We start from the raw sequence: 288,358 nt of genomic DNA on the forward strand, positions 1-288,358 counted from the left end.
GATTTCTTGTGAAATGCTAGGAATGATTGATTAATGTTTTCAGTATATGTGAAGTGGTGATTTTAGGAATAACACTAAGAACAAGGTGGGCAATTTCTTTTTTGGGATAGAATTTCTTAACTGATAAACCAAGAAAGTTTTGCCTTCAGTGTCTTTGTTTTCCCACCAGCTACTTGCAAAGTGCTTTCATTGTATGTCTGTTGACAAACTGGTTTTAACTGGTGTATAGAGAGAAGCTCATTGCTAGAACTGAGAGGTCAATGAATCAGCATCAGAATGGAAAATGTTCCTAGTATGTTCCTAGTTCCTAGTATGTTCCTAGTTCCTAGTATGTTCCTAGTGGCATGTCACAGGGCTTCAGCACAAACCTGAAGGACAATAAAAACTCAAAAATAACTTTGGCAGTTTCCTGGGTGGGGGTTGGGGGAATAAGATGAGGGTGGTCAAAAGGTACAAACTTCTAGTTATAAGATAAAAATGTTCTAGAGAAGTAAAATACAATATGATGACTATAATTAACACTGCTGTATGGTATATTTGAAAGTTGCTAAGAGAGATTATAAAAGTTCTCAGCACAAGGAAAAAGAAATTTTTTGTTATTCACATGAGATGGTGGTTGTTAACTAAACCTATTGCGGTTATCATTAGCAGTATATATAAGTCAAATTGTTATGTGTACACCTTAAACTTATACAGTGCTGTCTGTCAATTATATCTGAGGGGGGAAAAAAAAAGACTTTAGCTGTTGGACAACTAGGTGGAAATCACCAAGATGAATTTGATAAATTTTAGAAGAATCATGCTATAAAAATACAGGATGAGAGAAATGTGTTTCAAAAGCAACACTTGTGAAAAAGGCTTTGGAGTTCTAGTTGGTGTCTTAATAGGAAGGACAAGTGGGGAAAACAGCAATTTTAAGACATTATATGTCTCACATAAGAGATGACAGAGTCATACTACACTTTACACTGTCAAAACCTACCTAGAATGCTGTGATCAGGTGTAGGTCCCGATTTTAAGAGGGACGTTGACAAGTAACTGCTGAGTCAGAGGAAGATGAAGGATCTGAGGGATGCTCATTTTGAGAAGAGAGATGGAAGCAGCTGGGTGTGTCATAGATGTCTTTACATATGGGAAGAGGCATCACATAGAAGAAGGATTAAATTAATTCCCTGTGACATAAGGTATAGAAACAATGCCAAGATATGGATGATGCAGTAAATAACTAAATTAATACTAGAAAAATCCTTTACTAACCAAAGACAGGAGTCAAATACCATATTGTAGAAGGTCAAGCAGTTTGAGTGTCTGACGCATAAAGGCGAGATCGTGAAGGAAGATAAGTTTGCCTGTCCTTTGAATGCAATAAGTAGGAACTGGGTCAGAGCAGGCATTCATTTCCTGGGCTCCATCTCATCACAGAGTATTTTCTGACTTCATAGAAGCCAAATTTTGTGTGTAAGTGCACTTCTCAGGTGAGGTGGTCTGTAATCGTTCACGGATTCCCCAAAACCCCACTATCTTAAAGTTCACGTTTTCTTTGTATATGATCAGAAAATAATGTTGACTAATACGAGGACACTCAAGATGCATGAGTTTTTAGGGTGCATGAGGGATGAAAAGAAACAGACACGGAGTTCTAAGGACAGTCGGGCAGTCCACAGCAACAGAATTCGGTGGAAGGCAATTTGAAATGGTGGGAGCCAGCAGCAGCTCAAATGTTTTGGAAAGGTTTCATATAGCAAAAATTATAACATGCCTAGAAGACATGGAACATACTAACGAACACAGTAAATGATGTGCAGAGCAACAAAACAAGAGCTGTCAGAAAGCCAAGTGGCAGACCACTTTAAAATAAATGGTGCAGAAAAGGGCTATGAGGTCAAATGAACTAAAACACAAATGGAGACAGCTAGAGGTTTAAGGAAACCCTTATGGAAGCGACAGGACGTCTGAGGGTCAAGATACTCTTTCTTTTATCCCAACCAAAGGCAATTCTTATGGTTATTTAAGCATTCTTCTTATTATGTCCTCTGAGCAAAAACACATCCTTCACATACGAAGTGCCCAAATGTTTGAGGATGACTATTCAGACACTCCTTGACCTCCTTGCCTCAAACTTTAAGAGTTCCCAGTCCTTAGGGAGGAGGCTATTTCTAGTGAAGAGCCTCAGAGAACTGGATTAGGAGTTAGGATTTGACATGAGGGGAAATAAAGAGCCTCTGTCAGTTTCTGAATAAGCACTGTATCATGATCCAAACCAAAAATCTAAAGATTTTGAGTCACAAGGCTGTACGTGAAAAAACTGGGAAAAAGCCAAGTACAAGTCTCTTATGACCAGTCTAGGGCAGAACAGTGGAAATGAGAAGGAGAGGGTGAGCCAGAGAATTGCTGGACAGGAAGGATTGCAGAGCTTGGGAAAGTGCTTGGTGATGGATGAGATATCAGGGATTGAACTCTCCTTGACTTCCTAATGCACTTAGCAGCCCCAGTCCACAGGCAGGTGCAACTTGGAGGGAAAAACAAAAACAAACCAGCATTCAATTGCTACATCTTCTTATTACACGAGAAGCACAGATGTGTGATGGCCATGGAAGGGAATATGAAAACCAAGGATGCACTCTTGATGGAGCACAGAGCAAATAAGACCAAAAGTACATCTCAAGTAGATGTTGTCTCCTGGTTACTGAAAGGAAAGAGGAAAATGTCCAAACAGACTGGAGTGACTATCACAGAGTTTGATTCTGGAAGTCCTCTAAGGATGACCTTATACTCTGAGCAGAGGGAGTCCAAGGTATAGTATGGAATTCTGTCCATGCTCTGTATGGGGAGGGGAGTATACGGAAGAGGAACAAGAGGCCATTCCTCTTGGTACAGAAGGAACTAATTAACCTGGCGGAGGTAACTTACATGAAACTGACATTTGTTGAGCTTCTGCTGGGTGTCAGGCACTTTAGACACACTGTCTTATTTAAACCTTACAAAAATCCAACAAGGAAGAGTGAGACTTGAGATAAGTACAATAAGTATCCCCATTGACTGTTTTGATTGCTAAGAGTTCTTGGAAGGTCTTTCAGGAGAGAAATAAGCATTCTCTTTATGAAGGAAGTGTGTGTTTTCTCTGAGACACAGAGAACACTCAAGATAAAGAGTAATGAACTTTTAGGGGATGTGCTAGTCTCAGAATATAACCTGTACAAAGAGAGTGTTAAGGAACACATTATGATTGAAGAATATTTGATCACAGAGACAATAGGTCCAAGAGCTCCTGTGGTCTTCTTTTATGAAGATGAAGGATTATTGTCATTAGACCTCCTGATACAAGGCCCCCAGGCCCAGGTAGAAGAGCCGGAACTGAAGTAGTGACTTTTTTCAGATCCCTTGATCCTATGGGTCTTCACCAGAGTTTGTAAACCAGGAAGACCAGTGGGCACAGTTCTTCCTCTGATTTTTACATCTGTGGAAACGTTGGATCAATTTCTCTGTAAATGTACAAATCATCAACTTGCATGCGCCAATTTATCTATTCCTCTTTTATTTGATCTTCCTTATACCAGGTCAGGAGATAGGATATCTATAGCCCACACTCCCTCAAGACTCAGGCAGAGGATTCAGATAAAGGCAGCGATCAGGTAAGCTACCTGTAGCACTTGCAAAGAAAGAGGTTGCTTCCAGAATTTGCTAGAAAATAAATGTGGCTCAATTCTTTTATGCTGGGTGGATTTAGCTGCATTCCCCCAGGGGACTAATGTTTCTTCTCAGCGTTCTTTTCTTGAAATCCTTGTGAATGTTTGAGGAGAGGTCCCTCTAGAGATAACTATCTCAGTCACAGGCACAATGGCTTCTGAATTATGTTGCCATTTCTAGTGTGAATACTATGCTAATGCAGTATCATGGGTGACAATGAAAATACACCCTGGTCAGGACATTCAAATTTACGGCTTCAGCAACAGCCTTAACTTCACCCACGCTGGTAAGCTCAGGGTTTTATGTTATTGTACTTCCTGGGAAATTTATGCCTCGATGTGCAATGCGGGTGAGTTGTGGTTACTCTGGGAACCTTCATTTTGCATTTCCTGACTTCTGTGTGTTCAAAGGGACAAGCTCTCAAAACTAGCCCACAGAAAAGCACATCAGGTTGGCTAATGTTGCGTAATTCCCTGTGCCTGGGAAATGGAGCCAGGAACCTCCATGGCTGGGCATATTTCAGTCTGCTCCTGGGTTCACAGATCACAGAAGCAGAGGGAGATGATCAAGGTGGGTCTGCGGATGATGGAGACCCTGATCCAGGTGCCAAGCGCCAAGTAATGAACAAGAAAAGGAACGCTGATTAATTGGTGCTGTTATAATAACCATCACTGATTGAATACTTAGTCCATGCCAAGAGCTATTCTATGTACTTTCCTTGAATTTTTCATGTTAGCTTTATCTTCAGTCTTTGAAGTAGGTTTTATCATCCCAACTATGCCTACCTATCAGGATGCTGAGTGAAGGAGAAAATGCATACATTGTCCAAGGTCATGTGAGCAGCAGAGCCAGAACACAGATCTAGTTCTGTTGACCCCAGAGTTCATGTCCTACTCTGGGCTGCCTCTCCATCCAGTAAGACCTGATAGGTAACTCCAGCTCTGCTCGCTATGTAATCTCATGAGAAATTTAACCTTGGTTTCCTCTTTGGTGAAACAGGGGTGATACATAACTAACAGACCACTGGCAGCTTAAAGGGGATCAAGTTTATACATCATTTTGTTATTATCAGTGGTGTTCTCTGTTAAGGACTCTGAGATCACGGAGTTGGTTTAGTCAAGTGGAAAGGGCCAAGTAAGAAAGGTCTATCATATTTATCCTTGGTTATAAACTATTTGGGGCTTCCTGATGGCTTAGTGGTAAAGAATACGCCTGCCAATGCAAGAATCGTAGCTTCAGTCCCCGGGTTGGAAAGATCCCCTGGAGAAGGAAATGGTAACCTACTCCTGTATTCTGCCTGGGAAATCCCATGGACAGAGGAGCCTGGTGTGCTGCAGTCCACGAGGTCACAAATAGCCAGACACAACTTAGTGATTAACCAACCAACCAACCAACAATAAGCTATATGAGGGCAAGAATTTTTGCCTATTTTGTCCATTACATATGTCCAGTGCTATGAGAGTTCTTGGCACAGAGACAGTCATATCTGTTGCCTGAATAATTTGCATTAAGCTACCTCCCACTCCACGCTCTCTCCTGGCTCCTGCTGTCTTTGACATGGCTGTGTGCTGGGTACTTTGGGTACTTTCTGGCTTCTTTCAGAAACCACCTGTCTTGCCCAATCGCATCAGCAACTTACTTTCTGCTTGGAAACGGCCATATTACTTGGCAAATAATTTAGTGTGTTTTTACTCTTGGGAATTTGCAAAGCAACGCAAGTTTTTTGCATCCTATACTTTAAACCCACAATGATTCCCGATACGGACTTCTTAATGCTGTAACAAGATTTGGTGGGCGGGAGGGAGGGGGGAGATGAGTTTGGAAACTGACATTTGCCATCCTTAAAATTATACTAGATTGAAACCCACCTGTGTCTGTGTCCAAGATCAACTGGGCCAAACCTACGAAATCAGACAGTGCCACCCGCAGGAGACCCAGTTACCCCCCACAAGCTGTGGTCTCTAAGAAGTGCTGAAGTCTGTATATCTTAGCACCTATGTAATTGTTTTAGTTATTTATTCTGCCTCCCGAAGGATTTTTCTTATGTGCCTTATGCTTCTAAAGGAGCTTTTCAGGTTTTTGACATGAGTCTTATGTTTCTAAGCCCTCCAGCCAACACACAGCTTCAGTGCCCTACTATTTGTGCTTGAATTACCATTCAGTAAGTTTGGGGCTCAATGCTGTTTGATGTCATCATCTCTCCTGTGCCCTCCTGGAGCAAATGATTCCAGTATTTTTTTATCCTTATGGCCAGGTTTAAAATTCATTCATTCTAAAGTGACTCCTTGGCAGTTTCAGAAATGACCCATGGCCTCTGGCTCCTGAGGTCTTCCTGTCTGCTCTGCTTCCTACTAAGGTGATCTTCCTCCAAGACAGTGTTCTTGTTTCTGATTACTCCTCTCCTCTCTCACCTCACCCCTTCCTGATTCCCTCTCATTTCTTCTCTGAGATTAAAAAAGGGCAAGTTTATGAAATTGACAAAGACATATCTTGCAATGATGAAACCAAGACCTTGGAGTTTGAAACTCACAGACTCAGAGAATGAACTTATGGTAACAAGGGGGGAAGAGATAATTAAGAAGTTTGGGATTGACAGGTACACGGTGCTGTATTTAAAATAGATAGCCAACAAGGACCTCCGGTAGAGCACAAGGAACTCTGTTCAATGTAATGCGGTGGCCTGGATGGGAGGGGAGATTGGTGGAGAACGGATACACGTATATGCATGGCTGAGTCCCTTCACTATCCACCTGAAAGTATCACAACTTTGTTAATTGGCTATTCTCCAATATAAAACAAAAAGTTAAAAAAAAAAAGGCGTTGGAGTTTGCATCACAGGTTTGCCACTTCACGTCTGTGTGACCAAGAGGAAGTTGTCTTAGTCTCTTAGACCCACTTTCTCAGTCACCAAATGACATAGCTGAGCCTTCTGTACGAGAACTGACCTGTCCTTGGCACCCACTGAAAGTCTCCTATCCCTGAGGAAGAAGAGTCGTACTGTGGACTTCTTAGAAGTATTCTATTAACAATAAAAGTTAATTTTTAAAGCTATCAGCCAGATTTTTTTTTTTTGAGGGGATAAATGAGGAAGATAAGCCAGAAAGAAATGTTGTCATAACTGTGGGAATTTCTGTGTTTACTAATTTGACTTTCTTTACAATTCATGAAGTAAAAGATTTATTTTGGTTTTGTACCTTGTGTATGCGTGTGTGTGTGTGTGTGTGTATGTGCGCACACGTGTGTATGTTTCACTTGAGCTTAAAATCCTGTTTCATGTCAGAACCAGTGAATGCATTCATCCCTTTGAATAAAAAATTCAGGGAGTACCTCTTCTGTGCCTGCTCCCCTGCGAAATGCAGGTTAGTACAGAGGCCCAGGCAGGAGAAACAGAAAACCACATAAATGATGATAATACATTGTGACAAACACCACCATGGCGCCTCATCGGGGAGCTCATTTTTGTGGCCTCCTGTCCCTGTTTCAGGAAATGGAAGCATTTATGGGAGACGTTCTGAAGGGAATTTCCCCTGGCGCTTCTCCATGTCAGAGGGGACGTTTCTTTTGAAGTGTCTCTTATTATCGGAAGACAAAGCTCTCCAGAACGCTGCTGGCGGAAGCCGCAGGCAGTTGCAGGGGGAGAGAGGTCAGTCAGGATTATTGTTCTGTCGTAATTAATTAAAGAATCTTCCTAAGGTTCCCGAAAGCCCTAGAGACGTGTGCCATGAATACGAGGCAAGTGCTTTGGCTTCTGGGTTTTGTTTTCGCTGCACGTTTGTAGAGATTCAGCAGTGAGGATGGTGTGTATGAGTCAAACAGCCTATGAGAGCAAATGACAGACGTGTGTCACAGCCCACAGTTGGCAAACTGCGTGAAACGGCTAGTCGTGTCCGACTCTTGCAACCCCATGGACTGTAGCCCACCAGGCTTCTCTGTCCATGGGATGCCCCAGACAAGAAGACTGGAGTGGGTTGCCCTTTCCTTCTCCAGGGGAATCTTCCCAACCCAGGGATCAAACCCGTGTCTCCTGCATTGCAGGCAGACTCTTTACCATCTGAGCTACCAGGGAAGCCCCAAGTTCTCAAGAGTGTTGTTTATTGGTTGGTTGGTTGGTTTGGTGGCTGGCTGAGCCCTTTGGAACCTCCTATGCCTCCACGCGTACATACACACCTTTACCAGGCATCCTTGGTTCCTCGGCTGAAGGCAGCCAGCCATTCAGGAGGTGACTTGAAGACAGGACAGTGGTGGTGAGAGGTTTCAGCTCCTCTCCTCCCTTGGGGAAGCTGGGCTTAGGCCTGGCCACTGTGGTGTCCCTAACTCCGGCTACCATTATCCTGCTTCTCACTGGGAGGTGTCAGGCTGCTTCTCAACCTGTGTATCCTGTGTCTGCTTCTTGATAAAAGAATAAAGTGGGAAAAAAAAAAAAAAAACTGAGGACACTGGAGGGACAGTCTCAATTCTAAATATCCTGCTTCATTCATTTTTAGATGTTGTTTCAAACCGTGTGTCCTGTTTCGGATCTGTTCGTGACGCTGTGTCCTGTTTGTGATCTCCTTGTGAACAGCAGACTTCAGTATTCTTCTCTCAGCACATAAAATCCATTCTCTGTGGTGTTTCTTTGCCATCCAAGAGCCCTGCTTTTCCGTTCATCCTTAGTGGCCCCCACGTGCCTGTCTGCTCTCCTGTTCCGTCCACCCTTAAGGGCTCTCTCTCCAGGCCTGGCATTTTCCATCTCACGTTGCCAATGGACCCTGGAGATGATGGTGGTGTCGGGGGTGCGAGGGCAGGGGTATGACAAGACAGAGCTCTGAGGTCCTCACAGACATCAGCTTGGCTTCATGCTCCGCAGCCCCCCCGCCCCACTCCAGCCATGAATGGCAACTGAGTGAACGGTGTAGAAGGCAGAGGCTAGACATTCCCAGCTAGCATCCCACTTCCCCCTCAGTGGTGAATCTTGCTGTGTTCCCTTGAGTAAGTCACTTAACACTTCTGGGCTCATGTTTCCTTATCTGAAAAGTGGGGACAAAAATTGTACTAATCTCACGGAGCTATTAGCTCCATTAATATATGTATTTAGAACAGTGAATAAAAAACAGTGGGTACAATATGAGTATTTGCTGTTAATATCACTGACTGCTATTACTGCTACAATCCATCAGTGTTAGTGTAAGTGTTTAGGAGTTTTTGGTGTAACACACGTAGTGATACAGGCCGCTGGGGAAGCTCATGAGCACAGGGAAGGAAAGAAAAAGAAGTGAATGTTAGCCAAGGCCAAAGCCCTGGAGCTCCCCTGGTGACTCAGTGGTAAAGAATCTGCCCGCCAGCGCAGGAGACACAGATTCAATCCCTGCTCCGGAAAGATCCCACGTGCCTCAGAGCAACTAAGTCCGTGCGCAACTACTAAGCCTGTGCCCTACAGCCTGGGAGTTGCAACTACTGAGCCCACGTGCCACAATTATTGGAGCCTGCAGGCCCTAGAGCCTGTGCTTGACGGCAAGAGAAGCCAGTGCAATGAGAGGCCCAGACACTGCAACTGGGGAGTGGTCTCCGCTCTCCACAACTAGAGAGCAACCCAGGCAGCAACAAAGACCCAGCACTGCCAAATCATAAAACTACACAGATAAATAAAATTTAAGAAAAAAAGAATGGTTCTTTAAAAAAAAAAAAAAAAAAAGACCAAAACCCTCCTTTCCCCCCTAGCACATCCTACAAGTTGATGCCCAGGGCAGTCAGGACCGTCCTGGATGGTGTAGGGCTGCTCTAGGGTCTGGTCCCGTCATTCCTTTAGGTTTGCCTGGACTTTCCTGTCCACTCCCCACCCCATCGAGTGGCTAGCTGTCACTCTCCCCTCTGACTCAGCCAGCAGGCATCTTCAAAAATCAACACAGGGAAACCCACAGCCAAGCATCACAACTTTATCTATTGCCTGCTCCTCACTCCATGACATAAGGTTCCTCCCAGTGAAGTTGTGGGTCTTTATGAGCACCACCCCCCCTTTCTTATCCCTCCATCAACTCCATAACAAATCATGACATGTGCAGCACAATTTGGCTTGGAATTTGAGCTTTGACTTTTACCCAAAAAATTATGTGTTTCTAAATATTGGCCGTCACTTCTACTATTTGAGTCTAGATGATACGTGCATATATTTCCTGTCTATTCAGATGACTGGTAACTTGGATGACAATGTGTTTTTCTGGTTGTTTTATTTTACATAAACTCTAACCTCTTTCTCTAACCCTTGAATTATTTTTTTCAAGGGATCAGCCAATTTGTGTTTGGTTGTCTAGAAAAAAAAAAAAAGGTGTCTTATGGTGATTAGATAGAGGCAAACTTGCTTTCAGAGAATGTAATTTTCTTAAGATATGGGAGCTTGCTGACTTCCTTTCTTTGACACAAATATTACACCTTATCTAGACCTACTAATGAGATTAACCTAGAAAACGGATCTGCAAAATGGAAGCTTTGTTTTAAACTTTGACAATTTCCCCATTAGAAAAAAAAGAATGCTGTGAAATCATTCATTAGAAAAAAAAAAAGCAAGCGGTGAAAAAGAACAATTGAATCATGTTCATTAAATTTAGAATTTCAGGCCAAAAATACAGAAAGGGAAAAAAAGAGAGAGAGAGAGATGCTAGCCAAGGGCAAATAAAGGCAGTTTGCAATCAATGGTGGCTGCCAAGGGCCAAGCAAAGTTCCCCGTTGGCCTTTGACGAATATTTTTCTAGAACAGGCGAACAACAGACAACTGTCTGATCACTCGGACCTTCGCCAGGATTTCTGGCCGCAGCAGTTCATAGGAAGTGTGTATGGTGAAAGTGTGCCTGTTATGAAGGAGCAGAGGCCAGCAGCTATAATGGAAGGTAGACAGAAAGGGAAGTTTTACTCTTATTCTGTCCCAAGGTGCTTAATTTTTCCTTAATCCTTTGCTCACCATTTATCACAGAAGCTTCTTCAATTCAGATGTGCTGAGTTGCTTCAGTTGTGTCCGACTCCTTGCAGTGCCATGGACTATAACCTGTCAAGCTCTCCTGTGCATGGGATTTTCCAGGCAAGAATACTGGAGTAGGTTGCCGTTTCCTCTTGCAGGGGATCTTCCTGACCCAGGATTGAGCCAGCATCTCTTATGTCTCCTGCACCGGCAGGCGGGTTCTTTGCCGCTAGTGCCACCCTTTTTTCAGCCTGTGAGTCTTCAAACACACGTAGCCCACCCATTCCATGTAGTTTTTCCCCCTGAATCTGGCCCATATGATGTCACATTTCTCTACTTTGTGGAGATAAACCTCAAATTCCTATAAAGGCCAGTGAAGTAACATACATGAGGGAAACTGCCCAGAATTTCCAGATCTTCCTATTTTTTATTTAAATATTTATTTATTCATTTGGTTGCACTGGGTCTTAGATGTAGCATGCGGGATTTTCATTTTTCATTGCTGTTGTGTGGGGTATTTAGTTGTGGGCATGTGGGATCTAGTTCCCTGACTGGAGATCAAACCTGGGCCCCCTGCATTGTGAGGGAGGAGTCTTAGCCACTGGACCACGAGGGAAGTCCTTAGGTCTTCCTCCTTTCAAAGAAGCTTGGCGAGGGTGGGATGATTTGGGGGAATGGCACTGAAACATGTATATTATCATATGTGAAATGAATTGCCAGTCCAGGTTCGATGCATGATAGAGGATGCTCGGGGCTGGTGCACTGGGATGACCCAGAGGGATGGTATGGGGAGGGAGGTGGGAGGGGGTTCAGGATGGGGAACACGTGTACACCCGTGGCGGATTCATGTCAATGTATGGCAAAACCAATACAATATTGTAAAGTACTTAGCTTCCAATTAAAATAAATAAATTTATAATAAAAAATAATAAAGAAGCTCAAGTTTCAGCTGGTTTCCCGAGTTAGGTTTTCCATTGTCACCGGTCCCTTTAACTCATCACTCCTGCCTTTCAGGAAGTAACAGGAAGAGTGATCTCCAGACAGAGCCTGTGCATTCTCAGTGTTAGGGACCGTCTCTCCTCCTCTGGATACCTTCCCCACTGTAGCTCATCATGTAAATGGTCCCTATAGACAGGGATCCCATCAGAGTGCTTGAGAAGAGAGCACAAGCAAAGCCTCCCTTTGAGATGAGTAGACAGAGGCTTCTCTTATTTCTGACTGTTCCTATTTCTGAATCCCAGCTCCAGGAAGTTAAGACATACTACTGATACCAGGAGTAAATGCATATCTTGAAGAAGCTTCTAACCTTCCAGATTTCTCTCTTTGCTTTGTCCACATTATTGCCTCTATTTGAATGTCTACACCGGTATTTCACATGTCCAAGCTCAACCTGTGACTTAAGGATCAGCTCAACTAATGTCTATCTGAGATCTTTCCACATTTTAAAGTTTTCTCTCTGAACTTTGACAACTGCAGCAGTTTATCTATTAGTATTGAGCCAGAACTTAACACTTATAACCCTATATTTTAGTTATTTGCATACATTTACCATATTCTTGTACATCACAATAAACTAATTTCTTGGAGGATTCAAGCTCAGCATTACATCTCCTTGCAAAGCACATTGTTGACTTGGTAAATGTTAACAGAATGAATGTTTTACTTCTTCCAGCTCCACGATGCAATTGTTTAACACTGTAATTTTCATTTCAAATGACTATATTGCTTACTAACACATTCATTTACATCTAGTATTTTGTCCTCAGTTTACTTTTGAATATTAGCAGTTATTTATTTAGCATGGTGAGGTTGTAATCTGACACTGATCTCAATGTGATCTTGTGTATTTCAAGACGTTCAAAATAAAAACAATCAAACGATCTGGAAGCTTACAGGCTCTCTTATTAATCATGTATCTTGGCAGTGAGAGTTGCAATATGTTGCCACCTTTTAATTAAATCTGTATTCTGGTGAATTAGCCAAAAGAGAGAACATTTAAAAAAAAATGAACCAAGAAGGATAAGAAGGATAATAAGTTTAGGAAACCGCTTGGGTAATCAGAACCCTTGGTGTAGAAACACCAGGACTACATCATTTTCCCAGCGGCTATGAGAATGCTGCAGGAAGGAAGGGAGGCCAGGAAAGAACCTTTCCATTTTGACTGGAAAATAACCAATAAAATATTATATTGCCTTATAATATATTAACGGATACCATTGAACCGAAAGGACGAGTCAATTAGGAGCTTGACTAGATTGGGAGTGTTAGACAGCAGATGAAATTTTAGAGGCTATGTAGATTCTAGGATACTACTATCCATGACTGCGTTACAGAGCTCTTTGAAAACTGGCTAACAGCTATAGGTTTTGTTTATTATTTTATTGGAAGATAATTGCTTTGCAATGCTGTATTGGTTTCTGCCATACAACACGAATCAGCCATATATATATATATCTCCCCTTCCTCTTGAGCCTTTCTCCCACCCCTGCATTCCACCTTCTGGTTGTCACAGGGTGTCACAGAGTGCCCCTGAGTTACACAGCAGCTCCCCACTGGCTCTCTGCTTTGCACACAGCACTGCGTATATGTCAGTGCTCCTGTGTCATTTCATCCCACTGTCCCCTTCCCCTGCTGTGTCTACAACACCGTCCTCTACGTTTGCGTTGATCTTATCTTCAAAAGCACATATATACAAAGAGATGGGAATACCAGACCACCTGACCTGCCTCTCGAGAAATCTGTATGCAGGTCAGGAAGCAACAGTTAGAACTGGACATGGAACAACAGACTGGTTCCAAATAGGAAAAGGAGTACGTCAAGGCTGTATACTGTCACCCTGCTTATTTAACTTCTATGCAGAGTACATCATGAGAAACACTGGGCTGGAAGAAACACAAGCTGGAATCAACACTGCCAGGAGAAATATCAATCACCTCAGATATGCAGATGACACCACCCTTATGGCAGAAAGGGAAGAGGAAGTAAAAAGCCTCTTGATGAAAGTGAAAGAGGAGAGTGAAAAAGTTGGCTTAAAGCTCAACATTCAGAAAACGAAGATCATGGCATCTGGTCCCATCACTTCATGGGAAATAGATGGGGCAACAGTGGAAACAGTGTCAGACTTTATTTTTTTGGGCTCCAAAATCACTACAGATGGTGACTGCAGCCATGAAATTAAAAGACGCTTACTCCTTGGAAGAAAAGGTATGACCAACCTAGATAGCATATTCAAAAGCAGAGACATTACTTTGCCGACTAAGGTCTGTCTAGTCAAGCCTACGGTTTTTCCAATAGTCATGTATGGATGTGAAAGTTGGACTGGGAAGAAGGCTGAGCGCCGAAGAATTGATGCTTTTGAACTGTGGTGTTGGAGAAGACTCTTGAGCGTCCCTTGGACTGCAAGGAGATCCAACCAGTCCATTCTGAAGGAGATCAGCCCTGGGATTTCTTTGGAAGGAATGATGCTAAAGCTGAAGCTCCAGTACTTTGGCCACCTCGTGTGAAGAGTCGACTCATTGGAAAAGACTCTGATGCTGGGAGGGATTGGAGGCAGGAGGAGAAGGGGATGACAGAGGATGAGATGGCTGGATGACATCACTGACTTGATGGACGTGAGTCTGAGTGAACTCTGGGAGTTGGTGATGGACAGGGAGGCCTGGTGTGCTGCGATTCATGGGGTCACAAAGAGTCGGACACGAGTGAGCGACTGAACTGAACTGATATCTTAAAAAGCACATAGATACAAAACTAGCCGTAGGTTGAGACTTGTTGCTTTAGAACACATTACCTTCTTAGGGGCAAGGAAAATGCACCTTGGGAAGCGCTGGCAATTTTCTCACGATCGTATAAGAAATTAGTGACAGAGAGGTAGGGTCACTGGACAGGGCCTCCAGGACTCAAGCCTCGGTGTTGGTGTTTTCTCTGATGGTTGGTATCCAACAAATTAAGTAATTAATTTTGATTGAATAAAACTCACTTATAATTTTGCTCGCTAGGAGGGAAATAGAAATTAAAGTCTAAGATCCTCGGTGTCAGGCACCATACCAAGTCCTTTCACATATACGACTCTACTACCACAACAACCATAGGCAATATTATTATTATTTTACATTGAGGAAATGAAGACTAAGAGAGACTGACTTTCTGGGACTTCCATGGACTTTACTTTCCATGAAGGGGGCACAGGTTCCACCCCTAGTTGGGGAGCTATGATCTCCTATGCCTTGGGGCCAATAAAATCAAAGCATAAAACAGAAGTAATACTGTAACAACTTCAAAAAAGCCTTTAAAAATAGTCCACATTAAAAAATCTTCAATGGAAAAAAAAAGAGAGTGGCTTTCTCAAATTTATACAGATGTAAAATAAGACTCAGATATGAATCCACAGCTTTTCATAGCCATTTAGAGATCACTTAGGGCAGCAAATATCATCTTCTTCAATAACCTGAACTAGTTCAGGCTTGAGCATATTGCAGCTTGGGGACCCTCCCCTCCCCATTCCCCTCCACAGCTATTCCTCCCTTACTGGGCTGCAAGTAGTCTCGGAATTGCCAAATCAGCAACCACATGGCCACTTAAGCAATTTCCTTGGTCAATATGGTGTTCTCTTCCATCACCACGCTTTCATCAGGCTGATAGTGATGCCTGCCAGGGAGGATGGGAGGCAGGTTTTCCCTTCTCTCCTGTTTTTATCATAAAGCACTTTGGTCCGTTTGAGGGCTTCCCAGGTGGCACAGTGGTAAAGAATTCTCCTGCAATGCAGGAGACACAGGAGACGCAGGTTTGATCCCTGGATCAGGAAGATCCCCTGGAGGAGGAAAGGGCAACCCACTCCACTCTTCTGACCTGGGAAATCGCATGGACAGAGGAGCCTGACAGGTTACAGTCCATGGGGTCACAAAGAGACGGACACTACTTAGCACCATAGTCTCTGTTCATGCTTCATGTTTAAGCACCTGCCTCTGAAATCTAGCAAACTGGTCTTGATCAAGTGATTAGGCTGTTGAAGTTTCTCACGATGGTTCCAGAAAAAGTCTCCACTCAAGGTCATTAGCCTCACCTAGATAGCTTAATGGTTAAGAACACAGAATCTGGAATAGATTACGAGTCCATAATGTAATCCTGTTGACTTAGCAAAGTTCATCTTTCTTAGATCCCTTTCCTAACCTGCAAAATTGAGGGGGGAAATAGCTTTGTTTATTCATTAAATTGGACAGAACAGCTTGCGGGGTCTTAGTTTTCCAACCAGGCATCAAACCTGCACCCTCGGCAGTGAAAGCGCAGAGTCCTAACCCCTGGACTCCCAGGGAATTTCCCAAATAGCTTTACATTGTTGGGAATAGTAAGTAAGAAGATGAATATAGAGCTTTTAGGTGAGTGTCTGGCTTGTGGAAATTTCTCGGTAATGCTGTCTATTGTCATGTCTTCAAGTGTATCTGGGGCAATATGCAGAAGCAGGGCTCCTGGCCAGGGGGTACCCTCTCATTTCTTTCACTGTCCAAACACATTCTCCTTGGCCGCTGAGGAATCCCACGCCTGGTCCATGGAGCCACTGTTCTCTTCTCCACAGCAGCTCCTGGTTTTAGCAGCTGCGAGGATGGCACAGACAAGGCACCCTAATCTCATCTCCTTTTTTTCCACTCATGCTGTGTTATCTATGCTCAGGACCGCACTCCAGCTTTCATTACCTCTGAAATTGTTCACGGACGCTCACTCCCTAATACATTGTGCGTCCTTCTTCCTACCTTCCCAATGCACCTTTCACTTCAACAGTACTTTGTTGATGTTGTTTAGTTGTTAATTTGTGCCCAACTCTTTGAGACCCTACGGACTGTAGTCTGCCAGGCTCCTCTGTCCATGGATTTTCCAGGCAAGAATACTGGAGTGAGTTGCCATTTCCTTCCCCAGGGGGTCTTCCAGACCAAGGGATCGAACCCACATCTCTTGCATTGGCAGACAGATTCTTAACCACTGAACCACCAGGGAAGCCACCAACAGTACTTGGACCTCGTCAGACCCTCTGCAATCCATTCCCCCTGTCGTTTCCCATCGCTGAGCTCCTCCCTTTCTTCTCCCGTGTCTGTATTCAGCAGATGTTTTGTGAGCCTTCATTACCATTCATCCCTTGTCCACCTCTTCACTGCACTGACTTCTAAAACTGCCCACTGCTAATAAATGCACCCACTAGTCCTCAGCGCTCAGAAAACCTTTACAGAAGTAAAGAAAGCTGAGATAACTAGACCGAACAAGAGAAAACAAAAATCTCTGCCTATGAGGAATGGAATTACAGATGACCTTGCTATAGGCTTTTCAGGGATAAACATGTACCCCATAAACAACCCAAGTCCTTATTTCTTGTTGAAACTCGAACATAAGGGCTGATGTATGCTTGCTTGTCTATTTGTTTATTTATGCTCTGATTTATTTTATTAAATGTGACCATGAAAAGTAAGCTACACAGCATGGACTTCATTTAGAAGGTTGTGCCTATTTGTCTTGTTTGGAATTAATTGTTTTTCACGTTTAGCTCATTATAGCAAGGAACTGGTACTCTAATATTAGAGCAATAGTAACATGAATATACATATTCTAGTAATCTAACGTGACAGATTTAAGGTTGCTGACTCACAGCATTGCTTGGAAAATGAATCTGAATCTCGGAAAACTGCAAAGTTCAGTTTGTAATTTTCTAAACCTCTTGGGCTAAAATTCAAAATGTAAATTTTGTAAAATTAGACTTCAAAAGACATTACTGCAGTATAGTATTTACCGATTCTTAGGGTTGGGATGGAGGTACTTTGTCATGGTGTTCCTAATTACATATTAGGTTCTTATTTCAAGAGCCCTTTGAAAAGTGTATATTAATGTGTGTGTGTGTAGTATTAGGGAAATACTTCTTATGGGAAATAAAAACTAGAACATAAATTCAGAGGAGCAAACAATATTGATCAGCCATTGTGCACCAAGTTGAGGTTTCTCACTAGATTTGACGAAGAATGAGATCTAGCATTGTTTTTTCTAAATAAAGGAGATAAGGTTCAAGTGCTTTTTCTCTCCATGAAAGCTTATTTTCTAAATTCCAGTCACGAGGTTGTTTTTTTTTTTTCTTTTTTAAAGCCACTCTTCTAACTGGATAAATGGCTCCCTCTGGACTGAGTTGTAGAATTAGGGCAGGTCCTCAAGACATCTGTGTTTGGCAGAACCCAAATCAATCCACCTGCCTTTAACTTTTATTATCCATAAAACCTATCTTTGGCACTTTCTTTTCTAAGTAAATTCATCCCTCTGCCAACTTAAGGAATGAAAAGGCTGAACCAAAATTCTTGGCCAGTTTTTTTGTTTGTTTGTTTTTCTTTTCTGAAAATGATCGGTACTTTTCACAAAACAGAATTTCATCAGGGATGTTGCTGTCACTGCAAGTAAAGAGAATGAGAAAGGTGGAGAGGAAGGAAGAGAGCAAAAGGAGAAGAAATGAGGGTGTATGAGGGAACAGTTAGCAGCAACAAGCATCTGCTCTGTGCCTTGGATCCTGTTTAGAATCTTAGGGGATGTGGGAGAAGTAAAGTGACACGCAGCCCACCTAACAGACGGCACGGTCATCCTCTGTGGTCACCGCGCACACGTGAGCAACGAGGCTGTGCCTCTCTCTAACAAGTCTTGTGTTTTCCACCAGTGCCTTCTTTGCCCACAAAGTCTCCTGCGGTTTATCACATTCATCCAAGGAAGGGAATATCACTGCTTTATCCATTGCTGTGTTCCCAGCACCTACCCTAATCGGTATGCAAACATTTACTGAATAATCAACTGATAAATTGAAACAGTCACAAATACCTGAGTGGAGATTTGTAGTGAGGAGACAGATCAATAGCTGGAGAATAGCTGAAAATATATGTTTGGCAGTCTCCCCGGATTTTTCAACTTGAGTTAATTTCTGTCCAGTCATGGTGTTTGTAGACATAGGCAATGCTGGTACATCTGATCTAACCTGAGTCTCCACTGCCCTCTGTGACAGTCTTTGATGTTGTTTGCCAACTATTCAGATTCTTTCCATTCGGGCATAGGCCACGTGACTTTAGTTCTAGCCAATGAGTTTAGGTGGAAGTGACATATATCACCTTGAATCAGAACTGTTAACTGGAAAAGTAAGACTCTCTGTGTTTCTTTTTGCCACAGTGACTGACAATGTTCCCATGAGTGACTATCTATCAACCCTCCCACCCCGCAGCAGACAGTGGCAAGTAAACAGAGCCCCCAGCTGACGTCAGTGACATGTTCTATGAGCTAGAAATAAACCATTGTTGTCTATGAGCTCTGAGATGTTGGTGTTGTATTACCATAAGGTTATGTAGCTTCTCTTGATGGATATGCTTCTTGACCTAACGTATATAAGTAGGTCCATCTCAAGTTTCCAGTGTCTTCAACGTTCTTTGCTTTCTCCTTAACCTGGCTAATCTTTTTCTTCGTCTCCACTCACTGAATTCTTAACCTTTCTGTAAAGACTCAACATGAGCGTCCTACCTTGTCCCAAACCTCTCTTGACCATTTCGGGTGTGGTTTAGCCACTAAGTCATGTCTGACTCTTTGTAGCCCACCAGGCTCCACTGTCCATGGGATTTCCCAGGCAAGAATATTGTAGTGGGCTGCTGTTTCTTTCTCCAGGGGATCTTCCCGATCCAGGGATTCAATGTGCATCTCTTGCGCCTTCTGCATTGGCAGGCAGATTCTTTACCCCTGAGCCACCTGGGAAGCCCATTTCAGTCCTCAGAGCTAGATCCTTCCTCTGAGTTCCTGAAGTCCTGATGAGGAAAGTTCTTAGTTCCTTACCTACTGCTTGGTGTGCTAATTTTTCAAGGGAGCACATGTTCTTTTTCTACTTTAACACAAATTCCTAGAAATAATCTGAAATCATGCTTATTATTGAATCTCTCAAAGCCCCTTTGAATCTTCTGGGATGAACCACCCACAGCCCTGATTCATTCACTTATTCAATCTATCAGGAGACATTTAAAGAAACCCTAGCTTGTCTGTTGAAGACTCTGGTTAGTTGTTAATCCATCCTTTTTGCTTTTCCTCTTGTGCATACAGCTAGCCTTCATCTGTCAGTTTGTATTATAGTTACATTCAATCACGGGACCAAATTCAGGCTGATTATATGTGAGTAGAGTGATGCTGAATGGGTTCTTTCTTGGCACATAAAAATCTTCCCTGATGGTGCAGTGGATGGGCATCTGCCTGCCAATGCAGGGGACACGGGTTCGATCCCTAGTCTAGGAGGATTTCCCATGGCATAGAGCAGCCAAGCCTGTGAGCCGTAGCTACTGAAGCCGTGCACCCCAGGGCCCTCCCACCACAACAAAAAGTAGTCCCTGCTCGCAGTACCTAGAGAAAGCCTGTGCAGAGCAATGAAGACCCAGTGCAGCCAAAAATAAATAAACAAACAAATAAATAAAAGCTGTGATGATCAGTTTCCTTCTTTTCTTTATCGATTTCTAGGGTAATTCACCATTTGGACTTTTGAGTGGATAAAACTTTTATTATGGTAAACCACTGAGAGTTAAGGTTGTATCTGTAATAGCTGCTAACATGATCCTAATTAATAAAGAGATCTGAGAGTAAGGGATTGTCATTTTAAACATCAAGGTCAGGGAGTTCTTATTGAGAAGGTAACATATGAGCAGACAGTTGAGAGTAGAGGGAGGGAGCCCTGTGACCATGTAGATGGAGAAACTTCTGATTCAGCTCAGTTCAGTCGCTCAGTTATGTACAACTCTTTGCAACCCCATGGACTGCAGTACACCAGGCTTCCCTGTCCATCTCCAACTCCAAGAGCTTGCTCAAACTCATGACCATTGAGTTGGTGATGCCATCCAACCATCTCATCCTCTGCCTTTCCCTTTTTCTTCAGCCTTCAACCTTTCCCAGGGTCTTTTCTAATGAGTCAGTTCTTCACATCAGGTAGCCAAAGTATTGAAGTTTTAGCTTCTGCATCAGTCCTTCCAATGAATATTCAGGACTGAATTCCTGTAGGACTGAGTGGCTTTATCCTTGCAGTCCAAAGGATTCATAAGAGTCTTCTCCAATACCACAGTTCAAAAGCATCAAATCTTCGGCACTCAGCTTTCTTTATGGTAAAGCATCTACCTACAATGAGGGAGACCGGGGTTCAATCCCTGGGTCAGGAAGATCTCCTGGAGAAGGAAATGGCAACCCACTCCAGCATTCTTGCCTGGAAAATCCCATGGATGGAGGAGCCTGTTAGGCTACAGTCCATGGGGTCGCAAAGAGTCGGACATGACTGAGCGACTTCACTTTCACTTTTCTTTCTCACATCCATACATGACTACTGGAAAAACCATAGCTTTGGCTAGATGGGCCTTTGTTGGCAAAGTAATGTCTTTGCTTTTTAATATGCTGTCTAGGTTGGTCATAGCTTTTCCTCCAAGGAGCAAGCATCTTTTAATTTAGTAAACTTGAGAGCTGGACTGTGAAGAAAGCTGAGTGCCAAAGAATTGATGCTTTTGAACTGCAGTGTTGGAGAAGACTCTTGAGAGTCCCTTGGACTGCAAGGAGATCCAACCAGTCCATTCTGAAGGAGATCAGCCCCGGGTGTTCTTGGGAAGGAATGATGCTAAAGCTGAAACTCCAATACTTTGGCCACCTGGTGCAAAGAGTTGACTCATTGGAAAAGACTCTGATGCTGGGAGGGATTGGGGGCAGAAGGAGTAGGGGATGACAGAGGATGAGATGGCTGGATGGCAACACGGACTCGATGGATGAGAGTCTGAGTGAACTCTGGGAGTTGGTGATGGACAGGGAGGCCTGGCGTGCTGCGATTCATGGGGTCGCAAAGAGTTGGACGTGACTGAGGGACTGAACTGAACTGATGGTTACCAAAGGGGAAAAGTGGGAGGAAAGGATAAATTGAGAGTTTGGGATTGTCTTAAAAGCCTTAAGACAAATAGACATCAGCCATATAGACACTACTATATATAAAATAGGTAACCAATAAGGATCCACTGCAGAGCATAGGAAACTCTGCTCAATATTCTGTAATAACCTAAACAGGAAAAGAATTTTTAAAAGACTAGATGCATGTTTATGCATAGCTGCATCACTTTCCTGTATAAGTGAAACTAACACAACGTTGTTAATCAACTCTTGTTGTTCATTCACTAAGTCATGTGGGACTCTCTGTGACCCCATGGACTGCGGCACACCAGGCTCCTATGTCTTCACTGTCTCCCAGAGTTTGCTCAAACTCCTGTCCATTGAACCAGTGACGCCATCTAACCATCTTATCCTCTGCTTCTCTCTTTTCCTTCTTCCTTCAACCCATCCCAGCATCACTATCTTTCCCAATGAGTCAGTTCTTCACATCAGGTGGCCAAAGTATTGGACTTCAGCTTCAGCAACAGTCCTTCCAATGAATATTAGGGTTGATTTCCTTTAGGATTGACTGGTTTGCTCTCTTTGCAGTCCAAGGGACTCGCAAGAGTCTTCTCCAGCACCACAACTCAAAAGCACCCATTCTTCAGCACTCAGCCTCCTTTATGGTCCAACTCTCACATCCATACATGCCTTCTGGGAAAACCATAGCTTTGACTATACTTTTTGTTGGACAAGGGGTATCTCTGCTTTTTAATACACTGTCAAGGTTTGTCATAACTTTCCTTCCAAGGAGCAAGTGTCTTTTAATTTCATGGCTACAATCGTCTAACTCTTTGTGGCCCCATGGACTGTAGGCCACAAACCTCCTTTGTCCATGGAATTTTCCAGGCAAGACTATTGGAGTAGGTTGCCATTTCTTACTCCAGGGGATATTCCTGTCGTAGGGATGGAACCCATGTCTCCTGTGTCTCCTGCATTGGCAGGTGGGTTCTTTACCACGAGGGCCATCTGAGAAGCCCCTCAATCAATTCTACTCCAATGTTAATAAAAATTTTAAAATGCATACTTTAAATGGGGGAAATCAAAGATAATGATCCAGACAGAGAAAATAGTATGTGTAAAAGCCTTAAGGCAGAAGCATGCCTGGCATTGTCCCAGGACTACAGTTAGCTCTAGGCCATTCAGGTATGACCTAAATCAACTATTTGATGATTATACAGTGGAAGTGATGAATAGAGTCAAGGGATTAGATCTTGCAGACAGAGTGTCTAAAGAACTATGGACAGAGGTTCGTAACATTGTACAGGAGGCAAAAACATCCCAAGAGAAAAAGAAATGCAAGATGGAAAAGTGGTTGTTTCAGGAGGCTTTACAAATAGCTGAGGAAAGAAGAGAAGTGAAAGACAAGGGAAAAAGAGACAGATACACCCAACTGAAAGCAGAGTTCCAGAGAACAGCAAGGAGAACTAAGAAGGCCTTCTTAAGTGAACAATGCAAAGAAGTAGAGGAAAACAATAGAATGGGAAAGACTAGTGATCTCCTCAAGAAAATAAGAAATATCAAGGGAACATTTCATGCAAGGATGGGCAGATAAAGGACAGAAAAGGTAAAGACCTAACAGAAGCAGAAGAGATTAAGAAAAAGAGGCAAGAATACAGAAGAACTATACAAAAAAAGGTCTTAATGACTAGGATACCCACGATAGTGTGATCAGTCACCTAGAGCCAGACATCCTGGAGTATGAAGTCAAGTGGGCCTTAGGAAGGAAGCATCACTACGAACAAAGCTAGTGGAGGTGATGGAATTCCAGCTGATGCTAAAAGATGATGCTGTTAAAGTGCTGCACTCAATATGCCAGCAAATTTGGAAAACTCAGCAGTGGCCACAAGATTGGAAAAGGTCAGTTTTCATTCCAATTCCAAGGAAGGGCAATGCCAAAGAATGTTCAAACTACTGGACAATTGCGCTTATTTCACCTACTAGTAAGGTTATGCTTAAAATCCTTCAAGCTAGGCTTCAGCAGTAGGTGAACCAAGAAATTCCAGATGTTCAAGATGGGTTTAGAAAAGGCAGAAGAACCAGAGGTCAAATTGCCAATATTTGTTGATCACAGAGAAGGCAAAGGAATTCCAGAAAAACATCTACTTCTGCTTCATTGACTACATCGAAGTCTTTAACTGTATGGATCACAACAAACTGTGGGAAATTCTTAGACAGGAATACCAGACCACCTTACCTGTTTTCTGAGAAACCTGTATGTGGGTCAAGAAGCAACAGTTAGAACCTTACATGAAACAATGAACTGGTTCAAATTGGGAAAGGAGTATAACAAAGCTGTTTATTATCACCTTACTTATTTAACATATATGCAGAGTATATCATGTGAAATGCCAAAGTTGATGCTTTCAAATTGTGGGGCTGGATGAGACTCTTGAGAGTCCTTTGGACAGCAAGGAGATCAAATCCATCAATCCTAAAAGAAATCAACCCTGAATATTTATTGGAAGGACTGATGCTGAAGCTCCAATACTTTGGCCACCTGATGTGAAGAGTTGATTCATTGGAAAAGGCTCTGATGCTGGGAAAGATTGAGGGCAGGAGGAGAAGGGGGCAACAGAGGATAAGATGGTTAGACAGCATCACCAACTCAATGGACATGAATTTGAGGAAACTCCGGGAGACAGTGAAGGACAGGGAAGCCTGGTGTGCTGCAGTCCATGGGGCTGCAAAGAGTTGGACATGACTTAGTGACGGAGCAACAACAAATAGGATCAAAGAACAGGGGATGAATTAAGTGAAAGAAGGTACTGCCTGATTTTTCAGGACTAGAGAAACTTCTAGGCTCTGGACCTGTTCTTGTACCTTATACATCCATTATCTTCATATTTAAAGCCCATGCTAAATTTTATTATTACCTTTGAGTATGTTATACCAAAGTCACTATAATAAAAATGATATGAAGATCTGGTTATGATCTTCTGTACTGCACTTTTATGCTTCAGATTCCAACTTAACTTTCTTTGGCAGGTATAGCAAAATTCATGTGCCCCATGTAGGTTCAGAAGAAGTGTGTACAGACTGCCAATCCTTATAAATGAGGCCATCGGCTAAATCATGACTTTTCTCCAAGAGGAGAGAAGAACTTCAAATCACCCCATACTTCATACAAACTCAGAAGATGTTAGTGGTTGCTGTCAGCGGCCAGTGCAGCGGAAGGTCAACCAGAGATGCCGCAGTATTTCATTCTACTCTGGAGTCTGTTCTAACAATTGTCTTTCCAGGTGAGCTTCAGGTCAGACAGATAACTGAATGGCTGTTCGTTCATTCCCTAAATATGTTAAGCCCTGAGGTCTCTTAGACATGGATATTAGTATGTTCATTTTCTGTCATCTTAACATCTGAAGAGCATACATTTAAATATTTTCTTTTACAGTAGTTAGAAAATAACCAGTAGTAGAAAAATGAATAAGAAAATGCCATAAAGGAAGCTTTTATATATAGGATGATAAACAAAGTCTTACTGTATATAGCACAGAGAACTATACTCAATATCCTATGATAAACCATAATGGAAAAGAATATTAAAAAATATATATATATATATATATAACTGAATCACTTTGCTGTATAGCAGCAATTAACACAACACTGTAAGTTAACTATGAAAGTGAAAGTGTTAGCTGTTCAGTCATGTCTGACTTTTTGTAACACCATGGACTGTAGTCTGCCAGGTTCCTCTGTCCATGGAATTCTCCAGGCAAGAATACTGGAGTGGGTTGCCATTCCCTTCTGCAGGGAATCATCCTGATTCAGGGATCAAACCCAGGTCTTCTGCATTTCAGGTAGATGCTTTACCATCTGAGCCAGGAGGGAAATTAACTATACTTCAATTAAAATACATATACATATATTAAGAAAATGCCACAAAGAGAAAATTTATGAAAGGAGAAAATAAAATATCCAGTTAAGCATATGCTGCTAAGTTGCTTCAGTCATGTCCGACTCTGTGCGACCCCATAGACGGCAGCCCACCAGGCTCCCCCGTCCCTTGGATTCTCCAGGCAAGAACACTGGAGTGGGTTGCCATTTCCTTCTCCAATGCATGAAAGTGAAAAGTGAAAGTGAAGTCACTCAGTCGTGTCTGACTCTTGGTGACCCAAGAGTCACCAAGAGTCTTGGACTGCAGCCTACGAGGCTCCTCCGTCCATGGGATTTTCCAGGCAAGAGTACTGGAGTGGGGTGCCATTGCCTTATGGATAGTATTTAATTGGCACAGAAATATAAACTGCATGGTTACACCATTTTAAAAAATGCACCTTATTGATAAAGTTAAAATAAATCATAGTAATTTTTTTACAAAGATATATGTAATTCCTTTGATAGGAATTTTGATAGGAAAATCTTCTCTATCATATATTAGTGGTATAATGTAAACTCGAAAAAACTAGAGGGCAATTTGGCAAAATATTGGAATCCTTAAAAGTATCTGTCTCTTAGCTCTGGCCACTCAGAATATCTAGGATGAGTAACATCCTAATAGCAACAAACACACCCAGTGCCCAGATCTCTGTCACTAAACACAATTTTCCAGTTAAAAGGAATCAAGGCTCCATGGGGAGATGATTGATTGTAGGGCTGAAAAAATTGGAATTCTTGGAAGTTTGGAGCATCTTATGACATCAAAAAGAAAGAATTAACAAAAGTCAAAGAAGTCAGACAGAAAAAGACAAATACCTCATGGTATCACTTATGTGTGGAATCTAGGGGGAAAATGCTGAACTCATAGAAACAGACAGTAGATTGGTGGTTGTCATGGGGAAGGAAAGAAATGGAAATGGGCAGGTTGGTAATATGGTACAAACAGTCAGCTATATGATGGGTAAGTTCTGAGGATCTAATGTACAGCATGGTGACTATAGCCGAAAATGTTGTATCATAAAATTGAAATTTGCATGGAGAGTTGCTCTTAAGCATTCTCATTGAAAAAAAAAAATAGGTAACTATGTGAAGTGATGGATGTGTTGATTAACTTGATCTTGGGAGTCCCTTCACAATATATATGCATGTTATGAAATGTCATTGTAACATCTTAAATTAAATATATTAAAATTTAGCTTGTCCATTATATCTCAACAAAACTGGAAAAAAAATGATGGGAACCAATCTGAAAGAGTTGGCCAAAACTAGAACAGAATGAGAACAAATAAAGATTGTACTGGATTATAACCCAAAGAATAAAATAACTATGAATCCATACTGATAGACATTAACTAACCAGTCAATCAATAGGGGAGAGGAACTTTTTCTTAGGAGAACAATTCCAAACAACAGATGCAGGTACTACCACCTTTTAGGAGGTGGCGCTTAATGTTCCTTCACTTGAGTGTTGACTGGATTTGGTGACTTGCTTTCAAAGAAAAAGAAAAATAGTAACTTTTTTAACCATTTGGTTAAAGTAGCATCACCAGGGATAAATTGGGATGATATCACATACCCTTTGATATGATGCAATGAAACGGGTACCTTACCTTTTTGGTATTCTTCCCTTACACTCATAGCTTTAATCTGATCATGACAAAACATGAGACAAACCCTAAATAAAGGACATTCACCAAACATCTCAAAAATACCCTTCAAAAATATTGAGGTCTTGTGGAAAAAAAAAAAAACAAGGAAAGCCTGAGAAATTTCCATAATCCAGAGTAGACAGAAAAGACACGATGACTGAAGGTAATATAGGATCCTGGATTAGATCACAGGAGAGAAGAGACGTTAGTGGGAAAATTGGTGCAATCTAAATAAAATGTTTGGTTTAGTTTAAAAAAAAAAAATATTCCACTGACCAAACAATATGTCTCCTATGTACTTATCCTGTAAGTATACAATTCTGACATGTATGGGCGGTTCTCAAACTTCAGCGTACAGCTGAAGCACCTGGAAGCACTATGATAACCAGATCGCTGGGCTCCACTCCCAGAATCTTTTCAGTACAGCTGGGATGTCAGGGAGAGACAAAGAGTTTACTGGTCCCCAGTGCCGCCACTGCCCTGACCTGGAAACCACAGACTGCGCAGGCTGACACAGGCAGACACTATTATTTCAAGGATGTTTACTGTCGTAATTGTCTCCTGGATGATAACAATTTTTTTAATGAATGTTTTCAAATCTTTGAAAAGAATTTCCAAAGGTTTCTATAATAGGGATGTGTTGCTTTTGTAATAAGAGAAGATTATAATTTTAAATGAAAGAGGCAACTCTTTTTTTACATGATATTCTTAATATTAATAGGAGATTTTTGTGTTCTAGAGGGCAGACTGATGCACAGAAAATACTATTGGTGGCTGCTTTTTAAAAATGAAATATTCAACTTAATAAAGTGAGAAATTGAAAAATGTAGTTTTTGCTTAAGCTTTTAAGTTCAACCTAGAAAACTGTTATTATGGCTATAAGGTTAATATCATTCAATGATCAGTTCCACAGGAACTTTGATTAATGTCTTTACATTCTCTTAAATATTCTGTACCATTTACAAACTTGGATACACTGTCTTAAAATGTTTTAAACTTCATTTATAACTGTAACCTAATAGATCCTATTTTTACATATTTTAAAATAAATGTTCAACAAGCAAAACTTTCCCAGATACTTTGATATTCCATATACATCTATTAAGTTATACTTTAAAATGTAGGGACTCTCAAGCTCGTTAAAACATTCTAATATTATTTACAAACTTAGCCAAAGACTTATATTTTTTAACTTAAAATTCCAAATACAAAATCAATGACTCTGTTACATGGTTTACACTTGACTTGTAACATTAATCTTTCAGAATTTCAAAATGCCAAATCCTTTGAAACACTATAATCATTTGAAATACCGAAAAATGAAGATTATTCCTAAATTTAACATAAATGATCGTTCCATGGGTCTAAATTACTTCAGGTATGTACTGTTATGGCTTGAGTTGTATCAGCCCCAGAGTCAAATGTTCATCTCCTGCCCTCCATGACTCAGAATGTGACCTTTTTTGGAGTAAAGATCTTTACAGAGGTGATGAGTTAAAATGGGTGGGATACTACAGAGGGTAGAGAAAGTGCACTCTGAAGACTGTTGAGTGTCCCATAAGCTGGGGAGAGCTGATGAGCTGAGCTCTGACAATGGAAAGGAAAGCAGAATGAGGAGATGGAAACAACTCACCAGGGGGAGTAAATGTGCTCACAAGGAAACACCATGAGAAGTTAATACATGTATGCTTTTCCACCACTGAAAATACATTTTTGGGGGGACTTCCTTAGTGGTCCAGTGGTTAAGACTCTGAGCTTCCACTGCAAGGGTCACAGGTTCAATTCCTGGTTGGGGAACTAGGCACAGCAAGGCCAAAAAATAAAATCAAACACACACACACACACACACACACACACACACACACACATTTTGGGGCGTAAGTAACAGTGTCTATCAGGGTTTACATATTCATAATCCCCGAATAACCGGGTGAGACGCTTAGTTTCTCTGTTCCTCAGTTGCCTTGTGTATGAAATGAGAATAAAAATTGCAGCGAACCTCGTGCATCTTTGCCCACCCCCTTTTCATTTTGGAACTCGTCATTCCACAGGACTTCAGAACGCAAGCACCTTCAGCTCTTTGCCTGAGGGCTTTCTGTGGCCATTCAAGCCAGGGAGTTAAGGCTCCCAGGAACGACCTTCAACTAGTAACTAACGGAAGTTAGTGGCAGACACCCCCGCTAGCTCACTCCAGCTTTGACAAGTGCCCTCTGTAAGTTTCCCAGAAATGCCCGCGGACGGAGCCCCGGTTACTCTGAGAGATAATCTGCTCATCAACGTGGGCACTGTTGGCTTTCTTCCCTTCTTCATATCACTTCCCCATTTCCCTAAGGAGCCTGCCTAGAATCACCTCCCAAAGAAAAGACATGCATGCAAATCCTTCATTAAAGGTTTACATCTGGGAGAACCTAATTTAAGAGAGGAATATACAACCTACTAGTGAAACTGACTGATGGCACTTTTTATATCCAGTGTCTAAAATTAGCCATATATCAGCTTGAGGAAGCGTCTCCAACTTTATGGCCCATGTATAGCCATTCCAAGGGTCAACCCTTGGGTGTTTGTTGTTTTGGGTTTCTTTTTTCACACTTAAAATATTTTTATTTTCGGCTACCCTGGGTCTTACTGGCTTTGTGCAGGCTTTCTCTGGTTGCAGCGAGTGGGGGGCTACTCTTTGCTGTGGTATACTGGCTTCTCATTTTGGTGGCATCTCTCATTGCAAAGTACAGGCTCTAGGCATGCAGGCTCAGTAGTTGCAGCTCCTGAATCTAGAGCCCGTGATGAGTTGATGGGGTGCACAGGCTTCCTGCTCCACGACATGGAATCTACACAGACCAGGGACTGAACCTGTGTCCCCTGCATTGGCAAGTAGATTCTTATCCACTGCACCACCAGAGAAGTCCCAACATGTTTGTGCAGCAGTCTAATGATGCATGGTCTTCACACTTTCCAGAATTAGATTTGATGTTGGGCATGAGAAGATGCGGATTTTCCTTGTAATTTTCCTCAGGTCTGCCATCTTAATATATGTGCCCTGCAGGTTTTGTTTCCACAAATCCATACTGTAACCAAAAATGGGGTCTGGCTGCTTGCCGATCAAAAGCCATTAAAGAGGCCAGGTTAGTGGAAAGGAAAGTTCACTTCATTTTGGATGCTAGCCACCCAGAGGGGTGGTGGAGGGTAGGCAGACACATGTCCAAAGGCCAACTCCCCCCACCACTGACAATCAGTGGGCTGGAGCTTTTATAGACTGAGGGAGGGGGCTACATACCGAAAAAGTACAGTTAGCTCTGACAGTCATCTTGAAATTGGTCATCCGTAGTCTGATCAACATCATCTTGATTGTTTGAAGTACACTTAATCTTCAGTTCCAGGGCTAGTTTGTTTCCATTCCTTGAACCAGTTCTCAGAATTGTGGAAGCTTCATGGGTAAAGTCTGGTCATCAGTTAGCTAACTTTTTCAAATGGGGGTGGGGTTTTCAGTATATACAAGAGAGCTCACAGGATATGGCTCAGAATACTATCTATAGCCCTTGAGAAAGTCGTTCACTCATGTCCGATTTTTGTGACCCCATGGACTATCAGTTTAGTTAGTTCAGTCAGTTCAGTCGCTCAGTCGTGTCTGACTCTTTGTGACCCTATGAATTGCAGCACGCCAGGCCTCCCTGTCCATCACCAATTCAAGGAGTTCACTCAGACTCACGTCCATCGAGTCCGTGATGGCATCCAGCCATCTCATCCTCTGTCGTCCCCTTCTTCTCCTGCCCCCAATCCCTCCCAGCATCAGAGACTTTTCCAATGAGTCAGCTCTTCACATGAGGTGGCCAAAGTACTGGAGCTTCAGCTTTAGCATCATTCCTTCCAAAGAACACCCAGGGCTGATCTCCTTCAGAATGGACTGGTTGGATCTCCTTGCAGTCCAAGGGACTCTCAAGAGTCTTCTCCAACACCACAGTTCAAAAGCATCAATTCTTCGGTGCTCAGCCTTCTTCACAGTCCAACTCTCACATCCATACATGACCACAGGAAAAACCATAGCCTTGACTAGATAGACCTTAGTCGGCAAAGTAATGTCTCTGCTTTTGAATATACTATCGAGGTTGGTCATAACTTTTCTTCCTAGGAGTAAGCGTCTTTTAATTTCATGGCTGCAGTCACCATCTGCAGTGATTTTGGAGCCCAAAAATATGAAGTCTGACACTGTTTCTACTGTTTCCCCATCTATTTCCCATGAAGTGACGGATGCCATGATCTTCGTTTTCTGAATGTTGAGCTTTAAGCCAACTTTTTCACTCTCCTCTTTCACTTTCATCAAGAGGCTTTTTAGCTCCTCTTCACTTTCTGCCATAAGGGTGGTGTCATCTGCATATCTGAGGTTATTGATATTTCTCCTGACAATCTTGATTCCAGCTTGTGTTCCTTCCAGCCCAGTGTTTCTCATTATGTACTCTGCATATAAGTTAAATAAGCAGGGTGACAATATACAGCCTTGACGTACTCCTTTTCCTGTTTGGAACCAGTCTGTTGTTCCATGTCCAGTTCTAACTGTTGCTTCCTGACCTGCATACAGATTTCTCGAGAGGCAGGTTAGATGGTCTGGTATTCCCATCTCTTGAAGAATTTTCCACAGCTTATTGTGATCCACACAGTCAAAGGCTTTGGCATAGTCAATAAAGCAGAAATAGATGTTTTTCTGGAACTCTCTTGCTTTTCCCATGATCCAGCAGATGTTGGCAATTTGATCTCTGGTTCCTCTGCCTTTTCTAAAACCAGCTTGAACATCAGGAAGTTCACGGTTCACGTATTGCTGAAGCCTGGCTTGGAGAATTTTGAGCATTACTTTACTAGCATGTGAGATGAGTGCAATTGTGTGGTAGTTTGAGCATTCTTTGGCATTGCCTTTCTTTGGGATTGGAATCAAAACTGACCTTTCCCAGTCCTGTGGCCACTGCTGAGTTTTCCAAATTTGCTGGCATATTGAGTGCAGCACTTTCACAGCATCATCTTTCAGGATTTGAAATAGCTCAACTGGAATTCCATCACCTCCACTAGCTTTGTTCATAGTGATGCTTTCTAAGGTCCACTTGACTTCACATTCCAAGATGTCTGGCTCTAGATTAGTGATCACATCATCATGATTATCTGGGTCATGAAGATCTTTTTTGTACAGTTCTTCTGTGTATTCTTGCCACCTCTTCTTAATATCTTCTGCTTCTGTTAGGTCCATACCATTTCTGTCCTTTATCGAGCCCATCTTTGCATGAAATATTCCCTTGGTATCTCTAATCTTCTTGAAGAGACCTCTAGTCTTTCCCATTCTGTTGTTTTCCTCTATTTCTTTGCACTGGTCGCTGAAGAAGGCTTTCTTATCATCTCTTCTTGCTATTCTTTGGAACTGCATTCAGATGCTTATATCTTTCCTTTTCTCCTTTGCTTTTCGCTTCTCTTCTTTTCACAGCTATTTGTAAGGCCTCCCCAGACAGCCATTTTGCTTTTTTGCATTTCTTTTCCATGGGGATTGTCTTGATCCCTGTCTCCTGAACAGTGTCACGAACCTCATTCCATAGTTCATCAGGCACTCTGTCTATCAGATCTAGCCCCTTAAATCTATTTCTCACTTCCACTGTATAATCATAAGGGATTTGATTTAGGTCATACCTGAATGGTCTAGCGGTTTTCCCTACTTTCTTCAATTTGAGTCTGAATTTGGTAATAAGGAGTTCATGATCTGAGCCACAGTCAGCTCCTGGTCTTGTTTTTGTTGACTGTATAGAGCTTCTCCATCTTTGGCTGCAAAGAATATAATCAATCTGATTTCGGTGTTGACCATCTGGTGATGTCCATGTGTAGAGTCTTCTCTTGTGTTGTTGGAAGAGGGTGTTTGCTATAACTGTGCATTTTCTTGGCAAAACTCTAGTAGTCTTTGCCCTGCTTCATTCCGCATTTCAAGGCCAAATTTGCCTGTTACTCCAGGTGTTTCTTGACTTCCTACTTTTGCATTCCAGTCCCCTATAATGAAAAGGACATCTTTTGGGGGTGTTAGTTCTAAAAGGTCTTGTAGGTCTTCATAAAACCATTCAACTTCAGTTTCTTCAGCGTTACTGGTTGGGGCATAGATTTGAATAACTGTGATACTGAATGGTTTGTCTTGGAGATGAACAGAGATCATTCTTTCGTTTTTGAGATTGCATCCAAGTACTGCATTTCGGACTCTTTTGTTGACCATGATGGCTACTCCATTTCTTCTGAGGGATTCCTGCCCGCAGTAGTAGATATAATGGTCATCTGAGTTAAATTCACCCATCCCAATCCATTTTAGTTCGCTGATTCCTAGAATGTCAACGTTCACCCTTGCTGTCTCTTGTCTGACCACTTCCAATTTGCCTTGATTCATGGACCTGACATTCCAGGTTCCTATGCAATATTGCTCTTTACAGCATCGGATCTTGCTTCTATCACCAGTCACATCCACAGCTGGGTATTGTTTTTGCTTTGGCTCCATCCCTTCATTCTTTCTGGAGTGATTTCTCCACTGATCTCCAGTAGCATATTGGGCACCTAATGACCTGGGGAGTTCCTCTTTTAGTATCTTATCATTTTGCCTTTTCATACTGTTCATGGGGTTCTCAAGACAAGAATACTGACGTGGTTTGCCATTCCCTTCTCCAGTGGACCACATTCTGTCAGACCTTTCCACCATGACCCGCCCGTCTTGGGATGCCCTGCAGGCATGGTTTGGTTTCACTGAGTTAGACAAGGCTGTGGTCCTAGTTTGATTAGATTGATTAGTTTTCTGTGAGTATGGTTTCAGTGTATCTGCCCTCTGATGCCCTCTTGCAACACCTACCATCTTATAGAGCCCATTAATTCTCCAGGCCAGAATACTGGAGTGGGTAGCCTTTCCCTTCTCCAGGGGATCTTCCATTTCAGGCAGATTCTTTACCAGCTTAGTCACAAGGGAAGCCCAAGAATACTGGAGTGGGTAGCCTATCCCTTCTCCAGGGGATCTTCCCAACCCAAAGATTGAACCCAGATTTTCCACATTTCAGGTGGATTCTTTACCAGCTGAGCCACAAGGGAAGCTCAAGAATACTGGAGTGGGTAACCTATCCCTTCTCCAGGGGATCTTCCCGACCCAGGAATTGAACTGGGGTCTCCAGCATTGTAGATGGATTCTTTACCAAAAGAGCTACCAGGGAAGATATCTATAGCCCTTGAGAAGGAATTAAATGTCCCTGACTTTGCTTCATGGCTAAATTATTACCATGTGGTCTCTTCTAACTGTTTTCCTTTGTTTCTGCATGTTCTTCCTTCTCATTAAACTTATTCTTTGACTAAAGTTTTTCCACAGACAAAAGGCAGGTGGAGGACATGGGGGGCAAGGACCATAGGCTCCTGGTTTCAATACCAGTCAGAATCTGAAGGCAAATCTTGGCTCACGACCTCATCAGGGAGAAAGCTATAATGACAAATGCCTAAGAGTCCACTGAGCAGCATCTCTGCAGTGGAAATGTGTGGGCCCAGGCAGTTCTGATACATCTCAGTCCTGCTAGGATGCAAACCATTTAATAGTCACAAATGACTTAACTGCAATGCAGTCAGCATTCCCAGAGCAGCACGCTTCCATTCCTGTCAGGAAGGTAGCACAAAGGATAAGTTATTCTCCACAAAGGAAAGGAGAGAAATAGCTCCAAAGGAAAGAAGAGAAATAGCTCCTTAAACACTTCTCTTAAAGCTCTTACCCTGACTGCCTCCTTTTGAGGCAGCTGTGTTATTTGCCGACTTTGATATTGATGGTTTACATGCACGGAGTAAGAACTCAGAATTACTTTGCAAATATTTATTTCCTTTAAAAGGTACTCTATTGCTGTGAAGTAAATACCTGGTTAATTGTATTTTGTTCATTTTTCTAGACAGGATCACGTGTCAGTAAGTTTGATCTCCCTATAAAGCACAGTTGACCCTTGAACAACATGGGTTTGAACTGTGCAGGTTCACTTATATTAAGATTTTTTTCAGTAGTAATTTTAAAAAATCACTTATTTTGGCTGTGCTGGGTCTTCGTTGCTGCACACAGGCTTTATCTAGTTGCGGTGTTATTGTTTAGTCGCTCAGTTGTGAGTAACCCTTTCGGACCCCATGGACTGTAACCCACCAGGTTACATGGGATTTCCTAGGCAAGAATACTGGAGTGGGTTGCCATTTCCTTCTCCAGGGGATCTTCCCGATCCAGGATGCCAACCTGTGTCTCCTCCTTGACAGGCAGATTCTTTACCACTGAGCCACCTGGGAAGCCTCAGCAGCAGTGAGCAGGGGCTGTTCTTCATTGTGCTGCCGGGGCAGCTCACGGCAATGGAGTCTCTTGTTGTGGAGCACCTGCTCCAGGGGCACGGGCTTCAGTCATTTCAGCTCACAGGCTCCAGAGCACGGGCTCAGTAGTTGTCCCACAGCATGTGGGGTCTTCCCAGACCAGGGATCACACAGGTGTCCCCTGCATTGCAGCGCAGATTCTTAACCACTGGACCACTAGGGAAGCTCAGTAAATAGTTCATTCAGTACTACTGGATCCAAGGTTGCTTGAATTCGAGGATGCGGAACCGTGGGTACAGGGGAAAAGCATATACATTGAGGATCAACTCTAAGTTATACTGGAATTTTCAACTATGCACAGAGGATCAGCATCCCCAATCACGGTGTTGTTTCAGGGTCAACTGTAGCCATTTAATGATATCCAAAGCTGCAAAAATGACTGAAGAGTACGCAGTTCATTTTCCTCATGAACATTCAAGAGATTTATACCACAACCTAAAATGCTAATTAAATATTCTTATTCAAATTCTGCTGCCACTTTGAGAACTCAGATTTGGACAGCCTCAGGGCTGGGAGTGCCTCTCCATCCTCTGGCTTTTTAGAAATAACCAAAGGGAATTCAGAGACAAGTCCAGCGAATACAGGGAATAGCCCCAGTGTCTAACAGAGATCAAGGGGAAAAAATAAAATAGTGATCTTTTAATGAACAATTTCCAATTTGGCTTTCTGAAAATGTCCATATTTCCAAAAAAAACCATTCTTAAATATAGCAGTATCACTGAGAGAAGAGTCTAGCCATTAAGAGATGCATATGTTGTCAGTATTTCAATATGTAGGGCTGGGTTTATTTTCTCATAAATAGCCCCTTGAAGACCTTTCACTCTGCTACCACCTGGTTTTCTCCCAATTTTTCCTACATCCTTGAAAGGATTACTGGCTTTGTATAACCATTTTAGTGCCCCATGCTCTAAAAAGAGTGTACTTTCTGCCTTGTTTAATTATTTCTTACATAAGTATTTCTACATGGCAATTTGTTAGGACTCAGAGGCAACCTAAAGGATGGGCCAGTCAAGCAGATGTTTAGGATGCAAATATATATGGACCAACAAAAATTGCCAAACATTTCGAGAAATGAAAGGAGGTTGAGAAAATGGCCATTACCCTAATTCTTCTTCCTAACAATAATAATAACAATGTTGCTAATATTTGCCCTCATAATAGCAAACACCCATATGTAGCTCAGTCTGTGCCAGGCATTAACTATATAACTATATAAATGTCTCTTGTTTTGTTTTATTTCATTTTATTTTTTTATCAAACTGTTTATTTTGTATTGGAGTATTGTCGATTAACAATGTTGTGATAGTTTCAGGCGGACAGCAAAGGGGCTCAGCCATACATATGCTATATTAATGTCTTTAAATCTCACCACAACCCAGTGATGGAGGTACTATTATTATTCCCATTTTACAGATGAGGAAACTGAGGCACAGAGAGGTTAAATAACTGTCCAGAGTTACACAGCTAGGACAGTCAATCTCATACGGAGGAATTGTAGGTGTTAGAACAAGAACTTCAAAAACATCTTAGAAAGGTGCTTGAGACCCTCCCGACCCCCAGGGTTATGCTCCAGAAACTTAAGATATTCATTTAACTCCTTGCTAAGCAGGGATGGCTCAGGAATGGTTAGCGTTTTGTGCCTGGATGACAGCTGTACAAGCCTAGGCTCAGAACTGTGCAGGACAAGGCAGAGAGTCTGACCACAGCTGCAGGGTCCTCCTCTGACCTCTCCCCAGGAAGCTCTCAGCCTCTCCTCCAAAAAGCGTGAACAAATGACCCAAGGATACAAGTGTGAAGGGGTGAGTGTATTAGTGGGCTCAGAGTGTTAAATTATTAGCCTGCACAAGGAGCCTATACATCTTTGTCACAGGCTGCTCGGATGGAGTGTACTTTTAATGGCACTGGGCTCCTGATATAATTCAAAAAGAGAAAAAAAGAAAGATGAGCAGGAGGCTCAGAGCCAAAATGACGCAGCCTCGGGTTCTGATGACGTGATGGGACCTGTCTTATGCCACCAGGGTTATTACTGATACCACGAAATCTTTCTCCTTCAATAAAATCTAAGTTCTCCACATCAAAATGATCACAGAAGTTCGGATACTTGTGGCTAAGTCATCCTTAGGCAAGAGAACACAGACATGGAATTTTCTATTAGGAAGGAAGCCTGCCTTGCCTGCGTGAGGGATATGACTCATGGAGAGTCTATCAACAGAACTGTACAGATGCCCCAATAGAAATGTGCTGTATTAGGTTGTCTGCCATCAAACACTGTTCCTTTTGATGTTTGTTTTTATTTTTAATTTTTTTTGCAGAAAGAACTCTTTCTTAAAGCTCTGTTTCTATTTAGGAAATGATCATGTATACCAGTTGACTCATTAATATATTCTATAGCATACATTTCCAAGCTTCCATCAAATGCACTACATTTTTCTCTTCATAGGAGCACCTGGCGGCTCAGACAGTAGGGTCTGCCTGCAGTGGGGGAGACCCAGGTTCGATTCCTGTGTTGGGAAGATCCCCTGGAAAAGGCAATGGCAACCCACTGCAGTATTCTTGCCTGGAGAATCCCATGGAGGGAGGAGCCTGGCAGGCTACAGTCCATGGGGTCACAAAGAGTTGGACTTGACTGAGCGACTTCACTTTCACTTTCTTTCACTTTTCTCTTCATTCCCAACAAGTTTTACATTGATCCCTAATTAGACAAATGTTTCATGATCCCACCAGGGCCAACTTATTCATGGATGAGCTTACCAAATAGGTAGCATGATTTCAGGCTGGTCCAGGTAAGTCTATAGTCTCCAGATACTTCTCTCACTTACTTGGAGGCAGCCCGCTAATTCATTATTAGCAATTCTTCCTTTAGTTTCACATTTTGTGATTATTAAAGGGTGTTTCCCTTCCTAAGAGATGTGCATTTCAAACGGTTCACAATTTACACTCCAGTGTTTCAATGTGAAGATTTTTATAAGAGTAGGTGTTATAGACCAAAGTCTACAGAATATGATGGACTTGAGGTCAGTGAAGAAGCCACTACAACAGTCAGGGTAGGGTGTGTGTGTGGGTGTGTGTTTCTATGTGTTCTGATATATATTTTTTGAAACATAAACAACCAAAAAACCCAATCTTCTTTCCAATTTACACAAAAGTCCAAGGGAAATAATTTTAGAAACACATGCTTGTAAACCAAGCATCCAAGGGACAGTCTACAAATCAGATTGTTGTTGTTGCTGTTGTTATTTAGCCACTAAGTCATGTCCCACTGTTTGTGACCCTATGGACTGTAGCCCACCAGGCTCCTCTGTCCATGGGATTTCCCAGGCAAGAATACTGGAGTGGGTTGCCATTTCCTTTCTCCAGGGAATCTTCCCAACCTAGGGATCAAATCTGTGTCTCCTGTGTTGGCAGGTATTGATAGCTCTCTTATTTATGGTTATTTGGCCAGAGAAATGTGATCTTTTATCTGCATGGGTCGAATAATCAGACAGCCTGGATTTTCAAGGGTTATATTGAATTTCGAGTTTTAAGTCATGTCCTCTACCTAATGCACTTCTATCTATAGATCTACATGTCTAGATTGTTGGTAGAATGTCCAGAAAATGTCAACCCTATACTTAGCACAATGCTTTCAGTAAGGTTATCTATTCAGGAAGGCACCCCAGCTACAGAGGTTTGTAGCTTTTTCTCTGGAGTCAGAGAAAAAGAAACACCGTCTACTAGAATGTGATCCAAGTGATCCATCTATCATTTGTGTCTTCTATGCTTCCTCTCCTAGAGAAAAGATCGATGAACCTTGCACCATGCCATTTTTAAAAATAGAATTCCTTCGACTTGGACTTTTATCTAGGATCGTGATCCAGAAAGCCCTATGCTATGGATGCTATGATTAACCTTATTTCCATCAAAAAAAAAAAAATCTCTCTCATTCCTGATCATTTGCAGTGGGTATAACATTTCACATTCACATATGCAAGTGTGAAAAGATGTGTTTTGTTTTGTTTTGTTTTGTTTAACTGAATCTAATGTAGCTTGGAAGTACCTGTTTCCACCAGGTAGGCAAAAACTTAATCCTGTGAATTCAGTCATTCATTTTCTTCTGGATAAAAACTGTATGTTTCTGTGCCTACTGAATCAATCCAGAAATTCACTGCTTTTCTTCCTGGAGGTTATGTAAGTTTCAAGCAAGCTGACTTATTGTGAATTACACTTCTGGGAGTAATGAGGGCTGTCTGGTCCACCTGTTGCCCTGTGTTCTCTTGGCCTGTCCCTTGTCTCACCTGATCTGGGCCATCCATTACTAACCCTGCTGCATCTATGGTGGTTATCAATACCCCTGCCTGGACCTCAGACTACATTCTGCCCAACAGGAAAGTGGTCCTTCTTGAGGGCTAGAGGATTCTCACCTGCCTTTTTCAGGCCACACTGTGGGTGTTAACATCCATACTGTGCTTCTCAGATACCTCCCTGAGCTTCTATTAGACTTGACTTGGCACTCTACTTTGATGCCTTCAGTTCCCCAGGCTATACCCTGGTAGCCCAGGCAATGTGCATTTTCCTCTAGAACCTAGGGTTTATATCAATGCTTATGCAAATCCATCCTCAACTGTGGATACATTCTAAAGTGTGTGCTATGCTTAGTCACTCAGTCTTGTCCAACTTTCTGCAGCCCCGTGGACTGTAGCCCACCAGGCTCCTCTGTCCATGAGATTTCTCAGGCAAGAATACTGGAGCAGGTTGCCATTTCCTACTCCAGGGGATCTTCCCGACCCAGGGGTCGAACACTCGTCTCTTACATCTCCTGCATTGGCAGGAGGATTTTTTACCACTAGTGCCACCTGGGAACCCTACCCATTATTCCTGATCCCCTGATTCCTCCTACATTGGATGAACCTTTGTTTTTAGGGCAGGACACTGCTCTTGGATCATTACTTATAATTCCCTACTCTGTGATTCATGACATAAATGCTCTGCTGTGAGTCCTTGGTGGCTAACAACACTTTCAGGCTTAATAAATCTTTTTTCAATCAAAAATTCCAGCTCATACTGTGGAAGAACTTGCAGTAAAGGCTATTATTTTAGATATTTTGAAAATTTCTAATTAGGTGTTGGAATTTCAGTAATAATTTGTTTCTGGCTCTTTTGGGCCTTCCCTAGTGGTGGTCCATATGGAAGATGGTTTTGTTTTTCTCTGGGCCTACGAGTGGGCTAAACTTCCCCTTCCCCACCTCAACGTCACCCTTTTTCTGAAGCTCATTTCTACAGTCGCCACAAAATATGCCATTTTGTCATCTTTTTTCACATGCATTATCTACATGTATTAATTTGTGAGGTCACTTAATTTAAGGTTTGTAACCCTAGATGAGTAAGAAGTGATTTTTGTTGAGATTTTTGTTTTTTGGTGGTGGACCATTTTTAAAGTCTTTATTGAATCTGTTACAATATTGCTTCTGTTTTACGTTTCGATTTTTTGGCTGCATGGCCTGTGAGATCTTAGCTCTGGGACCAGGGATCCAACCCCTACCCCTACATTGGAAGGCGAAGTCTGAACCACTGGACTGCCAGTGAAGTCCCTAAAGATATGATTTTATGATTTTTTTCAAAGGGGGACTATTCATTAATAAAGATTCTCGAAGAAGAGGGAGAAAACCTGGGATTTACAAAGGCAGGTAAAGTAAACAAGAGTCATAAGGAAGGGTTGACGGTGAGTCTTACAGGACTGGAGAAGAGGGTGGAGGCCTTTCTTTTTTTGGAATATGAGTGAGCAGAGTGGTCATTTTACTTTGTCATTCCCTAGAACATAAAGGGGTTGAGGATTAAAGTTCAATATTATCAGCCTCTCTTTGTGTTCAGGAAGAATATCATTGTTCATTTTATCAGATTACTCAGAAGGATACAGAAAAAAAATATTTTATATCTCTTGGCTAAAACAAATGTAAACACAAGCTCTTTGATATAAATGAACCATCATACATCAGCTCTATTAACCATGGTAAATAAAATTCCTTTTCTATGAACTCTCTATAGCCACTCAAATTTTGGCTTGAAAGACTGAGGGCTTCCCTGGTGGCTCAGATGGCAAAGAATCCACCTACAATACAGGAGACCCTAGTTTGATCCCTGGGTCAGGAAAACTCCCCTGGAGAAGGGAATGGCTACCCACTCCAGTACTCTTGCCTGGAGAATTCCACAGACAGAGGAGCCAGGAAGGTTACCTTAGGAAGTGAAAGTGAAAGCCACTCAGTCATGTCCAACTCTGCATGACCCGATGGACTATACAGTCCATGGAATTCCCCAGAATATTGGAGTGGGTAGCCTTTTCCTTCTCCAGGGGATCTTCCCAACCCAGGGAGCAAACCCAGGTCTCCTGTATTGCAGGCAGATTCTTTACCAACTGAGCTATCAGGGGAGCCCTACCTTAGGACAAAACCTACTTTAGGACAAAACTACAATCTTTTTCTTTAACAGAAACATATCCTACACATTTTCAACACAAAGTTGTGCCTCCTGCCACAGTTACTCTTGGTACAGTTTCACACACATGTATTATTTAACCACAGTGGCTTCTGTTTCACAAAGAAAACTGGGAGGCAAATAGCTATGAACTGTCTGTCACACACCAATACTTTCCAGCAAACTGAGCTCATGAATACACACACATCTATAAGCTTACATACACCCATAGTACAACTTCTCAAAGTGGTAAAAATGAACACATTCACAGACAGACTCAAATATATAGTTTCTCTGTACCATATAACATGAGAAGATAAAAGTATATAAACTTAAAATGATGCTTATAAATTAATGCTTCAGTATTGCATCTTACTTTGAAGTGATCTGTGTATTTAATCAATAACTATCAACTCAATTGAGCATAAATCTAAGGTTTTAAGTTCCCCAAATATCTTGGAAATTACCTTCCTGTCCACATATTATAAAATACCATTACTGTTGAAATGCACCTTGTCATTATAATGCCTTTATTTGGTTAAACACAAATTTATGTTTTTCAGAATTATAAACATTCACAATCTTAAACACTAGTAACGCTAGCTTAATCAACCCGTAAACCTATATGTCTGCACAGAACATTCCTACGTAGAATAAAAATCTATGTATATATTATGCTTAATCCTAATAAATGAGAGAAGAGCTGTTTTTATTAAATCTGAAGTATTAAACTGTTCTTATTTGCCAAAACTGTATCCAAATTACATACACTTGAATTCCTAAAACACATTCAAGTTGGTTCTTATAAAGATATTTTTAAATCAAGTATATTGAAAGTATTTGAGATTCAATTTCTTTAACTTTTGGGAATTTTAGGAATATTCAATCTATACAATGATAATTTAGCATTAAGCCATCAGATAACCCTCCTTCAAGAAATCTTATAACCTAATTTAGAAATACCATCTTGAGGTAGAGAAATATTATACAAACAATGAGAGGTAAAAACCTTTCTGAATTACAGATACATAATCGTGCAGGCATAGAGATACCTAATAGCTTCAATTCTAAAATTCCAGCCATGAGTCAAGCATAAACACGTAATTACAAAACTCATTGATCCATATCAAAGAGTCATTCTCCTCACAGTGGGTATGAAATTTAAATTTATCTGAGCTAATACGGACAGGTAGGCAAACAGAAAAGACTAACAAGATTATCTGCTGTTTCTCACCCAAGTGAAAGTTCTTTATAAACCATTCATCCATTTACAGAAATCACTGAATGGTCAGACCATGAAACCTGAAGAAGCCAAAAGCAGGAATCAAGTGACTACTCAGAAGGAATCAAAGTAAAATCCCTGCCAATGGATAAGCGCACAAAGCACAGAACTGCTGGGCACCCCAGGTGGGAACGGAGCCCAGAGGCCTCCATGAGACCTCTCGGCTTGGGTGGAATAAACGGGGATTTGAAAGCAAGGTACAAGGCTGTTCAAGATATTACACCAGAACTGTGAAAGGCAAATGTACTACAAAATGAAGTGGGTGATTTTACTCAGCCTATTGCATTGGGGAGAATATTCATGAATGAGGAACATTGCAAAGGAGATGGAGGAAATCTGAAATCTTTAGAGGCAATACTTGAGGGAGGGAGTCAGGAAGAAGGATACACAGTAAGTCTCATCGGATTCCTGAGGGAAGACAGACCTATCTCGCATATGTGAGGGCACTGGGGTCCTCCATGGTGAGCCATTTCCCAAAACATAAACGACCAGGCAGGCTTCTTCTTCTTTTTTTTCCCACAATTTGACTTAGTTTTATTTATTTATTTTATTTTTAATTAATTTTTATTGGAGTATAGTTGCTTTACAGTGTTAAGTTGGGTTCTACTGTACAGCAAAGTGAACGGGCAGACTGATTGACTGTCAAACCCAGGGGTTCAGCTAAAGGTAAGCAAAGTCATCTCCCACCTTCTAGTAGATCTTACCTGGTGTCGGGGCTTAGAGCCTGAGTTACATATGAAAAGGTGGAGCTGTTAATTTGGAAAAGTGCCTCTCAAATTAAAATCTCTTATCCTGTAAGTTCCTTGAAGTCAGCAATTTATATAGTCATGTCCCTTTTTGACCTATGACATTTGATATTTCATTTCTCTCAGCATCTCTCTCCTAGCCAGCAAAATGTGAAGGTTGCAGATGGGCACAATGACATTCATTGTATGTTTGTCCATAAAAGGCAAAAAACTGGAAACAACGTAAACACATGTCATTGGGGTATTAATATGTCAAATTTGTTATATTCACACAATGAGACACAATATGGCAGGTTAAATATATTAATTTCACTTACACACAGGATCACAAATAGGTCTTAAACTGACAATGTTAAGTAAAGAAAAGTAGAAAGTGATACCAACAATGTATCACTACTTATGAACATTTAACTCACAATACAGAAACAACACTAATGTCTATATATGTGTATATATATATATATGGTTCACCATGGAGGACCATGATGCCCTCACATATGTGAGATGAGACTATTCTCCCTTGGGAATCCTATGAGACTTATTGTGCATCCTTCTTCCTGACTCTCTCCTTTACTTGCCCCTATAATAGTTCAGATTCCCTTCATCTTTATACATATATATATATATATATATAAGGCCACTTTAAAAATGGATGAGAGCTGGGCTAGTCAATTCCTAGCCACTAGTCATATGTGGCTATTGAGCAGATAATCCTAAGTGGGATGTGTGGTAAGTGAAACTACACACCGATTTTCAAGTCTTAGTACAAAAAAATGAAGTCAAAATAGTTGATTAATACTCAGAAAATAGCAAAATTCTGTAAAGCAATTATCCTTCAAGAAAAAATAAATTAATTTTAAAATAGCTTATTAATACTTTTTTGATCTTGATTACCTGCTGAATGATAGCTTAAGCATATTGGGTAATTTAAAATATATTTCTAAAATTAATTCCACTGTTCCTTTTTATTTTAAAAAATATGGCTACTAAACATTTAAATTTACATATATGGCTCCTATTATATTTATTATGGACAGTGCTGGGCTACAGGTTTACATCTCAAATCCAGCCCACTGGTTACCCTTAGAAGGGGGAGGAAGTAGTACTTAGAATGATATTTAACAAATTGTTTATTTTAGTCAGGTTTAATTGTATTAAAGAAAAATAGGAGCAAATACAAGGGAAAAGGTTGACCGTTGCCAATTCTGAAGTATGAGAGAAGACAGGATTGTTATATTATGTCATATCTCTTTAAATTCTCAAAAAGAAATAAATTATTGGACTAAACCATCTGAAAACTCTTATATAGCTCTCACTCCCATATTTGAACAGATAAAATGAACAGTGCTCTGGACTTTGTTATAAAAAAAACTAGCTACATAGCCTGGGAAGAGTTGCCTAATTTTTCTGGACTTCATTTATTTTCTATTATATGAGTGGTTGAGGAGATTTCTAGCTTTCCAAGAAATCTGATATATTTTTTTCCTTTTGTATCATTTCAGGATCTAGTATGGCAAATGCATAGCACATTATTGTGAAAAAGCTTGTATTTATCAAAACAATTATCTGTAGCAGTGGCCACGACACTGATGTACCAAACTGTATTTAACTAGCCTGATGAGTTTGTTTTAGATACTTGGTATAAATTTCATTCATTCTCCTTTTTTTTTTTTTTTTTTTGACTGCACAGCACACCATGTGGGATCTTAGTTCCCTGCCCAGGGAATGAACCTGAACCCCATGCATTGGAACCTAGGAGTCTTAACCACTGGGCTGCCAGGAAAGTCTCTAGATACTTGGTATAATTTTCATTTAGCAACATGAAAACCATGAGTCCTTTTTCATTTATTCTGATTTTTCTATAAAGCAATTTGCCTTTAACATGCATCAGGGAAACTCAGCACAACAGATTGTTATGTGAATTTGATGATCTACACTGATGCGCTGTTTAATGGTGGTGATAGGACTTGGGAGTAATTATGTGTGCCGTCCTCTAGAACACTGCCAAGGGCCTTCTCGTGGCTTTCCATAAAGTATTATGCCACAGATAGACACCTGAAACAAATGTACCACTACCATCCATATTGACTAAGAAATTAAGGACTAAGTGTTATTGTCTATTACTGTTTATAAATTCTCTTTCAAAATGCAAGTAGGTTTTCTACATGGGTAATAACTATTTTTCTTTACTACAGTTCTTTCCCAAAGCTACTAATTATAGCTTCATATCAAAATGAGACAGAGAAATAAATGACTCCTATTTCTGTTGCCTTTTTAGCCTGTATTTCCTAATTCATCATCTTCTCTCTTTTTTTAAAGTATTTACTGAATCTGTTACAATATTGCTCCTGTTTTGTGTTTTGGTGTTTCAGCCTTGAGACATGTGGGATCTTAACTGCTTGATCAGGGATCAAGCCCACACCCTTTCTATTAGAAGGCAACGACTCAACCACCAAACCACCAGGGAAATCCCATTTCCCTCTTGTTTTTATCTCTTCCTTTCTATTTGATGACTGTTTGGATTTGGCAGTAGTGGGTTACTACAAAGACACAGAAATACAAAAGCTTAACAAGAGCAGAAAACTTACATAAAGCTCATCTTCTAATAATGTTTTTGTCTAAATACATTTAAAGGAAACTATACAATAAGCTATGGAATCTATGCTGTCTGGACAGACCACACAGAAAATAAAGAATAACCTCTTGTTAAGAATTCTATAACTTATTTATCAGCGTGACAGGTAGAAAAATCAAGTTCTAGTTTTCATAAACACAGGATTTGGCAGTAAGGAATACACAGAAAATTTTTCTTATGGATAAACCCATCAAAACTGAGCTAGCTGTGATGAAAATTTCAGTACGTTTTATTGCTTCTTTTCAGACTCAAATATTATAAACTAAGGGAAAGAAAAGTTTCTTTCCTCTTTGCAAACCTTCTATACCCTTCTGTATCTATGTACGGTTTCTCTTCTGCTTCATCGTCTATTTCTTATTCATTTAACTTGCCTTTTATTAGCTGGAACTGGGTCCTTGACCCCTTAAATTTTTTCCGTATTCTGGATTTTATTGATTGCACCACCAGGGTTTAGTTTAACACAGTTCCCTGTCTCTATCTTTTCTTAAAACTGGTAGTTACGTCTAGATATTTGATTAGATTTAGCTTTTATTTACTGACAAGAATTTTCCATAAGTTAAGTGGTATACTTCCATCAGTATGCACTGTTTGTCTCTCTTCTTCTTTTATATTTTATTTATTTATTTATTGGCTGTGTGGGGTCTTCATTGCCGGGCAGGCTTTTCCCTAGTTGCGGTGAGCTGAGACGACTCTCTGGATGTGGTGCGTGGACTTCTGATTGCTGTGCCTTCTCTTGTTGGGGAGCACAGGCTCCAGGATCTATTTTAAAAATATATCCCATCATACTTTCATGATTTACTAGCCAGAATGCTTCTTTTATGGAGAAGGTTTTTTTGCAGAAGGTGACATAATCAAAGTTGTACTTTAGGAGAATAAATCTGATAGTGAGATGAAAAATGGGTAGGTAGGTAGGAAGACTGGGGGCAAAGACAAGTTCAGGATTCCTGTAAGTTATCTCTGTGAGAGAGAATGAGTGACTTGAAAAAAAAAGGATTGTGACAAAAAGGAAGAAACTGATCCCCAAAATGCACTATGGAAACGAGCTGGCAGCTGACGGACCAGAGGAAAGGACATGAAAGTACTCAGTGTCTAGGGAAATGCTGGTGCCACTAAGAGTAACAGAGAGGACCAGTGGTTTAGAAGAGGGGAGAAGTGAAGGGCATCACTGAGTCTGTTTCATCTCTTTATTAATACAGTCATTTCACTCGCTCCCTGCTGGATTTTCTATCGCTTTGGGGAGCCTGATTTTTAAGAGCTTCACAGTGATTTCTGTCCATTCCCTCAGGGACCACCTTCATGATCTAATATTTCTCACCATCTGGAAGTGGAAAGATTTTTCCCGACGTCTAACCAGAATTTTTCTTCTCTACCTCTTTTTTTTTTTCCTTCTCTGAGCTGCAAATACAATCATCTCAAGGGTTTATGGTTAGGTATTTTGATCTTTTTGAGGGATCACTGTGATGACTCAGCTAATTTGGAATTCAGAAGGTTGTCTCTGAGGGTCTTTTAAATACATAAACAAAGGCATTTTATTCCATTCCATTGCCCCTACTTAACCTTTTTTTCTACCCCCTTCAAAGATTATTCTCCCTCCTGCATTCTTCAATTACTGAGCTGTCACTTCCTCGCCTGGCCTCCTGTTTGAGTAACCTACATGGACAGTATTTAGTTCTGTGGGTCTTTGCTCATAAATCACTCTCCCTATTTCTAATCATATATGTTCCTGTTCTTTTAACTCCCTTGAGTAAACCTAATATTTTTCTGGCATCAGTATACCCAGTCTTATATTCAGGATTGCAGATAAAACTTATCAAAGACACATAAAAAGAGATTTTTCTCTTTTTGTTTCATTTGCTCACCATTCTGTTGGCCTCTGATGCATTGTCTGACGATTCATTAATTCCTTAATGTTAATCAATGGTCTTCCCTGATACACTTAACCTAAGAGCATAGAATTCAGAGATGAGGAAATACTTTACTTCTGCTTTATTCTGGTTGTACTATTGCTCGGTTTAGCCATTGAGTTCAAAGAAATATTAATATCATTCTGGTTAGATCACAACGTAAATAATAGACCTCATTTTTAAACACTGAATAGAAACTGAATTTTTAAAGTGGAATTTAAAAAAGTAAACCCAAGTTGCTGGATGAATAAAAAAATCTTATTAAACTTTCCTGAAAAGTAAAGAAACCCTTTTTAACAATGCATAACCACTCCTAAACTAACCTGTTGAATTTTTGCATATTGAACTTTCTTTAAATGGACATCTACGGGACACCCCAACTTTCATGTTTCATGTGATTTTTACAAAAAAGAAAAAGAAAATTCAAATGCAGAGCAGAGTGTCAAATTATGCCAAGAATGACTTTAAGGATACAGGATGGAGCACAGGATGCACGGGTCACTTCTGCTCTGTGGGGCACGCCTGCTTTTTAGAAAAGGAAGGATCCATAGTACGGAAGATGTGGCTTAAGTGTTAACACAATCCACGCAGGCACCTTAGCTTCAGAGAAAGATAGTCACTGAGAAGGCTGTTCTGTGTGTTTCAAGTTTTCAAAATTTATTTTCTGTTTCTTTTTTTTTTTAATTGAAGTGTAGTTGGTTTACAACATTGTATTTCAGATGTACAGCAGAGTGACTCATTATACACATACGTGTGCGTGTGTCAGTCAGTTCAGTCGCTCAGTCGTGTCCGACTCTGCGACCCCATGAATTGCAGCACACCAGGCTTCCCTGTCCATCACCAACTCCCAGAGTTCACTCAGACTCACATCCATCAAGTCGGTGATGCCATCCAGCCATCTCATCCTCTGTCGTCCCCTTCTCCTCCTGCCCCCAATCCCTCCCAGCATCAGAGTCTTTTCCAATGAGTCAACTCTTCGCATGAGGTGGCCAAAGTACTGGAGTTTCAGCTTTAGCATCATTCCTTCCAAAGAAATCCCAGGGCTGATCTCCTTCAGAATGGACTGGTTGGATCTCCTTGCAGTCCAAGGGACTCTCAAGAGTCTTCTCCAACACCACAGTTCAGAAGCATCAATTTTTCGGTGCTCAGCTTTCTTCACAGTCCAACTCTCACATCCGTACATGACCACAGGAAAAATCATAGCCTTGACTAGATGGACCTTTGTTGGCAAAGTAATGTCTCTGCTTTTGAATATGCTATCTAGGTTGGTCATAACTTTTCTTCCAAGGAGTAAATGTCTTTTAATTTCATGGCTGCAGTCACCATCTGCAGTGATTTTGGAGCCCCAAAAAAGAAAGTCTGACACTGTGTGTGTGTGTGTGTGTGTGTGTGTGTGTGTGTGTGTGTGTGTGTGTGTATATATATATATATATATATATATTCTTTTCCACATTGTTTTCTATTATAGGTTATTACAAGATATTTTATGTGCTATACAGTAAATCCATGTTATTTATCTGTTTTATGTACAGTAGTGTGTATCTGTTGATCCCAAACACCTAACTTATTCCTTCCCTGATTTCCCCTTTGGTAACCATGTTTGTTTCCTATGTCTGCAACTTTATTTCTGTTTTGTAAATAAGTTCATCTGTATCATTTTTCAGACCCCACATTTAAGTAATATCAGATGATATTTGTCTTTGTCTGACTTATTTCACTTAGTATGATAATCTCTGGATCTATCCATGTTGCTACAAATTATTTCATTACTTTTTATGTATAGCTGAGTAACATTCCATTGGATATATATATATATTACACCTTGCCTGAAAGAAGGCTTTTATATTTGGTACAGAACTCAAACATGGCTGGAGCTCATGTCACATATTTCCCAATCTTCCAGCTGTGGAGAATCAGTTGGTGTATAAGAAGATTCATCTTTAGGGGAGTCTGTAAAACAGACCAAGTGACTTCTGAAGAACCTTGGTGAACTCCTTCCATCCAGGCTCTCAAAAGAATCTAGAGCATCCACAGAAGTTTGCAGAACATCAAATATGGGTGTCGGCCCCACCTGGCCTCTGGGATAGAAGTGGGACGCTGTGTTCTCTAGGTCCTGTACAGGACAATAAATGTGTTAGAGTGAATCAGCGCATGGAATAAAGACTGAGTCAGGTGCTCTGCAACCCAGGTCTAGGAAGGCCACCACAGAGGAGACAGGGCCGATTCTCAGGCCAACACAATATGCTGCACGCTGGATGTTTAACGCTGGCAGCTTGGCTGATGTTCAGTTGAGTCCAATGTAATCGGTGAATTATTAGAATTTCAGACATCACACCTGAGAAAGGACTCCTTGTCAAACTCAAAAGGGACTGTATTCTTGAAGTTAGAGTAACAACCCCTTAACTGTTCAGTTTCCACTCATTGGAGAAGATAATTGAGTGTTATTAAATTAGATCTCATAACTTCCACCTGAAAATCCCATGGATGGAGGAGCCTGATAGGCTGCAGTCCATGGGGTCGCTGAGTTGGACACGACTTCACTTTCACTTTTCACTTTCATCCCTTGGAGAAGGAAATGGCAACCCACTCCAGTGTTCTTGCCTGGAGATGGGGGAGCCTGCCGGGCTGCTGTCTGTGGGGTCGCACAGAGTTGGACACGACTGAAGCGACTTAGCAGCAGCAGCAGCAGCAGCAGCAGCAACTTCCACCTGATTACATATTTATATAAAATCTCCACTTAGCTAAGCACCCCCCAGAGTTAAGGAGTGACCCAGTTCATGAAAAGCAGTTACTTGCTTGGTGGAGGACTCATTTTTCTGCCTGGTATATGTTAGTGAGTTATGAACATGAAGAACAAGGTCATCTTTCTGAACTGTGTGGTGGGTGGCTCATTTTTTTTCACTGCAACTAAAGTCAAATGGGATCGTATCTGGTATGAGATGCTCCAAGAAAGTGACATTAAGGGATACATCCGTCCCCGTGAAATCTGGTTAAAAGGAAGATCTCAGACAGCTGATACTGGGGAAATACATCTTCTGGGGAATGGATAATGAAGCGGAGGTAGTATGTTGTGAATAGGCAGGAGGGGATAGTTGTAGCTCCACCCTGATGATGGGAATTGGGGAGGTCAGGAAACTAAGTACGTGGCAGGGCTGTTTTCCTCCCCATCTTCTGCCATGCCATGTGAGACCTGTTAGTCCCACAGAATCCAGGTTTATTTCCCTGACGGCCCACTGAAAACCCATACTAACTGAGGAGCCAAACCCAGTACTATGGATGAAAAACATCTAATAGCCCTGAATTTCTCTGTCTGAAAATAAACTTTCCAGCTCAATCACAGTCTGAGAATTCTTGATTTCACCTTTTATCCTACTTGCCTTTTCTGAGATGATAAGTTCTGGGAGGATGAGGATGAAACTCCCCCAGAATTGTTTCTTCCTTCATCCTCAAAAGCCTAAATGAATAAGAGAAATGAGATTGATCAGGTGCAGACTATGATCCTGTGATGAGGCTGGGAATAATGGCATGGAATATATTTCTCAACCCTAAAAAACCAGACTGGATGAGTGACTTTGCTGGTAACTTCGCTTTTCAGAGAGTAGTTGAACAAAATCCCATGATGAGATGGGAGGCCACCTAGGAATTGGCATGACCTGCTTAGCAAAAGAGTTCAAAAATATAGTCTGGTCTCAGCAGGTACCTGTTAAAAAGATGCCCTTGAGTCTGAAAATGCCTGAAAGATGCTATAGTTTGTGACTCATCAGTAATGAACTGCAGAGACAATTAGCTAAATTCATCTAATTTGCTGAAATTCACAGCTAGGATTCAATTTGCAAGTAGAGTGGCTGCAGCTGTTCTGCCTTTCAGCGAATACAAAACCTGTAGCGTGATATGTTCTCTGTAGTAATTTTAATTGCTGGGAAAGATTGAGGGCAGGAAAAGAAGTGGACACCAGAGGATGAGATGGTTGGATGACATCACCAACTTGATGGACATGAGTTTGAGCAAGCTCCGGGCGTTGGTGAAGGACAGGGAAGCCTGGAGTGCTGCAGTCCATGGGGTCACAAAGAGTCAGACATGCGAGTGACTGAACTGAACTGAATAAAAGAATTAAGGTGTTATTTTACCCAGTAAGAACTGGGTTCTTACTAGATTTTGAACTGAACTGAGTAGTTTTAACAGCATTGAATTGAAGCAAAATTCCTGCAATTTCAGTGTGGTTAAGGGTTCTAGGTCCTACACCATACTAGTAAAACAATGAAAGAGCCAGGCAAGCAAGAGGGCCCTCCGGATCACAGGAAATAGCTTCAATCCATCCAGAGTGATCAAGTAAGACCGTGTTGGATTAAATGTGTAAGTGATGCTACATAGTTCCCTGTTGTCTCAGTGGTAAAGAATCTGCCTGCCAATGCAGGAGACATAGGTTCAATCCCTGGTTTGGGAAGATCTCCTGAAAAAGAAAATGGCAACCCACTCTAGTTTTCCTGCCTGGGAAATCCCATGGACAGAGGAGCCTGGCGGGCTACAATCCATGAAGCTGCAAAAGAGTTAGACATGATTTAGTGACTAAACAACAACAACAAAATGATGCTATTACATTAGAACAGAAATTGTCCAGGGTTTAAAGTGACAATTTCACCAGGTTCAGTCAATGAAACCTAAGAAGAAGCATTCATTTTTGAAAATTCACTCACTTCTTTTGGTGCTTGTTTTTGCCTTTCTCTATAATCCCTGTGTTAAGTTACAGAAATCAAACAAATAGTCACACTTTAAGGAAAGCAGCAAAGCAAATTGTACCATTCCATTGTATTAAGTAGATGAGGGAGATCCTTTGTGTTGTGAGAAATCAAGCTGTGATCATCGATATTCATTTTGAGACACTTCGAACAACTTTCAAAACCTCATTGGAAGGGATCTTTGAAGTTTTTCTTCCTCTGCACATTTGTATCATATAAAGAGTTAAAGTTTCGATAGTTATAACCATAAAATCGTAAGATAATTTATGGTCGGCTAAGTGTCTGTGCGTCATCTGCTTATACTCTTTATTTCATCTTTACTTATGGAGGATTTCCTTGCATTTGTCTTTGTTGGTGTTTGGGTTTGAGTGTGTAGGCTTATATTTGTATATTGTATAGGTGCACACACATCCAGGCCAGTAGGACATGAAGAATGTGCTTCTCATTCCTCTCCCAGGGTTGAACAGGGACCTCAAATCAATTTGGCCACAAAACCGTCAGGTTTTTAAAAAGAGATTCTGGTTGCGCCAACAGTTAGGAATAGGTGAGGAACAGGTTTTTCCACAACAAACTTGTTAGCAGAAATCTGTAAAATTAAGACAAGTGTCAAACCAAAGCCTGACACGGAGGTCATAATTTCTTAGCAAGCGCGCACATAACAATTCACAGACCATACAGTAAGTAGGGTGACCAGCTGTCCCAGCTTGCTCAGTGCTGTCCAAATTTTGCACTGAAGTCCCAAGTCCAGGAAACCTCTTTAGTCCTAAGCGAACCAGGACCTTTGGTTACAACAAATATGCTGTCTTCTTAAAAAAAAAAAAAAAAAAAAATTTTTTTTTTGGGGGGGGCAGGTGCTGTGCTGGGTTTTCATTGCTGTTCGTGGGCTTTCTTGAGCAGCAGTGAGCAGCGGCTGCTCTCTAGTCGTGGTGCATGGGGCTTCTCATCGTGGTGGCTTCTTGTTGCAGAGCATGGGCTCCAGGGCGCGTGGGCTCAGCAGTTGTGGCATGTGGGGTTAGTTGCCCTGTGGCATGTGGGATCTTCCTGGACCAGGGATCCAATCCATGTCCCCTGCATTGGCAGGTGGGATCTCAACCACTGGACCACCAGGAGAGTTCTATGCTCTCTTCTTTTAAATGCCTTAGCCACTCTCCGAAGGAAAGACTTCAATGTGGCTGAGGAGAGAATTCTGAAGCCAGATGCCATCAAGCTTCTGGCTGATATATTGTGGGCATAACCCTCTGGACAATCAGATGGACACAGAATGACACAGGAGTGTCGCACCCTTATTAAGTAAACCTGAAGCATCTGCTGCATTCCTATACGCTTTACATGTCTCCAAAACATTTCATTCTGTCCATAAATTGTGAAACCATGGAGAATTTATTTCTGCTATTTATTATGCTAGTTGACTGAGTGTGAGTGTGTTAATCGCTCAGTTGTGCCTGACTCTTCAAGACCCCATGAACTGGGGCCTGCCAGGCTCCTCCATCCCTGGGATTTCCCAGGCAAGAATACTGGAGTGGGTTGCCATTCCCTTCTCCAGGGATCTTCCTGACCCAGGGATCAAATCCAGGTCTCCCTCACTGCAGGCAGACTCTTTACCATCTGAGCCAATAGTTGACTAGCCATTACTTTAAATAAAGAAATCACATTTCTCATACTCAATATTCCTTTTTGAAAAACCTAATGGTTGACTAGCAGACCAGTCATAGCAGCCTCTGGGTTTCTGGTTACATGTATGCTGACCCACAAGAGTATAAATTAGGCTAACACTATGCCTTTATATGACATTGTATATGATCAAATATTTTAGGGTAAATGGCAGTTATCAAAATATCTCATCTCAAGGAAACTGGAAGGAACCCATAAACTAAGAAACTTGAGAAAGAATGCTTTCTAAGAACAGAAAATCTAAAGAACTATTTGCTAACAACTTTTTCAGAACATTGTCTCTATAAGAATATCAAAATTTCAACAGAAAGGAAGTAAAGATGCTTTCCCTGGAAAATTACAAGATAAAAGCAAACCCGGGTCTTCCCCAATGGGTCAGTGGTAAGCCATCCATGTGCAATGCAGGAGACACAGATTTGATCCCTGGGTTGGGAAGACCCCCTGGAGGAGGGCATGGCAACCCATGGTAAATCCCACGGATAGAGGAGCTTGGCAGGTTACAGTCCATGGGGCCACAAAGAGTCGGGCACAACTGGAGCGACAAGTACAAAAGTAAATCCACACCATTCTAGCAAGAAGTCAACCTGCCAGAGTAAAGTCTGGGGCTTGAATTCTAGTCCTTTCCGTACCTCTTGGCAAGCTCTTCAACTTGCTGAGGTCACTTCACGTTGTTTGAATTTTTGTCTCTTTTGTCGTCAAGAGGAGCTGAGCTTTAAGACTCTTCTAGCTTTAAAAGCATCTCAAGTCTAGATTATAATTCTGAGGATTAGAATTTTTTTACTTGGAGTTTCAAGGAGATAATGAGCTTTCCTTGGGTTTTGCCAGTATTAAGTAGAAATCTGGCTGACCTTCTCGCTGCAAGTTCTTCCACTACTGTCTTTGACTCCATTGGAAATGGTAGTTGATTTCTCTGAGGCTGAGTAGATAGAAAAACACAGTGGTGTTTTTTCAGGACCATATTCAGCATCTTCAAGGCGTCTGAGTCCTTGTGACTCCTAGGAATAGGGAGCCCGTGCTGGCCCTTGAAAGAGCATCACACAAACATTCTGACTGTGTGTTTACCTCATAGTTGAAGACAATACCCTAAGCAGTCATTCTCTAGGAATGCAGATCTTACAACTTTGGCATTAAATTTCTCTAAATGGAATTTGCTGTACAGATAAAGCACAAAACCCAGCAAGCCTGGACACTGAGGACATTTCCTTTGATAAAACACACACACACACAAAGTCTATGGGAATAATATTATTTAGCCCCTTGTTTATGTAAGAGCAATGATTTTTACAATGCAAGGTGAAGAGATGCAGACCAATGCTCCAGAATGTTTCAGCTGATTTCTTAAACTGATGGGCTGCCTTATTCTGACATCTAAATCAAGGGAGACCGTACACTTCAGGGACACAAATTAGAGGACTGGCACCAGACTACAGCAGTCAGACTTGTGGAGAATCGATATGGGCCATTAAAGCATCAGGACCGACTATGTTTCATTTTTGACACTGAAGTAGAAGCTTCTGGAGTGGGGGAGCTGTAACTCCACAGCAGCCATAAACTCATTAGGCAGTGTCAGCTGGGAGGATAGTGCGTGTTAAATAAACATCACCAGCGAGGAGACACAGTCGTCATTAACTCTTTTAGCACACTGTCTGGCTGTGAAAGCAATCTAAGCAGCTTCAAGTGTTGCTGAACCTTGAGAACAATTTCTGTCTCCCATAGACTTGTCACAGTGCTTGGATAACTAAAGAAGGAGACATTGACTATGGATCTAGAAGATTCTTCTTTTCCCTGGAAACTTCTAATAAGATGACATGCCAAGGGACTTCCCTGGTGGACCAGTGGTTAAGAATCCATCTGCCAGTGTGGAGGACGTGGGTTCGATCCCACGTCTGGGAAGATTCCACATGCCGTGGGATGATTAAGCCCAAATGCCGTAACTATTGAAACGCCTGAGCCTAGAGCCTATCCATGCTCCACAACAAGCGAAACCACCATGATGAGAAGCCTGGCATCGCAACTAGCAAGTAGCAGCCACTCGCCACAACTAGGGAAAGCCCGTACACAGCAACAAAGACCCAGCACAGCCAGATAAATAAATTTTAAAATGGTTTTAAAAATGATAAGTCAACACACACCCTTAAGAAGATTTTATCAATTTTCTCTGAAGGTTGAGACTTGGAATGAAATTAGAATTAGGCGTCTGGGAAACCCGCATTGGACAAACAGACACCCAAGGAGGGTGTTTTAAGGAAGCAGGATCTGGAAACAGCCTAAATGCCTATTGGCAGATGAATGAATGAAGAAGATGTGGTATATACGCAAAGAATATTACTCAGCCGTAAAAAGAATGAAATGCCATTCGCAGCAACGTAGGAACAACTAGAAAGTATCATACTAAGTGAAGTAAGTCAGAAGACAAATATCATACGATATCACTTAAATGTGGAATCTAAAATATGACACAAACTAGTACAGCCACTATGGAGAACAGTGCGGGGATTCCTTAAAAAATTGCAAATAGAACTGCCTTATGACCCAGCAATCCCACTGCTGGGCATACACACTGAGGAAACCAGAATTGAAAGAGACACGTGTACCCCAATGTTCATCGCAGCACTGTTTATAACAGCCAGGACATGGAAACAACCTAGATGTCCATCAGCAGATGAATGGATAAGAAAGCTGTGGTACATATACACAATGGAGTATTACTCAGCCATTAAAAAGAATACATTTGAATCAGTTCTAATGAGATGGATGAAACTGGAGCCTAATATACAGAGTAAAGTAAGCCAGAAAGAAAAACACCAATACAGTGTACTAACACATATATATGGAATTTAGAAAGATGGTAAGGATAACCCTGTATGCGAGACAGCAAAAGAGACACAGATGTATAGAATGGACTTTTGGACTCTGTGGGAGAGGGAGAGGGTGGGATGATTTGGGAGAATGGCATTGAAACATGTATACTATCATGTAAGAAACGAATTGCCAGTCTATGTTCAATACAGGACACAGGATGCTTGGGGCTGATGCACAGGGAAGATCCAGAGAGATAATACGAGGTGGGAGGTGGGAGGGGGGCTCAGGATTGGGAACTTATGTACACCCGTGGCAGATTCATGTCAATGTATGGCAAAACCAATATAGTATTGTAAAGCAAAATAAAGTAAAAATAAAAATTAAAAAAAAAATGACACAAAAGAACTTATCTATGAAACAGAAACAGACTCACAGCCACAGAGAACAGATTTGTGGATGCCAAGAGGGAGGGGGACTGAGGAAGTTTAGACTGAAAGCTTAGGATTAGCAGATGCAAACTATTATAAATAGGATGGATAAACAACAAGGTCCTATTGTATAGCACAGGTAATTATATTCAATATCCTGAGATAAAGTACAATGGAAAAGAATATAAGAAAATGTATATATGTATACATATATATATGTAAAACGGAATCCCTTTCTTGTACAGCAGAAATTGACACAATATTGTAAATGGACACATGTGTGTGCATTCTAAGCCCCCTCAGTCATGTCCCTTTGTGACCCCATGGACTGTAGCCCACCAGGCTCCTCTGTCCATGGGATTCTCCAGGCAAGGATACTGGAGGGGGTTGCCATGTTCTCCTCCAGGAGATCTTCCAGACCCAGGGATCGAACCCGGGTCTCCTGCATTGGCGGGTGGGTTCTTTACCACTAGTGCCACCTGGGAAGCCCTGTAAATCAGCATACTTCAGTTTTTTTTTAATGCAGAGGAAAGCAGTTGGCGCCAGAGACGAGTCTTACCTGATACCTGCTCTTATGTTGCTTTTCCCTCCATTCATTATGTTCCAGCAGAGTCAAGCCAGAATCCAACAAAGCTTTGATTTCAATTCCTCCTCTCTCTGGGTCTAAATAAGTAGAATCCCCCTGTCTGAATTGAAAATCATTTAAAATGCTATCGGTTAACTTTTACCCATAGCTTTATCTGTTTACTTTTTTTTAGATTTATTTATATGGACCATTTTTAGTCTTTATTGAATCTGTTATACCATTGCTCCTGTTTTATGTTTTGCTTTTTTGGCCTTGAGGTATGTAGGACCTTGGCTCCCAACCAGGGATCAGACCCTCATCCCCTGCATTAGAAGGGGAAGTCTTACCACTGGACTACCCAGGAAGTCTCACCAATACTTTTAATTTAAAAAAATGTTATTGAGGCATAGTTGATTTACAATGTTACATTAGTCTCAGGATAAAGCATAGTGATTCAACATTTTTATAGATTATACTTCATTTGAAGTTATTGCAACCTAATGGCTATATTTCCCTGGGCTGTATAGTATACCCTGTTGCTTATTTGCATTACACATAGTAGTTTGTGTCTCTTAAGCCAATGGCTTTAAAATGTGACCCAGATTATCTTTTATGCTGTCTTTACTGAACGGGACTCTTCATCTGGCCTTCACCGAGTTATCCTCACCTGCCTGTTTTCCCAGACTGTTGTTAATTATATAAAAATCTATCTTTCAGCAGAGAACAAAAGAACTGACAGAGTTGATCTTGTGGACTTCTTCATGTAGCTCATGTAATGGGTCTTGGGATTCTGGCAGGATCTGCACCTGGGGGTGGGGGTGTGAGGGGCACTGTGTCAGTTTCCTAAGACAAATTAGAAAGCCAGGTCATTAGGATGAATGCAAGTTGTTTCATCACCCAGAGATTGATTACTCCCACAACTAATTGATTATCAAGAATCTACTGGGTGAAGTAAGTCAGAAAAACATATATATTAATACACACATGCAGAATATAGAAAAATGGTACAGATGAACCTATCTTCAGGGCAGGGGTAGAGATGCAGACGTGGGAGGATAGAGCTGGGCGATAGTACTAAAGAATCTGACTGCCAATGCGGGACATGCTAGAGACGTGGGTTCGATCCCTAGGTCGGGAAGATCACCTGGAGTAGGAAATGGCAACTCACTCCATGGACGAAGGGGCCTGGTAGACTACAGTCCATGGGACCACAGAGAGTCAGACACAACTGAGCAGACAGCGCACATGTGGAGTATAGAAAAACGGTACAGACGAACCTATTTGCCGGGCAGGAACAGACAGACAGACAAGGAGGACAGATGTGAGGACACAGCAGGGGTGGGGGAGGGTGGGAAAATTAGGAGATTAGGATTGACATATATATATATATACTGTGCTGTGCTTAGTTGCTCAGTCCTGTCCAACTCTTTGTGACACCGTGGACTGCAGCCTGCCAGGCTCCTCTGTCCATGGGGATTCTCCAGACAAGAGTACTGGAGTGAGTTGCCATTTCCTCCTCCAGGGGATCTTCCCGACCCAGGGAGTGAACCCAGATCTCCCATATTAGAGGCGGATTCTTTACCAGCTGAGCCACCAGGGAAGCCCAAGAATACTGGAATGGGTAGCTTATCTCTTCTCCAGGGGATCTTCCCCACCTAAGAATCAAACCAGGGTCTCCTGCATTGCAGGCAGATTCTATATCCAACTGAGCTACCAGGGAAGCCCCAAAGTAACTCTACCCCAATTTTAAAAATAAAAGAATCTACTAGGTGCACCCAGCTGGTCTAGAGAATGTGTGTGCTGTGCTCTGGGCTCTAGAAGCACTTTCTGGGGATGGTGCCTCTGAAGCCTTTGAAATATTTAACTGTCTCCAATAATTAACTGACCTGGAATGTATCCTTGTTCAATAAAAAAGTACTGGGTTTTAATGATAAAGAATAAAGCCATTTCAGTTCAGTTCAGATCAGTCACCCAGTCGCGTCCGACTCTTTGCGACCCCATGAATCTCAGCACGCCAGGCCTCCCTGTTCATCACCATCTCCCGGAGTTCACTCAGACTCATGTCCATCGAGTCTGTGATGCCATCCAGCCATCCCATTCCTGGTTGTCCCCTTCTCCTACTGCCCCCAATCCCTCCCAGCGTCAGAGTCTTTTCCAATGAGTCAACTCTTCGCATGAGGTGGCCAAAGTACTGGAGTTTCAGCTTCAGCATCATTCCCTCCAAAGAAATCCCAAGGTTGATCTCCTTCAGAATGGACTGGTTGGATCTCCTTGCAGTCCAAGGGACTCTCAAGAGTCTTCTCCAACACCACAGTTCAAAAGCATCAATTCTTCGGCGCTCAGCCTTCTTCACAGTCCAACTCTCACGTCCATACATGACCACTGGAAAAACCATAGCCTTGACTAGACGGACCTTAGTCGGCAAAGTAATGTCCCTGCTTTTGAATATGCTATCTAGGTTGGTCATAACTTTTCTTCCAAGGAGTAAGCGTCTTTTAATTTCATGGCTGCAGTCACCATCTGTGGTGATTTTGGAGCCCCAAAAAATAAAGTCTGACACTGTTTCCACTGTTTCCCCATCTATTTCCCATGAAGTGAAAGCCATTTACTGAAATGTTAATACATGTAAAGCACTTGGAAGGGAACCCGGCCCACGGTAAGTGCTTGAGCAGATTATTCTCCATTGGACCCCCAGCAGCCCTCTCTCCTCCCGCTGTTCATTCTCCCATCTTCTCTCTGCTGGCCCGCTCCAGGAAAGGGAAGCTCTGTTAGAGGACTGCAAGCACCCAGGTTCTCTTGCTGCCAGCTTCAGTTTGGGCTCAGCCAATGGGAGGAAGTGTCAGGGAACCCGGGAGGAGGAGCAGAGAGGGCACAGGGAATTTCCTTCTCGGCCCATGCTCACTTGTCTGGCAGGGACCCAGCCCTTCCATTACTGAACCCCGCCAGATGGCCCTTCCTCCACTGCCGCAGCGACATTGTTCGCTCCCTCTGTCCCCGCGGCCCAGCAAGGTTAACGCCTTCCCCTCTTCTTGCTGGTCCCCGAGTGCTTCAGCATCCCATTTTCTGTTTCCTTAACTCTTCCCAAATCTCTGTAAGTAGTCCCTTCATTAAACTCTACTCGCTTAAATAAGTGATTCTCAACTCTTCCGGCAACATTAACATCACCAAGGGAGCTTTTGAAAACCACCAGTGCCTGGGCCCCGAGCCCCAAAGATTGATGCAACAAGCCTAGGGTGAGGCCTAGGTACTGCGTTGTTTAAGAGCTCCGCAGGTTGAGAACCACTTACTGAAAACATCTGAGTGGATTCTGTTTCCTGCCAAGAGGACAACTAATATATTCCTCAGTGAATGTTATCTACTGTGAATACAGTGAGCTCCCTACATCCAAATGAGTTCCATTCTGAGAGCACGTTTCTAAGTCCAATTTGTTCCTTAAGTACAACAAAGTTAGCCTAGGTACCCAACTAACACAGTCAGCTGTACTGTAATAAAGTTTTAACACTTTTCACACAAATAATACAGTTAAAAATTAATAAACTTTCTAAATCCTGCAGTACAGTTCCTTGCAAAGTATAGTAGCACAGTACAACAGCTAGCACTTCTTAGTAGAACCAGCTGTATCCCTGCTGCCTTTACATTCGCTTTGAGACAGACTGGACTTGAAATAAAGATACTAAACTACTGTACTCTATACACTACTGCACGGTAAAGCACACAAGAGCACAACCACTCATAAAGGATGCACGCACATGACAATGTACGCCAGGCATGTAACTAACTTACATGATTGGACACATGAACGCATGTTCGCATCTTTGAAAATTTGCAACTTGAAGGTTGGTATGTAGGGGACTTACTGTACAACTACTACCGCCAAAACCTTTATTTATACCGTTATAAATATTAGTTTAATGTAGAGTAATATACAGTTTGCAAGATGAGAAAGCTTTTGCACAGAAGTTAAGTAATGTCCTGAAAAGCAATGTGAGTTTTCTTGAATCCACACATCAAGGTGCCTTTGTAACATCTCCATTAAGATAACTAATAATTTCAAACATAACATGTTGAAGACTGAAGCTACAATATTCTTCATCAATCTTATTTTATTCACAGTTTTCCCCATCTTAGTTAATGCATCTCCACTCTTCCAGTTGCTTAGACCAAAAATCTTAAGGCCATGCTTGACTCTTTCTTTCACATTTCACATAATATGAAATCCTATGGACTCTTCAAAATATATTCAGAATATATTCAGAGCCTCTCACTTCTCACCACCTCTACTGCTACCATCCTTGTCTGAGCCTCTTGCTTGGACTATTGCAGTAGCCTCCTGAAACAACTCCTTGATTCTATGCTTGCTACCCAACAATCACAGTCCCTTTTAACAAGGTTGATAGAGTGATCTTTTTAAAATGCAAGTCAGATTGTACACTCCATTATTCAATATCCTGGAAAAGGCTTTATTTCACCTCTGAGTACAAGCAAAGTTCTCAATAGAGTCGAAGAATTCTGCATATTCCATCCTCTCTCCCATCCTTCAGTCTGACTCCTTGATATTATTCTGCTAGGCTTCCCTGCTCCATTACTCCTCTCAGGCATACTGGCTTTCTTGCTGCTTGAACTTATCAAGCATACTCTTGCCTTCTAGCCCTTGCACAAGCTTTCCCATCTTTCTAGAAAGTTCTTCTTCTTTCTCATCTCCATCAAACCTTTGCTCAAAAGTTACCTTCTCAATGATCTTCAATTCTGATCACTCTCTAAAAAATTACAAGTATTGTCTATTCACTGCCTCTTTCTATTTTTCCACTACCTCTTTCCTTTTCCCACAATATGGAATCTCTCTATTCACTATATTTATTATTTATTGCATGGAATATAAGTTCCCAGGAGGAGAGGAGTTATGGTCTTCTGTTTCCTAGTCTTTTTTTAGGAAAAAAAAGTGTCTGCTATGTAGAGATACCCAAAATGTTTTGCTGAATACATGAGTGAAAAAAGAATAGTTTTTGTTACAGTTTTAAATGATGTATAATAGAATAAACTTTTGTTAATTAAAAAAACTTTTGTTCCCAAGAGTCCAAGTGTTCTAAGTATGATAAGACGACTAAGACGTAACACACACACACACACACACACACACACACACACACACACAAGTCCCATCTCTTTCTAGACCTACCTGCTTATCAAAGTTCAAAAAAATTACTTCTGGATTTTCAGAAGTGGAACTCACTGATAAGTGAGAAAGACAATCTTCCCTAAATTTTGAGGTCCTCCAACATCTCATTGTTTTTCTCATAAGATAAAGGAAGAAGAATACTTTTTTATGACTCAATAGATGTGAACATTACCAGGTAAATCTATGGCTTTTCTAACTGCTGTCTTAAGGGGCTAACAATATAAGGAATGATGTTTTAAATTAATTTTTTTGGCATATAGTCGCATCGTAACACTGTGTTAGTTCTACTGTATGGCAAAATGAATCAGCCATACTATACATGTATCCCCTCCCTTCTGGACTTCCTTCCCACGTAGGTCACCAGAGTGTATTAAGTAGAGTTCCCTGTACTATATGGTATGTTCTCATTAGCTGTCTATTTTACACACAGTATCAATAGTGTATATGTATCAATCTCAGTCTCCCAGTTCTTCCCACCCTCCTTGCCCTGTGGTATCCATACCTTCTCTACATTTGTGTCTATTTCTGCTTTGCAAATAGGATCATCTATACCATTTTCCTTCCCTCATGGCTCAGTGGTAAAGAACTCACCTGCCAACAGGGATGTCACCGGTTCTGTCCCTGGGTTGGGAAGATTCCTGGAGGAGGAAATAACAACCCACTCCAGTATCCTTGCCTGGGAAATTCCATGGACAGAGGAGCCTGGCAGGCCACAGTCCATGGGGTTGCGAACAGCCAGATATGACGTAGCAACTAAACAACAACATACCATTTTTCTAGATTCCACAAATACGTGTTAATATACGACACGTCTCCCTTTCTGACTTCCTCCACTCTGTATGACACTCTCTAGGTCCATCTACATCTCTGTAAATGAAAGGCCTCCAATATTTCAAAGTGAGCAGCCGTTACCTACTTTCTGTGCTCCACAGACCTGCCAACATTGTCTAGTATGAAAAAGTGCCTCCGGGGCTGGAATTTGGGCTATGGGAGACCGCAGAAAGGAATTGAGAGGGTTTGGGGCAATGTTCAGTGTTTCACTGCACAGAGCCCTTGGGGTAATGTTCTCAAGAAGAATCAATAATTGGAAGCCAACTAAATAGCCTTGTTCCCCTCAAATAGGAACCTGGCTACTTTATCAAGAAAACAGATGTTTATTGCTTTCAGGAAGAAAATAATAAGTCAGGCAGGTTTACAAGCTCCCTTTCCATCTTGACAGCATTTCTTGTCAGCATCTTCATGCTGAAGAAAATTACCCAATCAAGCCCTGAAAGGCAGATGATTAGTGGGAATCCCACTTGTCATCCCATTTCTTTTTCCCAGTCGGGGATACGGAGATGCTGTTGACATCCCACTTGGGGAAAAATATATTTTTGACAGCTAAGTTGTCGCAGAGCTTTTGTTTGGGGCAAAGAAGCCATATGCTAATGTAGCAAACCAAGGGTCCCTGGCATGAAGCTCTCAGGACAGCTCCAATCATAGTTTAGAAACGATGATTCAATAGCTGGCATTTATCATTAGAGAGAAGACTCATGTCTTCCTCTGACAAATTATTTGGAACAGGTTGAAGGAGTTACCTAGAAAACCTCCTCATTCCTTTCAATAATCTGAATGTTAAAGGACCAATTCCTACACCTTTCAGGAAAATTCAGGAAAGAACAATGATGGTTATAAGAAACAGTGTCCCAAACGTCTAGCCCCCAAGTTCAGAGAGCACTCAGTAAAGTTCTCTGAACACAGTGGGGGATTTCTTTTTCTAAATGTTTAAATCTTTATATTTTGAGATAATTTTAGACTTACAGGAGGGTTGCATGAATAGTACAGAGAGTTCTCATACACTCTTCACCATTCACCTTCTAATAACATCTCATATACCAACAGAACAATTATCAAAACTAAGAAATCAACCTTGATGCAATAGTACTGACTAAAATATTGTATTTATTTGAACTTCACCAGTTTTTCCACTAATTTTTTTTCAGCTTTTTATTTTCTGTTAGAGTAGAGCCAATTCACAACGTAGTGATAGTTTCAGGTGAACCACAGAGGGACTCAGCCATACATAGACATGTATCCATTCTCCCCCAAACTCTCCTCCTATCCAGGCTGCCACATAACGTTGAGGAGAGTTCCCTGTGCTACACAGCAGGGCCTTGTTGGTTATTCATTCTGAGGAGTGTTCCTTTGAATACTCTAATTTTCAAGCATTTTAATAATGATTTTTAAAAATACATGAGTTGGCTACATAAGGAAGAGAAGGTTGCATTGTGAGGGTTTTTCATCTTTTGAGGTGGAGGACAGCCAGGATCAAAGGAACCTGAAGAACCATTATCCATCCTGGGGTTAATAATGGGTGCGATGGGAATCTAAGCCCTGCTTGTTGATTAAATCAACATGTGTTTGACAGATGTAGGTAACAGTATTTTTCATATGGGAGTATCAGTATATAAGGTTCATAAGAATTCTTCAAGCTAATCTCAGAGTTGCTTCAGAGTCAGTTACAATGGTCAAACATGCCATCCGGACCCACCAGCTTTGCTTTGACACTGGAATGAGGATATTCACCCCAGTATCCACTTTACGTGCTTTGCTTAATTCCCTGTTATTTCATATGGGTGAGCCATACCGCCCCTACATCAGTAATTGCTGAAGGCAAGGACAGCATGGGATTTGGAGCTTGCCCCCCAGGATTTGGGTCCCAGCTCTGTGCTTAGAAGTGGCAAAGTAAAGGGCTAGTCACTTCAGATTGTGGAGTCTTAATTTGTTAACTGCACTTACAGAGTGTAAAATACTCCAAGTAAAAGTTCCAGCATAAGAAGAATGCAAGGATCCAGTGTTCAAGGTGATCTGTAAATTAAATATTAATACAAATATTAATATGTTTCCCAAGTGACATGTAACTCCGTGTGACTCACAGTGGAGGTCAATAAATCACAGTCGTTTACCTGATGTTCTTGGTCTTTGCTGAACCAGCTTAGCCATTTTATCTTAAGAAATTGGGTTAGCCAAGGGGCAGGGGTGGGGGAAGAAGGAGGACCTAAGAAAATTAGGTTTGCACCTCTGCCACACAGCCATGATTGTGCTTCTGTTGCCTCTGCTTATCTAAATATTTTTCATTCATGAGATGGCCCTCCTTGTCATACACGCTCTCTGAAACAAAGTCATAAAATTCATGCAGTTTTAAACAACCCAATCGAAAATTAAACAGAAGACCTAAACAGAAATGTCTCCAAAGAAGACATAGAGATGGCCAGCAGGCACATGAAAAGATGCTCATCATCACTAATTACTTGAGAAATGCAAATAGAAGCTACAATGAGGTGCCACCTTATACCAGTCAAATGGCCACCATTAAGAGTTCTGCAAAAACCAAATGCTGGAGAAAAGGGAACCCTCTGACACAGCTGATAAGAAATGTAAATTGGTGCAGCCACTATAGAAAACAGAATAGGGTTCCTGAGAAGACAACAACAGAGTTGCCATATGATACAGCAATCCCACTCCTGGGCATATATCCAGACAAAGGTATAATTCATAAAGACACATGCTCCCCTATGTTCATAGCAGTGCTATTTACGATAGCCAAGACGTAGAAATAACTTAAATGTCCATCGACAGATGAATGGATAAAGAAGATGTGGTACGTATACACAATGGAATATTAGCTGATAGAAAGAATGAAATAATGCTATTTGCAGCAATGTGGATGAACTTAGAGATCACCATCCTAAGTTACATAAGTCAGGCAATTGCAATGTGATATCACTTGTATGCGGAATGTAAAATAAGACACAAATGAACATATCTACAAAACAGAAACAGATCCACAGATACAGAGAACAGACTTGTGGTCACCCAGGGGAAATAGAGAGGGAGAGGAAAGGATTGAGAATTTGGGATTAGCAGATGCAAACTAGTATATACAGAATGGACAGACAAGATCCTACTGTATTGCACGGGGAACTATGTACAATATCCTGTGATAAACCACAATGAAGAAGAATATATAGAAATATATAACTGAGACACTTGGGTGTCTAACAGAAATTAATACAATATTGCAAACCAACTATACTTTAGTAAAATTAATTTTTAAATTAATAAAGTTTAAAGTATGTCGCCGTTTGGGGGTATCTGATAAGCAGATTAATTTATCAAATTCTCCAGGACCATCAGCACTTCCCCTTCCATTCTCTTTCCAGTTGTACAAATTGATGCTTACAAATAGCAGAGAATGGACATTTCATTTGGTCATTTCCTTCTAGAGAAATATACGTCTATGGATGCTTTAATGAGCTGCAGAATGACAAGGTAGGCTTAACACCTCGGGCTTCAATTAAGTACCTCACTGGTTCTTCTTCTGGTTCTCAGTTCATGCTGTTAATGACCAAAACACATTTACCACCCACAGAAGTGACTGTATCAGCATGAGGAAGTTAGAGACGTTTGCGGAATAGCTAAAATGATGGCTTTCAGGAAGCACAGACTCTATTTACCAGCAGGACATTGCCCCTGGTCATGAGACAATAGATGAAATGCAAAACAATGGGGAAATGATGTCTAGGAAAGAAATCAAATAACTTCTCCAACCATCGTTACCATAGTATCGGCCACAAATTTCCCACATCACGGGTAGTATATAAGAAAGTACGTGAACAGAGAGGTTAATGAACAGAAGATAAGTAGTTGGGCTACGAGCTAATATCTTTCTCTCTTTTCCATGAACTTCTCATCAAGGTATCACATTTTTAAAAATATCTATTCCTCTTTTCACAGTAAGTACTGATTCTTTTAAGAAGGGCCATCATAGTTACAAAGTTATAATTATTTGCTTAATTTCTCTTAAAAAACTAGTCAAGAAGACTATTCTGGTGGTTACAACCCTTATCAGTAATAATGACTATATTAACTAATCTCACAAGGCCCTTTTTTTCTTGGAAAGTCCTGTCCATGTCAGAATCTGCCCTCAATCAATAATGCACATGTTGATTATCTTCCTCAACATAAAATAGAGGACATAATTTTAAAATGGAAATTTGCTAGAGGAGAATGAGTCAGGATTGAGCATCTGAAATTTACAAAGTAATGCTAATAGCTTACATTTACATAGGATTGTGTTCAGAGAACTATGGGATATTTTACATAACTCTTCATAAGAAAAGCTGGATATAGTTAACATAAATCATTTTTAATAGCTGAAGAAACTGGGTTGACGGTGGCCTCCCTAAACCTTTGAAAGCCCATTCTTTATCCTTTTTCCCCTAGCTTTACCTTTCCCATGTAATAACTCTTCTTTTAAGAAAGGAGGTCTGTATCAAGAAGGAATGAAGCAGGGTTTTCTACTCCCCTCAGTGGGTCTCTTTCAACCCACCTTTGCTCTTAATACTCTTCACTATCTTGCTCTTTTTCTGGTCTTCATATACCCATTTGGTGGATTGGATTGGATCATGGATTTAAATCTGCCGAGTTCAACATTCCACTCTTTATTAAAATCTCTCTCTTTTTTTTCTGGCTGAGTATAGGCACTCCTTAGACTTTTTCAGTTTCATCACCAGCACTCGCAATGGTTTATTTCTCCCAGAAGAGCCATTTTTCACGAGTATACTAAGGTTTTTATCACATAAGAACAACTACTACATCCGAGAGAAGAGAAAGGCAGGGCAAGATGAAGCACAGATGAGGAGAGCCCAGCTCACTTTCCTCTGCTACTGCGGCAGGCTCCACGTCTCAGGCTTGTTTTCGTTGTTTAGTCGTTAAGTCCAGTCTGACACGTTGTGACCCCATGGACTGTGGCCCCCCAGGCTCCTCTGTCCATGGGACTTCCCAGGAAAGAATCTTGGAGGGGGCTGCCATTTCCTTCTCCAGGTTTACTGTGTACAATTCAAATTCACGCCACCACAAAACTGCAAATCACTCTGCGACATGAACCTCTGAAGGTACCTCTGAAGATTACAAAGCGTGATGTTAAACCCCTGAACGCCAAGGGTCTACCAAACTGTAAATAAATGCAGTAATATTCATCATCTACCACGATGGTTAGGTTCATAGTTTTTTATAGATCCCTACACCTCCCTCTGGGTCACCTAGGAGGAACTCACTTGAGCTAAAAATAGCCCATAGCATGCAGCTCATCGCCACCTATTAAACACTGTGTGTAATAATCTGAAATTTGTGAGGGACTGCACACTCTAATAATGTGAGATAAGTGCATTCAGCAATGAATAATGGATGGACATCTTCAAAATAATATTGTGCGGCAGATTATAGATCATCTAACCTTAAATAATTCATCTGCTTAGTACTCTTACATCATCAGGGTTATGAGTCCCATTTAACACATACGGAAATACAGACACTAAGAGGTTAACTGGTCTTTTCAAGGCCTCTTGGGTAGTGATGAACCTATTTGCAGGGCAGGAATAGAGACACAGATGTAGAGGGCAGTCTTGTGGACACAGTTGGGGAAGGAGAGGATGGGATCAATTCAAAAAATAGCATTGACATAATCACTCACATATACACTACCATGTGGAAAAGAGACAGCCAGTGGCAAGCTGCTATACAGCACAGGGGCTCAGCTCGGTGCCCTGTGACAGCCTAAAGGGGTGGGGTGAGGGGTGGGAGGAGATGCAAGAGGGAGGGATAGATATATACATACTTATGGCTGATGCACATTATTGTACGGCAGAAACAACACAACATTGTAAAGCAAGTATCCTCCAATTAAAAAAAAAAAATTCCTGAGATTTAAGCCATTTTCTCTGCTCCCTGGATTTTGTTTTCCACAATTAGAAAAATTTCATATTTTCTAAGGAGACTCTTGACCTACTATAAAATACAGAAATGTATCTGTAAGCAGAAGCATACAGCATAAGTAACATACAGATATATGTGCAAGAAATAAGAATATGGAAAATAATTAGAGCTGGTCTAAGCAACTTGAAGCTCTGTGTAATTTTTATGTATGAGAAGAGGATCCACCTTAACCTTGGAAATCTTAACTGAGACCCAAAATACTAATGTGGGTCTCAAGTTCCACGGTGTTCAAGACCCATTTGCCTGGGAATCTTCAACTATGGTCACCACGTAATCCTAAGGCAGTCATTCCATAGGTTATATTTTAAGAGACTTTTCAGGATAGCATGCATAATGCTTATGAGCCCACTCTTTGATTTCAGGTGCACCTAGGTTAAAAATCTCTTGCTTTATTTTATTTTTAAAGATTTTTTTAAAATGCAGACCATTTTAAAGTCTTTATTGAATTTGTTACAATATTGCTGCAATTCTATGTTTTGGTCTTAGGCCTTGAGGCATGAGGGATCTTAGCTCATCTATCAGGGATGAAACTTTCACCCTCTGCACTGGAAGGCGAAGTCTTAACCACTGGAACACCAGTGACGTCCCCAAAGTCTCTTGTTTTAAATTTGCATTCCATAGAAGCAGACCATGAGCTGGATCTAGTGCTGGTTTATTTGGGAGGCCATTCCAAAGGGAAAGAAGGGAGAGAAGGTAACAGAAGGCAAGAATCAGCCAAGCACCCTGAGCAGTTAGTTTTCAAGCCCAGTGATGACCTGTGGATGGCAATCCATCTCTCAAAGCTGTCCCTTCCTGAATGTCATCTACTGATGACAATGAAGCTGCTCACAGAGCTTCTAGCCCTGCCTCCTTCCAGCCTTTCCTCCATGGGCTTAACAGGTTCTGATGCCTAAAAATAGCTCTCAGTCAGAGTGCTTGCAAATAAGAAGCTGAGCTTGATGTAGAAATCTGCAGGTGATTATGGGAATGCTGAGCACTGAACTGACATGAATCAGGCAGCAGAGACATCAGCTCCGATCCATCCTTTATACTTCTCACATCCACTCATGTCTATGTTGAGTTCACTGTATCGTGTTAGAACTGCCTCTAAGTTGTGGCCAGGAAAAATTTATCCAGGGGAAAAAAAAGATGTAGTGGGACCAGCTACAGTCCTTATTCCCTTAGCTGGTCCCCAGATCATTATTAATTTTTTATGATTTTCCTTTATTATGCTTTCTAGATGCTTTAGATTGCCAGTGAAGTGACTCAGAGTCTCATTTCTTAGAATCCAGATCCCACCATACACATAACACTATCTGATGTATGGTTAAGGTATATCCTTTTTACTTCAAATACAGAAATGTCCTCACATAGCCTTTAACTTGTAAATGGTCATAGGGTTTTCTATAGTAAAAACTATTAGATAAGCTATAAAAACACGCAGCCACCATCCTAATGATGGCCTGGTTGTATTTAACATAAGGTGAAAGTGAAAGTCGCTCAGTCATGTCCCACTCTTTGCAACACCCTGGACTATACAGTCCATGGAATTCTCCAGATCAGAATGCTTCTCAACCCAGGGATCAAACCCAGGTCTCCTGCATTATAGGTGGATTCTTTACCAGCTGAGCCACAAGGGAAGCCTAAGAATACTGGAGTGGGTAGCCTATCCTTTCTCCAGTGGATCTTCCTGATCCAGGAATCGAACTGGGGTCTCCTGCTTTGCAGGTGGATTCTTTACCAACTGAGCTATCAGGGAAGCCCATTTAATGTAAATGTATCTCTAATACCTGTTCTAGGGATTCCCAGGTGGTGCTGGTGGTAAAGAACCTGCCTGCCAATGCAGGCGACACAAGAGATGCAGCTTCAGTCCCTGAGTGGAGAAGATCGTTTGGAGGAGGAAATGGCAACCTGCGCCAGTATTCCTGCCTGGAAAATGCCATGGGCAGAGGAGCCCGGGAGGCCTACAGTACATGGGGCCACAAAGAGTTGGACATGACTGAATGACAAACACACACACAACAATACCTCTCCTGGTGGTCTCTGGAACTCTGCAGAGTGAAACTGGTGAGCAATTGAGCTTTCATTTCATGTGGAGTTTGCTTATATTCCAGGCACCCACTGAATAGAAGTCAAAAGTCCCCTAAAAACAACCCAGTCTGAAAATACCTTGAACTATGGTTTTGAACTATCATTTCTTAAAAGCCGAGTAGAATTTGCTTTGTAATTAGCAAAAGTTTCCACAGAAATTTGAAGATGAAAAATGTCCAGAGTTAAATGTGGTTATTATGCCAAGGAACTGCTTGAATAGGAGTTCTCTGGGGAAGGAAAGAAACTGAGAAATTCAAATATATTTGGAACTCTGGTCTCTAGTTTCTTAATATGTGAGAGGTTTGTGAAAGACCTTACTATCTCCAGCTCCATGGATAATTGCAGAGTTCCGCTTAAAAGAGCATTAATTCAATTTATTATTGAAGTGAATTTACTCTAAAAATTTAACTTATTCAATTGTAGATCCTTAAATCTTGACGTAGGCTAATTTCATTTTTATAGTATTTCCTTTAGATCTTTTTGGAGATGAGGAAAACAAATATTCAGAATTGTTTGATAATTTCTGAAATGTTTTTAAAAGCCAAAAGAGAGTTAGAAATCTGTTTCTGGCAAATGGAGTCCTAAAGATTATTTGACCTGTTAAAACAATGAATGAAATTTCATTCATTCATTCATTCAAAATTTTTAAGAGAAGTTACATAACCATCTGGCACTCCCATGAACCACCTACATTGATCCTCTACAGAATTTTTATTTTTCTTTACTTTTTATTATTTGTTTCCTACTTTTCTACTCATAGATCCTAGGATACAGGACAGTGAAAAACTATTCCATTCATTATTTATTCAAAAATTGGGGGGAGACTGTCTTTGCTCAAAATGAACTCTTGGATCATTGAGACTATATTTTTAATCATACAATCTCTACGTTCAAGAAATATTTATGTTGGAAAAGCATGATGATTAAATGTTAAATCGAAAGCTGAGTGTAGGCAGATTTCAAGCAGAGGCATAGAAAATAAAGTAAGTCTATATTCTTTATGAATTTCAAGGACAGACCAATTTTGAGGGCCAAATGAGTAAAGCAAAACATCAGAGAGGAAGGCAGATTGTTAGCTGGACTTTGGATTCTGAGTCAGATTTGGTTAAAAAGGGAAGAGAGACTATTTCCTGGCAGTGGATCTGACGAATGAGGCATCACCATGGAAGGGGATGTGCTGGAAGGCATTTTATGAAGCGTTTCACGGTTCTGGTAACAACAAAATACATATATGTGTATAAACTACAAAATACAAATTGTGTAAATGGGGCGGGTTCCCATACAAGTTAAATGCTCTTATGATTGCATTCAAAATTGGTATTGTGAAATATAGAGATGAATGGTAACATCCATAGTCGTCATGTACAGTATGCCACACCAAGAGAGAGAACACAGAAGAAAGAGAAAACCACGTAGGGGCTTTCGTAGCAATGTTTTCCTGGTTCTTGAACAAGAGGACTCACATTTTTCATTTTGCACTGGATGCTGCAAGTGATGCAGTTAGTTCTGGATGTGATATGAACAGCAAAAAAAGAAACATAAGTAGACCGTGATGATTGTGTGTGTAATGCCACCCCTGGGTGTTCCCCTCCCCTAGAAAAGAAAAAGAGTGGGGGAAGGGTACAAACCCTGATTTCACAAAATAAATTCAAATTTTTAAATTTCACTCCTTGATCGCCACACTCTCTACCTTTGGTTTACGAATGAGTAAGAAAAGGTGAGGACGATGATCAGGTACCCACCATCACTTACTCAGTGGACATGAACCTGAGCAAACGCTCAGAGAGAGTGGAAGACAGAGGACCTTGGCATGTTGCAGTCCATGGGGCTGCAAAAAGTCAGACACAACTTAGCAACTCAACAGCAACAAGAAAAGGTGAAGGAACTTGACCGTTTCTATCATGTCATCATTTTCAGCCTAAGTTTCCAGATGAGCAGTAACACAAATAAGAAGGGATCTGAGAGGGTTCTTTGGTGGTCAGTGTTTCTTCGATGGATGTGCTTTGTCTCTGAGTCCAGAGCAAATTCTTGTTCTAACGGAAAGTGTTGCTTCTTGGGGCTGTCAGCTTCCTTGCTGACTCTGTCACAGACGTAAGAAGATTACCTTGGACTCCTTTTGAGTATCGCTGACGTCCCGTGTTCTGTGGGTCCCCGGAAATTGTGTGCTCATAGGCGAACAATGCATACAGAGAGGGAGACAAAGAACGGTGCTGTGCTTCTTGTGCCCATGCTTCCCTGTCCCATCAAACACTACTCACAAAACCCAGACTCAGAGAGAAAATTATCAAGAATTTCAAGAAGGCTACCATGGAGCATTCAACCAAGCATGGGGCCCTTCTGCACATGGGGCCCTGTGAGACTGCAGAGGGTGCCTACCCGTGATGCTGTTCCACAACCGTACACAGTGTAGTTGTCAAGGGTGGTTGCAGAACCAAGTTTAATGGGAGGTCATACAAACTTCCTTTAAAACCTAACATGCTAGATTCCTAAACACCATCATGTTTGCTAAAGAACTGCTTTCAGCAAATTAGCAAATTCTTGAGATAGTTTTATGTGACATTTTAAAAGTAACTGCTCTGATTTCAATTCAAATGGCATAAAAGCAATATATTAGTTCATTTTGTTTGTTTATAGATATTTTGTTTCTAGGAGTTTTACCAAACTTTTGGGCTGCAGCCAGATAAGAGCTATACTTGGGCTGACTCCCAGTTCTGAAGATTGTGGACCCAAGCCCAAATTTCAAGGTCAAGGACTAGGGACTGTTTGGCTGCTTGGAACTATTAGAATTGAAGAGGGCCCCAGTGACCTCAACATTGAAGAGAGCAATTTTTAAGTCCATTGATTTGTAGCACCTCATTTCCTACCATTTTGAGTTTTCACAAGGGGAATCCATTAGATTTTTAGGATGAAAAAAAAAAATCCACTGCATGTAGAAGCTGATCTTTTAAAATCTCTGGTTAAATAGGAAAGAGATAAAGCCAGGATGTTAAGGGTCAAAGGAAGATTCAATGATCTAGATGTACTAAAGGAAATCTGGCTGTAGAACTAACAATCTAGAGAAAATAGTGGATCATCATCAGCTTGTATGTTCTGCAAATGACTGTAGAGTTAAGGCCAGTTGCATGATCGTGAGAGCCAGACTGTTTTGTATTTCATTAGTGTTTGTCACAGCAGTTATCCCTCTTGAGTTATTTGGTCATCTTCTCTCATTTGGCTTGAGACTTTAAGGAAAAATGACCATACTATTCCCAGTATCTCTGAAAAATATCACCCAACAGTACAAAGGGTGAGACTAAAAATTCAGGTAGATAAGAATGATCACAGAGAAGGCACAGATGTGGGCAATGACAAAGCCAAAAGTAAATCCTGAGTTTCCTGCCCACTGAACCTACGCTCTGCATTCAAATACATTTTGGTCTCTGTGTTAGATGATTTTCTCTGTGGTCTTAAATGGTTTTTCACAAGGTCTGCAGAGTTTCAGCATGCTGTTACATATGTTTTAGTAATGCTGATGTTAAGTTTTGCATGTGTTTTATTTTATTCCCCTAGTAGTCTTAAAAGTAGGACAAGGATTATTTAAAGGGGAAAAGAGATTATTATTTCAGTTTAAGAGTCCCAGTAGAATGGCGGAAACTTGGAAAGTGCAAAGAGTTCTAGATTCCTATTAAGCGTGACTCAAAAACCACCCTCCGTTTTTACGCTATCTCTATCTATGGTTTTACTTCTTGCTAGTGGTTTGGTTTTTTTTTTTTTTTCAGACTTGCACAGCAGCTAATCCTCATAAAGGAAAAGCCACACATGAAATTTAAACTCTAACACTTTGGCTACAATTCCTATAGGAAAACATCTTCCCCCTTCTCCATGACTCTACTAAATTGATTTACATGGAAGCAAGTCAAAGTTATCCCTTCAATATTCACCTTTGGATAGAATCCAAGCACTATCTAAAAATATATATAGAAAATCATGTGTGATCAGACATAAGATTATCTGGAATATGCTTTTGTGGTTTTTAGAAGCAACACTTCATGGAAGGAAACATACTATGGGTTGGGGGAGGAGAGGAGAAGGTTCTGACAACAACATGTCTAAATGTAGTTACTTACACGACTCTAGTAAATAACAAGGCATGCACAGCGCGTACATTCATACAAAATTCCAAAGAAACCCTATGAACAGAACTAGATTCTATATTTCATTTTATGCAAAAAGGGGTCAGATATTTGAAGACTACTCAAATTTTTCTCCCAAATAGAAATACAAAATCAGAACTATATGTATTTTTATTCTATTTTCTTCCCAAATAAAAATAAACAATAAGAATCTTATTTTCTCTCTGGATAAAAAATAAATGTTGAAATCTTCTCCCCAATTTCTAAGAAGAGAAAGACAAAAGTTTATGGACAAAAGGCCTACACAACTCCTTTTTTGGTGTAAGTCATTAAACCCTAAAATGTTCAAGTCTTAAAAAATCAAGATTGGTGAATTTTACATTTTTTTTTTAACTTAAAGCCCTAGGGTATCTCCAAGGCCATACTGTATTTAGAACAAAGGGAACAAAGGGAAGACCGTGGAATGGGCTGCCAGCTCCCTACTCCCATTTCAACTGCATAAGTGTCCCTTTTCATCAGTATTAACTGCTGCTGCTGCTGCTAAGTCACTTTCAGTCGTGTCCAACTCTGTGTGACCCCATGGACGACAGCCTACCAGGCTCCTCCATCCATGGGATTTTCCAGGCAAGAGTACTGGAGTGGGATGCCATTGCCTTCTCTGCAGCATTATCTGGGAATCTGTAAAAAATTATGTTAGAAGAAAGAATTTTGCTGCTAAGAAAACTGAAAACTATTAATATAATAAATGCCCTCATTTTTTGGTAAATAAATTGAGACCAAGAGAGGTGAAAATGACTGTTTATTTTCATTCTATTCAGTTCAGTCAGTCTTGTCTGACTCTTTGCAACCCCACAGACTGAAGCATATCAGGCTTACCTGTCCATCACCAACTCCTGGAGCTTGCTCAAACTCATGTCCATCTAGTCGGTGATGCCAACCAACCATCTCATCCTCTGCTGTCCCCTTCTCCTCCTGCCGCCAATCCCTCCCAAAATCAGGCTCTTTTCAAATGAGTCAGTTCGCATTATGTGGCCAAAGTACTGGAGCTTCAGCTTCTGCATGAGTCCTTCCAATGAATATTCAGAACTGATTTCTTTTAGGATTGACTGGTTGGATCTCCTTGCAGTCCAAGGGACTCTCAAGAGTCTTCTCCAACACCACAGTTCAAAAGCATCAATTCTTCAGCGCTCAGCTTTTTTTATAGTTCAACTCTCAAATTCACACATGACTACTGGAAAAACCATAGCTATGACTAGACAGACTTTTGTCAACAAAGTAATGTCCCTTATTTTTAATATGTTATCTAGGTTGCTCATAGCATTTCTTCCAAGGAGCAAGCACCTTTTAATTTCATGGCTGCAATCACCACCTGCAATGATTTGGGGGCCCCGAAAGAACTCTCACTGTTTCCATTGTTTCCCCATCTATTTGCCATGAAGTGATGGACCGGATGCCATGATCTTTGTTTCTGGAGTGTTGAGTTTTAAGACAACTTTTTCACTCTCCTCTTTCACTTTCATCAAGAGGCTCTTCAGTTATTCTTTGCTTTCTGCCATAAGGGTGGTGTCATCTGCATATCTGATGTTATTGATATTTCTCCCAACAATCTTGATCCCAGCTTGCACTTCATTCAGTCCAGCATTTCACATGATGTACTTTGCATAAAAGTTAAATAAGCAAGGTGACAGTATACAGCCTTGACATACTCCTTTCCCGATTTGGAACCAGTCTGTTGTTCCATGTCCAATTCTAACTGTTGCTTCTTGACCTGCATACAGATTTCTCAGTTCCATTACTCAACATAGTACTGTAGATAAGTCTAGAAGCTTCAATGACCCACAAGCAACAGTATTTATACACATAAACTTGTGATGTCTGAAAAGCTATTGTCCAATTTCATGTACTACTTCTTCCTTCCTAATGTTCCATCTGCTAATTTCTCTGCTAGTTGTCTGCCCGGTATCAAGTATCCCCTCCTCTTTAATAACCAAACCCTAAGTTTATTCCAAAACATAATATGCCCAGTTCAGGCACTATGTTACACAACCTCTTTTGCTCTTAGGGGTGACTATGCTACTGAACTGAACTGAACTGAACTGATGCTACTGAGGTCTGGCCAGTCAGATGAAAGCAGAATTATCATGTGAAACAGCTAAAAAGTCTCCTTCTAAAGAGATTCAACTCAGCTTAGAGGAGGACCTTATTTCCCTTCCCCTCTCTCTTCCTGTGGGAGGCTGGGATGCAGAGTCGATTGTTGAAGTCTATAGTAGCAGGACACACACAAAAGATGCTTTAATTTCAGATGATTTCTTGAAAGCTCTACACCAGCCCGCTTTTACTTAGGAAAGTAAGCGTTTCTGTGTTGAAGCCACGTAACGATCTCCACACATACCACAAGCCTTATCTCTACTTGTGTTTTCCAGAAAACAACTGGTCTGTTTTTTTACATTCATTATAAATACAAATGACTTCTCTGTTTCATTCCTTCAGAGTCTCAGACCTTGGAAGATAATCAAGTAATATTCTCAACAATGACTGACAATTAATATTTCCCCTTCCCATTTACCAAGGACACTCAGCATTTGGATGTACAGCCATTCCACTTAGTAGGGTTCAGAATTTTGAACAGAATGTAACTAGATGGACGTTTTTACGGTGGGGGTGCTGTTTATTTTCCCCTTGGACTTCACCTTGCACACAGTCACCTGCTAAGAATTCTCAGTTTGAAAAGACAGGCTCCCGGAAAACCCAATTGCTTCTCATTGAAACTGTTAGAAAACTTTGTGCTCAGGGCAGTTAATGAAAGTGAATTCTTTTACTGTTTCTAGGGTCTATTTAAAATTTGAAAAAAAATTATGCTTTCAAAACTTGAAATAGACATACAAAAACTTTTAAAGCCACTGAATTTGTCAATAAATAAATATAATGTGCACCAAACATACCTCTGACTTGAGACTCCTTGAGCTAGAGAACATTAGGGCTCACCATCCTTTGAGGAGGGGATGGGGCCACTTCTTCACTTCTCCTTTGTGTTAGTGGGCAGAACAAAACTAGGACCTCAGCGTTCTGCTGAATTCATTCTTCTTTCCCTCAACACAGAGCACCTGCTTTTAAGAGTAAGGAAGACATATTTATTGTCTGTGTGCCAACAGAAAATAAAGGAAAAGGAAAAACTAAACTAGTATGGGATGTAACTACATCCCACATTAGCTGTTTAAAAAGAAAACTTTTAAGTTGCTATTTTTTACTTTATTTATTTATTTAAGAAATTTTTTTACACGCGGCCTTGCATGTGGGATCTTAGTTTCCCAACCCAGGATGTTACCTGTCCCCCCGACAGTGGAAGTTCAGAGTCTTTACTACTGAACTAGGAGGGAAGCCCCTGACACTGGCTTTTTTGACCTATATGAACCTTCATATTTCAATGACCTTTACTGCTTTACATCATTCTGGTGGCAGATCATTGAAAACAAGAAGTAAAGAAATGTTCCAGCTACCAGCACTTAGTCCTTTCTGACTCTCACGTCAAAGTGAGTCTGTCATCTTATGAAGGAAATAGCTGACCCTTAAAAAGGGAAGAATAGCTTCCAGTTACTCTTTCATTCTCTGGTTATCAGTTGGTGTCTAAGTAGCCCAGCTTAAGTTCTTAGTGAAGAAGAAATAAAGAGCCTCTTGATGAAAGTGAAAGAGGAGGGTGAAAAAGTTGGCTTAAAGCTCAACATTCAGAAAACTAAGATCATGGCATCCTGTCCCATCACTTCATGGCAAGTAGATGGGGAAACAATGGAAACAGTGGCTGACTTTATTTTTCTGGGCTCCAAAATCACTGCAGATGGTGATTGCAGCCATGAAATTAAAAGACGCTTACTCCTTGGAAGAAAAGTTATGACCAACCTAGACAGCATATTCAAAAGCAGAGACATTACTTTGTCAACAAAGGTCCGTCTAGTCAAGGCAATGGTTTTTCCAGTAGTCGTGTGTGAATGTGAGAGTTGGACTATAAAGAAAGCTGAGAGCGGAAGAATTGATGCTTTTGAACTGTGGTGTTGGAGAAGACTCTTGAGAGTCCCTTGGACTGCAAGGAGATCCAACCAGTCTATCCTAAAGGAAATCAGTCCTGGGTGTTCATTGGAAGGACTGATGTTGAAGCTGAAACTCCAATACTTTGGCCACCTGACGTGAAGAGCTGACTCATTGGAAAAGACCCTGATGCTGGGAAAGATTGAGGGTAGGAGGAGAAGGGGACGACCGAGGATGAGATAACTGGATGGCATCACCGACTCAATGGACATGGGTTTGGGTGGACTCCGGGAGTTGGTGATGGACAGGGAGGCCTAGAGTGCTGCAGTTCATGGGGTTGCAAAGAGTCAGACACAACTGAGCGACTCAACTGAACTGAAGTAGCCCAAACAGGGCTTGTAGAACACTTGTTGTAAAAGGAGAGGTAGATAAAGATATTAAAATATTCACATAATTTATCATAATATACATTTGTTATATGTACATATATTCAACCATATATAATTTGTGTGAATGTAAATATAGAAATTATAATATTTAATACTTGTTTTTTCTTTTTTATTCTAAGCTCCTTCAGGACAGAGAACTGATGACAGTTTTCTTTGTTCCCCTTATAGAGCACAGTGCCTGGCACCTACTTACAGCAAGTTGCCATCATAAACTCCATGAGTTTTAATCCCTTAGTAGGGATTGTATCAGTTTTGTACTAAAGCTGAGTTTTCAATTTACGCTGCATGTTACATTTACCTCAGGAAACCAAGAAACACAATCTATTCATCCGAAAGCCAACAATTCCTATTGTGCTCCAGGTGTGAAAGATTATTGACTCTGCCCGTCAATATTCTTGAAAGTGAAAGTGAAAGTCACTTACTAGTGTCTGACTCTTTGCAACCCCATGGACTGTAGCCTGCCAGGTTCTTCAGTCCATGAAATTCTTCAGGCCAGAGTACTGGACTGGATGATTTCTGTGGCCAGGACCTGCAGTGAATTCTGAGTTGAAAAAACACAAATTTACTTCTTGAGATAATATTTATTAAGTACTTTATTTCAATCAAATCTGATGTTAAGAATGAAGAGTATATCTATGTTTCTGCCTTCCAGAACATACAGACCAGTGGAAGGTATTGCAGGATATGAATGTGTGTGTGTGTTGTGTGTATGTGTCTGTGTGTGAGAGAGATACACAGAGAGGGCAATATTTAGAGTAAAAAAAGGAGAAGGAAATTGGGAGGGCAAATTTAGTATTGAAAATACAAATCTTCCCAATAAGATGCTCAGTTTCACTAGAATTCAGAGAAATGAGTATTCAAACCATGAAATAACCGTTAGATTGGCAAACACATTAATGGGTTGACAATAGCAGATATTAGCAAGGATGTGAAGAATAGAAACTTTAATACATTGCCCATCTGAGTACATATTAGTGTAACTATATTCTCCTTTGCTGACAAAGGTCTATATTGTCAAAATTATGGTTTTCCAGTAGTGTGGATGTGAGAGTTGGACCATAAAGAAGGCTGAGAGCCAAAGAATTGATGTTTTCAGACTACAGTGCTAGAGAAGACTCTTGAGAGTCCCTTGGACAGCAAGGAGATCAACCAGTCAATCCTAAAGAAAGTCAACCCTGAATGTTCTTTGGAAGGACTGAAGTTGAAGCCAATACTCTGGCTAACTGATGCAAAGAGCCAACTCTTTGGAAAAGACCCTGACACTGGGAAAGAGTGAGGACAGGAGGAGAATGGGGAGACAGAGAATGAGATGTTTGCATGGCATTGACTCAATGGACGTGAGTTTGAGCAAATGTCAGGAGATAGTGAAGGACAGGGAAGCCTGGCATGCTGCCATTCATGGGGTCACAAAGAGTTGGACACGACTGAGCGACTGAACAAAGAACAACTTTCAAGAACGATTTGACAATATCTAAAAGAATTAAAAGTATACATTCTTTAACCAAAATAAAAACCATTTATCTTTCAACAGGAGACTGAAAATAAATAAAAATACTAATCAGAAATGTAAATGAATGGACTGGGATTATATTTGCCAACATGGATGAATCTTTCAAACATAATGGTTAATGGAAAAAGGCAAATTACAGAAAAAGATGTGCAGAATATGCTTTATATAAAGTTTATAAACATTTGAGTTGATACTATGCACTAATTTTATGAAGAATAAGAAGCATGTGATTTAGGACAGAGACTACTTTTCAAGGTGCTGGGAAGATGATTTGGGGAGGTAATATAGACAGGTTTCAAATTTATGGATCATGTTTTATTTCTTACGCTGCATCATGGATCTTGAGAGTTCTTTGTGTTACTACCATATCTTTCTGTGTATCTTACTAACTTTTTAAACTTTACCCCTAATATGGCATGCACATCAGAGACTTCCTGCAATGATCTAATAGTGACAAACTGGCTGATTTTCAGGAAATTCCCACCCTGCATGACAAACCTCTTTATTATTCAAAAAAAATGGCTTTTTACTGGATATTCTGAAATTTCCAGGGAATTACTAGAAACTTCCAAGAACTGCCACTCTGAGAACTGAGTGAGGCTTTTGGATGTAAGAATATATCTGAGAAGTGTCTAAGAGATGATCCACTTCCTGACCACAGCTGTAATCAGGTGTATCTAGGCAAGGTATTGACTTTGACGATGCACGCTGGTGTTCTGCCTGTAAACTGGCAAAGATATTGTTAAACCTATTTAGGAACTTAACATAGGTGCAATTATTCTATTTCCTGACAAAATAATGATGATGGATGGTTCTGAGGCTTCCCTAGAGTGCCTTGAGGTCTCTAGCGACGCAGCTTTCACTATCACAGAATGCTCCTCACTGCCCCACTCCGAGATCAATACAAACTCCAGCCTTGGATTTCACATTAGGTGGCTCCTGGCAGCCCCTTTCAGGGTCCCAGGCTCCCTTTTATGTACATACACACGGTCATGTGGTTTTCTGAGTGGTGTCTCCCTCTAAGGACAGAGCCAGGCTTCCCATTAGTTTGCAAACTAACCTAACTGTATCCTCAGCTGAAATTCCCATGCCTGGGTGAGTCACACTGAAGATCCTCCTGAAGCCAGTCTGAGCTGCTGTCCTCACGCTTATAGCCACAGAAAAACTAAGGGCTTAGCATTTGGAATCCGATCTGCACTTTAGATGCATCCACTGGACCTATGGGTGGTTGATCAGCTGAGGGTTTATCACAGTGCTCTCTTCTTTTAATTAGAAACTACTGAAACCCACCCAAGAATTATAACTGGAAACAGGAGCTTGGAGTTAAAATAAAAATCAGAATTTCTGTGTTTTTCGGTGAGGGAGGCCAGGCAGGGACATTAGAGCCACTCAGAAAGCACTAAATAAATCATATTGCCTCCTCTGGTGCAGAGGGACCCAGCACTTCCTCTACAAGGCCCAGCTGATGGGCCTCTATAAAAATCTTAGCAGGCATTTAGGTCCCTGCAGGAACTGTGCTAGGATGAAATCATGGAGGCTCTGAGGACAGCACCTCCCTCTCTCTACATTCCCATGGCAACTGTCAATCTCACAGGAACAAAGAGATGTCTAGGGTCTGAGATTTCTCTTCGACTGCCTCCTGGGATGGACATGCCTTATTAAATTTCAAAGATTCAAGTACTGGGACTCAAGGGAGAGAGTCTGCTCTTCTATTGTACCAGAGTACAGAAGTGAGCCATTTTCCCCTTACTGGGCAACAAACCTTGGCCAATTGGTGGAATTTATTGGTTGGCATATTTTGCTCAAAATAATACATAATTCTTCACATGAGTAGGGTTTCTCAGGAATGGAGTGGCCTATCTCCGAAATTCAAGCATTCTCTGATATTGTAGTAATTTAAGCAGAGGACAGGTGTCTAATATGCAACAATGATACAGGCAAACAAAACAAAACAAACAGCCAAAAAGCCAAAACCGACTACACCGAGTGAGGTCTCTGACAACACTGAGATTTTATCTAGATTTTATCTAGATTGCCCACAAAACAGGATTCATGGCTGATAGTGGTATCCATTCATGCAGACCAATTCTAGAAGAAATAAACTGAATATATGAAAAGTCTGCAGAACTAAAAAAGTACTGTAGGTTACATAGAAAAGTAGGGGATACAGAACAGGGGCTGTGGAAACTGGTTTTGTCTCTATTACTTGAATACTCAAGCCTTGGTGGCCTCATGCTGTGTAACATTAGGAGACGGAAGATGCTTTCAAATACTCCTCCTTACTCTTAGAATCTAGGACTCACATCCTTGACAAGACTGATGAGAGAGCTATAGACTGCGTCATGAAGAGAAGTTCAGTCTTTCTAGTTTCTGAAGATAAGCCTCAACTAAAGAAGGTTTGAGGTAGAGGAAAATAATAAATGAAGTGACAAATTTTTCCTTAAAAAGAAGAATATGGTGACAACTCCAAAACTTTGACTTTTTGGATTTGGACTTTCCCGAACGAAAAGAAATGGTCCCATGACAGTCAGTTCTATCTTCTTGTATTTGCTCTTTCTTTTTGTTCTTTAATTGATGCTTTTGAACTGCGGTGTTGGAGAAGACTTCTAAGAGTCCCTTGGACAGCAAGGAGATCAAACAAGTCAATCCTAAAGGAAATCAGTCCTGAATATTCATTGGAAGGACTGATGCTGAAGCTGAAGCTCCAATACTTTGGCCACGTGATGTGAAGAACTGACTCATTGGAAAAGAGGCTGATGCTGAGAAAGACTGAAGACAGGAGAATAAGGGAGGACAGAGGATCAGATGGTTGGATGGCATCACCAACTCGATGGACATAGGTTTGAGCAAGCTCCAGGAGTTAGTGATGGACAGAGAAGCCTGGTGTGCTGCAGTCCATCGGGTCACAAAGAGTCGGACGCGATGGAACAACTGAACTGAACTGAACTGATTTGTGTTCTTGACAGAAACTTAGGATTTTCTGGAGAGGGAGGGCGGTAGACACACAAGTGAGTAACTGTCAGTTAGTGAACTCTTCTCATCCTTATTTTAGCCTGTATAACAGAAGAGATCAAGACCCTGGATCCTGAGGATAAATTGCCCAACCAGAGATTCTGACATTCATTCCTCATGTCTTCATAATCCGTTATCCAACACAAGAGCAGAGAATTGCTGACAGCCGTCAAGTAGGGTCAGGACACCTGGTGTTGCTCCTATGTGGTCAAACCTTCCTTCCAAGGGTAAGTACCTTTCATACTTTTCCCTAAAGACCAAAGAACTATTTCTGAGTCCACAGTTCTAGCAGGGGCATACTGCTGCTGCTGCTGCTGCTGCTGCTAAGTCGCTTCAGTCGTGTCCGACTCTGTGCGACCCCATAGACACCAGCCCGCCAGGCTCCCCTGTCCCTGGGATTCTCCAGGGCATACTGGTTGAATTTAATTACCTCTCTAGAAAGAAGTGGTATTCAAAGAATAAAATGTCTCTGCCAGTGTTACAATGTCACAAAATCCCAGAAGTCGTTAAAGTTCAAGAAGGGTCACTTTCTGGTCACACAGGATACATATGAAATTGGCTTCATTTTGTATCATTAAAACCTAAGATAAGAAATTCAAAGATGAAATATGTGAAGTATGTTTGACAAATGAAAGTTTTATATTTCTAGCACCGTCAATATATTTTGTCATTATTGAACTTAATACCACACGTGATATCTGAAATGGGAAACTGAGCCAGTTCAGTACTGTCATTTTTATTTTATAATTAGGAATGGTGTATAATATATGGACATTTGTGTCTTTTTTTTAAGAGCCTGTAATTTTGAGCCAAACACAACCCCCAATTAGTACAGATTTGAGTTAACCCAGCAGCTTGTGAGTGAAGGAGGAAAAACTCAATGTCAAATGCCATTTCTTAATTTAACAAACATGAAATGTTTCTCCCCTGCGGTGGTGATCTCTGGGATTTCCTGGTACTTACATTTCACCTCAAAGAATTTCCACACTCCACACAAAAACCAGCATTACCTTTAACATTTCCAATATGATAAACCTTCTCTCTGGAAACTCTAGCTAGCTTTAGAAATCTAAATATCTTCCAACATATTCATCTTTGAAGTAACGGGAAAAGACATAAATCACCAAGCAATGAACACATACTATTTTTCATTTGCAGTAAGTTTCTGAGAGCAAATATTGTAGGCAAACTCTTTACAACTCAATTTAACTCACAAAAATGTTTCCTACCATCCATTTTTTAAGTTTAGAAAAGACAATACGACTCAAAATTCTTTCATTTTCCTTTATTTAGCTTTATTTAGAGAAGGAAATGGCAATCCACTCCAGTACTGTTGCCTGGAAAATCCCATGGACAGAGGAGCCTGGTAGGCTAAAGTCCATGGGGTCACAATTAGTCAGACATGACTGAGCGACTTCACTTAGCTACATAGTCTTGCTGTATATATTTAAGATGCCCTTTGCTCTTTTCCCTCTCTTCCTTTCCTCAATGCTCATCCTGGGTAGCAGTGGAGATGCTTATATTTGCATCTTCTCCCACTGAAACGCTTATTCCCCTCAACCTAAGGGAATAAGAGAAATTTCATTCAATGGAGGTTGATCTTCAGCAGGGAGGGAGATTAAACAGAGGGTTATTACTCAATAAGGGAAGATTCCTTTCGTCGGTCATCAGAAAACAAAACAAACCCTAAAACCATGCTGAGTGAGCCAGTCAAAGTTCCATGAACTGAGACAGTTGTTTAGTTTTGTTTTTAATAAGCCTCAGTCTCTTCAAAGGGGGCTGATGTGCCAGAGGACTGAATCTTTCCTCATCTCTCTCTGCCATCCATAAAAACTATCTACGCATGAGGCCAGGCCACAGGTGGACTTCTTTTCTCCCACAGAGACTCCAAGGAGAACGCCAAAGTTCAAGGTCTGATCACTTATTTATTAAAATGTACTGATTTCATCAGAGTAGGAGGGAGGGGGAAGTGGAGAACATGAGCAGACGGGCAAAGCCCCCTTGGCATGACAGGATTCAAAGATCCTTCCAGGTAGTACAGTAAAGAAGGTCTAGTTTAAGTTGCAAACCCTCACTCTATAGAGCATCTTCTGAATTCCGGGAGCATGATCTTGTCATGATCTGTAAAAGCTATCCCACAGTTAACTCTGGAAGAAAGAGGACAGCTTCTCCATCATCTGCTTCTCACATTCCTGTCCCACTTAGAACTGGAAGCTCGTGAGTGATCGATCAGTCTGGAATATGAGGGCTGACATTAGCAATTTCATGGGGCTATTTAGCAATAGTTACTTTCTGCCCCCTTTGCCATTTACAAATCTCCTAACAGTTCTAGTGAGGGGCTTCCCAGGTGGCGCTAGTGGTAGAGAAACCACCTACCAATGAAGGTAGACATAGGTTCCATCCCTGGGTTGGGAAGATCCCCGAGAGGAGGGCACAGCAACCCACCCCAGTATTCTTGCCTGGAGAATCCCATGGACAGGGAGCCTGCCAGGCTGCGGTCCACAGGGCTTCACAGAGTCAGACATGACTGAAGTGACAGAGCGTGCACATACAATGGTTCTAGTGATTGAGTAATATAATATGCATGGCCAATAAATGACAAAGAATGGAGCTTGTTGCATTTTCTAGAAAGGGAGAGCAGATACATCCTTTGATTCTTTGGTGGTTCCTGGAGGAAATTCTTTTCTGTACCTCAACCAGTTGTTAAGTCCAAGCAAATGGAACAATAAGACACTTTAGCCCCATCCTGTTCTCAGCTAATTTGAGGTGCTCTGTCGCTGCTGATGTGTAACTGGTCTGAGGTTTAGAGGTACAGCTCAGTTCAGTTCAGTTCAGTCACTCAGTCCTGTCTGACTGTTTGTGACCCCATGAATCGCAGCACCCCAGGCCTCCCTGTCCATCACCAACTCCCAGAGTTCACTCAGATTCACGCCCATCGAGTCCGTGATGCCATCCAGCCATCTCATCCTCTGTCGTCCCCTTCTCCTCCTCATCCCAATCCCTCCCAGCATCAGAGTCTCTTCCAATGAGTCAACTCTTCGCATGAGGTGGCCAAAGTACTGGAGTTTCAGCTTTAGCATCATTTCTTCCAAAGAAATCCCAGGGCTGATCTCCTTCAGAATGGACTGGTTGGATCTCCTTGCAGTCCAAGGGACTCTCAAGAGTCTTCTACAGTTGCCCCCAAAACCCTGATCTCAGAAGCCAATGATCAAGAGTCTGTCTTTTATGTCTTCATGTCAGGAGGAGACGTGCACGAAAGAGTCAGGTCAAGGAACTTCCCTGGTGGTCCAGTGGCCAAGACTCTACTCTCAGTGCAGGAGACCTGGGTTCAATCCCTCCCTGGTCAGGGAACTAGATCCCACACGCCTCAACCAAAACACTTCAAGCACCACAACTATGACCCAGGGCAGCCACATAAACAATAAAGAAACAAATATTTTTAAAACAGAAGTCAGACCAAGGATGGTTGGTCACTTGGAGGATAAGTAGAAAGAAGGAATGCTTACCATTTTATACCCCATGGAGAAGAGGCCAAGGACACATGCTTACTATAACTAAGAGAATTAGGTCCAGTAAAAGCCCAGGTTGCTCTGGAGTTGTTAATCTCAGGGAGCAAGAAAATTCTTTTAACAGTTCAAGAAAAGAAGATGAAAGCGGTGCCCTGAAGCTTCCTAACAGGACTGGGGCTTCTGTCAATTTCAGCAGCATTCCTAAAATCCCCCAGCACTACTTCCTAATTTGACCTTTCATGATTTGAGGCCTTCAAGTCACAAAACTAAACTAAAATCCCTAGAATACTTCAGAACAGGAGTATTTTTATCCTTCAGTCCATACTTTTCTGCCTTTTGTTGGCTTTAGCCTTATCCATAAAATATCTGGAATGCATTTTTGATCATTCATAATTTACTCTAAAGGTCTAGGGCTAAACCAACAGCAACTGCTCTTTGGGGAATCCTTTCATGCACTGGAGCCTGGAAAATTAAGAATCTCTTTAAATTAAAGTTAGTAAAACAAAGTGTCCCAAAGTAGTGGTTTTTAGGGCCTTCGATGGTCTTATTCATATGCTGGTACAAAATCCAAATTAGTATTACATACATAAAGTACAAGCATGAATTTATGAATAAATTTTACCCCAAATGTACAAAGAATTATCAGATGTCCATTTCTTTTTTCCTCAAGCTGCAACTTGATCATCTAGTCCATAAAACTTTATAATTCTTGTCCTCACTGTTTATTTCCCTCTGCTCACTATAGGATCACTCACTAGTCTACAAGTATTTGGGGGCTGGAAATGCGAAGCATGCCAGCTATTTTAAGTAGAAAGGGGCTTAATACAGAGACTGAGGATGTTCACAGACTTGTAAGGGTTCACAGAATGGGCTTTAGGCTGAGGACCTAGGAGTCCCTCCAACAAAAGTTTCTAACTGGTCCATCAAAGGGAAAATTTACCTCTGCCGCATTCAAAACACAGGACCCCAAGGGAATTGCTAGGCTCCATACCTGTCTGCGGAGCTGGAATTCAGATTCTTGGGAAGCATTACTACCATTTTTTCAATGCCTATTCATACCTCATAGTTAGTGACCAGACACTGCCATGGTGCTTCAGAAAAAAACATTTTTACAACCTTGCTTCAAGCAAAAATAAACAGTAATAGGAAGGCTCCTCTCCCACTTCTGCCTTACAAATTTCATGGAATGCCTCAATCTGGAAGAATCTAACTTGCCTCTAGAACTAGTTTTCAAACAGGCTGGAGGAGGTTGTTTTTAAACTTCTACAGTGTCTAGCACATAAAACACACTAACAGTGTACCAGAGATGAGAGTCAATTTGCCATAACAACCATAAACATGTTACTATTAACTACTGTCTTGTTCTCTACTCTCATATTTGTTTAATTTTTTGCAAATAAGAGTATATGTCAAACTTCTAAATGCCTTGTAATATGTAGAAAAACTCATGCTAAATAAATATGTGTGAATTGATTGCTTCACCAAATAATGTTTTTTTTTTTTTTTTCTTAAAAACATGTCTTTGAATATATTTGTTTAGATACTGGAATGACTTCTTCCCTTAATAAGGGAGGTCTTTTTAGCATAGTTTATTTGACTTTTTTTTTTGATGTCTGAAGATCTTGCAGTAAATTGAAGTCATCATTCTGAACATTTATAATCACTGTGCAAAAAGAATGATAGAGGAGGCAGTTAGAGGAAGGTTAAGACCAAGCTAATGTACACTGAGTTCGAGCTGTGGCTATTTCAGGAAAAGCTCATTGATCCGAAACATCTTGCCATATTTTACCTTTCTACTAAAAGCTGAACAAATCTGGTTATTTTACATAAATATGTGTGTGTGTTTTGTTTTTGTTGACAAGACCAGGAGCTGACTGTGGCTCAGATCATGAACTCCTTATTACCAAATTCAGACTCAAATTGAAGAAAGTAGGGAAAACCGCTAGACCATTCAGGTATGACCTAAATCAAATCCCTTATGATTATACAGTGGAAGTGAGAAATAGATTTAAGGGCCTAGATCTGATAGATAGAGTGCCTGATGAACTAGGGACTGAGGTTCGTGACATTGTACAGAGACAGGGATCAAGACCATCCCCATGGAAAAGAAATGCAAAAAAGCAAAATGGCTGTCTGGAGAGGCCTTACAAATAGCTATGAAAAGAAGAGAAGCGAAAAGCAAAGGAGAAAAGGAAAGACATAAGCATCTGAATGCAGAGTTCCAAAGAATAGCAAGAAGAGATAAGAAAGCCTTCTTCAGCGATCAATGTAAAGAAATAGAGGAAAACAACAGAATGCGAAAGACTAGAGATCTCTTCAAGAAGATTAAAGATACCAAGGGAACATTTCATGCAAAGATGGGCTCGATAAAGGACAGAAATGGTATGGACCTAACAGAAGCCAACTTTTTCACTCTCCTCTTTCACTATCATCAAGAGGCTTTTTAGAAAAAACGATCTTCACAACCCAGATAATCATGATGGTGTGATCACTAATCTAGAGCCAGACATCCTGGAATGTGAAATCAAGTGGGCCTTAGAAAGCATCACTGTGAACAAAGCTAGTGGAGGTGATGGAATTCCAGTTGAGCTATTTCAAATCCTGAAAGATGATGCTGTGAAAGTGCTACACTCAATATGCCAGCAAATTTGGAAAACTCAGCAGTGGCAACAGGACTGGGAAAGGTCAGTTTTGATTCCAATCCCAAAGAAAGGCAATGCCAAAGAATGCTCAAACTACTGCACAATCACACTCATCTCACATGCTAGTAAAGTAATGCTCAAAATTCTCCAAGCCAGGCTTCAGCAATACATGAACCGTGAACTTCCTGATGTTCAAGCTGGTTTTAGAAAAGGCAGAGGAACCAGAGATCAAATTGCCAACATCTGCTGGATCATGGGAAAAGCAAGAGAGTTCCAGAAAAACATCTATTTCTGCTTTATTGACTATGCCAAAGTCTTTGACTGTGTGGATCACAATAAACTGTGGAAAATTCTGAAAGAGATGGGAATACCAGACCACCTAACCTGCCTCTCAAGAAATCTGTATGCAGGCCAGGAAGCAACAGTTAGAACTGGACATGGAACAACAGACTGGTTCCAAACAGGAAAAGGAGTACGTCAAGGCTGTATATTGTCACCCTGGTTATTTAACTTATACGCAGAGTACATCATGAGAAACACTGGATGGAAGAAACACAAGCTGGAATCAAGATTGCCAGGAGAAATACCAACAACCTCAGATATGCAGATGACACCACCCTTATGGCAGAAAGTGAAGAGGAGCTAAAAAGCCTCTTGATGAAAGTGAAAGAGGAGAGTGAAAAAGTTGGCTTAAGGCTCAACATTCAGAAAACGAAGATCATGCATCCGGTCCCATCACTTCATGGGAAATAGATGGGGAAACAGTGGAAACAGTGTCAGACTTTATTTTGGAGGGCTGCAAAATAAAGTGACTGCATGCCATGAAATTACAAGACGTTTACTCCTTGGAAGAAAAGTTATGACTAACCTCGATAGTATATTCAAAAGCAGAAGTATTACCTTGTCGACTAAGGTCCGTCTAGTCAAGGCTATGATTTTTCCAGTGATCATGTATGGATGTGAGAGTTGGACTGGGAAGAAGGCTGAGCACCGAAGAATTGATGCTTTTGAACTGTGGTGTTGGAGAAGACTCTTGAGAGTCCCTTGGACTGCAAGGAGATCCAACCAGTCCGTTCTGAAGGAGATCAACCCTGGGATTTCTTTGGAAGGAATGATGCTAAAGCTGAAACTCCAGTACTTTGGCCACCTCATGTGAAGAGTTGACTCATTGGAAAAGACTCTGATGCTGGGAGGGATTGGGGGCAGGAGGAGAAGGGGACGAAAGAGGATGAGATGGCTGGATGGCATCACGGACTTGATGGACGTGAGTCTGAGTGAACTCCGGGAGATGGTGATGGACAGGGAGGCCTGGTGTGCTGCGATTCATGGGGTCACAAAGAGTCAGACACAACTGAGTGACTGAACTGAACTGAACTGATGTGCGTATGTGTGTGTGTGCGTGTATGTGTGTGTTGAGTTGCTTCAGTTGGGTCCGACTCTTGGTGACCCCATGGACTGTTAGCCACCAGGTTCCTCTGCCCGTGGGGATTCTCCAGAGGAGAATACTGGAGTGGGTTGTCATGCCCTCCTCCAGGGGATCTTCCCCACCCAGAGACTGAACCCATGTCTCCTGCGGCTTCTGCATTGCAGGTGGATTCTTTACCGCTGAGCCACCCGGGAAGACCATAAATAAGTATTATTTTGGCTAATTTAAACTTAGGTTTGACACCTTAATACCAACTTCTAATATAAACCTATTAAACTTCTATTCCAGGGAATTTCCCTGAGGCCCACGTGGTTAAGACTCCATGCTTCTACTGAAGGGGGCATTGTTTCAATACCTGGTCAGAGAACTGAGATCCCACAGGCCATGAAGAGCAGTCAGTGAATAAATAAGCTCAAAGAACTCAAGAGAAGAATGGATGTATACAGTGAGAAACCAAACAAAGATTTTTTAAAAAATATAAAGAACCAAACAGAGGTGAAGAATACAATAACTGAAATAAAAAAATGTATTTAGAAAACCTTTTATTAGAGCATCAATTGTCTTGTCCAGCAAAAAACTGTCCCAAAATTTTATCTTGCATAAGTGAGTAGGTTGTCTACAGTGACATTATAAGAAATCCATGAACTGAAAAAGTCTGGGTCCTACAGAAAACCATACTATCAGAGACTTTTAAATAGGAAAGGATTCTTAGAGATCATTCTAACATGAATTCCAGAGAGTCACTGTGACTTATCTCAGGTCATACACCTGGTAAGTAAAAGAAAAAAAAAAAAACAGATCAAAACCCCATATTTTCCGATTAGCTCAAAGTTCTTTAACAACAAAATGGATTATGCATCTTTTTTTTTTTCTTTTTTATAGAACTGAGTTCTCACTCATGGAAAAAGAAAATTGTTAAAGTCTACATTCATATACTAATCTTTGGAAGATTCAAGAATAGCCCAATCCATTAACATACATATGAAAACGTTTGACTTTTTTTCTTGAGATATTCCACAAAACACACATACACCCCAACACACACACACACACACACACACACACACACTATCAGCTGGCTGAAGTGTTTTCAATGTGGATGTTAACAAAGGTGATAAAGTGGACAGAAGGAAAACTCAAGGTGCCTTCAGTTATGAATTTCTATGAATGATATCATGTGATGCAGTCAACAAACTAGTTCTCATATCGACATACTGGAGTGGATTTCTAACATCCGCAATGACTTAAAAATTGGGATCATTTCGGAGCATTCAGTTCCCTGTTCAGTGTTATGAGCCCTCTAGAAAGGTTATCAACATTGTCCACTATGATGAGGGAATTGAGGAAATGAGTGTCTTAAACATCAGGCATTGGTAGTAAATGTTATGCTGGCAGGGCAAATTGTTTCCAGGAACTGAAATATCATACACTCAGCCCTTCTGGGAAGAAAGACCACACAGCAGCTTTGGGGAGGGGGACAGAAGAAAGAGCCCACTAGTCGGTTCGTGGGAAACGTCACAGGACCAGCAAAATGAGATCTTCCATATCATCTTTCTAGTTCTTGGTGGGGTTTTTAATCTTGTTTTCATTGAATTTAGTAATTGGTCATATCTTCAAAGTAAGAGTTCATACTGATCAATGAAACAGAGAACAATAATCGGATGATCCAATGACCTATAGAAAAGCAATTCCTCCCAAATGCCTTCTCTGCTCTCTCTCAGCATAATGTCTAAAATAATGAATGTTAGCAGCATAATAAGGTCCTCCCTTTTCTCTCAGGAGAAAATCTGAAAACCAGTATGTATCCTAAGGCATTGTGCTTACTAAACAATATAAGGAAAAGACACTAAGAAAATGCCAACTATTCTGCCTCCATCAATTTGAGCTAATTTCCGGGATTCAAAAGACTGGTCCATAATGAAAGAATTCTAAGGATCTCTTCTTCTTTAAAGATCTTGTTGAGTTCAAGGTCTCTGCTGGTCAGTGTTAACTTTTACAACTAAGCTCATACACCCCCTTCATTAAAGAAACAAACAGGAACATATTAGGAGAAAACTGATATTCATGGTATAGTACATTAAGAAAAGAAAACTGGCCAACAAGCATTAACCAGGAAGATTCCTGGGAACAAGACCTTAGCTAAATTCATAAATAGTGTAGATGTGGGGAGCATTATGGGTTTTCATAAAGGAAAGATTATTTTCAAAAGCTATTGTACACTGTAAGTTGAGTGCTAGTTTCAATACCTTATTGGGGAAGAGAAGTGTGTTTTTTAGAAACATAGAAACTGGATCATCAGTTCAGTCATGTCTGACTCTTTGCAACCCCATGGACTGCAGCACGCCAGGCCTTCCTGTCTATTACCAACTGCCGGAGCTTACTCAAACTCATGTCTATTGAGTTGGTGATGCCATCCAACCATCTCATCCTCTGTTGTCCCCTTCTTCTCCCACCTTCATTCTTTCCCAGTATCAGGGTCTTTTCCAAGGAGTCAGTTCTTCATATCAAGTGGCCAAAGTATTGGAGCCTCAGCTTCAACATCAGTCCTTCCAGTGAATATTCAGGACTGATTTCCTTTAAGATGGACTGGTTGGATCTCCTTGTAGTCCAAGGGACTCTCAAGAATCTTCTCTGACACCACAGTTCAAAAGCATCAGTTTTTCGGTGCTCAGCTTTCTTTATGGTCCAGCTCTCACATCTATCATCAGCTAATATCAATTGCACATTTATTAAAAACTTCATACAGATTATTTCATCCAATCCTTATACTAAATCTATGAAATTTATAATACAAATGTACTATTTATTTTAACATGTATTATCTGCTGTGTATTATACTAATTAGTATTAATTAGTAATTAATTGCTATATAAATGTACTCTTTGAGCCCTCAAAACAGCCCCATCAAGTAGACAGTAGTTTATCCCCTATTTTATGGAAGAAAAAATGAAGCACAGACATGTTAAAATAACATCCAAAACATCAGGTAGAAGAGGCAGGATTTGAGCTCTGATATATAGCTCAGTTGGTAAAGAATCTGCCTGCAATGCAGGAGACCCCGCTTCATATTCCTGGTTCAAGAAGATCCACTGGAGAAGGGATAGGCTACCCACTCCAGGATTCTTGGGCTTCTCTATGGCTCAGCTGGTAAAAAAAATGTGCCCGAAACACAGGAGACTTGGGTTCAACCTCTGGGTTGGGAAGATCCCCTGGAGAAGGCTACCCACTCCAGTATTCTGGCCAGGAGAATTCCATGGACTGGATAGTCCATAGGGTTGCAAAGAGTCAGACATGACTGAGCGACTTTCTCCTTCACTTTCACATACCTGTGGTAGCTGTTTTTCTTCCCCTTTTCCAATACACTGATATTCATCGCATCTTTAAGCATTCTTGTTCCAAAATCACTGCAGATGGTGACTGCAGCCATGAAAGTCAAAGACGTTTGCTCCTTGGAAGAAAAGCTATGACAAACCTAGAGAGCATATTAATAAGCAGAAACATCACTTTGCCTACAAATGTCTGCATAGTCAAACCTATGGTTTTTTCAGTTGTCATGTACAGATGTGAGAGATGGACCATGAAGAAGGTTGAGTGCTGAAGAATTGATGCTTTTGAACTGTGGGGTTGGAGAAGACTCTTTGAGAGTCCAACGGACAGCAAAGAAATCAAACCAGTCAGTCCTAAAGGAAATCAGCCCTGAATGTTCATTGGAAGAGCTGATGCTGAAGCTGAAGCTCCAATCCTTTGGCCACCTGATATGAAGAGCTGACTCACTGGAAAAGACTCTGATGCTGGGAAAGATTGAGGGCAGGAGAAGAGGGTGAGATGACTGTATGGGATCACCAAATCAATGGGCATGAGTTTGAGTTTGAGCAAACTCTGGGAGATAGTGAAGGACAGGGAAGCTTGGCATGCTGCAGTTCATGGGGGTCACAAAGAGTGGGACACAACTTAGTAACTGAACAACAACAACATGCATTCATTTATTTAACCTATATTTGTTGAGGGCAAGTTGGGAAGGCCCTGCTCTAAGAGCTAGGAAAACCTCAGTTACCAAGATTCTCTGTGCCTATGAAGGTTTCATTCTAGTTGAGTCATTTTAAATCCCATCTGAGCTAAGACTTGAATGCGCTAGCAGGGTCAGGCACATAGAAATTCAAGGAAAGAGTGGTCAGGTGAAGGCAAAGTTCACCAAAGTTCTAAGCCAGAAACATGGGTTTCAGAAAGAAAATGGCTGGATGGAACAGGTTAAGCTAAAGCTCTGAGATAGGATTGTATTTAAGAAGTGGTTGTGCTAGTGGTAAAGAACCTGTCTGCCAGTGTAGGACATGGAAGAGGTGCAGGTTCGATTCCTGGGTCAGGAAATTCTCCTGCAGGAGGAGGGCATGGCAAACCACTCCAGTATTCTTGTCTGGAGAATCCCATGGACAGAGGAGCCTTGAGGGCTATAATCCATGGGGTCACAAAGAGTTGGACACGACTGAAACAACTCAGTGTGCACATATAAGGCAAGACACGGAGTGCAAACTGCTGGCACAGAGAAGGACAAGGTCAGGGTGGTCATGGGGGCTGGTCATAGGAGCTTGTAAGACCACAGAAAGCACAGTGTTTTTCACTCTGAGTAACATGGGAAGCGACTGCAAGATTTTGAACTGAAAAATGACATTGTTGAAGAGGAGGAAATTTTCCTCTACCTCTCTAGGTCTTTTTGACTGTTAAAAGAGTTAAACTGACAAGAGACAAATCAACAGCAGAAAATCAAGCAAAAGTTGAGGAACATTTATCCATGGGAGAGATGCAGAACTGAGTAACTCACCAAAATGGAGGAAACCCTCAGCTTCAATAGCATCTTCAGCTAAAGACAAATGAGGATGTTGGTTTGAGACATCAAAGGGGATGAAAGTCATTGATGTGAAGAAGAAGAAAGCAAATATTTGATAAACACATGTTTACTGGCTCCTGCAGAGACCACGGGACAACAGAGTGGAATTTTAATAAACAGATTTTGCTGGGTTCCTCTCTGTCTACACAGCCAGTTCATGCTATAGTGATCTTTGGCGATGCTCCCTTCCTGGAACTGCTGTTTACATTCTGTTAGGGAATTAAGGGAAAATCCTGTCTTCTGGGTCTTGTTATTCTCAGTTCAAAAGACAATGTCTGCAATGCAAAAAAGACATTGTGAGGTTGGCAAATTTTGGTCTGCTACAATCTGATGACATTTCTCCCATTGATCTGATCACTGAATTAAGAATAGACTGTATGGGGACAGGATAGAAGGATCAAGTTCCTGATAAACTCATACATGAAAGGCTGTGATGGACCAGGAATGAGAGAGAAGATCAGGAACTCAGGTTTGGATATATTGAGTTTGGGATGCTTGTTAGATTTTTTTTTTTTTAACTGGAGGATAATTGCTTTACGGTGCTGTTTTTGTTGAACAGCAATATGAACCAGTTATATGTACACATAGATCCCCTCTTTCTTGGATCTCCCATTTCAGCCCCTCATCTCACCCCTCTAAGTCATCACAGAGTCCTGAGCTGGGCTTCCCTGTGTCACACAGCAGCTTCCCAGCAGCTACCTATTTTACCCCTGATAGTATATATATGTCAATCCTACTCTTCCAATTCATCCCACCTTCTTCTTCCCCAAGTCCATTTTCTATGTCTGCCTCTCCATTCCTGCCCTGCAAATATGTTCATCTGTACTATTTTTCTAGATTCCATATATATGCATTAATTTATATTTGTTTTCCTCTTGCTGATTTACTTCACTTTGTATGACAGACTCTAGGTTCATCCACATCACTAGAACTGACTCCATTTCATTCTTTTTCATGGCTGAGTAATATTCTGTTGCATATATGTACCGCAACTTCCTTATCCATGCTTGTCAGATTTCCAATAGGAAATGTCAAGTAGACAATTGATAGGACTTTGGGAGAGATATGCAGGCTGAAGATATAAAATGTGGAGGTCAAGCACATAGATGGAATTGAAATACAGGTGGCTGGAGGAAATTGATAAGCTCCTGGATACAATTAAAGAGAAGGGCAAAGGACCAGTTCTGGTCTCTCCAACATTAAGAAGAACCAATAAAGGAAAGTCAAGAAAAAAATAAATGGGAGTTTGAAGTTCTGCAAGGTAAGTAAAGAATATAGCCAAGAGGACTGTTTTTTCCATACTAAACTCGGGGTAAATAGGGCTTACTATTGCTATTCAATTGCTTTTCATTTATATCCAGTAGCTATTGTTACCATTGTGGTCGAGTTCTGGCAGATCAGCTGGGGGCGGTATGGTGTAGGATTACTTAGATGTCAGCTCTGCACCACGTGGTCTGTCATGGCTCCTGGGCCTAGCCATGACTGCTCTCCTAGCCAGAGGCAGTGGTTCAGGAGAGAGCAAGAGTGAAGAAAGGGAGGGAATGCACAGGCATTTTGAAGGTTTGGAACTGGAACACTGTTACAGAGCTACCTTCTACTGTTCAAGGCAAGTCATAAGATTAAGCTATCTTCAAGGTGTACAATATATTTCTTTGTGGGATGGACCACAAATCACATTGCGAAGGGCATGGATATAGAGAGGTGTGAAAATTTGGGGATATTTTTGCAGTCACTCTCTAGTCTCTACCACTCTAAAACCCCAAGGTTCTTTTTTTTTTTTTTTTTAATTTTTGGCTGTGCCTAGTGACATTTGGGATCTTAGTTCCCCCACCAGGAATAGAACCGAAGCTGGCTGCACTGGAAGTACTGAATCTTAACCACTAGACCACTGAGGGAAGCCTCTGAAACTTCCTAGGTTCTATCAGGAAACTCCCCCTCAAATATCCAGGAACTGTACCTGGATTGTGATGCCTCCTTATCTCGGAACTTCTAAGCACTGTGAGATGCAGGGAATTTCTTTCCATCTTTCCAGCTCAGCCCTTAGCCTTCTCTGATTCCCAATATTCATGATAAGTCCTATAGGAGAAAATTGGCATATGGTAACAACTGGCTGTGTTTTTAAGGCTTCTCCAGATTTCAGTCTGTTGTTTCCATTCTGCTTTGCAATTTTATGATGGTTTTTCTTTCCTCTCAAAGAGTCCACCAACATTCAGCTCAGTTCAGTTGCTCAGGCATGTCAGACTCTTTGCTATCTCATGGACTGCAGCATGCCAGGCTTCCCTGTCCATCAGCAACTCCCGGAGCTTGCTCAGACTCATGTCCATCGAGTCCATGATGCCACCCAATCATCTCATCCTCTGTTGTCCCCTTCTCCAACTGCCTTAATATTTCCCAGCATCAGGGTCTTGTCCAATGAGTCAGTTCTTTGCATCAGGTGGCCAAAGTATTGGAGCTTCAGCTTTAGCATCAGTCCTTCCAATGAATATTCATGACTGATTTCCTTTAAGATGGACTGCTTTGATCTCCTTGCAGTACAAGGGACTCTCAAGAGTCTTCTCCAACACCACAGTTCAAAAACATCAATTCTTCCACACTCAACTTTCTTTATGCTCCAGCTCTCACATGCATATATGACTACTGGAAAAACCATATCTTTGACCATACAGACCTTTGTCAGCAAAGTAATGTCTCTGCTTTTTAATATGCTGTCTAGGTTGGTCATAGCTTTTCTTCCAAGGAGCAAGTGTCTTTGAATTTCATGGCTGCAGTCACCATCTGCAGTGATTTTGGAGCCAAAAAAAATAAAGTCTATTGCTGTTTCCATTGTTTCCCCATCTATTTGCCATGAAGCAATGGGACCAGATGCCATGATGTTAATTTTTTGAATGTTGAGTTTTAAGCCAACCTTTTCACTCTCCTCTTTCACTATCATCAAGAGACTCTTTAATTCCTCTTCAACTTCTGTCATGAGGGTGGTTTCATTTGAATATCCGCGGTTATTGATATTTCTCCCGACAATCTTGAGTCCAGCTTGTGCTTCATCCAACCAGGCATTTCACATGATGTATTCTGCAACCAGTCCATTCTGAAGGAGATCAGCCCTGGGATTTCTTTGGAAGGAATGATGTTAAAGCTGAAACTCCAGTACTTTGGCCACCTCATGCGAAGAGTTGACTCATTGGAAAATACTCTGATGCTGGGAGGGATTGGGGGTAGGAGGAGAAGGGAACGACAGAGGATGAGATGGCTGGATGGCATCACGGACTCAATGGACGTGAGTCTGAGTGAACTCCGGGAGTTGGTGATGGACAGGGAGGCCTGGCGTGCTGTGATTCATGGGGTCCCAAAGAGTCAGACATGACTGAGCAACTGAACTGACTGACTGACTCTGCATATAAGTTAAACAAACAGCCTTGATGTACTCCTTTCCCAATCTGGAACCAGTCTGTTGTTCCATGTCCGGTTCTAACTGTTGCTTCTTGACCTGCATACAGATTTTTCAGGAGGCAGGTAAGGTCGTCTGGTATTCCCATCTCTTGAAGAATTTCCCACAGTTCGTTGTGATCCACACAAAGGCTTTGGAATAGTCAATGAAGCAGAAGTAGATGTTTTTCTGGAACTCTCTTGCTTTTTCTAGGATCCAACAGATGTTGGCAACTTGATCTCTGGTTTCTCTGCCTTTTCTAAATCCAGCTTGAACATCTGGAAGTTCTTGGTTCACATACTGTTGAAGCCTTGCTTGGAGAATTTCGAACATTATTTGGCTAGCATGTGAGATGAGTGCAATTGTGAGGTAGTTTGAACATTCTTTGGCATTGTCTTCAGGACTGGAATGAAAAAGGACCTTTTCCAGTCCTGTGGCCACCGTTGAGTTTTCCAAATTTCCTGGCATGTTTAGTGCAGCACTTTCACAGCATCATCTTTCAGGATTTGAATTCTATCACCTCCACTAGCTTTGTTTGTAGTGGATGCTTCCTAAGGCCCACTTGACTTCACACTCCAGGATGTCTGGTTCTAGGTGAGTGATCACACCATTGTGGTCATCTGGTCATTATTATCTTTTTTGTATAGTTCTTCTGTGTATTCTTGCCACCTCTTCTTCATATCTTCTGCTTCTGTTAGGTCCATACTTTCTGTCCTTTATTGTGCCCATCTTTGCATGAAGTGTTCCCTTGGTATCTCTAAGTTTATTGAAGAGATATCTAGTTTTTCCCATTCTATTGTTTTCCTCTATTTCTTTTCATTGATCACTGAGGAAGGCTTTCTCATATCTCCTTGCTATTCTTTGGAACTCTGCATTCAAATGGGTAGATCTTTCCTTTTCTCTTTTGCCTTTACCTTCTCTTCTTGTCTCAGCTATTTGTAAGGCCTCTTCAGACAATCATTTTGTCTTTTTGCATTTCTTTTTTTCTTGGGGATGGTTTTGATCACTGCCTCCTATACAATGTCATAAACCTCTGTCCATAGTTCTTCAGGCACTCTGTCTATCAGATCTCATCCCTTGAATCTATTTGTCACTTTCACTGTATACTCGTAAGGGACTTGATTTGGGTCATACCTGAATGGTCTAGTGGTTTTCCCTACTTTCTTAAATATCAGTCTGAATTTGGCAATAAGGAGTTCATGATCCAAGCCACAGCCAGCTCCCAGTCTTGTTTTTTCTGACTGTACAAAGCTTCTCTATCTTTGGCTGCAAAGAATATAATCAATCTGATTTTGGTGTTGACCATCTGGAGATGTCCATGTGTAGAGTCTTCCAACTCTTGTGTTGTTGGAAGAGGGTGTTTTCTATGACCAGTGAGTTCTATTGGCAAAACTCTGTTAGCCTTTGCCCTCTATTAGCCTTCATTTTGTACTCCAAGGCCAAGCTTGCCTGTTATTCCAGGTATTACTTGACTTCCTACTTTTGCATTCCAGTCCCCTATGATGAAAAGAACAGCTTTTTTTGTGTTAGTTCTAGAAGGTCTTGTAGGTCATCATAGAAGCATTCTACTTCAGCTTCTTTGGCATTAGTGATTGGAGCATAGACTTGGATTGCTGTGATATTGAATGGTTTGCCTTGGAGATGAGCAGAGACCATTCTGTCAATTTTGAGACTGCACCCACTTACTGCATTTCAGACTCTTTTGTTGACTATGAGGGCTACTTCATTTCTTCTAAGGGATCACAATAAACTGTGGAAAATTCTGAAAGAGATGGGAATACCAGACCACCTAACCTGCCTCTTGAGAAATCTGTATGCAGGCCAGTAAGCAACAGTTAAAACTGGACATGGAACAACAGACTGGTTCCAAATAGGAAAAGGAGTATGTCAAGGCTGTATATTGTCACCCTGCTTATTTAACTTCCATGCAGAGTACATCATGAGAAACGCTGGACTGGAAGAAATACAACCTGGAATCAAGATTGCCAGGAGAAATATCAAAAACCTCAGATATGCAGATGACACCACCCTTATGGCAGAAAGTGAAGAGGAACTAAAAAGCCTCTTGATGAAAATGAAAGAGGAGAGTGAAAAAGTTGGCTTAAAGCTCAGCATTCAGAAAACAAAGATCATGGCATCCGGTCCCATCACTTCATGACAAATAGATGGGGAAACAGTGGAAACAGTGTCAGACTTTATTTTGGGGGGCTCCAAAATCACTGTAGATGGTGATTGCAGCCATGAAATTAAAAGACGCTTACTCTTGGAAGAAAAGTTATGAGCAACCTAGATAGCATATTCAAAAGCAGAGACATTACTTTGATGACTAAGGTCCGTCTAGTCAAGGCTATGGTTTTTCTAGTGATCATGTATGGATGTGAGAATTGGACTGGAAAGAAGGCTGAGCACCGAAGAATTGATGCTTTTGAACTGTGGTGTTGGAGAAGACTCTTGAGAGTCCCTTGGACTGCAAGGAGATCCAACCAGTCCATTCTAAAGGAGATCAACCCGGGGATTTCTTTTGAAGGAATGATGCTGAGGCTGAAACTTTTGGCCACCTCATGCGAAGAGTTGACTCATTGGAAAAGACTCTGATGATGGGAGGGATTGAGGGCAGGAGGAGAAGGGGACGACCGAGGATGAGATGGCTGGATGGCATCACGGACTTAATGGACGTGAGTCTGAGTGAACTCCGGGAGATGGTGATGGACAGGGAGGCCTGGCATGCTGTGATTCATGGGGTCACAGAGTCAGACACGACTGAGCGACTGAAATGAACTGAACTGAACTCAAGGGATTCTTGCCCACAGTAGTAGATATAATGGTTATTTGAATTAAATTCGCCCGTTCTGGTCCATTTCAGTTTACTGATTCGTAAAATGTCGATGTTCACTCTTACCGTTTCCTGTTTGACCACTTCCAATTTACTTTGATTCATGGACCTAACATTCCAGGTTCCTAGGCACTACTGCTGTTTACAGCATTGGACTTGACTTCCATCACCAGTCACATCTACGACTGGGTGTTGTTTTGCTCTAGCTCTGTCTCCTCATTCTTTCTGGAATTATTTCTCCAGTCTTCTCCAGTAGCATATTGGGCACCTACCAATCTAGGGAGTTCATCTTTCATATATTTTTCCCTTTTCATACTGTTCCTGGGGTTCTCAAGGCAAGAAATCTGAAGTGGTTTGCCATTCCCTTCTCCAGTGGACCACGTTTTGTCAGAACTCTCCACCATGACCCATCCGTCTTGGGTGGCCTACACAGCATGGCTCATAGTATTATTGAGCTCTACAAGACTGTGGTCCATGTGATCAGTTTGGTTAGTTTTCTGTGACTGTGGTTTTCATTCTGTCTGCCCTCTGATGGAGAAGGATAACAGGCTTATGGAAGCTTCCTGATGGGAGAGACTGACTGTGGGGGAAATTGAATCTTGTTCTGATGGGTGGCCAAGCTCAGCAAATCTTTAATCCAATTTTCTGTTGATGGGCGGGGCTGTGTTCCCTCCCTTTTGTTTGGCCTCAGGCCAAACTATCAGTTCAGTTCAGTTGCTCAGTCATGTCCGACTCTTTGCGACCCGGTGAATCACAGCACGTCAGGCCTCCTTGTCCATCACCAACTCCCGGAGTTCACTCAAACCCATGTCCATTGAGTCGGTGATGCCATCCAGCCATCTCATCCTCTGTCGTCCCCCTCTCCTCCTGCCCTCAATCCCTCCCAGCATGAGGGTCTTTTCAAATGCGTCAGTTCTTCACATCAGGTGGCAAAAGTATTGGAGTTTCAGCTTCAACATCAGTCCTTCCAATGAATATTTAGGGTTGATTTTCTTTAGGATGGACTGGTTGGATCTCCTTGCAGTCCAAGGGACTCTCAAGAGTCTTCTCCAATACCACAATTCAAAAGCATCAATTCTTCGGCACTCAGCTTTCTTTATAGTCCAACTCTCACATCCATTCATGACCACAGGCCAAACTATGGTAGGGGTAATGACTGTAATGGCAACCTTCTTCAAAAGGACTTATGCACACACTATTTTATTCAGTGCCCCTGACCCACAGCAGGGCACTGTTGACCCACACCTCCACCAGAGACTCCTGTCCACTCACAGGTGAATCTGGCTCAGTCTCTTGTGGGGACACTGCTCCTGTCTCCTGGCTCCTGGTGTGCACATGGCTTTGTTTGTTCCCTCCAAGAGTCTGTTTCCCCTGTCCTATGGAAGTTCTGTAATCAAACCCCACTGGCCTCCAAAGTCAAATTTACTGGGTGTTCTCAATCCCTTTACCAGAACCCCAGGTTGAGAAATCTGTTGTGGGTCCTAGAACTTTCTTAATGGTGCGAGAATATCTTTCATATAATTGTTCTGCAGTTTGTGGGTCATCTGCTCGGTGGCTCTATGGTGGGGCTAATAATGACTTCCTCCAAGAGGGCTTATGCTACACACTATGTAACCCAGGTCTGCCTCAGCCAGAGCCCCTGTCCCCGCAGCAGGTCACTGCTGACCCATGTGTCCACAGGAGACACTTAAACACTCAAAGGCAGGTCTGGCTCAGTCTCTGTGAGGTCTCTGGGTCCTGGTGTACACAAGGTTGGGTTTGAGCCCTCCGAGCATCTCTGGCGTGCATGGGGTTTGATTCTAAATGCAATTTCACCCCTCCGACCATCTTGTTGGGGCTTCTCCTTTGTCCTTGTATGTGGGTTATTTTTTTGGTGGGATCCAACGTTCTCCTGTCAATGGTTGTTCAGCAGCGAGTTGCAATTTTGGAGTTCTTGCAGGAGAACATGAGTGCACATCCTTCTACTCTGCCATCATTAGGCATCCTACCTATATATATATATACACTGCCATGTGTAAAGTAGACAGTGGGAAGCTACTGTATAGCACAGGAAGCTCAGCTCCATACTCTCTGATGACCTAGAGAGTGGGATGGGAGAGTGGGAGGGAGGTCCAAGAGGGAGGGTATGCTGCTGCTGCTGCTAAGTCGCGTCAGTCGTGTCCGACTCTGCCCCATAGACGGCAGCCTACCAGGCTCCTCCGTCCCTGGGATTCTCCAGGCAAGAACATTGGAGTGGGTTATGCATACATGTACCTGATTCACTTTATTGTACAGCAGAACCTAACACAACATTGTAAAGCAATTACATTCCAATAAAAACAGTAGGTGCAGCACAGATCATCTTGTATCTTGTAATGGTCTCATATGTCCTTATTTAAGTCTGCATGAACCCAGATGAAGCAATTATTAATATATCCTGGTGGCTCAGAAGGTGAAGAGTCTCCCTGCAATACAGGGGACCTGGGCTCAATCCTGCATTGGGAAGATTCCCCTGGAGAAGAAAATGGCAACACACTCCAGTATTCTCGCCTGGAGAGTCCCCATGGACAGAGGAGCCTGGCATGCTCCAGTCCATGGGGTCACAAAGAGTAGGACGTGACTGAGAGACTAATTACAGCACATTATTCATTTATTGATATCAATTTTTCTAAATAGTTCACTTGAACAATAAAACTTGCAAGACTTTGCTTACTAACAGCTTATAAATCTCCGTGTAACGTGATTCCTAGATATATGCTTTACTCATTCAACTTAAACGTCTTCATTAGGGTAGCACTTCCAAAGAATGCTGCACAGAATGCCAATCCCCCCGATGACCTATGGAAAAAGTTTCCTTAGATAAATGCATCTAAGAAATACTACATAGTGATTTCTCTTTGATATTTTCAATGAACACTTGTCTATTAAGGGATCTAAAGAGTTATGTACAAAATAATCCTTTTACTTTGTTTAATTTGGCATTTCCACACTATTACAAGTCTCTCTCTTTTTTTTCAAGTAACATCTATTAATATTCTTTGGATCTGGTGTTCTATGGAATATACTCTGGAAAATATTTTTCTAAGAGTAATGAAGTTAATAAAGATTATGTCTACAAATTCTTTAACTCATTTAAGGGACAAGCACTTCTGTTTTACTTATAATAAAAATCTCTATAACTTGCAGGGAGCTGATATCAAGGTCCATAGAATTTGGACTCATCTTCTGTAAATACTGTAGTGTTTCTGGATGTTGGGAAATTCATGAACAAGGCATAATTACCAGACTTTATCAGAATAAGAAGTAAGTAAAACAAATATTTAATGTTATAGACTGAGCATTTTAAAAACAAATTTTGAATGGCCAAGTGGTCCATTTAATAAGCCTATCAGTCTGCATGCTCTCCTTCACATCTGAAATCATCTACAGTTATTAATTCTGTATTTCCTGAGATTTTCTGACCCTCTTGGCAAGATCTATATGTCTGACAATATAATCTTAAATAGAAGCTGGGGCTTTAATTCCTGTGAAATTAGGTGGACAAGTCTTACTAGATAGAGTTTACTGTTGGCCATTATAGATGTCAAATTTTATTCAGTCAAGAGAATTACTGGAGTGTTTCATTGTGAGTTCCAGGCACAAGGATGGTCCAACTCTGTGACATTATCCAGGAAATTTCCAATAGTTAGAAACACAGGACAGCAATTCTCTCACTTGATGCCTGTTGGTGAAACTTGAACCTCTGAGCACTACTCAATGGTGTAAATGTTTCCTCTGCCTGCAACTCCTTCCTTGAACATTCCTCTTGGTGAAACCCTACTCATCCTTGAGGTTTCCATTCAAATACTTTTTTCTCAGAAAAAACTTACATGACCTCTCTCTCCAAAGTGATTCAAATCAGAGAACTATATTTGCTCTCTCTCACAGCAACCTATTCTTTTATAATTCTATATTTATTGGGGGTTTTAAATCACTAATACCTTTCTTTTCCATTAGACTTGACAAGGAATCTCTCAGAGGGCAGAGGCTTTTTTTGCTTTCATTTTTTTTTTTTTAAAGGTTAAAAGGATTAAAGTGTGCTTTCAAGAATCCTTCAGTTCCATCATATATTTTAATCCCCAGAGAATATATACCACATTTCGTTCAAGAGCCATCTTTTGCTTCAAGATAAAATGCAAGCTATTGGACTGACCACTTGTGTATCCCATCAAGCATGTTTATTTTCATCAAAATTTCCACAAAGGAGTAGTTTTAAATACAACAATTGACCTTAAGTTCAGGTGGTCACATTCAATTGCCTACCCCAAAGATTTAAGAAATTTTTTATTTCTCTTGTGTAGCTTTCATTTAACAAGATCCTTCCCCTGTCATTGAAAAGCATGTTGGTTAACAAGAAAAAGGTCATGGTGAGAGAGACACTATCTGTATAATCTCTGTGCCCATAATTAGATTGATTGCCACGGGGTGGTCTTTACATATTTAGATAAACTGTGAGAGCTTTTCCCCACAGGAAGGGATTATGCAGATTTTTAATCAGGGTCGTCTTTCCATTTTCCTTCTGAGAGTTTGTAAATGATAGATTGAATGCTGGTGGCTGTTCAGTGTAGCCTGGCTGCAGTGTCACCAAATGCTTAAACTTGCCTGGAGTGGCATAAAAAATAGCACTACTAATCAGAAGAAATGGTAACAGAGTTAATTTGTTCCAGAAAGGTAATGAGGAAAATAAGAGAAAGGGAATGGCTGCTGAAGAAACATTTTCCCTAATGTTTTTCCTCTTAGTTTTTTCAGATTTCCAAGGTGGGTAGTCGTTTTTTGTTTTTGTTTTTGTTTTCATTGATGCTGAAGACTGGGGAAGTGTTCAGGACCAAGCCACGTCTGATATGGCACTGAAGAAATGCTGAAAATGGGGCTAGAATGTTGGAAAAGAGATTGTCTATATAACCTTCTTTCCTCCTTCGCTTAGGACATCTAGATGGAAATGCTCAGAACTGGGAAAATTTTAGCCTGAAGATAAGGTGTGTGTGGACACTATAAAACTCCTAGAGGAAAACACAAGCAGAACACTCTTGAACATAAACCATAGTGACACCTTTTTTGATCCATCTCCAAGAATAATGGAAATAAAAACAGAAATAAACAAATGGAACCTACGTAAGCCCAAAAGCTTTTCACAGCAAAGGAAATGATAAACAAAATGAACAGACAATCCAAAGACTGGGAGAAAATATTTGCAAATGATGTGACCAATGTGGGATTAGTCTCCAAAATCTAAAACAGCTTATGAGGCTGAACAACATCAAAACAAACAGCCGACTCAGAAAATGGGCAAAAGACGTGAAAAGATATTTCTCCAAAGAGGACACACAGATGGCCAACAGGCACATGAAAAGATGTTCAACACTGCTAGTTACTAGCGAAATGCAAATCAAACTACAATGAGATATCACCTCACACAGGTCAGAATGGCTATCAAAAAATCCACAAACAACAAATGCTGGAAGAGGGGTGGAGAGATGAAAACCCTCCTAAACTATTGGTGGGAATGTAAATTGGTGCAGCCACTATGGAGAACAGAATGGAGGTTCCCTAAGAAACTAAAAATAAAGCTACAATTTGACCTTGAAATCCTATTCTGGGCATATATCCAGAGAAAAACATGGTCCAAAAGGATACATGCACCCCAGTATCACTGCATCACTTTACAATAACCAAGACATGAAAGCAACCTAAATGGCTGTCAACAGAGGAATATGCAAGGATGTGGTGCATATATACAATGGAATATTAGCCATTAAAAAGATGAAATAACTCCATTTGCAGCAACGTTGATGGACCTAGAGAGGGTCATACTGAGTGAAGTCAGATGGAGAAAGGTAAATATCATATGACATCACTTATATGTGGAATCTAGAAACAGTCATTTCAGTTCAGTCACTCAATCATGTCCAACTCTTTGCAACCCCAAGAATCACAGCACGCCAGGCCTCCCTGTCCATCACCAACTCCCAGAGTCCACCCAAACTCATGTCCATTGAGTGAGTGATGCCATCCAACCATCTCATCCTTTATTGTCCCCTTCTCCTCCTGCCCTCAATCTTTCCCAGCATCAGGGTCTTTTCAAATGAGTCAGCTCTTCACATCAGGTGGCCAAAGTATTGGAGTTTCAGCCGCAGCATCAGTCCTACCAATGAGCACCCAGGACTGATCTCATTTAGGATGGACTGGTTGGATCTCCTTGTAGTCCAAGGGACTCTCAAGAGTCTTCTCCAACACCATAGTTCAAAAGCATCAATTCTTCAGCACTCAGCTTTCTTTACAGTCCAACTCTCACATCCATACATGACCACTGGAAAAACCATAGCCTTGACTAGCCGGACCTTTGTTGACAAAGTAATGTCTCTGCTTTTCAATATGCTATCTAGGTTGGTCATAACTTTTCTTCCAAGGAGTAAACGTCTTGTAATTTCATGGCTGCAATCACCATCTGCAGTGAGTTTGGAGCCCAAAAACATAAAGTCTGACACTGTTTCCACTGTTTCCCCATCTATTTCCCATGACGTGATGGGACCAGATGCCATGATCTTAGTTTTCTGAATGTTGAGCTTTAAGCCAACTTTTTCACTCTCCTCTTTCACTTTCATCAAGAGGCTCTTTAGTTCTTCTTCACTTTCTGCCAAAAGGGTGGTGTCATCTGCATATCTGAGGTTTTTGATATTTCTCCTGGCAATCTTGATTCCAGCTCGTGTTTCTTCCAGTCCAGAGTTTCTCATGATGTACTCTGCATATAAGTTAAATAACCAGGGTGACAATATACAGCCTTGACGTACTCCTTTCCCTATTTGGAACCAGTCTGTTGTTCCATGTCCAGTTCTAACTGTTGCTTCGTGACCTGCATAGAGATTTCTCAAGAGGCAGGTCAGGTGGTCTGGTATTCCAATCTCTTTCAGAATTTCCCACAGTTTATTATGATCCACACAGTCAAAGGCTTTGGCATAGTCAACAAAGCAGAAATAGACGTTTTTCTGGAATTCTCTTGCTTTATCAACGATCCAGTGGATGTTGGCAGTTTGATCTCTGGTTCCTCTGCCTTTTCTAAAACCAGCTTGAACATCTGGAAGTTCACAGTTCATGTATTGCTGAAGCCTGGCTTGGAGAATTTTGAGCATTACTTTACTAGCGTGTGAGATGAGTTCAATTGTACGGTAGTTTGAGCATTCTTTGGCATTGCCTTTCTTTGGGATTGGAATGAAAACTGAACTTTTCCAGTCCTGTGGCCACTGCTGAGTTTTCCAAATGTGCTGGCATATTGAGTGCAGCACTTTCACAGCATCATCTTTCAGGATTTGAAACAGCTCAACTGGAATTCCATCACCTGCACTAGCTTTGTCCATAGTGATACTTTCTAAGGCCCACTTGACTTCACATTCCAAGATGTTTGGCTCTAGATTAGTGATCACACCATTGTGATTATCTGGGTCATGAAGATCTTTTTTGTACAGTTCTGCGTATTCTTGCCACCTCTTCTTAAAATCTTCTGCTTCTGTTAGGTCCCTACCATTTCTGTCCTTTGAGCTCATCTTTGCATGAACTGTTCCCTTAGTATCCCTTTTTTTTTTTTTTTTAAGAGATTTCTAGTCTTCCCATTCTATTGTTTTTCTCTATTTCTTTGCATTGATCACTGAGGAAGGCTTTCTTATCTCTTCTTGCTATTCTTTGGAACTCTGCATTCAAATGGGTAGATCTTTCCTTTTCTCCTTTGGTTTTTGCTTCTCTTCTTGTCTCAGCTATTTGTAAGGCCTCCTCAACACCCATTTTGCTTTTTTGCATTTCTTTTTCTTGAGGATGGTTTTGATTCCTGTCTCCTATACAATGTCACCAACCTCCATCCATAGTTCATCAGGCCTTCTGTCTATCAGATCTTGTCCCTTAAATCTATTTCTCATTTCCACTGTACAGTCATAATGGATTTGATTTAGGTCATACCTGAATGGTCTAGTGGTTTTCTCTACTTTCTTCAATTTCAGTCTAAATTTGGCAATAAGGAGTTCATGATTGGAGCCACAGTCAGCTCCCAGTCTTGTTTTTGCTGACTGTATAGAGCTTCTCCATCTTTGGCTGCAAAGAATATAATAAATCTGATTTCAGTGTTGACCATCTGGTGATTTCCATGTGTAGAGTCTTGTGTTGTTGGAAGAGGGTGTTTGCTATGACCAGTGTGTTCTCTTGGCAGAACTCTATTAGCCATGCTTCATTCTATACTCCAAGGCCAAATTTGCCTGTTACTCCAGGTGTTTCTTAACTTCCTACTTTTGCATTCCAGTCCCCTATAATGAAAAGGACTTCTTTTGGGGGTGTTAGTTCTAGAAGGTCTTGTAGGTCTTCATAGAACTGTTCAACTTCAGCTTCTTCAGCATTACTGGTCAGGGCATAGACTTGGATTACCATGATATTGAATGGTTTGCCTTGGAAATGGACAGAGACCATTCTGTCGTTTTTGAGATTGCATCCAAGTACTGCATTTCGGACTCATTTGATGACTATGATGGCTACTCCATTTCTTCTAAGGGATTCCTGCCTACAGTAATCCCACAGTACTACTGCCCACAGTAGTGCAACGGCTGCAACAGGCACGGAAGTGTGGCCGAGAGGAGCTACCCCCGTCTGAGGTAAGGAGCAGTGGCTGCGCTTTGCTGGAGCAGCTGTGAAGAGATACCCCACGTTCCAGGTAAGAGAAACCCAAGTAAGACAGTAGGTGTTTCAAGAGGCATCAGATGGCAGACACTCTGAAACCATAATCACAGAAAACTAGTCAGTCTAATCACACAGACCACAGCCTTGTCTAACTCAATGAAACTAAGCCATGCTGTGTGGGGCCACCCAAGATGGGCGGGTCATGGTGGAGAGGTCTGACAGAATGTGGTCCACTGGAGAAGGGAATGGCAAACCACCTCAGTATTCTTGCCTTCAGAACCCCATGAACAGTATGAAAAGGCAAAATGGTAGGATACTGAAAGAGGAACTCCCCAGGTCGGTGTGTGTGTGTTAGCTGCTCAATCGTGCCCGACTCTTTGCGACCCCATGGACTGCAGGCCACCAGGTTCCTCTGTCCATGAGATTTTCCAGGCAAGGATACTGGAGTGGGTTGCCATTTCCTTCTCCAGGGGATCTTCCCAACCCAGGGATCAAACCCGGGTCTCCTGCACTGCAGGCAGATTCTTTACCGATAGCTACAAGGGAAGCCCTAGGTCGGTAGGTGCCCAGTATGCTACTAGAGATCCATGGAAAAATAACTCCAGAAGGAATGAAGGGATGGAGCCAAAGCAAGAACAACACCCAGTTGTGGATAGAACTGGTGATAGAAGCAAGGTCCAATGCTGTAAAGAGCAATATTGCATAGGAACCTGGAATGTTCAGTCCATGAATCAAGGCAAATTGAAGTGGTCAAACAGGAGATGACAAGAGTGAATATCAACATTCTAGGAATCAGCAAACTAAGATGGACTGGAATGAGTGAATTTAACTCAGATGACCATTATAAAAAGAAACAATACCAGTGGATTTACAAAACAGAAAGAGACTCGAAGACTTGGAAAATGAACTTATGGTTGCCAGGGGGAAGGAATAGTAAGGGAGTTTGGGAAGGTCATGTACACACTGCTATATTCAAAATTGATAACAAACAAGGACCTATTGTATAGCATATAAAACTCTGTTCAATGTTATGTGCCAGCCTGGATGGGAGGGGTGTTTGGGGAAGAATGGATACATGTATCTGTGTGCCTGAATCCCTTCCCTGTTCACCTGAAACTACCACAATATTGTTAATTGGCTATTTTGTTGTTCAGTTGCCCAGTCGTGTCCGACTCTTTGTGACCCCATGGACTGCAGCATGTCAGGCCTCCCTGTCCCTCACCATCTTCCGAAGTTTACCCAAGTTCATGTCCATTGCATTGGTGATGCCATCCAGCCATCTCATCCTCTGATGTCCTCTTCTCCTTCTGCCATCAATCTTTCCCAGCATCAGGGACTTTTCCAATGAGTCAACAGTTTGCATCAAATGACCAAAATACTGGAGTTTCAGCTTCAGCACCAGTGCTTCCAATGAGTATTCAGGGTTGATTTCCCTTAAGATTGACTGGTTTGATCTCCTTGCTGTCCAAGGGACTCCAGGAGCCTTCTCCAGCACCACAGTTCCAAAGCATCAATTCTTTGGTGCTCTGCCTTCTTTATGGTCCAGCTCTCATAACTGTATGGGGCCACTGGGAAGACCATAGCCTTGACTATATGGACCTTTGTCGGCAGAGTAATGTCTCTGCTTTCCAACACAAAATAAAAAGTTTAAAGTTTGAAAAAAAAGATAAGAGGTCTGCTCTTGTCTACAAAAAGGGCTATCATGGAGACTTCCCTGGTGGTCCAGCGGTTAAGACTTTGCCTTCCAATGCAGAGGGTGCTGGTTTGATCCCTGATTGGGGAGATAAGATCCCACATGCCTCCCGGCCAAAAAAAGACCAAAACAGAACAGAAGCAATATTGTAACAAATTAAATAGAGACTTTAAAAACTGTCCACATCAAAAATAAGAAGGAGGCTCTCATAAAAGGAAAAAAGCTTTATTCTAGCCATTGCCAACAGAAGGAAGATGGTGCAAAGTGATGGGTAAAGAGGATTCTGAGCCTTCTCCTTTCTTCTTTTTCCATCTCTCCACACTTCATAACCACAGTTCATATTGGGGAAACTATCAATGGCTCTATAAATTTAAAATTTATCTTCAAGATAAGTTATTCTTATTAAAGTGTTATTGTTATTATTTGTAGTGTAATAGGTGTGAAGCCAAGATAAAATGCAAAACCAACTTTTTCCTTTATGGATGAGGCCCACCAGGCTTGAACTGACATAAACTGACATGATTCACGTGAGATAAATTTAAAAGGCTGGACCTCTATAATGAATAATTAGCTAAGTCATAGAATTTTTACAGCTGGAAGTTATCTAATCAAATGTCTTCATTGTTCAGATGAGCGTTAAGTTCTTGGCTCTACTTTGAGAACAGCAATAAAAGTTCTTGGCCGCTTTAGGAGACAATTCAAATGGGCTCTCACTACCTCCTGCATTAAATGTAAGCCAATGTTAGTACTGAATAGAGATTTAATAGAAGCCAGAAGTGATTTCTTGGATGCTGGCATGCTTATCTCGGAGACCACAGTTCTTACTTTCTGAACTGGCATTTTCTAAAGATTATTTTACCTGATATTTGCATTTGAGTGACAATTGCATTTGAGATCAAAATGGATAGTGATAAAATACACTTAGAGCATCCTTATAAATGAAAGCTTACTCTATAGCCCCTTGTAGTCCTAAAATAATCCTCATTAATTTTCCTTCATTTTGAATATTCCATTCTGAAGATTCTCATTGAAAAGCAGAGGGTAAAAGAGAGAAAAAGGAAGGCTGAATTGTAAAGAAGGTAATCCATCAACACTTATTTAACACAAATATTCTTTAAACACTTTAGTGCACACTTTTGTATGCACTAAATTATCTCATTTGGTTCTTTAAACATCTCCATGATGTAGGTGATCTTCCATTTATAAATGAAATAAACTAAGACTAAGTGATGAATAATGGATGAAACTAAGTAATGAAATAATAAGCAGTAACCAAGTAGTTGATAAATTCAGATCTGATTTCAATTTTCCTTTTATTACATCATCTTTGAAGCTTGGACTATACTGAGTAAAAAGATGTGAAAATAGGAGATGTTAAAGACAGGCACAAAAAGAAGCATCCTGAGTAACTGCCTGCAGAAGGGTAAAGACGGAACTTACTGCAAAATAATATGACCATATAGCCTGGATGATGTGGACACTCTCCATCCAGATGGAGAAAAAATTCTGTTTTTAAACTCTGCGCGTGTGTGTAGAGTTTGAGAGTTAACACTGACATCTAAGAACCAGCTCACTAATTAAACCTGTTAACTACTGAAAAGCCCAATCACAGCCCAGTGAGAGGAGCTGATCATTTGTTAATTAGTCCTCAAATAAAATCTTTTTCCTCAGTGGCTAAATATTATGTAACCTACCGCATCTCAAGAAATGCACAATGGACTCTTTTCTCCACCTAGGAAAAATATATTCATCAAATATATTGATCCCTGGATAATTATTTAGAACAACAGATATCCAACTAAAATTTACTGGGATGTTTAGTGAGGATTATGCAACTTCAGTATAATATTAGAATTAAGTATAATGTTAGAATTATGTCAACAGCAGCCATACAATAGAGAAGTGTATTTCTCTCATTTAAATAACTAAATACCCGCCAATATTTATTCAGTGGATAATTGTGATCTAGTTGAAAAGACAAAAATAATACTTCCTGGAAGTCAGAAAGGGTGACTATAAGGAAGGAGTTTATTTAAATGAAGAGAGAGAAGAATGCTACATGTGAAACACCTTTTAAAAGCCATCATATCTTTTCTATACATTGAGATGGGATTGTGGAATTTTAATAAATTAACACTGACATTAAAGAATGATTATTAAAGAATAATAATTTATTCTTGAGGGCCTTGATTTAACTTTCCATGTATATGTTTCTTTCAACCATACTGTTTAAGGATGTTGGAGTTTGACATACAATAATTCTTCTTACGTGGGCTTCCCCGGTGGCTCAGAGGTAAAGAATCTGTCTGCAATGCAGGAGTTGCAAGAGATGCAGGTTCCATCCCTGGGTCAGGAAGATGCCCTGGTGGAGGGCATAGCACCCGCTCTAGTATTCTTGCCTGGATAATCCCACGGACAGAGGAGCCTGGAGGGCTAGTCCATGGGGTCACAGAGAGTTGGACATGACTCAAGTGACTTAGCATACACGCACACACGCACGTTCTCCTTATGTGTCTGTAATCAGTTCTATAATAAATAGGTAATAAACAATAATTTTAAAATAAAAAGAATTAAATAAGGTAACAGGGACCAGATTTACCTTCCTATCTGAAACAACTAAACAATTATACATGTCTTTGAAACAGTGGTTTTCTGACACTGACATCAGACAACACAAGACACTAAGCCCTAAGAGAGGGGAAACAAACAAGATGTCTCAGTTTACTGACTGCAGAGAGTTTCCAGGCTGCAGTGCAGGAGAGAAAATGAGGTAGAGTCCTGTCTGAGTTAAGAAGACAGAGTTAGGCTAAACCAGTGTCAACTACTAACTGGAACTTGCCAATGGCATTTGCGTCTGCCTCTGCAGGGACTGAAGCCTGTGCAGCTGTTGACCTTTGACACACCCTGAAGGGAGTTCAGGATGGGGAATGAGGCCCTTTGTGCTCCAAGAAAACTGGTAGAACAAGTCTCCAGATACATATTTTCATGACCTGATTTTATGAGCCCAATCCTTGTATCTCCCCATATCTAGAAAAGCACTAAATTCTGTCACAATGACATCAGCAGCTCGTGACCAGCAAAAAACCTTTCGTAAGATACGTTTTGATTGCATTAACTCCCCCCTCACCAAAATCACATATATTGATCTTCCCCCTCTTTAGAGCACTTTCTCAGAGCTAACTGAGATGCTGTCTCCCAGCCTATAGTCCTCATTTTGCCTCAAACTTAACTCATAACTTTCACGTTGTACATCGTTTTTAGTCGACACCAGTGAGAATTCATAGGGCCAAATATTCAAGAGGAGAGAGGTACACAGAAGCAGAGTTCTGAAGATCTCAGCGGATCCCCCTTAGATCTTCTGCTGAGCATGAGTGGAAGAGACCATAAGAGGGGAAAGAAAGAACCATCTAAAAAGAGAAGAGCTAACAATCTCTGGAAGTTCCACAGGACCAGGAACAGTGTGTTTCTTTCAGAAAAAAATAAAAAGGAAAAGTTGCAAATTTACAGGACATTGAAGTACTCCAAAGGGTATTATCTCAACTAGACTATAGGCTGTTCTGGTCCCACTTCACAAATATTAAAAGCAAGCCTCAAGAGGATCAAACTATTTCCAAGTAACTTAATTTCAATTAAGGGGGAAAAGTTCAAGAATAGCTATAAGAATACAAAAGTATCTAACACAATGTAAAATTCACAATGTCTGACATCAAATGAAAAATCACAAGGCATATAAAGAGTAGACCAATACAACCCATAATAAGGAGAAACAGCTATAGAAACAGATCTATAATTACATGGGTGATGCAGTTAGCAGATGAGAATGTTAAAATGGTTATTATAACTACATTCTGTATGTTCAAGAAGGCAGTGTAATGCTTGAACATATTAAGGAGAGACATAGAAAATATAAAAAAAAGACCCAAACAAAACTTTTAGAGGCAAACCATGCAAGAGCTAGAATAAAAAAAAAAAAAGTACTCTGGATGGAATTAACAGTGGATTCGATGCTGAAAAAGTAAAGATGAATGGGCAAAAAGACATGCAGTAAAAACCATTAAAAATGGCAGAAAAAGGACTGCAAAAATAGAGCTTCAATGACCTGTGTTACAATTTCAAGCAGCCTACTATATATGTTGCTCTGACTGAGTTTTCTCTGAATTAATTAAATTTTCCTCTGCTGGGAAGAATGTGAATGCTAGACATAAATTAAATTATAGAAAAATAAATAATATGATATCCCTGGGGGGAAAAATTGTAGGCAGTCATCCAGGGCTGATATGCTAGTCCTCAGTGACAGGAACTCAGACTCTCTTTATCTTCTATTTCTGCATGCATGACTTCCGGTCCCCAAAGTCACCTCAAGGTCCCAGATGCTTGCAGGAACTCTAAAAATTACTTTCCACATTCCAGAAATCTGGAAAGAGGATACTTCCCAGAACTTGCACAAGCTTCTGTTTACAACCAATTGGCAAGAACCAAGCCAAATATCAGAATGTAGCTACACGTGATGCTGGGAAATGCAATGCTTATTTTGGTTAGTCACATACATAGTAAAAATCAAGGGTTCTGTTTCTATGGTTCAATTGGACAGTGGACATTGGAGGAATAATAAACGCTCTCTCCCATACAGTAAAATGGAAAGAAAAATATCAGGCAAAAGCTAGCATGTGTCAGGACTGAGATGGAGATGCTGTTGTTGTTCAGCTGCTCAGCCATGTTCCACTCTCTGCAACCCTATGGACTGTAGCCCTCCAGGCCCTTCTGTCCCTGGAATTTTCCAGGCAAGACTACTGAAGCAGGTTGTCATTTCCTCCTCCAGGGATCTTCCTGACCCAGGGATTGAACCCACTTCTCTTACATTACCTGCAATGGTAGGGCGTTCTTTACTACTAGCACCACCTGGAAAGCCCATGGATAATAAATATAAGAGGGAGACTTTAGCAGAGAAATATAGAAGTAATAGATACAATTCATACAGCACAACAACTCATGGATTAAAACTCTTCTCAAAAACAAATGATATTATTTTTATTGCAAATATCAGGAATACTTTACTAGTATCTAAACTGATTCTAGAAAAGACTTCTATGTGCCAAGGAAAAATGAAAATATAAATGATTTCTTCTCATATAGAATTTTTAATTTTGTTTTGTTGCATAGTCGAGGTAAGGCTATTCTCTCCCAGTTAGTCAATCATTTATATCAGCAGGGACTCATGGATATTTATTTTATACTTTGGATTATAACCCAATTTATCTTGTACAAATTGTTCCAGCTCTGGCCATTGGGAGCTCTTTCAATTAGCTCCCTTGTCCTTTAGACATATTTCCATCATTGTGGTTTGTTTCTTCTTAAACACTTTATTAATTTTCCACACTACAGTCAACTACTTTTAAATACCAGATACAGATTTTTGCACACACTCCTGCTCAATTCTGTTCTCTTGGCATTCATCAATAATTCTAATACACTGAAATAATTTGGCTTTTTCATCTTTCAATTTTCATTTTAATTATCTCACCACATTTTGGTTCATCAGCAAATCTGAGTTCATTCAAATACTCAAGACAAGATTCAGGCCAGAGTCCTATGATCTCCTACTAAAGACATCTCTCTCTTTATATACATATATACATATTTTTTTCTTTTTTATCCTTCCAGCTTTCCCCTGTAGCCCTAATTAGAACTCTTTTGGTGCCTTATTCATTCAGATAAAAATGAATTTTATAATATTATCCTCTAGCTCAATTTATCCACAAGAACAAATAAAAGAACAGGAAGTCTAAGGGGAAAGTTTCATGTAAAGAATAATAATTATGGATGGTTCACAGCTCAGAAGGAAAAGGAGAGAGTCGATGGGAGGAGAGACTCTGGAATTTTATCTTTCCCGGGAAGGAAATCATTATCAGGTTTGGAGGACAAAAAGCAAGGAATGAAAGATGAATTGGAGTCACCTCCACTTCTTCACAGGGACTGTGTGACAGCAAACCAAAAGAGAAACAGCACAAAAATGTTTCAAGGTCCCATTTGTTTCTGTTGGTAAGGAGGAGAGAAGAAAAGGGTCGTTCTAGGAACTGGCAGACAATAAGAAAAGCAACCACAGTCGTGATAAGCATGTATGTGGAGTTTGAAAATAAATGAATACTGCAAGCCTTTAGTATCAAATAGATAAACAAAAACCTCTGGTTACTTCAATTTCAGCTTCCATTGCTATACTGTCTGGTTTCTGATGCTTCTTAACTAGTTTCTTCGATACAACAGCATTTCTTCAAAAGGAAAGCTCTATACCTGGCTTACACAATCCAGTGAAAACACTATTAAGAAAGAAAGAAGAAAAAAAAAAGAGCAGAGGAAGGGGGAAGAAAGAAGTAGGTGAAGGAGATTAAAAGGTATAAAATCTCCAGTTACAAAATAAATGAGTCACAGGGATAAAATGTACAGTGTAGGGAATATAATCAATAATTATTATATAACATGTTTGCATGGTGACAGATGGTAACTAGACTTATGGTGGTGATCATTTTGAAATGTATGGAACTCCTGACTCACTGTTCTGTGTATCAGGAACTACCAAATTGTTGAAGGTCAATTATATTTCAAAAATGAACAAGCTCATAGAAAAAGAGATTAGATTTTTGGTTACCAGAGACTGGGGCTAGGGAGAGGGGAAATTGGACAAAAGCAATCAAAAAGTACAAAGTTCCAGTTATAAGTAAATACTAGGGATGATATACAATGTGATAAGTATAATTAACACAAACATAATTAACACTGATGAGTGTTATACATGGACTTCCCTGGTGGCTCAGACAGTAAAGAATCCGCCTGCAATGCAGGAGACCTGGGTTTGATCCCTGGGTTATATATGAAAGTTATTAAGCAAGTAAACCCAGAGTTCTCATCAGAAAGAAAAAAAAAATTTTATTTCTTTAATTTTGTATCTATATGACATGATGGCTGTTCATTAAATTTATTGTGGTAATCATCTTATGATGTATGTAAGTCAGATCATTGTGCTGTACACCTTAAATGTATCCAGTGCTGTGTGTCAATTATGTTTCAATAAAACTAGGGGGGAAAATGCAATTACAAGGACTTCTGAGGTTTTCAAAATGCTTCTCCGAGTGAGGTCAGCAAATCCAATTTAGGACCTGAGACATTCCCCAGAAGAAATGTTTAATCACTTGTCAAGTGTGTTCATTCGGTGTGCTCAGGTGGTGATAAGTACTATCCACAGAATGCCTCCTACTACACGCAAATTCTCATGTTTCCCCTAATTCTCATAACAACCCTCCAGGAGAGGTGTGTTCTTTTCATTTGCAGATTTGGAACTGAGTTTCGGAATGCTTCAGTAGCTTGCACATGCAGCAAGAACAATACCCAGTCATTCTGGAAGCAAAGCCCTCTGTGAATCCCCTATGTTACATGGTTTTATCCCAACCCAGCAACTCTCTGGGGCCTCAAAGATACTGAACAACTGTTAACACAAGATAGGAAACTTTGTGTTGGAAATCGAGATGTTTACCTCTCTGAATGCCATGGGATGTAAAAACGAGATTTTAAGCCTTATAACTCAGTGTCTGACTTCAGATATAGACTTTTTAAAATTTATTTTGAGAGGAAAATTGCTTTACAATATTTTATTAGTTTCTGCTGGACCACAACATGAATCCGCGACATGTATACATATATTCCCTTCCTCTTGAGCCTCTCTCCCTCCCTCCCCCACCTCTCTAGTACCATACAGTAAATTTTGACAATATGGATTTTTGCTCTTCCTGCTCCATGTGAGTTTAACTGCATCATAGCTGGATAAATAAGTTATTGAGAATTTCAATCTTTTACTTGATCTCTCAAAAGAAAGTTTAGATCAAAAGAAATGACTTGAGATTGATGAGAACTCATAGAAGCTGTGACTTAAAATTAACTTTTTTGCCAGTGGCAAGAAACATTTATTGAATCTTATGGTATGTCAGAAAACCCCAAGTTCATTCTCAGGGCAGCACTTATTTTTTTCTTTTCTGCCTCTGCCTCCTCCGTAAGCTATACTTATATCTACATATATCCTCAAAGGTCTAGGTGATATTTCAATTTTTCATCAATCCCAAGCTAATTTATGGTTATTGAAAAAAATTAAGAGCCAGCATATAACATCAGATCTTATTTCTTCTAAGTTTGCTCAAGGGAGCATGTTTGTGTTTCTCTTCCTTCCACCTGCCAGAGAATATTTACCTGACTGGTAGTACTTTGAAGTCCTGGCTGATTAACATTCTGGAAGAAGCTTGACAAAACTGCTGCTCCTGAAATTTTTTTCATGAGCACATTCTTGTTAGAAGATAGCATTCTTCAGTCTGCAGTCTGATTTTTCTCCAGTCTCAGCAGTCTCCTGGCTTGGGGCCACCGTAAACTAGAAGGTCTTTTGTTTTCTCAACCTCAGTTAAAGTTGATGGGTTTAGTTGTTATTGCTTCGCTTAGCACACGACTGTATTTACTGCCATTTAATGCAAGCTGTGCGTCTTGCCACCTAGGTCTCCAAGGCAGTCATCTTAGGAAATTTCTTTGAATCTGTGGTTAGACAGTTCACTTTGTGCTCTCGAATCTTAAGTGATGACATCGCGACCCACCTTGCAAAGCAAGAGCTGGAAGGTGTACAAAAGAGACCCTAGTGAAGCTTGAATATCTCTTAGTTCAAACCAAATTAGATTCTCAAAGTCTGAGAACAGGTCTCCAGAACCATCTCAGTGACATGTATGTCCCAGATTCCGAACTCCACTTAGAAATATATAGAGAGGGAAGAGATCTGATCATTGAAGTGTCTAGACAAAGTAATGCCTGACCTGTGAACTTGACTACTTAGAAATTCTTCCCCTAGTCCTTAGGAAGACAAAACACCTCTTCTCCCTCTGGGAGAGGGTTCAAGTCATTGGTTTTCTATAGCAGAGACACAGGAGGTACCCTTATGACTCATCCACCTTGTCTTCAGAGAACCAACTGGAGGCAACCAACACACACATCAACCAACAATGATGTGTGTGTGTGTGTGCGTGCGCATGCACGCACGTACACACTCAGTGATGTCTGATTCTTTGTGATCTCATGGACTGTAGCCCACCAGGCGACTCTGTCCATGTGATTCTCCAGGCAAGAATACTGGAATGGGTTGCCGTTTCCTTTTTCCAGAGGCTCTTCCCAACCTAGGGATGGAACAAATGTCTCTTGCGTTGGCAGGCAAATTCTCTACCACTAGCGTTACCTGGGAGGCAATGATAGCACAATGGCGATCATCAGCATCTTTTCTGGATCAGTGAGCCTGGCGGTGCTGTTTGGTGCCTGTCCCTTGGCATCATCGTATTGCAACATGACAGCTCAGCTTTTGGCATTTTGGTGCCATGCCTTGGTAATCAGATTCAGTGATACACTGCTCAAAATCAAAAAATTCAAAACTCCCAGAATCCTACATCGAGCCTGATTTATTTTCTCCTGTGATTCATCATGAAAACTGAAAGTGTTAGTTGCTCATTCATGTCCTACTCTTTGTGACCCCATGGGACATAGTTCTCCTTTTAAAATTTGCTCCTCCATCCATAGCCCTAGGAGGCTGATAATCTTCTAGGCTACGGTCTTTTTCAGAACTATCTTCTGCTCATCATCAAAGTTTCACTCCAACTAATATAACTACAGTTATATATATATATATATATACTACTGGCAAGAAATCTAGCATTTTCTCTTTTTTCAGCTATTTGAAAAGTAATTAGGATTCTTGTCCCATTGTGAGGAGCATGGCTGGATGGGAGCCAGAGTGGGACTTCTAATGGGAGGGGCCAAAGGTAGGGCTCCTCTTTTCCCACATTGCAAGAAGGCAGAATGTATCTCATCCAGCGGTTAAAGCAAACACTACTAGCCCTTTGCTGGATTCCTCATTAACTATGATCTATTTAACTGGGATTTATAGAAAACTACTCTGCTATCTCTTCCACTATCCGTGGATCTGTTTGTATTCCAGGCTGGATGATTATCATGAGTATAAATATTTCTGTCTGTTTTGGTGAGCTCTTACAAGTAGATAGGAAAGGTTGAGTCCTACTAATCTGTAAGTCTGGACTTTGCAGTTGCACTGGGTATCAAACATGTGTGAGTAGGTGCCATGGGGAAGTCTGACCCCCAGTGGCTATTATCAACTGCTGCACATCTTCAGAAAGGGGATACGGCCGGAGGTCAAAGTCAACAACAGAAGAGCATCTTGAAGCTGTATAGCAATACATGTTGTTGCTTGGTCTTCTGCAATGCTTTCATTAGGAAAAGCTGACGTGTCACAATTAGGAAAATGTATCAGTAAACACACTGAATCAGATGTTTTAGCAACCAGAAACACGAAAATAGACTAAATCAGTTTATATTTGGGGATTTCTATTTTTATAGCCATCACCTATCCGCAAGTTGTCACTCTGGCTTTCTTATCACCACAAAATAAAGCTGGTCATATTTTTTCAGACAATGTTTCAAAGAGCGGCCCTGATTTCCTGTTATACTGCATTTGTTCCAAATTTTCATTTCAAAGGACTACAGATTCACAGAAAGTTGCAGAAATATTAGAAAAATCCCATGTAACATTTCCCCAATTTCTCCCTATGGTAACATCTTACATGAACTACAGCACAACAGGGAAACTAGGAAATTGATACTGTTACAATTCACATAGCTTATTCAGATTTTACCAGTTTTACCTGTGTGTGTCTATGTGTGTGTTGTTCTATGCAATTTTATCGTATGTGTGGACTCATGTAGCTACCAAAGGTTTGAGAACATTATTTAAATGGAATCATACATTATGTGACCTTTCAATACTGTCATTTTTTCAGTTAGCACGATTCCCTTGAGACCCATCCCAGTTGAAGTGTGTGTTAATCATTTCTTCCTTTTTATTACTAAGTAGTATTCCATGGTATGGATGTGCCACAGTTTCTTTAAACCATTCACTCACTGAAGGATGTCTGGACTGTTTCCAGTTTTTGCCTATTACCAATAAAACTGCTGTGAACACTTGCACACAGGTCTTTGTGTGGGTATAAGTCTTCATTTCTCTGAGATAAATACCCAAGAGTATGATTGTTGAATCATAAGGTTCATGTCTTTTAGTTTTCCAAGCAACTGGCAAACTACTTTCCCAAGTGGCGGTACAGTTTTACGCTCCCACCAGGAAAGGACAGAATCTATTTCCTTCCATCCTTGCCAACATCGTGTACTGTCAGTATTTTTCATTTTAGCTGCTCTCACAGATGTGTGGTTGTCTCCACTTTTAAATAACATAAGGTATCATTAGGTTCTTACCATCAAAACCCAAGAAAAAAGCACGGGTACCTTGATGAATGACACACACTTAGTTGTGTGAATCACTTTGCCCTGTGATTCAATAACTTTGCAAAAGCCTATAATGATAAAAGTTCAGGATGAGATGGCCTTGTGAAACACATCAAATTTTGACTAGATCAGGTGGGTTCATTTTTAACAACTTACTGACCTAAGACAGTAATATATTTCTTGCTACCCAAACATTATTGACTGGAGTGCTCCAATATTCATTTATATAACAAATCACTGGCCACATGCATTAGTTTCTGCAATAATCTGCCAGTCAATAATGTGTCAAAGCCATTTTTGTCAGGCAAAGTCCAAAAAAAAAAAAACCAAACCAAACAAAAAAAACCATGACAATTACTCAATTAATTGTGCTGAGTTAGGAGGTGATTATCCTTAAAAATGTTCCTGGCAGTTATCTAGAAATGAAACACACTACCCTCTTACTTCTGTGTTTGCTTCTTGAGTGTATTAATGTTTCATGAGTCCCACATACCTTTTTTTCCCCCTAGTATGTTACACCGTTAAGTATAGAAGGGGGAGTTCGGTCCACTTCTCTATGGAGACCTTATGCAGATTTCAACTTCTGACTTCCTATCGGCATGTATTACCTCATTATTATTTCACTTCCTGGGTTGCAGGTACAGTGAAGTTTATCAGCCTTGGATCCTAATCTCTGTCTTCCCCCAGACTGGAGCTCAGTGGGTCAGCTCCTCTGGTTGTCTAGCATTGGAAGTAAGCAGAATTACTGCTCTGGAATCTGTTTTTCTATCACAGGATGAGAATATGATCAGCATTGCATTCTGTGCTCAAAAAAATCCCTTCAAATATAGGGGACCCAACTGAAATCCTTTGAGCCATATTTTAGCTTTTTATGTATTTCAATTATGAAGAAGAGTGATCTGGGATAACATGAATGCAACACAACCCAGCCAGTTGGAATGGAGCAGCCCCATAAAATTACTAAAACACAGAGGGAAAAAAAAAAAAGAATACAGACCTCCATCAATTTAAGCTACCACCATTATGAAAGTATTCAAATCAAAGAGAATACTAAAATCGTAAATGCCTCCATTTAAAGACTCTTCTGCAAGAAGGAAGAAAAAAAGTCACAGAGTGGAAAAAACAGTTGAAAACAAAACTCCACTACTTTGCCTCCTTTTGAGCTATTCAAAAGGCACTGTCTTTTACGGAGGAACATACAGAAGTGTGGTTTTTTCCCAGATACCATTTTGGTGGAAATGTGTTGATGGACACCAGTCCTAGGGGATGTTTCCCTCTGCCCTGTCAGCTTGATGGGGATAGTAAACAGGATTAAAAAAAAAAAAAAAAAAACCCTTGAATCTAAAAGAGCTTGTAGTTCATTGATGCTTCTCAGTAGATATGAATAACTAACTATGGAAATATTTTGCCCCCTGGTCAGTTTGAACACTTGTCTTTCTTTTTTGGCATAGGACAGGAAGTCCTCCCCAGAACTATCACAAGTCTCAAATCTCAGGTCCCCAGTTGTATGTGGCATGTGTTTTTTGCCCAACTTTTATCAAAGAACAAAGTTCAAAGGACATCAGAATCTACAGTTCAAACAGTCTCAGAGGAAGATAAAACAGGGCCAGTTTTAATGAGAGAACAATGGAAAAAAGGAATTCCAATGAATAATGCTCCAGCCGTCTTTTTTCTAAGACTCCTTGTGAAATAATGTGCACATTCTCAGAATGCATTTTTCTTTCTCTTCTCTTGAGGCATGATCAAGACTTTATTTTGTGTGGCTGTGGGATGTGAAGGTTCTGCTGTTTTCCCCCATCTTATTGTCACTTCATCTTTGTTAAGAATAGTTCAGAGGTTTTTCCTAGACTCTTATAGAAATCTAGAGTAAATGAGTTTTGTCCTGAGGTCTGCTGATGCCTTGTTTATCATTCCTCTCTGGGACTCCTATTACTTAAAACCTTACATTATATGCAGATGACTTAAGATCATTCCAATAACTTATTCCTAATATAGCCAGCATCCCTAAATTCTATTCATCATATCCTTTCTTTAAAGAAAAACATTATTCACATCTTTAATTCCAGAGGAGGGATAATCTCCAAACTAATACTACCTAATACCCACTAAAATTTAAAAGTCCAGTCACTTTCTTATGCGCTAAGTGTTCAATTATAAGCAAGAAACCTGAGACTGATACATGAGAAGTAAGAGAAACCATAAAAAAAGGTTTTAATTGAGAATTTTCCCCACCATCTATGCTTTCTGCTCCCCCACACTTCAAGTACTGTCATAATCACCAATTCCCTACAAACTCTATTTTCTATTTTTTCTATAGTTTTGATCAGAAATATTTTAAAAACTATTTCTAAGGGCATTGTGGCTGAAGGAATGGATTGAGAGCATCAGAAAGTTAAAAGGGAATACTACTTTCTTCATTGCTTCTAGATCAATCACCCCCTTCCTCTTTCTACGTGTGCTCACCCCTCCTTGGCTACTCTATTTTCTATCAGTCTTTTTAATCAGCTCATATCTTCATTTTCTCACTTCAGCCTAGACTTTGTAGACCAGCCTTCAACGCTTTTCCATTCTCCTTCCTCTGAACCTGCCCAGCAAAACTCTAACTCTGGTCACTTCAACCATCTGCCTTCACCACTCCTACCCAGTTGGTGCAAAATTCCAGAAACAAAAGGGTCCGAGCAGAACTTTCTGAATGCTGACTGTACATTAGAATGACTTACGGAGCTTTTTAAAACTACTTTGCCCAAAACAATTAAATCAGCATCTCTTAAGTTGGAAACCGGGAATAAGTATTTTTTAAAGTTCCCCAGGTGATGCTATTAGTAGGCAGAGTTGAGAATCTGACCGGTCTAGCTGGATCTTCACCTTCAGTTTTCCTTCCCCTCAGTCCTAGTCCCTTTTTCCTTTTGATCTTGAATTTCTCCCCTCACTTCCTTAAAATAATTGATATTAGAAATAGTGGTCTTTGGGAAGAAATTCCAGCTACTCCCTGTTCCAATCCAGATCCCCTCAGCCTACTTACCTACATCTGTTTTCATCTCTAATCTTTACCTTCCAAATCAAAACAACAGGGAGTTTTCATTTTTAATTGAAGTATAGTTAATTTACAGGGCTACCCTGGTGGCTCGGTGGTAAAGAATCTACGTGCAGTGCAGGAGACACAGGAGATGTCGGTTCGACCCCTGGGTTGGGAAGATCCCCTGGAGGAGGGCATGTCAACCCACTCCAGTATTCTTGCCTGGAGAATCCCAAGGACAGAGGAGCCTGGAGGGCTACAGTCCATAGCACCACAAATAGACATGACTGAAGTGACTTAGCACATACACACACTTAATTTACAGTGCTGTGCCAATCTCTGCTGTACAGCAAAGTGATTCAGTTATACGCCTATATACATTCTTTTCCATTATGGTTCATCACAGGATATAGAATATAGCTCCCTCTGCTATACATTAGGACCTTGCTGTTTATCCACTCTAAGTGTAATAGTTTGTATATACCAACACCAAGCTCCCAGTCCATCCCTCTCCCTCCCTTACCCGCCTTGGCAAAGACAAATCTGTTCTCTATGTCTATGAGTCTGTTTCTGTCTTGTAGATAAATTCATCTGTGCCATGTATTAATTTCCATATATAGAAAAAGTGAAAGTGTTAGTTGCTCAGTCGTGTCCAACTCTTTGCAACACCATGAACTGTAGCCCACCAAACTCCCCTCTCCATGCAATCCACCAGGCAAGAATACTGGAATGGGTAGCCATCTTCTTCTCTAGGGGAATCTTCCTGACTCTGGGATCAAACCTGGGTGCCTGGCATTGCAAGCAGATTCTTTACCATCTGAGCCACCAGGGAAGCTATAAGTGATATCTTATTTACAAGTGATACCATACAAGTGATATCTTATTTATCTTTCTCTTTCTGACTTACTTCATTTAATATGATAATCTCCAGTTGCATCTATGTTGCTGCAAATGACATTATTTCGTTCTTTTTTGTGGCTGAGTAGTATTCCATAGTCAGAGAAGGCAATGGCACCCCACTCCAGTACTCTTGCCTGGAAAATCCCATGGACGGAGGAGCCTGGAAGGCTGTAGTCCATGGGGTCGCTGAGGGTCAGACACGACTGAGCGACTTCACTTTCACTTTTCACTTTCATGCATCGGAGAAGGAAATGGCAGCCCACTCCAGTGTTCTTGCCTGGAGAATCCCAGGGAAGGGGAGCCTGGTGGGCTGCCGTCTGTGGGGTCGCACAGAGTCAGACACGACTGACGCGACTCAGCAGCAGCAGCATTCCATAGTATATATGTATTACATCTTTATGTCTTCATTGACAGATGAATGGATTTATGGTAGGTTATCTCCAAGTCTTGGCTATCGTGAATAGGTGTGCTATGAACATACAGGTACATGTATATTTTTGAATTATAGATTTGTCTGGGGATATTCCCAGGAGTTGGATTGCTGGGTCATGTGGTAATTCTATTTTTAGTTTTCTGAGGAACCTCCACACTGTTTTCCATGGTGGAGGCACCAACTTACATTTAAACCAACCGTAGAAGGGTTCAACAGGGAGATCTTTTTTGGTCTCAGTCTCCCTGCCTCTGCTCTTACTCCCATCCCCACCCACCTCTCAGCATCTTTACTCCACTTATTTCTTCCATCTTACTCTAAACCTTCCAACTCTCCTTATCTTCGAGTTTTTCCCATCAACATCTAAACATATTCAAATGATCACCACCTTTAAAGTACTGCCTCATCCATGCATTGCGCTTTCACTGGGCTCTTTTCCATTTCAGCTGAGCTTTTTGAATGACAATTTCTAAGTTTTCTCCATTTTATCATGATCTATTCACTTCTCAAGCTATTGCAAATGATTTCCAGTTGAAAATCTGAGTCGATAGTTTCATATTCTGAGTCAATAATTAACTTTTTATTGTTAAATCCAACAGACATTTTCTCTTTTTCCCTTTCTTGATCTCTTAGAGCTTGGTTCATCTCATTATTTAAGTTTTTGATGCTTTCTTTTCCCTTGGCTTTTGCACATTTATTTAATGGACTCTACTGTTCTGGCCTTGGCTTTCTTTTCTCCTCTCTCAACACATTTTCCTTTCCTATGTTAATTAAACCCCCTGGCCCCAGTTACTGTTTACCTGCCATGACTCCCAAGTCACCTATGCACCCCACAACTGTCTCCTCAACTCTGGAAAAGCTCCATCTGGAGACCGCCAAAGCTCTTCCAATTGTTAGCTGAAGTGGATTCTCTCTTTACCAAAGTCTCCCCTTTCACTGTTACCAATCTTAGTGAACAGCTGGCCACTATCTGGCTGCAAAAGCCAGAAATGAAGTCTTATAATTCCACTTCTTTGATATTCCTGGAACCTGGTCCTAGTGTTTTATAAAGTCTCTCTGCCATAGTGCAGGCCCCTCTCACTTCTTGCCTAGATTACAAGAAGACCATCATGGCGGGCTTCCCACCTCTAAGCATCCACACAGTGGATGAATGAAGCGGTTCATTGGGGTTTTACCACACAAAAAAAGCAAGGAGGGTGAAAAACTAAAGGATACATAGAGAGTTTGAAGTCATGATTCATAAGTCTTATCTAAATTACAGAAGAAATGGAAACAGAAGGTCATAGATGGATTGGAAGAATGAAAGGTCAGTGTACAGAGATTCTGAAGTTAAAGAATAATGTCGGACACCCCTAGCGACTCGGTGGTTAAGGCTCTGCGTTTCCAATGCAGGGGTCATAGATCTGATCCCCGGTGGAGGAACTGAGATTCCACAAGCTGGGCAGCGTGGCTAAAAAATAAAAAGTTTTTTAAAAATGTAACTCTAAAAAAAAAAAAAAAAAAAACAACTAGTGAAAGAATGAATGAGCTAGTCAGGAGAGGACTCAAATGAATTAAATTAATTATTTTCACTTTTTAGTGAAATCCTCATTTCACTAAAGCATCCCTGGATAGAGTTTAAAACGTTCCAATACAAACCTGCAGAGGAAGTAGATAATGAAGTCTGTGGAGAATGGCATTGGGAGTAATTGGGTCAGTGCTTCTGGTACGAGACCTAGGATCAACAGGAGGAAACTGGAGCCTTTCTTCCTATTCTATGTCAAGCATAGATTATAGCACAAAAAGAACACCACGCTGTTTTCCAAAATATAGCTTTATAGTCCTCCTGTGAATAGATTTATAGAGAGATAATCCAGAGAGCGTTTACCTTTCAAAAAATCTTAGGTAGATTAAAAAAAAAAAAGAAAGTGATTGGAGCTTTTCATCTTTGCAACTGTGAGTGAAGCGGTGAAAAACAAAACAGAACAAAACAACTCCTGACCACTTGAGAAAAGTTGAAAATCCAAACGTATCTGCAAAATTCCTCCAGTTTGAGGCTGGCCTCCCTTTCCCGCTTCATCTCTCACGCCAGCTCCCTAGACTGCAGACAGCCCAGTGAGATGGAATGACTTTTAATTCCCAATCACTATGCTGTTTTCTCCTTAATCTTAGGGCCTTTGACTTTGCTGCTCTCTCTGTGTTAAGCGTCCTTCCATTGCAACCCTCCATTGAGCCTGCTGTGCCAGGAAAATGTAAGGAACATAGGAAATTCTCATTGACTGGAAATAAAAGACAGGGAATTAGGTAGAAAAATTTCATGCAGAAAGGTAACACTTGTAATCAGTAACTTTTTGTTGTTGTTGTTCCATTAAAGAAGAGACAGAGTTTCAATTACAGTAAAATAGTGGGGCTTCCCTGGTGTCCAGTGGCTAAGACTCTGCCCTCCCAAAGCAGGGGGACTGGGGTTCCATGCTTTGGGTCAGGGAACTAGAACTCACATGCTGCAACTAAAGATCCTGTGTGTTGCAACTAAGACCCGGCACAGCCAAATAAATAAATAATTTTATTCAAAGTGAAATACTAAGACTAGTGAAGGCAATGGCACCCCACTCCAGTACTCTTGCCTGGGAAATCCCATGGATGGAGGAGCCTGGTAGGCTGCAGTCCATGGAGTTGCTAAGAGTCAGACACAACTGAGCGGCTTCACTTTCGTTTTTCACTTTCATGCACTGGAGAAGGAAATGTTCTCCAGTGTTCTTGCCTGGAGAATCCAGGGATGAGGGAACCTGGTGCGCTGCCATCTACGGGGTCGCACAGAGTCAGACACGACTGAAGCAACTTAGCAGCAGCAGTAAGACTATTGGAGGCATCACCATAGCCTTGGATTTGCAGGTGTTAATCTGTTTCTGGGAGAGTGCAGAGCTGTGGCTGTGTGGATGCTGGGGTGGGCTGGATGTTGTGCTTCTGGGGATATTAGAGCCAGCCTGCCAGGTCACATGGCGCTAGGATGAGTCTGCAGTCCTCCCTTCATCCTACATTTGGTTCACCCTCCTTGACTGCGAGCTCTGTTCAGGAGCCCAGGTTCCATCACAGGTATATGTCTACCAGTCTCGCCGTCTAAATAGAGATCTTAACTGCTTCTTATACTTTGACTTTGCTACTGAAATTTCCCACCTTCTCAGAAAATTACAGATACACATGAAATAGAGCCTATTGCAAAATCACAAATGTATGGTTCTCAGTAAAGAGAGTTGGAATTGCCAGGTGGTTGGCTTTATAGATAAGGCAGAATAGTTTCTTAAAGTTGTACCCATTTACATTGCTATCTGCAGCTCCTGAATTTCAACTACATCTTCATCAACACCTGTTCTGCCTGAAAAATAACCTTTGGTAGTTCCATGAGAGCTCATCTGATAGTAATGAATTACCTTGTTTTTGCTTAACTAAAAATATTTTTTATTTTTCTTTAAAAAAATTTTATGAAGGTAAATTTACATATGTTCACGAGTACACACGTTAGGTCTCTTCAGTCGTGCCTGACTGCAGCGCTATGGACTGTAGCTCACCAGGCTCCTCTGTCCATGGGATTCTCCAGGATAGAATACTGAAGTGGGTTGCCAATCCCTTCTCCAGAAACTCACCTATAGATTTTTAAAATACGTAAATCTTTAGTGAATAGTGTGATAAGTTTTAATAAATACGTATAACCATGTAATATCCCAGTTAAGATCTACAGCATTGACATCATACTACAAAAGGTCTTCAAATCTCTTTCGAGTCTACCTTCCCCATCTCCGGAGCCCAAATGAACTACCATTTGGATTTCAATAACTGTAGATGCTGCTGAAAAATGGAATAACATAGTATGTACTCCTCTGTGCCTGCTTTCTCTTGCTCAGTATGCTGTTTTGAGATTTCTCTATAATGCCACATGTATCCATAATCTGTTCCTTTTTACTGCTGAATACCAGTCCACTGTGTGAATGTACCACAATTTATTCATTCTCCTGTTGATGGACATTTGGATTTTTCCCAGTTTTCTCTATTATGAATAAAAATGCAATACATATTTTGTGCCAGTCTTTGGATGGACATGCACTTTCATTACTTTGAGGTGAATTAGTAGAAGTGAAATTGCTGGCTTTTAAGATAAATGTATGTTTAATTCTATAAAAGCAAATGCTAATAACTGCCTCAACTTGTTGGACTGTTTTATATTCTCACCATACTCTATGAGAGTACCAGTTGATTTGCATCCTTTTCAACAACTGAAATTTATAGTCAATTTAAATTCAGAAATTCTAATGGGTATGTGCTGGTAATCACTGTGCTTTTAATTTGCATTTCCATATTGACTAAAGATGTTAATATGTTTTATGTGTTCACTGGCCATTTGTACATTCTCTTTTCTGAAGGGTCTATTTTAATATTTTTCTTATTTTTAATGAGTTGTTTACTTTTTGGTATTGATATGTAGAAGTTTTGATTTGTACAATCTTGATGTGAGTTCCTTGTGTCATATGTCTATTTTGAATATTTTCTCCCCATCTGTGCCTTGCCTTTTCATTTTCTTAACAATCTATTTTGATGAACAAATTGTTTATTAATTTTGACAAAGTCTGATCTCTCAAGTGATTCATTTATTGTTAGTGATGTTTATATTCTAAGTAATCTGCTTCAGTGTAGCAAAGATAATCTCCAGGTAGCCAAGAGCTTTTTATGCTAAGCTTTTGTATTTAGGTTTATAAACCATCTTCAGTTGAGATTTATGCATAGGGTGAAATATAGGTCAAAGTGTACTTTTTTCTGCTACAAAGATATCCAGTTGGAACAATAAGATTGATAAGATTTTTCTTTCCACAGTAGATAACAATCACCTTTGTAAAAAAAAAAAAAAATTGATTCTATGTGTGGATCTATTACTTGACTTTCCATTAGGTCTCTTTGGTCTACGTCTCTGTCCTTAAACCAGATTATGCCAAAGCCTTTGACTGTGTGGATCACAATAAACTGTGGAAAACTCTGAAACATGGGAATACCAGACCACCTAACCTGCCTCTTGAGAAACCTATATGCAGGTCAGGAAGCAACAGTTAGAACTGGACATGGAACAACAAACTGGTTCCAAATAGGAAAAGAAGTGCGTCAAGGCTGTATATTGTCACCCTGCTTATTTAAATTATATGCAGAGTACATCATGAGAAACACTGGGCTGGAAGAAACACAAGCTGGAATCAAGATTGCCGGAAGAAATATCAATCACCTCAGATATGCAGATGACACCACCCTTATGGCAGAAAGTGAAGAGGAACTAAAAAGCCTCTTGATGAAAATGAAAGAGGAGAGTGAAAAAGTTGGCTTAAAGCTCAACATTCAGAAAACTAAGATCATGGCATCTGGTCCCATCACTTCATGGGAAATAGATGGGGAAACAGTGGAAACAGTGTCAGACTTTATTTTGGGGGGCTCCAAAATCACTGCAGATAGTGATTGCAGCCATGAAATTAAAAGACATTTACTCCTTGGAAGGAAAGTTATGACCAACCTAGATTGCATATTAAAAAGCAGAGACATTCCTTTGTCAACAAAGGTCCGTCTAGTCAAGGCTATGGTTTTTCCTGTGGTCATGTATGGATGTGTGAAGAAAGCTGAGCACCAAAGAATTGATGCTTTTAAACTGTGGTGTTTGAGAAGACTCTTGAGAGTCCCTTGGTCTTCAAGGAGATGCAACCAGTCCATTCTAAAGGAAATCAGTCCTGGGTGTTCTTTGGAAAGAATGATGCTAAAGCTGAAACTCCAGTACTTTGGCCACCTCATGTGAAGAGTTGACTCATTGGAAAAGACTCTGATGCTGGGAGGGATTGGGGACAGGAGGAGAAGGGGACGGCCGAGGATGAGATGCCTGGATGGCATCACTGTTTCGATGGACGTGAATCTGAGTGAACTCCGGGAGTTGGTGATGGACAGGGAGGCCTGGCGTGCTGCGATTCATGGGGTCGCAAAGAGTTGGACACGACTGAGCGACTGAACTGAACTGAACTATCTTGATTATAGTATTAACACCTTTATATTAAATCACAAAATAAGGTAACGAGAATATTCAAACATTGTTTCTCTTTTTCAAGATGCTTTCACTATTTCAAGACCTTAAAATTTCCATATAAATGATATTATCAAGAAGTTGTATACACCAACTAAGTGCATCTATAGTTTTCTAAATTTTACGTTTAGGTATATGATTGGTATTGATTTATTTGGCTGCCCTGGATCTCCATGCTGCTCAAGGGCTTTCTCTTGTTACAGTGAGTGGGGGCTACTCTCTAGTTGCGGTGTGCAGGCTTCTCATTGCAGTGGTTTCTCTTGCTGTGGAGCTCAGGCTCTCGGGCATGCAAACTCAGTAGTTGAGGCTCACAGGCTCCACAGCACAGGCTCAGTAGTTGTGGCTTGAGGGCTCTGGGCTGAGGGCTCAGTAGTTGTGGCACATAGGCTTAGTTGTCTCACAACATGTGGAATCTTCCCGGACCAGGGATCAAACCTGTGTCCCCTGCATTGACAGTTCAGTTCAGTCGCTCAGTCGTGTCTGACTCTCTGCGACCCCATGGATTGCAGCACACCAGGCCTCCCTGTCCATCACCAACTCCCAGAGTTTACTCAAACTCAAGTCCATTGTGTCGGTGATGCCATCCAACCATCTCGTCCTCTGTCATCCCCTTCTCCTGCCTTCTATCTTTCCCAGCATCTGGGTCTTTTCCAATGAATCAGTTCTTCGCATGAGATGGCCAAAGTATTGGAGTTTCAGCTTCAGCATCAGTCCTTTCAATGAATATTCAGGACTGATTTCCTTTAGGATGGACTGGTTGGATCTCTTTGCAGTCCAAGGGACTCTTAAGAGTCTTCTCCAACACTACAGTTCAAAAGCATCAATTCTTCAGTGCTCAGCTTTCTGTATAGCCCAACTCTCACATCCATACATGACCACTGGAAAAACCGAGGCTGATTCTTAATTAGCCAGGGAAGTCCTATGATTGCTTTTGAATTACCTTTATATATATAATCAAAATTTATTTTTCTTTTTTCCTTGGTAGTGGTGGTTTAGTCACTCAGCTATGCCCAACTCTTTGTGACCCCATGAACTATAACCTCCCAGGCTCCTCTGTCCATGGGATTCTCCAGGCAAGAATACTGGAGTGGGTTGCCATTTCCTTCTTCAGGGGAACTTCCTGATCCAGGGTTCAAACCTGGGTCTCCTGCATTGCAGGCAGATTCTTTACCAACTGAGCTACCAGGAAGCCCTAATTGTTGCTACACTATATGTTGAAAAGACTATGCTTTCTCCATTACATTGCCTTCATATCTTGGTCAAAAATTCATTAATCGAGTGACATTAGCCATATGGAGAACTAGTAAGCTACAAGCCCTCCTTCCCCAACAAAGACCCAAAGTTAACAACAATAGATGAAGCATAATACCTCTCTGAGAACAACAGAGACCCAGTTAAGACGCTACAGCATCCAGAAGATAGCAAATCCAGAACAAATTCCAACACAAGGGGTAGGAGACACCGTGGCATCTGACATGGCCATCCATCCCCCTGTCCCTGATACAGAATTGCCTCAAGTAAATGAGAGGAAGCCTTCCACACCAGGCCTCCTCCTCCTGGCTGAGAAGAGACAGTAGTTCATCAGTCTAATATTCTGGCTTCTCTGGAGACTTCCCAAGCAACTAGGTTCTGTTTTGCCTGACTCATAGAGCTGAAGGGACCACTGTTAAGAGATTAGGAGGTGCTGAAAAACAGAGATGAGCAAGACTGAAGCTGCAGGAGATGCCAGGGTGAGTAAGAGAACAGATTGAGTTTGAAAAGTCCGAGAACCTCCAGCCGGGCTGATGGTGAAGATCATTCCCTGGGTGAAACCAGTGAGCAAAGACTTGGACAAGTGGTTGTTTTTGCAAATGCCCAAATCATGACAAAAACTTACAAGGCATACAAACCAGGAGCCATTGGGTCGTTAAGGAAAAAAAATAAAAGTCCAAAAATGGACTCAGAAGAAACATAGCTCTATGAGCTGCCTGGCAAAGATTTAAAATAACTGCAAATACTTATATGTGGAATCTAAAATACAACACAAATGAACATATCTACAAAATAAAAACACTTATAAACAACAGACTTGTGGTTGCCTAGAGGGAGGGAGGAATTGGGAGTTTGGGGTTAGCTCCTGGCCCAAGGCTTATATAGCTGTCTCTCCTTATACATGGGTTATACATTCCAAGGGTGCCTGAAACCACTGATAGTATCAAACCCTATAGAGTAAGTCCCCTACATATGAACCTTCAAGTTGTAACTTTCAAATAGGCAAATGTACATCCGGTTCCAGCAAGACAACAGTACCTGTGGCATCAACATCAGGTGTGAGTGAAATTGCAGCTTGCCCTCCGCCTCCTATAGCTGACGATCCTTCGGCTCTACCCTCTCCCACTTCCTGTCTCTCCTGCAATCAATAACCTTCTTGCCTGTTTACTCAATGCGAGCCCCCATAGGCCAGCTATTGTACTGTACTATTGCACTTTTCAAGGTACTGTACTGTTAGATTTAAGATGTTTCCTTTATTTTTTTGCTTTTTACATATTATTTGAATAAAAAGTATTATAAACCTATTACAGTACAGTACTCTATAGCCGATTTTGTTTGTTGGGCACCTAGGTTAACTTTGTTCGACTGACAAATTGGACTTGCGAGAGCACTCTCGGAACAGAACTTGTTCATATGTAGTGGACTTACTGTATATGTTATGTGTTTTTCCTATACATACATAACGAGGATTAAGTATAAATTAGACACAGTAAGAGTTTAACAATAACCAATAAGAAAATAGAACAATTATAACAATATATTGCGATAAAAGTAATGTGAATGTGATCTCTCTCTTGAAATATCTTGCTGTACAAACTTTATGCCATTTCCATCTTAGTTAAGCACTTACCCTGTACTGTAACCATAAGTTTTGCAGTTTGAAACAGAAAACTAACACAAATTTTTATTTCCTTCTTCATAATTTCACACATTAAAGATTCTTTCTTATTGTAGATCTCAGCAACCTCAGCATACAAGTTTTTCTTATTAAATCAAGAGCCTCACCTTCTCACTTAAAAGAAGCACTTCTTGGCTTCTCTTTGGCATATCCGAACTGCCAGCATCACTTCCTCTTATGGTTTGGGGCCATTATGAAATAAAACAGGGGTTACTCAAACACCAGCTGTGATAGCAACAGTCCACAGTCAATCTGATAACCCAGAAGGCTAAGAGGCGGGGTGAATTGGATAATGGGCTGATTCATATCCTGGGTGGATGGATCTGGACATCAGCAGATTTCATGACACTGCTCAGAATGGCAAGCAATTTAAAAGGTATGATTTGGAATTTCCCTGATGGTCCGATGGTTAAGAATTCGCCTTACAATGCAGGGGACGACCAGGGTTCAATCCTTGGTTGGGGAACTGAGACTCCATGTGCCACAGAGCAACCAAGCCTGCGCGCTGCAGCTACTGAGCTGGTGCGCGCCACAGCTAGAAAGTCCGTGCACCGCAGGGAAAGATCCTAAATGACCCAACAAAGGTCCTGTGTGCTGCAACTAAGACCCAACACCGCCAAATAAATATTAAAAAGAGAAGATGTGAACTGTTCATTTCTGGGATTTTTCATTTAACATTTTTGGACCGTGGCTGAGCACGGGTAAGCGAAACCAAGGAAAGGGAAACCATGGAAAGGGGGAGACGATTGTATAAGCCCCCAAAGTTTTCGTGAAATTGGGCACATGCACTTGGGACAGAACCAAGTGACAGGCATAGTCTCTAAGGAAATCCCAAGAATCTAGCCTCAAACTGATGGGGAGGTTGCTGTGGCCATTTTCTCCTCAGCGGCCATTGTACACACCTGGGGAATCAAGGTTAGTTGCTTTTTCATCTCTTCTCCATTAAGTATGTTTGGTGGAATGCTACCAAGTAGTCAAATGATCGAAATCTGTGTATCTTGAAGCGCAAAGAAGGAAAAAGAGCCACATTAATATATTAAATGAAGTAATTTACAGAAATCCAACCAGTCCATTCTGAAGGCGATCAGCCCTGGGATTTCTTTGGGAGGAATGATACTAAAGCTGAAACTCCAGTACTTTGGACACCTCATGCGAAGAGCTGACTCGTTGGAAAAGACTCTGATGCTAGGAGGGATTGGGGTCAGGAGGAGAAGGGGACGACCGAGGATGAGATGGCTGGATGGCATCACTGACTCGATGGACGTTGAGTCTGAGTGAACTCCGGGAGTTGGTGATGGACAGGGAGGCCTGGCGTGCTGCGATTCATGGGGTCGCAAAGAGTCGGACACGACTGAGCGACTGAACTGAACTGAACAGTTGACTCTAGCTAAAAATCATAGCTTAAGGGAAGATGTTAATTTCCCATACCCCTTAGCCTAAGAATTGTCTCCTCTGCAAATATAATTCACACTTTCATGCAGAAATGGCCTTTCCTTGATGTCCTATGGCAATCCCAATAGGCAGTCACGTCTCCCACTCTCTAGCCCTGTGTGCTAATTTATTTTTTCAGATAATATGGGCTCTATATCTTTGGGCATTTTCCCATAATATTGCTTATATCTAAATTGCTTCCTAATGCTGCCCACCAAATAAATTGCACCTTCTCTTCGCTTCCTTTCAGACTTTTGATTTATTTTAAGATAACTTTAACTGACATTTATTGTGCACTTAATTTGTACTAGGCTTCATATTTAGCTTGCATACACTTCACGTCCTTGAAAAGCCTGATGAACAGCTATGTTAATCTCTGACTTTAACAAATGAAAATCTTAAGTGAAAGCATTTTAAGTAATATTCTTAAGGCTACATATCTAATGAGTGACCAAATATGGATCCAAGTCAGGTCAGTCTGACTTCAGAATCTGCAGTCTTAATCACTGAGTGATGCTATGTCATTCATCCTATTTTATTATTTAGCCTTATTCATTTCTCACCCAGGTCCCATTTGAACTACATTCCAGGTATCTTTTACTCTAAACATTTCCATTGCACCGAGATTTCAGATTTCATTTTCAAAATTCTTTATAGCTTCTTTTTAAAATTTCTTATATTACTTAGCTCTTTGAAAAAAAGGGAGAGAGAGAGACTGTGCCTACACTTTGCTCTCTGCCATGTGCTATTTGAAAACAAGTCTCAGAACTCCAAGAAGTTCTGTGGGAGTTCAGCTGGAAATCAGAGTTCCCATAACACTGCAGATGTTCTTTGCAAACCTAGAAATTCTTCAGAATTGTCTAGAATGGTAGACTTTCTTCGGTGTTTCCTCCAGGAAAAAATGTCCAGGCTACCTCAGTAAGAAATAGAGCCTTCAGACAAGGCTGTTTGGACACAGTGGCAAGCCTTGGTAGATCCACAGATTCCTCTAGAAATCTTGAGGGACCTACGCCCCTCATATTCATCTCCTGTCAGTAGACGGTACTCAGTAAATTCCTACCTGAGGACATAAACGTCCTGAGGATAATCTGCTCCAAACTATTCTGGATGGCATGTCAACTTGTGTGGAATCTAGGACGAGCACCGTGTCTATAGAAGGTGAATCATGAAGCCTGGAATAGCCAGCAAGAGATCTGAATTCCTGGCTTGGCTACTTTTGGAAATAGCTGGCTTTACCACAGGCAAGTCTCTTCAATAGCCTGGGATTCAGAACCCTGTTTTCCAAAAGTAGATAAATGTGGGCCATTGAATGACTTCACATTATCATGCAATCCAAAGTCTGGTAGAAACAAGCATTCTGAAGTGTCAGTGATGGTGACTCTAAACCATGTTATATTATATATACACACATTTCCATATGTTGGCCCCATAATCTACTAATTGTGACATTTATCAGTCCTGGAGAAGCTGCTGTGTAGGTGGACTTGGGCTTCCTACAGTTCAAGTCACAGGGCAGCTCTGATTTGTTTTGTTGCAGATGAATTTCTGTAGCCAGCTTGGACACTGGCCAAGGAGGCAGTGTCTGCTGCCTGCTGTACACAAAACTCTTGTCTTTTTGATGAGAAAGGGAGTGTTCTTTATCTTGCTCTCCCCGTTGTAGTACTAACAGGGGTCAGAGGGGAGAGACAGCTTGCGGGCTTAGCGCTGCAGACGGCTGTCCTCCAACGCCAGCTCCTTCCCTTTCTCTGCCAAACAGCCCTCCGTGGGGATGCTACTAGGCCATCCAAGGTTTAGCTCTGCTGACATGGGACTGGAAACTGGACAAGAAATGGAAATGCACTGTGACTTCCTCTGTCCTCTTCTGCTCCTCGAGCCAAATAGCAAATCAAGCTTGGGTTTCGGGGAAAGGGGGGTGGAAATAAGACTGAAGGAAAGAGGAGGTGTTGGTTCCTTCACTCCCTTTCTCCATTCCTGCTCACTTGCGGTCACCACCTTAGTTACACGAAACATATGTTTCCAGGTAATCCAACAGATCTTGGGAATAACACCTTGGGGTTCTGTCTCCTTGGGGTCCTCCTGAAATGTTCTTACAAAGTAATGTGGGTTTTTTTTTTTTCCCACAAAATGTTTCTCCTTTCTAATTCAATTCTCCCTTTAGTTTGCTGTTGGAACCAGGGACGACAATAATTTCATTGGAAATTGAATCAGTTGCAAAGTACTAGGAATGCCTATGGTTTAAAACCTCAGGTTGGGTTTCTTGGAATTCTGGGCCAAGTCCCTTTCCCAGTTGCTCACAGGAAGTTTCAACTGATGTCATTGGAAATGGTATGTGTGTACTTCTGTGTGTAATTTAGGTCACAGTGGGACCTTACGGATCCAGAAAAAAAAAAAAGCCTCTTGTTTCAGATCTAGTGACCTCACTATTCATATCCAGCTAATATTTGGATCCATGTGATGCTGATGAACCAGGAAACCATTCCTATCTTTCTCAGCTTGAGAGCACTATTAAAAAGATCTCCCCTTATGGGGGAAAACAGAGAGATTTTTGTTCACATATCATGTTTTGCAGGCACGGGTCTTTCCAAAACACTCTTTCACACATCCAGGCTGCATATTTAGATTATCGGTTGATATAACTCAGAAGGAATTATTTATTCACGCCTTATAATGTTTTTACTTCAAATTTCAAGGGAAAATGATTGGAGTTATCCTCATCTAAAAGAGTAAAAATCTCTTAGTATATAACAAAAAAAGTTATTGATGTGTTAAGACATATAGGGCAGACAGAGAACACCAAGACATATTCAGTGAGCACAGTCCATACCGTCTTCCAGAAATTTGCTAGAAGAGCATTACGTTGGGAATTCATGTATGTAGTTTGGCAAAAATTCCACAGGCAACCTTAAAACCAAATAGTAAACCAGACTTTAATCTATTTCCTTTCATTTAACCAAGTTCACAACTCGTCTTGCTTCATTCCAATTATTGTTGTTCAGTCTCTAAGCCATGAGCAACTCTTTGTGACCCCATGGACTGTAGCCTGACAGGCTCCTCTGTCTATGGGTTTTCCAGGCAAGAATACTGGAGTGGGTTGTCATTTTCTTCTCCAGGGGATCTTCCCCGACCAGGGATCGAACCAGGGTCTCCTGCATTGGCAGGTGGCTTATTTACCACTGAGCCACCAGGGCTTCCTAGTCATTCCAAATAAACTCTAGTATTTTAATGACAGGAAGATAGATGAAGCTCCACATTTTCCTAATTTCCCCCAAGCCATTTTTATAACCTGTCCTTTTGTCTTCTTTCAACACAACCGTGCTAAATTGTGCATGTAATATCTTCAAGAATGGGATGAGAAACTAACTTCTCAAGGAGTACAAGTTAATATGTTCTACATCTGTCTTCAACCCTAGTTCTTTTTTTTTTTTCCTTTTATTTGTCTGTCTTCTTTGGACACATTCAATCTCTTTTCGTTTCTTCTAAGCTCCCCTTTGAATTCCCATACGTTTGGCAGGCTCTCTAACAGCTTTCCTATTCCCATCCAGACAAGATACAGAATACTTTCAAAGCTGTGGCTCTAGTCTCTTTCTCATCCTTGAAGTGCAATATGAAGCAGAGGATGAACCTGGTAAATTTAGTAATTGCTTTTGTTGGATTAAAAGATCCAATCTGACAGTACTGGGTCCTTAACTTTCCATAAGTTTTCCTCACTCCCAGTGACCCTTTTTAAATTTCTGAAGTACTGGTGACTCTTTGTACTCATCCATCCTCCAAACTAAAAACGAGATCCCCAAATCCTGAGCAACTTCATAGTTCTAAAGCAGCCATAAAACCTATCATTCTGACTTGTTTCCAGTCTAGCATTATTTGACTCTTGTTCTGATTTAAATCTCTGGTTTGCATCCAAATCCCTGTGAATTTTAAGCCTTGTTCTTCTCCTTCTTACACATTACTGTTTTTTGTAGAATATATCTTATTCAGTCTTGCAGGTATTTTTGCTTTGTTTTTGAAAAATAATTTCCTTGCTTCCTCTGGCCCACAAACTCCCCTGCTCCCAACACACACAAAACGTAGAATTTGTTCAATGGCCCTGCCTCAGCAGAATTTGTTCCCTGGGTTCCCTGTCTCATTTCAGAAGCTCTTGATGCCTCTGTTGTCTCAGTAACTGCTCATTCTATGGAAGTGGAGGTGAACCCAGAGCAGGGATGTGAAGAATTTCTAGTGTCTAGTCAAGATTCCTTCTTCGGCAATAGTGATCTTCTCAGTATTACCAACCTCACCTCAGAAGGCAGTGGGGTTCATTGGTTCTGGGCTGTGAAAAGATACACTCCATGATACAGGGATTCCTAACTGCTTTGTTCATAGCATTTGGAACAGTGACTGGCACACTGTCATTGTCGTTTTCAATAAATATGTTGTGAATGAATGAATTAGATATCTATGAATGAGGCATCCATTTATGAACTGAATTGCTTTCAATTCAAAAGAAAGTTCACCAATTTTAGATCAAAGGCATCTTCATGCTGCAATATTCGACATTTTAATTGTTCTCAATTTCATCACTAACAGAGGTCATGTAAAAACCAATCAACAATCAAGCAAAAAATGGATTTGTGCTTAGCCAGGTGAGGAACAAGAGACACTTCCAGAAGAACCATACGATGGCTACCCCCAAATAATCTGCCTAGTTGCTCAGTCATGTCTGACTCTTTGCGACCCCATGGACTGCCAGGCTCCTCTGTCCATGGGGATTCTCCAGGAAAAATACTGGGGTGGGTTGCCATGCCCTCTTCCAGGGAATCTTCCCAATCTAGGGACTGAACCCAGGCAGATTCTTTACCATCTGAGCCATGAGGGAAGCCCAAAGAATCCCAAGTTCTGTTTAAATATGAATTGGTTGGTGACGACAAGACTGATAAAACTATATTTTCAAACTATTATTTGACTAATGAGTTTGATTTGAGGTCTATTACCCTGCATTTCATACCAGCAAGAGACTTTCTAAATTCAATGCATTAGATACACATTGGTGGCCTGAGAAATGACTATTCTTCCCAATTCCAGCATGCCATTATAACACTTTCTGTGACATCGAGGGTTAACAAGGGTGCACCTAAGTGGCATAGAGATCTGGTAGGAACTCATGAAAACACCGCCATCTTACAAGATGGCAGCAGAGTGGATATGAAGGACGGAAATTAAGGAAAAAGCCATTGTCCTCCAATGAAAGGATAATTTTCAGTAATAGAGATTTCTGCCAGCAGTAATTACTATCCTTTGACTTCGTAGGAAACTGACAATCCCAACTTGGAATCTGTTGGCATACATGCTCTCGCCCCACCAGTCACAGTCATAGATTCAGTTTCAGAAATTCAGTGTGAGCACAGAGGCTGCTCAGACAGCTGTCTCAGAGAGGACGAGACTCTGAGTGTAAAGGAAGCTGAAGTCCGAGGTCTAGGTTTTTTTTTTTTTAATGTGTTTAAGTTTCATTCTTCTCTATCATGTCAATCAAAATTAAAATTTCTCTGAAACATTAAAATGTCTTCATTTTAACCCCAATTTGATACATTATATTCTACATTTTAAGGTATTACATTCTAAGATTTAGGTTTATATTTTATTTTCTCAATGTATATTTTTCTTAAATTGGGCATTTTTGAAAATTTATTTTTAATTGGGGGAAAGTTGCTTTACAATGTTGTATTGGTGTCTGCCTGAGGTCTAGTTTTATGGGCAACTGTCTTGTGATGTCCAGAAGGCAGTATGTGTGCTATTTTATTACATAGCAAACCAGATATATGCTTCATCTTTGGGAGGCTAAATGAATGGGATTTGAAATGAAGGTGGTAGTTTAAAAAATACCTCTGTATTTTACTTGCATGCTTGACTGTTCAGACCCCGGTTATCTTTCCTGAATTTCAAATGTAAGATTACTATGATCACAGCACACACAGAGACAGAAAAAATCGGTGGATCTGGCCTCTTCTTCTGGTGTTGGAACATATATGGGTGAATAAAATATCACTGGGAAAAACCTATAAACATCCAATAGGTTGATAAGTTAATAAATCATGTAACAAGTGATTTAATATTTTATAATACTCAAAATAGTGGCTATTAAAAATTTTAAACAGCATGAGAAAATCCTTATACTCAACTGTTAAGTCAGACATGAATTGAATATACATGTAGTCACAATTGTAGTTCAAATATAAATAAGCCTAATGGGAAATACATTTTAAAAGTTAACATGATGGGATTATGGTTAACTTTTTTTCAATATATTTTAAAATTTGATAATTAATAGATGTAACTATGAAAAAGGAAAACTTTTATTCCAAATGACAAAAAATAAATCATTAAGCATGTAAAAATGCCTTCAGAATTAACAAAAAGAAACAATGCAAAATATCACTTCATCATCACATTGCTGGGAAATATTTACAAATGCAAAAAGTTGATTATCATTTATCTGCATCATGAAAAGCAATTAACAATTAGACAACAAAAGCATTGCTTTGCAATGATTCAATACCAAAACGAATTCAAAATACACTTTTCAGTAATCAGATCAGCACAATTGTGAAAATCTACTCATATCCTCTTTTTATTGGTTTATTTCCCTCATAAAAGCCCATTACTCCTATGCTTTTTGGCCATAGCTGTGTAAACTAATTAATAACTTCAGTGGATCTATGTACTATCCTAACCACACACCCTCCCTCCCCCAAATAGTTCCCTGGTCCGAATTAAAGTAATTACTCTATTGGAAAAATAGTTCCAATAGCTTGGCTCATCAGCTCTGGTCTGATTATTGTGATTATAAGCTACGAACTGAAATCAAGGCTATTGGCCACATGCTGACTTAGTTACACAGTGTCCAAACTTTTTGCCTTCTATTTGCATCTATTTTTGCAAATGGAAATAAAAGAATAATTGATTCTAGTCTATACTTTCAAACTAATCAAATTTATTATTTTCCACAAAGTTTCCTTCATTATACAATATTAAAAAAATTTCTATCCTTGTTTCCTGTTCTTTATTGTTCCTTCCATTCACTCATTTAAAAAAATTTTTTTGGTTTGTTTCAGAATAGATTTAGATTTACAGAAAAAAAAAAAACAAACCTGCAAAGATAATGTAATCTTTACATGTACCACAGCCCGTTTTCTCTATTATTTAATTTTATTTCTCTATTCTTTAGTATGGTGCATTAGTTACAGTTAATGAACCAATACTGATACATCACTATTAACCAGGGGGCTTCCCAGGGGCACTAGTAGTCAAGAACCCACTTGCCAATACAGATAGATGTAAGAGACATGGGTCTGATCCCTGGATCAGGAAGGTCCCCTGGAGAAGCACATGGTAACCCACTCCAGTATTCTTGCCTGGAGAATCCCATGGACAGAGGAGGGTTGCAAAGAGTCAGACATGACTGAAGAAACTTAGCATGCATGCATTATTAACCAGAGTCCATATATAGGTAGTTCCTCAGTTTTCACCTGACATCCTTTCCTGTTGCAGGAGCTCATCCAAAATACTACATTACATTTAACTGTATTGTCTCCTTAGAGGCCTTTTGGCTGTGACAGTTTCTCAAACTTTTCCTGTTTTTGATGACCTTGAGAGTTTTGAGGTATACTAACTAATCTAGTATTTTGTAGAATTTTCCTCACTTGAGATCTGTCTGATGCTTTTCTTATAATCAGACTAGAGTTGTGCGTTTTGGGAGGAAGATCACAGAGGTGAAGGGCTCTTCTCATCACATCATATCAAGGGCACCTATTAACCCCACGACTCATCGCTGTTGACTTTGACCTCGATCATCTGGCTGAGGTTGCCCTGTCGAGGTTCTCCTCTGTAGAGTTACTTTCCCCCCTCTCATTCCATGCTGTTCTCTTTGGAAAGAAGTCACTATCCATAGATCATCCTTAAGGAGACCTATTCTCCACTTACTAGAGGGCTGAGCATCTACATAAATTATTTTGAATTCTTCAGCTGGGGGAGATTTGTTTAGACTCCCTACTCAATATTTTATTTCTATCAATATGGACTCTTAGATATTTATTTTATACTTTGAGTTATAATCCTGTATTACCTTATTTTGTTGCAGAAACTATTCCAGTTTGGGCCACTGAGAGATCTTTCCATTGGCTCTGGTGTCCTTTTGATCTTGTTGTTCGGTTGCTAAGTCCTATCCAACTCTTTGTGACCCCATGGACTGCAGCATACCAGGCGTCCCTGTCCTTCATGGTCTCCTGGAGTTTGCTCAAATTCATGTCCATGGAGTCAGTGATGCTGTCTAATGACCTCATCCTCTACTGCCCTCTTCTCCTTTTGCTTTCAGTCTTTCCCAGCATCACAGTCTTTTCCAATGGCTCCACTCTTCCATCAGGTGGCCAAAGTATTGGATCTTCAGCATCAGTCCTTCCAATGAATATTCAGGGTTGATTTTCTTTAGGATTGACTGGTTTGATCTTTTTGCAGTCCAAGGGATTCTCAGGAGTCTTCTTCAGCACCACAATTCAAAAGCACTGATTCTTTGGCACTCAGCCTTCTTATGGTCCAACTCTCACATCCTTTTAATGCCCCCTCATCCTTATAGCTTTCTTTTTTTATACTTCCTTACATTTTGATACTAAAAGATGTTCCAGGTTTCTCATCATAAATATTTTCTCCCCAGTCCTGGAATTAGCCATTTCTCTAAGGAGCCCAGATTCTGTCTATTGGAGAATGGTATTAAAAACCAAATCTGGATCTAGATATGCTCACTGCTCCTAGGGTGCTGTCCCTAGGCCCTTCCAGTTGACAGAGCAAGGAAATACTGGGTTTTCCAAAAAGTTCATTCAAATTTTTCAATAACTAACATCTTATGGAAAAACCCACATGAGCTTTTTGGACAACCCAGTATATGTGTTGTACAACTTGGTGTATGTACATATATCACTGTCTATTTCTATTTGTAACCATTTTCATTGACATTAAGCTAGATACAAGTTTATGTCTGTGATTTTAATGCTGATCTATTACTACATGAATCATTCTAGCCTCCTTTTCTTGTTTATCTGCAAACTTCCACCCCAACAGTGAGAAAACTGGGTCTTTCCATCCATTATCTATGTACTTAGTTGTTCAATTCCAGTATACCTGCACAATGTTGTCAGAATTGTTACACCATACCCAGGTATTTATCTTTGAGTTGAGTTTTGGGGGTTGCATGAGTTTGAACTGAATATTTTTTATATACTCTTCATTACTTAAATTGCATTATATTTACCTCACAATTTAAACATTTCCTATTAACAAGTGGCTTGTTGGTCTAGGGGTATGATTTTCCCTTAGGGCACAAGAGGTCCTGGGTTCAAATCCCCAGACAAGCCCACCTTTGTTTGCTTCTGATAAATAATTGAGCTTCCCTGATAGCTCAGTTGGTAAAGAATCTGCCTGCAATGCAGGAGACCCCAGTTTGATTCCTGGGTCAGAAAGATGCACTGGAGAAGGGATAGGCTACCCATTCCAGTATTCTTAGGCTTCCCTGGAAGCTTAGCTGGTAAAGAATCTGCCTGCAATGCAGGAGATCTGGGTTTGATCCTTGGGTTGGGAAGATCCCCTGGAGAAGGGAAAGACTGCCCACTCCAGTATTCTAGCCTAGAGAATTCCATGAACTGTATAGTTCATTGGGTTGCAAAGAGTCGGACACAACTGAGTGACTTTCACTTTCTTTCTGTTACCATAAGCCTATGATAAAAGATGACATTAGCAATGGAAAACATCATAAATAATTTTATTTCACTCGTCCTCCCCCAATTTAGATATAAAACTGATTCTGGAAAGATACATACTCAAGTTCACACAGATGAGTAACAGTTATAAGTTAGTATTTGGTACAAGGGTATATGTGTTAAAATTGATGTTTGATACACTGTCTTTAAATTTCTCTTGAAAGATCATAAAGATACGTGAAAAGGCAAGAAATTGCAACTCTGCTGGAAAGTAAGTATAAGAGAAGAAAGATTATTAATTGAAATTTCAGTAATTGTAGCCCCAAGGAATTGGACAGAGAAAAATTGTATAGAGTTTTCTTTACTTATGCACAAAACAAATGCAGATGGACCAGAAGATGATAGGAAAATATTTTGGCTCATCTTCTCTGATGATTCTAATTCTGTAATAAAGGAGCATCAACGTCTAAAAATAAGTCTCCTCCACATATCATCATTATTGGAAATTACTTTTAAGATATTTTTCTAGCAATAAAACCATCAATAAAAATGTTGGGATCCATAAAAAATTTAAAAACATGAGCAAGGAGATGCTTTTCTGGATGAAAAGCAAAAGAGGTGATAATTACAAGGAAGAAGTTGTTGATATGGAAAGAGGATAGATGTTTTACCTATCTTGGGAATCAAAGCAAAGAGAACACAGAAAATTATCTGTTTTTCAAAGTCTGGGCAGCATAGTAAGTCTCATAACTGAAGTAAAATTGTTATTGTTTACATAAAAAATAATTGGCCATCCAGAAATGCAAAATAATCAACTAAAAAGCTCCTAGAGTTAATAAGAGAGAGCAGTAAGGTGACAAGATATAGAACACCACAAAGAAATTAGAATCTTTATTTGTTTATTACATAATGAAGAAGATTTCAGTGTCAGTGACATTAGGGAACTGCTCACATATTCAAAGGAAAAGCACAAAGGAAAAGAAACAGTCTTCACAATCAAAAGGTTAGAAGATACTGCTATCAATGGGAAGGATAGATTTTTTTATCGGAGTTTAGCTGCTTTAAAATTTCGCATTAGTTTCTGCTGTACAGCAAAATGAATCAGCTGTGTGTATACATATATCCCCTCTTCGTCACCACAGAGCATTGAGTAGAGATCCGGTGCTATACCGGAAGTTCTCATTAGTCATGTATTTTATACATAGTAGTGCATATAGGTTAATCCCAATCTCCTAATTCATCCCACCCACCCCCTCTTTTCCCCCTTGGTGCCCATACATTTGTTTTCCACATCTGAGTATTTCTACTTTGCAAATATGTTCATCTGTACCATTTTTTAAATTCCACACATATAGGTTAATATATATTTGTTTTTCTTTTTCTGACTTCACTCTCGTGTATGTCAGTCTCTAGGCCCATCCACATCTCTGCAAACGGCACGATATTCCGTTTTTATGGCTGAGTAATATTCCATTGCATACATATGCCACACCTTATTTATCCATTTCTATATTGATGGACATTCAAGTTGCTTCCATGTCCTGGCTATTGTAAATAGTGCTGCAGTGGACATTAGGGTGCGTGGATCTTTCATAATTATGCTCTTCTCCGGGTATATGCCCAGGAGTGGCATATCTGGGTCATATGGTAGACTTTGACCACACTGCACTACCTTCTGCTTTCCGCACTGCCTTGAGAAAAGGAGTACCAATTATGTTAGTGGCTAACATTTATATTGTTCTTATGAGATAGTTATAAATGCTGTATGCATAGTAACACACTTAATCCTACTGTAGACTTAAATCTACCAAGTCAAGAAGCTGGGAGATCTCAGTCAAAAAAAGAATGAAATATTATTTGCAGCAACATGGATGGACCATACTAGCAAAGTAAATCAGAGGAAGACAAATACCATACGACATCATTTATAAGTGGAATTTTAAAAAATAATACAAATGAATTTATTTACAAGCCAGAAACAGACTCACAGACATGGAAAACAAATTTATGGTTACCAAGAGGGAAAGGTGAGGGAGATAAATTAGGACTTTGGGGTTAACAGATATACACTACTATATATAAAATGGACAAACAATGAGGCTTTAAGAACTTACTGCATAGCACACAGAATTATATTTGAAATCTTACAATAACCTATAAAGGAAAAGTATTTTAAAAGAATAAATATATATAACTACATCACTTTGCTTTAAACCTGAAACTGACAGGTGTACATTGTAAATCAGTTACAGCTTAAAGTTTTAAAAATGTTGGGAGAATTCCAAACAGGATCAACCAAAAAATTCCATACCGAGACACATCATAAATAAACTTCTGAAAACTAAAGACAGAAAAAAAAAAATCTGGACAACAACCAGAGAAAATGGACACCTTATCTATAGGGAGGAACATTTTAGAATAACGGCAGGTTTCTCTTCTGGCGGTACTCATTTATCTCCACCTTACAGGTAAATCAACAGAGGCCCTGAAACACTCAGGAACCTTCTCCTGGTCACCCAGCTAGTAAGTGAAGATGCCAGGCTGTATGCTGGCACCTTGTAAGCTTACCCTGGGCTTAATGAAGCCACAACGAAGCGTCCACTGTTTCAAAGATTCACATGCATTCAAGCCCCAATCACCAGAACACCGATTTATACGGGGTTGTGGAGTCAAAGCCCCAGTGGATAATAAAATGTGATTCTATCCGGAATGTTTTTCATATATACATGTGTTCCTTGGGACTCTCCTTGTAGTTTCCGAGAAACTAAGAACTGGCGGAGAATTCTAGTGTTCTAGATCCCACAGAGACTCACCTTAGAAATAGTAACGGTATCACATACTATTTACAGACTTAACAAGAACTACAAGGCACCTGTAAAATAAAAATAAAATACCGACAAACCAACTCAAAGAAATAAAAGAAGATTTAAGGAACTGCCCTTCAGAGAACATGAAGTCAATGTACTTCTTCCTGTTCGTCCCTCCAATTACAGCTAAAAATCCTGGACATTATGTACAAAGCAAACAGAAGAAGACTCTGAAAAGTACAAAAAAGGCAGACAGGCTAGGGATCTCCGAACCTGCAGAATGATAAGGTGGTGAGTTACATTAATGGGCTTTTTGAGTCTGTTTGTCTGTTTGTTTATTGCTTCTTACTCCCACTACTGGAGCTAAAGAAGCTAGTAGTCTGGGACCACCAAGTACAGACAAAAAGAAAAAAAAATCTATCCCCAACAAAAGCCTGTTATCTATATCCAAAGGAAGAAGATAGAGGCAGCCTAGAAAGAGAAAATGTTGAGATCATCTGCTCCAGCCAAACACAAAACAACAATGAAAACTTCGATCCCCAGAGTTAGCACCAAGGTGTCCCACCTTGTAGACACCTTGCAGAAGCAGTGTCTAAGAAGCTAGCCATGGCTTTTGTTTTCCAATGAGAGGTAAAGAGCCCTACCCAGCAGAGTAGGAGAGATCCCATGAAGTCCCCTGATTTCAACTCCTGCCCAGCATTAATGAGTTATCTTTTTTTTGTAAAAATTTTTTTTTATTTCTGTGGTTTTCTTGGGTGTTAGTTGCAGCACACAGACTAGCTGCAGCACGAGGGCTGAGTTTCTCTGCTACATGTGGGATCTAAGTTCCCGAGCAGGGATCAATCTGTGTCCCCTACACTGCAAGACGGATTCTCAACCACTGAACCACCAGGGAAGTCCTATCTCTTCTTCTCCTTAACTGGCGGTGTCAGAAGGAGCCTGATGGAGAGGCAGGACTTTCCTTTCAATTGAAGTACAGTTGACTTGCAATATCATGTTAGTTTCAGATGTACAACACAGTGATACTTTTATAAATTATACACCATATAAAGTTATCATAAAATATGAACTATATTGCCCAGGCTGCATATTACATCCTTACAACTTATTTATTTTGTACTCATTCATCCCCTTCCCCTATCATGCCCGTCCCCATAGCTTTCTCCCCGCTGGTAACCACTAATTTGTTCTCTATATTTGTGAATCTGTATCTGTTTTATTTTTCAGATTCCACATTTAAGTGAAAACATACATATATGTGTTTCTCTGTCTGACTTATTTCACTAAGCATAATACCCTCCAGGTCCATCCATGTTGCTGCAAATTTTTTTTTAATTATTCAATTGTATTCTTTTTATTGGCTGAGTAATAGTCCAGTGTGTACACATATACCACATCTTCATTACCCACCCATCTATTGATGGTCACACAGGTTGCTTCCATATGTTGCCTATTATAAACAATACTGCTATAAACATTGGGGTGCCTATGTTTTCAAATTACTGTTTGTTTTCTGTGGATACATACCCAGGAGTGGGATTACTGGATCATATGGTAATTCCATTTTTAATTTTTTTGAGGAAACTCCATACTGTTCTCCATGATGGTTACACCAACTTACATCTCCACCAACAATGCAGGACGGTTCCCTTTTATCCACATTTTCACCAACACATCAGTTCAGTTTAGTTCAGTTACTCAGTCGTGTCCGACTCTTTGCAACCCCATGGACTGCAGCATGCCAGGTTTCCCTGTCCATCAGTGACTCCCGGAGCCTGCTCAAACTCATGTCCATCAAGTCCGTGATGCCATCCAACCAGCTCGTCCTCTGTCGTCCCCTTTTCCTCCTCTTTCAATCTTTCCCAGCATCACCAACACATATTTGTCATCTTCTTGATAATAGCTATCTTGATAAGTGTGAGGTAATATTTCACTGTGGTTTTGATTTGCATTTCCCTGCCAATGGCACCCCACTCCAGTAGTCTTGCCTGGAGAATCCCAGGGACTGGGGAGCCTGGTGGGCTGCCGTCTGTGGGGTCTCACAGAGTCGGCCACGACTGAAGCGACTTAGCAGTAGCAGCAGCAGCTGATTATTGATGCTTAGCATCTTTTCATGTGCCCTTTGACCGTCTGCACATCTTCCAGGAAAAAAAGGCATGTTCAGGTCCTCTACCAATTTTTTAATTAGGTCTTTGTTTGGCTGGGTGATTGGTTGACTTTTGAAATTGAGTTGTAAGAACTCTTTATATATTTTTGATATGAACCCCTTATAATTTGCAAATACCTTCTATTTTCTCCCATTCAGTAGGTAACCTTTTTGCTTTGTTGATGGTTTCCTTTGCTATGCAAAAGTTTTAAGTTTGATTAGATCCCATTTTGTTTATTTTTGCTTTTGTTTCCCTTGCCTGAGGAGACAGAATCCCAAAAGATGTTGCTAAGAGCTATGTCAGAGTGTACTGCCTATGCTTTCTTTCAGGAGTTTTATGGTTTCAGGTTTTATATTTAGGTTTTTAATCCATCTTGAGTTTTTGTTGTTGTTGTTCTTTTGTACATGGTATGAGATGTTCTAATTTCATTCTTTTACAAGTAGCTCTTCCGTTTACCCAGCATCACTTTTTAAAAAGACTATTTTTTCCTCATTGTATATTCTTGCCTTGTTTGTTGTATTAATAGCTTAATTGGAGAGTCGGGACATGTAATATCATCCTTCAGCTATGAAATCACCCCCACCATAGTGTCAGTCAAGGTACTGCTAAGAGTAGAATATGAAACCTGTCCAGCAGTAACAAGGACCACCCTCCACCTCCCAACCCCGACCCCAGTCAACACCCCCCAAGCCCACCCACTTCGGTGCAAACAGCGCTGAACGGGGACCTTGATTTTACCTCCACCTGGAAGTAACACCTTCTACTGCCAGAGCAGTGTTAGACAAAGCCCGCTAAAACACAAGGTTTAAATAAAAGCCAGAGTCTCATGATACAAAATGTCCAGGATTCAATCAAGAATGACTTGTCATGCTATGAATGAGGAAGATCTCAAACTGAATGAAAATAGACAGTCAACAGACTCCAACATAGAGATGACAAAGACGTTACAATTATTAGACAAAGATTTTAAAGTAGCCATGGTAAAAATCCCATCATCAAGCAATTACAAACATGTTTGGAACAAATGCAACAACTGAAATGCAAAGCTCAGTGGTGGATCCAACAGCAGAGCAGAACTGACAAGAGGCATGAGCACAGGGCAACGGAGCAACAGAGATTACCCAGTCTGAGCAAGACAGAAAATGGACTGGAAAAAAGTGAACAGAGCCTCATACTGTGCAGCGACAACAGAAGATCTAATATGCACGTCATCAGGTTGCTGGAAGAGAAGAGAAAGGGGAAGAGCTGAAAAGTATTTCATGGAGATAATGGCTGAAAACATCTCACATTTTGCAAGAGAGTTAAATCTACAGATTCAATAAGCTAAAGTGAAGCGTTAGTGAAGTTATTGTTCAGTCAAGCCCAACAAGCTCCTCTGTCCATGGGATTTCCCAGGCAAGAATACTGGAGTGGGTTGCCATTCCCTTCCCGAGGCGTTTTTCCTGACCCAGGGATTGAACCCGGGTCTTCTGCATCGCAGGCAGGTTCTTTACCATCTGAGCCACCAGAGGAGCGCCTACAGATGCTACTGAACTGAACTGAAGTTACTCAGCTGTGTCTGACTCTCTGTGACCCCATGGACTCTAGCCTACTAGATGAACTCCAAATAAGATATACCAAAGTAATTCTCATCAAAGGGCATCGCAGTTAAATTTCCAAGCACTGAAGAAAAAGTAAAAAATATGGAAAGTAGCCAGAAAATAATGCACACTACCTATAATAGGGGGAAACAAGTTGAATGAGGACAGATTTTTTTGTCAGAAACCGTGAAGACCAGGAGAAAGTGGCACGATATTTTTCACGTGCTGAAAGAAATCAACTGTCAGTCGAGAATCCTGTACTCAGTGAAAATATCCTTCAAGGATGAGATGAAAATCAAGACATTCAAAGATGAAAAAAATTTAAAATTTGTCACCAGCACAGGTACCCAAAGAGAATGGCTAAATTAAGTTCTCTGAATACAGAATAAATGACAATAGAAGGGATCTTGGAATTTCAGTAAAGAAGAAAGAACATGGGAAGCAATATTTGGGTAAATACAATGGGTTTAACGTCTCTTAAATTTTCTAAATTATGACTGATGTTTAAAGAAAAAGTTATAACACTGTCTGGTATGGTTTTAAGTGTAGGCAGACAGAAGATTTAAGACAATTATATTGCAAATGAGAAAGGGTTAAGGAACATGAGGTAAGAGGTAAAATGACACACCAGTAGACTAAGATAAATTGCATACACACCATGTAATAACTAAAGCAACCACTTAAAGGACAAAGATTGGCAGAGTGAATTAAAAAACGTAAGACGCTATGTGGTGCTGACAAGAAACATTAAAAATAATGATATACTCAGATTGAAAATAAAAGAAAGGAAAAATGTATATCATGATAATATTAATCAAAAGAAAGCAAGAATGTCTATATTAATATTGAAGTGAACTTTACAACAAGAATAACTGCCAGCAACAGAGAAGGACATTCAGTTCAGTTCAATCGCTCAGTCGTGTCCGACTCTCTGCGACCCCATGAACTGCAGCATGCCAGGCCTCCCTGTCCATCACCAACTTCCAGAGTTCACTCAAACTCATATCCATTGAGTCAGTGATGCCATCCAGCCATCTCATCCTCTGTCGTCCCCTTCTCTTCCTGCCCCCAATCCTTCCCAGCATCAGGGTCTTTTCAAATGAGTCAGCTCTTCGCACAAGGTGGCCAAAGTATTGGAGTTTCAGCCTCAACATCAGTCCTTCCAATGAACACCCAGGACTGATCTCCTTTAGGATGGACTGGTTGGATCTCCTTGCAGTCCAAGGGACTCTCAAGAGTCTTCTCCAACACCACAGAGAGGGACATTACAGAATGACAAAACTGTCCATCCACCCAGTGGAAGTGAAAAGTGAAAGTGAAGTCGCTCAGTCGTGTCCGCTTTTTTGTGACCCCATGGACTGTGGCCCACCAGGCTCCTCCATCCGTGGGATTCTCCAGACAAGAGTACTGGAGTGGGTTGCCATTTCCTTCTCCGGGAGATCTTCCCACGCCAGGGATCGAACCCAGGTCTCCTGCATTGCAGGCAGACGCTTTACCATCTGAGCCACCAGGGAAGCATTCACCCAGAAGACATAGCAATTATAAAGTAGTGTGTTGCAAACAAAAGAGTTGGGAAATATGTGAAGCAAAACTGATAGATCTGGAAGGAGCCATAACAATCCAAAATCTACTCACTCCTGGTAGAGACTTCATCCCTTACTCAACAACTGAAAAAACAACTGGACAGGAAAAAGCAGAATATGGAAGAACTCAACAACACCATGAGATAGTAGGGTCTCATTGATATTTACAGAACATTCCACCCAGTGTCAGCAGATTACGTATTCTTTTCAAGTACTCACAGAACAGACACCAAAATAGACCCTGGGCCATTAAACAAGCCTCAACAAATTGAAAAGCACTGAAATGCTACAGAACACGTTCTCCAACCACTAAAGAATCAAACTAGAAATCAATATCCAGATGCTAAAAGAAGTATCTCCAAACACTTGGAAACTGAACTACAGGTATTTTTATAACACGTGAGTCAAAGAGGATGCCTCAAAGGAAACATAGAAGGTATATTCAATGGAGTGAAAGCAAAAACAAAACATGAAAATTTGAAGGAGACATTTAAAGCAGAAGCAAGAAGTAGAAGGGAAATCAGCAGTACCAAGTGCATACACTAGAAAAGAGGAAGGTCCCATAACAATAATCTAAATTACAAATAAATCTAAATAAATAAAACCGAAGCAAGAAAATAAAGATAAGAGCAGAAATCAGTGAACCTGAAGACAGAAAAAACAATAGAGAAAGAGACAAAGAATTGGTTCTTTGGAAAAAAAAAATCAGTAACTTGACAAACCTTAAATAAGCTGCTCAAAGAAAAAAAAAGAAAGACACAACTTTCCAATACCAGAAATCAATACTGCAGACATCAAAAGCATAATAAGAGAATAACTCTACACATGGGTCTGACAACTTAGACAAAAACTCCACAAATTATTATAATTCACTCAATATGAAATACATAATCTGAATAAATAACCTTATAAGTAGTTTTAAAAATTGTATTCATGACTTTAAAAGTCTTAAAAAGGGGATCTCCAAGCCCAAATAATTTTCCTGAGCATCCTACCAAATATATAAAGAAGATTTAGAAGCAATTCTACACAATCTCCTTGAAAAAATAGAGGGGGAAAAAAACATGTCTCAATTCATTACATGAAACTAGTATTATTCTAATACCAAAATTCATAAATTGCTAAAATGCAAACATCTATACATTAAAAAATAAAGAAAAAAGATAAATAAAATTATGAAAATAATTGACATAAATAACAAGTATAAGAAAAGAAAGTTATAGACCAATATCTCTCATGGATATAGACATAAAAAAAATTTTAAAGACAGATTGCTGCTGATTTAGTCACTAAGTTATGTCCAGCTCTTGTGACCCCATGGACTGTAGCCCACCAGGCGCCTCTGTCCATAGGATTTCCCACACAAGAATACTGGAGTGAGTTGCCATTTCCTTCTCCATAAGATAGATTAGCATATAGAATTCAGCAATACATGGAAGAATGAAACAAGTATGTCCAACTGAGATTTATTCAAGGATGCAACACTGGTTCAATATTCAAAAATGAATCAAGGTAATATGCATATTAACACTAAAGAAGAAATATCACATGAGTCACATTAATCAATGCAGAAAAATGATTTGAACAAATCCAACACTTGCTCATGAGAAAACTACTCAGCAAAACAGGAATAGAGGCAAGCTTCCTCAAATTGATAAAGAACACCTATGAAAAACTTACAGCTAACATCATCCTTAATGATGAAAGAATTAAGTATTTCCTCCTACCAAGCTCAGGAAAAGGCAGCTATCCCCTCTCACCACTCTTATTCAGCATAGTACTGGAAGTTCTACCCAGTGTAGTAAAGCAAGAAAGGGGAATACTGACAGACAAGTAAGAAAGGAAACTGTGTGACTGTCTACCCCAAAACGGAATAAGAAAAAGCTATTAATATACAGAACAATCTGAATAAATCTCTAGAAAGTTATGCCACATGAAAGAAAGCCAGTCTTACATTCCATACTATGCAATCCCATCGGTATAACTTTCATTGGAAGGACTGATGTGGAAGCTGCCAATACTGTGGCCACCTGATGCAAAGAACCTACTCATGGGAAAAGACCCTGATGCTGGGAAAGACTGAGGGTAGGAGGAGAAGGGGGAGACAGGGGATGAGATGGTTGGATGGCATCACCGACTCAATGGACATGAGTTTGAGCAAATTCCAGGAGACAGTGAAGGACCGGGAAGCCCATGCAGCCCGTGGGGTCCCAAAGAGTCGGACACGACTCGGCAAATGAACAACATTCTTGAAATGAAAATAATGGTCGAAATGAACTACAGTTTCATGGATGTTGCGGATGAGGGAGGAGGAAGACTGGGAGAGTGGGGTTTGGGTACAAAACAGCAACCTGAGGGAGCGTTGTGCTGATGCTCATGGTCTGCATCCTGCCTGTATCAATGTTGATATCCTGTTTGTGATACTGACTACAGTTTTACTAGAGATACCGTAAGCAAAAACTGTTACACAGCTTCTCTCTGTATTATTTTTTACAACTGAATGTTCATCTATAATTATCTTAAAATGAAAAAGTTTATTTAATAAAAAAAAGAAAGATATGCAACTACATAGCACACGCCTAGACAAAACACCAAATTTTGCCTAAGGAATATTTTTGTCCTAATTGACATGCAGACTTTGTACAAGATAAGTCACAATCCCTTAAAATTTACATTATAAACTGACAAAATGTAAAACCTCTCTATATTAAAAATGCATAACATTAAGAGAGAAACAAAATATTTAAAACATTCAAACAAATAAGAAACACTCTAAATGCCCCAGTATGTCAACAGGTAAAATTATGGACAGTGTATAACAGAGAAACGCACCTGGTCTATAAATAAGCATTATGAGATATTAAATATCCCTAGTTATCAAAGAAACATGAAATAAGACAATATTTCACATATCTTAAGTGTCTTGCAAAGCCCTGACCAAACTGTGAACCTTCCTGCTCCACCTGGAATCCGATTTGCTAGATCATTTTTCCTTAGTAATCTAAATGAATTCATAACTACTCTTTCTGAATACATCCATTAGAATAATTTACAAGACACTGTACTTCCCTTGACTTCTTGGCTTAGAACTTCCTAATTTGTCTTCTTGGTCTTCCTTAGAATAACACTAGGATATTAGTTGGATACTTTCTAATTCTGAAGATTCTCCACCTGGAGTGAACAATGAATGGAGTCTAGGAAAAGGGTTGAAACCCAAACCTCAGCAAGGTTGCAGGTGTTTGTAAGAAATGATACCTCCATGGGCACATTCCATACCTCTCCCAGCACTGGGTGTGACACTCAGCAGCTTATGGCTGGCACTCACCAGCTGTAGGCCTGTTTCTACAAAGACAGGGTCCCTTACAGGTCCCCAATATTTGTGGGTTTCTTTAAAATATCTATGTATTTATTTGGCTGCACCTGGGTCTTAGTTGTGACACGTGGGATACAGTTCCCTAACCAGGGATTGAACCTGGGCCCGCTGCATTGGGAGCATAGAGTCTTAGCCACTGGACCACCAGGGAAGTCCCAGGTCTCCAAATTTTGAATGTTCTTTGTGGTTCTATTTTTGTTCCTAAGATGTATCTCCACTTGTCTTGGTCAGTTTAGGCTGCTAAAACAGAACATCGTGGGGCTTCCGCAATAGCTCAGTTGGTAAAGAATCAGCCTGCAATGCAGAAGACCCTGGTTTGATTCCTGGTTGGGAAGATCCACTGGAGAAGGGACAGGCTACCCACTCCAGTATTGTTGGGCTTCCTTGGTGGCTTAGCTGGTAAAGAATCTGCCTGCAACGTGGAAGACCTGGGTTCGATCCCAACCAGAACATCATGGTGTGTGCTAAGTCACTTCAGTCGTGTCTGACTCTGTGATGCCATGGACTGTAGCCCTCCAGGCTCCTCTGTCTGTGGAATTCTCCAGGCAAGAATACTGGAGATGGTTGCCATGCCCTCCTCCAAGTGATGTTCCCAACCCAGGGATCAAACTTGCATCTCTTACTTCTCCTGCATTGGTGGGTGGGTTCTTAACCACCAGTGCCACCTCGGAAGCACCTGGGAACACGGTATAGTGGGTACTTAAACAACAATGTTTATTTCTCACAGGTCTGGAAGTTAGGAAGTAGAAGATCGAGGTGTAAGCCAACTCGGTGTCTGGTGAGGGTCCACTTCCTGGTTTGCACCTTCTTGCTGTTATTCTCACATTACTGCTTATAAGGGCAGCAATCCCATTCAAGAGGGCTCCACCCTCATGACCTAATTACCTCCCAAAGATCCCACCCCCAAATACCATCCCACTGGGAAATGAGAATTCAACAAATATTCGGTCTGTGGCACCCTTACATTGAGTTGCTACCAGACTGCACAAAGTTTCCCTCTTAGTCCATGACAAGTGTGGGGAAAAATTTTGAAAGGTATTAGGCATCTTTGCCTGAGGCTGGCACAAATGGAGACACTTACATGCCATGAGCTTCAAGGCTCTCAATCCAAGTCAAGCCACCCTGACCCACACGGAATCCCTGATCTTCCACTGATCTTCTACTGATGTTACACTGTCAAGATTAGAAGGTCAGATTCAGATGTAGAGAATTCCCAGATTCCTCAGAATCCTAAGTCCGCCAGTGGCAGCAATGAGAGAGCCAGTCTCCTCCTGCCCAAGACCTGGACCGCAGCCTGCATCCCTTCTCCCTTTTCCCGCATTGGCTCCATCCTGTGCTGGAAGGGACCTTATGAGTGTCCATGTGGACACTCAAGCCACCCAGCTCTGTACACTCCCCACAAGTATCCAATCTTTGGTCATGGTTCCTTGGGTGTAGGGATAGGCATGTCAGCTTTGCCTTCTGCTCTTTGGGAGCACGGGCCCAGGAAGTGCTTGGGCAAAGAATTCTGAGATCCTAGCACCCAGAGATGGTCACTGTATGAACAGGTCTTCTTAGCCCAAAGACCCTGCCCCATCAGAAGGAGTTCAACTAAGAGAGCAGAGTGAGGCTCTCTGAAGCGCAGGGACCACTGCAAGCACTCCTCTTGCCAGATCTATGGGTGATTTTGTAATTCAGACTGTTGACTGTTTAACAATGTACAAGCAGTCTGATTGGTTTCATCCCCATCCATACCCAAAATGGTCTAAATGAATCACTGTACACATTCAGTCTTTATCTTCTCAGTATCTTTGGCATTCATTGGGAAAAGTGAGATAGACCTGGAAGATCTGGTGTGGACGCCTTCTCTTTCTTTTATGTTTGGAGGAAGGGTGGGATAGTGGGGAGATAAAAGAGGTCAGAGGTTCAGAAGTGGAACATGACTCTGTTCTTGGCTTCTGTCGCAGGATGATGGAAGGCACAACACTGCTGAGATGGTAATGAAAGTGTTTCTCTTTTATTTATGCTCCATCTCTATTTTAAAAGTATGAGAGCGCATTACGGTTCAATTTATTACACTTCATTTTGCCTTTCTTAGCTCTTGTCATTATGCAATCTTTCACACATGGCAATTCATTTCATTTCAGTATGATAGGTTGCTTTCAAAAGTAACTGATTTCTAATATTTGATTCAGTAATAACTTCACATATGCCTTGTATAAATGGATACTGAATACTTTTTAGGTACCAGGTACAGTGTTATAGGCTGGGACTATAACAGTGAACAAGACAGACTGCTTCTGTCCTAATTAAATTTACAGCCTAGTGGGGGAAACAGACCAAGGAAAAAAGGGGGGAAATTATCTATTTTAATAAGTAGCTCTGAGGAGGGACATAACACAAAAGACTGAAATGCAGAATAAAGAGTGGGATTGTTGGAGCTATTTCAGGTTTTCGCTCCAAGAAAGATCCTCTTTTTAAGAGGCTGTTTCTGACCTCTTGAGTAAAACTAGCAATCATTCCTCTCCAGCACTTATTTCCTTCTCATCTTTATTTTCTCACACATATACACATATAATTCACTTACTTATTTTGGTTTCTCTTTCTCTGCTTTATGTAAGTTCTATGAGGTCAAGGACTATTGCCTTTCTACAATGATGGTTGTCTTTGTCTTTTTCTTCTGGGACTAGAAGGTCCTAGAAGAGTAGGTGTTCAATAAATGCTTGTTGAATGAATGAATGAATGAGGCAGTGAGGAAATGACTTTCAGAGAAAGAAACATTTAAACTGAGGCCTAAAAATGGACCTAGTGATGCAGGGTGATGGGGTAGGGGGAGCAGCAGGAGGAGACCTTTCCAGATAAGAGAAGACAGCAGATGCAAAGACCCTGAGGCATGAACGTGGTTAGACTAAGGGAATTAAGGAAGCCCACGTGCTGGAAGCATGTGTTGGGCAGCAGATGGAGCCATTTGGAAACACGGGCATGGCAGGTCTGTGGTGTGTTTCCAAACCAATGTAAAGACTTTTTTTTTTTTTAACTTTTTATTTTATATTGGAGTATAGTTGATTAACAATGTTGTGTTAGCAACATTTCAGTTATACATATGCAGAACCAGAGATCAAATTGCCAACATCTGCTGGATCGTGGAAAAAGCAAGAGAGTTCCAGAAACACGTCTACTTCTGCTTTATTGACTATGCCAAAGCCTTTGACTGTGTGAATCACAATAAACTGTGGAAAATTCTTTAAGAGATAGGAATACCAGACCACCATTACCTGTCTCCTGAGTAATCTGTATACAAGTCAAAAAGCAACAGTTAGAACTGGACATGGAAAAACAGACTTCCAAATCAGGAAAGGAGTACATCAAGGCTGCATATTATCACCCTGCTAATTTACCTTATATGCAGAGTACATCATGTGAAATGATGGGCTGGATGAACACAAGCTGGAATCAAGATTGCCAGGAGAAATATCAATAACGTCAGATATGCAGATGACACCACCCTTACAGCAGAAAGTGAAGAACTAAAGAGCCTCTTGATGAAAGAGGAGAGTGAAAAAGTTGGCTTAAAACTCAGCATTCAGAAAACTAAGATCATGGCATCTGGTCCCATCACTTCATGGCAAATAAATGGGGAAACAATGAAAACAGTGAGATACTTTATTTTGGGGGGCTCCAAAATCACTGCAGATGGTGACTGCAGCCATGAAATAAAAAGATGCTTGCTCCTTGAAAGAAAAGCTATGACCAGTCTAGACAGCATATTCAAAAGCAGAGACATTACTTTGCCAACAAATGTCCGTCTAGTCAAGGCTATGGTTTTTCCAGTAGTCATATATGGACGTGAGAGTTGGACTAAGAAAGCTGAGCACTGAAGAATTGATGCTTCTGAACTGTGTTTTGGAGAAGACTCTGGAGAGTCCCTTGGACTATAAGGAGATCAAATCAGTCCATCCTAAGGGAAATCAGTCCTGAATATTTGTTGGAAGGACCGATGCTGAAGCTGAAACACAATACTTTGGCCACCTGATGTGAAGAGCTGATTCATTTGAAAAGACCCTGATGCTGGAAAAGACTGAAGGCAGGAGGAGAAGGGGATGACAGAGGATGAGATGGTTGGATGGCATCACCGACTCAATGGACGTGAGTTTGAGTAAACTCTAGGAGCTGATGATGGACAGGGAAGCCTGGCATGCTGAAGTCCATGGGGTTGCAAAGAGTCAAACACAACTGAGTGACTGAACTGGACTGATACATATGCATCTATTCATGTACACGCTGCTATATTCAAAATGGACAACCACCAAGGATCACTGTACAGTACCAGGAACTCTGCTCAATGTTATGTAGCAATCTAATTTGGAAAAGAATTTGAACAAGACTGGGTTTTATTGTCAACATGCTGGTAAGAAATATATGCAAGACACTAATATAATAACCTGATTTGGGTTTAAATACAATCTTAAACAGGTTTCCCAGGTGATGCTAGTGGTAAAGGATTCACCTGCCAATGCAGGAGACACAGGGGATGAGGTTTTAATCCCTGGATCGAGAAGATCCCCTGGAGGAGGGCATGGTAACTCACTCGCATATTCTTGCCTGGAGAATCCCATGGACAGAGGAGCCTGGTGGGCTACAGTTCATAAGGTTACAAAGAGTTGGACACAACTGAAGTAATTTAGCAGGTCTAAGGGTCTTACATATTATTACACATAGGTAAAATTAAAGCTTAATTGATAGATTCTATCTTCCAATAATTTTTCTTAAACTTTACTCTTCCATATAACCTACTTTATTATAAAACAAGATATTGCAAATTTTTCATTAAAGTTACTACATTACCATTGAATGGGGTTCCAAAGAGTACACCATGATCTTAACATATCCTTCATCTTAAAAAAACACAACCGAGACACGTTTCCATAGATATTTAAGAACCACAATTGATCCTTCAACATTTGAAACTGGTCTTTGGAGGATAACAGTAATCCAGCCATCTGTGAGAAGACCTGGACTAGGGGATATTCTAAAGCTGGGGACTCAGCTGAGACATGAGGAAGGAAATCTAGCTTTGAGGATGATGAAGTCTAGATGAGCATGACTGCAGTGGGAAATATGCAAAGAAGATAAAGGCAAGAAAAAAACTGCAAATAAAAAAATGAAAGAATCTGAATATTTGGGAAGCTGGAGAGAGCGAATTTAAAGATGTCTTTGAAGCTCTAAGAAGAGGGATATGGTGGACACCACTAATCCCCACCAGATCCCTTTTATGTGAAACTACGTCGATGCATTGGGTGTGGCCCACTAAGACCCACAGTTTTACTCTTGCCTGGAGAAATGTCTTCAAGGACTGCCCACAGCAGAGGCATGGGAGCTGCCCCACTCTCAACTCCAGGGACGTCGCATCCTCACTCCAGGGGCAGCTGATGCTAATGACTGACTGATAGGGCACCTCAAGATCACCTGAGGTTGGAACCTCAAGATTCCAAATATGGAAACTCTGGACAACTCAGTGGAGCCGTTCAGGCTTCAGAGCTCCCTGAGGAACCTGACTGAGACTAGGTGCCAGCCGTACCCACATCTTTACCTTACCTTCTGCCCCCACCCTATCATTTCCCTCACTTCCTTACAGATTTCTCCAGGGAATATTTGCTCAGTAAATCACTCACCCAAGAATCCCCTTCTTAGGCTCTGCATCTACTCTTCCTGACCTCAGGGACAGGAGGAAGAAAAGACTGGAGTGACAGGCAGAGAAAGGAAGGGAAGAACAGAGTGTGAATTTGGACTTGATAGAGAGGTCCTATCAATCTTTTGCCCAACAGAGTCTGAGTACCGTTGGAACATCCGTCACACTGGACAGGCAGGATGACAGCTGGAGGGGGACACTTCGAGATACTGGAGAAGGCAGGCATGTTTCAGGTACATTTGATCCAAATCTGACTTTCTAATATCAACTCTTTACCTCGAGAGCCAGATACCCATTGAATTTGCCCTCAGTGCTTTCTCTTGAGTGACCCAAAAGTTTAAATTGAAGGACTTTTCAAACAGAGACTGGAAGGCCGCTGAGCACCTTAAGGGTCAGCAAAACCTCCCCAACAATTTTTCAAGTGTTCTATTTTTGGCACAACTCGATTTAACTCATTTTGCAAGTGCTCTTCCCTTCAGTGTCTAAGCCCTTGGGTATTTCAAAGGAAATTTAATCCATATGTTTCTGATTCATTTACATTTTAAGTCATAAAAATGTTATTTTTATAAGAGCTGTTTGATATCCAAGAAACTTTCTGAGCCTTTTTTTTTTTAGTCTCTTTAAAGTCTTGTTGGTTGGAGCCAGGGAGCAGACATGGTGTATGATGCATCACCCGAAAATGTGATCCAGACAGACGCAACCATAGGCTGACCTCAGAGCAACGCTCGCCCCATCAGCCAAAAACGTAATGGCAACGTGATGATCAACAAAGTTGGTCTGGACACCAGAGAATCCTTGAGAAACACACGGGAAGCCAATGGTAAATGATAATAAAGATTAAAGTGGAATTCGTTAGTGTGTCATTGATGTGTTTGGGCATAAAATGACCAGACTATCAGACATTACAGCAAAGCTATCATTCCTGGCAGCTTCCAGGAAGATCTGCAGACTCACTGGACCAAGTCCCATATCACGACCCAAATACTTTCCGTGAAGAAAATCATGCCTTTTCTCAGCACTGCGCATAACAACAAAACATCAAAATACCAACATCCAAGGGGCTTAAGGTAATTTATTACATATTTTTACTGCAGAGGACTAGGCAGTGATTATAAGGATGACATAAATACACATTTCATGATATACCAAGATGTTTGTAAGACGTCGCTAAATGAGAAATAGGGTGAAGAACCTACACATGGTCATTAGGACTGCATGTTTTGTTACGAAAAAAGATATCTAAAATGTGTTTATATATACCTACATTAAAATGGGAATGATGTCTGGTTGGTAGGTTTGAGATGTTTTCCTTTTGTTTGCTTGGTTGTATTTCCTTTAACTTTTCTACAATTTGCATTGTATGCCAAAAAAAAAAAAAATACTTTGTCCACACTTAAAAAATTGGAGTAGTATTTCTGTAATATGGTAAGAGAGTATTGCCCTCTTTTTCTCCTCATTTCAGATCCTGAAGAACAATAGCGCGTGGGGTCCAAGCCGGAGGGGGTGCCAAGGCAACCACTGGATGATGGAATCGTCTGAGAGTTGATGGAATGCAATTGTTCAGCTGAAATGGCTGAATCTATGGTGACCACGCTTTCAGAACCCCAAATTGGTCATACAACCTAACATGCGGGGGGCTCACAACAGGATAGATTATTTTAAATCAGAACGGTTCTCAAAATTCTGGGACAGAAGGTTGTTCTGGCTACAGGGCACGTTGCTTCAGAAAGGAAGAGAAAAAATCCTGAAAGGTAATCTAAGGCACGCTCCGAAGGAAAAACTACTGGCTGGTAATTTGTAAAACTAGCTGCTGGACCTCTAATTTGTAAAACTGTAGCTGCTGGACCTCAGCATCCACTGAACAAGAGGGACTCTTCTGATTGGCCCCCGTGCAAATACGGACAGCACTTCACATCCAAAGCACTATCCCCTTTCACGTCTGTTGGCATCTGGTCAGTTGCTGTTCAAAGCCCTCCTTGTACAAAACATGCTATGGTTGCCAATATTAACCATCTCGCAAATTCTCCCAAAACCTGTAAAACGAATGCTTTCTCCTGAAAAGCCAGTCTCTCTAATATCATCAGCACCCTGTTTACTCTCTTCTTTACACCATCCCCACCAATCGCAGGGCTGGCTCTGAATCACAAGTCATTTTCTCTTCTGTTCAGCTGGACTCATAAGCGCCACTTTGATCATAAAGACAGGATAAAGCAGAACAGACTTATCCTTTTCTGAGGGCCCCCCCCATTAGTAGAGAAAAGTTAAATAATCCTTAATGCTTTCATTGTTTAAAAAAAATTTGAATCCACAGACTTCCACTCAAAGGGAATAGGGTAAGTGGAGAATTCAATTAATTATCATAGAAAATCAAGTTATTTCAAAACCCTGGAAAGACTTCCTGCTTTGACATTCTGTGATGATTCTATTTAAATATATTGTAGTCTCACCTTCTGGAATGGCTGGATTCATTTTCAATAAGCATTAACTTTGAAGCTCAAAAATGATGAAAAGTTTAACCAATTGGCCTGTCATGGTTAATCATACTCTGCTACCCATCTGCTCGACTCACAGGAATATGAGCTCTCAGTTCCAGGTCCTATGGGACAGTTCTCAAAGGCTGGCCAACCTCTCCTCCAAAAGCTCGCATTTTTCTTTAAAAGTTCACAGGGCCTTGGTTAAAGATGGATGTCATGGAGAGACAGCGAGATCTTTCTTGAGTGTTCATTGGAAGGACTGATGTTGAACCTGAAACTCTAATAACTGGCCACCTGATGTGAAGGGCTGAATCATCTGAAAAGACCCTGATGCTGGGAAAGATTGAGGGTAGGAGGAGAAGGGGGGCAGCAGAGGATGAGATGGTTGGATGGCATCACCACCTCAATGGACATGCGTGTGGGTAAACTCCGGGAGTTGGTGGTGGACAGGGAGGCCTGGCGTGCTGCGGTTTATGGAGTCACAAAGAGTCGGACACGACTGAGCGACTGAACTGAACTGAACGGATGGAGGGATAATGTCTACTCCAAATGAGACCTACATCAATTAACCTCAGAAGTTCACCCCATAGCAAAACAATGGGATGCTTTCATGCTCCCCTGATCTGAGAAAAGGTGTGTGTGAGAGAGAGAGAGAGAGAGTAGCGGGGTGCAGAAGGAGGGAAAGAGAACGGGAGAGAAGGAGAAACTGATTTGGTTTTTGAGGTCTTCCCTGAGGATTCTACTGTTGTCATTGTACAACAAGGTTTTGGATTCAAATATTACCAGATCAGTGGCAACCAGCTTTAGAGCTGGTATGAAATATTGTTACACATTGTAGGTGCCTAGTAAATAATAATCTCATCATATTAACTCATGATTCACTCATTCTTTCAACAGCTAACTCAGGAACCCAGTAAAATGGCAGCCAGTAGGCACAGAAAACACAGATAAGCAACAGGAAATCTCTGCTTTCAAGGAGTAAATACACTAGCAGTTAGACAGACAAACTCAGGGCGGAACGCATACAACAATGACAGTTGTACTTGGTGCTATGAGAGGGAAGGTAACTTTCCCAGAAAAGTTGGTACTTGAGTTGTTTCTCTTTTTCTTTTCTCGGCCATGCCCACGGCTTGCAGGATCTCACTGCTCCGTGATCAGGAATCATACCTGGGGCATGGCAGCAAAAGCACGGAATCCTAACCACTAGGCCACCAGGGCGGAGAAGGCAATGGCACCCCACTCCAGCACTCTTGCCTGGAAAATCCCATGGACGGAGGAGCCTGGTGGGCTGCAGTCCATGGGGTCGCTAAGAGTCAGACATGACTGAGCGACTTCACTTTCACTTTTCACTTTCATGCATTGGAGAAGGAAATGGCAACCCACTCCAGTGTTCTTGCCTGGAGAATCCCAGGGACGGGGGAGCCTGGTGGGCTGCCTTCTGTGGGGTCACACAGAGTCGGATACGACTGAAGCGACTTAGCAGCAGCAGCAGCAGCAGGCCACCAGGGAGCTCCCGAGATTAGGTTTAAGAGGAGAATTAGGAGTTAGTCAAGTCAAGGGTGGGGGGCACAAGAAGAGTCTGTGCAAAACACTGGAAATGAATGGGGTGAATGGGTTTTTTTTTTTTTTTTTTTTTTTTTTGGTGTTTTTTGGTCAGTGGGTACCATTTGGTCAGTCCACAAAGAGTTGGACACGATGTAGCAACTAATACTTTCACTTCACTTTTCAGTGTATATAAAGGTCCTAGTATCTGGCCCTTGTGTGCATGCTTGGTCGCTCAGCTGTATTTGACTCTTGCAACCCTGTGGACTGTAGCCCGCCAAGCTCCTCTGTCCATGGTAATTCTCCAGCCAAGAACACTGGAGTGGGTTGCCATGCTCTCCTCCAGGAGATCTTCGCAACCCAGGGATCAAACCCACATCTCCCACATTGCAGACGGGTTCTTTACCATCTAAGTCACCAGGGAAGCCCTTAGTGTGTATTAATTCTGTTTCCATTCCCTTTTCTTGGGAGCAAGGGTCTGAACAGTGGAAGTGGGATAGTGAGCTCACCATCTTGCAAGCACTGCCCATGCACAGGGAATGCTGATTTTTTGCTTAGTCGGCCTCATATAAGTCAGCCAAGCCAGACTCGGTCTGATCATGTTCCTTTTTACCAGCTGGAGAAAAAGTAATATTTAGTTACAGCTCTTGGGTGCCAGGAGAGAGCTAGTGTTCGTTATTCCATTTACACCTGCAGCGAAGCTTGTACAAAAGAATAGAATTGTTATAAAAAATATCTCCCCTGAAAGCAAAGACCCTTACAGTTAATGAGCTAATAAATATTGCCAAGTGACCCTTTTCTTGCCAAGTATTAAATCGTAAAGAGAGGGGGAAGGGAAGGATGAGAACCGTGTGTTTGCTACAGAGTAGATTGGGCACTTCTTCTGACCAACTTTTATTACTACTGACCATATTTTAGGCGTGTGGGTCCACTCCTCCCCCAAGCTGCCTGACGCTGCGAGTTCTGCAGGGCAGAGACCTCCTTCTTCCAGGCTGGCGTCCGGTGGACCGCACAGTGTCCTTCTTCATCTAATGGACCTTCGCATGTATGCTTCTCTTTCTGCTGCCAGAGTGGAGGATGGGGGTGAGGTCCCTGCTGCAAAATTAGCCATTTTCAGTCTCATTGCCAAGTCTCACTTTCCTCCAGACATTGTTATGAATACTTGTTCTTTTTTTAAATTAATTTATTTTAATTGGAGGCTAACTACTTTACAATATTGAGGTGGCTTTTGCCACACATCAGCATGAATCAGCCAGGGATGCGCATGTGTCCCCCATCCTGAAGCCCCACCCTGCTCCCTCCCCACCACCCCTCTGGGTTGTCCCAGAGCACCAGCTTTGGGTGTTCTGCTTCATGCATTGAACTTGCACTGGTCATCTATTTTAGGTACGGTAATATACATGTTTCAGTGGTAATCTCTCATATCATCCCATCCTCGTCTTCTCCCATAGAGTCCAAAAGTCTGTTCTTTACGTCTGTGTCTGTTTTGCTCTCTTGCATATAGGGTCATCGTTACTGTCCTTCTACACTCCATATATATGCGTTAATATACTGTATTGGTGTTTTTCTTTCTGACTTACTTCACTCTGTAAAATAGGCTCCAGTTTCATCCACCTTATTAGAAGTAACTCAAATGTGTTCTTTTTAATAGCTGAGTAATATTCCATTGTATATAGGTACCACAACTTCCTTATCCATTCATCTGCCTTTGGATATCTAGGTTGCTTCCATGTCCTGACTATTGTAAACAGTGCTGCAATGAACACCGGGGTACATGTGTATCAATTCTAGCTCCCTCAGTGTGAATATCTGTTCTTAAATGCATGCATGCTGAGTTGCTTCAGTCGTGTCAGACTCTTTGCAACCCTATGGACTGTAGTCTGCCTGGCTGCTCTGTCCATGGGATCGTCCAGGCAAGAATACTGGAGTGGGCTGCCATGGCACTCTCCAGATTATTCTTAATAATCTGCTCCAAAACTATATGAATTTGGAAATTTCAATCCTAATATGTCATTCTAGATACCTTGGTGCTTCCAATTCCATTTATGTCTGTATGTATCCCAAGTGGCACTAGTGGTAAAGAACCTGCCTGCCAATGCAGGAGACATAAGTGACGCAGGTTCGATTCCTGAGTTGGGAAGATCCCCTGGGGAAGGAAATGGCAACCTACTCCAGTATTCTTGCCTGGAGAATCCCATGGACAGCTGGCGGGCTACAGTCCATAAGGTCGCACAGAGTCAGACATGACTAAAATGACTTAGCATGTATGTATGTTTATACATATGTATTATGTGTTCATGTATGTATGTATATATTTTTGGTAGCACAATGATTCAGATCCTATCTTCCAATCACTTTGATTATCCTGAGAACAAAATCCAAACTTCTCACTCTGGTTCTAGGAAGCCCTCCAGGCTCTGCCTTCTGACGTACATACTCCCTCTCAGTCACACCTTCCTAACTTGCCACCTCCCCTCTGTTCCTCAAACATATCAGGCATTTTCTCTCTCAGCACCTCCGCACTCCCCGTATCCTGCACTTGAATTCTCTCCTTCCTGATCTGCGTCCTTCCTGACCTTCAATCCTCAACTTTCATACAACTTCCTCAGACTGGTCATTCCCAACCTGCTCTCCAAAGTGACCATTCAGCCTCTTGCCACGCCTCCTAAATTCAATTTTTTTTGTCTAGTTCCATCAAAAGTATCTCGATCATTTCTTTACTTGCTTATTTTCTTTTTTTAGAATTTGCATCTGTTTTAACTTTTATATGCCCTTCCCCTAGAGCAGTTCCTGGGACAAAGAAAGGGCTGTTAATATTCATGAAATAAATTAATGAATGATGACCTGCCTTCTTATGTGGGGCTCAGTGATATCCCCCAATCCTCCCTACTATCTATTTTTTGGTGAAATTCTGTGATGTCTGGCAGTGAGCAGTTTGGAAAGGAGCAGAGGTTTCTATGTCAATGTGGGTCTGGTTGTATCCTGAGAACAATCTGGTTTCCTGGAGCACCTGTTGACAGGGCTGAAGCAGGAGGCTGCCACAGGCACCTGCATGAGAACACAGTTAGAGCTCTCATAGGAAATAAATAGCAAAATTATGGAAAAGTGACTGGCAGCAGAGAACCTGACATGATGCCTCGAAGCTCTGAAGGGAAAAAGTCAAAACTGTTGAAAAAGTCTACATTTTAATTGGCATGTCATATATCTCCCCCAAGCAACACTCGTTTGAGAAGAACGAAAAAAAATCTTCCAACATTTTTTAGAGCTGAATGCCAAATACTTTTGCTTTATTTTCATACAGTGGGCCAAATTCTCACTCTGTGTACACATTCAAAATGCATGTGCGTGAGGCACCGTAGCTGGAAGCTAAACAGCTGCAGCAGAAAAGATAAACACACACATCTCTTACTTATGGTTGTATTTACACTTGTAGCTTTCAGGCAACTTAATTATTTTATTTTAATGCATATGTCCTTGTTAGGAGTTATCAGCACCTGGTAAAATGGACTCGGCCTCATGTGTTGATTTTAAAGTGCAGCATGTCATATTTGAAGATCCCACTGTATAGCAGGGAACTCTGCTCAGTATTACCTGGCAGCCTGGATAGGAGGGGAGTTTGAAGAATGGATACATGTATACGTATGGCTGAGTCCCTTTGCTGTCCACCTGGAACTATCACAACATTGTTAACTGGCTATACTGCAATGTAAAATAAGAGTTTAAAACAGAAGAAAAAAAGTACATCATGTCAGGCAAAAGAAATGGTAGAAATATTTTTGTCCTCTTTGTTTTTTTCTAACACATTAGAACAAGATTCCTGAGAGCTTACATGACTCCCACAAAGTTCTAGAAGCCCAGAGCTGAGACAAAGTGGAGCACATGCTATAGAAATGTAAACGCACATTAATTTACTCATTAGCATATTTAAAGTGAAACTCCAAACTCAAGCCAGTAATTCTGAAATAGAAACATGCAATTCAATTAATGGAGGGACTTCCTCTACCTTATGTATTAATTTATTCCGGGACACAGAATTTGGATGTGCACTCATATATACATACATCACATGCATAATACATTCCGACCTTGATTTGAAACTTGATAGTTACTAAGTTGCAATGCTAGCCAAGTCATTTTTTTCTTCTGTGACTTGGTTTTCAATCTGAGAATTAATGAGTGGTGGTAAAGCTCCTAACAGAAGTAAGAACCACACACAGTGCTATCTTAATGTACACCTCTTCAAAGGACTAGTGGAAAGCTACAAATGGAAAAATGCCGAAGTGGCATGTACCTCCCACCCACTTTTCTTGTAGCTCAGTTTTCTAAGAAACAATGACATTATTTACAAAAAGTATGAACAATCAAGACGGTATAAAAAATGCCAAGTTGCTTAAGCAGAGGCATTTTAACTGCACAGATGGCTGGAAAGATCAAAGGCAGCATATATAAAGTCATTTTTTTAAATTCCATTAAGACATTAGCGAACTCGAAATCAGCCTAATTTTAAAAGTTGTAAATGCTCAACAATAGCTGCTGTGATCGTAAGAAGTGACAAGGAGGGGAAAGGGAGGAAAAGAAAGTGAAAGAAAAAAGTAAAAAAAATTAAGTAGCTCTCTTCACAAACCAAAGGCAATTAACGAGACATCTTCTGAGAACGAAAAACGAAGCCAAGAGATGAGCTCTTGAAGCTAAAGTAACTGACCATGATATCTGGCTTCTAGAAGCTGGACACTGAGATCACCCACTACTGGTGGCAACACCAGACTTTCTATACAGAAGTGACTTAGGAGCAGCCATCCTGCTGGAAGCAGTAGCTAGAAGCTTCTCTGGAAGCTGCATTTGCAGAAAGCACAACCCTTTTACAGGATGTGTGGATGGCCTTTATGTGGATGGCCTTAGGGCATTGATAAAAACTGCGGGGGGGGGGGGGGGGGGGTAGGGAGAGATAAAATAAACACCCTTCACATACTGATAACTCTTCCTTTAGACCTGCCATTGCATTTTGAATACATGTGTACCCCCTTGTATACTCTTTATGATGGAGAAACAATAGATAGTGCAGAAACAAGTGAGGTGAAGAAAGATTCCTGTCTTCTTAGAGCAGAAGGGACCTCAGACACCACCCAGTCTGTGATCTGCAGGACATACGAGGGGGTGAAACAAATGCTGACAGCTATTGAATCTGGGTGACAGGAACATGGGGGGTTTGTTACAGTATGTTGACTAATGTGTGTATATTTTTATATGTCATAATAAAAATGAACGAAGGAAAGAAGGATGATGGAGAGAAGAGAGAAAGGAAGGAAGGGAGGCGGGGGGAGGGAAGAATGCAGCAAGGTAGGGAAGGAAGCAGCAAGATAGGGAAGGAAGCGAGAAAGAAAGAAAAGAGAAAATAAAAGAATAAAGAGAGGGGAAAAAAAGTGAAGAGAAAGGAAGGGAGGGAAGCCCAGCTTTAAGTCTTGTAGAAGGGAAACACTGGCAGTTTCCCCCCAAACCAGGATGAAGCATGACCACAGCAGGAGACTCACACTCCACACTCTGTGCATATCTGTGTAAACCAGGACCCCACACTCTGACCCTACCTTTAACACGGGTCTTTTACTTCGGCAGAAACCTGTCCCACCACTGCCTCAGCCTCTTGGGAAGCAGGGATCCCCTTTTGAAATGTTCACAAGGGAGGGGCTGGATCTGTCCAGAGGCAGAAACCAACATGAAATCAACATGGCCCCTGTGCGTTCAGTCCTGGGTCCAGCTTCTCTTTGCCCCATGAGAGGCCAGCCCAGCACATCTGCCTCCCAGATGCACAGCTTCATCACAATCAGATGGCCTCTTAGTTTATGGCTTCGAGTTGCAATCCTTGTATAGACTCTTTTATTTCTTGAAAATCCTTCACTACTCGCAGTCCTAGAAATGCATGTCAGCTCTTCACAAGCCAAATTAATCCCCTGCCATTTCAGATGCCAAGTCCAGAAAGTGTTCAGAAGGAAAATCAAGGGAACTTGACTTGGTGAGGAGAAGGAGTTAGCTCTTTGTGGCAAACTGAAATGAGCAGACAGACCTCCTCGTATTCCAACCCAGGTGTTGTTTTTATCTCTGCTGCTGAGCCCTACAATGGCTGAAAACCCACTGGGAATGTGGGTGAGATCCCTTGAAAGTAATTTTATATAGGAGTAGCAGTAGTGTTAGTCGCTCAGTCATGTCCAACTCTTTGCAAATCAATGGACTGTAGCCCAGCAGCCTTCTCTGTCCATGGGATCCTCCAGGCAAGAATACTGGAGTGGGCTGCCATTCCTTTCTCCAAGGGATCTTCCCCACCCAGGGATTGAACCAGGGTCTCCTGCATTGCAGGCAGATTCTTTAGCGTCTGAGCCACCAGGGAAGCCAATTTTATATCTAACCAATTCACTGAAAGGTTACTAGAGTCTGCTAGGTGCCAAGTACTGTGCTATGTGCTGGAAATAAGATACAAATGACCCCAAGAAGGTCAAAGTCAAGTGGGTAAGATTACAAAAGAAGTCAGCAATGATAATCCACTGTGACATATGTGATGAGGTGTTTACATGAGCATACTCACATGAAGACAGAAAGAAAAGGCTGCAAAGAGGACATGGCATTTGAGTTGAGTCTGGAGGGATGACTAGGCAGCACCTACTGATCTGGTCCCATCACTTCATGGCAAATAGATGGGGAAACAGTGGAAACAGTGGCTGACTTTATTTTTCTGGGCTCCAAAATCACTGCAGATGGTGACTGCAGCCATGAAATTAAAGACGCTTACTCCCTTGAAAGGAAAGTTATGACCAACCTAGATAGCATATTGAAAAGCAGAGACACTACTTTGTCAACAAAGGTCTGTCTAGTTAAGGCTATGGTTTTTTCCAGTAGTCATGTATGGATGTGAGAGTTGGACTGTGAAGAAAGCTGAGCACCAAAGCATTGACGCTTTTGAACTGTGGTGTTGGAGAAGACTCTTGAGAGTCCCTTGGACTGCAAGGAGATCCAACCAGTCCGTCCTAAAGGAGATCAGTCCTGGGTGTTCATTGGAAGGACTGATGCTGAAGCTGAAACTCCAATACTTGGGCCCACCTCATGCAAAGAGTTGACTCATTGGAAAAGACTCTGATGCTGGGAGGGATTGGAGACAGGAGGAAAAGGGGACGACAGACGATGAGATGGCTGGATGGCATCACCGACTCAATGGACATGGGTTTGCATAAGCTCTGGGAGCTGGTGATGGACAGGAGGCCTGGCGTGCTGCGGTTCATGGGGTCGCAAAGAGTCATGCACAACTAAGCAACTGAACTGAACTGATCTGATGGTTTGAGAAGAACAAAGCAGGAGGAAGAGCGAGGACCAAGGTCTGGGGCCACATACCAGTGTGAGACGTGCACCCGGCACAACCCATCCTCTGGGTGGATCAGCCTTTGCGCAAACATTATTATGTACCTTCTGCATTTCCTAAGCTGAGTGGGGTGATATGCACACAAGAATCACGAGTGGTCCCTGCTCAGAAGAGCTCACTGCAAAGTCTGCTCAGAACTGCTCCCAAGGGTGTCGGCTAGACTTCAGGTTGAAAGTGAGGAAGCAGAAAGGTTTCCCTGGGCAAGAGCATCTCTCACAGGACACTAGAGCCCTGCCAGGATTTAAGAGCTAGCGGAACAGAAGGGCCAGCTAAACCTTAGGGACAGTTTCCGAGTCATCACAATACAGTTCTCTTGGTCCTTCCTCATCTGTTCCGCTGGCTTCTCCTAGACACTTTCCCTTCTAAAATCTGTTCCTTGACCACCCTCCCTGCCATAAACACCCAGATTCACCAAAGACCTCAAGCTGACATCCCCCTGGACTGCCTTTCCCAGCAATGCCTCTTACTCCAAATTGCTTCCCTTCCCCGGAAAGTCCTCCAAACCTTCAACTGTGCAGACCTCAGCTCGATGGTAAGAAGATGAGCAAAGAGAGTAGCAGGATGTGAACAGACAACAATGCTCTCACATCTCCCTGTGAACCAATTATTTTTTTTTAATAATACTTAAATTTTCAAATTGTAGGTGTCATTTCAGGTAGTCTGGAAGGGATGTTTAAGGCAGGGACTTGTTTCAGGAGTCCTTAGATTCCACAACCAGAATACAGGCTCCCTACTCACAAATAAACTTGGCCCTGGGAATGAAAAGAAGACACAGCTCTCCCACCAGAGAGAAGAGGCAGCCTCTGCTGTTTTGTGTTTGGGATCCACCAGTTCATGGCGGGTCCTGGCTGGCCTGGGTGAATCTGTAGCTTCTCCTCGTAGGACCAAAGAGCTGGTTTGAAGGTGATGATGGGAGAGAGCTGCCCACGACAAGGTAAGCATGGCTCTGGGACCCATGTCTGTCCTCCCTGATCAGTTCCTGACCACTGGATATCAACCAGGGACTCAGAGAACCCCGGGGACCCAGACACAGCAGCTTCCTGTCCCCCCTTTGCCCTCCACCCCCAGGCTTGCTCAATCCTCTTGTTCCTTGCCCAGGAGCCCAGGCACTCCCGTGGATGTTCAGGGAACCCTGGTGCAGACTCCAGCACCCTCATCTGCCGCCCACCAGGCCCAGCTCCTGCCCTTTCGCAGAATTTTCCAGGAATCCAACCAGGACTTCCTAGCAGGCCTCCGATCCCCAGGCCTTTATCAGTGATGTGCCAAACCCCATATCTTCTTCTGGGACCCAGCCCTCAGCACAGCCATCCCTGGCTCAAATCCCACCCCAGCTGGATTTATCTTCAGGGAGCTGAAGCGCCAGGCCCTCCTCAAAGCCTCTGGGTAAACACCCGCTGATAAAACTCAGCCACATCCCAGGTGGTGACTCGTGTCAATGGGGGGTGAGGGTCCCGGAGGTCCGTCCTCCAGCAGCGGGGTGTGGGTGCACCTCTCCATCTGCCAGAAAAGCCAGCCTCGCGGGAGACGGTGACCACAATCCTTCCAAACCAGAGGATTGGGCGTATGGAACGTTTTCACCTCTTTGCTTCTCCAGTTTTGGAAAAAATAGACCAAAGTCATCTCCAGGGGTGAAGGGAGTCTTATCAGGCTGAAGAGAACTCAAGGAAACCTCAGCCATCTTGCAGGCTCCTTCGACTGTTTTCCGAGCATTCACCCTGATAGCCCCCACTGGCCTCGCTTCCCTCCCACCAGTAAACAAGCGGCTCTAATTAAGCTCGGTCTGTTGGATAAAGGTATACAACCTTGAAGGGCCCATAAAACACAGCTTCACTCTGAAGACTTCAAAAAGCGCGAGGTCCCTCTGTCAGGCCCGAGACAAGGTTAATTTACGTCGTTGCTATCTTCCTCTGAAGGACTCGAGTTACCCCACATCTGTTCTCTGTCTAATCTTTGGAGGAACAGTGTGGTGGTCTTGGCAGCTCAAGGCATTGACTGGTCTCTTAACTGTTTCCTGCCTGACACGTCCAGGCTTTCAGGTCGGAATTGCTTTCGCCCCTGTGAAAGCTGTCCACTCCCTTTCAGATGATGAATGTCCTGACCATTCTGTGCTCCCTGACCTCAACTCAAGGAAACTACCTTGCTCCCCGGACTGGCTGACTTCACACCGAGAGAGACTGGGAAGACTGGCAGGAGAAGAAAGCAACGACCCTTTCATTTTCAAAACGAAGAGCAAAGACGATATGAGAGGGGAAATTATGCAAGAAAATCTGGATGTCAGACAACGCTGTTTTTCAGTCTGTGGTTGCAATTAGAATTTTTTTGAAATTAAACAGAAGAAAAATATCAGAGTGTATTACATTAGTAAGGGCATTCTTTTGTAGAAATTTTGCTTTAACTGTATAAGCATGTGAGTGTATATTTTCTGGGGTATAATTTAAGATCCCTTCCCATAAGTTGCAGCCAAAGGCGCTTGCAATTCTGGTGGAGTATATTTGGAGCTGTCTCGGTGCTACAGCTTTTAACATTTCTCCTCAATGTGACTGTGACCAAGTCTGTTTTCTCATCTGCAAATTGAAAGTGGTGATAATATGCACCATATTAGAGTGGTCAAGAGGCCCCAATAAGATAAAATGCATGTGAGCTTTACTTCAAGGCTCTATGCCAATCAAACTCCACCTTACATCCCAGGAAGGGCTTCATGGAGCATGCCCAAGTTGGGTACCAGATGAGAGAAAGGGAATCACAGAGGAAGCCTCAGACTCAGGTGAGCATCAGGACCTTACCTCACACGTTGCCTCATTCATTTAACAATATTCATTGGAGGCCTTCTATGCATTTGACTATAGCGATAAATAGACAGGCTCTGCCTTCGTGGAGCCATCAGACTAGTGGCAGGAAGCCAAATTAAAAGAAAAAAATGACTGTGTGTGATACGAGGCTGAATTATATGGGGGAAAATTAAATGGTCTACAAGTAGACCAGTGCATTTGTTACCAATTTTATCTAAGATCCCATGCAATGTTTTAGCAAGTTTGGGTGGCTAAAATGGTGGAAAACCACTGTATGTCTGTATTACTTAGAAGTGTTGGGGTATGTGAAGTAACCCAATAACCTTTTTGCAAAAGACACCCTTGGAATGCTCTTGATTTCTAGGAGATAAATACATGGAATTTGTTACCTGAACTAGTGGTAAAGCCAAAACATAGGTTTGCAGCAGGCTAAGATAAATACCTGGATAATAATGTTTAACAGCACTTAATTTTTTAAAATATTTTATTTATTTATATAGCTGTGCCAGGTCTTAAGCTGTACATGCAGGACCTTTCAGTTGTGGCATGTAGGATCAGTTCCTTGACCAGGGATCAAACCCAGACCTGCACTGAGAGAATGGATTGTTAACCACTGAACCACCAGGGAAGCCCACTGAAGGTAGAACTGTTCCTCAAAGGTGGTATGCATTAACCAAACTAGGTGAGATTTACATATACAAGAGAGACTCAAATAGATACACGTACATGTGTGGCTGAGTCCCTTTGCTGTCCATCTGAAACTGTCACAACATTGTTCATCCGCTATACTCCAACACACAAAAAAAGTAAAAAAAAAAAAATTTCAAATTTAAAAAATAAAATTAGAAAATTAAACCCTTGGAATTTCCTCGGGGGACAAAAAGGCAATGTGCATTAACCAAACTAAGTGACATTTACATATAAAACAGAAATTCAAATTTTCACTAAAAATTAATTTTAAAAAATTATCGTCCTATGGTCTAGTATAGAGTCAGTGAACTAAGGCTTGTTAGTTCTGCCTGACGTCTGTTTGTGTAAATCGCGTCACACTGGAGCTCGCCCAGGCCCAAGGTTTACACGTGTCTAGGGCTTCCTTCCCCTCAGAGCAGCAGAACTGCATTGCAGTCACAGAGCTGCTACGGCCTACAAAGCCTAAAATACCTGCAATCTTGCCCTTAAGGTGTGCTAAACTCTGAAGGGAAGAGAATATTTTTGTCAACGAAACTAATAGATTATCCGCTTGGAGGAGAAAATTGAAAGTGAGAAGTTTGCTTCATGAGCATAGGAGCAGAAAAGGTGGGCTTGCTTGGGTAATGTCTAGGTGGGCTCGCTTGGGTAATGTGAAGGTGGGCTTGCTTGGGTAATGTGAAGGACTCATTCTCAGCCGAGGAAGCATAAGACGTGGTTGTCTGTTACAGAGGAGCCATGTTAGGATGGTTTCCTTTAGATGTTTTTATGTGAATCGTTTTTAAAGTCTTTATTGAATTTGTTATAATATAATGTTCATTGGAATATAATATAATGTTCATTGGAAGGACTGATGTTGAAGCTGAAACTTCAATACTTTGGCCACCTGATGAGAGCTGACTCATTTGAAAAGACCCTGATGCTAGGAAAGATTGAAGGCAGGAGGAGAGGGGATGACAGAGGATGAGATGGTTGGATGGCATCACCACTCAATGGACATGAGTTAGTAAACTCCAGGAGTTGGCCATGGACAGGGAGGCCTGGCGTGCTGCGGTCCATGGGGTGGCAAAGACTCGGACACGACTGAGCAACTGAACTGAACTGATAATACTGCTACTGTGTTAAGTTTTGGTTTTTTCGGCCAAGAGGTCTCAGCTCCCTGACCACAGATCAAACCAGTAGGCCCTGCATTAGAAGGCGAACTCTCAACCATTGGACCAGCAGCAAAGTCTCAGGGAGCCATGATACTAAAATCCACCAGAAAAGCTTCTCTGTCCTCTGGGCTGTGCCTGAACAAACCTGACCACTATTTAGTTTTTCCTGACTTTTGTTATCATGCCTCCATTGCTGGAGAACCCCCATCAGATTTATGTAGCATGCTAATCCCCAGGCTTCACGTAGCATGAGCCAAATCAGTCCTGTTTCCTCCCTGCACAGAGCCTGCCTCATCACTGATACATCTGGATGGAATACAGACGGGACTCCGAAGTCATGAAGTGTAACACAGCTATGCACTCAGGATGCTCTCACTGGTGGTAAAGGATGGCTGTTCCTAGAAGCACAGCCAATTTCTGAAAATCATCTTTAGCTCTATCACCCACGTTACACTTCTAAATCTTCTTTCTCCATCTTCAAAATTCCATTATGCTGTGTGTGAGATTTCCTAATAACACGGGCAGACTGTCCTTCTTATTGTGAGTCATATTTCTCTGGCTATGGACAAGCCTTTTCTTACATACATCAACTCAGTGTCTTCTAGTTCTGTTTGTCCCTCCTCATCAAGATACTATGGCTAAGGAAATAAGAAAAGAAAAAAAGGGAGCAATGAGGAGAAGATGAGAGAGAAAGGAAAGAGGGAGGGAAGGAAGGAGGGAGAAAGCAAACAGGAGGAAGACAAAAGACAATGAAAGGGAGGAAGGGAAGAAAAAAAGGAGAAAAGAAACAAAGATGAAAATTCCTAATTTGTTAATTTTATTCCTGCCGTATTTCCATATATAAATTGTTGTGTGCTGAATTGCGTCCCCCTGCCACAAAAAAAAAAAAAAAAGATGTTGACATCCTAAGTGCCAGTATCTCAGAACATGATGACCTCACTTCCAAACAGTGTTGTTGCAGATTTAAGATCAAGTCATACTGAAGTATGGTGGGCCCCTCACCCAATATGATTGGTGTCCTTATAACAGGAAAGACCCTCAGAGAACACCATCCAATCACAGAGGAAGAATTGGGGTGATGCAGACTGGGGCATGCCAGTGACGGTGGGCAATCACCAGGAGTTAGGAAGAGTCAAGGAAGGATGTGTCTACACATTTCAAAGGCAGCGTGGCCCTACTGTCATCTTGATTTCAGACTTCTGGCTTCCAATACTCTGAGACTATACATGTTTGTTGTTTTAAGTCACTCAGTCCAGGTGCTTTGTTACAGCAGCCTTAGCAAACTGATAAAGAACTATGTTGAATCTTGTAGCTCAGTGCCAGACTGTGTGCCCCCTAATCTATTTCAGGGCATTGGTTTTATAGCTGAACTCATTTCTCTTTTTCCAGTTTTTAGGGGCTCCTCTTGTTTGACCTTACTTACCTTCTACATGTGGAGGGCAGTCATTTTGCTGAAGAATTGTTTCCTGTCTACCTCAATAAATGCTTTTTGAACAGTGTTGCACAAAGTGCTGTGTCTTGTACAAGAGCATTTTACTAAAAAAGTGCGTGGAAGTACCTTTTCTTATACAATCCTAACACATGTCGAGTTCTTTCTTCCATGGGTGCGCAGTGGGTTAAGACACTAAAACTCGCTAAGGCCTTTCCTTTCTTTAACTGTGAATTCCCGCACTTCCCATTAGCCCCAGCTTCTGAAACCAAGCCACGCTCCTCCCCCAATCAGACAAAACCCACGTAGACAAATATCCTTTAAGACACATCAAGACTCACGCAGATTCTGGCTCCAGTCACTGGTAAAGAACAGTGATGATGATGACAGGAATCTTTGGCTTTTTAAGCCATAAACTTAGCTCAAGAGTTCTGATTCATAGCTGGATACGAAACACTGTGGGAACGTTGATTAGCAGGTGGTCACATCAGGTGGATGAATTGCTTCTCCTTTCTCCAGTTATTCACAGTTCATTTTCCCTTCAGAATATTTTAGGTAAGGGCTTGGAACGCTAACATGTTTGGGTTTTAGATCCTGGAAGGAGTGCAATGGAATTTTTTGGCAAGCTCTGTTGAGTGATTTACGCACTGCTCCCATTGGATAATTTGTTTTACGCATGCGTGACAAGACTGATGCTCTGGAAACGCTTGTTTCAAATTTGCATGTGTTGGCCCTTCCGCATCCTGCACTTGAATGAAAAAAAAAAAAAAAAAAACCCTCTGCAAGAGATGGTTATACTACCTCCTCCTCTTGAGATAAATCCTTTCTCTCCTTTTTTTTTATTTTCTCCCACCAGCAAGAGTCATTAAGAAGCCAAGAGTAGGAATGCCGATTTTAAGATTGGCAGGAAAATACCCAGCTAAAATAACTTGGAAATATGTTGGGAATTTCAAAAGCATGATGTGTGCAGAAAGGATAATTAAAACAAGAATCTCTGAGGCCGCTAGGAAGCGTCAAAGCAAGCAAACTCTGCTAAGGGTTTGCGGGTGAGGGCTTCTCTTTGATGAAACAGGCTATTAATGGCTCTTACACATCTGAGCATGAATGTCACCCTGGTTGAGCAGAAAGAGGACTGTGAACAAATCATATCCGAAAGACACTGAAGGTGGTGGTGTAAAAGCATCAGCCTCCTTGGAATAACTCCGGCCAGAGCCACCCTCTAGGACAGTGGCAAGCTAGCTAGCATCATAAGAATGGTATCGTCACAACGTCCTGCAACTCAGAGCTGGAAGATGGCAGACATATTCCACTGAGCTTTTGACGGGCTGTTGAGTCTATTCAATGGGTACCCCTGCCAATAAGTAAGATTATGTGGTCCTGATCGTTTATTATTAGTTGGGAACCCCATAGGGTGTAGGGTCAAGCTCACGGGGCCGGTGCTAACAGGGGTCACATCCAGCAGCTTGGTTTGTCAACAGGAACCCTGGATTCACATCAAGAACTAAGGTCTGGCTTATGAATAATCTTTCTTCATCTGAGACAACAAGTGATTTTTCTAGGGTCAGTCACCATGATTAGCACCCTAGGAGAGATCAATATACCCAGACGCATCTGGATAAAGACAAAGAAAGATGAACCTTGGTGCTCTTGGAGAGGGCATTGTATCAATTAGGGGCCATGAGGCAGACAGATGGTGCATTAAGAGTTTAAGGAAGTTGAGTGAAGAAACGGGGTGAAGGGAGCCATCAAGCCTTGTTGACACGCCAGGAGGAGCCACACCAGAAATCTGTCACCACCTGGAGTCTGAAAGGACACACAGAGCGGGTGGCAATCTTGAAGCCCAGAGCATTAGAGCCGTGGAAGGTTTTGCGAATCCTTTTGCCGTAAATGATGGAGCCGCTGCTACAACTGCGATGAAGCAGGAAGGAACTAGGAAATGAACAGGTGGCTCCTTTCTCTTCCCAGCTGCAGTCTCAGGAGGTACTCTCCTTTAGTCCAAACTCCAGGCAGCCCTCCTTAGCCTCAGGACAGAAGACTGGAGAATGAATTGGTGGATGAAGGAGAGGCAAACAGAAGTAATTTTTGGCACAGGCACCGAAAAATGGAACAGGCCTCGCCTTTGTATAAGGTTGCAACCACAGGTCATCTTGGACTGAAGCACTTTCGCTCTGCATAGGGTCACTTGTGGGGTTCATTGTCCCCCAACACATGCTCACTCTATGAGCTGTAATGCATTTAGGTAACGTAAATGCAGGGTGAATGGGTGTTCCCTGCTGGGAAGAGGGGAGGACAATATGGAAGCTCCCTATTGCAGTATATATAGAAGCTGATTTGGGGTATGGAAATGTGGTTTCTTGGCTTCACCATGTGGCATGAGGGATCTTAATTGCCCAATCTGACATCAAACCCATGCCCTCTGCAATGGGAGCATGGAGTCTTAACCAGTGGACCACCAGGGAAGTCCCAGAAATGTAGTTTTCAGAGAGGAAACATACTAATTCTAAACAGCACTGAAAGCCTCCCAAAGCTGGGCTGACCAAGAGCATAGGAGGTACCTGGGCTGGTGACAAAGACTAAAAACAAGGGCTTCTTGGAGGTTCTGATAGGAAAGCTGATTTCTGCACCATCCACGGCTAATGTCAAGGATATTCCAGATCCTGTCACTCTGAGCCGGCAACGTGCTTGAGAAAAATGTCTGGGTGTGGGAACATGAATCAGAAAGAGTGTGATCTCTGTACCCAACACAAGTCACTACTGGGACCTACTACAGCACAGATATTACCAGCAACCGCAGACAAATCTTCACCAAACTGGCATAATCCATCTTCAACCACAAACTCAAGAGGCAGCAAGAAATAAAAGCAGGTACTTTCCTGGTGGTCCAGTGCCCAAGACTCCACTCTCCCATGGCAAGGCGCCTAGGTTCGATCCCTGGTCAGGGAACTAGATTCCACATGCCATAACCGCAACCTGGCAGAGTCAAATAAATAAATAAACATTAAAAAATAATAGTAACTGTGATAGTGAGCTGATCAGAACCCGATTCTCTCTCCACTGCCTGTGTAAACAGGCTGGAGAAGAGGCCCACTGACTCAGCATCAGGAAGCTGACTACTCAGATAGGCAGATAAGATTCACACGGAGAAGAATACAAGAAAGTGAACAAAGCTGGTAAAATGTGCCAGAGGCTTTCAGAGCTCAGAGAGATGGCTGCAGGTGGTCCCGGAAGACTCACAGAGGCTGGGAGCAGAGCCGAGCCCAACAGGATGAAGACTGTTTAGGGAGGTAGAGGAAGATGTTAGGAGAAAGTCTCATCCCAGCAAAGCTTCCCTAGGTGGAAATGCCGAAGACGCGCTGGGGAGATGCTGCGTGACTCATCGGTCCAGAAAAGAGTACACTGAACATGCCTGAGCTGGGAGAGCTGATGGAAGCAGTGTTTACAGAAAGTCACTCTGGCCATGGGGTCCCAGATGGACTGCATTTGGGAGCAACTGGAGGTATGAAGCAGAGAAGGCGATGGCACCCCACTCCAGTACTCTTGCCTGGAAAATCCCATGGATGGTGGAGCTTGGTAGGCTGCAGTCCATGGGGTCGCTAAGAGTTGGACACGACTGAGCGACTTCCCTTTCACTTTTCACTTTCATGCAATGGAGAAGGAAATGGCAACCCACTCCAATGTTCTTGCCTGGAGAATCCCAGGGACGGGGGAGCCTGGTGGGCTGCCGTCTATGGGGTTGCACAGAGTCAGACACGACTGAAGCAACTTAGCAGCAGTAGCAGCAGCAGGAGGTATGAAGACAAGTTAGGGAACTATTCAAGCTAAGAAATAGTACAGAGATGGAGTGATGGGGCTCATACACCTGTATCTCTACAAAAAACCACCTGTCTCTGGAATTTGAACTTGAACTTGCCAAATAGCATCAGATCACTTACCAGCGTAATATAACGAGGATCTACTGGTTGTCAATTTTCCTTTTCTTCCTGTCATGCATACCCTACATCTCACTCTTATCTACCAGTCCACTCACAAAATAAAAGCAGGAAGTTCCCTTCTGACTAATACAACAGCTTTAGGCTTCCCTGAAACAAACACAACAGCATGTGTGTGTGTGTGTCCTTTCCCCAAAATCATCCCTTTATGCAGGGAGTTACACAAGGAAGCAAGAGATGGAACTGGATGTGATAACTACATGGCTAGAAGGGCACGAATAAAGAACTGTAGGAGTTGGGACTTCTCTGGCGGTCCAGTGGTTAAATTTTCCTGCTTCCAATACAAGGGGAGTGAGTTCAATTCCTGGTTGGAGATCTAAGATCACACATACCATGCAACCAAAAAGAAAAATTGTAGGAGTTAATTGATTATACATAAATCATGCCACTTTGGGGTGATTTACTGAGAAAGGGGACAACCATTTTCAGATCAGCGGAATCAACCGTGGTCTGCAAGGCTTTCACAGGGATCCTGCACTCCCTCCCTTCAGGTCACCTCCTATACAGAAGGTCTGCTGAACTAGCTTGCTTCCTTCAGTCTAGCGGGTCTTTTCTTCTGGTGGGGATTCCTTAAAGCTGCATTTAGTTAGCCTCATCCTATGATTTGCTGTGATCTCAAAGACAGTCACAATTATTCCTCCTGATTCCAAGAAGGTATGCCAGCATCTCAAAAATCTTTGTTATTGTTCATATCCAGCCCTATTGTTCTGACCATCTGATGATTGACATTTGTGCAGGGTCTGAGTTCTGCTACTCTTTTTTTTTTGGCTGTGGTCCAGTAAAATTTATTTACAAGAATAGGCATAGTTTGCACATTTTGCTATACAGAATTTACAATAGCTAAAATGTATTCTAATTTTGCCCTTATTTCTACTGCATGGTCCTTTGGAAACCCAGTAAAAAAAAAAGCTGGAAATGGTTGCCATGATCATCGGGACTTGAACTTGAAGCTGTCTCCCTAGCTGCTGAAATCGCTCTTCAATTGAGTTTGGCTCCTCTTAAGCATCAACAATACTTGCTGACTCAGACAGCAGCTGAAGTAGGGGCCTTGCTAACCTCTGTCTCTTTCTGAAGGCCGGTTGGTACTGTTTCTGAGTGAGGGCTTTGGAATCATGAAACTTTGTTGAATACGATGATAACACTTAATTCCTGCCAGTTGCCCTCTGGTCAGAAGTATAATTAGAGGTCTGCAGATGGTCTGGCAAGGTTTCTGGAAGCAGTAGAAACCAGCAGCTGAGTGCACAGCTATATGAAATTAAAAACTGTTTCAAGATATGGACCATATGTACACGTACAAATCCATTAGGGAACACAGTTAGCTCTTTGCATTATATGAGCATTAAATGCTATGGGAAATCAGGGACAATCAGAGAGAGACACTGGAAAGGAAAAGAGAGAAACATGAATCAAAATCTTAACCTAGGATGGTTGCTTCTCAGATTTAGTAGGATATACTTTGGTTAAGAAAACAGAGAAAACAGACTCAAGACTAACAACTCAAAGACTGGTCAGGGAGAGTGAGTCAAACAGCAATGCCTCTTTTCTCAAATCCTTAAATGTATTAGGGTCTTGTTTTAAATTAGAGAGAGACCAAATTAGTCTTTTTATGACTATAATTCAAAAGTCTTTATTGTAATAGCATGTGGAGCACTATGGTTTTCATTTTAGGAGTATTACAGACTTGCATAATATTGTGGGAACAAGGAGTATGAGCCTTACACCCGTAGAAGAAATCAGTGATAAGAAGTTAGACTAGCAGAGAAATGAATGATCAAAGGGAATCTTTGAAAAGACAGTAAGATATTGAATGCTTTCAAGGAAACCTGTTTACCAGCTGTTTGGCTAAAAGTTCATTTTAAAATCAGGGATGTGGCCTGTACTATTTGAGACTCTATGTGTCTTCAGGAGACGGACACTAGCATTAAAACTGAAAATCTTTCATCAGTTTCCTGACTATTGGGACAATATCGTGTTCAGTTGTAATCCATATGGTTAGCATGTTCAAGGTCAGGTTTCTTCCTGGTTTCATGAGCCATCAGGGACCCTCTTCTTTTAGGTGTGTAAGCAAAGGTGATTCTTTCACGAATCAGGGTGCAAGCCTAGCTTTTACACACTTTTAATGATGTCTGTCCCCAATCAGAGAAGGACCTCTCTGGTCTGAGTTAGACTGACACTGAGGCAAGTCTGCCGTATGCCTGCCTTGTCTGCAATTCCAGGTGATGCTGAGGTTTTCTAGGAAGAATGGATCACACTTTGAGACATCCGCCTCCCACCGAGTTCAAAAACAAAACAGTAATAGACATCAGAAGGATCAAGACAGGACCACTGGGAGTGGCGAAGAATCGCTCCCAGGCAAAACGTATTGTCAGCGAAAGTTTTCCTTTGGCTCAGGTTAGATTTCAAAAGACATTTCTCTAAGTGAAAGTTAATATTAAATTAGAGTTCAGAGAGTAAACTAAAATTTTTAAATACTGTAATCTGAAGCCTTCTCTTTAGGGTAGCAAAACTGAAATCCATATGCTAGCAGATGATCTTTGACTCAAACCATTTTAAAGGACCAACATCACACTTTGTAATATTCTGTTATTATTAACTCTATTCAAAAACATGTTTCTCACAGGTTCTTTGCACATTGTTAAATGTGCAAAAAATGGAGAATTTTCAAGGACCTTGAGCCTCTCTGTTCAGTTATATAATACATGGGTGGGACAGTATAAGGATGGCCTGACATTCATGTCACACTAAAGAATAAATCCCTTAGAATTTATTCCCATCTTTTTTCTTGAATTTTGGTACCTGGTTCTTTTATGCAGTGACAGCTTCTATTATCCCAGTTTATAGTTCTAGTCTGTCCCCTATATCCATGTCTAGCATTCACCACAAAGTTGCTGAAGTTATTGTTGAACAAATCAGTGTTGAATCTAGGAAATTTCCACCCTAAAGCAGCAAATTAAACACTTACTATGTGGTGGCTCAGACCGTAAAGCGTCTACCTACAATGCGGGAGACCCGGGTTCGATCCCTGGGTTGGGAAGATTCTCTGGAGAAGGAAATGGCAACCCACTCCAGTACTCTTGCCTGGAAAATCCGATGGACGGAGGAGCCTGGTAGGCTGCAGCCTATGGGGTCGCAAAGAGTCGGACACGACTGAGCAACTTCACTTCACTTCATGTCTAAGTTACTGGGAAACAGAAAGATGAAAACCCACATGCCTCATTAAAAAAAAAAAAAAAAAAAAACTACAGGCGGCAAATATTTTTTACCTTTCAATTCTTTCTTCTTTTTGCTGGAGATAACCGGAGTTTGTTCCTTAATTTCCTTTAGAGTTTCTCAAGCAGCCTTCCTCCAAAGTCTAACACCTGGGGCTGATGCAGAGGTGACTGGAGCAGCGGACGGTGAGCGTGAGGGAATCTTGACTCACAGCCACGGCGCTGGTGAGAAGCGGGTCGGAGGTGGGCGGGGAGGCGGGGAGGCAGAGGCAAGGGAAGAGAAGGTGGAACCTGGGTGGAACTGAGAGGAGACGTGGGTCGGGGGAACGCTGCAGGAGCGCCAGCCTCGGTGGCAGCGGTGCTGGCGGGACCGCCACGTGCATCCTGGGCGGGGTCTTTGGCGAGGGACCAGGAGGCGCCGGCGCAGCACTGCCCAGACCCTGCCCCTTGCACGCCTCACTCCATCCTCTAGGCCAGATGGTGAGGAAGTCCGGCAGTTCCCGAGGCTCTCTGCCTAGCTGACAGTAGACACAGGGCACTCACTGCCACAGAACTCTCAGACCTTCTCAACCAAGTCATAACCCAACATCCTGATCTGAAGGCTGATCGTTTGGGCATTGATACCTGTCGCAGCCTGGTGGCCGTGATCGATAGTGTCACGACCAGCAAGCTGGACTTTGAGGAATTCTAGTGCTTATGGAACGACATTCAGAAGTGGCAGGAAATATACAGTTTGACCATTGCTGGTTTAGGGACCGTAGGCAGCGGGGAACTCCCCAGGGACCTTTGAGGCATCACGACTCTACTTGAATGAGGCTCTCCACGACAGTATCGTCCGAAGCCGCTCAGATGAGGGAGGAAACGTGGGTGTTGACAGCTTCATCAGCTCTCTGGCCCAGCTGGTCAGTTTTCCGAGCCTTCAGAACTCTTGACAGAGGTGGCACTGGCCAGATCCAGGTGGACACGCAGGAGGGGCTACAGCTGTCCGTGGATTCCTGAGCGGGAGCCCGGGACCTGCCCTCTCATCGCCTTCCTATGGGAGTTACCCTGGACTCTCCTGGTTTCACGCAGGGCCGATCCTGTCCGCGGACACACCTTCAGGAGCCTTTCCATTCTCCTAGCCCCCTGCACCCAGCTTCTCGAGTCAACAGCCAGAACGCAATGTGCTTCAGCAGGCCGTGCCCCCAGGGTCACCCCACCCCAGCACACCCCATCTCACCCCCCACTGCACCCCCTCTCCTGCACCTGTGCCATGCTCAATGCTTGTGTTGCTTCCACATCACAAAGGCCCTCCTCTCAGTTCTGGGAAGATCTCCTCAGTCCCTACACATCCATTTCATTACCACCTGGGAGGCGAAATCCAGGCCATCACAGGCCCACAAGCCTCAGTACCTTTGTCTGTGCTCTGCTCCCAGCCTGCCAGGCCCAGGAAGATACATATTCACCCCAGTTGTTGCTGTCTCTAAAAAAAAAGTGCAAACTTTTCTCATGTAGTCGCTATAAACTCTTATGCATACCTCCAAGCCTTTTTTGAAGAATTCACAGACAGCTCAAGATTCTAAGCCTGTGTTATTTTGAGCTACGATTCAGATTTACATAATTAGGCCAAGAAAGTTCAATAGCCATTTACTCGCTCATTACAAAAATCTATCCTCTCCCCCTTCTTTGCCCTCAGGAAAGGATGAAGCTGTGTTGAATTTAAAGGATCTGTAAACAAAGGAGACCCTGGATCAGATGCTGCCTAAGTATTGGGTTGGCCAAAAAGTTCATTTGGGTTTTTCAGTAAGATGCTATGGAGAAACCAGAATGAACTTTTTGGCCAAGCCAATACCATGTACCCAGGGTTTTTGCTTTGTTCCTCACAGTTCTGTCATACACCTAAAGAAAGAAGAGAACTGTGAACACTCTTCCTGAAAATAATTAATGATTGATTTGTTGTGCTTGGAATGTGTAACACAGGGAATTCCAGAAACTCTGACTACCCTTACCTGTGGGCAGAAGAAACTGCACACATCTTTCTGAAGAAATGATCTCTGCTTGAATATCCTGCTTGTGATCAGGAGAGTGCTGTTTTAGATTTAAAGCCTGCTCTGCAATTCCACCCTAAAGAGAGACTCTATTTTAACAAACAAGCAAAGATACAGACTAAGAAAAAACTCCCTTATCAAGTGTATGTTTGTAGAAACCCACATCGCTCCCTTTGCAGGAGTAGCCTTTGGCAATCATTCTCATTGTGTCCCTGATGTTCATTAGATTGGATAACCTTGGATGAATCAATAGCCTGTAAAATAACCCCCAAAAGTAGTTTGCAAGATTTTATAAATTCAAACATGTCAGACATTTAGCATCATGTCTGGAATAGCAAAGCTATTCATTAAATACCAGTTTTCTTTCTTCTCTTTTCTCCATATGTAACATTTAAAACTTACTGTGTATACCACTTGGAATTTTATGTAAGCTTTGGGAAAATACTCTTTAATATGTGTGCTTTAGGAGAACTGTGAAAGAATTTACCCCAGTTACACACCCCATTTACATGGTGAACAAAAGTGTATAACACTGTGTGAAAAATCAGGGCCAAACCCCTTTTGCAGGTCTTGAGGCTAGTTAAATATTCCCCACACTAAAACACGCACGTTGGCCTGCTCCGCCTGATCAAAGTGATGGGAGGTTGAAACCAGAGTACAGAGCACTTTAAGAATCTTGGGCAGTATCAGGCGTCAAAAGAAAATTATTATCTGTTTTACCTTCCTTCTAATAACCTACTTAAAAATGAAAGTATATTTGGATGAATTCCAGCTGAAAGAAACCCCCCTCTGAAAAGAGGATTCTGCCAGCTTTTCTAAGCCTGTTGTACATATACTCCATGGGATACTGTGCCATATGCTTGGCATGAAAGATTGAAGTGAATAATGGGAAAAAGAAAAAGGTTTCTTCGAGTTAAAAAAATTTTTCTCTGAGCAAAAAGTGATCATGAACTTTTGATGTTGTAATCATTCTGACTAAAGGATACCATGTCTAAAGGGTTATGTTAGGCCCAACATAGATGTGTCTTTGTTTTGAGTCAGGGTTTAACATATAAAAGACTTCCAAAGAACAACACCTGGACTTCCCTGGTGATCCAGTGGTAAAGTATCTGCCTGCAATGCAGGAGACCCAGATTCGATCCCTGGGTTGTGAAGTTTCCCTGGAGAAGAGAATGGCCACCCATTCCAGTATTCTTGCCTGGAGAATTCCATGGACAGGGGAGCCTGGAGAGCTACAGTCCATGGGATCACAAAGAGTCAGACACAATTCAGTGACTAAGCAACAATACTTTACTCAACAGACTAAAGCACTTCAGCTGATATAATAGTTCTTATCAAAGGTTTAAAAAGTACTTCAGTCAAGGCTGTTAAGCTTGGGGGGAAGAAAAAAGAGAGAGAGAGAGAGAGAAAGGGACTCCTCATGTGTAACTGAAAATCTATGGAAACACACACCTCTTTCCTCTTTACCTTCTTCATCTAAATCTCCCCCTGTAGAGGCTTGATGATGTAAATTCATTCCAGATACAAACTTGGACTTCCTGTTATGTGTGGAGTTGTCAGAGAAATATTTGGGACATGCTCATGCTAAAAATGTATTCATCATTTATCTGAAATCCAAGTTTCCCTGAACATCCTGTGTTTATTTGCTACTTTGGCAACCTGACTATATGTCATGCCTTGTGGTAAGCTCTGGGTTTAAAATACCATTACTTATTTCAAGGAACTCATCCCCTTCAAAGACTCTCAGTGACTCTACTGTGCTCAATGGGTAGAAACCCACAGCAAGAGAAACTCCTTGATTCAGCTCCATATTCTACAGACCAGGAAGCTGGAGCCTTAAGAGGTCACCTGACTGGCCCAAAGGCACAAAGTTGCTCCAAGGCAAAGGTGGTACTGGGTCTCACATTTCAAGGTTCTTTCCAGGGTATCTCTGTCCATTGGCCTCTTTGTTGCAGGAAGAGGGACCCCTTCCAGGGCCCGAAACTGGGCTGTTGTCTAACACTCAGAAATGAATTGTACGAGGAGACACATGTGCTGACAAAGCAAGAGATTTTATTGGGAAAGGACATCCGGGTGGAGAGCAGGAGGGTAAGGGAACCCAGGAGAACTGCTCTGCCGCGTGGCTCACAGTCTCAGGTTTTATGGTGATGGGATTAGTTTCCGGGTGGTCTTTGGCCAATCATTCTAATTCAGTCTTTCCTGGTGGCGCATGCATGGCTCAGCCAAGACGGATGCTAGCGAGAGGGATTCTGGGAAATGGACGGACACACGGTGTCTCTTTTAGACCTTTCCCGAACTCTTCCGGTTGGTTGAGGCTTATTAGTTCCCTATTCCTTATCAGGATCTCCTGTCATAAAACAACTCATGCAAACGTTACTATGGTGCCTGGCCAGGGTGGGCGGTTTCTATCAGTGTGCTTCCCCTAACATCTTCACCCTTGCTCCTGAATGCTCTTTGTGTTAGGATAAAACGGGAGACTGACGTTGACTTGGTGGAGAGAGGGACGCTTCTAATAGAAATAATCTGATTTCTTTTGATGAGAAAGATAACTGCATTTTAGTCATTCTTTTACACAGAAGAATGTGTAAGAAAGAGTCAAACGGGACAGAGCATACATTCGGTTACACGTGTTCTTGTTAAATGAATCACATTAACTTATAATCTCACCTTATGTAGATGAGACCATTATCCCATGATAAGAATATCTCTCATTGAAATGGTAAAAGTATACCCTTGAGACTTCGACCTCCAGGGGAGTGGATTCTACCTGCCCGGGCATGTTATATTGAATTGAGGTCACAGTTATGCAAATAACATTCCAAACATTTTTCTCCCACTGACCTAAGGGGGCAGTTCAAGCTCCCACCTCTCCCATTGGTGAGGAACTCTGACTCCTGGACTTGGAGAACTCTCCAGCCCTAGAATGAAGTTGTTATTGTTCACGTGCCTTCTGTGATGGCCCCAATCCTCTCCCACCTTCCCTCACCCTTGCCCTTAGTCAGCATGACAACACTTGACTAAGAAATTCTACTTGAACTTTGGTTGATTTCAGAAGAGTGGCATGACTTAAATGTTGACCATTTACTGATTAACTGTGAAGACAGAATTCCTCAAAACCGTGAAATAAAGTTTGAAGCCAAAAATTTGACCCAGGAAAACTGTAAATATATTTTCTTAGGATCCTTGACATTTATGAACTTTTCTGTGGGATCACAGCTCTAGATAATGAATTGCTATGCACTACATTTTGGGATATTTCTTCTCCTTTTTTTTCCTTTCCTCAGACCTCCTGGACATTAGAAATTGGTCTTTTCTTTATCAAGCATGTCCATACATATAAATTATGGAATTGTTGACGACAGGTCTGTTATTTCATAGTTGTAAAAAGATCCCTAATAAGCATCATCACAAACATATGATAATAAGAACATTCCCAGGTGACCATAGTGGTAAAGAACCTGCCTGCCAATGCAGGAGACTTAAGAGATGCAGGTTTGATCCCTGGGTCGGGAGGATCCCCTGGAAGAGGGCATGGCAACCCACTTCAGTATTCCTGCCTGGAAAATCCCACAGACAGAGGAGCCTGGTGGGCTACAGTCCATGGGGTTGCAAAGAGACAGACATGATTGAAGTGACTTAGCACACACACAAGAACATTCGGAATAGGATTGAGCACAAGTTAGAAATTCAAGAGAGCTTGATGTAGGGCTCCCCAGGTGGGTCAGTGGTAAAGAAGGCACCTGCCAATGCAGGAGACACAGTTTCATCCCTGGCCCAGGAATACCCCGCAAGCCATGGAGCAACTAATCCCATGTGCCACGACTATTGAGCCTGTGCTTTAAAGCCCGGGAGCTGCAACTATTGAACCCACGTGCTGCAAATATATGTGCCTGGAGTCCACGGTCCACAACAAGAGACGCCTTCATACCACAACTAGAGAGGACCCCATACTCATCACAACTAGAGAAGAGCCCTCAGAGCTACAAAGACCTAGCGCAGCCACAAAAATAACTAAATAAATAAGCAAATTTTTTTTTAAAAAGAGAAACTTGTTATATCCTTTAAAATACTACGAGAGTCAGTGCAGGTATCCCCTGATTTTCAAAACTTCACTCCAAGGCACTCTGCTTTTACAGAAGACCTGCATGAGTACTAACTTTCTCTAATGGAAAGAAATCTGAAGGAGATTTTTGCTTTGACCATAAAAGGCGAAAAGCAAAACAAGTGTGCAGCATTTGTTTGTAGAAGCAGAGGGGTGCCCGGAACAAGGAGGGTGGCCCTACCAAGCTTCTTCCCCACAACCACACTGAGCACCCAGCCGCTGTGGCTTTGAACTGTGTCTTTGAGCATCTGTACTTTATCTCCATGTATTTTGTGCTTCTGTTAACAAGACATGTCCTAATATAATCACTTCTTTGCTTTACACCGCTGTGGCTTGTGAAAGGTTCCATTGAAACACTCTACTTTCTGATAGCAAGGGAAACCTGTAAAGGTGTACTAGAGGAAGTAGAAATGCATGGAGGGGGTAAATGAGATTATAGGAAAGCAGAAGAATAAACCAGAGGTTTATTCCCTGGCAGTCCACTGCTTAAGACTCAAGGCTGCCAGTGCAGGGGGCCGGGAACTAATATCCCACATGCTGTGTGAGATGCTGCCAAAAGATAAAACAACACAAAGATAAAAACAGAAAAGCCAGCGTTTGTTTAGGGTGAGTTAATGCTACTATCAGCATCCCCAACAAAGAGGGCCTAGCCTTACATTCAGTTACTTCCTATCATAACATTTAATATGAATTAAAATAAGAATTAAAAACATTCATCATATCATTTGTTATTATTACTACCTAAAATTCCATCCATCTAAGTATCCCATTGCCAAAAGGAACCTCAGAATAAGCAGCCTTCACTGAGTTAAACCTAAAATTATTTCCGCATTGTCATCCTACCCACTTCCTTTTAAAGCCAAGTTTAATCTTGTTGTTGATATACTTATCGAAACCCTTTTTAGAATTCATTTATCTCACAAAAGCAATTCAATTGAGAATGAAAAATATGTTTAGTTTTTTGGATAGAATTTCTCACTGATTTTCTGTTTCTGAGAGTACATCCATTCTATTTGCTATAATGTAATTATTTTCCTTATAGAGGTAATTACTTTGAAGTGGAGCTAAACAAGTGTCCCCAGATAGCCGTGTATTACTGCTACCTTTAGCTGACATTCAAAACAATGGGTACAAGCAGCTTTCTCAAAGATGGTGCTAGTATTATCACTAACTTCGCATTTACTAATAACTTTAACTAATTAGTATTTAACTGGTGAATAAATGCCTCATTAAACCAATTCTGACAGGTTCATGATGCCATCTAGTGGTCAACCTTCAAAATACCATCCCAGGGGCCATTTTCTTTCTACCCATCAAAATGAAGCCTTTATTCTTGAAGAAGTAGCTTCAGATACAAAGTAAGAACGATTGGTTGGTATCCCGGCACTCTCAGACAAGGCCATGATGGCGTTTCTAACATCGAAGCAGTCTTGGTGAAAATCAATTATCATCCTGTGTGCCTTAGGTTCCTCTTCCATTTGGGGGATGGAGCCAAGGCCACTTGGAAAAAGGCGAGTTGCACAAAGCGCTAATTCAATGCACGAGCTCACTCTCGCTAGTGCTATACTACACAGCTCATGCTTCCCAACCGGGGAATCTAAGTGTAAGCACTCAGTTCTCTTCAATACCTTAGATAATAAATGATATTTATGCAACCTTTTTATTAAATAAGACTCCTATGTCATCTAATCCTAACAGCTACTTTGTGAACAAAATGGAATGTACTCGTATTACCCTTGAGGGAACTAAAGTTAATGAAAATTAAGTGACTTGATCAGAGTCAGGCACCTACAAAAAGCTCAAATTCAACCATAGGCTTTCAGAATCTCAGTGACCCTTTCAATAAGCCACCAGCATAGTAAAAAGCTGATAATTCATGACAAAGGAGACCTTCCTTCAGAAATACAGAAGACTGACTATATACTTATCTATTAATGTGATTTACTGCTTTAGAAGGTATATAAGGAAAAATACATGGTTATCTCAATAGATACTTAGCAATTGATAAAATGCAATGCCCATCCTTGATAGCAGTAGACATCTCAGTATAGTAAAAGGATGCCACCACAGCTTGGTAAAGATTACAAAAAAGAATCCTATCACAAACCCCTCATGTAACAGTGACACCTTATCACTGCCTTTAAATCTTGGCTTTTGAGTTTCAAGGATTTGGTAGAACACAGAGCAACTTTTCCCCTGAAGTGGTAGAATAAAAGGTTACATATCCACTGAGACAGAGCCCTTCATTAAGTCAGAAATGAAGGGGAAAGGAAAATAGAAACAGTAGAAACTGTAGCAACATCCGAGGAATCCGGAGGCAGTGAGCCGGCTGCTCCCCATGAACCGTCCTCTCCCCATGGACCATCCCAGGTAGGGTTCCCAAGACAAGGCCTCAGAGCGCCCCCTACTGCAACAGGGTGCAGGAGCACTTGACTGGAAATAGGTGGTGAAGGCTCTTCCGCAGCCCCGGCTGGTTTCCTAGGAGCCCAAGGGATGTTTGTGAAGGGTGGGATAATTTTAAATCCACTTCTGAGGGATGCAGGAGCAGCTAAGAGAGCCCCCAGATCTGGAGAGGGCTCACTGTCAGTAACAGTGGTCCTTCTGAATAAGGACAAGATGGAGCCATGGATGTCTCAAGACAGAGACCCCGATGGTCCCCCAGGACGTAGTACCCGGGATCCCCTCTGGAACCTACACACAACCTAAGAAAAAGTGTAAAGGAGATGTGCAATTTAAAAAAGAATATGCTTCTACCGCAAGAAAAATTAAGATCGGGACTTCCCAAGTGGTCCAGCAGTTAAGACATTGCCTTCCAATGCAGGGGGTGTGGATTCGACCCCTGGACAGGTAACTAAGATCCCACAGGCTTCACAGAAAAAAAAAAAAATCCAGATTCCCAGGATCTTGTCTTCTTTTGCTATCAGAGGTGATAACTTCAAGGTTAGTTCTGTTGTAATTATTCCAAAGTGTAGCTGAAAGCCTGAACCAGTAAGGAGAAATGCAAGAAGCCCCACACAGATGGCAAGGCTCAAAAATTACAATTATATCCAGAAAGGGAATGCTTGAATATAATTCTCTGTTCCTTGAGAAGAACAAAGAGAACTCACATAAACCTCACTTACATGGTTATATTTGGAAAACACAAACCAAGCCAAGTGAGTTCTGTACAACTGCTTTAGTATTAAATGTTGTATATAATTTTAGTCATTAAGAGTCTTATTTATTGTAAAAAAATGTTTTAGAAAATACAACTGAGAAAAAGAAATAGAAACCATAATATGACCATTGTTAACAAGTATCCTTCTAGACATTTTCTTGTGTAATGTACAATTTTGCAAAAAAGGAAATTGTATCTAATTTATGCTTGTCTAAATTTATCTTCTCTTTAGATCACTTTTACCACTTCGTGTATGGTGAAGATCTTTCACACTTTATTATCCTTCAAAACTATAGTGTATTCTATTATCCCTGTACATAAATCTCCCTTTTCTAATAAATATTCAATTATTTCCAATTTCTTATTTGTGTACGAAACAGTTCAAAACACATCGTTGTTCACACTTGTTAAACTATGTGCTTATGACAGAGTCTTTAAAAATGGAATCACTAGGTCAAAGGGACACATATTTTAAAGACACACTTTAGACAGAATTCCCTAGTGGTCCAAGGGTTGATACTTCTCCTTCCAATGCAGGGGGTGCTGGTTCATTCCCTGGTGGGGAGTTAAGATCCCTCATGCCTCACAGCCAAAACAAAACAAAACATAAAACAGAAGGAATATTGTAACAAATTCATTAAAGCCTTTTAAAAACTGGTCTACATCAAAAGAAATCTTAAAAAATAAAGACACACATTAGAAAGAAAGTGAAAGTCACTCAGTTGTGTCCCCATGGACTCTGTGACCCCATGGACTATACAGTCCATGGAATTCTCCAGCCCAGAATACTGGAGTGGGTAGCCTTTCCCTTCTTCAGAGGATCTTCCCAACCCAGGGATCAAACCCAGCCCTCCCACATTGCAGGCTGATTCTTTACCAGCTGAGCCACAAGGGAAGCCCAAGAATATTGGAGTGGGTAGCCTATCCCTTCTCCGGCAGATCTTCCTGACCCAGGAAGTGAACTGGGGTCTCCTGCCTTGCAGGCGGATTCTTGACCAACTGAGCTATCAGAGAAACTTATACCTGTTTGCACTGATGACAACTCTCTGTGAGAGGAATTTTGTCACTTTAGGAACTGCTCTGTGCAGAAATTATGGGTTTTTCTTTTTTTCTCTCTCTATTTTTTGGCTGTGCCACTTGGCATGCCAGGCCTTAGTTCCCCAACCAGGGACTGAACCCACACCTCCTGCAGTGGAAGCATGGAGTCTTAACCACTGGCCCACTAGGAGGTCCCATTATGGGTACTTCTATGTGTTCTTCCAAGGTTTTGTCTGCTGGGATTCTGGTAGTGATATCAGAGGAAGCTGATGAATCAGACTATCACATATGAAACACAATCACCTGTGAGTGTCCTCACTTCTTCCTTTCACCCTAAATACAGACAACTTCAGCAAACTCCCAGCCTACTGGGAATCTCTAAGTCGTGATCTGACCGCAGCCAAAGACTTGTACATGTGCTTATGTTCAGTTGCTCAAGCGACTCTTGTGACACCATGGACTGCAGCCTGCCAGGGTCCTCTGTCCATGGAATCTCCCAGGCAAGAACATTGGAGTGTTTTGCCACTTCCTTCTCCAAGGGATCTTCCCAACCCAGGGATTGAACCTGCATCTCTTGTGTCTCCTGCATTGGCAGGCGGATTCTTTACCACTGTGCCACCTGGGAAACGGCCAAAGACAGCCACCAGCAATTCCTCCTCTATTCTGTGCATGTGCCTCACCTCCCATACAAAGGTGAGGTCTCTTTCTCCTAGTCTTATATCTAGGATAACCTTGTGACTTACTTTGACCAATAGAATACAATAGAAGCACCATCATGACAGCTCTGAATCTGGGCTTTCAGAGACCTGGCATCTTAGAGCCATCAATCACCACATAGAGACCTGGTTCTCCTGATGGGGAACGAGGGAGGAATTTCAGCCTTCTGAACAGTCCAGTCTTCCCTACCAGGACCCCAGACCTGTGAGCAAGGCCGCCATATGTTGCTGGCCAAGCTCTCCTCCGAAATCAGCCTCATGCGTGATCTCAGTAGACACTGTGTAGATTAGAAAAACCATCCAGCTGAGCTTAGCTTCCTCCTTGGAAGAAAAGCTATGACCAACCTAGAGAGCATATTAAAAAGTAGAGACGTTACTTTGCCGACTAAGGTCCGTCTAGTCAAAGCTATGATTTTTCCAGTAGGCATGTATGGATGTGAGAGTTGGACCATAAAGAAAGCTGAGCGCCAAAGAATTGATGCTTTTGAACTGTGGTGTTGAAGAAGACTCTTGAAAGTCCCTTGGAATGCAAGGATATCCAACCAGTCCATCCTAAAGGAAATCAGTCCTGAGTGTTCATTGGAAGGACTGATGCTAGAGCTGAAGCTCCAATACTTTGGCCACCTGATGTGAAGAACTGATTCATTGGGAAAGACTGAAGGTAGGAGGAGAAAGGGATAACAGAGGATGAGATGGTTGGATGGCATCACCAACTTGATGGACATGAGTTTGAGCAAGCTCCGGGAGTTGGTGATGGACAGGGAAGCCTGGAGTGCTGCAGTCCTTGAGGTCACAAAGAGCTGGACATGACCGAGCAACTGAACTGATGAGCCCAGCCAAGCACAGAATGATGCGAAATAAGAAAATATTATTGTTTAAAGCCACTAAGTTTTGGAGTGGTTGTTACATAGCAATAGGTATTTGAAACACCAGTTACTTGTAGTTTTTAAAGGCTATAGAGATGATTTTTACACACAGCTGTGGAAAAGACTACTACCCTCCCCTGTTACTCTATATTCCTTATTGTTTTCTTAGTCAGAGACCTCATGGGTTTTAGCTATTTAGATGGCCATTCAGAATAAAAAATATATTTCCTAGTCTTCTTGTGTCCAGTGTGGGCAACTTGACTAAGTTCTAGCCGTAAGAAGATTATCAGATGAGACTTCCAAGAAGTTTCTTAAGAGTCTTCGAAGGGAGGGGTACATTCTTCTCCCTTACCCAATTTTTTTTTCCTCCTGGCTGAATGCTAAAATAATGACTGAGGCTCAGGCACCCATGTTAGACCCTGTGTGCTTAGTAGCTCAGTCGTGTCCAATTCTTTTAACCCCATAGATATAGCCTGCCAGGCTCCTCTGTCCATGGGATTCTCCAGGCAAGAATACTGGCGTGGGTTGCCATTTCCTTCTCCAGGGGATCTTCCAGACCCAGGAATCAAACCCAGGTCTCCTGCATTGCAGGCAGATTCTTTACTGACTGAGCTAGGAGGAAAGCCCCATGTTAGATCCTAAGGCACCACAAACATGTTGCAAAACAAAACAATACGAATAACTTGGCCCTTGATGTTGATCCAGGCCATAAAAGTTCTAGACTGCCTATTGTTCTGACTCTTTTTATGAAAGAAAAACAAACTTCTACTTTGTTTCAATCCACTGTAACTTGAGGTTCTCTGTCACATGCAGCCCAAATCAATTCACAGAATTTTCCAAAGTTAGTGAAAGAAATCAAACAGATCCAAGCATTTCAGAGAATGTGTGCATGCCTGCTCCTTCACTCAGTCGTGTCTGACTCTTTGCAACTCTGTGGACTGTAGCCCTCCAGGCTCCTCTGTCCATGGGATTTCCCAAGGAAGAATATTGGAGTGGGATGCCATTTCCTCCCCTAGTGAATCTTCTAGACCCAGAGATCGAACATGCATCTCCTGTAGCTCTTGCACTGGCAGGCAGATTCTTTACCATTGAGCCATCTGGGAAGCCACTGCAGAGAATTAAAAAAAAAAAAGAGTAAGTAAACACTTCCCCCAAGTCCCTGAACATATCATAGCAAAAATGCTAAAAATCAAGCATAAAGAAAAAAATCTTGAAGGTAGCCAGAGTAAAAAGAAACATACATATAAAGGAAAAACATCAGCAAAATTCTCTTCAGAAACCATGCAAAACAGTAATGTGACCTCTTCTGAGTCTCAAAAAACAAAAACCTGGCAACCCAGATTCTCAACCCAATGAAAATATCTTTTTAAAATAATGGTGAAATAAAGAGTTCTCCAGAAAAACAAAAGCTTAGAGAATTCACTGCCAAAATATTTGCACCACCAGGGATGTTTAAGGAAGCTTTCTAGTTTGAAGGAATGAGATGCCAGGTGGAAATTTAGATTTACACAAAGATGTCAAGATATTCCAATACGGTAAAAAGAAAGATAAATATAAAAGGCACATTTCCTTATTTTTAACCGTTTTAAAACATAATTGTCTAAAGCAAAAATAGTAACAGTGTTTTATGTATTGTGGTGTTTATAACAAGTATAGAAGTAATGTGTATAACAAAGACAGTTCAAAGATTTGAGGGAGGAAATGAAAGTATACTATTATAAGTTATTGCACAGTATATAAAGTTGCATAATATTTGAAAGCAGCTTCTGATGACTTAAGAATGTATATTTAAAATCCTAGAACATCCACCAAAATAAGAAAACCTGCAGTGTAAGTAATATTGCTGTTCCTGTGGTGCAGTGGCTAAGTCGTGTCCAGCTCTTTGCAACCACATGGACTGCAGCACTGTAGGCTCCTCTGTCCTTCACTATCCCCTGCTGTTCATTCAGATTCATGTCCATTGAGTCAGTGATGCTGCTAACCACTCTGTCCTCTGCCACCCTCTTCTTCCCGGCATCAGGGTCTTTTCCAATGCATTGGCTTTTCACATCAGGTAGCCTTATATTAGGTTTCACTATTGCAATTGCGGTTGATTTTCCTTGTTCGTGTACAGAAACACAACTGATTTTTTTGTGTCGATTTTGGATCCTGTAACTCTAATGAACTCGTTTATCACTTCTGAAAGTTTCTTTATTGTGGAGTCTTTGGGGTTTTCTATATATAGAAGATCATGCTGTTTACTTTCTTCCTTCTTTTTTTTTTTTTTTTTTTTTGTCTAATCGCTCTACCTAGGCCTTTCAGTACTAAGTTAAATAGAAGTGGTGGGAGTGGACATCCTTGCCTTCTCGATCATAGAGAAAAAACTCTCTGTCTTTTACTGCAGAGTGCATTAACTGTGGGCTTTTCATATATGACCTTTTTTATGTTGAGGTGATTTCTTCCTTGTTTGTTGAGCAATTCTTTTATGAAAGGGTGCTGAATTTTTTCAAATATGTTTTCTGCCTCTATTGTCATGATCATGTGATTTGAATGCTTTATTCTGCTAATGTGGTACATTGTATTAATTGACTTTCATAGGCTGAAACAGCCTATGCGTGATCTTTTTAATGTATGGTTACATTTAGTTTCCTAGCATTTTGTGGAGGATTTTTTTCATCTATATTACCTAAGTTTGTTGACCTATAGTTTTTGTATGGGGGGGGGGGGGGGGGCAGTCTTTGTCTGGCTTACCAATAATGCTAACTTTATAATTTGAAAGTGCTCCCTCGTCTTCTATTTTTGAATGCGTTTGAGAAGGCTTGGTGTTAGTTTCTCTTTAAATGTTTAATAGAATCACCAAGGAAACTGTCTGGTCTTGGGCTTTTCCTATTGGGAAGTTTTTGATTCCTGATTCAATCTCCATCCTAGTTGTAGGTGAGTTCAGTCTTTATATTTCTTCATAATTTTGTCTTGTTAGGCTGTGCTTTTCTAAGAATTTGCTCATTTTTCTAGGTTACCCAGTTTTTGGTGTACAGTTGTTCATGGTAGTCTCGTACCCTTTATATTTTTGTGTTGATCTAAGTCAGGGTTTGCCAATTTTGTTTACTTTAAAAAAAACACAAACTCAATTTCATTATTATTTTTCTATTTTAAAATTTCATTTATTTCTGCTCTAATCTTTGTCATTTCTTTCCTTTTACTAACTTTGGGCTTACTTTGTTCTTTTTTCTAGCTCCTTGAGCTGTACAGTTAGGTTGTTTATTTGAAATCATTCTTCTTTCCTCATGTAGGCATTTTTAACTTGCCTCTTAGTACTGTTCTTGTTTACATCTGCTTTTAGGAGGACTTTAAATCCACGTAATAATTATAATGTTGATGACTACAGTGATATAATACTTGATGTGAAAGACAAGGAAAAACAATGCTAGCATGTCAGTTGTGTTTCTAAAAAGGCATTAATAACCTATATGTATGCATCATTATTAAAACCTGCAACAGGGGCGGTCCCAAGATGGAGGAGGAATAGGAGAGGGAGACCACTTTCTCCTCCACAAATTCATCATTTTAGTGCTGAGAAACTTCCACGAAACAACTTCTGAACACTGGCAGAGGACACCAGACACCCAGAAAGGCAGCCCATTCCCTTCAAAAGGGGCTAGAACAAAATATAAACGACAGAGAGAGAAAAGAGTTAGGGACAGAGACCTGTCCTGGGGAAGGAGTCACGAAGGAGCAGTTTCCAACAGTAGGAAATCCTCTCTCAGGCGGGTCTGTGGGGAGCTTTGGAATCTCCGAGGGCAGCATAGCTGGGAGGGGAAAAAAAAAACCAACTACAGAGTACACGCCTAACCGCAACTCCCAGCGGAGAAGTAGCCCAGATGCTCGCGTCTGCCACCAGCGAGCAAGGGCTGGACAGGGAGGCGCCGGCTGCATGCTTAGGGTAAGGACCAGGCCTGAACGCCCTGAGGACAATCTGAAGGAGCTAACGTGAGATAGCAACCCGAACTGTGGGATCACCAGAGAGAGAAAAAAAAAGAGAGTACTTTGCCACAAAAGGCTGTAACTCACAGCCTGGCCCACTCACAGAACAAAAGATTGAGCGAATACCAAAGGAGAGCTGGCTGGCTGCGGACTGGCCCCTCCCCAGCCAGAGGCAGAGGGGCAGGCGGGCGACAGCCAGCGCCAGAAGGCAAGGGGCTTTCCAGTCTCAGCCCCAGAGACCAGCACCCTCCACTAAACTGTGAGAAGGCTCCCAGTTGCTAACCACGTCTTCCTGGGATCTTGGACAGTTGACATCTCCCAGGAGGGTCGCAGCCAGAGATGAGCTCCCCAGAGGAGACACACGGCACACCTGAATGGTGCTCATGCCGCATCTGGGAAGCCGCGCAGCTGGAACCAGGGAGGTGACTGAGATGCACGGCCCACCTGGGATAGCGCACTCGCCAAGCACCCGGTTGCCTGAGCTGCTCGAACCTGGGAAGGGCACAAAATGCACACCCAACTGAGTCTGTGCCTTTGTGGAGTACCCGAGAACCTGAACCTAAGCAGCTTAGACCTGGGAAGTGCACGAAACGCAGGACCTACTTTGGACAGTTCCCCTGCAGAGCAACCTGGAGCCTGAGCACTGTAGACCCAGGAAGCACACACTGCCTTGAGCTGGGGCAAACCCAGTGTGATCCATACACTGTGAGCACTCCCCACACGCGCCAGCGATATTTGTTTGCAGTGTCCCTAAATGGCACCCCACTCCAGTATTCTTGCCTGGAAAATCCCGGAGACGGAGGAGCCTGGTAGGCTACAGTCCATGGGGTCGCAAAGAGTCGGACACAACTGAGTGATTTCACTTTCACTTTCACTCCCCACAACACAACTGAACACCAGAGCCTAAATAGCCACCTTCACCCCCTTGTGTCAGGGCAGAAATTAGACACTGAAGAGACTTGCAAACAAAGGAAGCCAAAATAAACAAAGAGGAGGGAACTGCTCTGGAAGTGACAGGTGCAACAGATTAAAACCCTGTAGTTAACATTAACTAAGCATTGGAGGGGGCCTATAGACCTTGAGAACAAGTACAAGCTGGAACAAGGAAATATCTGAAACTGAACTGACCCCGCACTGCCCACAACAGCTCCAGAGAAATTCCTAGATATATTTTTACAGTGGTCACTTTTTAATCTTTTTTTAAACTTAAGTTCTTTATTACTCCTTTAATTTTCATTTTTATAACCTATTATTACCTTGCAAAAAAAGACCCTATTTTTAAAGGAAATTTCATATATATATATATTTTTTATAATTTTTGTGATTGATTTTGTTCTTTGTTTTTTGAGAGTCTAACCTCTACTCGACTGAGCGACTGAACTGACTGACTGACTGAACCTCTACTCTAGGTTTTTAATCTTTGCTTTTTGGTATTTGTTATCAAATTTGTACCTTTAAGAATCTAATCTTCAGTATCCATTTTCACGTAGGGGTGTGATTAATGGCTTGATTGCTCTCTCCCCCTTTGACCCTCCCTTTTCTCCCCCAGGTCACCTCTGTCTCCTCCCTTCCCCTACTCTTCTCTGTTTAACTCTGTGAATCTCTCTGGGTGTTCTGGGCTGTGGAGAACACTTAGGGAACTGATTACTGGCTGGATTGCTCTCTCCCCTTTTTACTCCCCCTCTTCTCCTCCCAGTTACCTCTAACTCTCTCCTCCCTCTTCTCTTCTCCATGCAACTGTGAAACTATCTGGGTGTCCCTCGCTGTGGAGAATTGTTTCACCATTAACCTATATGCTCTATCATCTGTGCTGTGTGGATGGAGAAGTCTTGAGGCTACTGTAAGAATAAGACTGAAAGCCAGAGGCAGGAGGCTTAAATCCAAAACTTGAGACCATCAGAGAACTCCTGATGCCAGGGAACATTAATAGACAAGAGCTCACCCAAAAGCCTCCATACCTACACTGAAACCAAGCTCCACCCAAGAGCCAAGTTCCACAGTAAGACATACCACACTAATTCTCCAGAAAAGCAGGAACACAGCCCTGAGCATTAAAAGACAGGCTCCCCGAAGCCATGCCAAACCCATAGACACCCCAAAACTCACTACTGGACACTTCATTGCACTGCAAAGAGACGATATCCAGTTCCATCCACCAGAACACATGCAAGCTCCCCTAACCAGAAAACCTTAACAAGCACTAGTCCAACCCCACCCACAGGGAGTAGGCTCCACAATGAATAGGAACCATGAGCTTCCAGCCTACAGAAAAGGCATCTCAAACACAGCAATCCAAACAAAATGAAAAGGCAGAGAAATATTCAGCAGGTAAAGGAACAGGACAAATGCCCACCAAACCAAACAGAAGAGGAGTAGATAGGGAGTCTACCTGAAAAAGAATTCAGAATAATGATACTACAGATGATCCAAAATCTTGAAAACACAATGGAGTTACAGATAAATAGACTAGAGACAAGGATTGAGAAGATGCAAGAAATGTTTAACAAGGACCTAGAAAAAATAAAGAAGAGTAAATCAATAATGAATAATGCAGTAAGTGAGATCAAAAGCACTCTGGAGGGAACCAACAGTAGAATAACTGAGGCAGAAGATAGGATAAGTAGTGAGGTTGAAGATAGAATGGTGGGAATAAATGAAGCAGAGAGGGAAAAAGAATTAAAAGAAATGAGAGACCTCAGAGACCTCTGGAACAATGTTAAATGCCCCAACTTTCGAATCATAGGAGTCCCAGAAGAAGAAGACAAAAAGAAAGACCATGAGAAAGTATTATTATCTCTTGAGGAGATAATACTTGAAAGCTCCCCTAAAATGGGGAAGGAAATAGCCACCCAAGTCCAAGAAACCCAGAGAGTCCCAAATAGGATAAACTCAAAGTGAAACACCCCAAGACACATATTAATCAAACTAACAAAGAGCAAATATTAAAAGCGGCAAGGGAAAAGCAACAAATAACACACAAGGGGATTCCCATAAGGGAACAGCTAATCTTTCAATAGAAACTCTTCAGGCCAGGAGGGAATGGCAGGACATACTTAAAGTGATGAAAGGAAATAACCTACAGCCCAGACTACTGTACCCAGCAAGGATCTCATTCAAATATGAAGGAGAAATCAAAAGCTTTACAGACAAGCAAAAGCTGAGAGAATTCAGCACCACCAAACCAGCTCTTCAACAAATGCTAAAGGATCTTCTCTAGACAGGAAACACAGAAAAGGTTTATAAACTCAAACCCAAAACAATAAAACAATGGCAATGGGGTCATACTTATCAATAGTTACCTTAAATGTAAATGGGTTGAATGCCCCAACCAAAAGACAAAGACTGGCTGAATGGATACAAAAACAAGAACTCTATATATGCTGTCTACAAGAGACCCACCTCAAACCAAAGGACACATACAGACTTAAAGTAAAGGGCTACAAAGATATTTCATACAAATGGAGACCAAAAGAAAGCAGAAGTAGCAAAACTCGTATCATATAAAATAGATTTTGAAATAAAGACCATGAAAAGAGACAAAGAAGGACTCTACATAATAATCAAAGGATCAGTCCAAGAAGAAGATAAAACAATTAATAGTATATATGCACCCAACATGTAAGCACTTCAGTATGTAAGGCACATGCTAACAAGTATGAAAGGGGAAATTAACAATAACACAATAATAGTGGGAGACTTTAAAACCCCATTCACACCTATGGATAGATCCACCAAACAGAAAATTAGCAAGGAAACACAAACTTTAAGTGACACAATGGACCAGTTAGACTTAATTGAAATCTATAGGACATTCACCCCAAAACAATGAATTTCACCTTTTTCTCAAGTTCACACAGAACATTCTCCAGGATAGATCACATCCTGGGCCATAAATCTAGCCTTGGTAAAGTCAAAAAAATTGAAATAATTTCAAACATCATTTTGGATCACAATGCAGTAAGATTAGATGTCAACTACAGAAAAAAAAACCTGTTGAAAATACAAACATATGGAGGCTAAACAAGGCGTTTCTGAATAACCAACAAATCACAGAAGAAATCTAAAAGGAAATCAAAATATGCAGAGAAACAAATGAAAATGAACACACAACAACTCAAAACCTATGGGATTCAGTAAAAGCAGTGCTAAGGGGATGGTTCATAGTAATACAAGCTTACCTCAAGAAATGAGAAAAATCAAATAAATAACCCAACTCTACACCTAAAGCAACTAGAAAAAGAAGAAATGAAGAACCCAAGGGTTAGGAAGAAAGAAATCGTAAAAATTAGAGCAGAAATAAATGAAAAAGAAACAAAGGAGACTATAGCAAAAAATCAACAAAACTGAAAGCTGGTTCTTTGAGACGATAAATAAAATAGACAAACCATTAGCCAGACTCATCGAGAAAAAAAGGGAGAAGAATCAAATCAACAAAACTGGAAATGAAACTGGAGAAATCACAACAGACAACACATAAATACAAAGGATCTTAGACTACTATCAGCAACTACATGCCAATAAAATGGACAACTTGGAAGAAATAGATGAATTCTTAGAAAAGTATAACCTTCCAAAAATGAACCAGAAGAAACACAAAATCTTAGCAGACCCATCACAAGCACAGAAATCTTTGACTTTACCTTTGACAAAGGACGCAAGAATATACAATGGAGAAAAAGACAATCTCTTTAACAAGTGGTGCTGGGAAAACTGGTCAACCACCTATAAAATAATGAAACTAGAAAACTTTCTAACACCATACACAAAAATAAACTCAAAATGGATTAAAGATCTAAATGTAAGACCAAACACTGTAAAACTCCTAGCATAAAACATAGGCAAAACACTCTCTGACATAAATCACAGCAAGATCCTCTATGAACCACCTCCCAGAGTAAAGCAAATAAAAGCAAAAATAAACAAATGGGACCTAATTAAACTTAAAAGTTTTTGCACAATGAAGGAAATTATATGCAAGGTGGAAAGACAGCCTTCAGAATAGGAGAAAATAACAGCAAATGAAGCAACTGACAAAGAATTAATCTCCAAGCAGTTCATGCAACTCAATGCCAGAAAAATAAATGACCCAAACAAAAATGGGCCAAAGAACTAAACAGACATTTCTCCAAAGAAGACATACAGATGGCTAACACACATATGAAAAGATGTTCAACATCACTCATTATCAGATTAATGAAAATCAAAACCACAATGAGGTACCATCTCACACAGGACAGAATGGCTGCCATCAAAAAGTCTACAAACAATAAATGCTGGAGAGGGTGTGGAGAAAAGGGAACCCTCTTACACTGTTAGTAGGAATGCAAACTAGTATAGCCAGTATGGAGAACAGTGTGGAGATTCCTTAAAAAACTGGAAATAGAACTGCCATATAACACAGCAACCCCACTGCTGGGCATACACAGTGAGGAAACCAGAATTGAAAGAGACACATGTACCCCAATGTTCATCGCAGCACTGTTTACAATAGCTAGGACATGGAAGCAACCTAGATGTCCATCAGCAGACGAATGGATAAGAAAGCTGTGGTACATATACACAATGGAGTATTACACAGCCATTAAAAAGAAAGCATTTGAATCAGTTCTAATGAGGTGGATGAAACTGGAGCCTATTATACACAGTGAAGGAAGTCAGAAAGAAAAACACTGATTACAGTATATTAATGCATATATATGGAATTTAGAAAAACGGTAATGACGACCCTATATGCGAGACAGCAAAAGAGACACAGATCCTGTGGGAGAAGGCGAGGGTGGGATGATTTGAGAGAATAGCATTGAAACATGTATATTACCATATGTCATGTCCAAGTTCAATGCATGAAAGAGGGCACTCAAAGCTGGCGCACTGGGACAACCCACTGGGATGGGGAGGGAGATGGGATGGGGAGGGAAGGTGGGGGGGGGGGTTCAAGATGGGGGACACATGTACATCCATGGCTGATTCATATCAGTGTATGGCAAAAACCACCACAATATTGTAAAGTAATTAGCCTCCAATTAAAATAAATTAATTTTTTTTAAAAACCTGCGATGGAAATGATATGGAATTTTGAATAAATGACTCAAGGAAAGTAATCTTCAGAATTTTTTCCTTCATTGAAAAAGAAGTGCCCTCCCCCAAAATAAATAAAATAAGGATAACTAAAGTGTGTCTATCACAGTAATCATTGTGTTCCAGATCGCCTCCATTCCTGTTAAACCCTTTGCAAACTTCACAGCTGTAAGTGGAACATGCAATCAAAGAAAATGTAACTCCTTTTAAAGTTGGCCTCTAGCAAGATGAAGGAGCAACGCCCATAAGATTTTCCTTTAAGAGCTAGACAACCCAAGGAACATTCTCAAGGGTTTTTAAATACAGTTCATAGGCTGTTTCTCCTTCTTTCTCTCTGCGAAAGATTTTCTGAATTTAAAAAGTCACTGTTTCTCTACTGGATTTTATTCAATTTTAATCTTTGAAACCAACTGTCTTTATATATTATACAAAAAGTAAATCTTCTTAATAAAAGCTAATATGTCTTTCTAGATTTAATTTAGACTCTGACAAATTAAAATGGGGCATTTCTTTCTCTACTTGGAATTTTTTCATCTAAATACATAGATTATTTGTAGACCTGTCTCTGGAATCTTTTTCTCCTTCACTAATGACATTTTATATGCCAGCCAATTCACATTAACATAAACAGCATGAATGAAGCGCTACTCCATCCATCTCTTAGTTATTTTCTGTTGACTACTTAAATCATTCCAGTTACTTATAATACATGTCAGAAGCAATTTTTTAGACTTAGGAGGAAATTAATGGTTAATATGATTATGAATATAATCTGTAAACATTGGACACTATTTTAAAGAGTCAACAAAAACTCTGCAAAAATGTAAAAGACAAAGGCTGTGGTGTGTTCATATTACTAAAAACATCAATACTCTTACAATATATATGCTAGGACAGTGACTAGGGCATTGTGATGTAATTGCATCAATAATTAACACTGAAGTACTCTTGCTGAGATATAAAATTAATTTGGAGATGTCTAGAATCATAGATCTCACATCTAGAAACGAGCTTACAGTCCAGCTCCCTGTTCTTACAGCTGATTTTACAACTGAGAACCTTTGAGTGTCAAATAGGCAACTTTCAAGGTCATCCAGAAATTTCCTGGTAGATCAGGGGAATGGATCCAGGAATACATTTTGGCTCAAAAGTACTTATGAAAGTGTGTAAGAATGACCAGGGCTTTGTGCTACTTAACAGCTGTGGGAGGAAGGGTGGTTTACTTTACCTTTGTGAGTGTTACTTTCCAATCAGAAGAAAGAACATAACTGTTCTTAAGAACATAACCTCCCATTGTTGTCATGAGGATCATTTGAAGTAACTGTGTAAAAGTACTCTACAAATATAGTAGTGTAACTATTGGAGGACTCATATGTATTTTGGTATCTGAAATGGAGCTGTTGTTAAATGAATCCTGCAAGAAACCAGGACGTAACAGTTCCCCTACGGGGAAGCACTTCACTTCTTACCAAAATTAAAAATGACTGATACAGATACCCCCGTGGTTCCTCCAGTTGCCTCAAAAACAGGAAACTGGTGCTTTCAAATCAATGCTTACTCCAGTTCTGACTCTAACTTCAACAGCTGTTTCATCTCTCTTAAACAGAACTAGCTGCACCACTGAAATCTGAGCATCCTCCCTGTGACTGACAGTTTTCTCCTAAAGCTATAATGGAGCTTGTTGGATAAAGGTTAATTGCTAACTGTGGAGTGCTAATGATACTATATTGATGAAATTATGGGTCCACTGATAGAGAAAAGGTTCCCCAAACACTGGAAGCTGGAGGGAAGCTCTAAATAATACTTATTGATTTTTTTTTTTCTCTGAAGACCTCTAAGCAGCACAAACGACTCAAAATAATAAAAATCATCCACAGAGCTTTCCATTCTTTGGTAATTCATTTCTTTGCTTCCAATGTTCTACTTGCCAGTAGACAGTTATCATTTTAGTAATTATGTGTCTCAAAATCTGCAGTTGATACCTTGGAGAAAACAAAGTGAAAGTGTTAGTCACTCAGTCATATCCAACTCTCTGCAAACCCATGGACTGTAGCCCGCCAGGCTCCTCTGTCCATGGAGTTCTCGAGACAAGAATACTGGAGTGTGTTGCCATTGCCCTCTCCTGGAGATCTCCCCAACCCGGGCTTGAACCTGGGTCTCCTGCATTCCAGGCAGATTCTTTAGCATCTGAGCCACCAGTGAAACCCACCTTGGAGAAAGAAATACTAAAAATTTAATTTATTCCCTTATATTGAGTTTCCATCTCCTTTTGAGTTGTGCGTTATAAAGTGTGATTATCAGCCAGCAGCTCTTAAACCCCATGGGTTTCAGACAAATGAAGCTCCAAAAGAGTGGTGGATTGAAAGTATTTGAAATCATTTAACTTCAGAAAATGTCCTTATGACCCTTAATTCCCAAGTTAGGCTTTACTCTTGCTTGAATTTGGCTATAGAATTTATCTCCACGGTTTGTTCCATCTGCCAGTAGATCAGCCTCTATGCACTTTTAATACTCTTTTCATTACCATTAGCTTAGCTTCTGTTGACTGAGTTCCTTGAACTAGGCTCTGTTGAATTTTGTATGTGTCATTTAATGATCATATCCACCCTAGGACCTTAGCGTTATTATCTCCATTTGAGACTTGAGGAGATGGGAAATCAGGGGTCATAAACTCTTCCTTCAGTTCACGGAGTTGGTGACATCAGCACCGCAGCAGGACTTGTGTATCCAGGCAAGAGATCCAGGGCTGCAGCCTGAACAACATTCCTCCTTTCCTCTTGCCCAGATCCATTCCCTGGGCCCAGAGTTTTCAGACTAAGACTTTCACTTTTCTATGAAACTTGTCCAGTCCCACAGAGAAATCCTTACCAAGTTCTCTGCACGGTTTTAGAACATATTTTTAATCTACCCAAGCTTCCCTGGTGGCACAGATGGTAAAGAATTTGCCTGCAATGCAGGAGACCCAGGTTCGATTCCTGGATTGGGAAGATCCCCTGGAGAAGGAAATGGCTACCCACTCTGGAATCCTTGCCTGGAGAATCCCATGGGCAGAGGAGCCTGGAGGGCTATTGTCCATGGGATTGCAAAGAGTAGGGCACGACTAAGCTACTAACACTTTCACCTTCTTTTCTCCAAGGTATCAACTGCTGATTTTGAGACACATAATTATTAAAATGACACTTTTGCTTTAATCTACCCAGTCATTTCGTATTTGGTATAAATTTAGATTATATATTACCTAAATTTGCTCACTTATACTTTGAAATATGCTAAAGGATAGATAAGAAAGAGCAATGATCTATAAGATGAAAGAGGGAGGAATAATTAGCTGTAATTTAAGGGATTCACACAAAGGAGGTGAGGCTTAAGTTCTGGATATCTGTATCCCAAGGGGTCCAAATCTACTCTGCAGTCTATCTCCCAAACTCCAGGACTGAAAGATATCAGTCATCATCCTTCTGCTAATATTTTTTTTAAATTATCTAAATATTCCAAATAAACAAATCAAGAAAACCTATGACAATTTAGCAGAGAAATCACTGTAAAAGGAGCCACCAAGCTTCATCCATTTATTCTGAGAGTTGAATGGTTTAGGGAATCAGAGATACAGTCTGCGGCAATAACTGGATCAGAAAGAATAGGGAGAAAAAGGTAGAAGTTCTCGAGTATAAGGCATTTCACACCATAGAATTTCATGCCATCATGAAATTAGAGAAGTACATGTCATATACATACCGTCATATACACAAACAATGTGATTCATTCTTTAGTGAGCATTCATAAGAGTTCTCCCCCAGCTCCTCTCAGCTCATCAGAGTACTGATGAGAAGAAAACAGCGGCTGCAGTTATGAAAACACAGAATTCCCAAGCTAGATGGGACTTTATATTCAATCTAGTTACAGTTCAGTTCAGTCGCTCAGTCGTGTCCAGCTGTTTGTAACCCCATGGACTGCAGCATGCCAGGCTTCCCTGTCCATCACCAACTCCGAGAGCTTGCTCAAACTCATGTTCATTGAGTTGGTGATGCCACCTAACTGCCTTATCCTAATGCCTGTTATGTGATGGACACAAGACCCGATGAGGTCCAGTGATGCTACAAGACCTCAATTACTTAGTGGCTGAACCAGGACTGCATCAGCTAATCTCTTCGCTTCTGATTCACTGCCCTTTCAGTCCCGCCTTGTTTTTCTCCATCACCTTGTGCTCCCCTATAGTTCAGGATGGACATCTGCAACCACGTCATCCCTCTCCTCCCCAAGGGGTAATCTGAACGGGAGGAGGAATACAGAGGAATACAACTCGGTTTGTAGCATGGATCAACTTTACTCACTTTTATATTGCTACTTTACATCCACCAAAAACACACATCTCTCAAAATGACCTCTGCTTGCAGAGACCAAGAGACCTTGCTGGTGAGTTTCCATAGAAACAGTTTCTGGAAACAAAAAAATATGACTTAATTTTGGCTGGAGAGCTACATGTGTCCTCTGTCCTTCTTACAAAGTGTTTGGACCTCTAGGGGCTGTTATACATGCCCTTTCTGGGAGTCTGGGGTCAGTTACCAACACTCTCCGCGGCTCATACTTCCTTCGCATCGCAGGTCCTGCAGCCTGAAATAAACAGGAGTGTAATCAGGAGAGGTCTGAGAGTCCTTTTCTCTGCCCAGCAATGCAGAAGCCCAAGCCCCCCATTAACCTCATTTTATTTTGCTGAATTTATAGGTTGAACTTTATATGTATACATATATACACATACTTAAATATACAATATATACACACACATATAGATACATAATATACACATATTTAAATATACATATATAAATATATACATACATACACACATATAAATACACACAGACATATATATATATATATATATATTTGTGTGCCAGGTATTAGTTGTGGCATGCCGAAGCTTTAGCTGCAGATGTGAACTCTGAGTTGTAGCATGTAGGATCTATTTCCCCGACTAGGAATTGAACCTGGGCCCCCTCCATTGGGAGCACAGAGTCTTAGCCACTGGACCATCAGGGAAGTCCGTAGGCTGAACTTCTTTAATTGAATTTTATACTGTTCCCCAATTAAGGGAACCTCTCACTTGCTAAGACTTACTGGTCCCAAACACTGCGTACTGGCCCCGTTGAGCATCTCTGGAGCATTGCTGGGTAGCTTGGGTCCCCACTGCACTTCCCCTAAAGCTACATTAATTAGAAAATGGGACAGCTGCAGTATTTCTTAGTAAGGCAAATTCCTAGACCCCACTCAGGTCTACGAAATTATACTTTGCATTTATTGCAAGGTCCTCAGGTAATTCTATTGTGACCTAAATTCTGAGACCCTCTGCTCCAGAGAGCAAGTGGAGAATCAGGGCAAATTCTATCTGTAAGCAGATGCTCTAACCTTGCTACTGAACCTGTGGTCCATCGTCAGCATCACCTGGGAGCTTGTTAAAAATGCAGAAGTTCCACCCCCACCCCAGGTCTGCTGAATTAGAATCTGCATTTTAATGAGATCCCTTGTTAAAAATCTGTATTTTAACAAGATCGCTACACAATAGAAACCGAGAAGCACGGCTCTAAGAGATTTCCGTCTGAAAAGTTAGGTAATGAAGGCCAAACTCATTTCTCTTGCTGGAATCCCTTGCATATTTTGCTACTCTCTTCCCTGTCTTTTATGAGATAGAGCTTCAGGCAAAAGCCCTCTTTCATAAGAGGATTTCAAGGGACGCCAAGCTCCCCAGGGCGGCCCGAGGAACTTCTGTTTTCAGGCAAATTCTCAGAGCTCTGCTGACAAAGAAGACAGCCTCTGGCCATTGCAGACAGGCCTCCAGGAAAGTGAGTTTGCCTGGGGAAAGGCCAAGCAGTAACTGTTTTGCCCTCCATCCTTGAATCTGGTTAAAGTAACTCTCTACTCCTCTGTTTATTTTCCTGTTTAACTCACTGAAAATCTTGAATAAATTTTGATTAATATTAATCCCAGTTAAAAGGGTCATAGGGACTTCCCTGGCAGTCCAGGAGTTAAGACTCTCCTTCCAATGCAGGAGCTGCCAGTTTGACCCCTGGCTGGGGAAAGAAGATCATACATGCCTGCACAGTGAGGCCAGAAAAATAATTTTAAAAAAAATTGTTTTAAAGGCTCATAAATAGATCTAAGATGGTCCACAATGCTGGCAACCCAGCTTATCCAGGCCTGACTCTCCTGTTAAATTGCAATTTCACTTTATTCTCCAGGGACATCAGTCATTTACCAACTTGGCCAACTTCATTTCCTTGTACTCTGCCTGTTTTCTACAGTGTGGTGGAAATAAATGGTCTGCACATCAGAAATTCTTTCTTATTTATTGGTTATACTGTGAAGCCTTGAGCAAATAACTTAAGCTTTCTAGGTTTTTTCTTTACTTAGAAAATCCGGGTGATAGAGCTTAAGGCAAACCGTCCGGTGTTAGGGTTTTATTTACTCTTTGTTAGACTAAAGGGAGGCTATTTTTCAGAGTCGGTTGTAAAGCTGTATGGCATTTCACAAACGTGGGTTTTTTTATGCCAAACTGATGAGTCTTAAGTCATAGTTCACAGATTTCCATTCTTTTTCAAATATTCCTGGACCCTCTGCTTTCTCCCTCTTGTGATCCACTAATATCATATGTAGATTTACACTGTTACCAGCGAAGCCTGCAGACACCACCTTGCACACCCCATTTGCTGTCCTTTATCTTTCATCTTCCCACCAGACTTCTGTAATGCAACTCACTTGTGCCAACCCAGGCACTAACAGTACATTTTGCAAATGAGATCCTTTGGGATGATGTTAGTTCAGATACTGCCCCCTCCTCCTGAAGTCTAGACACCTTCCAGGGAGTCTATGCCATTCATTATTCATGTATGGGTCTGTCATTTAGTCCCCAAGAGTTCTTAGAATAAAAACCTTGCTTTTCTATCCCCTTTCAATGGTATAGTTGAACAAATCAGAGCGATTCCTGACATCGGCATAGTGGTTTACATTTTGCACTGGACTGTAACAGTAAGATCTCACTTTTACTTTCATTTTTAAAAAATCCATAAGGTAGGGATGTTTGAACCTGTTATGGAAAGGAAAAACAACTTGCCCAAAGTCACCAGCTAACAATGGCAGATGTGGGTCAAACACAAATCTACAGGCTGTGACCGTGACTCTGGGGGGTCTTACAGCATGAATGAGGGTTAGGGGGTTTGCAGAACAGAAGTGGAGTCAAATAGGGGCTCCCCACCATCAGAATCCATTCTTTCCAAGTGCTTCTCTCTCTCATTGCAAACCAAACCAAACAAAGGCACTTTGCCTTATGTTCACTGTGCTTGGATACAGGAAGCTCAACTTAGAAAATCCATCCAAATCCATCTTGCTGTAGAGTTAGACTTAAAGCTTTGACAATAAACACCACCCTAGTCATTAGAAAGGGTGTCTGCTCATCTAGACATTATATTAGACACTAAGAACACAAGTGAACCCGGGCTACCTAGATTTGAACCCAGCCTTCATTAGCTGCGTGTCCCTGAATAAGTTACCTTACTTCTCTGTGTTTCCATTTCTTTATGTGTAAAATGAGAGGAAATGGTTTACTTCACATTTTTTGAGACTGAGTGGATTAAACAATTTTATATTTACAGTGCTAGGTGACGCTAGTGGTAAAGAAGCTGCTTGCCAGAGAAGGAGACCTGGGTTTGATCCCTGGGTCAGGAAGATCCCCTGAAGAAAGAAATGGCAACCCACTCTAGTAATCATGCCTGCAGAATCCCACAGACAGAGGAGCCTGGCAGGCTTCAGTCCATGGAGTGGCAAAAGAGTTGGACACGACTGAGTAACACATTTCTCCGTATCGTTGGAGCCACTGTTTCCTGTTTCATTTTGATATTAGGGCCAACAACTTCCAAACTGGCTCATGTTTACTATCAACATTATCAATACATGTTGGATAATACTGACTTTATCTCTTCTTATCCCAGTGTCATCAAATGACACCCAAGCACTATCCAAGTGTTCATTTAGCAAATACTCTTTGCCTGGAGAGATTCTGGCTCTAGAATTACATTGTCCATACAGTGTTTGGCTATATAAATTTACATTTACATTAATCAAAATTAAATAAGGTAAAAAATTCCATTTCTCAGTTGCACTAGCTACATTTCAAGTATTCCGTCACTACATGTGTCTGTCTGGTGGCTACTGGATTGGATGGTACAGATAGAGAAAATTTCCCTTAGCGCAGAAAGCTCTGTTACATAGAGCTATAGTATAAATACAAAGATAGAAGCCGACATTCTACTAAAGAAGATAAATAATAAATAAATATATGATCACTATGAATTAATAATTTTCTATGAAGAAACATATTTAGTTACTGAAACATTGTTAGAAAAATTAACTTTGATAAATAATTCCTTAATGAACTGTCACATCATTATATTAAAATTATAACTGGCTTACCAATTACAAAAGTAGAATATGTTTATTAGAGAAAATTTAGAGAATACAGAAAATTATAAAAAGGAAAATAAAAATATACCTAGGAATATTTTATCTTATTTTATTTGATATTTGTAGACTATTTATTTTACCATGTCAATCTTTGAAGCACTATTTTTAGTGTCTATGAAACAGTGTAATTTCCGAATTTAGTGTTATTTTATCACTGACCTCATTAGAATTTAGATTATTTTAAAATTATTTGTTCTAATATCTAAGTGAGTATTCATATATATAATTCTTTGCCTGCCTTTTTATTATTTCTTCATGAAAAATCCTTAGAGTACCATCTCTAGAGCAAAGTTATTAAACATTTTTAGATTCAGCTTATAGTAAAAGATTTTTCAAAAATTTGAACTTATTTGTGCATGTACTTACCCTTGGCAACTGTATATTTTATTTCCTATAACTGTGGGAAGTATTTTGTTTAAACATTATTTTTTGATTAACAGTGAGAATGAACATCACTTCAAATATTTACTAAACATATATTTATCTATATATATCTTCTCTGAATTATCTATTTTAGTTTTACATCAAATTTTCAATTGCAAAATTAGATGAGCTCTTTGTATTTTAAGAATAGTAACCATTTGTCTTTCCTATTTTGAGCCAACATTTTCCCCAGTTTGTTGAATAGCATAATTATGTTTCTATTTTTTTACATGGAAAAGTTCTGAAACTCATATGTGGCAAATTTATTTCCTGGCTTTTAAGTTTTGAAAGCCTCTGTGTTTAGAAGAATCCTTGATACACAGTGAAAACTCAGTAAGTATTGGATAAATGTAAGTTTAAATGAATTGAAATATTTGACCCATACTGACAAACCATAGCCTCATTCTTTTTTCCTACAGATGCAGGCCAATCCTTCCAATCATTTTAATGTAACTTGGAACTAGAAGAAAAGTTTGGCATTTGTACTGATTTTCTGATGGTAGCATATTCAGTATCTGGGGGATTACCATAACCTAGTGTGTTCCTGAATGGGCTTCTCTGGTGGCTCAGCATTAAAGAAATCACCTGCCAATACAGGAGACTTGGGTTTGATCCCTGGGCTGGGAAGATCCCCTGGAGAAGGAAATAGCTACCCACTCCAGCATTCTTGCCTGGAGAAACCCATAGACAGAGGAGCCTGGTGAGATACAGTCCATGAGGTTGCAAAGAGTTGGACATGACTGTACAACTAAACAGCGACAACAGTCCCTGAAGGGAACCTCTTACAAAGCTCCTGACCCTGCATTTGTGTCCATCTGGCCCCGATGGACACTGTAGATATTTCCTGTCCCACAGGGTCAGTGCTTTTTGGTAGCTGTTGTGTTTTTGTAATTTTTCAAGTAGTACCTCCCATTGTTTTTTGTTTATAAATTTTAATTGGATTTTTACAAATTTTTGTTTTGTTTTTTGCGGTTTGGGTTTGATCATGCCACATGGCATGTGGGATCTTAGTTCTATACCCAGGGATCAAGCCCATGTCCTCTGCACTGGAAGCACAGAGTCTTAGCCATTGGTCCACCAGGGTAGTCCCTCCCATTATGTAATAAATGTTTAAAATCCACTTCCATCTCTTCTCAATATCTGCCTGGCTTCTTCTGTCCTCTTTCTTCTATTAAAATTTTGAGCATACAAGCATGATAAAAAAGGATAATTAATTGAAGATCAATGGTATGAGGCATACAAAAAGAATACTGTGTCTTGTTTCTTAATATTTCATCATGAAATCATAGTGATACAATTTGTATCAGGGGAAAAGAAAGCAAAGAACTAAAGAGCCTCTTGATAAAAGTGAAAGAGGAGGGTGAAAAAGTTGACTTAAAAGTCAACATTCAAAAAACTAAGATCATGGCATCCAGTCCCATCACTTCATGGCAAAAAGATGGGGAAACAATGGAAACAGTGACAGACTTTACTTTGGGGGGCTCAAAATCACTGCAGATGGTGACTGCAGCCATGAAATTAAAAGACGCTTACTCCTTGGAAGGAAAGTTATGACCAACCTAGACAGTATATTAAAAAGCAAAGACATTACTTTGCCAACAAAGGTCCATCTAGTCAAAGCTATGGTTTTTCCAGTAGTCATGTATGGATGTGAGAGTTGGACCATAAAGAAAGCTGAGAACCAAAGAATTGACGCTTTTGAACTGTGGCGTTGGAGAAGACTCTTGAGAGTCTCTTGGACTCCAAGGAGATCCAACCAGTCCATCCCAAAGGAGATCAGTCCTGAATATTCGTTGGAAGGAACGATGCTAAAGCTGAAACTCCAATACTTTAGCCACCTGATGTGAAAACTGACTCATTGGAAAAGACCCTGATGCTGGGAAAGATTGAAGGCAGGAGGAGAAGGGGACGACAGAGGACAAGATAGTTGGATGGCATCACCGACTCAATGGACATGAGTTTGAGCAAGCTCCAGGAGTTGGTGATGGACTGGGAGGCCTGGTATGCTGCAGTCCACGGTGTCACAAAGAGTTGGACTTCACTGAACGACTGAACTGAACTGAGAAAGACAGAAGTCAGCATGCATGTGTGCTAAAGTCCTGTCTGACTCAGCCCTGGTCTGACTCTGTGTGAGCCTATGGACTGCAGCCTGCCAGGCTCTTCTGACCTTGGGAATCTCCAGGCAAGAATACTGAAGTGGGATGCCATTTCCTCCTCCAGGGGATCTTCCCAGCCCAGGGATTGAACCCACGTCTCTTACCTCTTCTGCATTAGCAGGCAGTTCTTTACCACTAGTGCCACCTGGGAGGCCCAAGTCAGCATAAAAGTCAAAGCGAAAGTCACTCAGTCATTTCCAACTCTTTGCGACCCCATGGACTATACAGTCCATGGAGTTTCCCATGCCAGAATACTGGAGAGGGTAGCCATTCCCCTCTCCATGGGTCTTCCCAATCCAGGGATTGACACCAAGTCTCCCGCATTGCAGGCAGATTCTTTACCAGCCAGGAAAGCCCAAGAATACTATAGTGGATAGCCTATCCCTTCTCCAGCGGATCTTCCCGAACCAGGAATCAAACCAGGGTCTCCTGCATTGCAGGCAGATTCTTTACCAACAGAGCTATCAGGGAAGCCCAAGTCAGCATAAACATGGGCAAATAAACGTTTGTCCTTGGAATGTCTGTGGAGGTGGCCAGGTTCATTCATTAGACCTGCCACACTCCTAGGAAACCGCACAGCCTATTTATTCATAATGAACCACACAGGCTTCTGCAAATGTGCTTTTCCTCCATTTTCCTCTTTGGGGGTACTTACAAGTCCATAATACTGAAACGTCCTGGTCAACTTTGCGCTTTGCCTGACAAACATCTGTCTTGCAAGTTTCACTATGAATGTTGCCTCCTCAGTCAAGTTGCCCTAATTTATTTATACTGAATTAGGCCCTTGTGTCTTCTCATTATTTACTTTAAAACTTTCAAAACATTGTTCTTTAATAACTAATTTTTTTACCTTAATTTGGATATAGTTATACAGTCACAGGAATTTGCAAAAATAGTACCCTATACCCTTCATCCCATTTCCCCCAGTGGTTTTATCTTACAAAACTGTAGCATAATATCATCACAGGAAATTGACATTGGCACAATGTATGTCTACACTTTTATGCTATTTTATGGCATCTTTATACTCATGAAGCTACCACCAGCCAAATCTCCTTCATGTTACCATTCGAGGTCACACCCACCCACTCCTCCCGCCATCCCAGACCCCTGGCAGCCACGAATTTCTTGTCTATCAGTATAATTTTCCATTTTTAAAATGTTATATAAACGGAATTATACCATATGTGACCTTTGGAGAAAGGCATTTTTTTTCCACTCAGCCTATTGCCTTTGAAATATTACTGACAGATTAGAGACTATGTCTGCCATGCCCTCCTCCAGGGCATCTTCCTGACCCAGGGACTGAACTCTAGACTCCTGTGTCTCCTGCATTGCAGGTGGATTCTTTTTCACTGAGCGACCAGGGAAGCCCTGATACATTATATATATATATATCCTATTATAGCCCAGGGCTTCCGTGGTGTCTCAGTGGTAAAAAAAAAATCCTCCTGCCAATGGAGGAGACGCAGGTTCAGTCCTTGGGTTGGGAATGTCTTCTGGAGGAGGGACTGGCAACCCACTCCAGTATCCTTGCCTGGGAAATCCCATGGACAGAAGAGCCTGGTAGGCTACAGTCCATGGGGTCACAAAAGAGTTGGATATGACTTAGTGACTAAACAATTACAGTCTACAACTAACATTTTGCTAGTTTGAATGAAAGCATACCTCTCTTTACCCACTCCCATTTATAATAAAATTAATTATCTAAAAATCTCCTCTTCATACGCAATAACCATATCAGAAATTGTCCTAATTTTGCCTCAATCACTAAATATAATTTAGAAGACTAAAGAGAAAAAGGAAAGCAAATTATATCAACTCAGTTTTACTCTCTTGTTCCACCTTCCTTCCTGATGTTCCAAGGTTTCGTTTTTCATTTTCTGTTTACAGAACTTCCTTACGCCATTATTTGAGGGTCAGTCTGGCAACAAATCCATCCTTTTTGCTTTCCTTCAGCTGAGAGCATCTCAATTTCCCCTTTATTCCTCAAGGTTATTTTCACTGGCTATAGAATTCTGAGCTGTCATTGTGGGGATAGGAGGGCCTAGTTACTACTTCCCAAGTGACCTCCCCTGACAACCTGGCAGGCAGAGTCCTTGTTACTCCTGACAGTTAAGTTTCAGCTCTCTGACTGCCCAACTCTGACACCACCATGGTCGGGGCAGGATGAGGGGTGACTGGGAACAAACTGTCAGGCCAGGGTGGGCACCTTGGCTCCTCACTCGGCTTTGACTCATGGGGGTAGGATGATGTTTGACTTGAAGAGAGGTGTCTGCAAGATGTCTGTCTTCTGAGGCTGCCCCTTTGCTGGGCCTTTGGTTAGAGAGACCAGGCTCTTCCTGCTGCTTTTACGGCTGTCCTCGGCACTTCTGACACTCAGCCCAGGATACATGAGGCAAAGAAGAAAACCCAGAGAAATCACTGCTACGTTGTTCCTTGGATCCTGAGGTCCATGGCCAATCTGCCTACTTCTCTTTACCTCTCAGAGTCTTCTTATGCTTGTTTATATATAATGTTCAGGGATTCGGGTTGTACTTAGCGGGAGAAATAGGGAAAATAACACCTCCATCAGGCTTCCCAGGTGACTCAGTGGTAAAGAATCTGCCTGACAATGCAGAAGACTCAGGTTTGATCCCTGGGTTATGAAGATGCCCTGGAGAAGGAAATGGCAACCCACTCCAGTATTCTTGCCTGGGAAATCCCATGAACAGAGGAGCCTGGCGGGCTACAGTCCATGGGGTTGCAAAAGAGTCAGACACGACTTCTCTACTAAGCAACAATCCTTCTATTAGTGGAAGTTTTTTTTTCTAAGAATTTTTTTTATGCAGACCATTTTTAAAGTGTTTATTGAAGTTATTACAATATTGATTCTGTTGTTTTTTATGTTCTGGTTTTTTGGCCATGTGGCATGTGGGATCTTAGCCTGTAGATCAAGGATTGAATCCTCACCCCCTGCACTGGAAGATGAAGTCTTAACCTCTGGACCACCAGGGAAGTCCCCAGAAATGGAAGTCATAATTTCTTATTTTAATGATACTAACATCAACTAGATTTCAGACATCCTGATGAAAAAGTTTGCACTTTGTTTTTGTCCTTAGAATGTACAGTCAAATGACTGTTTTAAAGTCACTTGTAAAAATTACTCTATGTAGTTATGTTACCAATAGAGGTATTTTACTTTCCTTTTTGTTTTTAGGACCTGCTTTTTAATTTAATTTAATTTACAGTTATGTAAAATATTTAACGAATCCTCACTCAAAGGTATAGTCAAGGAAATTGAGCTTCAATATCTGCCCCCACCATACTTCCTCCTCCTTCGGTGACTATTTTTTCAAAAATTATAAGGTTTATCCTCCATTTTTTAAAAATATAAACAAATATATGTATTCATATAATCTCCTTCTTAGTCAATTGTTTGCCTAAGATATACATTTTTCTCTACTTTTCCTTTCCACTTAATATATTAGATATATTAAGATATAGAGATATTCCTCATTCTTTTCTTCAGCTACAGAATACTCTATTGAGTAGCTATCTTATTGTTCAAATTCAACCAGGGCAATAAATAACCTTGTCCATATAATCTCTTTTTAATTAAGTGATGAATTTGGCTGCCTTGGACCTTCGCTGCAGCACACAGGATCTCTGTTGCAGCAGGAGGGATCTGTTGGCCTCTGTAGCCGTGGGGCTCAGGCTTGTTTCTCCGTGGCATGTGGAATCCTCCCAGACCAGGGATCGAATCCATGTCCCCTGCACTGGCAAGTGGATTCCTATCCACTCTACTGTCAGGGAAGTCCCTTCTAAACTGTTTTTAATAGCTTTTTATATATTAGGGTTATGCGCCAATCTTATTTAAAAACTGCAAATTCTTTTTATAACTATTTATTGAAAATTTACCGTATCAGCACTTTTTCTGTTACAAGTGACAAAAAGAAAAAAACACATACTCTTTATTTAAAAAGATACAGGAGCTGCATAACTGAAAAGTCCAGAAGTAAGACTGGCTCCAGCAACACTCAGTTTATTTATAAGCTCACACAATACACAGCTGATGTCACCAAAGATTTTTCTTCCCTACTCTTCTCTTTCAGTTTCTCTAATAATCGCAAAATGGCTGCAGCAGTGCCAGCCCTCACATCATCACAGGGCCTCACCCAAGAAAAATGTAGGTGCTCCTACTAGTAATTCCAAGAAGAAATGCAATTTCCTCCTGCAAAATTCCAGCAAACTTCTCCTTGGTTTATTTTAGTTTGAATTGATTGGCATGGCCGTTTATGGCCATTTGCTGTGACAGGGAGATAGGATATTGAGGAGATGAATCAAATCATGACCATCCACCCGTGGAGCTAGGAAGTGATCAGGAGTCATTCTCACCCAAATATCATGACTACGGGCAGGTTACAGATGGTTTCCCAAAGGCCATTTGGAGTCTTGCTTTCTGTTGGAGAGTGGTTATTAGATGATCAAAAAGTAAATCGGTTTCATGTCGGGGGGGTCATGCACTGTGCCAAACCCTACGGACACAAAAGCTAAAACAGCTCTTCCAAGCTTCCTTACCTACACTTACTGAAGTGCTCACTTTACCTGAAGACGCTTCTCCCAGTGGATGTTCCCAGCTTGATTTTATACATACACACTCTTCCATTTTTATATGAATATTCTGTCTCAGTGTCTCCACAAACAATGACTGGAGCAATATGCAATGTTTCTAGAAAAGCACAGAATCTGGAGAGAGACTCTGACTTTGAACTTTTAACATGACTAATTACATGACCCTGATCAAACACTCAGCTTCTCAGAACCCCAATCTCTCCTTCAGAGAAGAAGGTGATTATTAGCATACATAACATTGAGAAGGTCCTTGCTGTGTGCCACACTCCGTTGTAAGTATTTTAAATGTCTTAAGTCATTGAAACCTCATAGCAATCCCTTCAATAAAAACTTTTATTAGATCATCTTGTATGTAAAGAAACTGAGAACAGAGATGTTAAGTAACTTGCTCAAGGCCTCCTACCTTATAAGTAGAAGAGCTGAAATTTGAACCCAGGTTTTCTAACTCCAAGTAAACTGTATGCTGCTGCTGCTGCTGCTGCTGCTAAGTCACTTCAGTCGTGTCCGACTCTGTGCGACCCCATAGACGGCAGCCCACCAGGCTCCCCCATCCCTGAGATTCTCTAGACAAGAATACTGGAGTGGGTTGCCATTTCCTTCTCCAATGCAAGAAAGTGAAAAGTGAGAGTGAAGTCGCTCAGTTGTGTCTGACTCTTAGCGACCCCATGGACTGCAGCCTACCAGGCTCCTCCGTCCATGGGATTTTCCAGGCAAGAGTACTGGAGTGGGGTGCCATTGCCTTCTCCAGTAAGCTGTATAAACAGGTGAAATTTTTAGCAAAAAGAAACTGCTCGGGACTTCCCTGACAGTCTTCCACACTTTCACTGCTGAGGGTGCGGGTTCAAACTCTGGTTCGGGAACTAAGATCCCATAAACTCTGCTGTGTGGCCAAAAAAAAAAAAGAAGAAGAAGAAGAAAAGAAAAGCTGTTCGATAATATTACTATTCCTGAACCTAAATAATAATTATTCTACTTCATAGAGTACTTATGAAGTTCACATAAAATAAAGTCTGTAGAAAAGCTTCGTAAACCAAAAAGCAATTTGCTGTACAAATATAATGTATTTTAGTTCTTACTACGATGTCTCCCTTCCTAAATCTCTCCAGGCCTTGGATAACATCTCATATGGCATCCAGTCAGTCCCATTTTTTTATTAATATTAGCACTTCTTATTTTCAATTAACAAACTTTATCTTTTGCAAACCCCTCCTTATGTTAAACCCTCTAGCATTTCCTTCTTAATTCTTTCTGCTCATTTCTTCCCTAGCTGTCAGCCTTTTCTCTGTGGGATTCACATTCCCAGACTTTATGATAATGAGACATCCTGATTCCATTTGCTCTAGTCCATTACTTTCTAAAGATAGTACATAGGAGGTTCAGGCCTGGATTAATAGTTTCAGTAACCTTTTGCTACTTTTCATTTTTCCTTCCAATGCTTTTAGAAGCTTCTATAGCTATAGGGCTTCAGTTTCCTTTTGTAGGTATGATTTTGAATGGTTTTACAGTTATCTTCAGCATGGTTGTTAAGAAATGAATTCAACAAATATGTATTTAATACATATATGACAAATCCTATATAAGATGCTGATAAAATATTAATTTTGCATAGTTCCCAGAACTATAAGTAGTGACAAAGACGTCTAAGGTTACTAAGCTGTCTGTCCTTGTAAGAGAAACTTGTCCTCCTGAATTGGTAACACCTATGCATCTTCTTTCTTTTATTTGTTTTTGAGATTCCAGACTCTAAACATATTTTGTGTGTGGGTGTGTGTTTGTGTCTTTGTGTCTGTGACAGACAGAGAGAGGGAAACAGAGGTCTGCAGGGCAATATTACAAACACTTGAAGAATTCTAATGTTTAAAAAGCCATTGAGGGACTTCCCTGGTGGTTCAGTGGTTGGGAGTCTGGCAGCTGGTGCAGCAGACATGGGTTTGATCCCTGGTCCAGGAAGATCCAACATGCCTCATAGCAGCTGAGCCTGTGAGCCACAACTACTGAAGCTGGAGCGCCTAGAGCCTGCAACAAGAGGTCACAACAGTGAGAAGCCCGTGCACCGCAATGAAGACCCAGCACAGCCCCCAAAAAATAAATATTAAAAAAAAAAGAAAGGAAGGAAGCCAGTGCAATCAATAATCAAAATACTCAATGTGAAATTCATTTCACTGAAAAGTTTGATAAAAACTTTAAAATAAACTATGTTTAAGGAAATAAACCAAGACATAACTGCCATCTTGAAAAGACCAAAGTTTTGGAACAACATAAACAGAAATAAAACAAAGTCATGTGAATCAACTGATTTCAAGAATCAGTAAGACAACTTGAACATCAAACTTCTATCAATCATCTAAATTTTAAAACTGCAAGAGCTGGGATACATTCTGACTTGGATTCTAGAAGAGCTAATTAGTGAATTTGGAAAATGGTACTAAGAGGCTTACCCAGAATGCAGTCTAGAAAATAAAAGAAAAAAATACTGAAGAGAAGTTAAGACACATGAAAGATTATTAAGCCTAATATCTAATGTTCAGTAAAAATTACAGAAACCGAGAAAGGAAGAAATGATAGTAGGCTACCTTTGAAGAATTAATTCTAGGAATACTCTAGAATATTAATTAAAAGATAAATTTTTAGATCAAAAATTTTTTACTAGAATTACCTACTAAAAATAGACAAAAATACAATGAAAATAAGTCCACACCTTGGTCACATAATGAAAATAAAGAATAAAGAGAAAAATCATTAAAGTTAGCAAAGAAAAGTATCGGTAGATTAATAGTATTAATACCATCTCATCAACAACAAAGTCCAGAAAGCAATGGAGTAGTATCTTCCACATGCTCCATGGAAATAACTGTCAACCTAGAATATTGCATTCAATCACATTATTCTTTAATATTTAGAGCAAACTCTCATGTAAAGAATTAAAAAAAACTTTGATGTTCACTAAACAAACTCTTAAAGATTGTGTTTTAAAAGATATAATGATTTTTTTTCACTCTACCTGTCTTATTACACTTGAGAAATAGTTCTTGGACCATGCTCTCTGATTCTTCCTGGCCTAAATCTCTCCTTATTCCAGCTTCTTTGACACTTGACAGACAGTTTTGCATAAGATACAGATTTGGTCGTGTTACTGCCTAGCACCCTCCCTGCCAAACCTCACACAAGCACCCATTTCTTTTGTTCCAGAAGGGTGTAATCTGTGAAAAGAACACATTTCAACTAAGTAAATTTTGAAGATCCAATCACCTTTATCCATCGATTCATGAATTGATCAGCATCCCAGCTGCAACTATTAATAGGAAGGCACTCTGTGGTGCTGGTTTAGTCCCTAAGTCGTGTCCAGCTCCGAGACACTATGGACTGTAGCCCTCTGTCCATGGGATTCTCCTGGCAAGAATACTGGAGTGGGTTGCCTTTTCCTTCTCGAGGGGATCTCTCCCACCCAGGGATCAAACCCGTATCTCCTGCATTGCAGGCAGATTCTTTACCACTGAGCCACCAGGGAAGCCCCAGAAAGACACTCTGAGAAGCTGTTAAAATGGAAGGCTTTTAAGGGCAAAAGGGATGAGACAAGGAAATCAAAAACAAAAGCAAAGATTATTTCTGGCAAGGTTACTTTCCTCTGAGGGAAGGAAAGGGGGGCCTTTCACCTGAAGATGACTTCACTAGGATTGATCAGGAAATTCCAGGGTGACTGATTTAAAATTTCAAGCCTGAAAGAGGCTGAAACTGCAATTAGAGTAAGTACTAAGCTTTGCTTTGCTGTTGTGGGGCTGAGCACAAGTGACTATTTGGGGCCTATTACTTCTTTTTTTTAATAAGTCAAATGTTTTAAACCTGGATTTCGAAGCCTCTGCAGATTTTTCTAGCCTTGGTTCCTACTTTTTATTTACTTACAGGATCAACTCAAAGGTCAGTGTCAGCCAGGTCCCCTGATTTCAGACCCTAAATAGTGAGAAACAAATTACTTTCTGACTTTCTGGAGTATTCACTGTAAGTGCATTGCCTAAGCCCTCATGTTTTTTAGGCAGTCCTCCTGTTAGACACAAAGCTATAAGAAATAATGGCAGAGGTTTCTGATTCGTATTATATTACTAAATAGTTCAGATGGTAGAAAATCTGCTGGCAATGCAGGAGACCCTGGAGAAGGGAATGGCAACCCACTCCAGTACTCTTGCCTAGAGAATCCCATGGACAGAGGAGCCTGGTCGGCTACAGTCCATGGGTTCACAGAGTTGGATATGACTGAGCGACTAACACACACAATAAGTGTGTCCAAAGCCCATGAAGAAAATCAGTCCTTCCAATAATATTCTCCCTATATTACTTCACAGAGGTATTTTCTGAGGTTTTATGGCAGGGAGTCTTCTATTTGATATTTTCAGCATGATAGGGTTTTAAGATATTATTCTGCCATGTTGGCTATATCCTTTAATGTTTTCAAGTTACCTTTTCTGTCTATCAATTTCTCCTATCTCTATGGCTCCTAATCTTTGTAACCAGTCTCCATCAACAAAATCAAGCTGCAGAAAATAAATTACAGATAAGGCTCCCTGACATGGTAATGGGGTTTTCACTGCTTACCTTGAATTTTCTATTTCAGTCATTTTTGCTGCCAGAAATCTCCTTTTGATCCTCAAATCAGAAAACCCTTTGATGTGAAGGGCAACTTACCGCATTAAAATATAAAAACTAGCAACTTGTTAGCGCTTCGTTTTTCCTTTGGATTTTACTGCCATACACATAGCAGTCATTTTTTTATCTTGCAGTTATTCTCAGGACTTGGGCAGTTAAGGTGTACTATTTGCTCTATTTCTTGTCCTTATTGATAATTTATTTCACTTAATTGTTTTGAGGACTCATTAAGTTTCCTTCACCCTAGACCATCATGAATACACTGTAAACTGAATCCAAAAATCTTGGGGCTCCCCTGATGGCTCAGATGGTAAAGAATTTGCCTGCAATGCGAGAGACCTGGGTTCAGGAAGATCTCCTGGAGAAAAGAATGGCTACCCACTCCAGAATTCTTGCCTGGAGAAGCCCATGGACAGGGGAGCCTGGCGGACCACAGATGATGGGGTCGCAAAGAGTCAGACACACTGAGTGACTAACAGCTTCACTTTCCCATTTTTCATAGCACCTCTTAGTCCTCAACACCTTCAGCAGAGCTTCTTCAAATTTCACTTTAAAATTTGGATAAACCCACTCTCACTTCTGTGTCACCTCCACTTCCTTCAGTGGCTAGAAAGTGAGGTGAGTGATGGGATTGCTGAGGCTCTCTGCTCACAGAAGTCTTAGGAGGCGGTTCTGTTCTACTGAATTATATCAGACGTGGCTTGCAGTGAAGGTGCAGCCAAGGGAACTACAGCAGGCTGGCTACCTCTCCTCAGCGCCCCAGTTCTCAGTCCTCCCGAGCAACCCAATGGGAAGGCTCTTAGTACATCTCAAATCCATTATGCCCCTCATTGAATTTTCTGTCCTCTTTCATTACACGTCCACTCCATCCCGTAACCTCTCTATTCTATCAGCCTAAATCCTGGTCTACAGAATAAAAGCACTCAGACTCACCTTCCGTCTAGTCATACTTACATTCCCAACCTTATTTACCATTCTCCCCTCCATAAACTACATTCCTCAACCAAACTAAACCCGTGATTATTGCCCTGGGACACCTATTTCTTAGTTCTAACCTCATACCGCATCTTCAGGAAGTATCTTCATTCTCTCTTCTCCATTTTCTGTTTGTTTGCTTGGCTGCACCACACAGCATCTGGGATTTTAGTTCCCTTACCAGTGATCAAACCTTTTCCCCTTGCATTGGAAGCATGAGGGCTTAACCACTGGACCATCAGGGAAGTTTCTCTCCTTCACTTGTATGTGTCCAAATCCTATTCATCCTTAAAAGCTGAGTTCAACTGCCTTCTGCAAAATACTGTATCATAATCCTAGATGTATCCTTTGTTCTCCAAATTCCTGTGGCATTTTTCCTATAATTTCTCTTCCATACCTGCCCCTGTCTTCTTTAACTTTGGGTAATTTATGAACATACATTATTTTTTTTTAATTGGACTACAGCTTCTTGAGGACTTGATCTATTTCCTTATGAAACCATCTTTTTTTTTTTTTTTATTCTATACGATGACTGACAAGTACCTTTCACAGAGAAAGGATGTACTTTCATGCATTTTCTTAATTACTGCACGTAATGACTATAAGCTCATATTATTTAGGGCCATTTAATCAGTAAGGAAATGTTTTATTGAAGAAGTAATGAACCCCTTTGATGGGTTAAACAAATATTTAATGATATTGAATAAATGATAGAGCAAACAGATCACTCCACATGAGGATTATAGTGATTTTATACTAAAGGAAAGATGTGCTTTATCTGCCAAAGTAAGTTCACAAGCACAGTTGAAGAAGAAATAGTTTCTGTTTTATTCTGTTTTGTGAATTGCCTCCATGAATTGGGTGAATGAAATTGCCACGCTTTTCTATAATTTGCTTCAAGTATCATAGAAACACTGATTGTGTCAATAGGGATAAAGAGAGATGTAAGTTTACCTATTGGAGAAGGCAATGGCACCCCACTCCAGTACTCTTGCCTGGAAAATCCCATGGACGGAGGAGCCTGGTGGGCTGCAGGACATGGGGTCACTAAGAGTCGGTCACGACTGAGCGACTTCACTTTCACTTTTCACTTTCATGCATCGGAGGAGGAAATGGCAACCCAGTCCAGTGTTCTTGCCTGGAGAATCCCAGGGACGGGGGAGCCTGGTGGGCTGCCGTCTATGGGGTCACACAGAGTTGTTCAACCAGGTTTCCTGAAATGGTTAGATATCCTCACTCTCAGCAGTAGTCTTTTGATAAGCACTTTCAGTCAGCTGCCTGTCTACAAAGGAGGCAAACACTCAGTTTCCTGGGAAAATGGAGGAATTTTCCAAGTGTGACAGCTATCTTCCTAATGTTTCTTGCAGATGGGTGAAATGACAGATGGCAGGGCTTGAATTCATCTTGATGAATAGGAAATTGATGTTCTCTGTCACACCAGCCTTTCTGAGTGTGGATTTATATAGGAAAGTTCTCCCACTTTCACCTTTTTAAAAAAGAGTATTACTCAACCATTAAAAAGGAACAATATTGAGTCATTTGTAGAGATGTGGATGGAGTCTGTCATATAGAGTGAAGTAAGTCAGAAGGAAAAAAACAAATATCATATATTAACACATATATGCGGAATCTAGAAAAACGGTACAGATGAACCTATTTTCAGGGCAGGAATAGAGACACAGGCATAGAGAACAGATGTGTGGACACAGTGGGAGGTAGAATGAGGTGGGAGATTGGGAATGATCTACACACTACCGTATGTGAAATAGACCGCTAGTGGGAACCTGCTGTATAGCACAGGGGGCCCAGCTCAGGGCTCTGTGATGACCTAGAGGGGTAGGGTGGGAGGGTGGGAGGGAAGCACAAGAGGGAGGGGATGTATGTATACATATGGCTGATTTTGAAGAAGGAAATGGCCACCCACTCCAGTATTCTTGCCTGGACAATTCCATGGGCACAGAAGCCTGGCTGGGATACAGTCCATGGGGTCTCAAAGAGTCAGGTACCACTGAGCAACTAATGCTCACACACATGGCTGATTCATGTTGTTGTACAGTAGAAACTAACACAACTAAAGCAACTATACCACAGTTTTTAAAAGAGTCACCGACAATGAGGGAAGAAGTGAAAGGAGCCATTACCTGGCAATGGAAAATGCGCCTAGATTCTTCACAGATACCGCATTAAGGAGCATGGTTGAGAGAACAGCACATCCTGGTCCTTGGACTGGAGATTTGTCAAAGTTGGTGGAGATCTGTGATATCCTCTCATCCATCTCATCATTTTACCATTGGACAAAGAGAAGTGACTTGTTCAAGATTATAAGAAACACAGTGACTAGGGCCGCAATGTTGCCTCCAGGAACATCAAGTAGCTGAAGAAGCGGCTATGTTATCTGTGAGAGAAAGAGCCAAAAACTCAGCCAAGTTCAAACCCAATGTCAGGGATCCTTGCACCTCTTCTAGGAGAAACAGCATAACCTTCACATTGAAAAATACAATAAATTCTCCAATTTTGCCGTTTTATGTATCCTTAAGCAAAGCAGTCTCCTCATTTGTGAAATGTGGTTATTACAATTATTTCCTTTGCAGGACTGTATGGAGGATTTCAAGACATCAAGCATTAGATAAGGTCTGGGAAATAGTACACCATCAAATGTTGGTTCTACCTTCGATAAGTTTAAAGTTGGAATTTTAAAAAAATTTAGGGACTTGAAATACAAAAAGAAGGCCAAGAAATGTCTGTTTCAATCAGTAGAGTCCCATGAAGACAATCTGAATCATATTTAGTCTCTTGGACAAATCACAGAGGATATAAAGGAATTAATATAATATTATTTTTCATTAAGTGTTTAAGACATATGGACAATCCAAGCCTGGCCTTCCTCCCTTTGCCCAGAAAACATTTTAGCCACAACAGAACTTGGAGCATGATCAATCTAACATCTTCAACAGCGTTTCTGGTGTGTGCATACTTTCACATAACTTTGTCTGAAAGGCTCTCAGTGGAGTCTCTCACCACCTTCATCTAATGGGCAGCAGCTGCCTGGAAACAATCCTTCCATATTACTCACCTTATCAGGCCACAATAAAACACCTCCCTTCATCCTACCCTGGGAAGACGTATCTGTTCATTTGCTATTTGTAATGTTGACGGCCCCTCTTCGGGTAGTTTCTCCTACACCAGGTGGTTCTGGCTTTTTAGCGTTTCTCACTAACTAGCTGATTCCTCTCTGAGTTTATCTGAATTTTAGTTTGTTTCTTTATAGACAGCACACTTCAGCTTTCTACTCTCCTGGACTCCTCATTGGCAGAGATCATAAGAAGCAGCTGTCTGCCCTGGGCAATGACACAGAGATACCGGTGTCATCATCGTGGTTCAAAGCCAGTCGTAACCCCTAGATAAGCCCATGTCTCTTGCTGCATTTGTAGTCAGATTTCCTTTCCTTTTTCTTATTCATCTAATTTTGCCCACCCCAGGCAGCATAAGGGATCCTAGTTTCCTGACCAGGATCAAACTGGTGCCCCCTGCATTGGAAGCGCAATGTCTTAATCACTGGATAGCCTGGTAAATCCCTGTAGTCAGATTTCTGATTCAAGCTCCAGACCACTTTACGTACTGAAAGGTGCCATTGTTTTTTTCTATTGTTCTCCCATTGGCCATTTTTTATTGGCTATGGGGGAAAGGGGAAAAATGATGTGAGTTTGGCCTTTGTAACTTTTAGAAAGCTCAGCCTTCTACCATTATCTATTCATCTATCTATGCCTCTTTCTAATGCCTCAATTTCCAGAGTGACTATGATAAATCTGAGTCAATCTGATTAAGAAATTATTAATACTAAAAGAGAAAATGGAAGGAGTAGCAAAGGAAATTACAAAAAGATCCCAATATTAGATGCTGTTGAGGCTCTAAAAGTTAAGATAGTTTTCTAGATATTTACTACTCAGTGTGGAATTTAAATTAGAGATTATATCAATCAAAAGTATTGATTCATAGACCTTTTTATCATCTTCTCTATATATTTGAGATTGAAATATAATAAAATGAAACCATTCAATGCACTCAAAGTTATACATCCTGGTCTCAAGTTCTGGATCTGGCTTATGTAACTATGGAACCTTGAATTATATACATACACACACACACATATTTTATATGTATATAGGCTATATGTATATACTGGGAAAAGAACAGAAAAATTATAAAATAATAGATATTTCCAAGACAAATTGGAATAATTTTTTAAATTCAACTGTGAGAAATCACAAGTAGGTAAAAAGCAATTTTAAAAATTATAAATACTATTAAAAGAATTGTACAAGCATAGGTGTGTTAAAGACAGCTCTATTCATCAAACCCAATTTGTCCTCTTCTTGGGCTCAAAAATAAACTGTATTTCTCAGCCTGCAACAGAGTTGGGGTCAATGGTACATGAGTAGAGGAGAGGCACACCAGTTTCCATAAAAACATTGACCCATAAAAAACCTCTGCCATGAATCCTTCATTCTCTTACCCCTTCCAGCAAGGACAGCCAACTTGGAAACCACATGTTGCCGATTCATGAAGCCCCACTGCTGGGGAGATGCTGCCTGCCAATTAGAACACCTGTTTAGGATGACATGGGCAAGATACAACACTTCTTATTGGGTTAAGCCTGAGATGTGGGGGTTTATCTGTTAAAAACAGCAGAAGCAACAGATGGTAAACTCGAGGGGTAGGTTGCCAAGCTGCTGGAAGTGGCATTAGTCTGATTTTAATTGGGAAGAGCCCAGTGCTGACAGTTAACTATGAAAACAGGCCTTTACGAGGCCCAGCCAATGACTGGCTGAAACATAATCTGGTCAAATCAGCAGTGCCAGCTGGGATAAATTCTGAGGTCCTTAGAGGAGACTTCTGCCAATTTGACAGGCCAGTGAAGATTCCTGAACCACAGACAATTCAGGGGGTTCTGATTATCCCTTTTAAAAATGTCTGCTTATGGGTATGCCTGTCATAGAAAAGTACTCCTGTGAATTCTAAATGAGAATCTGAAAACCTGGAAAAATCAAAAATGGCAGGTCTCAGATTGTCTCCTTTAATTCACACTCAATTTTTTATATTTCTGTGAAGCCTTAATGAATCATGGAACAAAAATTGTGCCCAGCTACCGGTCCACCTTTTTATTGACAATCTTAAAAAATTGAAGAAAGTCCCAGACAAAAATGGCAAAAATAAACAGTTTCCAAGTTTAACTAGAATTTGCATGCCAGCTAGTGGTTGTAAGTCTAAACAGGAACCTAAGATGGGAAAATAGTCCCTGCCCAAAATAAACTCTCCTAGATCTGATTCTCTGTGTCACAATACTGTTACACGTTATTTTATATTTTCCACCTCATTGTTTCCAAATGTGAGGCCCACAGAAATTGCATTCATTAAATTCCTAGGTCTTTGTTTTATAATGAACTCAACAACTGAGAGTTTAGGCCTTTCCTTTCTTATTGTCTAAGCTCTTACATGTTTTACTAATTCGAGTGTCATTCTTCATACCAGTTATTAGAGATCTGGCTCTTTGGCAGGAGCAAACCCCTAAAAAATTAAAGCTAAGCGCTGGAGAAAGAGTAGGAGGACAATCTGCTGCTTCTGGTGTGGCTCTCTGGTTACTCCACAAACCCTACCATCTGATGTTACTCAAACATCACACACATGGGCACACAGTGACAGCAGTGAAATGCAATTAGTAACATCCATGAAGACTGAGGCAAACCAAAGATTCAATTGGTATCATACCTAATAACACCCAAATCTGGTTTATTTGAACAAAAATTCATCCAATTGGAAGATTCCAGATTATTCTAAATATAGCTTAGTATTATTACTCCCAGACATGTTCTGCCCACAACTGCAGGGAGGACATTGACAATGATACCTGTCCCCGCCCTTGGGCATCCATCTATCCTTCTCAGTACTCTTTGAGACCCCATGGACTATAGCCTGCCATGGGCTCCTCTACCCATAGAATTCTCCAGGCAAGAATACTGGAGTGGGTTGCCATTCCCTTTTCCAGGAGATCTTCTGACTTAGGAATGGAACCCGTGTCTTCTGCATTGTAGGCAGACTCTTTACCGTCTGACCCACCAGAGAAGCCCCCCTTTTCAATACACATATAGCCAAAGCAACTTTTAGACGTCACTGGACTTCCCTAAGTTTAAATGTGGGGCATATATTCTTTACTGCTTTTATGTTTTCTGAATAGATTGCTATGCATCTATGCAAAAGAATTCTTCCATTTAGGTCTCTAAGAATCACATTAGTAACAGTGACCCAAACTGGAAAATGATTTTTATCCTTCAAGGTACAGGGGGAACTTACTTTTGACTCAAAAGACATTGAACAAATTCTGGATAACTAGTAACTCTTATTTTCTGATAGTGATAAGGCTTTTTATATAGCATCTCTAAAAGAAAAAAAATTCAGTGTATGCCAAAAGAAAGCATAGAGAAAGATTTTTTCTCATTTTTTAATCAAAATACACTTGCTATAAAATCAGATCTTCAATCAATAGCTTTAATATATACGATGTTAATCTCCAAAACAATTGTCTCATAAGTTCAACAAATCACAATCTCTTGCCAATATTTTTATTCATGACTCAAGTTTTCTAAAAAGAAGTTCAGGTTAGAATAAAGATATCTCACTGAATTACATGACTGAGTGATGAGAATCTTATATTTCCATCAAATAATGTCTTACATTTACAGAGTTGACCCAGAGAACCTGTCACTTAATATCAGTCCTTCACAGATTTAAAATTCTTGTTGCCATAGCAGACACATTTAGATGAACAAGGAATTGCTTTCCTTTAAAACTCTTAAATGGAAGTGTTCTTCATTCTGTTATATACGAATTGTTTTAAATTCATGTGTGATAAAAGTCAACTGTGTTTTAGGTCTTGTAAATGAGTGAGTGAGTGAAAGTCGCTCAGCTGTGTCCGATTCTTTGCGACACCATGGATTGTAGCCCACCAGGCTCCTCTGCCTATGGGATTCTCCGGGCGAGAATACTGGAGTGGGTAGCTATTCCCTTCTCCAGGGGATCTTCCCAACTCCTGCATTGCATGCAGATTCTTTACCATCTAAGCCAGGTCTTATCATCTACCCAAATAGCTTTTAATTACTATGATTTAATGTTAACACAACATATATTATTCTACACGTGTTCTAATTCTGATTGGGATTAAGTTGTAAAAGACTTTGTCCTGTTGCTTCCACCTCAAGCGTGCCTTTGCAGGGGACTTACACTTTACAAATACATTATCTTACAATTCTACAAGTCAAGTCCGACACAGGTCTTACTGGGATAAAACTGAAGTATCAACAGAGCTGTATTCGTTTCCAGAGGCCTTTTCTCACTTCTAGAGGCTGCCACTTTGCAAGGCTCATGGTCCCTTCCCCAATCTTCTCAGTTAACAGTGGTCCTTCTGATGCTACCATCTCTCTCTTGTCTTGCCCCAGGGAAATGTCTCTACTTTGAAGAACTCAAGGGATCAGTTTAAGGCCACTTGGATAATCCAAAATAATTTCTCCATCTTTAGCTCCTTCACTTAAACGTATCTTAAAGTCCCTTTTGCCATATAAAATAACAGTAACAGATTCCAAGGATTAGGGCTTGGAACTCTTTTGGAAGCCATGATTCTTTTACCTATCTTTCTAAAATAGAAGACTGGGGACTTCTTAGCCCATTTTATGTCTTCCGTTTATTCAAAATGTGACTTCAGAGACCAAAGAACTATGGCTCAGAAAGTTTGTGATATATATATCTAATGTATAGTATTATCTGGAATAGAGGATATCAAGCATTATATAACGACATACAATCAATATAGCAACGATAAGTCAGCCAAAGTTAGAATAAGTTCTGAGGAGCTAACATTCAGCCTGGTAATTACAGTTAATTATACAATGTTATAAAAGAGTAGATCTTAAAGGTTGTAACCACGAAATCAAAACAGTAATTATGTAGTATGATGGAGGTGTTAGCTAACACTATGGTGGTGATTCACAATATATCAGTACATCAAATCAACACACTGTACACCTTTAACTTATGCAATATTACATGTCAACAATATCTCAATAAGGCTGGTAAAAAAGAGAAGTTGTGCTTAAGAGGAAGATAACGAAATTCAATACTACGTGCAATTGAAATTGTAAGCTTCAATTTTTCCTAAAGCGTGCTCCATGGGATTTAACTTACTATCACATGAATAGTTGTTTCACAAGGAATCATGTGCATACTATGAACATATATTTGGGAAATGCCAAGTGAAACAAAGTTAAACTGATTCCTTCTCCAAGTCCTTAATTTGCCAATGTGCATTGTGAATCTATAAGAGAGCAACATGTCCTCTTCAGTTCAGTTTAGTTCAGTTCAGTCACTCAGTCGTGTCCGACTCTTTGCAACCCCATGTATCGCAGCACGCCAGGCCTCCCTGTCCATCACCAGCTCCCAGAGTTCACTAGACTCACGTCCATTGAGTCAGTGATGCTATCCAGCCATCTCATCCTCTGTTGTCCCCTTCTCCTCTTGCCCCCAATCCCTCCCAGCATCAGAGTCTTTTCCAATGAGTCAACTCTTCACATGAGGTGGCCAAAGTACTGGAGTTTCAGCTTCAGCATCATTTCTTCTAAAGAAATCCCAGGGCTGATCTCCTTCAGAATGGACTGGTTGGATCTCCTTGCAGTCCAAGGGACTCTCAAGAGTCTTCTCCAACACCACAGTTCAAAAGCATCAATTCTTCGGCACTCAGCTTTCTTCATAGTCCAACTCTACCATCCATAGATGACCACTGGAAAAACCATAGCCTTGACTAGATGGACCTTTGTTGGCAAAGTAATGTCTCTGCTTTTGAATATGCTATCTAGGTTGGTCATAACTTTTCTTCCAAGGAGTAAGCATCTTTTAATTTCTTGGCTGCAGTCACCATCTGCAGTGATTTTGGAGCCCCAAAAAATAAAGTCTGACACTGTTTCCACTGTTTCCCCATCTATTTCCCATGAAGTGATGGGACCGGATGCTATGGTCTTCGTTTTCTGAATGCTGAGCTTTAAGCCAACTTTTTCACTTTCATCAAGAGGCTTTTTAGTTCCTCTTCACTTTCTGCCATAAGGGTGGTGTCATCTGCATATCTGCTGCTACTGCTGCTAAGTCACTTCAGTTGTGTCCGACTCTGTGTGACCCCATAGACGGCAGCCTACCAGGCTGCCCCGTCCCTGGGATTCTCCAGGCAAGAACACTAGAGTGGGTTGCCATTTCCTTCTCCATTGCATGAAAGTGAAAAGTGAAAGTGAAGTCGCTCAGTTGTGTCAGACTCTTCGCGACCCCATGAACTGCAGCCTACCAGGCTCCTCTACCCATGGGATTTTCCAGGCAAGAGTACTGGAGTGGGGTGCCATTGCCTTCTCTGCTGCATATCTGAGGTTATTGATATTTCTCCTGGCAATCTTGATTCCAGCTTGTGCTTCTTCCAGTCCAGCGTTTCTCATGATGTACTCTGCATAGAAGTTAAATAAGCAGGGTGACAATATACAGCCTTGACATACTCCTTTTCCTATTTGGAACCAGTCTGTTGTTCCATGTCCAGTTCTAACTGTTGCTTCCTGACCTGCATATAGGTTTCTCAAGAGGCAGGTCAGGTGGTCTGGTATTCCCATCTCTTTCAGAATTTCCCACAGTGTATTGGGTTCAAAAACAATTGCTTTTAAGGGTGAATCAAACTTTGGGAATTGGTGATGCCCGTTTATTCTGCTGCACTTCTGCTGTTGTTTTCAGTTGACCCTTCGTTCCTTCTCTTCTTTTTTTCTTTCCTTCCTTGTTTTTTCTCCTCCTTTCTTAATTCCCATCTTCATTCTGTCCCTTCTTTTTTGCCTACAGTCATCCCCTAATATAAATGAGACTTCAAATGCATAGAGTTGCAAAGAGGCTTGGTCTGGTTAAAATTAGAAATACAAAAGAGAAAACTGTTGTTAAGAAATAAAATGGGGAAAAAAATAAGAATGAATTACAGAGAGGATGATGCTTATTGAATCTTGACATTTTGATTGTGTTTCTGTGATTTATTGGACACAATAAGACTAAACATTTCCTGAACAAAGGATTAAGGATTTATTTCTTCTGCTTTATCTCCTCTTCTTTTTAACTTCGTAATCTTTCCAAGTTTGTCATCCATCCAGCCCCAGTTACGCTTCAGAGGGGCCTCAACAACCCAAATAAATTTACCACTAAGCTATAATAAAAGTCCCTTTACATACTATCACCAGGCAATAAGCGATTCTGATTTATTGAATATTCTAGATAGCTTAATCCAAACCATAACACTAACATTTGCTTTTCAGTTTAATAGTTTTTGGCACACTATGAAATTTATAACACAATTCCTTCATTACTAAGAATACGTTAGGTATTTTTGATGATATCATTTCGAAACAAAAATTATGATATGATGAAATTAGAATATATGTTTATGGGATATGGATAAGTGTAAGGCTGCTTGGCACTATGCGAAATTGCTCCAAAATATTGTGTTTTCCCATTTGGTTCAAGTGTCTCCTTCCTCATCCCATTTTCTACTCTGTCACGCTGTCTGCCTTTGAGACTGTCCACTCTGCTTTGATCCTGGTGGTTCAGTCGGTAAAGAATCTGCCTGCAATGTGGGAGACCTGGGTTCGATCCCTGGGTCGGGAGGATGCCCGGAGGAGGACATGGCAACCCACTCCAGTATTCTTGCCTGGAGAACCCCCATAGACACAGCAGCCTGGTGGACTACAGTCCATGGGGTCGCAAAGAGTCAGGACACGACTGAGCAACTAAGCACAGCATGGTTATCTGCAAATTAATTGTGGAACAGAGATGGGTACTATCACTGGATCGTAATATGTCGAATGATCTTTATTTCTAATATATAATTTTTAATGATGGTGATGATGATTCATATGTGTACATGCACATGTGTGTGTTTTATATTGAGTATGTATCATACTCAAAATAAGATTAAATAAATCATTTGTGTAATATTTTAAAGTTTGAGAGAATAATATTTGGGGAAAACTATAAAGAAAGCTGAGCACCAAAGAACTGATGCTTTTGAACTGTGGTGTTGGAGAAGACTCTTGAGAGTCCCTTGGACTACAAAGAGATCCAACCAGTCTATCCTAAAGGATATCAGTCCTGAGTGTTCATTGGAAGGACTGATGCTGAAGCTGAAACCCCACTACTTTGGGTACCTGATGTGAAGAACTGACTCCCTAGAAAAGACCTTGATGCTGGGAAAGATTGAAGGTGGGAGGAGAAGGAGATCACAGAGGATGAGATGGTTGGATGGCATCACCAACTCTATGGACATGAGTTTGAGTAAACTCCAGGAGTTGGTGATGGACAGAGAGGCCTGGCGAGCTGCAGTCCTTGGGGTTGCAAAGAGTCGGACACGACTGAGCGACTGAACTGAACGGATATCAAGTGATTTAGTCTCTTCCTCCCTTTAGTAGCCTGATAATTACTCTTGCATTAGACAGCCAAAAAGCCCCTTAACTATATTTTATTTTAATGGACCCCTGCAGAGGTCCTCTGTGCTTTGCTGGAATTCTTGCCCTATATATCAAAACATGTTATGAAAAATAGCTCCATGGAGTTCAACAAACAGGTGGGAATCTTTTAAGGCAAGTACCAAAAATCCTTATGCAATCTGGCTTAAGGAAAAGAATTCACTGGCTGTTTTGTGGAAATGTTTCAAGTAAGTCTGAATCAAGTAAGAGTCTCCCCAAGTTGAGGGGATGGAACTGGGAGTTTGAGGAGAGTACGTAACTCCTGACATACAGGGCCTCTGGTATGTAGCCAAGCACCAGAAAGGAGAGCATTTCAGAAACAGAGAGTTAACTTTCTGTTAGAAAGTTTCTGGAGAGACAGAGGCTTTCCTCAAGTCCTCAGAGGAACATCCATTAGCACAAGCCATGAGGAAAATACTTCAGTGCAAGGAAAGAGCCATTTTAATGCAGCAGAATAATCCCTAGTACTTATATATCATGGCGGTGGTGGTGGTTAGTCGTTCAGTTGTGTCCGACTCTTTGTGACCGCATGGACTATAGCCCACCAGGCTCCTCTGTCCATGAAATCCTCTGGCAAGAATACTGGGGTGGGTTGCCGTTTCCTATTCCAGGGGATCTTCCTGACCCAGGGATCAAACCAGTGTCCCTTACATCTCCTGGGCTGGCAGGAGGGTTCTTTACCACCACCCTACCTGGGAAACCATTATACCTATATAAAAGGATACTATAGAGCAGTTTGAAAGAATATAGATATGTGCATGTTGATATGAGGGTATCACTATGACATTCTGCTTATATATACAATCTATTCAGTAATATATATATTACAGAACACATATAATAGACTGGTTCAGTTCAGTCGGTCAGTTGTGTCCAGCTCTTTGCCACCCCATGGACTGCAGCACACAGGGCCTCCCTGTCCATCACCAACTCCTGGAGCTTGCTCAAACTCATGTCCATCGAACCAGTGATACCATCTAACCATCTCCTCCTCTCTCGTTCCCTTCTCCTCCTGCCTTCAGTCTTTCCCAGCATCAGGGTCTTTTCTAGGGAGTCAGTTCTTCACATCAGGTACCCAAAGTATTGGAGATTCAGCTTCAGCATCAGTCCTTCCAATGAATATTCAGGACTGATTTCCTTTAGGATAGACTGGTTGGATCTCCTTGCAGTCCAAGGGACGCTCAAGAGTCTTCTCCAACACCACAGTTCAAAAGCATCAATTCTTCAGCTCAGCTTTCTTTATAGTCCAGTTCTCACATCCATACATGACTACTGGAAAAACCATAGCTTTGACTAGATGGACCTTTGTTGGCAAAGTAATGTCTCTGCTTTTTAATATGCTGTCTAGGTTGATCATAGCTTTTCTTCCAAGGAGCAAGCATCTTTTAATTTCATGGCTGCAATCACCATCTGCAGTAATTTTGGAGCCCAAGAAAATAAAGTCTGTCACTGTTTCCATTGTTTCCCCATCTATTTGCCATGAAGTGATGGGACGACTGGATGACATGATGTTAGTCTTCTGAATGTTGAGGTTTAAGCCAACTTTTTCACTCTCTTTCACTTCCATCTAGAGACTCTTTAGTTCCTTTTCGCTTTCAGCCTTATATAAGGGTGGTGTCATCTGCATATCTGAGGTTATTGATATTTCTCCCAGCAATCTTGATTCTGGCTTGTGCTTCATCCAGCCCAGCATTTCGCATGATCTACTCTGCATATCAGTTAAATAAGAAGGGTGACAAGGTACAGCCTTGACATACTCCGTTCCTGATTTGGAACCAGTCTGTTGTTCCATGTCCATTTCTAACTGTTGCTTCTTGTCCTGCATACAGATTTCTCAGGAGGCCAGTCAGGTGGTCTGGTATTCCCATCTCTTTCAGAATTTTCCACAGTTTGTTGTGATCCACACGTTGAAAGGCTTTGGCATAGTCAGTAAAGCAGAAGTAGATGTTTTTCTGGAATTCTCTTGCTTTTTTGATGATCCAACAGACGTTGGCAATTTGATCTCTTGTTTCTCTGCCTTTTCTAAATCCAGCTTGAACATCTGAAAGTTCACAGTTCATGTACTGCTGAAGCCTGGCTTGGAGAATTTTGAGCATTACTTTACTAGCGTGTGAGATGAGTGCAATTGTGCAGTAGTTTGAGCATTCTTTGGCATTGCCTTTCTTTGGGATTGGAATCAAAACTGACCTTTTCCAGTCCTGTGGCCACTGCTGAGTTTTCCAAATTTGCTGGCATATTGAGTGTAGCACTTTCACAGCATCATCTTTTAGGATTTGAAAGAGCTCAACTGGAATTCCATCATCTCCACTAGCTTTGTTCGTAGTGATGTTTCCTAAGGCCTACTTGACTTCACACTCCAGAATGTCAGGCTCTAGGTGAGTGATCACACCATCGTGGTTATCTGGGTCATGAAGATCTTTTTTGTATAGTTCTTCTGTGTATTCTTGCTACCTCTTCTTAATATCTTCTGCTTCTGTTAGGTCCATACCATTTCTCCAATACTTTGGCCACCTGATGTGAAGAGCTGACTCATTGGAAAAGATCCTGATGCTGGGAAAGATTGAGGGCAGGAGGAGAAGGGGACGACAGAGGATGAGACGGTTGGATGGCATCACCAACTCAATGGACATGGGTTAGGGTGGACTCTGGGTGTTGGTGATGGACAGGGAGGCCTGCCGTGCTGCGGTTCATGGGGTCACAAAGAACTGGACAAGACTGAGCGATTGAACTGAACTGAACTGATTTCTGTTACTCTCATTATGTAAATGTGTGTGCATATATGTCAACAATAGAAACTTTTACAAAAGATACAGAGGAATTGTTGATGACAATCAATCTCTTTCCTAAGTCTAGGTGGAAAGGGAGACTCATACTTTTTAGTACTGTTTGACTTTCATCGTGTGCTGCAGCATTTTAATAATAATGATACTAACGATATTAATGCCTTCCCTGGTGGCTGAGACAGTAAAGAATCTGCCTGCAATGCGGGAGACCTGGGTCCAATCCCTGGGTTGGGAAGATTCCCTGGAGGAGGGCATGGCAACCCACTCCAGTAGCTGGAGAATTCCATAGACAGGGAAGCATGGTGGGCTACAGTCCATGGGGTCGCAGAGTCGGACATGACTGAGCAACTAAGCACAGCATGCAAAGATATTAATAAGTTACCTTCACTAATAACAATTTTTTATATCCTTAGAACAACCAAAAAAGACGGCAGGACACTTACATTCACACATATAGCTCTCAAAAAAAGAGGATCCAATTCAAGGAAACTGATCGTGTTTTATGCCTTTTTGTTTTATGAAACAATGACTGCTCAAAAAGATTCTCTGCTCAGCAGCCTGAAAGTGCTGAAATCCTAACATAATAGGTTTTTCTCTTTTAATCTTAGAAAAAGTATAATTTGGGATACTGTTTGAAAGTCTATGGATACTATAAAGTGACAAGGTTTAAGAATTCTTACAGTATTTTTTTCCTAGTCTCCTTCTGTAGCTTTTTGGAAAACTGACAGCAATTATTAGTCATTTGCCAAAAATACTAGTGAATTCAAGTCACTTCTGTTGTGTAGTCCAACAGTTTATCTTCCAGATTTCCTTGTATTCTAAACCATGCCAGATTTTTATCTAATTAATAGGCCCAAAGACACAAATTTACTAATCTAAGCTGTGATTATATATATGATAATTCCTAAAGCAAATTCCATTTTCTGCATTGAACTTTTCTTATTGCATTTTTTGAAATCACCTTTTTAAACCACACTATATTCATAGGTTGCAGCATTTTCTTTTCTTAACTTACAATTCCATCTAAAGTGCCTCTACTTGAAAGTGAGAATTGTATGTGTGTTTCTTTGATTAGAAATATTAATCTTTCTGAGAAGAATTCAGTTCTCCTACCTAGCAGTAAAATACCACTTACAATGCATTTAATTTAAAACCTATTAGCTGAAAACATGTTTGCTGGCAGCTAACATTTTCTCAAAAAGAAGATAATCTCTTATTTATAATTACTTGGGAAAAAAATGGTTATGCAGAAAACATTCTAATTGGAATTTTAATAGCAGTTAACTGACAACTCAGCCAATAAAAGCAGATCCAATTTTAGTAATAATTATCCAAGAATTAAAAAAAAATTGAAAACAAGTTTTGAGTCCAATTTAGACCCTGAGTTTCATCTTTTTTTTAGGTGTCCTAATTAACTTAGGTAGAAAAAATATTGATCCATGACAGATAACCAGAGAAAGAAAAGAGGTGTAAACTGATAGTCAGATGAACTTGAACTTGGATTTGATTCCCAACTCTGATACATACTAATAATTTGACCTTGGGCTATAATCTATTAAATTGTATTAGTAATAACAATATATTTTTTCTACAAGACTTTTGGGAAGATGCTATAATATGTGGACTTAGTTCAGAGTAAGGACTCAACCATAGCCATATATTAATAAGAATAAAGAACCTATTTTAGTTTGTAAGAAAAAACACATATATAACCTTTGGTAACAGTAATTTATTGTGAGAAAAAACAGAAAAATCATCTCAGCAACCATGTAGTCAACTTGCACTGTGGACTATTAAGACTGGGATAGATATCAGACCTTGTATTAAACCAAAATAATAGCTCAATCTTTTGAGACACAGCCTGAGTTCTAGGCGCCCTCCTTTTTTGTTGGCATTTATGCTTTCCAAGAGAAAAGATCCAAGCAGCTCAGTTAGTTACTATCCGATAGGAAACAAGATACTGGGTCAAAGTTCTTTCCCAACAGCACCTTGATTTTCCACCTAAACATGAACACTGGTCCCTGACCCCATCAGTGAAAACCAGAGGGTGAGGAATATAACCACTGATTAATCATTGCACAGGCTACACCATGGCAACTTTAATCAGAAAGAAGAGGAAGGGGGCTTCTCTTCCTGGTGGCTCAATGGTAGAGAATCCGCCTGCCAGTACAGCAGACAATGGTAGAGACTCTGCCTGCCAATACAGTGCGATCCCTGGTCTGGGGAGATCCTTCATGCCTCAGGGCAACTAAGCCCGTGCGCCACAACTACTGAGCTTGTGCTCTAGAGCCAGGAGCTGCAACTACTGAGCCCACGTGCTGCAATTACAGAAGCCCATTGCCCTGGAGCCAGTGTTCCACACAGAGAGGCCACCAGAATGAGAAGCCTGGTACCACAACTTAGAGAGCAGCACCCCCACATGCCACAACTAGAGAAAGCCCACGTTCAGCGACGAAGACCCAGCACAGCCACAAATTAAATAAATAAATTTTAAAAATTATGAGAAAAAAAATCAGAGAGGCAGGGAGAATGACCCCATGGACTGTACAGTCCATGAAATTCTCCAGGCCAGAACACTGGAGTGGGTAGCCTTCCCCTTCTCCAGGGGATCTTCCTAACCCAGGGATTGAACCCTGGTCTCCCACATTGCATGTGGATTCTTTACCAGCCGAGCCACGAGGGAAGCCCAAGAATACTGGAGTGGGTAGCCTATCCATTTTCCAGCGGATTTTCCCAACCCAGGAATCAAACCGGGGTCTCCTGCATTTCAGGCGAATTCTTTACCAACTGAGCTATCAGGGAAGCCAAAAATAAAATAATTAAATAAATAAAATTACTTTTTTAAAGGGAGGGGGGAGTGTTATTTTCCCCAGAAGAAGACTGTGGACACAACCAGAACATAAACCTTCATGGAAATATCTCTAGTACGAAGGTCCAGCTGGAAAATTTACAAATGCAATTACACAGTACGTAGGAGTGCCCATAATTAGTTCCTCTGAGCTTCTTCTTCCTGCACAGTGTTCTAAAACTCTCAGTAAGTTAGCTGGGGCACTCATAATGTTCCGTTTGTCCTCTCTTAGGGGACACTGCCTTGTGCTGCCTGAAGTCCAATTTCTAAGTATCATTGTTTTCATATATATTGTCTTTTTTTTTTTTTTTTTTTAGGTGGCAGGGGGGCTGTTTTAGTCAAGAGGATAAATCTGTTCCTGTTACTCCGTGCTGTCCAAAAAAAGTCAGCCCAGTCTATTGGATCAAAATGTTCTAAAAAAATAAAAATCTCTAAAGTATGAGGGGGAAGAAAGGATACCGAGTTGATGTAGAAATTCTCAATGGAGATTAAATCTTAGATAAATTGGTGTTAAACCAATTGGTTTAGGGCAAAACCATCTGTTTCTAAGTTTTCCTTTAAGCTATCATTTTTTTCTATCTGAAAATGATAGCAGCATCCCAGGAAACAGTCAAGGGCTAACAGGAACTTCAGTCAGACCATAAAAAAATAGCAGCTCATCCCATGGTTGACTGAATCCTGCATTCTTCCAGGTCTCTCTCAAAGAGGGCCCAAGAGATCTAAATGAATTGCAGGTGCCAATCTGATGGCAAGTCCCCCAGAATCTTCCATTTGTCAAATGTGTCAAATAGACCACAATGCAGAAAGGAAAGGGCACCAAAGAAATGAAATGACTGAATTCCATACAAGTAAAAGCTTCTGTAAAGTTTAACTGTGATTAAGACACAAATCTAGACAATCTCCATCTCTGCAAAAGAGCCACAGGATATTCTAGTTACATTTGGTTTCTAGAGGCAAAATACTAGTGATCTGTAAGCCCAAGAAAAATATAAACAAGTGTCCACAGGTCAGAGCTGCTTCTTTGTCTCCCTCCTGGACAAAGAGCTCTGCACAAGAGTTGCAGCATCCACTCTGCCATTGTTATTGTGATCACGTGTTCAACAATGGCTTCATCAGACCTTGTACTACACGCTGGAAATACAATTACAACCAAGGCCTTCCTCGTGTATATTTCTCTTTTTCCCAAACCCATGGGAAAGATAGCCTGCCAAGCCTGCCTGACAAGACTAATTCCTAGAGCTTATTGAGAAGTTAAGTCCCGTGCTGTTCAGGTGTTCTTTTGAAAGTCTTATTTAAAAATAATAAAAAGCTACTGAGAGCAGAGGTATTGCTCTACTCTCTCCCCGGTCACTGTTGAGCTATCAACTTAGAAACGTTCAGCGCCTCTCCTTGGACAGCTGCCGTCTCCCCATAATTCATCCTCACAGTATTCATTGGAAGGACTGATGTTGAAGCTGAAACTCCAATACTTTGGCCACCTGATGCAAAGAGCTGACTCATTTGAAAAGACCCTGATGCTGAGAAAGATTGAGGGTGGGAGGAGAAGGGGACGACAGAGGATGAGATGGTTGGATGGCATCACTGAATCAATGGAAAAGAGTTTGGGTAAACTCCAGGAGTTGGTGATGGACAGGGAGGCCTGGCATGCTGCAGTTCATGGGGTCCCAAAGAGTTGGACACAACTGAGCAACTGAACTGAACTGAACTGTCCAGCGATAAGGGCATTGCTTCAGAAGTGGTCTCCTGGACTCTCTAGTCTCCATCTTCTTCACCAACATCCTTACTTTTCCCCCACTCTCAAGGAAGCTGCACATCTTGAATCCCTCCATTTCTTATCTCTCTCACCCTAAATAGAAAACTATCGCCTTTGTTTTATTGAGCTTCCCTGGTGGCTCAGCAGTAAAGAATCTGCCTGAGGCAGGAGATGCAGGTTCGATCTCTGGGTTGGCAAGACCCCGAAGACAAGGAAATGGCAACCCACTCCAATATTCCTGCCTGGGAAACTCTATGGACAGAGGAGTCTGGCAGGCTACAGTCCATGAGATCTCAAAGAGTCATAAACAACTGAGCAACTAAACAGCAACAATTTGCATTAGAATTGCAGCATTATCATTTTTGAAGATTTCATAAAGCAAATATAATTCACTTACATTTTGAGTTAAGTGAATTGCGTAGATTGCTCCTATAACCTGAGTCAGTGGGAAAACCTGCCCAATGTTTCAAAACTGTAATTCACAATGAACCTTTGTAAGCCAGCCTCTTGCCAGCTGAGGATGCTCTGTGTCTATATACACAGTCCTCCTTACACAATCCCTATGTGCTTGCCCTTGTATGTCTCATGAATATGGGGAAGGAAGCTGTGGTCAGGTCAAGAAAGGAATGAGTAAGCATTCCTGAAAGAAAGAACACTCTGTAAAGGAGACTTGCACATTTGAGCAAAATCAGAGACAGCTTATTAACAAGCTTCCTTCAATGAAACAAATTATAAAGTCTTTAAGGTTTTAAAAGTGAACAGCTCTAGAAAGATCTCTAGACAAAAGGAATTATAATTAAGTAAGACCTGACTATCTCACCTGTTTGTTTCCCTCTGTGAGCTAAGCTGTTCCATAGTATAGCCACTAGACACTTGTAGCCATTTAAATTAAAGCTAAATAAAATTTAGAATTTAGTTTCTCAGTGATGCTAGTCACATTTCAAAAACTCCGTGGTTAGTCAGTGTTCAGTGGGTACCATATTGGACAACACAGGTATAGAACATCTCAATCACCAGAGAAAGTCCCATCAGACAGCCCTGCTCTAGAATTCTTGCCTGATTATGAACTTTTTCAAGCTCACCAATTGCCTAAACATGGACAAAAAGACTTATTAAGTGGAGACCAGAAAATGATGTCAAAGAGGTTCATTCAATACTAAAGGAAAAAGAAAGAGAAATTACTGTAGACCATAACAGAGAATAAAGAGGATCACCTTTAAAGTAAAGGTTTTTGATATTTCAAGTTAAAAAAAAAAAAAGTTGGTACAACTTCAGAGACCCTGGGTTTCTTTCCTACCCTGAAGAGTGAGTTCCCTCTTCCTGGGCCCCTCTGAGCTAATGTATACCAAAAATTTTTTCCTGACCCCTACATAAGCATCAAAAAGTTCATTTCTTATGGCCTTTTCATTTTTCCTCAGTTATCACAGGCAACTGGCAAAAAAGCCAGTTTCAACTTATCTGTCTGTAGTACACAACCTCATCCACAGTTTTACCTGAATCTTATCAATTGAGGTTGTTAGAATTCTAACCTAGTAATTCATAATCCTGTTTAAGCTTTAGCCCAACCAAGGAAAAGTATGTTCTTTGGTAAAAACAGAATCATTGCAAAAATAATCCTCATCCCAAAGGAGTGAGATTACCAAAATCTTTATAAGCTGTTGTATATTGTCAAAAATTCATTCAAGTAATTCTTATATGCCTCTCTGGAAAGAAAAACTCATATCTTCATTAAGAATTGAAGTTTACTTTAACTGAAGTCTACTATGAAGTTTCTCACTACACTACTCTAGTAAATTCTAATCCTTCCATCATTCCTTGATTATCAGTTTTTCTCTGGAGCATTTTGTTAGTATACTTATAAAAGTTCTGTACTAGTTTGCAGGGAATTCATTTTGTACATGGATAATCCCATATGTAATAAAATTACCATATAACTAGTATAACTAATTTTTTAAATAAAAATAATTTCAGTACTCACATACAGATAAAAAATAAAACAGCTTTCATATGCCTCTTGTCTTTCGGAATTCACCTGCATTGAATTTGCAACTTTTAGTACCAAGACTCTGTACTGAGTGCCAGGTAGAAGTCAATAGACAGCAAAGGGCCAAATGAGAAAAAGGAAAACCATGAAGACTATAGAAGACCCAATCAGGTAAATGCATGTGTCTGGGTCAGCACAAAGAGAATTATGTGAAAATGTTGTTTCTACTAAATTGAGTCACCTATGATGAGAACAGTCCCTTATCAAAGAGGACACGTGTTAGTACCAAAATGGAAAGAGAGGAAGTTCTTTAGGTTGTAAAGGAATATTAACAAAGTGTTCACTGTGTTTAATTTATGTAACTGATGGAACGCACACAGACCTATTCATATCCTTTGAGGTCTGCTATTGACAAGGAAGGTAATAAACCTTGACATCACCTTTTCTCCCACCCTTTTATTAATGAAAATTTGAGAAGGATGCCAAGGAATTTAATATGGCCCAAAGTAAAAAAAAAAATTTAGGTTTATTTCAAAGCTTCTCTTTGACATTTAGCTAACTAAAAGTGTCAACTGGAATACATGCATATGTGTCTAGCAGATCAGTAAAAGGGGGCTCTGAGACCCCAGTACCTAGCCATCATCTGCAAACAGAAGATGGATCTCAGAGATTTTTTTGCATGATAATAGAAAACATTGTTTCCAAAGTGGAGACAATGGATAAAAGAATCTATGCAGAAAATGTTTCTCCTCCCCCTCTTCCAAATAAAAGAAGGGAAAGAAAATCTTTCTCTGATTTTGGAGTAAGGCTGAATTGTTTCTAAGAATTATTATTTGTCTTTAAGAGATGAGTATGCTTGCATACTGCATGATTCCATTTACAAAACACTCTCAAAAGAACAAAATCGTGATGCGGAATCAATCCAGAGTTGCTAAGGATAATATTTCGGGGAAAGTGTGACTGCAAAGTGGAAGCAAAGCGAGCTTCTTTGGCGTGCTGAAACGTTTGTGTCCTGATTCTGGTGGTGGTGGCACAAATCCATACATGAGATCAAATTTTGTAGAACTATATACACTTTTTAAAAATGCATATAAGAACTGAAAGTGAAAGGGTTTGTTGCTCAGTCATGTCCAACTCTTAGCACGACCCCATGGATTGTAACCCAACAGGCTCCTCTGTCCATGGGGTTCTCCAAGCAAGGATACTGGAGTGGGTTGCCAGTCCATTCTCCAGGAGATCTTCCTGACCCAGGGATGGAACCGAGGTCTCCTGCATTGCAGGCAGATTCTTTACCATCTGAGCCACCAGGGTGAAGTCCAAATAAAGTCTGTAGTTGAATCAGTAATTTTATCAGTCTCCTGCTTTTGATAGTTATGCTATGATTTTGTAAGTTATTATCATTAGGAGAAGTTGGGTGAAGGATATATGGGAACTCTATTTTCTGCTTTTGCAAATTCTATGTGAGTCTAAGATTTTTTTTAAGAAAGAGTAAAAGAGTCTAAACCAAAGATATATAGGAATTCCTTGTAGATTCTTGCAAATTTTCTGTCAGTTCTAAATTATATCAAAATGTGAAAGTTAACATAAAGGACGTTGGCTTGCTTATAATCTCTAGAGAATCAGGCTCTCAGACACACAGCCAGACATAAAGCCCCAATAATGCCACAGATGGTCCAAAACATCACTGGTACCATCACTGTGCATGACTCTTGACACTTCCAAGATGGGCACCACAGACACTGGACACCCACCACTGCCACAGTTTCCTGTGGGATCTGCCTCCCCAGACCTGTAGCTGCCTCCACAGCTCCCCAGAAGAGCTTCTGAATAGCACTTCTTCACAGAAGCAACTCCTGACTCAGTCAGTGTATGTGATGTATGGAGCCCAAGGGCATGTCATATAGCCCTAACTGCAAAGGATGATGGGAATGTGATTATCTAGCATACTTCCACGGTGAGAAGCAGGTTCTATCTCCAAGCATGGGTGATTCTTCAAACATAGAAAGGAGATTCCAAGACTCAGTCATCAAAAAAATGACAAAGGTCTGTTACAAATAATAAATGGAAGCATGGCCTTTCTCACATCATTTTGCTAAGACCAGGTGATCCAAAGTCTTAGCCCTACTGAGAAGTAACCAAAGATGTTCAGGGTAACCAATGATGCCTGGAGCCTAGGAAATAACAACAGGCAATGGTCTCTCAGCTAAGGGTTGGATGTGGAACAAATCTCTTTTCTTTCCTAAATATATTTGAGGAGACAGCTGATTCTTAAGAGGGACACAGGGGTTATTTGTGTGTATAATGAATATGTGTCTAATATGCTGAATAGGAAAAGTTATTATCTCACCCTTAAATAAATACCCGGGCTTCCCAGGTGGTGCAGTGGTAAAAAAAAAATCTGCCTGCCAATGCAGGGGATGCAGGAGACAGGGGTTCAATCCCTGGGTCGGGAAGATCCCCTGGAGGAGGGATGGCAATCAGCTCCAGTATTCTTGCCTAGAAAGTTCCATGGGCAGAGGAGCATGACGGACTATAGTCCATGAGGTCGCACAGAGTCGGACACAACTAAGCAACTGAGCATGAATTCCTGCTTGAGCGACTGAGCACAGCACAGATAAATACAATTTTCAGAACTCTAGCACAGAAGGTCAGACTTAATTCAACATTTGTCTTTTGCTGCTTGGATAATTAGTAACAAGTATATTCATGAAATGGTAAGAAACAAGAGCTCTAGAACTTAAGATGTGAGACAAAAAGAAGAAACAGCTTACCTAAGAGACCAAGACTTAAAGGGGCAATGCATAATATCCGTAATGGTAGAACTGTGAGGCAAAATTGAAGGAATAGTGTTTGTTTTGCAAATACAATTGACCTCTATGAAAGTTGCTGCTGCTGCTAAGTCGCATCAGTCGTGTCCGACTCTGTGCGACCCCATAGACGGCAGCCCACCAGGCTCCCTCGTCCCTGGGATTCTCCAGGCAAGAACACTGGAGTGGGTTGCCATTTCCTTCTCCAATGCATGAAACTGAAAAGTGAAAGTGAAGTCGCTCAGTTGTGTTCAACCCTTAGCGACCCCATGGACTGCAGCCCACCAGGCTCCTCCTCCTCCACCATGGGATTTTCCAGGCAAGAGTACTGGAGTGGGGTGCCATTGCGTTCTCCGCTATGAAAGTTAGTCATGCTTAATGTCATAGAAACACCCCCGGTCCCTAATACAAATATGACCTCACTTAGTGCAAATCCCGTAATACTGGAGTATTCAGCAATGAATATACTATCATTGATCTTTCTTAATTATTTTAGGCAAAATAATTAATATTATTATTTTAATTATTAAAATAATAATTTTATTATTATTTTAGGCAAATGGTCTTAATTATTTTAGGAAAATGAGTTAATTTTACCAAAATGGTGATAAATCATTACTGCCACGCATTATCAAATAATTAATATTTAAAAATAAATATTATGTCTCTATTTGTCTTTTCCTTCTCAGACTAAAGATAGTACCCCACTGAGAAACTACCTAAGGGGAATTTTGACACTCTGAGTGTTTCTATCGAGAATGTATTTAAATAATACACAAGCCAACTTTCAAATTCATTTACTGTTATAGTGCTATCTAGATATACTTTCGGAGAAGGCAGTGGGACCCCACTCCAGTACTCTTGCCTGGAAAATCCCATGGATGGAGGAACCTGGAAGGCTGCAGTCCATGGGGTCACTAAGAGTCGGACACGACTGAGTGACTACACTTTCACTTTTCACTTTCATGCATTGGAGAAGGAAATGGCAACCCACTCCAGTGTTCTTGCCTGGAGAATCCCAGGGACGGGGGAGCCTGCTGGGCTGCCATCTATGGGGTCGCACAGAGTCGGACAAGACTGAAGTGACTTAGCAGCAGCAGATATACTTTGTCTTTTAGAATTTTCCGAGAATATTTGCCATAGGTATTTGACTCTTCAATTTCTTTTAAAATTAAGTTCTGTTATTGTTAGTGGATCCCAAGGAGAAATAAACCACTATTTAAATTACAGAACTTTTTAGGCAGCACATAAATCATTGGATTTGCAAGGTGCTTTGATTACTTTTCATTTAATAGCCTGAATGAGGACATTTCATTACTTCCTAAAAAGAATATTTAAGTTACACAAACTTAAAATTATTTAACTTTTGGGGGGAAAATGCTTGCCAATTGCCATAAATATCAGGTTTCTGTGCAGCCTGAATGCAAAATCAGGAGGTTTAAATGGGAAGCTTGAGGTGTTTCTGAGGAAAAGCTCATGGCTAAATATAGGACAGGTGGACGGCCAGTGAAAGAAACTGGAATGGCAGTTTGTGATAAACCACTCACAAGGCATCCTGGGTCCCCCAGCTAGGCAGGAGAAGAGAAGGAAGGATCCAAAGTGTTGGGTGATGGAATTAAAGAACTATTAATAATTCAGTGAGTAAGCTGCTTTCCCTAGAGAGCAGGTGTGTACCAAAAAGTCCTAATCTTCAAGACTAGAAGCAAGAACTCACCTGATTCTAATGTGGAAGGAGAAGGAACATGACAACAGGATGCTTTAAAAAAATCTCTAGATCCTAAGCCTTGGAGAGTTTCTCAGATATTCCTAGAGATGTATCTAGAAATATTTAACCAGAAGCTTGAGGTCTTAGGGACCAAGTTCCCTTCTGAGCAGACAGAGGGCAAGCATCTTAGCCAACAGAACTTAGATTGAAGGTTGAACTCTGGTCTCAGTGAGAAACTGTACTGAAAACCAATAGCAAGGCTGTTAATTAATAGAGGAATCATATTTGAACGGAGATCACACATCTGTTAAATAGAATACCTCAATTTTACATTATTTTTTTCTGTTCTTATTTTTTAATCTAATTATCTGAAAGCAAATACCAAAGGCTGATGATGTCTGTATATGGGGCAAAGGGTCAACATGATGTTTTTCAATGTTTTTTCTTTCTATCAGCTAGTTTGTACTGAAGGTGAAAATTGCAAGTGTTTGAAATAAATAAGTTCTAAAAATAAAAAAAGAAGAAAACCAATAATGATAATTGGGTCCAGATACCAGCGACTCCCTGATGCTGGGAAAGATCAAAGGCAGGAGGAGAAGGAGACGACAGAGGATGAGATGGTTGGATGGCATCGCTGACTCAATGGACATGAGTCTGAGCAAGCTCCGGGAGATGGGGAAGGAAAGCCTGATGTGCTGCAGTCCATGTGGTCATAAAGAGTCAGACACGACTGAGCGACTGAACAACACAGCAGCTCAGACACTAAGCGCAGTGAAAGGAAGCAGGAGTGATGAAGAGGCTAACTCGGTCTCAGAAGGATACCTGGAGGCTTGGCCCAAAGGACACCAGGCATAAAATTCTAGATTTGTATATGCCACCAGGCCTGGTTCTTACTGACTCATGAACTGACTGATTTTCATTGCTAATAAAAAAAAAGGCAGGGATTCACGACATAGTTTTATTATTTAGGAATTCATATCATCAGAGCATTTGAAAACGACACAAAAACATACAAAGAAAATAAATACCTCATAATTCTGCAATTCAGAGATGAAACCAACACCATTAAACTCTGGAATTTATTCTTTTAATATATTTACTATTCTACATGCACACATACACAGATCTCATTGCAGAAATAGGAAAGTCCATTGCATACTCCTCGTCAAATGATGGCATTGTTGTGATTGTGTATTTAGTTGTCTCTCCTACTAGGGAGGCAGGAAAAATATCTTGCTTACCAGCCATCGGTTTCCTACTTCCAAGCATAATTCCCAGCACAGGAAGATAGACATAATGCCTACATCTAAGTTTTTTTTTTTTTTAACAAATATGCCAAATTGCCCCGTGGCAGTTGTACCAACTTTAAAACCCACAAGCAAGTACATGAAATTCATTTCCCTTTTCGTCCTTCACAAAACTGCATCTTAGGAATTTTTAAGAATCTTTGCCATATTGATGGGATGAATTTGTCACTCATGTTTCTGTATTTGTATTTCTATGCTATTAAGCTTGACTAATTTTCATAAGGGTCATGGAAATTTGCTAAATAAACATTACCCCTTCAAGTGACTTTGCCTCGATTCTGCCTTTGCCAGTATTGCTTATCGCCTCTCTTTAAAAGCTGAGTTAATGGCTTTATTTGTCCCTCTGTCAGCATCTCCTAAAAATCACATGATTTTTCAGGTAGTACCACCTTTTTCATTCATTTCAGTCCAATGCTAGGATGGGGCATTGTGTATGTTGGGCATCTCATCTGTGTGCTGTGCTGGGGAATCCTTCTTACCCCTGGAGTAAATAATATCAGAGATGAAGGCAGCATTTTGGATAGGAAAATCGTGAGTATTGGTGACAGCCAGAAAAGGATTCAGGTCCTGGCTTCTCTACTGATTCACTGAGTGACCTTCAACAAGGCAACTCAGGACCTCCCTGGTGGTCCAGTGGTTAAGACTCCACACTCGGGGGCAGAGGTTCAATCCCTAGTCAGGGAAGTAAGATCCCACATGCCACACGGTGGGGCCACAGACAAAAACGAGACAAACAAACGAAAAACAAAGCAACTCCCATGACCCTCACGTTCTCATTTAGGAGAGATAATGCTAATTTTGTCTTGCATTGGTGGCTACAGGGATCAAATGATATAAAATATGTATAAGCACAATATAAATGTAGGGTATTGCTATTCTTGCTACTCCCTTCTTTGAGAATAAATATTACATCCATCACCTGTTTTGAGGCAAATTGGCAAAGACAGCTTTCTTGTCAAGGCTAAAAATAAAACACAAGAGGGACTTGGTGTTGCCCGGGAGAACATATATGGGTATTGAAGTTTGCACTTTCCCAGGAAGTTAATAAAACGAAGTAAGAACTTATTCCACTGATACCTTAATGTCATTCTCAGTCATAACCCAATTTGCTCCACCTGTCTTCCTACAGAAGTGGAAATTTGTGCTGCAAAGAGAAGCACATTCGACTCCTTCTCAAGGGTTCCTGGAACATTGCGGTGGGTGGTGGTGGGGGCTCATTTACTGACAAGGAACAGAAGCTGAGGGCTGAAGGAAGTACTAGGAAAGAATCCTAAATGAGCTGGAATAATTCTGAGCCTGGTTTTCCCATTTAAAATTTGAGAGAGCAAAAAAAGAAATTAAAAAATATATATCTTATATCCAGTCTTCCTCTACAGGCTAATTCAGACATGTGCCATTAACAAAGATTCTTACCTTTGGCTTCCTTGTCATTCAGGAACATTTCTAATTATTTCGGTCAGTAGTGTATTTCTCAAAATGCTTACAACCAGATTATGATTACTTCATATTCACTTTAAAATAATTAAATATATGTCTTACGTGAGGAAATGAGATTATTCTGAAGTCATTCGGTGGTACACATTTCTCCTTATTCAAGACAGGGGGAATCACTCCAAAGAAATTTTAGACAAGAGTCAGTAAGGACAAGAGGTCATGTCCCAGAGGTAAACACAAAGGTCAAAACCAAAATATGTAAGTGGAAAATGGGGCAATCATTGCAGAGAAGCAGACTAAAGGAGGAACCAAGAAACAGAGCTCAACTGGGTGATATTGTTATTGTTGTTCAATCGCCAAGTCGTATCCAATTCTTTGAGACTCCATGGACTACAGCACGCCAGGCTTCCCTGTCCATCACTAGCTCCCGGAGATGGCTCAAACTCATATCCACGGAGTCAGTGATGCCAGCCAACCACCTCATCTCTGTCACCCTCCTCTCCTCCTGCCTTCAATCTTTCCCAGTTTCAGGGTCTTCTCTAATGATTCAGCTCAGGTGGCCAAAGTGTCGGAGTTTCAGCTTCAGCATCAGTCCTTCCAATGAATATTCAGGGTTGATTTCCTTGGTGATTAACTGCTTTGATCTTCATGCAGTCCAAAGGACTCTCAAGAGTCTTCTCCAGCACCACAATTTGAAAGCATCAATTCTTCAGATGGTATAGAAACCTTGTAAACCCAAGGGAAAAAACAGCAGAGTGAGAAGAGTGAGATAAGAGCTTGAAGAGCCCCTAGAAATGATTCTCCAATTTTCAGCATGATGAGAAAAAGCTCATAGTTGTGACAGCTCATCAGTTTGACAGGTTTTGACCCAGGACTCACATCTATCATCTGCGCCTTTGCTGACAACCAGAATAAGATTCTATGGGATTGCTTACATACCTATATCAGAAGCCAGGCATCAGTGGAAACCTAAGAGACCATCTACAAAATTGTGTCCAACTTCCCAGAGGAAGGACAGATTTGGGGGTGGAAGAAAGGGTGATACCCATGTAGGACATATAGACAGTGCATCCCTCATCCAAGTGACTTTCTATCTTGGCTGCATATTAGAATCAACTGGGGAGCTTTAAAAAATTCCAACAGCCAAGCACAATTAAAATAGAATCTCTGTAGGGAATCAACCATCAGTATATTTTAAAACTCCTTAGGGTAATTCTATTGTGCAACCAAGTTTGACGATCACTGCCTTTTCATTAAGCGTAAAGCTGTGGGGCAGGGCTTCGTCACCCGGAGGAGAGGTGAAGGTCAAAACTAGAAAGCAAAGCCTATGTTCAGCGGTGAATTCAAGGTGCCTGTTCCAAAGCAGATGCCGAGTAGAATAAACCCAGTAGGAGATGTTGTAGAGTGGGAGAAGTGATGCAGTCTGGGGAATTTCCCAAGATGCAGTGCATTTCCACGTGCCATCTATGTAGACAGTGGTCATGAGTGAAAGTGAAGTCACTCAGTCGTGTCCGACTTTTTGCGACCCCATGGACTGTAGCCCACCAGGCTCCTCTGTCCATGGGATTCTCCAGGCAAGAATACTGGAGTGGGTTGCCATTTCCTTCTCCAGGGGATCTTCCTGACCCAGGGATTGAACCCAGGTCTCCTGCATTGCAGGCAGACGCTTTAACCTCTGAGCCACCAGGGAAGCCCTTGGGGGCTTCAAAGCACATACCAGCAAAGGACACCACCAGGCAGTTAGTACCCCCCTTGCTGTATTTTCTCAATGCATTTCATCTTTACTCATCTGAGCTGAGACTCATCACACCAGACACTGATTATTTACATGCTTGTCTTTCCTACTAGAGTAAAAGTTTCTGTCTTGAATTGGAGGCTATGATCTTTATTTTTTCATATCTTTGCCTACTTCCGAGCTTAAGAAATCTTTGTTGGTGAAGAAAAGGCAATCTTCCTGTACCTACACAGTTGGTAGGAATGTCAATTTAAAAACTAAATATAGAACTATCACATGACCCAGCAATCCCACTAGTGGGCATATACCCAGAGAAAACCATAATTCAAAAAGACATGTGCACTCCAGGTTTTATTGCAGCATTATTTATAATAGCCATTATAAAGCATTCTCAACAGAGAAGACGTGGTACATATATACAATGGGGTATTAGCCATAAAAAGGGACAGAACTGAGTCATTTGCAGAGACATGGATGGACCTAGAGGCTGTCATACAGAGTGAAGTAAGTCAGAAAAAGAAAAACCCAAATATGTGGAATTTAGAAAAATGGCATAGATGATCTTTTTTGCAAAGCAGAAATAGAGACACAGACATAGAAAACAAATGTATGGATACCAAGGGGGAAAGCAGGTTTGCGAAGAATTAGGAGATTCGGATTGACATATAAACACTACTGACACTATGTAAAAAATTGATAACTAATGAGAACCTACTGTGTAACACAGGGAACTCTCCTCAGTGCTCTGGGGTAACCTAAATGGGAAGGTAATTTAAAAAGAGGAGACATATATACATATAGCTGATTCATTTTGCAGTACAGTAGAAACTAACACACATTGTAAAGCAACTATACTCCAATACAAAACTGAAAAAAATCTTTGTTGAATAAGTGAGATTTATTTGTGTGTGTATCACTCACAGAGCTTTTGTATGCAGTGTTAAGTACTCTTTCTCCTGTGATATTTATCAAATAAGAGATTTGAAATCCTTCAATCAGAGGCACAAAGGAAAGAACACACGCCTTTCTCACTGAGAGGTCTAGAAAATCAAGAAAAGTCCTTCTCTTTAAACAGCTCTGCTCATAAAGGTAAACACATCAGAAGAGGAAAACATTAAGTTCAGACGAGGCATCGTTTGATCTTATGCAAACCCAAAGCTTACGAAGGAAGAGATTTTAATTCCAGTCTATGATTCATAATTAATTTATAAGGGAAAAGTTGCATTATTAAAAATGCCTCTAAAAAAGTCATCTGCTTCAGGAAGGTGGCTACATGATGTAAATGAAAGTTAACAGAGAAATTATTCTAGGTTCAAATGTTTTCCAAGGCTGCCTCAGTCATTTTTTAAGTTGTATTGGTGTTCTGTCAAATAAAACTAAGTGTGTTCATAAACAGAAAGACCTGCTTACCTGGTTACTGCTGTTAAATTCAAGAGCTTTAATAAAAGACATTGTGCGTATAGAACAGAACTATGCTACTGCAATCAACTAAAGTTCAGTCTACTCACTGATGTACTCAGTATTTGTTGAGAATTCACCATCGGCATGTCCTTCCAGCCAGCATACATCCATTCCAATGAGTAGTTACTACATTTTATCATCAGTTTTTTTTATATTGGATTCAATAGAAGATTGGCAAAAGACTAGACTTAGGTGGGACACAGTTCAAGAATTAATTCAGTCAATCACTGATTCACCAAATACATACTGAGACCTGTCATGGTCCACACGTTGTACTAATAGGAATACAGCCGTGGCTAAGATAGGTGTCATCCCCGCTGGAATGGAGTTTACGCTTAGTGGGAGTGTTGGGGAGTGAAAGACACAAATTAAGTAAAACCACAAAGAAACCAATAAATGCAAGCTGTGGCAATAGCGATGAGGGGGAAAAAACAAGACTGGGCAAACTAAGAGAGGCAACCAGTTCAGGAAAATCTGCTCGACAGAGGAACCACTTAAACAGAACACAGGAAAAAATGGAGTGTGTGGAGAGATGCTGAGAAGGCAAGAACGAATACTTTGGGGGGGGGGGGTGGGGGCGGGTGGTTAGAATGTGGCCAGTCACTATGTTCCTGCAGGATGAACAGAGAAAGATGTCTTAAGGTTTATTATCAACAGAGATTAAGATAGGGATTAGGAGCCCAGGCCAATTCAGGGCTTGGTTATCTTCAGAAACCAAGCCACCAAAGCTCTAAGGCAAAAGGGAAGAGCAGCTCCAGTTACAGACTCAGTGAGCTTGATCAGAAATTTCAGTGACAACTCTACCTCCAAAGACATCATCTCAGGAGAAACCATCCTGGACCTTAAAGAGACCAAATCTGTGAAGACTCTGATACCCTCATCTAAAGCCTTGCCCTCATCCACACAGAGGCCCTCAGAGCACAAGGTGGCCAAGAGCATCACATCTCCTCTGCAGATCTGGAACTCAGCTGGGCATTCAAGTTCCCAGTTGGCTGGGAAGAGCCGGCCTTTCAGTTCTGTGGACTCTTTTCCACTGGCTTCCATTGGAGCCCACCGTTAACCTCTCCTTTGGCCCTCCAGCATCCTGGGTGGGAATCCTGACATCAGGGCACTTGACAGTCCTGCCAAACTAAAGGAAAAGAAGCTCCGAAGTGCTGAACTTGCAAAAAACCCCCAAACAACACAAATATGACAAGCCACAGAATGGCAACACCAGTGCCCATGTATTTCAATAGCGGTTATTTTAAAGCCTTCTGTACAAACAAATGGGTGACACTGGATGTGTTTGTCTGAGGGGATGGAAAAGTTTAACGTATTTGAATACACAGCTTTCAGCTTTCCTAAGCACTGGAGCACATTTTCTCAGGCTATATTTAGGCAGTGGGTTTCCATGTTTAAGGAATTATGAATTATTGAAAAGCACTTTGCAAAAACTTGGCAGCCATCCCAGAGCCACAGTCTGAATCAGATTTTCTAAACTTCTAATATTTCATCAGTGTAACCCTCTATGAAAGGAGTGCTTAAGAGAGATCAGAACACGAAATGGAGTGAGGATTTTGTCATGAAATAGCCAAACCAAGTGAAACAGCAAAATCCAGAATATCAGACTAGCAGTGAGAAGACCTGTGTTCTGATTCCACTTTGACCACTTCAAAATATCACATCAGGGTGGTCCAGGGGTTGAGAATCTACCTGCCAATGGAGGGGGCACAGGTTCAATTCCTGCTCCAGGGAAGATCCCAGGTGCTGCAGAGCAACTAAGCCTGGGCGCCAAAACTACAGAGTAGCCACTGCTCTCTTCAACTAGAGAAAGTCTGTGCACAGCCATGAAGGCCCAGCACAGCCAAGAATAAATAAATAAAGCTTTTATTTGTTTTAAATGCACGTTCATTTTTTAAAAGTCCAATCAATTTGAAAGATGTTCAGTTCAGTTCAATTCAGTCGCTCAGTCATGTCTGACTCTTTGCGATCCCATGAATCACAGCACGCCAGGCCTCTTTGTCCATCACCAACTCCCGGAGTCTACCCAAACTCACGTCCATCGAGTTGGTGATGCCATCCAGCCATCTCATCCTCTGTCGTCCCCTTCTCCTCTTGCCCCCAATCCCACCCAGAGTCAGTCTTTTCCAATGAGTCAACTCTTCGCATGAGGTGGCCAAAGTATTGCAGTTTCAGCTTCAGCATCAGTCCTTCCAATGAACACCCAGGGCTGATCAGTCCTTCCAATGAACACCCACTCCTTCAGAATGGACTGGTTGGATCTCCTTGCAGTCCAAGGGACTCTCAAGAGTCTTCTCCAACACCACAGTTCAAAAGCATCAACTCTTCGGTGCTCAGCTCTCTTCACAGTCCATACATAGGACCAATTCTAAGGCCATGATTTTGAAGAAAATGGATTAAAAAATGATAATAAAACTGCCCTTTCCCTCTCCACTCAACTCTCTTCACTTACACATACTTTGATTTCATCAATGCTGCTTTTAAAAAACAACCAAATCTGGTCCAGAAATAAAATAATGAATCAAATCTGAATCTGACTAAGTCTCTATATCCACTTTCTAGATGAATAAAATACAGGGGACTGGAGAACATGTTAAAGGAGAATTACAGAAATGTGATCAGCAAAATCCACATGTGGAGTCGTTTGCAGGACAAAAGACTAGTTTTCCTGAAAACAGCAAAAAATAGCAAGAAAAAAAAAGAAAGAGATTGAAGTAAACCTAGGGCATTGGTTGTTTTTTACAAGCACCATTGATGAAATCAGAGTATGTGTAAGTGAAAATATACCAACTAATTGCAAGATATAGACTTTATTGATATCCCAGTTGAAACACACACTGGGGAAAAAAATGTGAGAGAATCAGAAATTTGAATACTGCTTCCTACTTGATAATATTAACAAAATACTAATATTTGAAGGGGCTTCTCTGGTGGCTCAATGGTAAAGAATCCACCTGCCAATGCAGGAGACATGGGTTCCATACCTGATCCAGGAAGATCACACAAGTCACGGAGCAACTAGCCTGTGCACCACAACTATTAAGCCTGTGCTCTAGAGCCTGGACGCTGCAACTACTGAGTCCTTATACAACAACTACTGAAGTCCACGCCACCTCAATGAGAAGCCCACACGGCGCAACTAGAGTAGCCTCCATTTGCTGCAACTAGAGCAGCAAATTGCTCGTGCAGCAATAAAATGCAGTACAGTCAAAATATTAAAAATAATAATAAGTTAAAATGCTAAGCATGCATTTCACAGGAATGGCCACAATGTTCTGTTAATGCTAATGCCTGAAACAAACAAAGAATTTTTTTTAAAAAAAGCATTCTTATCCTTTAAAGATCCATACTGATACGTTTATGGATAGAATTATGCAATGTTTGATGTTCGCTTCATAAAAACACACTGGTAAGGTTAGAGAGAAAACAGCATTGGCCACTGTGAGATAAAAGAGAATAAATGTATTGGTCTCTGCTCCTGGTTTCTGGCACAGAGCTCCTAAAACTCTTTTGCTAGAGCATCTCCTTCTAACATTTGTCTTTGGTCCCCATCCCGGACACAGGGTTTCTAAACCCCCTGTAAGTGTCTAAATGATAAGAGCAGTCGGAGCATCTCTTGTTTTCCTGAGGTGACCCTAGGTGAGCTCTTGGATGGCTCCAGAAAGACCAAAGCATGATTAGAAGCTTGGAATTTTCAGCCTTACCCCTAATCCTCCAGAGGAGAGAGGGGCAGGAAATGGAATTAATAATGGATCACGCCTCCTTGGGGAAACCTCCACAAAATCTCAATAATATAGGGCTCTGGGAGATTGTGATTTCTTTTTTTTTTTTTAATTTTTGTTCAAAACTTCCCTACACTTTTCTATTGCACTAGGGGCCTAGAAAAAGAAATCTATTATTATAGAAATTGCCCTGTATCTGATATTGCCCGTTCCCACCTCTCAGGTCATTCTCTATTATAATTTTTTATTTTCTCCATAGTAATTACCACTGCTGCTGCTGCTGCTAAGTCACTTCAGTTGTGTCCAACTCTGTGTGACCCCATAGACTGCAGCCCACCAGGCTCCCCCATCCCTGAGATTCTCCAGGCAAGAACACTGGAGTGGGTTGCCATTTCCTTCTCCAATGCATGAAAGTGAAAAGTGAAAGTGAAGTCGCTCAGTCATGTCCGACTCTTTGTGAGCCCATGGACCGCAGCCTACCCAGGCTCCTCCGTCCATGGGATTTTCCAGGCAAGAGTACTGGAGTGGGGTGCCGTCACCTTCTTCATCTTACAGGTTAAACTATCTAAAACATTGGCTTGAGCTCTGCCCACTTCCCACAGACACAGCATCTGATGTGCTGTTTCTATTGACCATTTAAGTAGTCATCAGTAGCCATTTTCTCAGGGTGGGAAGGTTCTTCTCCAGCCACTTAATATTTTTGGATATGGTTTCCAGAATAATTTGAAATATATCTAGATGTGATCTTCGGGCCTTAAGAGATTCAAAGAACAGTTCCACCTCCTGCAACTCATCCTCGGAAGAAAAATGAGATGTTGTGCCAGAGATGATCATTCTTATGGGGAAGGAGCCCAAATCAAATTTTTCAAGGAGATGGGTCCAATTTTCTTTTACAAAGTTTCAGGCTAGTTGCTGCCCCTCTGGATTTCTGGCAATCGCAAAAAGAAGAGCTGCCAAGTCCTGTGTCTTGATAACCTTTCCTGCCATTCCTAGTGTAATTACCACTATTTGAAGGCATTTCCTTAGTTGTTTCTTCACTGTCTCTTTGAACAGAATGTAATTCCATGAAAGCACAGACATCTCCTTTTCTCTTTATATCTCCCTTGCCTGTGACGGTGCATAACACAAAATAGGCCTTCAAATCTATTTAGTGAAGAAATAAATAAATAAGAAATTGAGAAATAAGCTAGGAATTATTCATACATCCCTACAATAGAAGGCTTGACCCAAGGTACTAGTGATGAATGTCATAATTATGGCAACTACACACCCCAAATTTTCTGGAACCATTTTGATTATTCTGTTCTCTTAATTAAACTTGTGCTTGTCAGACCATGTGTCTTAAGGTATGATTCATACACTTCTGTATAAATTATGCGTGAACATAGATGAGAAAACAATGAATCATCCTTGAGGGATTGTTAAGAATGGGAAAAACAAGAGTGCTGGTAGGAGCTGTCAGGAAACAAGAAGTAAAAGCTTGAAGGCAGATAAAATAGCTGGTCAAGGACACAGTAGGGGAAGTCAAGAGGCATTTAAGGGTGAGCATTCCAGTAATTAAAGAATGCAATGTATATTTGCATTTAGAACTGAGAATTGTGAATTAGAAAGATGGGTGTTGATCAGGTCGTAGGAAACAAATTCAAAGCTAAGGTATTTACACATTTTGTTATAGGAGGTGTGGAGTCATTCAAGTTTTTCAGCGGATGGGGAGGTGACATAATCAAATTTATGACACAGGAAGAACACTCTGGTGGCAATGCCATGAATTAATTAGAAGGGAAAGAGAAGCTTTTATTAATAATGGTCCTTCTCGACATTCTAAAACAACTTGTGCCAAACTAGCCTACGAATATTTTATGGACAGCATTTTTAATAGAACTAGCAGAGTCAGCACCCATTTCCCAAATCAGATGACAGAATAGACTCTAAATTTTTAGTCATTAGCTTTTGCTGGACCAATTTTTCTATGCTAAAGAATAAAAATCACAGGAGTTGCATTAATGTCCTCAATAAAGTGAATGTTTAAATTGATTGAGAGTGATATTCATTTTCTGCCAAACAATATCAGCCTCCTCTTCTAATTCAATACTTCTGAAATGCTTCTGAGGAATTGTGTGTGCCAGGTTCTGCACTTGACCTACACCTAGAAATAAGTTTAGTTGGTTAGATGAAAACTGTATTAGGAAATATCACTATCTAGTCTTGGCTTGCCCTCTTTCCTAGTTAGGGGGAATATATCTGCATGGTAAAGCTATGTCTACTCAGACCAAGAATAAATGGAGAAGTTTGTCCTCTTCTTTTGTTAGTTTAATAAATCTCAAATCTTTGGCATGAACTTTTCTATCTGGATTAGATATTGATCAACTAAAGTGGTAAATTGGCACATCTCCCTTTGGACGGGTAGTAGTTCTGTCTGTGAGTATCATTTGATTCTCCTTGAATGATTAAAGCATGGCTCTCCTGACAAGGTAAACCACACGTTATTGAAAGAGTGCAGGTTAGTTAAAAGGACATGACTTTGGGGTCAGATACTCCTCAATTCAAATCCCTTCTGTGTTACTTACTAGTTGAGCAATAGTCATTCAATATTTCTCAACGTGGTTGAGAACTATTATATGTCAATTATTGGTCTAGACACTGTGTGTGTGTGTGTGTGTGTGTGTGTGTTAGTCGCTCAGTCGTGTCCAACTCTTTGAGACCCCATGGACGGTAGCCTGCCAGGCTCTTCTGTCCATGGAATTCTCCAGGCAAGAACAGTGGAGTAGTCTAGACACCAGGGGTTGAAAACTCTTCCAGGAAGATGTCAGAAGTCTAGTAAGAGAAAAAGACCAGGAAATCAACCTCGTAGATAAAACAGAGGAATGAACTGGGAGAAGAAGATAATCAGAGAAGACTGATGAGTGAAAGGGCAGCCAGACAAGACGAATATGAAGGACCAAAGTGCAAAGGCATGTCTGGGAATGGTGTGACTGGTGACCTCCCTGTGATGCTTGGCTCATATGTACAAATAACTTGTCTGTTTCCACCACTGTAATTGTGGGCACCTAAGACAGGTTCTTCCAAGGAGTAAGCTTATTCAAAAGCAGAGACATTACTTTGCCGACTACGGTCCGTCTAATCAAGGCTATGGTTTTTCCTGTGGTCATGTATGAATGTGAGAGTTGGACTGTGAAGAAGGCTGAGTGCCGAAGAATTGATGCTTTTGAACTGTGATGTTGGAGAAGACTCTTGAGAGTCCCTTGGACTGCAAGGAGATCCAACCAGTCCATTCTGAAGATCAACCCTGGGATTTCTTTGGAAGGAATGATGCTAAAGCTGAAACTCCAGTACTTTGGCCACCTCATGTGAAGAGCTGACTCATTGGAAAAGACTCTGATGCTGGGAGGGATTGGGGGCAGGAGGAGAAGGGGACAACAGAGGATGAGATGGCTGGATGGCATCACTGACTCGATGGACTGAGTCTAACTCCAGGAGTTGGTGATGGACAGGGAGGCCTGGCATGCTTCGATTCATGGTGTTGCAAAGAGTCAGACACAACTGAGTGACTGAACTGAACTGAAGACAAGTTCTGGTACACAGTTGGAGCATAATAAATGGTTGGTGAAATCATATAAGAAGTGAAGATGTGCTGGAAAGTAACAGAAGATAAAGCTAGAAAAACAGGCAGAGAACAGATTATGGTTGGGTTTGGATTTTAAGACTAGAAATTTTGATCTCTATTTGGTATCTATTTTCCAACCTTAGCTGATAGTTAGATTTGTCTGAAATTTGGATCACCTGTTAAAAATACAGATGCCAGGGACTTCAGCAATAGTCCAAAGGAAGACTGCACTTCCTATGCAGGGGGCAGGGGTCCGATCCCTGGTCTAGGACGAGGATCCCATATGCTATGTGGCACAGCCAAAAAATAAACAGAAAACAAAATTAGATTTTTAAAAAAGAAAAAAAATACTGACCTCAGAACTCTCCTCAGAATTGAACCCAAATCTCTAGAAAAGAAGCATGGATATTGACTGAAATATTCTAATGATTTAAGTGTTTGAAGAAACTGGGGGAGGCAACGGTCTGATGGCCTGAACCAAGACAATAGGATTAATAGAGGAAATGGGAAAATAAATAAGAATAGTATATGCTAATTAGGTTGGTCTGTGAAGATCCAGTGATCATCAGAGAACGGTAACCAGAGAGGCATCTACGTTTCTGATTTGGGTCCCTAGCTTATGTTGTCAAGAACTACAGTAAAGAACACCTGAAGAAAAAGTAGTCTGGGAAAGAAGATACTGAATTTTAGACAATTGAAGTTTAAAGTGCTTATTGTAAGATCAGGGGTACGTTCCAGAAGGTAAAAGAAAAACGGAACTTGATCTTAAGTCTAAGCTTGAGTTAAACAATGGGAGATAACATTTAAAAGATGTCTTAATCTGTTCAGATAGTCCCAGTAACTGGTGTTATGGAATACGCCATATGGCATAACTCCAATGGGGTACTGGGAAGTATTTATCAATTGGTTCTCAGAGTAGGGGAGTCCTGATTTGTAGTCCTCTCTATAACAGATTTCATGTATGGGTGTGAGCGTTGGACCATAAAGAAAGCTGAGCACCAAAGAATTGATGTTTTTGAACTGTGGTGTTGGAGAAGACTCTTGAGAGTCCCTTGGGCTGCAAGGAGATCAAACCAGTCAATCCTAAAGGGAATCATCAGTGAATATTCATTCACTGATGCTTGAAGCTGAAGCTCCAGTACTTTGGCCACCTGATGCAAAGAGCTGACTCACTGGAAAAGACCCTGATGATGGGAAAGATTGAAGGCAGGAGGAGAAGGGGACGATGGAGGAAGAGATGGTTGGATGGTATATCACCGACTCAGACATGAGTTTGAGCAAGCTCCGGGAGTTGGTGAAGGACAGGGAAGCCTAGTCCTTCATGGACTACTGCTAGTCCATGGGGTCAAAAAGAGTCAGACACGACTGAGCAACTGAACTGAACTGATGGCAGATTTCAAGCTACCGAACACATCACTGAACATGGGATTGGGGAGAAAAGTGCACAATCGCTTCTTACCACCAGTATAAGCTGGTCCCAGCATGCCATGATCACATAGTCCCACTCTGCCCCCCAGGAATTCACGTATCATTTCCTTTGGCTGACTCTCCTTAATGAATCCTTGCTCCAGAAAAAAAACTTTTCCATCCTAGTAATAAACACTACACACACACAAAAAAGTCATCTCAGTACATTCAAATAATTTCTTCCCCAAACATCCCATCTGTTCTTCTCAACCACTAGGTTGCTACACTCCTCTCTGAGCCAGCTGGCACTTTCGAACAGCTGGGTAAAATCATTACCCACTGTCCAGATGTATCATAATTCCATCAGATCTGGTTCCTCTTTCGCTCTTTAGCCTCTCCAACTTCCATCAAAGGAATTAATTGGCCATTGTAGATCCACTGATTTAGGGGCCAACTTCTAGGACTGTGGGATTCTGATGGCCAGCTACTAGCTAGGCTTACAATTCCCAGATTCCTTTCATCTGCTTCACTCACATTTGCATCTTCATTCTGCTGAAAATGTTCCACATCATTTATTCCCCTCCTCCTATGCAGTCTGGCAAAGAAGTCTTTGTAATCACTTTCTGAAGGGTGGGGGAAGAGACTGTGATCAAAGAAGAATGTAATAACCATCCCCACTTGTAATTAGTTCATGCTTATAAGGAGACTGCAACTCTCTCTGGCGTTACCTGGCAGGATAGTCTGAACAAGTCTGAGGCTTACCAAAATCTCCAAGCACATTATCTCCACCCTGTTTGTCTTTAGGACACAGGTGACAGATAATGATGTAAACTTCCCAATTGCTATGTCTTTACTTGATCTTGCATGATAGACTCCGACTGTCTTTCAGCATTTTAAAGATGGCATTTCTTTTATTATGTTATTCTGACTTGCATCATTTCTTTTGAGACATCAGACTACCTATCAATTCTTCTCAAGTGTCATTTTCTTCTCTAGTTATGTTTAAGGTTTTCTCTTTGTCATGGTTTCAGTCGCCTTATTTTGAGGTACCTCTGTGTGGTTTTCTTAGTATTTATCCTGCTTGTGGTTCAAAGGACTTCTTGAATCTATTGCTTGATTTCTTCCATCAGTTTTGGGATGTACTCAGCACTGGCCAGCCCTTTGGATGCTGCTCTGTCCCGTTCACTTCCTCTGCCCCGTATGAGACTCTAATTACCCTTACGTCAGTCTCTGTTACTCTCCCATGCATTATTTATGCATTCTGGGAAACATTCAGTGTTTTCTTTTTTCCCCTCTATGCTTTGTTCCATATATTTTCCTTCTCGCCTTTCTTCCAATTTATGAACTCATTCTTCAGCCACATCTAACCTGTTATTAAACTTAGCTATTAAGAACTTAGCCTCTGTGGCTGAAGCTTCCTAACATCAGTTTATTTAATTTTTAAAATGATTCCTCTTCTCGGCATATATTCTCCATTGTGTCATCTATCTTCTGGAACATAGCCATCAGAGTTATTTTAGCATCTATAGCTGATACTTCTGATAACTGGATCAACTGTGGGTCTGTTTACATTGTGTCATTTGATTTTAGTCATCTCTGATTTTGTTAATTTATCAATTTTATTGAATGCATGATATTTGCTATACTATAAAGTATAGTGTGTGAGTGACATCGTGTCATGAAAAAAGTATAGACACTATGGAGGATGTTGTCTTCCACCAGAGAGGATTTATATTAACTTTGGGCAAAACTTAGAGTAGAAGCAGCTGATCTTAACCTGTCTGATCAGAAACAACTTACTCAAGACTGGATTTTAGTCTCTGAAGAAACTATTTTGAGTTCTCCATTGCTCCTAGGATATAGACCTTCAGGAGCTTTCCCTGAAAGTCTGATTAGTGTACAGGGGCCCTGAACTCTAAATACTGTCTCCTGAGCACCATGAGGCTGAAAAATACATCAGCTTAGCTTCCTGGCCTCTCAGCCCTTGACCCTGTATGAGCAGGCACATGCTTTTGTGGGAAAAAGCAGTGCAGAGTATCAGACTCACTCTCCTACATTTTTCTTCCCTTGAAAATCTTGGGTCATCAAATCCTTGTAATTTCCCAGCTCTGAGGTCCACCTGCTCCCTACAACCAAGGAAAGTTTTAATGAGCTTCTCAGCCTTTTATCTCCCACCTCCCTGCTTGCTGCTTTGATGTTTACATTACGCAATTTATGGATCAACCAATAAGAGGAATAATAACACAAAATTTTGCACTTGCCTTGGAATATTCTCTGCTCTCTGAGCTCTTAGTCAAGCAAGTCCTGGATGCATTGACTGCTCTCAGATGACTTCGAATTGATTTCCTTCTGTTTCAACCAGGTTTCCTAGTCATTCTCTGAAGAAGGCAGTTGGATATAAACTATTTCATCATAACCAGAAGCAGAAGTCCAAGACAGTGAAAAGGAGCTGCAGTCTAGTTATACACTGAAGGTCAAAACAAAGGACTTGCTCTTTCATATAAACTCAGGTATGAGAGACAAATGAAGGGCTATATGAAGGCCTTTGGCCTGAGCTACTGGAAGGGCTGAGTTGTAATTTACGGATATGAGAAAAGCACATGAGAAGAAGGCTTGTCAGGGGAATATCAGGAATAAATTTTGTGATGGCTGCTGAAAAAAAATTAAAGAGAAGATTCCAGAAGGCATTTTGCTGTATGAGTCTGGAGTTCAGAGAAGAGGTACAGTGTAGGGATATAAATCCAGAAATCATGAGTATATGGATGGCATTTAAAGCCAAGAGAGTATAGGTGAGGTCACCAAATGTATGAACATAGATAGAAAAGAAAAAAAGATTGAAACAGTAAGTCTGGAGAAAATGAACATTTATGTAAATATCAACGAGAGACCAGCAAAGGAAAATAAGAACTTAAAACAACCCAGGTGAATGAGAATCCAAATGGAGAAGCTATTCCGAGGAAACCATAGTAAATCGTGTGTCAGATACTACTGGAAGGCCAAATAAGATGGAAAAACAACCCCTGGGTTAACATGGTCCTTAGAGATGCTTAGGAGAGTCCTTTCAGTGGAGAGGTGAAAATAAAAGTCTGATTGCAATGGGTTCAAGATACAATGGGAGGAGAATTTTTGCCTCTCCCAAGTAAGTCACATCAGGGAATTCTTTCTTGCTGTTTATCTTATTGGAAGTGAAAGTGTTAGTTGCTCAGTCATGTCTGACTCTTTGCCACTCCATGAACTGGGGCCCTTCAGGTTCCTCTGTCCATGGAATCCTCCAGGTAAGAATCCTGGAGTTGGTTGTCATTTCCTTCTCCAAGCGATCTTCCTGACCCAGGAATCGAACCTGGGTTTCTTACATCACAGGCAGATTCTTTGCCATCTGAGCCATCAGGGAAGATCCCTTATTGGAGTTTCCAGAAAAAACATCTCATTGAAAATTCATCTGATTGGTACTTCATTGGTGGTCCAGTGGTTAAGACTTCATGCTGCCAATGGGTTCGACCCCTGATCAGGGAACTAGATCCCACATGCTGTGCAGAATGGCCAAAATATAAAACATAATAATAGTAGAATAAATACTACTATTAATAATAGTAGTATAATAATACTATAATAATACTACTATTAATACTAATATTAGTATTAATAAGTATTAATATTAGTATTAATACTAATATTAGTATTAATATTAGTATTAATAAATACTACTATTAATAATAGTAGTATAATAATACTATAATAATACTACTATTAATACTAATAAATAGAATAATACATCCATAATAATAATTGGATGATTAAATTCATCCAATTTCTTGGAACAGATTGGTATGATTCCCATGTTCTCCTCACTAATTCTTTAAGCATACTTCCTTTAATGCTATCTTCAGGTTGAAGATATTTTTTTGCCCAGAATAATTAATGTAAAGATTTTGTACAGTCTCTATACTCCCCAAACTATTAGCGTGGCTCATAGGCAATATTGAACGGTGATGAAAAGAAAGGAACTTTTAGGACATGGACTACAGTAAACACTTGCCCTGGGAGGCTCTTTAACAGTTGCCTCTGCTTGCCCAGTTCTGAACTTGGAACATTTCCATGGACTACTTCAGCTTAAAGATATCCCTGCATGGCTTAGTAGTCAAGAACCCACCTGCCAATGCAGGAGACGTGGGTTCCATCCCTGGGTCGGGAAGATCCCCTGGAGAAGGAAGTGGCAACCCACTCCAGTATTCTTGCCTGGGAAATCCCATGGACTGAGGAGCCTGGTGGGTTACAGTCCACGGGGTCACAAAATAGTTGGACACGACTTAGCGACTAAATACCAGCAGCAATGAGCATGCATACCCTGAGGAAACACACACACACACCCTCTAGCGGTTGCTTCTCAAACTGTAATATTTACCCCAAACAAACTTCAGAGCTCAGGTCATCACAAAAGGAGCTCTTGTGAACCTTGGAAAGAGAGTGGTGCCCTTGGACCTAACACTCTGCGAATGGATCATACTCTACCTTTCCTCAGCTAGATATTTTCTCAAAATTACTGAATTGAGAGTGGAAAACTCACTGATTTATTTTCCCGCCCCCACCTTCTTCAGATCGCTCTCTTAAAATCCCGGAGGACTCCACCACTATAAGAACCTCCCAAAACACCACCGGCATTCTCCTCCTTGCACACATCTGACTCAGGATTTTTAACCTCTTCAGGGTTAGAGGTCATGCTGGAGATCCGAGTAAGAAACTGTATTCATTTCATCTTTAACAACAAAGATGCCCCATCTTAAGTGATTATTCTCCATCCTCCCAAGATATGGTGTGGTGTATTATTCAGGATATGCTGCTTGATAGGAAAAAACATCTCCAAAATTACAGTGACTGAATATGATCAAGGGATGTTCTTGCTGATGTAAATTCCAAGGTGGATGAAGGAGGAGAAAGCAGGGGAGGCGAGAGCACAGAGGGTGCTGTGCCCAGGCCAGGAAGTGGTGTGCATCACTTCTACAACAGACCACTGGCCAACAGTGGCTCGCGTTATTTTAATCTAATTTCAAGAGAAATAGAGAAATGTATTATTCTTGTGTGCTCAGGAAGAGGGAATGAGATTCCTGAGCATCTAGTCAACCTCTGCCATAAGGACTTCCCTGGCAGTCCCTCGGTTAAGACTTTGCCTTCCAAAGCAGGGGTGCAGGATCGGATTCCTGGTCAGGAAGCTAAGATCCCAAATGCCTCGGGGCCAAAAAATAAAATAAAATAAAACATAAAACAGAAGCAATATTGTAACAAATTTAATACTTAAAAAAATGTTCCACATCAAAAAACTTTTTAAAAAAATTAACGGACAATCACTTTTTTAAAAAGTCTCTGGCACAGACTTCCTCTGGCCACCACATTCTCGGCTCACTCTTCCTCCTACATACAAAGCACACTCACTCTCTCACCAACGAGGACCCCAAAGTCACACCCAATCAGGGCATCTAGTTGAGTTCAGATCCCCAAGATGTGCACAGTTCATCCATTATGGGTACTTAAGGCGCCTTATGTTCTGATAATCTATGAATTAGAAGATAAATTATCTCCTACCACCAACACACATACACACACCCAATATGCAATATGCAACGGTGGAACAGAGGCAAGGTGACAGTAATCAATGCCCCCATTGACAAAGGGAACACGTGGAAAAGTCTAGAAGTCAATGGTCTATAGCAATGCCGAAGTCATTCTGGGGTAAAAAATGTGAAGGATTGTGACATGGTAATAGGAAAAGTTTTATAAGGTTTCTCTTGTGTTCTCCGAGAGGAATACCCGTGTCCATCTTTCTCTGGGACCCTGGCTCCTTCCTCTGTGATCTTTGCCTTGTCCACTATGTGAAGTGGGAAAGAGGGGAGCATGTCTATGGGAGCAGTGGAAATCTACCTCATACTTTTGCAATTGTGGCGTCCCAGGGATCGCTGCAAGTCTAAAGGAGTCAAAACAGGTTTTTTAAAATTTGTTTAGTGTGTGGCCTATTTTGAAATGAAAACTCCTCAAAAACTTAATAGACTTCCAACCAATCTTCTTCCCAGCAGTTGCAAGTGCCAGAAACCACCTTCAAAGACCTTTCCTAGACAGGATTCTCCAGTATGCTCTGCCCCTGCTTCACTGCCACTGTGAGAAGGTCTCTCAGTTTAAAAAGAGCTACCTTGAGACTAGAACTTCTGAATGGAGAATACCCTATCCTTCAACTGATCTTTTTTGTGAATCGCTTTATTCACCTGAAAAGATTTAGTGGACCATTAGGGCTTAAAGCTTTTTCCTAAATTCCATTGTTCACTCTTTCAATGCCACAACACAGCTGACATTTTCAACTCTGCGAAACTGAATTTCCAGACTCTCTCTATTCCCTTTCATTTATACTTGCGAACTAGCCATTTCTTTTTCAAGCCTTTTCTCGGTCCAATACAGCCAATAAAAAAAAACCATACCCTACTAGAGTCATATTTCTCAGTTCTTCACCTAGAGTTCAGTTCCGACAGGTTCTACCTTCCAGTGTTCAAGAAGTTTTACCAAATGCCTTGCCACCGCATAACAAGATTACCATTTTTCCAGCTGCCAATTTCAATTTCCTTACCAGAGCCAATGGCTAAGCCAATAACGTATATTTCATATTCTCGTTATGAAAGGACTCCACTGCAACATATAAATATCTGTACTTGAACAGACTAACTGCTATAGAAGACAATCCAAAGTCTTCTTGGTTTAATGCAATAGAAAAATTTTTCATTCAAGTTCAAGGCAAATATACCTGGTTTGGTGGTTCTCTTGAGTAGTTCTCTTGCAAGCCGTGCCTTAGTAACCCAAGTGCTTCTATCTTATGTTTTTGCCATTTTACAAATTTCAAGGTAAACCTGGAATGATCTCGTCCTCAGATGGGGGAAGACAGAGAAGTGTAACTGAGAGGAATTATGACCATGCTTAAAAGTGATACATATCAATTCTGCACACATTTCTTTTTCCGGAACTCAAGCACTTGGCCCCAGCCTAACATCAAAGAAAGCTGGGAAATAAAATCTATCCATGCTCCCAGAAAAAGGAGATAGACTTGGTGGGCGCCTAGCCAGCTTTGGAGTAAATGCAGCTAGAGCTACCATTACTGAAAGTGAAAGTGGATCAGTCGTGTCCAACTCTTTGCAACCCCATGGAGTATACAGTCCATGGAGTTCTCCAGGCCAGAATACTGGAGTGGGTAGCCTTTCCCTTCTCCAGGGGATCTTCCCAACCCAGGGATCAAACCCAGGTCTCCCACACTTCAGGCAGATTCTTTACCAGTTGAGTCACAAGGGAAGCCTAAGAATACTGGCGTGGGTAGCCTATCCCTTTTCCAGTGGATCTTCCCGCCCCAGGGATCGAACCAGGCTCTCCTGCATTGCAGGCAGATTCTTTACCAACTGAGCTATAAGGGAAGCCCAAAGAACCACCATACATTATTCAAACATGTGCAAGTAAAGATTATCCAATTCTAAAATATGCAACAGAAACATATGGAAATCCCAGCCTGAATCCTGCAAATGTATCTCATTAATATATTAGCTAAAATGCATTGAGATTTTCCTATTTCCCAGGCATTCTCGCATCATTTTATAAGTATTGAATCATTGGTCCTTAAAATAAGCCTATGAGATGGTTGCCATTATAACGCCCATTGTATAGACAAAGAAACTGAGGCACAAATGGATTAGGAAACTTACCCAAGGTCTCACAGGTAGTAAGTGGGAGGAACAGAATCTGATCCCAGGCAGCCTGGTTCTAGAGCCTGTACAGACTCACCCATCACACTGCTCAGCTCTTTCTGATTTATTCACAAACTTCTCAGATAGTTTAATTCTCTTGGGCCTAAGGGTGTACTGTTTCTTCTCCACCATCGCACCCAGCAAGCCACTTCCAGTCTTGTCTGTACACTTGTACCCACTGAGTCTGTAGGACCTACTCACAGGGCATACCTGTTCCATCCTATAAGTCTGTTAGTGGAAGTTGGGGAACAGAGATGATGATCCAATCTAGAGAGTGATAAGGGAAAGAGGACAAAGGGCAGACATAAGAAGCACATACAGGGGCTTCCCTAGTGGTCTAGAGGTTCAGACTCCACAAGTCTCAATGCAGGGGGCCCGGATTCAATCCCTGGTCAGGGAATCAATCCCACATGCCACAATGAAGAGCTGGCATGCTGCAACGAACATTGAAGATCCCATAGGCTGCAACTAAGATCTGACGCAGCCAAATAAATTAATAAATTTTTTTTCACAGAGAAACCCATACACTTAGAGGGTAGTAGGACAAAAAGTCAGCCCACACCCGACATTTGCCGGGTCTAGAGCAAAAGTACAAAGGCCCACATACATACATCGAAGACTTAAAAGTTACACAGTAAGCCAACACAGTGTTAAATAAAAAACACTTGATTCTCCTACCTTGAAAAACATCCAATCATAACACTCTGGAATGCCAACCCACATTTAGAATTCTTAGACTGGCAATTCCCATGCCAGAGTGTGGTCCTTGGGGAGAACTGACCCCAGATGCTTGGATTCCCTTCTTTCCCCACCCCTGGATCCATCCTATACCACAAGGGGCCTCTCGGTATACAGGTGGACATTTGATCACATCACCCCAGCAAGTAGCCACTCTCAGGTTCTCCATCAATGATCCATGGGACTTCCCTGGTGGTCCAGTAGCTAAGACTCTCTCAGGGGGTACAGGTTTGGTCCCTGGCTGGGGAATTATACTCCACATACCGCAACTAAAACCCGACGCTGCCAAATAAATAAAAATGAACATTTTTTTTAAGTTAAAAAAAGAAAATGATTCAGGGAAAGGTCAGACTAGAAGTCAGTCTGTGTTATTCAAATAGAAGATCCCTGGGTTCTGATGATCAAGAACATGGGCTAGAATAAAGGAAAACACATGTGTGGGGTGAGGATATCCTTTGGCCCCACAAAGCCCTCACTCTGTGGGAAGGGCACCGCTGCAGAAGGGCAGGAGCAGGACCACCCCCTGCAGAGGAGAACTGACATCCTTGACTCCACCTCTGACCATGAAGGAGTCACAGGGGGTGGATTAATTCTCCTATTGTTTAGTCACAGAGTCATGTCTGACCCTTTGCAACCCTGTGGACTACAGTCAACCAGGCTCCTCTGTCCATGGATTTCCCAGGCAAGAATATTGAACTGGCTTGCATTTCCTTCTCCAGGGGAACGTTCCAATCCAGGGATCGAGCCCAGGTCTCCTGCATCTCCTACGCTGGCGGGTGGGTATTTTTTTCACCATTGCGCCACCAATTGTAGACTTCTCAGCTACTAAACGAAAAGAACATATGACTGCTGTGTTACAACAGGCATGAATCTCAAAACCTTGATGCTACATGAAAGAATCCAGATACCAAAGACTAAATGCAGCCACGTCCATGTGTACACAGTTTTAGAAAAGGCGAGACTATAGTGACAGAGAGAAGACAAATGGTCGCAAGGATCAGGAATAAGGGGAGAAGACTGACTCCAAAGAGGCATGGGGCATTTGGGAGACGAGAGACATGGTCTATGTCATGACTATGGTGGCTAGTACAGGACTCTATATACCTGTCAAAACGAATAATTAATTACATTCCTATCACATAATACCTGAAGCATATAAGACAGTATTGTTTAATACATATTGAGGGACTTCGCTGGTTTTCCAGTGGCTAAGACTCCACACTCCCAATGCAGGAGGTCTGGGTTTGATCCCTGGTCAGGGAACTAGATCCTGCATTGAGGGATTTCGCTGGTTTTCCAGTGGCTAAGACTCCACACTCCCAATGCAGGAGGTCTGGGTTTGATCCCTGGTCAGGGAACTAGATCCTGCATGCCTGCAGGGAAGAATTCCCACGCCACAGCTAAAGATACTGAATGCTGCAACCAAGATCAAAGACCCTGCCCTGGGAACCACAATTAAGACCAGCTGCAACCAAATAAATACATACACTTTTAAAAATATATATATTGAGATATAAATAAAATGAACCTGCCACTTGAGATCCAGAACGTTATATTGTTTCTACTTATGCCAACGGATTGTATTTTAATTTTAAAAATGAATAACTATGTGATCTTATAGTAAAAACAAAAGATAATCAATGAATGTTATTGTGCATGTATTATATCTCAATATAACTGATTTTTTCCCGTAAAGGTGAAGCCTGGAGCAAGGACTCCTCTTGCCTGAGTCTAAGGACAGTAAAGAACAACAAAAAGTAATAAAAGAAACTAAAAATGTATAATTTGTAAGGTGGATAGAGCCCCGGATCATTGTGCTCATAGATGCCCAGGAGTACCAACCCCTGCCACACATCAACAACATCTAATAGTTAATGAGGGCTTCTGTGGGGTGTTTTAAGAGACAGTTGTCCGTTGGGGGCCACAAGAGGAGACAGAGGAGCGGTTCAGGAAAGTGAAGTTTACTGTCCTTGCAGGTCCTAGAGACAGCAGCCAGAGCACCCCACCCAGGGCCACTTAGGAAACCAGGGGGGTCAGGAGGCAGAAGACAGGAAGCAGGGGAGGGCTTGGACCACGACCTTCCCTGGGGCTTCTGCAGGAGAGACAAAGCAGGACAGGTGAACAGCTTAGGGCTGGCTGGCTTGATCATTTCAGCAAGCTCTGGGCTCTAGGGGATGGTCTCTAGTTGCCGGTACCTGGCCCTTGGATAATTCAGGTAAAGGAATATTGTCTCTTGGGGTTCAGGGCCAGATAGAGGAAGCCAGGCTCCAGATTGCTTAGCTGACATATCAAGGTCATGCTCCCAACTGAGCCCTGCTGCTGCTGCTGCTGCTGCTGCTAAGTCACTTCAGTCGTGTCCGACTCTGTGTGACCCCATAAACGTCAGCCCACCAGGCTCCCCCATCCCTGGGATTCTCCAGGCAAGAACACTGGAGTGGGTTGCCATTTTCCTCTCCAACTGAGCCCTAGCTGACCTCTAAGAATTGGTTAGCCCAGTGGGAACAGTCTCTCCCCAGCCAGAAAGGAATGTTTTTTAATATGCAGAAGAAAAATACATATATATATATATTTCCTTCCATATAAATGCTGTTTTAAGATGTTAAAATAGCATGTGTGTCGGGGGGGAGAGGAGGGGGTGGTGCTTCCCAGGTGGCTTGCTGCTACTGCTGCTGCTAAGTCACTTCAGTCGTGTCCGACTCTGTGCGACCCCATAGACGGCAGCCCACCAGGCTCCCCCGTCCCTGGGATTCTCCAGGCAAGAACATTGGAGTGGGTTGCCATTTCCTTCTCCAATGCATGAAAGTGAAAAGTGAAAGTGAAGTCGCTCAGTCATGTCCAACTTAGTGACCCCATGGACTGCAGCCTACCAGGCTCCTCTGTCCATGGGATTTTCCAGGCAAGAGTACTAGAGTGGGGTGCGCCTGCCAATACAGGAGACTCAGGTTCAATTCCTGGGTCAGGAAGATCCCCTGGAGGAAGAAATAGCAACGTTTCTTGCTGAGACAATCCCACAGACAGAGGAGTTGGGGGGACTACAGTCCAGGGGGTCACAAAGAGTCAGGCACGACTGAGAGACCGAGCACACACACTCACATAACAGAGATAACGCCATTTCCCACGTGCCATGAACGTTTCTGAATTTCTTGAATTAATCTGGCTAACAACCATGCTAGTGAGTCAAACAGTCAACAGTGAAAGCTTGCAGGTCAGGTGAGAACCAGAGTAGACAATGGTGTGGTGCTAATGCATGTGCTTAGCTGCTAGAATCTGGAGGAGGGCATGGCAACCCACTCCAGTATTCTTGCCTGGAGAATCCCATGAACAGAGGAGCCTGAAGGGCTTGCAGAGTCCATGGGGTCGCAGACTCGGACACGACTGAGCAACTAAGCACAGCACAGTACACAACTGCTGGAAGGTTGAAGCGAAAGCCAGATTGCTGTAGGTGTAAAGATTCTGGAGTAAAAACAAAGAACATAGACAGCTCCTTCAAGGCCACTAACTGTGAAGAAAACAAATGCTACAAATTACAGTCGAAGGAAGACTTGATTTTTTAGGTTCTGAGATTGTTAATACGTTATGTAATAAGGGAAAGGATCTGGGAAAGATAGATACTGAAAATATAAGTGGTTGGGGGGATACTTGATGAAAAAGGAGAACTTGAGTAAATGACTTTAATTTCTTAGAGTCTTATCTATTTCTTAATCTGTAAAAGTAGTAATCACAAGCCCAACTTTCAAAACTTCGGTGAGGACTGAATGAAATAAGATATGGCACACTTAGCACAGACTCTAACATAAAGTACTGCACAATAAATGATTATTTTATTCCTTCCACCTTCTTTTTCTTTGACTATCGCACCACAACTTG

At 41.2% G+C, this 288,358-nt stretch overlaps 1 non-coding gene and 1 pseudogene across 1 annotated transcript; one reads left to right on the forward strand and one right to left on the reverse strand.

Annotated features, from left to right (window-relative positions):
- The first annotated feature begins 3,903 nt into the window (after positions 1-3,903).
- LOC128068261 (calpain small subunit 1-like) lies at positions 3,904-193,599 on the forward strand (annotated as a pseudogene).
- TRNAG-CCC (transfer RNA glycine (anticodon CCC)) lies at positions 162,336-162,408 on the reverse strand. The gene has a single exon. It is a non-coding gene; the product is annotated as a tRNA-Gly (tRNA).
- Positions 193,600-288,358: the final 94,759 nt, after the last annotated feature.

The sequence above is a fragment of the Budorcas taxicolor genome, chromosome 24, assembly GCF_023091745.1.
Source record: "Budorcas taxicolor isolate Tak-1 chromosome 24, Takin1.1, whole genome shotgun sequence".
Lineage (NCBI taxonomy): Eukaryota > Metazoa > Chordata > Mammalia > Artiodactyla > Bovidae > Budorcas > Budorcas taxicolor.